The following is a 288,358-nucleotide window of genomic DNA, read 5'->3' as shown; positions in this document are numbered from 1 at the left end:
AGGAACATTTGCTTGCTATCTGAACTAAGTAAATCCCAATGACCATAACCTTTCAGCATAAATCTGTTTGTAGACAGCATTTATAATTATATTATAGTTATATTGTTTATATCATACCCCCATAAGATTGAAAACTTCATGACAAGGAACTATGTGTACCTCTTTCCCATCCATTTCTCACACAGGTCCCCAGAAAACTAACCTAGTTTTGAGGAATCTAATGAGTCAGTCAGTATCCACTCAAAACCAATCTTCATGAGTCCCCATCAATGCCTTAGTCTTTCTAGGTAAAGAATATTAGTTCAAAGAAAAGGACATTTATTCAGGCATGGTAGCAAAATAAATGATAAATCTTTTCTGCCATACAGCCAGTAATATATACTCTTCCATAGTTTATCCTACTTAACAATGGGGAAAGGAAAACACAAAGGTTAAAATATATAACTAAAGAACATACTTAGAGGGGCACACATATAGAAAAAATAGATAGGCAGGGACTATGTGTGAAAGACATACTTAAGCAACATTTGTGGCCAGGGCATAAGAATGACAATAATTCATGCCTCTGATGCATCTAAACAGCCAATATCCTCTGGTAACATCACCAGACAAGCTGGTTCCTTAGCTAAATTGTAGTCCTCTGCTGCTCTGCTCTGCATCTCTTTTCTCTGTTGGGTGCTCCACTGAGCTGCTCTGTACTGCTATCTCTTGGATTGCAGCTGCTATATGAATTCTTCCCCACCGGGGGAGAATCTCTTTGGTTTATAGTCCTAGTGCTATCCTTAGCTCTTTTGTGATGTAGACCCCAGACAGCTATCTTCAGCCAACTAGTTAGAGAAGTTCTTATGCATTTTAAAGCATGTCCTTTGAACTCTTTTTCTTCTATCTGGACTCAGGCTCTCTGATCATAGCCTCCCATCTGACTTGGGATTATAAAATTCCTTTCAACTCCTGTCATATCCTTAGTTTAGTCAGCATCCTTTCAAAACATCTCAGGAAACCCAATTAGCAAAATTGCAAAGGAGCTGTGGGGAGCTGAGGTGACAAGGTTCTTTTCAACCCCCATAATGTCTTTGGTTGCCATGTAAATTAACTTGGGGCAAAACCAAAAGGTCCATGTTGAACTCATGGAGCTGGAGACCTCTATTCCAGTTGCTTTGTCCTGCAACCCTACCTTTGCAATTCATTCCTTCCAGCAGTGAAAATTACTGGTCTGTATAGAGAGAGTGTCCCAAAAGTCTTGGTGCAGTTTCAAGCTATTAAAGCTTGAAACTGCACCAAGACTTTTTTGGTATATCTTTTATATGCAGTTGGATAAGTTTACAGTGATTTTAAAAGATATATATGTGTGTCTTATTTGGATTTTATATTATTTAGGCACCTCTCTCCTCAAAAAATAAGTTTTGAATAAATATTTTTAAATAATGGGAGTTAAATATCTGCAAGTGGAAAGAGAGAGAGAGAGAGAGAGAGAGAGAGAGAGAGAGAGAGAGAGAGAGAGAGAAATTAAATTCCACAATAAGAGTAGTTCTGTCACTTCACTATCCTCCTAAGGATTATGCAGACTAGCCTCTTGTCTTCAGAAATAAATCTATCATTTCCAATTCTTGGAGGTAGCTAGAATTAAAATTAAGCTAATTTAATAGGTGTTTACTGTTTGTACATGTGCTAGAACTGTTCTAAACATTGAGGGAGATTATATATAGTATGTGACAAGATCTATTCCACCATTAATTATCAAGTTGGTGTCTCTTTTGGATATGCTAATCTTTCAGGTCTTCTCTCCAACCTTAAATTTCTTACTCGGGGCAGAGTGTTAAAGGATCCTGTTTTTTGTCTTTGAATCCTTGATTTGGGCAGTTTTGTTGACCTACAAATGGAGAGGTGAAAGTTCAAAGCAGCAGTGTCATACCAAAGGGAGGATCAGTTTCTCCAAAGTCTAATAAAGCATCCCTAGCCAAACCATTGAGCCCTCCCTCCTCCTTTGAGCTGAACCCTCCTGACTTCCCAACAGATCCCCATGTAATCCAAAACAAATTCTAATCCAAAGTCCCGCTCCCTGCCTGCTGCTGCCAGGAGAAAAGTTTGACAGCTTGGGTCCAGCTGTCCATCAAATTACCCTGATTTTGCACATAAAAAGAAACCAAATCTGGTGTGACTGGGAGGATAAGGTTGCGAACCCAAAGGCAAATGTACTACAGAAACATAACTCAATCTTATAAAAACAAGACTTGCTCACCTCCCTACCAGGGCAAATTCCTTGACCCAAGTCCCCAAAATGTTTCTAATTGTTGTTTTTATTAAATGGCACAGAAGGTATCAGGTTCTCTCAGTGCCTGTTCTCCTACCCCAACCCCAAAGCCATCAAACCCCATGACCAGATTTGGCTCAGAGTTGGTTAGTGACCCAGAGTAGCTCCCTGTTGGGTTAGTTAGCCAGGGTTTGGGGTTCCTGCTGTTCAGAGAACCAATGTGGGGAATTATCCCATTATCACTGGGGATCAAAGGATAATTTTACTTTGGAAATGCTTTTCAGAAATCTGGTTTTCCCATGACTCCTCTTGAGCCTATCCTTTATTATTAGTTCCAAACTATCATAGCCTCTAAAAACCTCTTCTCCAACTGATGAGGAAGGTTTTGAGCATAGGGTACCTGAAGTTTACAATGCAATAGGAATTCTAGCGTTGGAAGAGACTTTTAAATGCGACCTAGTCCAACGCCTTGAAATATGAAAGGAGAAAGTGGGTGTGCAAATACAAGCAAAAAGAGAGACCTGCAGGCTTTTACTTGAAAACTTTTGACTTCAAGGAGCTTGCATTCTAATGGGAGAAGACAACACAAAAAATGGAGCTGAAAAGTAGGGGAAGGGGGAAGGCCTGGTGGAGGAGTCCAGAGAGTCTGAACATGAAGGGAAGGGAACAATGAAGGATGACTAGCCCAACTGTCCCCTTTCTCTCCTCACCCTGTTTCCTTATCTATCAAATAAAGAAGTTGGTCTCATTGGCCAGTCAATTCCCTTCTAGTTCTAGAGCTATTATCCTACAGAGAGGAAGAAGCTTCACAGAGCTGGAAGGTCAAATCCCACCCATACTTGAACAGGAATTACTTTGGGAATATTTCTCATGAAAGTCCTTCATATTCCACTGGAAGTCTTCCAGAGAGTAGGAAACTATTATCTCTTAAGGTGGCTCATTACATTTTGAACTAGCTCTAAACATGGGGTAATGATTTCTTGCATTGACCCCAAATCCATCTGTAATATCTGACCATTTATCCTAGTTCCCCCTTCTGTAATAAAGACCTTAACTTTCCTCTATATGACATACCTTCATAGATCTGGACAACAATCATATTTCTGCTGAGTTTTGCTAAGTTAAACTTGCCCAAAGTTGACAGTAAATACTAGTTGAGATTTGAATCTAGGTCTTCTGATGCCAAATACATTGCTCTTTTCACTCACCCATACTGATTTTCTGTATCAACCTATCTCCTTGATTCTATGTCTTTCTCTAAGGGCTCTTAATTCACCTGGGGTATATGAACTTTTGTTTTTTTAAAAAATATTTTAATAACTATTTTGATATGATTGGCTCTTTTAGTAATCATATCTGTTTATTTTATAAATTTTAAAATAGTCTTTTACTATCTTCAGAACCTGAGAAGTGTTCCATGGACTCCATCAGACCTCCAAAAGGGTCCCTGATATAAAAAAGTTTCATAACCCCTGGGTCTAACAAATTAAATCACACAGATGACCTCTTCCTACAGGTTTTAGCTCTGTCCTATACTTTAGGACCCAACCTAACACCCATTGTGGTGGGCATAAGGAATCTGTTTCATGAGTTGTCTGACAACACTAACAAATATAGCTTCTGGATCCACTCTGCTAGGCTCCTATTACCTAAAGTCCTGAGTCTGGGATCCAGTTTCTGACCAAGCCCCTGGATGTTCCAGGTTCCTGATGATGAGGTTTCAGATCTCCCTAAAATTTTAGTTTGACTTTTGCAGCTACCTGTTCTCCTAACAATGGGAAGCAAGGCATAGTAGAAAGGACACTGGACTTGGAGTGAAGGGCACCCTGGGTTTAATCCTGGTTCTGTCATTCAATAGCTGTGTAGTCACCCTGGCCACTCACTTAGTTCATCTTAAGCATAGTTTCCTCAAGAGGATCAGAGGATCATACATTGAAAGTTAGAAAAGGAAACTTGGCCGTCTACTCCAATTCTGTCATTTTAATAGATGAGAAAACCAAGTTCCAGGAGCATAAGCTGGGGTAACTGGGGAAAATGTGGTGCCTTTTGGGGAAGGGAGAGATGATTTCAGTTTTGGAAATGCTGTGTTTTAGGATATGGCAAGATATCTAGTTGGATATGTCATGTGAACAACGAGATAGAAAATAGGAACTTAGGTAAGAAGTCAGCCCTGGCGATGGGGCTTTGAGAGTTTTTTCCTTCTCCACACCTCACCAGTATCATTTTAAAATAGTCTTTTACTATCTTCAGGACCTGAGATAGCTGAATCCAAGCTCAGTAAGGGTTGTCCAGGAAGTGCTCCCTACCTCCATGTCCCTGAGGCTAGAAATGCTTCTCAAACTGAGTTTTGTCAGAGCCTAAAGTTGTACTCAGAGTCAAAGCCTCTCCCTAGGGAAGAACAAGAGGTGCCAAGCTCCATACTTCACTTTCTTAGGGGCCCTGAGAATTCTGGAGAAGGAAGCCATGGGCTAGGCTCTTTGCCTTGTCTTAGTAAACAGCCTCTGCTGTCCATCACTTCCATACAAAACATTTAATACAGGGAAGCACAGGAATTGTAGGCAGCTCCCTAGCCATCTATAAGTGTGTGGAAAAGATTTTTCTTGAGAGGTGTGATAGGAACAACATTGGTCTTATGTTAAATAGCACAGTTTTTCCCCTAGGATGATGAGAAAACCATCTTGGAATCTTGGATTAGTATCTCCCCATGAAGAGGAGAGATCTAGGCTCATCTTACATATGTTATGTCCTTGCTGCATAATCTTTCTTTATTTTTTTAAATTATAAAGATTTAATTTTTTTGAGTTTTACAATTTTCCACCCAATCTTACTTCCCTCCCCCACCCCCACAGAAGGCAATTTGCCAATCTTTACATTATTTCCATTGATCCAAATTGAATGTGATGAGAGAGAAATCATATCCTTAAGGAGATCAGACAATAAGATATCAGTTTTTTCTAAATTAAAGTTAATAGTCCTTGATCTTTTTTCAAACTCCACAGTTCTTTCTCTGGATACAGATGATATTCTTCATTGTAGACAACCCCAAATTGTCCTTGATGGTTGCACTAATGGAATGAGCGAGTCCATCAAAGTTGATCATCACCCCCATGTTGCTGTTAGGGTGTATAGTGTTTTTCTGGTTCTGCTCATCTCACTCAGTAACAGTTCATGCAAATCCCTCCAGGCTTCCCTGAATTCCCATCCCTCCTGGTTTCCAATAGAACAATAGTGTTACATGACATACATATACCACAGTTTGCTAAGCCATTCCCCAACTGAAGGACATTTACTTGATTTCCAATTCTTTGCCACCACAAACAGGGCTGCTATGAATATTTTTGTACAAGTGATGTTTTTACTCTTTTTCATCATCTCTTCAGGGTATAGACCCAGTAGTGGTATTGTTGGATCAAAGGGTATGCACATTTTTGTTGCCCTTTGGGCATAGTTCCAAATTGCTTTCCAGAAAGTCTAGATGAGTTCACAGCAAAACCAACAATGTATTAGTGTCCCAGATTTCCCACAACCCTTCTGGTCATATTGGCCAGTTGGAGAGGTGTGAGGTGGTACGTCAGAGAAGCTTTAATGTGCATTTCTCTAATAAGTAATGATTTAGAACTGCATAATCTTTCAATGCCCTTACTAAGAAAACAAAGCTTTTTTGTTAAATATTATGTGATCTTTCAATATCTCATTTTGTTTCACTCGGAAACTTATCCAGGGTAAGAAGTCCAGGAGATTTCAATTAGCTTCTATGATAAAAGAATATGTCCTTAGAGGCCCTCTCATTATACAGATGAAGAAATTGAGGCCCAAGTTCAGATCTCTCTATGACATTGCATCACCTTCACATAAACCAAATCTTATGTTGTAGCTGCTTATGAGAGTGCTTTCTGACTTTACTGAAGATATAGTACTTTCAGTTTTGGAGGGAGTACTTTCTCATCTGTTCTCTCATCCTGAGAAACTTAGTGAAAGACTTCTCTATTGCCATCACACCAAGCAGAAATGCCAGAGAAGATGCAAGTATGTGTCCCCATGTGATGGACTGGGACCAAAGCAATGCAAAGGATGCAAAAGTAAAAGCATCTTCTCATTTTTACCATTGGGGATTCTATAAGTTAAAATCAATGCTGAGTTTTGAGATGGTTAGGCCATAATTTATGTAAAGAATTTAGCAAAGCATCAAGTGGTAGCTAAGTCTGAATTATTTATAATTTGTATCTCTGTCTTACCCAGAGGGATAGGAGAATGGGACATTTTGGCTAATCAGCCCTCACTATAGAAAGATAATGTCGATGAACTACCATTAGAGTGTAATAGAGTACCTAAACCAAGACAAATAGATTTAAGTTTCTCTTTAATTTCAGTGGCCTTTGGATCATCATTTTAAACATCAAGTCTCATTGCTCAGTTGATGTGCAAAAATCTTGGTAGGCAAAATTTTGGTGTATAGAATGCTAAGTATACTCACTTTTATTCCATTCTACTTTCAATCTAGAAGGTATTTTCTACTACAAGTCTGTCATATAACCAGAACTGTCTTAAGATGAACTCTAAGTCACTGCCCACATTATTTCCACATATTTTTTAAAAATAGTTTAATTGGTTAAGAAAAATATAAAGTATATAATAGTAGATTTTGGAAGATGTTGTTTTCTTGAACTTCCCTTTGTGACACACTAGCCCTGTCTAAGATAATAATTCATCCTTGCTTCTGAAAAATAACAGTCAGTGACTATGACATGTCTTCATTCTGCTTTCGACATTTAGTGTGGTATGATGAAAAAAACATCAGATTTGGAATCAAAGGTCATGGATTCAAACCTTGGTCTTGTTTCTTATATATGGCTTTGGCCAAATCACTCAAGCTCTCTTGGACCTGATTCCTCATGTGTAAAATGGGGGGAGGGACATTGGCCTCTATGATTTTTAAAGTGCCTTCTAACTCTAAAACTATAATTCTAGAAGAAGCCGAGGTCAGGAATTTCTCAATCTGTTCTCAATATTTAATAATTTGTTCTCTTCTAAAAACATTCTAAAAATGTTTTATTTGGCATATGAAACTTAAGACCTTATGGACCCTATTATTCTGATTGCTCCATAGTCCGGATGTGGGTGTCCCTGGCTGCCTCATTTCCCATGAGGACAGGGGCTTTGGAGTGAGGAGAAAAGCAATGTTCTGTGGAAACAAGTGACTATACCCCAAGCCTTGTCCCCTCTTTCCCTAAAAAAAAAGATTCAGAAGAATGTCTCCAGGTGTCAGTCCAGTATATCTCTGCCACATCCTTTTAGTTGGACTGTCATGACTAGAATGATACCATTCATGTGAGTCATGGAATCAGAGTTAGAAGAAACCCAGGAGTCCAAAGTCAAATAGAACTGGAATTCCCTTGGAAATTGTCTCTGATGAGTAGTCACAATATCTCTGTTTGGGGATATATATCCCCTCAAACCCCACTCCACCTTCTACCCCAGTGATAAAGAACTCTGTTCTACTGTTTCTCTCTCTCTCTCTCTCTCTCTCTCTCTCTCTCTCTCTCTCTCTCTCTCTCTCTCTCGGTACTGGGGTTAAGTGACTTGCCCAAGGTCACACAGCTAAGTAAGTATTAAATGTATAAGGTTGAATTTGAACTCAAGTCCTCCTGACTCTAGGGCTGGTGCTCTATCCACTGCACCATCTAGCTGTCCCCCTTCATTCTCAAAGAAGTTCATGATATCAGGGAGGTGACCCCATGATATGCTTGAGAATTGAATTTGAGTGAGAAGATACTGTGCAAAGTCACCAGCCTCTCTCCTCCAGAGTTATCTGGGTCCAGTGACCAAATATGGGTGAGGATGACTAGATGGCCCTGGATATGAGGTAATCAGAATTAAGTGACTTTCCCAAGGTTACATAGCTAGTAAGTGTCAAGTCTCTGAGGCTTTTGAGCTCCAGTAATGAACTCACTACCTCCTAAGACAGCACATTCTACTTTTGATTAATTATAAAAGTTAGGAAATATTTACTTACACTAAGTCTAACTGCCCCTGCATCCTATCCTTATCCCCTCTTTTATATATTCCTTTTTGAACTCTGCCATGGCCACCATCTTGATACAGATGCTCATCATCTCATGCCCATACTATTGATAGGTCAATATAGCCACATTTGTTGATTGGTCTCCCACTCCAATCTATCCTGATCTTCCTATTAGTTCATCATATCATCCCCTATTGAATAATGATAATAATAATTGACATTTATGTACCAGTCACTGTACTAGGCACTTTACAACTATTATCTCATTTGATAAACTCCAGTGGCTCTTTATTATACCTTTATTATTACTTTATAATTATATATTTGTTATTATAATATAAATTTATGACATAAATCCTCTGATTTTCAAAGCCTTTTAATACCTTTCCCCTTCCTATTTTTCTATTCTTCTTATACCTTATTCTTCTCTATATACTTTCAGATCTGGTGACACTGACCTTCTTGCCCTTTCTCAAACATGACTATCTCCTGACTCAAGACATTTTTTACTTTCCATACCCTATTGCTAGAATGCTCTTCCTCCTAAGTTCCACATCCCGGCTTCCCCGGTTTCCTCCAGACCTCCTAAAATTCTACCTTCTGCAAGAAACCTTTCCTTGTTTATCTTAGAGCCTGTTCTCTGAGACAACCCCTATATTTTATTTACATAGAATTGTTTGTATTTTGTCTCCCCCATTAGACCCTGAGCCTCTTAAGAACAGGGATTATTGTTTTTTTTGGGGGGGGGGTTGCCCTTCTTCATATTCCTAGTACCTGGCACCCTGTGAACATTGATGAATGACACTTGACCAACAGATTGTCTGATTCTAGGTAATATCCTCCCATTTTCCCTCAGTTCTGAACTTGGGGCCAAGAAGAAAAGTAAAATATGGCTTAGAATTGAAGACTCTCCAAATACTTAAAGACAGTTATCATTTCCCTCATAAAGCATCTCTTTTCCAGTCTAAATTGATCCAGTCCTTTAACTGAACCTCCTATAGAATGGCCTCCAGTCCTCTTGCTATCCAGCTCACTCTCCTCTTCATGCTTTCCCACATTCTGCTTAAGAGACAGTTCCCAGAATTGAGTACAACACTCCAGACATAGTCTAATGAAGGAAAAAAAAAACTAGGATTGTTTTCCTTATCTTGGAACCTATGCTGCTCACTACAATTTACAATTAAGTTCAGCTTTTTTGGCTATGGTTTGGTCTTCTTAAATTGCATCAGAATTTCCACTAAAACTCTCCAGATCTTTTTCACACAGACTCTTACCTAAAAAACACCTCTCACCTCCTTGACTGGTGAATTTAATATGTGAACCCAAGTATATATCTTTACATCCTTATTTAGTTGCATTTCATTAGATTGGGCCCACCATTCTAGTCAGTTAAGACCTTTTGGGTTCTTGACTTAGACAACCAATGTGTTAGCAGTTTTTTCAAGCTTGGTATAATCCTCAGATATGATAGTGATAAAATCTTTTCTTTATCCTTTGACAAGACTGCAACTGGGGAATCAAGATGATGGAGTAAAGACAGAATCTCTCCTGAGCTCTCCAAAGAACTTAAAATAACTTCTCAAAATTAATTTTAGAATGGAAGAACTAATAAAAGGCTGGGGTGAAGCAATTTTCTATCCCAAGAAAACTTAGAAGATCAGCATGAAAAGCCTGTTTCATTGGGGTGAGAGTAGAGAGCAATGTGGCATAAGCCCTCTAGAGCAGACCACACAGTTGCCAGCCCCAAGGGGGGCAACTGAATCAATGATTGAAACTTCCAAAGCTCCCAGCACACAAGACTTTACACAGGACTCTTAGCTGGCATTAGGTAAAGGACTCTGTTTCATTGTCCATGCACAGTTCTGTGTCATAATCCCAGAGCAAGAAGTACCACTAGCTTACTAGAGTGTGATTGCAGGGGAATAGTCACAGTTCCAGGGTCAAAAAATGAGAGCTTGTGGTTACTCATGAATCACATGGCAGGAGATCAGTGACCATACTTCTTAGATCATGTGAAAAAATGAAAACTTATAGACCCTCAGAACTATCTCTGAAAATAGCAACATAAAAATATGAAGTTTAGGACAGTGCCCCTTTCATACCGAGAGTAGACTCAACTTTAATACAAAGTTAAAAGTCAAGATATAGGCTGCAAAAAATGAGCAAAGGACAACAACAAAAACCTAACCCTAGAAAGTTACTATGGTGATAAGGAAGAACAAAACATAAACTCAGAAGACAATAAATTCAAAACAATTACATCCAAAGGCTTGAAGAAAAATGTAAATTGGTTTCAGGTCCCCAAAAGAATTCCTGGAAGAACTCAAAAAGGATTTAAAAAATCAAATCCGAGAGGTAGAGAAAAATTGGAAAAAAGAAATGAGAGTGATGTAAGAAAATAATGAAAAAAGAGTCAATAAGTCGGTATAGATGCACAAAAAGTTATTGACAAAAACATCAACTTCAAAAATAGAATAGCTCAAATGGTAAAAGACACAAAAATCCATTGAAGAATATAACTCCTAAATAACCAGAATTGACCATATGGAAAAAGATGTACAAAATTCACTAGGAAAAGAATTCCTTAAAAGGTAGAATTGGTCAAATGGAAAAGGAGGTTCAAAGGCTCACTAAAGAAAATGATTCCTTAAAAATTAGAATTGGCTGAGTGGAATCTAATGACTCCATGATATATCAATAAAATTCAAACAAAAGCAAAAGAATGAAAAATAGAAGAAAATATGAAAGATCTCATAGGAAAAACAACTATCCTGGAAAATAAATCAAGGATAGATAAGTTCATAATTATTAGAGTACCTAAACACCATGATAAAAAAAGAACCTGGACATCATTTTTTCCCCAAGAAGATATCAAGGAAATCTGCCCTGATATTCTAGAACCAGAGGACAAAATAGAAATTGAAAGAATCTACCCATCACCTCCTGAAATATATCAAATGAAAACTCCTGGAAATATTATAGGCAAATTCCAGAGTTCCCTGGTCAAGGAAAAAATATTGCATCAGAAAGAAATGATTCAAATATTGTGGAGCTACAGTGAGGGTAAACACAAGATTTAGCAGCTCCTATATTCAATAATTGAAGGGCTTGGAATGTGATATTTCAAAGGGCAAAGGAACTAGGATTACCACCAAGAATCACCTACTCAATAAAACTGAGCAATAATCCTTCAGGGGAAAAAAATTATTCAATAAAACAGTGGACTTTCAAGTATTCCTGATGCAAAGACTGGAGCTGAATAGAGCATCTGACTTTCAATACCAGACTCAAGAGAAGCAGAAAAAGGGAAATGGGAAAGAGATACCCTAAGTTATTCAATAAGGTTATACTATATTTATACATGAAAAGATGACTCATGCGGCATCTAAGAACTTAATCATTATTAAGGCATGAGAAAGAGTATAAATAAATATATGGGTATGAGTTGACTATGATGGGATGACATCTTAAAAATAAAATTAAGGAGTGAGAAAGAAAAAGGGAGAAGGAGGAAGGGAGTGATAGAATGGGGCAAATTATCTCACATTCATGAGATGTCAAAGAATTTTTTTTTTACTGTGGAAGGGAAAATGGTGGTGGTGAGGTAGCTGATGGGCAGTGCTTGAACCTTACTCTCATTGGAATTGGTTCAAAGAGGGAATAACATACATACTTGACTAGGTATAGAAATTTATCTTGTCTTTCAGCAAAGTAGGAAGGGAAGATAATAAGAGAAGGGAAGGGGACTGATAGAAGAGAGAATGAATTGGGGGAGAAGCAAAACAGTTTTGAGGAGTGACAGGATGAAAGGAGAGAGAGAGAGAAAGAGAAACAAAAGAAAAACAGTATGGAGGAAAATACATAGTAATCATAACTGTGAAAAAATTTATAGCAAGTTTTTCTGAGTCAAATTTATATGATATATCATTCTCCAAATGATAAATGCTCAAAGGACAGACAATTTTCAGAAAAAAAATTAAAGCTATCTAAATATTTATGTGAAAAAATGCTCTAAATCAGTTTAGAGCATTATTAGAGAAATGAAAATTAAAATAACTCTGGGGTATCACATTACAATTATCAGACTGGTTAATATGACAGAAAAGTAAAATGACAAATATTGGAGGGATGTCAGAAAATTGAAACACTAAAACACTGCGGTGGAGTTATACCCAAAGGGCTATAAAACCACATATACCACTTTGAACCAGAAATATCATTAATGTTTGTATCCCACAGAAATTTTTTTAAAAAAGGAAAAGACTCTATGTGTTAAAAATATTTATAGCAACTTTTTCAATTGTGAGAAAGAATTGGAAATTGAGAAGATGCCCATCAATTAGATAATGTTTGAACAAGTTGTTGTATATAAATATAATGTGTTATTGTTTTATAAGAAAGGAAGAGAAGAATGCTTTCAGAAAAATCTAGAAAGACTGACTCGAATTGATGAAAAGTGAGCAAAATCAGGAGAAACATTGTCCTCAGTAATCAATTGTGAATGACTTAACTTTTTTGAGCAATACAACAATCCAAGAAAATTCTGAAGAACTTATGATGAAAAAAATCTATCCATCTCCAGAGAAAGTACTGTTGGAGACTGAATGCAGATTAAAGAATTCTTTTAAAAACTTTAATTTTTCTTTCTTTTTTGGACTTGTATTTTCTTTCACAGCATGACTACTATGAAATTATGTTTTATTTCTTTGTACAAATATACTCTATGTCAATTTGCTTGCCTTCTTAAGGGGGGGAAGAATAGGGAGTGAGGGAGAGAATTTGTAACTCAAAATTAAAAAAGGTTAATTTTTAAAAAAAAATCCTTTGATATAACCAATGAACAGCACAGGTCAAGCCTAGATCACTAGGCTAGCTGATTAGGTACTTCTTTTCAAGTTGATATTGATCCATTAATGATAATTATTACCCTTTGCAGTTGGTTGCTTAACCAGTAACAAATCCATTAGTTCACAAATCATTGTCTCATGGATATATACGGATAGCATGAGTTACTTTGACAAATGATTTGTTGAAATCCAGATTTACTTTGTCCCACATATTCCTCTGTCTTATCATCTTAGTAATCCTACAAAAAAAGAAAATAAGGTTAGTCTGACATGACTTGTTTTTTTATGAAGTCATACTGGTCTTTAGTGCTCATAGTTCCCTTTTCTAAATGCTCATGTATCATCCCTTTCATTGTAGATTTTTAATGGGAATAAAAGTCAAGTTTGCTGGTCTAGAATTGGAAGAATTTGTCTTTTTCCCCTTTTAAAAAAATTAAGATAATTGTTTTCTTCTAGTCCTGCAACACTTTCTCAATGATTCATGATTTTTTTAAAGCTCTCCAACAGTAGTTCAGTAACATAGCTGCTAATTCTTTTTGTACCCTGAGATATGCTTAATCCTAGCAACTTAATCCTTTTTGAGGGCAGTCAAAGTTTTGAGTGCCATCTCATTTATCTTTAATATCAACTTTCTATTAACCTTTTGCTTTCTACCCACCATAGCCCGAAGACTCCTTGGAAGAGCAAATTGAAAAGGACAAAATGCCACCTAATTTTGGCATTTGACAGCCCAAGTTCCACTATTCTTCTACCAGTGTATTTGAATTCAACTCAACAAACACTTATTAAACTGCAATTAATTGAAAACCATTTATGCTAGACTTCTTGGTGGCAAACAAGTGAAACAAAGTCTATGCCCATAAACTGAAGGATGACAGAGCAAACTGCGGTACATGAATATAAAGGAATATTACTACAGAAATGACAAATATGAAGAATTCAGAGAAAGATGGGAACATTTAAGAATTGAGTGACAGGAAAAAAAGATTATGATGTAAATAGAAAAAACAACCCAAGTAGCATCAACAACAGAGATATTGAGTATGGTTTAACTATAATCATTGACCTTGAAACTAAGCAGCCTTTGAAAAAAAATGTACCTCTTTCCCTTCATTGTAGAGGTGGGAAGGTCTATAGAAGTGAAATGCTACTTTTGCTTTTAGGCATTGTTAATGGTCTGGTTAATGTTGCTGAATTTCTCCCCCCCCCCCCCCCGCCTTAATTACAAAAATTGGTTCTCTAAAAAAAAGGAGTGGGGAGGGATACACTGTATACAGGAATTAATGTGATATAAAACAGAAATATTACTCAAAATAATATTTTTGAAAGGCATAATACTAGGTGCTAAAGATTAAGAAACAAAACCCAAATATTAGGGGCCCTCAAGGAACATAAATTCTCTAGAGGAATATATATAAGACTACTTGAGAAGGGAGAAGATATCAACCACTAAGAGGATGAGAATAGAATTTATTCAGAAAGTGGCACCAGAATTTAATCCTGAAGAAAATCAAGAATTATGAAAAGCAGAGAAAAAGAAAGAATTCATTACAGGCATAGGAAATAGTCTATACAAATACATGGAGGTGAAAAGTATCATAATGAATTCAGAGAATGACTGGAGGTCTAGTCTGACTGAAATCTAAAGTGCATGAAGACTTGTAATATGAAATGAGTCTGGAAAAGTAGATTGAAGACAGATTTGGGAATGTCTTATATGCCAAATTTATTCTAGAAAAAAAGAGGGAGTCACTGAATGGTTTTGAGCAGGACAGAAACATAGATCTATTTTTAGGAAGATTATTTTGTCAGCTGCATGTAAGGTGAATTAGTGAAGAGACACCATAATCAGAATCCAATTAGGCATTTATTACAATAATTCAGGCAAAAGGTAGAGTTAGAATTGTAAGTATGGTAGCTATTGAGTATAGACAAGGAGACAGATTGAGAACTCTTGTAGGGATGGAATTGATAAGACTTTTCAGCTGCATGGATATGAAGAGTGAAGGAGAAAGGAGAGTCAAGGATGACTCTGGTTATGAACAAAAATGACTAGGAAGGTAGTGATACCCTCAAATGAAATCAAGAAGTTAAGAGGGGCAGGCTTAGGAGGAAGCTAAACTATTGTGTTTTGGAAATATTATATCATATACTGATAGGATATACAAAAGAAGCTATCCAGCAGGGAAGTGACAATGGAGGCTTCAGCATAGTTGGACTATGAGGGACAGAACCCATAGAAATTGAGAAGTGAGAACATAGAGATGGAAAAGAAGAAAACCTAGGACAGAGTCATTGGAAGGGCAGGAGATGAATGAAAACCTAGCCTAAAAACTAAGATAAAAGGACAATCAAGAGAAAGCAATGTAATAGAAGGCAAAGGGGAAGATAATATTTATGAGGAAGAATTAGAGGGAAAAAGTCAATGACAATAACCATAGAAAAATTGCTACTGGATTTGGCAGTCACAAAATTGCTGGCAACCTTGAAGAGAACAGTTTCAGTCCAGTGCTGGGATCAGAGAGTGAGAAGTGAATAGGTGAGAGAGGAGAGGCACCAAATAAAGATAACTTTTTTCCCCCTTTGGAGGCTAGGTATGGGGGAGGGGAGGGGGAAGATAATAATTAAGAGGTCTACTTTGTCAACTGAAGGTTTTTTAAGGATTGGGGAAAACTTGGCTTGTTTGTAAGCATCAGGAAAAGAACCTGTCAAATAGGGAAAGATTGAAGATGAAAGAGGGAATAAATGATTAAGAAGGCATGTGAAGAATTGGGATTCAATAGAACTATTGACCTTGAAAATGAGAAAAGTTACCTGTTTTTAGACTTAATAGGGAGACTTAACTGGTCCTGAAATTAGGAGGACTTGAGTTCAAATTCAGCATGAGACACTTCACGAATTTGCATGTCATCTTTGAGCAGGGGCCATGCTAATCTTCTCTGTATCGTTCCAATTTTAGTATATGTGCTACCGAAGTGAACACCGGCATGAGATACTTGACACTTACTAGCTGTGACCATGGGCAAGTCTCTTAACCTCAATTGGAGAGAGAGAGAGAGAGAGAGAGAGAGAGAGAGAGAGAGAGAGAGAGAGAGAGAGAGAGAGAGAGAGATATTTGAAAAAAGAAAACAGAAGAGAAGAGAAAATGGGACAACATAGAGGAGTTTTGAGGTGGAAGAAGAAAGTGGTAAAGCAGGTTACACCTTAAAGAAAAGACATATTTGTAGATTATGAAAGTAGGTCAATCAATAAAGTTTTTTTTTCTTTTTTGGTAATAAAAGCCTTTCCCTGAAGCAATGAAGTAGTAAAGGACCGGTTGAAACTAGTTAACATGAGTTTGTAGTGGATCTAGGCAACAAAATTACATGATATTAAGAAATCCCACAGAAATATTAAGCACAATAGCAGTATGAGAAGTACAGACAAGATGGTAGCATGGTCCAGGGTTCAGTAACAGCAGAATATGAACAGAGTAAGATAAGGGTTCAAGAGTACAAGACAATGTATAGTTGTACTAGTCAACCATAGGGTCAAAACTGTGAAGAGAAGAAAGTAGAATCAGAGTGGGGTAATGGACTGAGCAAATAATAACAAAAAGTAAAGGAAGTCAGGATGAGGACAAAGAATATGTTTAGGAGGAAGGAGGACAAAACTGAAAAAGAAAGGAAATTATGACGAGAGAACAAAATTTCAAAGTTCAAGAGTATGAATCATAGTGGTGGGTGATGGTGAGATTAACCATCTCAGAGGTTGGCGGAGTGAAGTTGTTTAGGTCATGTGAGTAAGGGTTGCACTGAGAGGCAAGGATGCTCACAGGGGACCTCAAGGTACATATGGAAGTCCCCAAGCATGAAGGCAGGGCTTGGGATGGAAAGGAATACAGTGAGTCATATATTGAATTCTTGAGAAAAACAGGTGAAGAATCTCCAAGTCAATAGACCATGTCAATAGCTACAGGAAACTATGACTAAACCATCAGTGTCCAATGCATCAAGGGTGTATCTCTGGATTTCTCTGATTCCAGAGTATATTTCTGCCTACCCCTCCTCCTCACTTACAGCATTGAATGAATGAATGTATCAATGAATTTATATCCTAAAGTATTTTTGAATGTGATTTAGACTTATAATTTGTAAATCACTGCTTCCCCAAGCAAATTAGATCTGATTCAGGGGGGCAAGTAAAGGTCTGTTGGTTGATATCCCATGAACTTGACTGTCTATTGAGGAGTTTGATGAGCTTAATATGCTAAACAAGCTAGTCCCTCAACCTGATTCTTTTCTGTGTCCAGGGACCAATATTGTTGCTGAGACTATTCCCTGGATGCCCTTTCTTGCTTCTACTGATCTTTGATGCAGTGAAACCTGTCAGGTAGGCTGTGGAAACATCTAAATAAAACCTCTTCTGAGTCCCCAGCTTTGAGATGGGCCCTGGAATTTCTTTCCATAATTCTGGCCCACTCACTGAAATGCTCTTCACTACAGCCTGGCATGATTTATTTTTATTTCTATGTCCTTTTTTTATGCCTCTAGCAGTGAAACACAAATAGATACCTTTTGTGTACCCGAGTCTAGAAGACAAAGAAGTGAAGTAGAAATGTAAATAAGTACCTTCCTCTTCTAAGGGGCTTGGTTTCCCGGCATCTGCAGTGTAGTGAAGGCACCAGAGCTAAGCAACAAGTTGTCCTAAGTCAGAGAATTTACAGGTTCTTCAGAGTTCTTTCCATGCACCGTGGTTAGGCTGAAGATCCTTCAATCCAAGTATCTTTCTCATATTGCTAGAGACATATGGGGGGGGGGTGGGGAGAATCATTGGCTCTGTAGTACTTGAAGAAATACATGAATCAATCATTTGATCAACAGCTACATGTGTACTTAATATATACCTGTCTTATCTAAACTCAATGTAAGATACAATATCGTACCTGCCTCAAAGAACTTATCGTATTGGAAAGTAAGAAAAGACTTATCTTTGGGGGGCTTGATAAAGTGGTTTATGTTATTTTCCCTTTTTTTCCAGAACCTTAGTGAGCTTTACAAAGTTCTTGGGGGAAATCCTTTAGAAACTACCAAGAAAGTTCTTATTCTATTTTTAAGAGATAGTGATGAGAAAAAAATAAAACAGCACCCTACAGATTAAGCAAAGATCCCCAGAACCCTCTCAGAGATATAGTCTCAACTATTTTAGGTATTAACCAAAGGAAGGATGCAGCCCAAATCCATGCACACTGTCAACTGAGGTCTAAGGCATATATAAAATGATGACTTAAGAACAAAGATCATCTTCAAGAATAAGTTAAGTATTAGATCTTTTGAAGGATGACATGGCTGTTGTCTGAAGTCTAGCCAAGCTATATTTAGAGAAACTGGCCATCAGGCTGCTATAGGTCAATGACTATTTTTTTTAAACTTTAACAGTTCTTAAATACCATCTACAAGGTTAAAACACCAGAAGAATAAGGCAGATCATATGATGCAAAAAATTTATCACAATCTTACTTTTAAATTAAGATTTTCAATCTCTCTATTTTATATATCCCTTATCGATGAAAAGAAATTGTGTATCAATGGACACAAGTTGGTTTTTTGAGATATTCTTATATTTTGGTCCTAATAAAGAAGGTTTTCAAGCTGGTGGTCTAAAACTATCTTTTTTTTATTATTATTGTTTTTAGATTTTTTCAAGGAGTGGGGTTAAGTGGCTTGCCCAAGGCCACACAGCTAGGTAATTATTAAGTGTCTGAGGCCGGATTGAACTCAGGTACTCCTGACTCCAGGGCCAGTGCTCTATCTACTGTGCCATCTAGCTGCCCCTAAAACTATCTTTTAAATAAAATTTTTGTAACTTAAAAAAAGAATGTGTGTTTGAAATTTTAGTGTTGGCTTTGAGAAATTGTAAATACATGGATGAATGTACAGGCTGGTCAGAAAACAGGAGAACAAGGGATAGTAAGAGGAAAGAGAAGAAACATGAGAGGAGAGAGAGACAGAATCTGAAACAGCAAAGAGAAAGGAGAAAAGAGAGAGCAACATTATTAGAAGAGACCAGGATCAAAATAGGACTTCTGAAAAAGTAAGAAAAGATACATTTTCCAGTTTTAATTTCTGCCCACCCAATTCTTTAGATAAAATGTCTGGCTTCTGAGAACAATGCAGGCAGATGAAGGACATAGGAAATAGGTCCAAAAACCAATGGAAGAGAAATGAAAGAGAAAAGGAAGAGATGAAACTATCTAAAATGTAGCTTTAGAAAAATAGTGAGAAAAAGGAAAAAACAGGAAAAAACAGAAAAAAGAGAAAATTGGAAGTATGGGAATAGAAGTAGAGAAATGGTATCCTTTATCGACAACACCTTTGTTGTTTTATTCTGGTAGGTCTAGTGATTTTCTTTACTCTTTGCAGCTGCATATTTTCCTTCTTAAGGCTCTTCTGATTAGAAGAGAGAGAAGGTAAAGGGGAGAAGGAAAGGTGAGTTATGAAACAGTCCTTGAATCTCTTGTTCTAAAAAGTTTGCTCTCCATTAGAATTTATGATTTAGAGCTAAAATGGCTCCTTAGAGACCATCTAGTTCATAGTTCAATCTCCTCATTTTACAAAGGAGAAAACTGATACTTAGGCATGTGAAGAGAATGGTAGAGTCAGTATTTGTTTTTTGGGGGTTTTTTTTGGCAAGGCAATGGAGTTAAGTGACTTGCCCAGGGTCACACAGCTAGGTAATTATTAAGTGTCTGAGGGCAGATTTGAATTCAGATCCTCCTGACTCCAGGGCTGGTGTTCTATCCACTCCACCACCTAGGTGCCACTTAGAGTCATTATTTGAACCCAAGTTCTTTCTGTAACTCAATCAATAAATCTACAAGTATTCATTAAGCATTAATTCTGTGCCAGAAATTATGTTAAGTGTTGAGGATACAAAGAAAGCAAAGTGGTATAGTGAATATAGGGCCAGGGCTAAAGTGAGAAAGACCTGAGTTCAATCCTGGGTAATTCACTTAATCTCTGTTTACATCAGTTTTCTCTTGTGTAAAATAGAGATAAAATATTATCTACTTCTCAAGATAGTTCTGAAGATCAAATGAGATAATAATTGTAAAGCTCTAAATAGTGTCTGGCATAGTTGGTGCTATAAACATGTTAGTTATCATTAATACTATAATAAAAATATGTCTCCAGGTTTCAGGGATCTCACATTCCAATAGGAAAAACAACATGTAAATAAATATGTATGTAAGGTAGAGCAGAGAATATTAACTCAAACAGAAGGACAGAATCCTGAAAGGATTTCATAAAAGGTGGGATTTGACCCGAGCCTTAAAGTAGGTCAGGGAAGCTAAGAGGAAGAGGTGAGGAGAAAGAGCCTTTCAGGGATAGAGGACAGTTGGTGTAAAGGCAAGAAGATGGTAGATGGATTATCCTGTGTAAGGAACAATAAATAGACCAATGTAGCAGGGTTGAGGGCAGCTGCATGTCACAGTGGAAAGTGTGCAGGGCCTGGAGTCAGAAGGATTTATCTTCATGAGTTCAAATCTGAACTCACTTCCTAGCTGGGTGACCCTGGACAAGTCATTTAACTCTGCCCCAGTTTCCTCATCTGTCAAATGAACTAGAGAATGAAATGGCAAACCACTTCGGTATTTCTGCCAAGAAAACTCCAAATAGGGTCATCAAGAGTCAGACACATGTGAATAATAAAAAAAAAAGCAGAATTGCAGTGTAGAGAGAAATAAAGGGTATAAGGACTGCAAATTTAGGAAAGAAATCAGGTAGTGAAGGATCAACTTTAAATGTTAAACAAAAGATTTTATATTTGATCTTGAAAGTAACAGGGAGCCACTGGACTTTATTGAGTAGGAAAGTGGCATGGTCTAACTTGATTATTAGGAAAATTGGCAGCTGAGTAGAAGATGGAGAGCCAATTTTTTCTTTATTTTTAATTAACAACTTAAAAAATTAAACTTAAATACAAAGATGAAATGGGGGGAAGACCATTGCCATATACATAGCAGAACATGAAAAGGTTTAATGTAAAACAATAAATTTCCATTTCAAGAAAGTTTAGGTTTTTTTGCTTTCTTGTAAGTTTTCTTTGGTTCTCTGCTGTGCACTTTTTACTTTATTTTTCCCCCTCCCTCCCAAACCTGATCTCAAAGAAGGCTACAATTAAGCAGGAAACACACACACACACACACACACACACACACACACACACACACACGTATAAGTATGTATGCATATATATTGGTGTATGTGTAAACATACACATATACACACATAGCTATAAAAACATATATGCCTATATACAAATAAATATATGGGCATACAAATATATATGTAAGAAAGCACTATACTTATTTCAACTCATCATGTTTCTTTGAAGATGTCCAAGTCTTTTCATGTTTTTCTAAATCAACTAGCACATCATTTCCTACCACAGCAAATATTGCAACCCAATACATCCTGAGAGACTAAGAAAAATTTTCCCAATTTTCCTCATTCCTTCTATTCTTGACTTCAAAGGTTTTATTTATATAAGAAAATTTTAATTTAAAGTACTCAAAATTATCCATTTTATACTTCAACAATATGCTTACCTTATAATATAGTTTAAAGTCTGATACTACTGAAACTGCTTCCTTTACAAGGTTTTTTCTGGTTTCTTTGAAGTTCCTGATCTTTTATTCTTCCAAATGAACTTTGATATTTTTTAATGAAAAGAAAAATTTTATTTATTTTGAATTTTAGAATTTTCCCACTAATCTCGCTTCCCTCTCCCCACCCCACACAGAAGGCAATCTGTTAGTTTTTATATTGTTTTCATGGTATACATTTATCTAAGTTGAATGCGATGAGAGAGAAATCACATCCTTAAGGAAGAAAATAAAGTAGAAGAGATAGCAAAATTACATAATAACATAATGGCTTTTTTAAAAAAATTAAAGGTAATAGTCTTTGGTCTTTGTTCAAACTCCACAATTCTTTCTCTGGATACAGATGATATTCTCCATTGCAGATACCCCAAAATTGTGTCTGATTGTTGCACTGATGGAACGAGCAAGTCCATTAAGGTTGATCATCACCCCCATGTTGCTGTTAGGGTGTACAATATTCTTCTGGTTCTGCTCATCTCACTCAGCATCAGTTCATTCAAATCATTCCAGGCTTCTCTGAATTCCCATCCCTCCTGGTTTCTAATAAAACAATAGTGTTTCAACACATACATATACCACATTAAGACATTCCCCAATTGATGGACATTCACTCAATTTCTAATTCTTTATCACCCCAAACAGGGCAGTTGTGAATATTTTTGTACAAGTGATGTTTTTACCCTTTTTTCATAATCTCTTCAGGGTCTAGACTCAGAAGCGGTATTTCTGGATCAAAGGGTATATGATATTTTTGTTGAACTTTGGGTGTAATTCCAAATTGCTCTCCAGAAGGGTTGGATAAGTTCACAGATCCACCAACAATGTATTAGTGTCCCAGATTTCCCACATCCTTTCCAACATTGATCATTGTCCTTTCTGTTCATATTGGTCATTCTGAGAGGTGTGACTTCAGAGATGCTTTAATTTGCATTTCTCTAAAAAGTAGTGATTTAGAGCAATTTTTCATATGACTATGGATCACTTTCATTTCCTCATCTGTAAATTGTCTTTGTATATCCTTTGACCATTTGTCAATTGGGGAATGGCTTTGAACTTTGATAAATTTTTGAAGCAAGTTTTTTTTTTAGTAATTTTATTGGCATAGCATTAAATAAATAGATAAAACAAGTAAAATTTCATTTTTATTATGTTTGTTTACCCTTTCTATGAACAATAAATATTATTTCAGTTATTTAGATTTGATTTTATTTGAATAAGTATTTTCTGTTTATGTTCATGTAGTCCCTGAATCTATTTTGGCAGGCATACTCTCAAATATTTTATACTGTCTAGTTTTTTAGTTTTTTCCCTACCAAATGTTCTATTTTATTTTATTTTTTTCCAATGACATCCAAAGATAGCTTTGAACATTCATCTTCTTGTAAGCTTTTTGAGTTCCACATTCTTCTACCAAATTTCCTTCCTCTTCCCTTCCCATGACAGAGTAGTCTGCTATAGATTGTACATGTACAATTGTGTCTGATTGTTGCACTGATGGAATGAGCAAGTCCATTAAGGACCTCCATGTTGCTGTTAGGGTGTACAATATTGTACACGTACAATTGTGTTGAACAGATCTCCATATTTGTTATGTTGAGAAAAAAAAGAATTGGAACTAATGGAGAGAAAAAAAATGGTAGAGAAAGAAAATATATAAAAGAAGTTTTAAAAAGTGAACATAGTATGTTTTGCCCTGTATTCTGACCCCAGTTTTTTTCTCTGTATATAGATAGCATTTTCCATCACAAGTCTTTTAGAATTGTTGAGAGAACTATTGGGAGAAGTCCATCATAGTTCATCATCTCCCAGTGTTGCTGTTGATGAGTACACTTCACTCACTTCATTCAACATTAGTTCATGCAAGTCTTTCCAGGCTTTTCAGAATCTTCCCATTTGTGATTTTTTACCATAATTTGATCATCCATTCCCCATTTGATGGGCATTTCCTCAATTTCCAATTCTTTGTCACTATAAAAAGAACTGCTATAAATATTTTTGAACAGGGAGGTCTTTTCCCCTGTCTACTTTTAATTGGTTTAAAATAATATTGAATAATATATCTGATACACAGTGTAGTTTTTCTTTTTTTATTAAATCTCTTTTAGTTTTTAACTTTATCTGAGATCATGAAAATAACACCTGATTTTTTTACATAATAAATTCTACTTCTACCCTTTATTTTTATCTTTATGATGTTCTCATTTTTATTATATTTCCTGAAAGCAATATATTGTTGAATTCAGATTTTTAATCTGCTATTAATTCCTGTTTTTTGGGTAAATTCATCCCTTTCACATTCTAAGCTATAATTACTTGTGTATTTTCCTCCTTCCTATTTTTCCTCACCATTCTTTTCATTTCATTTACCCGATCCTTTTTCATTACTCTACTTCTAGCTGCTACCTTGTCCTCCTATTCCTTAACTTCTAAGAATCAACCCTTCTTATCCCTTCTTATTTCTTCCTGTATTTGTAAGACTTCTATATCCTTTTAGATATAAAGGTTGTTCCTTCTTTAATCCATTCTCAATGAGATTCAGGTTCTAGCACAACCCACCCTAGTCCTTAGTAGCTTCTTCTTTATCAATTTTTCCTTTCCTGCCTCATTTATATGAGGTATGTACTCCTTTTTAATCTCTTCCTATACAATTTTATTTTTTAGAAGCAGCTCATCATGCTCAGTTTAACCCATCTTTTTTTCAAATAACCCAAATAAGGATAAACCATGAAAGTACTGATAATATTTTCACCTATAAGAAGTAAACAATTTGACCTCATTGAGTCCCTTATAATTAGTCTTTCATGTTTACCTCACATTTCTTCTGGATGTTATATATGCCAAATTTACCTTTAAGTTTTGTTGTTTTTGTCACAAATATCTAAGGCTTTCAATTAGTTATGTTAATTTTTACTGCTCCAGTCTCTAACCTGAGTGAAACAGCAGAGGACAGATAGAGCACTAGAAATCAAGTAGAGGTTTAATTAATTACTCTCATTGCAAGGAACAGATTTGCAAATTGAGATTTAATTCCACCTTGCTATAGTAGAAGCAGAGATTATATACATAACCATAAGTGAGAATGGAGAATGAAGAAGGATTAAAAAACAATCAGATTGGGGACCTGAGTGGTTTTCGAAGGATAAACTCAAAATAAGGATAAAATGCAGGATAGTGCAAGTGTCCTCAAGTCCTATGGGATAAATCAAGTTGATGGTAAAATCTTAAGGGTACTTTATTATTTTATTTGGGTACATACAAAACAGGTTATACAATTTTCTGATTCAGTTCACTTAACACAGCAAGCATAGGTCAGAGAAAGAATGCGGGCTAGTCAAAATTAATGGATTACTTCAGTACCCTTTGTGCTCCCTGACTCCCAAGTCTGAGTCTCCTAGATAAATGAATGCCTAGAAACTAAATTATGAGTAAATTCATTACACATATCACATTGATCAATATAAAAATCATAATTCTCTTTTGACAGTGAAATGTTCATTTTTCCCATTCAGGATTATACTTAACTTGCTGGGTCAGTTGCTTTTGATTGTAAACCAGCTCTTTTGCTCTACAAAATAAAGTATTCTAAGATCTATGGTTCTTCATGTAGTAGCTACTAGGGCTTATGTAATCCTTATTGTAACTCCAAGATTGTTTTTTTTTCTTCTTGCTTCAAATATTTCCTCCTTAACTGGAAATCTTTTTAACTTGGCTATGATATTTTTGTAAGGTTTCCTCCTGGGATCTCCTTCAGTTGGTGATGGGTGAATTTCCTTCTTGTAGAACTTCAGGGCAATTTTTCTTGGTAATTTATTTGTAATATTGTATCCAGATTCTTTTTCTATTGTAATTACATTCTCTTCTATTTTTTTCATTCTTTTGATTTTGTTTTCTTTTTTTGGTGTCTTCATTACTCAATTCAAGTTTTCAATAAATTAATTTCTTCCTAGAGTTTTTGATTCTCTATTTCAAGTTGTTTGACTTTCTTTTCATAATTTTCTTCAATTGTTCTGATTTTTTCTAATTTTTCCTCAATTTCTCTTTTTTTATGTTTAAAGTCCTCTTAAAGTTCTTCCAACTCTTTTTGTGCTTGGGACCATTTGCTGTATCTAATTGAAAAAACAGTGATTTTGTTTTTTAAGTTCATTTATTTTCCTCTGAATATGAAACTGGACCTTCTCTATCCCCATGATAGTTATCTATGGTAGGGTTCTTACTCATTTTCATTTTTTATTTTGTTTTTTTAGCAACAGTCTAATTAGGTATAAGGAAGTTCTTTTTAATGTTGTTTTCTCAGGTCTATTCCAGGGTTCAACTTTGGGCTCTCCTCTCTACTCCTAAACCACACCTAGAGCCCCCAGACACACTGTCCTGCAAGTGATCTGGCTCCCAGTCGTTCCTCCAGTGGCTGCAAACTAGAACTGTCCTTTCTGCTCTGGAACCGAAACCAGGGACTTCGCTGTCCTGCAAGTTTCCATAGCCAGCAAGATCTCCACCCTGCTGCTCCTGCAGTGACCAGATGTGTGCCAGCTCCTTCTCCCCCACAGCAGCAGTCCGGTTCAGAAGTGATCTGGTCAGAACAGTTGTGATGGGCAGTCCTCAACAGTGAAATTCAAGAAACAGACTTCCACACTGTCAGGGAGAGTAAGTTTCTAAGGCTGAGCGAGGCTGCCTCCCTACACCAGCTGCCCCCAGGGCATGTTGGCTTTTGATTCTGCAGAGTTGACTTGGAGGTGTTTGCACTTCACTAAGGACCAAACCTCCACCTCTGGAGGTCAGTCTTTCCCTAGATCTTCTCAAGTTGTCTCAGGAGAGCAATTGTTTTACCCAGACTTTTATTTATTTCTGCTCCTCTGAGGTGATCTTCTGTCTTTCTTTTGTGGAGGAAATTTAGAGAGTCAAAGTTTTCTGACCTTCTCCACCATCCTGACAGTATTCTCTCCCCTGGTATTTTTTTTTTTCCATTATGCTAAATCAGTTGCTTTCTACAAAGATTGCTTTGATTTAAACAGGAATCCCCCTCCTCCCACCCCTCCCTTTGGGGCTGATTATACTGAAAGGTTTGGGGGAAATGCATATAAATAGGCATCTTTCTACACACTACAAGTCAGTTTGTATGTCAGTACTTGTCTCAATAGCATCCAGGATAACTTATGCACAGAAGAAGAAATGAAATGTTTGTGAATCACTGTACTTTTAAAAATTTATGTTGTCAAGGCTAATTATTTGTCGGCAAGTATGATTTTATCTCTGGTTGCAGGTCACACTAATGAGTGCACTTTATATCTTAGAAGGCAAGCTTTTGGAACCTTCAGTCTATGCAGGTCCCTGAAGTTAGTGAGTACTATAAAGCTTCACCACCTGCAAAAAACAAAAGATGCCCTTAGTCACCTCAACTTAGAATCAAACTGGATGTGGGAGAGTAGCTGACTCATCCAGCAGGTGGAGCTATAGAACAGAGGCTTACTGGGCAGCAGGTGGTATTACAACAGGTGTGGACAGGTGGAAACAGAAGTCATACCAAGAATCAAGAATGGGCATTCAGGGATTTTAACAGATACAGAACCAAATATAAGAATGTTAAAGCAAAAAGAAACCCCTTCATTTTACAGATAGGAAACTAAAGTTAGTAGCTGAAATAATTTTTCCAAACTTACACAAATATTAAATGGCAGATATTCTATTTCTAAGGTCAGTGTTCTTTACATGAAACTTGGAGGGCAGAAGTTGACAGAGGTAATTCGAAGGCAAGGGTGAAGGGGAGGGTGGGATAAATAGGCTGTAGTCAGCTAACAAGCATCAGCCCTGAAGTCAGGAGGACCTGAGTTCAAATTTGACCTCAGACACTTAATAATTACCTAGTTGTGTGACTTTGGGCAAGCCACTTAACTCCATTGCCTTGCAAAATGTTTTTTAAATGAAGTGAGAAAATTAAACTTCAATTTACACTAGGTTTTTTCTCTACGTGGATAGCATTTTTCATCATCAGGTCTTTGGATTTTCTTGAATCATATATTGATTAGAGTAGTTAAGTCGTTCACAGATCATCATCATTATAATATGCCTCTTGTCATGTACAGTGATATTATGGTTTTGTTCACTTCACTTTGTATCAGTTCATAAAAGTCTTTCCATAATTTTTTGAAACTATCTCACTATTTCTTATAGCGCAATAGTACTTCATCTTAATCATATGTCACTTGCTCAGCCATTCCACAATTTTCAATTCTTTGTCACCACAAAAAGAGCTGCTATAAATACTTATGTCTGTGTGTGTGTGTGTGTGTGTGTGTGTGTCCTTTTCCTTTTTTTTCCTGATCTCTTTGGGATACAGACTTAATAGTCTTAGTAGTTAGGTCAAAGAGTATGCACAAAAGTTATGTTCTTTGGGCATTGTTCTAGATTGTTCTGCATAATGATTGAACCAATTTACAACTCCACCAGTACTCATTAGTCTACCTATTTTCCTTCCAGCATTTATCATTTCTGATAGGTGTGAGGTGATACCTTAGAGTTATTTTAATTTGCATTTCTCTAATCAATTGAGATTTAAAACATTTTTTATGTTACTATCAATTGTTTTGATTTCTTCTTTTGAAAAAAATACCTTCATATCCCTTGACAATTTATCAGTTAGTGAATGGATCATATTTTTTAGAAACTTGACTCAGTTCTCTATATATTTGGGAAAAGAGACTTTTATCAAAGAAACTTGCTATAAATTTTTTTTGATATTATTACATTGTCTATGGTATTTTTAAATCAAAATGAGTTTTCCTGGTTATATATCTTTTAATTAGGTCTATTTTTGTTTTTGTCTTGTCTAAGATCATGATTGCTAACTTTGCCATTTTTACTTCAGCTGAAGCATAATAGATTCTGCTCATTTCCTTATTTTAATTCACTGCATATGTGTCTTTGTTTCAAGAATTTTACTTGTAAACAACTATATTGATGGATTCTGGCTTCTAATCCTTTCTGCTATCCACTTCCATTTTATAGATGAACTCATCCTATTCACACTCACAATTATGATCACTGTATATAATTCTCCATCTTATTTTCCTCTGTTTATCCTTCTCTCTTTCCTTTTTTCCTCTCTCCTTAAGTTTACTTTGCTTCTAACTGTTGCCTCCTTTAATTTGCCCTTCCTTTTATCCCCCTTTCTCTTATCCCTTTCTCTCCTGTTTACCTTTTGGGTAAGATAGATTTCTATATCCAATTGAATATACATATATATGTATATATGTTTGTACACTCATACACATATTCTTCCCTTTTTAAACAAATTCTTTTGAGAGTGAAGTTGAAGCATTTCCTGTCACACCCCTCATTTCTCTTGTTACTGTAAAAACTCCTCATTGTGTGGTTCTACTATATGAGATAATTTTCCCCATTCCACCTTTCCCTTACCCATTTATTCTCCCAGTGCATCCCTCTTTCTCACTGTTTTATTTTTTGAAGATCATTCCATCATAATCAACACACACCTATGTCATCTGTCTATGAAAATTCCTTCTGTCCTAATAATGATAAAGATTCATAGGAATTATATGTATCATCTTCCTATATAGGAATTTATTGCAATTTCTTTTTCATGTTTAACTTTTTATACTTTTCTTGAGTTTTGTGTTTGAATGTCAAATTTTCTGTTCTTCTCTAGTCTTTTCATCAGGAATACTTGGAAACCTTTATTCTGATAAATATCCACTCTCCCCTCACTTCCCAAGAATTTTATTCAGATTTCCTGGGTAGGTATTCTTGGCTGTAATTTTCCTTCTAAAATACTTTATTCCAAGCCCTCTGATACTTCAGTGTGGAGGCTGCTAGATCTTGTGTGATCTTGTCTGTGGCTCCATAATACTAGAATTGTTTCTTTCTGGCTGTTTGCAATATATTCTCCTTGACCTGGGTGCTCTGGAATTTGATTAATATTCCTGGAAGTTTTAAATTTTGGGATCTCTTTTAGGAGGTGATCAGTAGATTCTTTTGATTTCTGTTTTATCCCATGCATCTGAGATATCAGGGCAGTTTTCCTTTTTAATTTCTTTTTTGATCATTACTTTCACAATTCTCAAATTAATCTTTCCTTAATCTATTTTCCAAGTCAGTTACTTTTTTGATGAGAGTCACATTTTCTTCTATTTTTTTTATTTTTTACTTGTTTTCTTGTTTCTTACACTTGTCCAATTCTTATTTTTAAAGAATTATTTTCTTCCACTGACCTTTTATAGCACTTACCCCATTTTTGTCTAGTCTGCTTTTTAAGGAGTTAAGTGAATTCTTATGCTTCTTTCTTCATTATGTCAATTTTGTTTTTTTTAAGATATTTTATTCTTCAGTAATTTTTGTGCCTCTTTTACCAAGCTATTAATTCTCTTTCATAATTTTTCTTGTATCACATTCATTTCTTTTCCCAGTTTTTCTTCTAACATTTTTAACTCTTTCTTTAATTTCCCAGGAATTCTTGTTAAGGTTCAGTTCACTGAGCAGTTTCTTTGAGTTTAGTTGTAGCTGTTTTCACATTGTTGTTTTCTTATGAGTTTGTGTCTTGGTCTTGTCACCATATTAGTTTTCTATGGTCAAATTTTTTCAGCCTCTATGCTTATTTTTCCAGTTTATTTCTTGACTTGGAGTTTTATTTGTTAAATTTGACTCTGCTCACCTGGCTGTGAGAAGGCAGTTTTCCAAGCTTTGAGGATTCTTGTACAGCGATCTGTTTTCAGAGCTAGTTCTTGGGGTCTGAAGGGTCTTGATATTTCAAGTTTGGCATGATTCAGGGAGAAGAGTAGTCTTGATCTAAACTTTTATCTTTTCCCATTAAGGGCTCTTGTTCCTCTGCAGATGCAAGCACTAGTACTTCTCTTAGTCTAGAACCATGAAAATAGTAATAGCCCTGCTCTCCTGCTACTACAAGTATTGTGCTCCCCTATGCTTTGGAACTGCAGCCAAGGTCCTGCTGTCTTTTAAATAACCACAAGTCCTTCCTGGAATTATGATCCAGAACTATGTATGAACAATAGTTGTCAGTTGGTGCCAGCCACCTCCAGTGCCAGCAAAATGTCTCCTGTAATCTCTTTCTGACCAGTTGTTTGACTCCTTTACCATCTCTGGGCTGAGAGTTCCTGAAGTGGCTTCTGTTACTGATACAGCCAAGGCCCACCATTGGTCTTGCCATCTTGGTATTATAAACCTGTCTTGCTGATCTCTCAAGTTATCTAAGACTGAAAAAAAGTCTGTTTGACCTTTTGTTGACTCTGCTGCTCCAAAATTTAACTGGAGACTTTCTTTTAAAATCATTTGTAGGAGATGTTGTTTGACTGGGTTCCTACCGGCCTGCCTCTAATCTGTCATTTTGGATTCACCTCAACTGGGGTTTTTAGAAGGTCACTAGAGATAACTCCACCAAGAGGGTTGATCCAACCCTAAAAACATCTCTTAATTGGGGGCAGTTGAAAGTAATGGCCTGTCTTAAGGAAAGATAGGTGTGAAGGCTCCCAAATCTAGACCTTCCTTTTAGGGGATTATGGGAAATTGGGTAGGCTTCTTCAGTCTTTAGAACCAACCTTTTCATTGGTATTGTTTAAGGAATATGAGGGTTCTTATTCCTGAGAAAGAAAGTTGGAGTTAGGTTCTTGGGATGACAGGAAGTCATCCTGACCACTAACATTTATTTTAGGATAAAGGGAAGAAGTAGAAGGAAGAGAGCTATTTTTCCCAGATTGCAACTAGCATGAAAAGTCCCAAGAACATAATAAATAATGATGCTCTTGGTGAACACCTAGGCTGTCTTTTTGGGCCATTAGTATGACCCATCCAGTTCAAGTGTATGATCTCACCACTTTCCTCTCTCATTTCAACCCCAGAAAGTTAAGAATGTGTCCCAGACATAGAATTATAGTAATATTTCATCTCCTCTTTTTTTTAGTTGGTTTTTTTTTTTTGCTAGGCAATGGGGTTAAGTGGCTTGCCCAAGGCCACACAGCTAGGTAATTATTAAGTGTCTGAGGCCGGATTTGAACTCAGGTACTTCTGCCTTCAGGGCCGGTGCTCTATCCACTGCACCACCTAGCTGTCCCATATTTTATCTCCTCTTAATAGACATTATTAAGTGCCTGCTGTGTGCTAAGCACAGAATTAATTATCAAAGTTGACACGTCAGATAACATTGTTTCTGCCCTTCCAACTGCTGATAGTCCATGAGGAGATAAAATAAGGAGCTGGAGCAGAATCTAATATACTTCTGGTAAAGTTAAAAGAAGGTCCAGGTTGGCAATCATGATCTAAGATAAAGTGAAAATAAGAATAGACCTAATTAAAAGAGATAATTAGGTAAAGTACATTTCAATAAAAGGTACCATGAATAATTAAATAATATCAAAAAGTTTTACAACAAGTTTCTCTGGTAAAGGCCTTTTTTTCTTAACTATACAGGGAACTAAGTCAAATTTCTGAAAATAAGATTTATACCCCAACTGATGAATTGTCAAAGGATATAAACTGCAATTTATGGTTTCATAGGATAAAGTGTAGTCCTTATTTCCACTGAAATCAGGATGATGATTATCCTTCCATTTATCCAGATTTATCACCTTGGAATCATTCTTGTTTCTTCCTTTTCCTTTACCTCTCAGACTGGGCAGTATAAATCACTGTACCTGGAATTAGATCTAAATTGAAATCTGGCTTCAGATGCAAGTAATTATGTATCTGTTTGAGTCACTTAAATTTTGCCTCAGTTTCCTCCTCTGTTAAAATGAGTAATAGTACCTATTTCACAGGGTTATGGTGAGGATAAGATAAGAATAATGCTAAAACATTTTGAAGATATTAAAGTATTATATAAATTCTACCATCATTATTACATCAATGCTCAAGTCTTGCTAATTCCACTTCTATAGTAAAGGTGTCAAACTCAGTGCCCACCACTTATAAAACCCCATGGTATGGCAGAACCATATTAAAATGAAATTGGGAATACCTGCCTTCTTAGAATATTTATCTTGCTTCAAGACCTATCTCAAGGCAACCAAGTGGTGAAGTAGTTAAAGAACTTGGGGAAGACCTCACCTCAGACAACTTCGCTGTGTAAACCTGGGCAAGTCAATTAACTATTTGCTTCAGTCTCTTCATCTGTTAAATGATCTGGAGAAGGGAATGGCAAAATTCTGTAATTTCTTTGCAAAGAAAACTCCAGATAGGGCCATGAAGAGTCAGACTTGACTGAAAAATGACTGAACAACAATAACAACAATAATGTATTGTATATCAAAGAGGTACTGAATAAAGCACAATGTGAGGTTTGAGGAGGACAGTCATAGCCACAGTGGGAGAAGGGTAGTTTTAAAGATTTTGGTTAGAAATATGGTCTTGGAGATGATCTATTTCAGGGTTTCTTTATCTTTTTATTGTTACAGACTACTTCAACAATCTGGTGAAATCTATGGAATCCTTTACAGAATCAAATTTTTAACCTATTGAAGGAAATGTTGAATTTCAGTCAGAAGTTGGTGAAAATGAAGTTTTAATTTTTTTCCATTCAAGTTCATGGACCCTTTGAAATCTATATGTGAACCCCAGGCTAAGAAATCTTTGCTTTTCCTTATTTTACAGGGGAGAGGAGAATAAGCTTGGATTGTGTCTATTATGTTTCTAGGACTGTGCTAAGTGCTTCAAAAATATTATCTCATTTGACTTTCATAAAAACCCTGAAAGATAGTTGCTTTTTTTTTAAACCTCATTTTACAGTTAAGGAAACTGATACCGGTAGACTTGCCCAGGATCTCACAATTTGTAAAGTATCTGTAGCTAGATTTGAACTGAGTCCAGGTCCAGTGTTCTATCCATTATACTATTTTGCTACTCTAAAAAGGAGGAAACAGACTAAGATAGGAAATATGACTAAGGATCATAGGATCATAGGTACAGAGCTAAAAGGGAACCTCATGGAGCGTTGTTCAACTTTCTTATTTTATAGAAATCGAGAATCAGGGATTTATATTGTCTTGCCCCAACAACTGCATCTGACCCATTAGGGATATGTCTGTCCTTTAAAGTTGTCCACTGGAGCTTCATCAAAGGGTGGCAGTGGTTTTGCATTCTCAAAGCTATGCTAATGGAGTACAGGGTCCTATCAAGCTGAAAAAAAGCTTTGAGTACAGATTTAGCAACTGCCTGTGTCTGGAGACCAAGAACCAGTCTAATTGAGGGCAGAGACCCCTCCCCAGGGAGCTGGCCACCAGATGTTGATTTGGGGGAGGGAGGAGGCAACAGCTTGCTGAGTTGCCACAAGTAAATTCTTTGCTAAGGCTTGTTTGGGTTGAAATCTGCATCGATGGAGGGAATGCCCAGATGGATCCAATCACTCATTTTTGAAGCTAAGCAGAAAGTATGGCTGCATCCTTAATCTATGAATATATCTCCCAGTCCCAGAAGACTGATATTTCAAAAAGAGAAAAGAGAACAGGAAACGTTAGCTAGGTTCCACAGAAGCCTCAAGACTGGGGTCAGATCCTTGAAGCATTGAAGGAACTATGGGTTGGGGGTTTATCACCCTTCATCTCCGGTCTACAGCTAATGAGGGGAGACCGGGGGATGACTCTTGATGACGTCTCTAATTTGGTTGCTTCTGTTTCTCTGTGGGAGTTGGATGACTAAGCCCCTGTTTTGTTGCCTTTGTAAAGGCTGTTTTCCCTCCCGCCCACACTCCCCCTCCTCCCAGATCCCCCTTCCTGGGCCTTTGTGTCTATTAGTCCCTTCCTTGTTTCCTAAAAGGCTAGCAGGTCTAAGGCTACCCTATGATTTTCTTTTCTATAGGGCTGTGTGAAGGGAGCAGGACGCAGCTCTCATTAGTCTCTCTGACACCTTTTGTCACTTATCAGAGGAACAAGCAAACGGAGAGCAATTCCTTTGATCATAGAAAGAGTGGAAAGAGTATTAAAAACCCTATGAAGATTTGCTAAGTAGAAAGTAGAAAAGACAGTCTGTGGCAGTTTTCAAAGGACTAACATGATTTAAAGTTGCCAGATTTGCTTGTATGTATTAAAGAATTGTTAATGATGATACCTTCTACAAGCATCCTTGGATTTTTACCCAGGCTTAAGGGAGTCTTAAGAGAGAAGAGGAGGGAGTGAGAATCTGAGAAACCTCACCAAAGGTGAGCTGTGGAAAGAGAAACTGAGATGGAAAGTAACAATCGATTAATTCCAACCTTTTCATTCACAGATGGCACACCATGAGGCTGGCAGGTGCTCTGAGGTGTTTGTCAGTAAGAAGGGCTGAAGTGATCCATCCAAGGCTCTCCTCTCTGCCACAGCTCCTTTGCAACATGCACTTGCAAGGAAGCTGATTGGGAACAGGTTAAGGGCCCCACCTTTGAATCCTCTGATCTTTTGACCTGTGGCCAAGCAAGAGGACCTTGGAGGTCAGGAAGGAAACACCTGGCTCATTTAGGCATTCAAACCAAAACCTGGAGAACAGTAGTGACCTGACATTCCATTGCTCTAACATTCTATGATAATATGAGGTTAACTGAGCTTTCTTCATTAAAGCTTATTGTGTGGGGAAGAGAGCTCTAAGTTTGTAGTCAGAACTCCTGGGTTAGAATATGAGCTCTATAATGGAGACATTAGTCTCTCTGATGCCTTTTGTCACTATCAGTGGAACCGCTTATGGGGAGACTATCTGATCTCTCTGAACTTTAAAATGAGAAAGCTGAATGGGATAAATTCTAAGATGAACCATCAACAAACAATTATGACGTACTTGCCACATGTGAAATACTATACTAGGAGCTAAGTATAAGAATATATTCTGGATAAGGAACTCCTAGATGACATAACTCCCTCTATAGTGAAAGTAGAGAGAGACACCATGAGGCAGAGGTAAGAAGGGAGGAAGTTCCAGACATGAGGGACAGTCAGTGCAAAAACATAGGGACAATGTTGGAACGTCACATGTTAGGATTAGAGAGAAGGTCAATCAAGTTTTTTTCCCAATCCTTATGCCCTCATTTTTCCATGTTTTATATATGTATTTAAGGAGTTGGATTGCGTCCGACACTTCAAGATGCTCTATCTTTTGAAGTTGGTGGCGGCAAGGTGATTGTGTGGGGTAGGTAAGTGGGTATCAAACATCAGACTCATCCTAATTATCCTTACCTCCCCTACCATCTTATACCTGATTCTGAAAAGCAATTCAGAAATTCCAGGCAGAGGAGGAGTGCAGACATTAAACTCAGAACTGGGCCCTGACACACCCTTCCTGGATGTTATTGAACCCTGTGAAACCTGTCTATTTTTTTTTAATATTGTATTGACAGATTCTATCCTTATAACGAAGAAAAATAATTAAACAAAACAACCTAAAACAGCAGCCATAACAAGTTATGGTATAGGATTGTGATGGAATACTACTGTGCTATAAGAAGTGACTAGCAGGATGCTCTCAGAAAAACCTGGAATGACTTGATGCAGAGTGAAGTGAGCAGAACCAGAAGAACATTGTACACTGTAACAGTATGTATGCTCAGATATATTGACATTTCCATGATATCCAGATGGCAAAGTCCAGTAGATAGTTGGAGACACATGATTAAGGAGTCAAGTAAGGGGCAGCTAAGTGGCGCAGTGGATAGAGCACTGGCCCTAGAGTTAGGAGTACTTGAGTTCAAATCTGGCCTCAGACATTTAATAATTACCTAGCTGTGTGGCCTTGGGCAAGCCACTTAACCCCATAGCCTTGCAAAACATCTAAAAAAAAAGAAGTCAAGTGAGACAATAGGGCTGGATAAGGAGATATGGGAGTTACTCCAAAGGAAAAGAAAGTTAGACCCACAGGAGCTCATTAAATTCACCAAGAGAAAGGTCATAAAGAAAGAAGAGGAAAGGACCCACAACAGAGCCTACAGATACCCCCATACCCAGACATCAGTCCATGGATGTTGTGACTGCAAAGGAGACAGAGTATCATGATAGTGGAACAGCAAGTAGACAATTTGGTTTGACCATAGAATTTGTGTGAGAGAGAGTAATGTGAAATAAACAGCATTGGTATGACTATCTACTGTCAATGACTTGGATATCCTCAGCAATACAATGATCCATGACAATTCCAAATAACTCAAGATGAAAAATGCTATCCATCTCCAGAGGAGGAAATTGTGAAATCTGAATTCAAGTCAAAGCATACTTTTAAAAAAATTATTTTTTGTTTTTTTCCCTCACAAGATGATATTATGATATTATATCATTATGCTTGTTTGACATATCAAATTGATTTAAAAATGAAAAATAAAACATCATGTTTGACAAGTATGTAGTATTCTGTACTCCACCTTTTCCACTGAGAAGACAAAAGTTTGTTTTCTTATCAGCCCTCATGAGAGTTTCTCAACTGATTTTTCTTACCTGACAGTTCTAGACCTAAAGGCCTGTTTGTAGTTTTTTATTTGTATTTGTTTATCTCTATGCCTAACCTAATATCTTAATCATAAATCTCTTAATGAGTTAATTTATACATTCATTATTCATTCAACAAAGATATTAAATATTAGTTGTATAGTTGTTAATCCTCTGGCTACAAATAGTGAAATTCTGAGGGTTCTGAATTAACAGGAATGATTTGGGATGCTGAAGTTGGGAAGGTGAGGTTTAGTTAATTTAATTTTCCAGATCACTGAAAGTGAACTCTAATCTACTTTTTGTTTCAGCCCCTGCTGTTAGAAACCTCTTTAAAGTGTATTCCTGCTTTCATAAATATGCCTGATGGACATCAGAGCACCTTTTCCTCATATTCTTGCAGTATCTCTGGGTCATCACACTCTCCTTATCTGCTGACTCATCTGCCATTACAAACATGCCTAAGTCTCCTCCATCTTTCAGAAATCTTCCTTATCTTTCCTCTCTTTCAGAACCAAAAGCCTAGACCAAACCTTCTATACTCCTTGCCTTACTCTGTCCACTGACTTGGTTGTTCTGACTCTACCATTCAACTGACACTGCCTTCTCCAAAGATAGTAATGACTATTTAATTGTTAAATCCAAGAACTTTTTCTTGAACTTCATCTTCCTCAACTTCTTATAAGGTTTAATATAATTATTCATCCCTTCCTCTTGAATATTCTCTACTCCATGGGTTTTGGATCACACTCTCTTCCTGTCCATCTGCTTATTCTTTCTCAGTCTCCTTTGCAGTCACATCATCCATGTCCGAGTGTCTGTGTGGGGTACCTGAAGGGTCTGTTCTGGGTCCTTTCTGCTTCTTTTTCTATGTTCTTTTTCTTGGCGAACTCAACAGCTCCCATGTGCTTAACTTTCAACTCTTTGCAAATCTCCTTATCCAGCCCTAACCTCTCACTTGACTTTTTACTTTTTAATCCTGTGTCTCCAACTGCCTACTGGACTCTGCCATCTGAATATCATGGAAATGTCTATATATATATATATATATATATATATATATATATATATATATATATAGAGAGAGAGAGAGAGAGAGAGATAGATATAGATATAGATATACACGTATGTGTATGTGCATATTCTTCAAATTCTGTCTCAAACATTTACTAACTGTGTAATTGTGAGCAAGTCATTTAGTCTCTTTCAGCCTCAGTTACTTCATCTATAAAATGGGTATAACAATAGTATTCCTCATAGTGATGTTGTGAGGATCAAATGAAATAATGTTTATAAAGCTCTTTGCAAACCTCAAAGTGCTGTATAAATACCAGCAGTATGTATTTTCCTCCTCTTAATTTCCCTATTTTTTATATTAAAAACTCAATACCCAGGAGTACAAACTTGGAGTCAACTCTTCATTCTTCCTCCTTCCCTGGATCCTCTCTATTAGCTGTAGAATCTTGTTGATTCTTCTTCACATCTCTTTTATTTATCCCCTTCTCTTCACTTATATTCCTAGTACCCTGGTTATAGGCACTCAGCATCATTCCCCTTCACTTTTCCTAGAATTCCTGCCTTACTTTCCCATTTCCCCATTCCACCCTCCACAAATTATTCCACCTGTAATACAGGTCTCAGCATGTCACTTCCTCATTCAAGAAGTGTCAGTGACTCCCTATTGCCTCTAATTATCAACTCTGGTGTTTGACATGAAAGCTTCAATGGGCTTTGCCATGGTTTATTTTACATTACTTCCTCTCCCAAACTCTGTGGTCCCATCAAATTGCTCTACTTGTCGGTCTACAATCATGATTTTCCATCTCCTGCGTACATGGCTTTGCACAGGTCATGTGCCTGGAATGTTCTTCCTCTCCCTTCCACCACTTGGAATCTAACTTCCTTCAAGGATCAACTCAAAGTGTTACTTTCTATAAGAGGCATGTCTTGGGAGCAGTTAGATAGTGCAGTGGATAGAGTACCATTCCAGCAGGAAGGAGTACCTGAGCTCAAATCCAGCCTCAGACACAATACTTATTTAGCTGTGCGACCTTAGGCAAAGCACTTCGCACATTGCTTTGCAAAACTAAAAAAAAATTCCAAAACAAAACAATGAGACCTTTCCTAAAATCCCCTATTGCTGGTGTTTCATCTTCTCCCAAATACTTTATATTGATCTTGAATGTATTTTCTATCTATCTTCTATCTATCTATCTATGCATCTAACCAACTATCTGTCTATCTATGTATAGATATATGTATATCTATCTATGTTGCATCTCTCCAATAAAGTATAAACCACTTGAGGGCACAGGTTGCTTCGCTTTTGGCTTTGTATCATGAACAACAAGCAAGATCCTTCACACCTCATAGGCAGCAATAGATGCTTGCTGAAAAATAAAGGAAATGAGGCTGAATTTGGTCTGAGAAAAGACACAGAAAGTTTCTTTGGGGATAAAATTCCTGTTTGTTTCCTATAGATTTCTATTTCTCCTAAAAGCCCAGGAACACATCTCAGATAATAGGAACACTGCTGCCTATAGTGATAAGGGGAATAAACAGTTACCTTTTTGATGTTATTTCAGAGGTGCCAGAAGTTCATCCTAGTTCGCTCTAAATGCTCTATGCCCTGGGTCATGGAGTGTTAAATTCTATCAATAGAGCTGCATTCCTTTGGCAGTTCAGTATAGCATGTAGAGTTTTGGAAGTGGAGTCATAAGATGTGACCCTGACATTTACTAGCTGTGTGATCTAGGGTAAGTCACTTGTCCACTTTAGCTTTGGTTCCTTTACCTGCAAAATTGTATTTTTTTCCAATTCAAAAGATGAAATATAATAAGTAAATATAGTTATATATTACATTAACAATCAACATTCAAATATATCATTTTAAGATCATGTAAGATATGTATATAATTAATAATCATTATTTTCAAAAGGTCTTTGAATATTAATGTCATGGAGGACATAAAACAGGAAATTGTCTGCTTGCCAAAATGGCTCATCAGTGGATCTCTTGTGCAGGGTCCAAATAGACAAGGAACACCCTGAAGATGATCAAATTCCAGAGCCTCCTCTTTGCAGAGAACATTTTCATTGATTGCATCAAGCTTCAGATTTTTACAGACCTCCTCAGTAAGAGCCACAACCACTTAGGTGAGATCAGCTTAATAAGATATACTTGAAAATAATGAATATTGTGGATGATAATGATGGAAATGATAATGATGATGGAAAAGATGATTATAATGGTGGTGGTGATAAAGTCCCCAGGGAATTGTTGTGGTTTGTGTTTGTTGTTGTTCATTTTTTGTTCTTGAAGATGAGATTACGTGAATGGATTTAAGTGAGGCAGAGCTGTGCAAATTAATCAGCCTTATTCTCTCCACCAGGCATATGACTGCAATATCAAGACATAAGTCAAGATGACTGACAATGGCCCCCAGGTAATGGTAGCACATTAAGTCATACTGGTTTTCAGGAAATAGCTATGTGGAGTAGAAAGAGTCCCAGATTAAGAGTCAAGAGATCTATATCCTGGCATTTGCTTTTCCATTATCTTGTATAATCTTGAATAAGTAATTTCCTTTCACTGGGTGTCAGTATATTCTTCCATAAAATGAGGGAGTTTGGCTGCATGATAAGGTAGGTATGGGCATAGTATGCCATCTCACCAAGACTCGATGATCTCTAGGTCTCCAGCTCTGGGGCCAGGAGTCAAGAAGACCCTTGTCTTCTGGGGCACCCCATCTTCCTGTCTTCTCTTCATTGGACTCTTCCTTGATATAGATGGCCAGAATTCAGGAAGACTTGCTTAACTGATCAAACAGCATGGGTAAGATTGAGAGTCACAAACTAATCCTTCCAATGAGATGGAGAATCACCAGACCCTAGAGAATCACCAGAGCCTCCTAAAGTTCCTTAGGCTTTATTTCTAGATCAGGATTTGCCACCTGTTTTTGTATACTTGGAAGCTCAGAATGATTTTTACATTTTAAAATAAAATCTTATTGTATTTTTAAAAATGTAAAAATGATTTTGAGCTCTCCATGGATTTCCTTTTGGTAATTTGCTGACCCCCTACTTTCAATCTCCAGCATTGCTTTCTGATCAGTTAATGTAACCTAAGAACCCCAGTTCTTGATACTGGCCCAGTTACTGAACCTTTTAAGATTTCTGGACCGTTCCAAAGGACCTTCTGTTGAACTTTCTTATATGGTCCATCTTCAACATTTAGAGTGTGAGCTCCTTCAGGACAGGAATTGTTTCCCTTTTTCTATTTGTATCCCCAGAGCTTAGCATAGTTCTTAGCACATAGTAAATATGCAATAAATGCATTCAGTCATTCATTCATTCTGTGATACTATGACTTTCACCTCATTGTGAATGAAATTTTCTAGTCCTTTCTTAGGAAAGAGTTTTTTTTTAAATAGGGATGTTTAAGGGAGGATCATAGATTGAGAGCTGAAAGGAACCTTAGAGACCACTATTATCTACTGGCTTCATTTTACAGATAAGGAAACTAAGATACAGAGAAGTTACTTGCCTTGACCAAGTTCTTACTACTCAAGTAGTAAATGGTAAAACTGAGATTCAAACTTAGTCATCTCTTTTCACTATGCCATGTTTCCAAAGCTAGGCATAGTAGGGGAAAGAGAGCAGGGAGAAAAGACAGACTGCTAACACAGGTTAGAGGAGGACTAGGATAGCCAACTTGTTTGGCTTGCGTCTAGTCAAAGAAGTCAGTTGTTTTTCACTAAAGTGTTAACTTAAAGCTGGTTTTGAGATGTTTTTTTTTTTGCTTGAGTCTTCTTTCGTTTTTGTTTTTATTTTAGTAATCTAATGATTAATAATAATTCATGGGTCTGATCTGTGTTCTGTTCAGTTGCATTCCAGTCAATAGAAATGTTCTGTAGATTAGTTTCCCCATTACAGGCTTGTCCCTGTCATAACTGGCTCATGAGAGGGATGTTTTCATGGACCAGTTATGGAAGAGGTTGAGTTTACCCAGGCACTCCCAGAGGATACTTTCTATGATTCTATTTTATATAAGAGTCTAACTTTTGCTCAGTCCTTCAGGATTCTGCTCCATCTGGCTAAAATAGCCAGGGTACATTTCCAAAGGGATTATGTCAATGGGGGCAATTAGGGGAAGCTAAATGGTCATGCTTGAGTGGCTCTTGGGACACTCACCCAACTAGATGGGAAGGTAAAGCATGAGGCTTTTAATCTCAGGGTCATGAGGTCAAGCTCCATAGTGTGACTTTTTATAGAAAGCTAAATGGAGTTTTGGAAAGAGTACCAGATTTGGGGGGAGGAAGGGAAGGGTATCAGAGGATCTGGGATCAAATCCTTAATCTGTGTGATTCTGGTCAAATTACTTCTCATCTAACGGGTCCCAGTTCCCTAAAATAGATGTTTAGATTATCTTATCTCTAAAGTCTTTACCCAATTTGAAATCTAAGATACTAAGTAAGGATCATCACATTTCAGACTCTAGGATAACAAGTCAAAGGAAATGGTTAGAAGACAATGGAGTCCAGGGTTGAGATTAACCCTGACCCAAAACCCTGTCATCCTTTTGCACACTTGACCTCTTGGGAGTATAAGGATTATCATCTAATCTCAAACGATCCCTCAGAGAAGTGGCCAAAGAGTTTCTTGGTCAGGTATGAGTTGGACTTGGTTCAAGGACTTACTGCATCTCACTTAGGTTATTGTAAGTCTCCTAATTAGTCTCCTTCCCTTAAGTCTCAAATCACTCCGGGCTTATCTGCTTACTGTTCTGAAAGTTATTTTCCTTAAGAGCAGATCTGAACATATGAATTCCCTATTCCATAAACTTCAGTGGCTTCCTACTGTCTCAAAGACAAAATATGAAATTCTCTGTTTAACTTTTAAAGTCTTCCACAGCCTGACCCCTACCTAATTATCTAGCTTTATTTGGACATTACTTTTGCTCCTGAACTCAGTTCAACTAGCCTTCTCATTATTCTTCATACACCATACTCCTTCTTCCATATCTCCATCTTTGTACTGGCCCTATCTTCCATAAACTTCATCTTGGCCCCTGATTCATGGAGTTGCTTCTTCCTTTAAGATACAGCTCAAGTACCATTTTTTTGCAAAGAAATCTTTCTTGATTCCCTTTCCAACTGCTAGTGCCTTCTCTACTAAATTTTGTTATAATTTTTGTACTTATTCATTTTTTATTTATGCTGCACCTACTTTATTTCTTCTTGTATATATCAAATATATTGCATGTATTATATAATCTTCTTATATACTTCAAAGATGTATATAAGTATTTTTCCTATTCCCTTCTAGTCTCCCCCATTATAATGTAGGTTCTTTGTGGGTAAGAATAGCTCCATTCTTTGCTCTTGGATCTCTAGTGCCTATCATATGTACCTGAAATATAGTAGGCTCTTAATAAATACTTGCTAAATGGTTGATGATATGACTGCTCTGGTCCCTTCCACCTCTGAAATTTCATGACTCTGGTTCATGTTGATTTCTTTGTTCTTCACTTATTAAAGTCTTTCTCATCACTCCCACAGGAGTTTTTCCAAATTTTCCCTTTCTCCCCAAAGTCTACTACAATACTCTTCCTCTGTGGTTGTTCATTCTTCAATCTTGAAAAAGACTGATGACATCTTGAGGGTGATGTCTTGATTTGCATTTGAATTGGATCTGAGTGAAATGGAGCTGTACAAAGTCATTAGCCTCATTCCTCCAGGGTCATCTGAGTCTAGTGGCAGGACATAAGTGAAGATGACTGGAGATGACCCAGGATATAGTGAGAGACCTTGGCTTTTTTAAGCTAAGGTCTTTCCTGGGTCTCAGTTTGTCTGAGGGCAATACCCATTCTGTGATTTAAGGCTAGGTAAGAATGGAGACAAAAAAATGGCCTAGATTGCCATCACAAAAGAATCAATCTGGGACCCCTTCCTTCCTTCCCCTCCTCTCTCAGCAGAGAAGTTCATCTACTCTACTGAAAAAAGAGCCCACATATTGTGAGTTTCTTCTGCTTCCCTGTTGTATACCTTAAGAACATTTTACATCTCAAGTTCTTTGCTTTAGCCTCTGAAAAAAGAATCTGCCCTTGTTTTTGCCAAGACTAACCCTTCTGCTTCTGCCCCCAATTTCATTCCCTTCTCTCTTCTCTGGAAACTTGTCCCTTTTATCTTACCCTCTTTCATCTTCAATCTTTTCTTATCTCCTGGTTCCTTTTTGCCTGCTTGCCATGCTCAGATCTCCCCATTCTATCCCCTCAAGCTATCATTCTTTCTCTTTCCTTCATTTCACAACCAACTCCTAGAAAAAGACTTCTATACTTCTTGTTTCTATTTCTCAACTTCCCACTCATATCTCAAACTCTTACAAAATAGCTTCTTATTCCATCATTTAACTGCTCTCCTCAAAAATCACCAAATTATTTCAATTCCAAATCCTATATCCTTTTTCATGTCCTTAGTATTACTGACCCTTTTCTGAGTTTGATATTACATACCATCCCCTACTCTTGGATAATCTTTTCCCCATAGGTTTCCATGACATTGCTCTCACCTGGAATGCCTCCTGTCTTTGTGACTACTCCATCTCAGACTTTTTCAAATGATCTTCTTGCCAAAGTCAGGTCCCCTAAGGAGACCCTTAGTGCCACTCCCTCTCAACTTCTCTATCAGCCTTCTCTCTAATCTTCAACCTTTCCCTTTCTGTTGATTTGTTCCATCTGTGCTACCTATAAACATATCAAATTCTCTTCTGGTCTTAAAAAAACCCATTCTAGATCTTGTCATCCTTGCTATCTATCATTCTATATCTCATTTTCACTTAAATTAAATTTCTAGAAAAAATTGTCTATTCTCAGTGCCTCCACTTCCTCTTTTCTCATTTTCTTCTAAACCCTCTGCAATCTGCAATCTGACTTCTGAATTTATAACTCAAATGAAACTGCTCTAGTGTTCTCTGCATCTTATGGCTATTACTTCACCCTCACTTTTCTTGACCTTTCTGCTTCATTTGATACTTGACCAACTTTACCTCTTTGATATTCTCTCCTAGCTTAAGTTTTTTGTGATACTTCTCCCTCTTGGATCACTTCTTACCTATCTCTTCTTTGATCTCCTCTGTGGGATCTTCATCTATCCTATGCCTACTCACATGTGTACCCCAAGCTTCTGTCCTGGGCCCTCTAATCTTTTCTGTCTATATTCTTGCACTAGATGACTTCATCAAGTTCAACAGTTTAATTACTATTTCTATAATTCTCAGTTCTATATATAGCAAGCTTTAGTCAACCAGTCAACCAGCATTTGAGAATGAAGGACAACCATAGCATCTCCAAACAATAGCATCCCTCATTAGTCTATGAGCTTCTTGAGACAGGAACTGTGTATTTGTGTTGTTTTTCATTATATCCCTTACAACCCTGCCTCAAGAAACTCATAAACAAATGGGGGATACTATTATTTGTCCTTCATTCTCAAAAAGGGCCATGATATCAGGGAGTTGGTGTCATGACTTGCAAGTAACTTGGATTTAAGTGAAGGAGGGATATGCAAAGTCACAAGCTCTACTTTCTCTTCCAGAGTCACCCAAGTCCAGTAATCAAATGTAGATCAGAGATGACTCCAGATAGAATGGAACCTTGGCCTTTTTTTAGGCTAAAGTCTTTCCCAGGTCTCAGTTTGGCTAAGGCAATGTCCATTCAGTGATTAAGGAACCTAACAGATGCAAACAGATATGTGTAAACAAGATATCTTATTTTTTAGATTTTTGCAAAGCAATGGGGTTAAGTGACTTGTCTAAGGTCATACAGCTAGGTAATTATTAAGTGTCTGAGGCCAAATTTGAACTCAGGCACTCCTGACTCCAGGGCTGGTGCTCTATCCACTGCACCACCTAGCTGCCCCTAAACAAGATATCTTTAGGACAAATTGAGAGGTAGCATCAGAAGGAAGGCACTAAGATTAAGGAAAACAGCTAAAGGCTTCTTGCAGAACATGGGAATTTAGGTGAGACTTGAAGGAAGACTGGGAAGCCTCTACCAACTCCAATTCTTCCATATCACCAACTGCCTATCAGACATTTCAAGCTGGATGCTATCTCTAATTCACCATGTTTAAGATAAAACTCATCTTTCCCCCCAAACATAGGTCTCCCCCAAACTTCCCTATTACTATCAAGGATATCATTATTCAGGTCTTTAACTTCAGTATCATTCTCTTCTCACTTCTACCTATAATTCCTATCCAATCAATTTCCAAATAGTATCATTTCTATCACCACAACAACTCAACATATGTCTCCTCTCTAGTCACACAGCCACCATTCTAATCCATCAAATCTTTCGTGGACAGATAACAAGCATCCTAAATGTTTCCTCGGCCTCAAGTTTCTTCTCTTTCCAATCAATCCTCCACACAACTGCTGAGCTGATTTTCCTAAAGGGTGAGTCTGACTGTATCACCTCCCACCAGTAAACTAAATCAATAAATTTAAGTAGGACCATAAATTTTCAAAGATCAAATATCAACTTCATGATTTGGCATGTAAGGCTCTTCACAAAGTGGGTCCTTTCTATCTTCTTCAGTCTTATACATTTCTCCTCCCCTCATGCTTAGTGACGCAGACATATTAGGTAACTTGTAATTCCTTACACAGAATCTTCCAGTCCTCTGTCTCTATGTCTATCTTTCATTTTACACTTATTTTTTCTTTTGAGATATTCAGGATTAAGGGATTTTCCTGGGATTACACAGGAATTTGTGTCTGATGTGATTTGAACTCAGGTCCTTCTGACTCCAGGGCCAATGCTCTATCCACTGAGCCACTTAGCCCCCATCCCCCCCATTCATCTCTATGTCTTTGAACTGACTGTTCTCCCCTTGTCTGAAATAATCTTCCTCTTTACCTTTGCTTCTTAGAATTCATCTTTCATGTTTCATATTTAACATGACTAAAGCAGAATTTATTGTTTTTGTGCTGCTCCTCATGGGTCTCCTCCCCATCCCATAAATAATTCTCTGCTTTCTCCAAACCTTCCTCTCTGTTTCTGTTGAATTTTCAGTCATCTGTCTTCATAACCTTGGAGCAACCCTCCAGTTTTCAGTCTCTTCCACCCTACATATCAAACCAATTTCCATTTGTCAGCTGTACATCCAAAATGAGTCTCCCTTTTTCTTCACTCACAGACTCATCCTATCCATTGTCATCTGAACTTGGGAGTAGTATGGTTGATAGTGTAATGAATCTGGAGTCAAAGGTCTTGCAGTCAAATCTATGCTCTAATGCCACTATATGAGTGACCTTGGACAAGTCATTTAACTTCTAGAGGTTTTGGTTTCTGTAAAATGAGTAGCTTTGATAAGATGACCTCCAGTCTCTTCCAGCTCCAAATCTATACTTCTTTTATTTTGATAGCCTCCAAATTGGGCTCCTGCTTCCAGTTTCTCCTCTCTCCAAACCATTCTCTGCAGTTACCAAAATCATCTTCCTAAGGCACAAGTCTGCCTGTGCCTCTTCCCTGATCAGATGCTTCAGGGACTCTCTTTTTCTTCAGGATAAAATGCAAACTCCTCAACTTAGCCTTTAAAGAGTTACATAGTCTATCTCCAGTCTCCTTTTCCAGACATTTCACAATGCTTCCCTTCATAATTTCTCTGTTGCAGTCAAACTGAACTCATTGCTGTTCTCCAAATATGCTATTCTGTCTATTCCCTTCTTGACTTTACATGAACTGACCCATATATCTGGCTCCTCATCTCTCCCTTGAATGATTATTTATCTCAGGACTCACTTTGTACAAGAATATGATGGTATCTCCATCAAATTATCTTTTATTTAAACTTCACTAATGCATCCTCCCAGTAGACTATAAGCTCCTGGAGTATAGGGACTTTGTATCTCCAGACTAGTATCATGTACATAATAGGTGCTTTTAAAATATTTGCTATCTTGAATAAGATTTTCTTGTTGGAAGGAATTGTAGAGATCATTTAGTCCAACCCCTTTGTTTTACAGATGAGGAACCTGAGTAAATGATACTCAGTTCCCATGATTTCCATTTCAGAACCCTTGTCACTGGATCTGTCATCTTTCTGAAGAACCAGAAGAAAGACATTAAGAGTATGGTCACTCCAGTTATAAAACAGTGATCAGACTTTTGAAACCATGACTCTACTCTTTCAGTGGGCCCATGAACTCATTGGGTATTTCTAATAAAGACCCAATGCAATTTGTAACAATGCAGATCTGAATGACTTCATGCCACCCCAACCTGGGTGATTCACGTCTTTGTCCTCCCATCTTTCTTTCTCTTGACTGCAGCAAGATGGCAGAGTGGATAGAGTGCTGAACCCAAAGTCAGGAAGATCTGAGTTCAAATTCAGATATTCCCTGTGAGATCTTGGGCAAGTCACTTGACCTCCATCTGATTCAGCTTTCCTCCCAGAGCTGTTGTGAGGATCAAATGAGATAATATCTGAAAAGGGCTTAGCAGAGTAACACATAGTGCATTAATAAATGCTTATTTCAGGGGCGGCTAGGTGGTACAGTGGATAAAGCACCGGCCCTGGAGTCAGGAGTACCTGGGTTCAAATTTGGTCTCAGACATTTAATAATTACCTAGCTGTGTGGCCTTGGGCAAGCCACTTAACCCCATTTGCCTTGCAAAAACCTAAAAAAAATAAATAAAAGCTTATTTCCTTCTTTCTCTTCTTTTTTTTCCCCTAACAGTACTAATGACACAGAGACAGCATGTACCTTGTCCAAGCTCACACAATTAGTAAGTTGGAATAGCTGGATTTCTGGTTCAGATATTTTAACTCTAAATCACGGGCTCTTTCTACTACATTATGAGATCCCCTCCCCACTTTTCCAGAATGTTCTTTCCATCTGGGTAATTCACTTATTGTACTCATATTGGGGAAAATGAGAACAATTCAGGGGTAGGATTGGGAGTGATTCATTAAAGTCTTGTTCTAAATTCATTCAGTTCGATTCATGTAGAAATGATTTCAGAAGCATATTAGATTCTAAATCCCTTTCCCAGGGATTGGTCTAGGAGTTTCCCCAGCCCCCTTTCAATTCAATTTGATTCAACAAATATTAAGAGCCTCTTGTGTACAAGAAACCAAATTAGGAAGTGGTGATATAAAACAAAAGAGGAAACCATTCTTATCCTCAAGAACCTTACATTCAACAAGGGAGCCTGAAAGAGATATTAATGAGTGGATCAACTTATTGTAGGTGTCCCCCAAGAAAACAGAGTACAACCTATCCATATGGGCTTCTCTTGAACAATCTTTGTCTGTATCTCCACATATGGCCGCTAGCAGGGGTCCATCCAATGTACTGGGAGCCTTTCTTGATTTCTCTTGATATGCTGCAGATGCTACTTGTTATCTCTCTCCATCACTACATGACTGGGTCATCTTTCCCCCCCTTCTGAAACTTCTGTGTTGACATCCCCTTTACTCCTCCTCCTTCAGGATTCTGGGTCATCAGCATGTCATAGGCTTCTCATATACATGGTATCTCTGGTCACTCCCTTTTGGATGATCCTCTATTTTAACTCTCCACTTACAATAAGAAGAATTTTAATATTAAAAAGATGAATTTTGTTCCTGAGTCAAGCTTATCCAAATGAATATAATAGAAAGCTAATATAAAATATAGATATAAAAGGAAGTTGAGGAGAATAGAATTACTACCTTGGAGCTTCAAAGAGGAAACAGAATCTGAGTTGAGGCTTGGAGAAAGATGAAAATTCTGAGAGATTAGGCTAAGGAGGAGTCTATTCCAGGCATGGAAATAGCTTGGAGGAAGCTACTTTTCCTATAGGAAGACTAATTTGGAGAATTCTACTAAAACAGGTCAGAAAAGTATAGCAAGGGTGATATATTGTTAATCTGTTATTTCAATTGTGTCTAACTCTTCATGACCCCATTTGGGGTTTACTTGGCAAAGATACTGAAGTGGTTCATCACTTCCTTCACCACTTACTTGACAGATTAGGAAACTGAACCAAACAGGGTTAAATGACTTACCCGGGATCATATAGCTAGTGAATGTTGAGGCCAGATTTGGACTCAAGAAGAGGACTGTTCCTGATTCTGTGTCTGGTACTCAATTCCACCTAGCCATCCTGGTAGTTTTACTAGACAGCATTGAGCATCCCTTCCAATCCTATGATGATGGTTTGAGCTAAAGTGATGTCTGAGTAGAAAGATTGGGCACACCTGTGACAGATGGTCTATGAGTGGAGAAGAGACCTCATCTAATTTCTGTGCCTCTTGTCCACTCTCCCAGAGTGCCTAGAGTAGAAATGGCTAACCAATGACAGCTACCAAAGTGTGGTTCCATGGCTATTTGATAGTGTAGACCTTAAAATAGAGCACCTCAATCTTCTTGGTTGTAGGGACCCTTTGACAGTTTAGTGAAGCCTCCTATGGCACTCCCTTTCAGAAGATTGTGTGAATTCATAAAATAAAATACATAAGATTACAAAGGAAGTCAATTATTTAAAACACAGTTATTCAAATAATAAAAGAAAAAATAAGCTTACACACTCCATCTTAAGAACTCTACTGTTCATCAATGGGACCCATCCTCAATTCCTGGAAGACATTTAGAGGGTTTAGAGGAAAAAGGATGGAAAATTCCAGTTAAAATAAATTTTGCTCTTAAAGAACTTGATCAAAACCTCGTCCCTTTCCCCCTCCTCCTCCCCCCAGAATGGTGACCTGCTAAAAATGTTCAAACGAGCTAATAGCACTTCCATCTCCCCCAGTCCTGTTCCGAATGCATTACAGGCTCATTTATTTTTACTGTTTGGCCCATTATTTGATAGTTCTTTTAAGAGTTACCAGTTTTACTTGGGTCCTTTTGATCAGTGGGAAAAGGTACAGGAGGCCGGGAGGTGGTGCAGTGACTGTGCCTTTGAACTCTCCAGGCCTTAAAGCCTGTAAGAATATTTTCTCTCTCAGCTCTCCTGGTGCCAGAGAAAGGGAGATGAGAAATTGCCCAAAGGACAAATGGAAACCAAAGGCGCCACCATCTGAAACTCACAATCCAATTGATCTGGAGGCAAGGAGGGGGATTTTTAAAAGGCATTAAACATTTAAATGTCAGGTCTTCCTAACCAAAATTCTTTATTTCCAATATTATTTTATATCTTTTGTGTTTTTAATTCCTCCCCCCACCCCTTTTCTTAGTTCATTATTTATAGGAGACCATTTGGATGCTTTTGAAACCAGCAGATACAGCACCGCCATCTAGTGGTACGTGTGTTTATTGCAAGGGCTAAACAACAGCTTGGTTCTCATCATTTTCAATCCTTCCAAAGCTCTACCTTTGCAGATCCTGGAAAACATAAATTTCCTGCTAGCAGTTCTAGACTTAGTGATCATGGTGGTAATGTTTGTAGATGATAGGAGCATAGATTTAGAGCTATAAGCGACCTTAAAGGTCAAAATTAACCCAACAGCCGCTCCCAAAGGAGTCATCCAACTTTGAATTTAAATTGTCCAGGGATGGGGAGCTTGCTATCTCCTGAAGCAGCTCATTCCACTTCTTCTTAGCTCAAATTATTAGGAGGTTTCTTTCACTAATTTTAGCCCTAAATCTGAAACTTCCAACTACATAATTCCTAGCTCTACCAGTAAGGGATAAGTCCAATGAACTTGAAGGTCTTGAACTAAATCCAATCTTTTCAGAGATCATCCCCTAGCTGCAGAAATCAGTCTTCCTGACAAGAATGACAACAGGATCTAAGCAATTACAGAGAAAAGCTTAGGTTGGGGTACAAAAAAAAGAAGATACTTTTTATAGTACTTCTACAACATTCACAATAAAAGACTTCAAATGAATAAAGCTAATTTAAAAACTTTCAAAAAGGAGATTATACTTTTATTCATTCAGTAGATGAGCACCTTTTATAGACCTAGCTGTTCAAGGCCTTGGTTGGTGTGGTCAGGTGGAGAAAGATGAATAAGAAGTTCTTGCCTTCAAGATATTTACAATTAACCTATCTGGGGAAATAAGATTGATAAGCATTAGACATTTAACAAAGATGCAGAGCATTATAGATTATGGTATAGACAGCGTGTATACATATGTATACACTGTCTCAACATACATATATATATATATATATATATATATATACACACATTCACAGAGACTGTGCCATTTATAATTATATACACACAATTAAAAATCATTGTCTTCCTCAATGCTTAACAAAACATATTCCTGGTACTGTATTTTTTCTATAATTTTTGTCCAACCTGGAATGTCCTTTCCCTTCTAAATTTTATCTGTCCTTCAAAACTCAGTCAAATCTCACTTCCTCCAAGAAGCATTCTTGGACCACACCAACCCACTCTCCAAATTCTTAATTCCTATATATACACACATACATGCATGCATGCATTCAAACATAGATACATATTCCAGACAATAGAGTGATATATACCAGGGAATACACACATATACGTGTACATGCATATATATGTGTATACATCTGTGTATGCTGCTACCAATTTAGATATTAGCATTTCTTGGCTAAGGTTATGTGTGCTCATTGTGGAAACTAGTATTTGATGGGAAAGGGGTCAACCCATAGATATAAAGCTTGGGATCTTCCTCTACTCCAATAATGATATAATAATCAGAAGCTGACTTGGATGAGATCATATAACCTTGACTAATAACATTAAGTAAACAGATACAGTTCTGCCCTGAAAATCCCCCTCTCTACTAAGAGAGCAAAATGGCCAAATTTCTGGCCCAACTTCCTGCTTCCTCTCCTGGTAGGCACTGAAGGAAGGGAGGATGGGGACAAATGAGTCTATTTTGCCTTTCTTTGAGTGACAGCCCCTTGCTCCACATGCACTTTCACAACACAATTGTACTTTGCTACATATGGAACCTTTCTACACTACTAAGACTTTCATATATTTTAAAGGATTAACACTTTTATTAAAAACTAAAAAAAAAAATGTAACCCCTCAGTTCCTGAACTCTGATACAAAAGTAAATTGATTTGGTGATATCTTTTTTGGTAGTTCTCTCCTAGATATAGCTCAAGAGTCAAAGGATTACAAGTATATTGCTTTTAATTCATTATTTGGAAGAATTGTGAAACTAGATAATCTCTGAAATCTCTTCCAGGTCTTACATTCTAAGAGTCTATAAAGCAGGCCTCTCCACTCTTGGCAGTATCACAGGATCATAGACTTTAGTGTATGAAGGGATCTTAAGGGTTGATAATTCCAAAACTCTCACATTTTTAAAGATGAGGAAAGTGAGGACCAGAGATATTAAATAGCCAAGTCACAGGATCATAGGAAAATAGATCTGGAGTTAGAAGGGACATTGAGGATCATCTAATCTAGTCCCACTTTACAAATGAGAAAATTGAGGTCCAGGGAGGTTAAGATAACAGAACTTGGGTTCAATTCCATATTTTCTGTCTCTTTCTGTGATTCCATGCTCCTTCCTATCAGTCCTAATGTGAAAAGATCCATTTCTGCCTGTGGACCATAGGTTTTAGCTTATAGTCTACATCTAAAACCATTAGTTGGTCTGTCTTCTCAGTAAAATAAGAGGTAAGTGAGATCATCTGTGGAGAGTCATGGATAAGGGGATGGACTTTGGATCTGGCTAGAAGAGGTTTGGATTAGTCACTGTACGGGAATGTGGGAAGCAATCAAAAAGATAAAAGAAGTCTAATGGAAAAATAAGGCCTTTCAAGCCTTTGTGGCACATTTTCATGTGGTCTCTTCAATACTTCCATTCAGGAAGCACCATGAGCAACAGTCAGTAAAGATAAACCAGACCTCATTTGGAGGATGTTCAACTTCAAATGTGTAAACTGTGTTTCTTTTTTATCCCTAATCTGAAGCTTCTGGGTTCAAAGAAGCATAGATTCCTTGACAAAGTTTGCTATTCAAAAGAATGAGGGACACTTACATAGTAGTCATAAAGAGAAATGGGTAAATTAGACTAGAGAAGAGGAACAATTGTGAGATGGCAAAAGGATGAGGATAATGAGTAAGATAGGAGCCCTTGTACCTTCCCACAAGAACCCTTAGTTGATTTTGCCCCAAGACCTATCAGAGAACATAGTATCTCATCCAATGAAAAGCAAACTGCAATTTAAATCAGAGCAACTGAGTTCAAATTCTGACTTTTCTACTTACTACTAATGGGATATGGGCCGAATCACTTTTCTACCCTGACCTTAGTTTCCGTATTTGTAAAATGAAGGGGTTATTCTTAATGACCTTTGAGGTTTGTTCTAACTCTAAATCTATGATCTTAGAAAATTCCAAACATCTATGGATAGAGAGAGACTGGAAAGATTTTGAAGGCCCTTGTTCTTTCCCCTGAGAAATGTTCCTTTCCTCTCTTTACATAAACAAGCTCGTTTTGTTTTATTTGTTTTGTGGGGGAAATGGTTCCCTGTCATCCTCTGGTGGGATGGTAGTTCACAAGAATTAATAATTATTGTATGATGTGGAAGATCACAGGATTCCCTGTAAACAAGCCATCGCTGTTCAGAGAGAGGAACATCTTGCCTGCATATGTTTCATTAGTAACAAGGCATTCCTCACGGGCTTCTTTCCTTATTTCAAGAAATGGGATGCACAGAATTAGCTTCCTAATGGCCTGAGTGGTAACATAATGAAATGGAATGGAGCCAAAGTTCAATGGATTCCAATACAGTGATCCCCTTTGGGAAGTCCTTTGGTCCCAAGATATTTACATTTGTCTTAGGCTAATGTTGCAGAGCTTTACTGGAGAAATGAGGACTACACACAAAAACCTGTGTGTAGTCTAATCTGTAAAGAAACTTGAGCTTCCTCCTTATGTTGGCAAGGGGGTGGGGACAGATTGCTCATTAAAGCCACTCAATGCAATCTCCCTCAAATTCCATTCAACAAGTATTTATTGACTTTCCTCTTGTCCAGCTCTGTAACAGGTGTAGGAAATATAGAAGAAAGCCTTCCCCCACTGCCATCCGGGGCCTTACAGCCTGGTTAGAAAGTCCACGTGAAACAGAAGGCAATAACTGAAGGCAACACTGGGGGACTCTGGATCCATTAAAAAGTGAAGAGGTCGGGTTATGTAGGGGTCACAGTGGATAGAGCACTGGCCCTGGAGTCAGTAGGACCTGAGTTCAAATCCAATCTGAGACACTTAATTGCCTAGCTGTGTGACCTTGGGCAAGTTACTTAAATGAACATTTTTTAAAAGTGAAGAGGTAGAGGGCTGGAGAATTCATGGAAAGCTTTCTGGAAAAAGCAGGACTTAAACTGATGGTTTTACAGATTTATTTAGATAATGAAAGGAGAAAGGCACAAAATTTAGTAACGAGGAGCAATAAGAAACAGGAGGAAGATAATCAGAGATGGCATCATTGATATGAATGCAGATGAATTTGGAAGAACATGCCAATATATCAGCCTGCATCTGGCAGTGACCTGGTGAAAGAAGCTTTAGGAAACACTGATGGGAGGATAGGGGTAGGGAGGAGAGGGATTGAGTGTTTCAATAGTTTCTGCACGCTAGAAGCTAGGACATTTTGAATTTGGCTTCCTGAAGTTATCTTTTGAAGTTGGTCCCTTTCCTCAGAGCCCTGAATAATTCTATTAACTATACACTGTGGGATCTGGTTGTTTGGTGACTGTGCTTTTGGAAGAGAGTAAGGAAAGCTGTGGAAAAAAGAAGGTAGGCAAGCAGTAGCTGAGAGGTGTCGTTCCTTTTTCAAACAACAACAACAAAAGCAAAAATAAAGATCACCTTTTAACAAGTTGTTCGTGTGTTCATTTCAAAGGAAAAGGATAATAATTCCCATATGCAAAGTTGCCCTTCACAAAATCCTACTTCTTGTCCTCTTAAGGCTCACTGAGCCTTAGATTTGGAGTCTGAAAATTTGATATGATGATCTATGTCTACTAAAGGATTTTGAGTTTTATCTGAAATATCCATCTACTTAAATTCAAACTGGGTATTTGGAGACAGACAGACAGGGAGACTGACAGACAGACATTTGTTTGCTTGTTCCTCCTTTCTACTTCACGCTAGATGTCAACATGGTCCTGGACACCTGACTTGCTCTCTCATTCATAGCTGCTCTCAGGCTCTCTGCATCAGGAGCTGAATGGGGCCAAAGGATGTGATTGATGGTTCAGTTCAGGGGTTCTTAACTTTTTTTGGCTAACCTGGTGAAGTCTATGAATTTCTCAGGATCATGTAGCTAGATTCATAAGAGAAAATTCATAGGAAACCAAATGTAGTGAAATAGTTTTGTTTTTTTTTTGTAAGGCAGTGGGGTTAAGTGGCTTGCCCAAGGCTACATGGCTAGGTAATTATTAAGTGTCTGAGGCCGGATTTGAACTCAGGTACTCCTGACTCCAGGTCTGGTGCTCTATCCACTGTGCCACCTAGCCGCCCCCTGAAATAGTTTTAAAAAAAAAGGTCCATGGACCCTAGGTTAAGAACCTCTAAATATTGTAGAAAGGATATAGTATTCAGAGACCAGAGGTCAAATTCTCATCCCAAGCAAGACTCCCTGGGCAAGTTATCCCATTTTTCTGAGCCTGTTTCCTCACCTGTTAAATGTAAATAATAACATTTATACAAACTACATTATTGTTGTTGTTGTGTCATTTCAATATTACCCAACTCTTTGTGACCCCTTTTGGGGTGTTTTTGCCAAAGATACTGGAATCATTTTCCATTTCTTTCTTCAGCTTTTTGACAAATTAAGAAACTGAGGCAAGCAGGGTTAAGGCTTGCCCAGGATCACACAGTTCAGTAAACATCTGAGGCCAAATTGGAACTCAGGAAGATAAGTCTTAACTTTAGGCTTGGTGTTCTTCCCACTGTACCACCTATCTGCCCCAACTCATAGGTTTATTGTTCAAAAAATTTTTAAGCTGCCTTTCTGTCTTCTTATCCCTTCTTTTCCACCACACTCTCTGTTCTAGCAACAGTAACCTTGAGGATGACGTTCAGTGTCCTCTGGAAAGCTCACCTCTTCCTCTTAGTTTCTCTTCAAGGTCCAAATCAAATCTCACAAACTCCCAATCAGAATCCTCTGTCCCTATAGTTCCTATTGCCTTACCCTCTCAATGTCTTATATCTTCTCTATCTATATCATTTTCCATTATTAGCTATATGGTTCTGTGTTGTCTCTCCTATTAGAATGGGAATGCTTTCTGAGTTAAAAATCGTTTTTGCCTGTCTTTGTACTCCTAATGCTTAGTATGGTTCCTAGAAAATAGAAAGAATTTGATAGATCCTTGATGACTTGACCTGACTTGACTGCAAAGTCATATAGAAATGTCAACTGTTATTATTGTCATTACAGTTAGTGTAGGTACTCTCGGACAGTGAGCTCTTTCAAGGTGATGCCTCTGGCTGGGGTCCTCTGGAGTTGGTTTTCTTCCAACTTCTCCTGCAAAGATACAAAGTCCTTCCCCAGCATGTAGGCCAGGTGTATCATAGCCTCCAGCAATGGGACATAGTACTTATGACTAGAGCGGACTGGAAAGTAAACAAGGGCCTTCTCTCCAATCTCAAAGGCCTCTTTAGGGTGCTCCAAGTCTCGGTGGCAAACCAGCATAGCACACAAGGAAGAGACCACCAGAGTGGGGCAGTGGTGGGTGAGTTTCTCCTGCAGGGGAACCACCAGGATAAAGATATCCAAGGCCTTGACATACTGTCCTGCTCGGAGGCAGCCATAGGCCTCCTTCAGCTCTGCCCTGGTGAGGAAGTCGATGAATTCCCGGGAGCGGCGGACACACTTGATGGAGTACAGAAGGCTCAGGTACTCCTTGAAGGCAAGCTTCCTCTCACTGATCATCTCCTCTGTGAAGTTGCCTGTCAGGTATTTCTTGGGGAAGATGATATCTTCAATTTCTTCACTGAAATTCTTCAGGAGGTTTTTGTGGAGCACCTCAAAGTCTGAGTATCGCCTCTCCAAGATGGCTTTGTTGCTGTCAAAACTCCCTGTCTGAATGACAATGATTTTGTACATCTAAGATTTAAAAAACGAAAGGAAAGAAAAAAATAAAATTATTTAACTATGCTTCAAATCAGGCATTGACTAGGAGTTCTCAACTTTTCTGACATCATGGACCCTTTTAGCACCAGGTAAAGTCTATTGACCTCTTCTCAGAATAATGTATTAAGATATATAAAATAAAAATAGGATTATAAAGGAAAACAATTGCCCTGAAATACAGATATCAAAATTGAAAATTAAATGAGCTGAATTAAACAAATTTTTCTTTTTTTCTTTTTGTTTTTAGGCTTTTGCCATGCAATGAGGGTAAGTGGTTTGCCTAAGGTCACATAGCTAGGTAATTATTAAGTGTCTGAGGCTGGATTTGAACTCAGGTACTCCTGACTCCAGGGTTGGTGCTCTCCGACACCTAGCCTCCCCTGAATTAAACAAATTTTTAAGAAAGTCCACAAACTGGATGCCTGAAATGGAAATCCTGTCTTGTCATGTTTTTAATAATTAATTTCATCATATTCTTTCAGTAATCTGAGCTGGATCCCTGACACAAAAATCCATCTTTTTAGCACCAGACTCCTTTAAGTGATTCTCTGTATATGATAAAATGCCCCATTCTTCAAAGAATCAAACTATGTGAGGAGCCCCAAGGACAACAGAAATACACATTTTCACTATAAAATGATTGCAGTTGGTTACCAATGATGACTTCTTCTGTCATGACTGACTCTTTGTGATCCTATTTGGAGTTCTCTTGGAAAAGATACTGAAGTGATTTGTTATTTCTTTCTCCAGCTCATTTTACAGATGAGGAAACTAAGGCAAACAGGGTTAAATGGCTTGCCAGTAAGACTCTGAGGCAGGATCCTAACTCAGGAAGTCTAGGCCAAGCATTCTATCTACTGTGCCACCTAGCTGTCTAATGATGACTTGCTCATGAGAAATAGTATTGAAGTCATTTTCAAGGGCATACATGACTGGAAAGGGTGATGATGAGCTGGCCATGGAGAGAGACCCAAGGATAATGGTTGCATAACCTTCTGGTGACCAGGACATAGGGGACAAACACCCCCCCCCCATCAACTGTTCAATGGACCTTTCACGGAAGATTTGTGGAAAGACAAGGGCAAGAATTTCACAGAATGAGAAGGGATTAATGGATTGTGATGTGCCTATAGAGGAAATGCTCAAAATGAAGAAATCACAGATCTACTAAAGAAAGGAAGCATTTGATTGGAGTCTGCTATTCCATGTATGGGACCCTCTAGTCCCTTCTGCATCTGTCCATCTTTGCAGAGAGGATTCACCATATTTGTAATATATTTCTTCCTCACCTCACCTCTCTCTTTTAAAACCCCTAGTTTCCTTGATGTCTCAATTAAGCTGCCATCTCCTATAGGAAGCCTCGTCTGATCCCCTAGTTGTTCAAGCTTCTTCCAATTAATTTTTATATATTTTGCATTTAGATATTTATGCAAATGAGATATCCTGTCAATCAAAGGTAAGCTCCATGAGTATATTTGTTTTTGTCTTTGAATCTCTGGTGTCTACCATTGTGTCTGGGACATAATAAATATTTTAAAAATACTTTCTGAATAAAATTTTAATTTAATAGTTAAGCACTGTATAATGAAAGTGATAATCTATGTAGAAGTGGCTTGTAGACTTTGAAGTGTTAACATGTCTGTATATTACCATTATTGTTTGGGGTGATACAGTGGTAAGGGAATTTTCTTTGGGTATTCTCTCTGGTTATCTCCTGGTGGCACACGAGGGTCTAATAAATGTTTATTTATTGATTGAAAGAATGTTTGATTACCTATTACATTGGATTCTTCATTGTTGTTTAATGGGACTTGCCTCCCTAACAAGATTATAAACACCCTAAGGACAGGACAAGATAGCTGTCCTTAATATGAGATTATATAAACTAAAAAGAAAAAGACATTCATACATATCCCACAGGATAGAACCACATTAAAAGGCTGGTGAAACATTATTATTCCCATTTTACTTACCTCCCCAAAATAGATTATAAATGCCCTAAAGACAGGACAAGATATCTTTTCTTAATATGAGATTATATAAACTAAAAAGAAAAAGAAATTCACACCTATCCCACAGGATATAGCTAAGTTAAGAGGTAGGGGAAACATTATTATTCCCATTTTTAAGGTGAAGAAGTCGGGGCCCAATGAGTTGCCCACAATAGTGAGCAGGTAGTGACAGAAGAAAGATTAGGAGCTGTAGGAAGGCAGTAGACACTTCTGTAGGTCAGCTTACCACATATTTGGAAGAATATTGTTTTGCAATTCTGGTGGATGATATCTCAAAGAGCAGTTTGACAGGTTTCCCATGGCATTTCTCTTTCCTCCAATATTCCTGGAGCTCCTTTGTAGTCATGCAAGAATTGGAGCTTGGGTCCTGGCTGAAATCTGGAAGGATGACATAATGGACAATAAATAAGTACACTTGGGAGAAGAACAACCTCTGCTCTGTGAATGTGGGAAGATGACTGGGTCTCCATCCTGAGGAAACCTCTCAAGAGTTATGAGAAACTATAACTAACATGCCTCTTCTCTATTCTTCTGATTCTCTAGTGAATCACAGGAAAAGCTGAGAGGGAACTTAAAGATTCTTTAGTTTAGCCCCTTGATTTTGTGTTGAAAGAAACTAGATCCCAGAGAAGCAGAGAGTTGGCCAAGACTATATAGCTAGTTAGAGGCTGAAACAGGACTAGAATCTGCATCTCCTTATTCCTACGCCATTAATCTATTATAGTCTGCTGCTTCAGAGATCTACCTGTTCCATTATCTTCTGAAATTGTATGTTTCCTCCATAGTAATCTGCCTCCCCACCAAGCATCATTCAGCCTCTGCTTAAAGACCTACTAGGGGTGGCTAGGTGGAGCAGTGGATAGAGCACCAGCCCTGTAGTCAGGAGTACCTGAGTTCAAATGCAGCCTTAGACACTTAATAATTACCTAGTTGTGTGGCCTTGGGCAAGCCACTTAACCCCATTTGCCTTGCAAAAAAAAACCTAGAAAAAGAAAAAAAGACTTCTACTAATTTATTATTCTCCATGGCAATTCATTTTATTTTTGGTCACCACTAATATTTAAGAAATTTTTCCTTATCCTAAACTGTAACTGCTTTCCCTCTTAGAAATGGTCCCCCCAGTAGTCTAATCTTTATTTTGTTGATGAGGAAATTAAATTTCAGAGAGGTTTAGTCCTTTTTCCAAGATCTCACACAGCTAGGTGAAGAGGGGTTTGAAGCAAAGAAATCAACAAGGCAATTAAATGTGGGCATTGCCAGTGCCTCAAGAATTTCTGGATTTAGATGTTTCTTAAAACAGATAACTATTATCCACACTAATGGTAATAATCCACAAAAAGGAACAAAAAAAGAAAGTAGTGCCATAATTACCCTAGATTAATGTATAATGCAAAAGTTATTTTGCATTTATCTTTCTATTGCAATATGACATATATAATTCAAAATGTGGCATACTTATATATGTGCATATATACAGACTACAAAAAGATAAGAATGAGAGAAGAGAGGAAGTGGAGTCACAACCTTCTTGATGAGTCTAGCTGCAAAAGATAGGAGAGATTTGAGATAATAATTATCAGAGATGGTTAAGATCCATTGAGAGTTTTTGAAGATGGCAGAGATATGAACATGTTTATAAGGAATAGTGAAGTAGCCAATAGATAGAAAGAGAATGAAGATAAATGAGAGAATGGAGATGAAAGAGGGGTCTGTCTGCTGGAGTCCTTAAACAGACTTCAGGTGAGAGCAGAAGATGGTGAGGAATACATTGGGTTACCAACCAAGACAGAATGACTGAAGAAGAATCCTTCTGACACAAACAGTCCCTTGTTCAAAACAGGAAGTTGTGCTTCCTTCAGAAAGATCCAAAATTAGTGAAATATGGAAAGAGAAGGAATAATCCTTGGGTTTCTCCAATCTCCTGCCTGTTCTGGGAGATTTACAGGGAATAACCTACTTAAGTCCTTCTCTGATCTTGGGCTGAAGGTATCAGGATGGAGTGGGGCTGCTGCTCCTTCTTCAATTTCCATTTTCTTTCTGTGGTGGGCATCAAGATGCCTGTTCCAGCCTGAAAGTCCAGGGTTCTGATCATTCTCCATATTTTGCAGGCTACTGTTGGGCACAAGAGACAGATGGTGGGAATCCATTGGCTAGAAGAGAAGAGCTAAGGTTTCCAGAGTCAGAGACCTGTTTATATCCTTTATGATAGTAGAGAGAGGAAAGGGGCATAATCACAGTGTCATATTCAAATGATGCTTTAAGACTAATGAACATTTATATGCATTATTTCATTTAATCTCTCACATCAACCTTATGAATTACATTGGTAAATGGTAATGGTGGTGGGGTGGTAGTAGTATTGGTAGTAGAAATAATAGTATGATTATTAGGTCCTTTTTCTGATGAGAAAACTGAGGTAAAATGATTTCTCAGGATCACACAGCTAGTAAAATGTCTGAGGTAGGATTCAAAACCAGGTCTTCCTGATTCCAAGTCTACCTGTCTGTCTATTATACTACCCACTGGTTTCTCATGTTGAATTCTTGTGGTGAACTCTCTTGGGAAATTCCAAATTGTCTCGTTGTATAATTAGCAATTTGAAACTGAGGACTGCATTTCTTGAGGCTTAAGCCAGATAAGCTAATAGTAGTCTAAGGAAGAACTCCTAGTTTAGGGTGTAGGTTCCTGTAAGGGATAGAAACTTCTTCAGTCTTAAAGGGGATATTCTAGTGTCCTGTTCCAAATAATAATATCCCTTGAAGGTGTTGTCTAGCGGCTTCCAAATCTCTAATGAGAGGATTCATATTTTTGTTTTGAGAGTCATTATTTCCAAAAATCTTTCACAACTATGTTTATATTATCCTTATATATTCTTATAATATCCTTACAACTTTATAATAGCTAATATTTATAGCACATTGTGGTTTGCAAAGCACTTTGCATCTCTTTATTTAATTTGATACTCAAAACAACCCAATGAAGTAGGTATTATACCCATTTTACAGATGAGGAAATTGAGACTGAAAGAGGTAAAATAAATTGTCAGGGGTCACACTAGTAAGTTTGACAAGCAGGGATCCCTCAGGTCTTCTGACTACAGATTGAAAGCTTTATCTATTATGCCACCTGGCACAAATATTCTCCCTACTTTTTTACCGTGGTTATTTATTTTTTAAAAAAATTTAATTTATTCTTCTTTTTTACACTGAACAGTTCTGTACAGTCTCCCTTTCTCCTTTTCTACCACTCAGTAGAGACGGCTAGCATTTGACACACACACACACACACACACACACACACACACACACACACACACATACACACATACTTATAAATGTACATACTATGCATATTTCTATTTATTAGTTCTTTCTCTGCATGTGGACAGCATTGTCCTTCATAGGTCCTTTGTAGTTGATTCGAATATTTATACTACTCATTAACTTAATCATTCACAATTGCTCCTTGAATATTATTACTGGTATTGTATATTTTCTTGGTTCTACTCATTTTGCTCTTCATTATTTCATGTAAGTCTTTCTATGTTTTTGTAAAATCAACCAGCTCATAATTTTTTAAAGCACAAATAGTGTATGACAATCAAATACCACAATTGTTAAGCTATTTCCCAATTGATGGCATGTCCTCATTTTCTCCCTAATTTTCATGTAGGAAATCCAGACAAGACAAGCAACACAACATAGGTGAAATGTTATATAATGTTAAATATAATAGCATCTTTTCTCTTTCTCTTTCTCTTCAGAAGGGACAAGATGCTCTCGTCTCTTGCCAGTCCTATGGAGGCCATTAGAGAGGGGCCCTCACACATCAGAATCAAAGTCTGATCCCAATCTTTCTGAAAACTCTATTGATTATACAACTACTCCTGAAATCAAGGGATCTGGTTAGCCATTCAGGAAACTATGCTAACAGATGTTCATCTGACCTCTGGTCTAGATCTAGGTATTCTTTTCCTGGGTATTCTTCCCCCTGAGCTTCAGAAACTATAATCCAATCCTATTAACCATCCACTGACCATATTGGTTATCTGCTTGTTTTAATTCATATCCAGAGCACATGGACGATGTCAGAGTCAGAATCCCCTTGGGACTGGGGGCTTATTTTAAGCAAGGGGAAGTCAGGTGATTCTGATGTACATTTAAAAGCTGGGTAATGCTGATAAGCCAGATCCTTTTAATTTAATGGCTTTAGCCTCTAAGACTAAGTTGCAGAAGATGTGCCCATTTGTTTTAAGAGAGGAAATTTCCCATGCCAATGAAATCAAAGATGCCCCTTGTACCCCTTCCTATACCCACTTTATAGGGTCATAGATTTGAACTTGGAAGCAAACTTAGAACTACCTAGTCCAATACCCTAATATTACAGAAAAAGAAACTGATATCCAGAGGGTCTAAGACATTTGTCCAAGTACCATTTGGCAAAGGCAAGAGCTGAATTCAGGTCTTTGGGCTTCAAATCCAGTATTCTTTCCATTGTACTATATAGTCTCTGACACACCTGCCTTCCCTTTACTTTGGAAGAAAGTACAATTAAAAATAATTCTCATATTGGAGTAACTAGGTGGTACAGTGATTTGGGTGCCAGGCTAGAGTCAGGAACACTCATCTTCCTGAATTCCAATCTGGCCTCTCCCTGGGCAAGTGTCTTAACCCTGTTTGCCATAGTTTCTTCATCTATAAAATGAGATGGGGAAGGAAATGGCAAACTACACTAGGATCTTTGTCAAGAAAACCCCAAATAAAGTCAAAGCCAGTCAGACATGACTGAAATGACTCAACAACAGCATTCTATATATTAATAAGCCTATAAAAATTAAATATTTTAGAAGGAATGGAGAGAATGATAGTAGCATACCCATTCTTGGAATATGACATTACTCCATATCTCTATCAGAAGGTTTCATCATAGGCCTCTACTGATTATCCAACTAGCAATCTCTCCCTTCCCACTTCTCCAGATAATCCTGTCCAAGAAGTCCTTTCTCCATGAGTGTGGAAGGAGAGCCTGGTCTCTGTTTTAGGTCCCACAGGGTGGTCCCAAGTCAGAAACCAAAAGAGTATTTCAAAAGAATCTCCTGTATTTAAAAGTAGACAGATTCCTGTAGGGAAAAAAAATCAATGACCCAGCTAGCTAACCATGTTAAAAAATACTGACCTGAGACCTCTTGGAATAACACTTGTGCGAGTCCACAGTCAGGAGAGATGCTGCTGAATTTTACATATTTTCCTAGTCTTTCTGAAATACGGTTGTGTTCTTTTTCTCTGACTTCCTTATTCTACAAGTAGGAAATAAGCAATGTACTTGCTAAGATCTCTTTAGTCTGATTGGCTGGCAGGGTGTGGAGTTTGACCTCAAAGTGAAAGACTCTATGAATTGCCATTTCTCCTCACCCTGTAACCGTGAGTAAGGATTTTGGGTTTTTTTTTTTAACCTAAAAGTTGTATTTCTTTTTCTCATTCCAGAAGTCAATCTTTCTATTTGATAGTCCCCCTTTTATGTTAATATTAGAAAGCATGGGTAATTCTGAATAAGTCATCTAGTCTCTATTTCTTTATATTATCCACTGGGGATAATAATAGCATCCATCTCATAGCATTATTGAAGAGAAAATGAAATAATATATGTTGGATGTTTTACATATCCTAAGTTTTTATGCGCTATCTCGATGCCCTTTGTTGTTGAGGTTCTAGACAAGAAATATGCGTGTTACCTTTGAGTTTAGCTCAATTATAAGATATAGTCAACTAGGTGATACCCAGGACATGATGCTAGAGGAGGGGTCAGAAAGACCTGAGTTTGAAACCCCTGCCCCTAATGTTAACTAATTGTATGACCCTGGGCAAGTTAGTCTCAGTTTCTTTATTTGTAAAAGGGGAATAATAATAATAATACTAATAACAACAACAATGATAGAGTTTCGTGAGAATTAAATAGGATAATATTTCTAAAACTAATAGTCTAAGGATCGAATTAGATAATACTTCTATGCTCACCACATAGTAGGCTCTTCAATAATAAATGTATGTTGTTGCTGCTGTCTCCATTGATAGTGACTCTTCCTTCTGCTAAATGTGATTGAATTTTCAGGATAATAACAATGGCTCACAATTATATAGTACTTAATGGTTTTCAGTGCTTACAAACATTATTTAATTTTATTAAGTCTTTACTAGTTACTGTAGGTGTCCTTATGTACATTCTACAGATAAAGAAAATTGAAGTTCAAAATTACAAGGTCAAAAGACTAGTAAATGCTGGATGTTGGGATTTGAACAAATCTATTTCCTGACTCTAAGTTCATCACTCTTTCTAAGAGGTGTCCCAACTTTATGCTTTTCCTTCAGTCTTTCTCTCTCATTGGTCATGGCTTCAATTATTATCTGTTTCTTTATGATTCTGAGATTATATATCTCCAAATCTAGACCTCAGTCCTTCTACAGTCCCAAATTTCAAGTTGTCAACATTTTTGAATATTTTGAAAAAATGGAGAGCACTATTGTTATTATTCAGTTGTTCAGTCATGACCAATTTTTCATTGACTCCATTTGGGGTTTTATTGGCAAAAATATAGTGGTTTGCTATTTCCTTCACTAACTCATTTTACAGATGAGGCAAACAGGGCCACAAAACTAGTAAGTGTCTGAGGACAGATTTGAATTCAGAAAGATGAGTCTTCCTGATCTCTGGTAGGGCATTGGTTACCCACTGTGCCCAAAGAGCTCTATATAAGTGATACTATTATTATTATTATTATCCTAAGCAAAGTTTTTGGATTACAATACACAGTCATTTTCATTGGAAAAATCAATGAACTAAAGATTAGGAAACTTGATCTGTTTCAGACTTGTTTCTACTATCAACTAGGTATATGAACAAGTCTCTAGATTTATCTGGGCCTCAGTTTCTATATCTGTAAGATAATTGTTGAGCTAAATGATTTCTTAGGTCCCTTCCAAATCTCATAATCTATGTGGTTCCATGATTCTAAAGTAGCTATCAGAATATCATAAAAGCTTACCAAAAGGACTGGAATGGTAAAACAGCTGACCATTTGTATCAAAACCAAATTAGCTCAAAGGGTGTTACTTCAAATGAAGACTATATATTGTAACCCTTGTCAGGTTTGTGTACTGTAACTCAATAATCTTGCCTGGGATCAAACTGAACCCAAAGGCAGAACATTATGTCCAGTCTGGGACCTCAACTATCCTGATCTCTAGGGCACAAAGACAATTCACTGAGCTTAGAGATAGATGCTACTAGACAAGATCCAGGGTCTCAAAAACTTTGGATGCTGATGCTGCTATCTTTAATGGGATCACAGAGACTTTGAAAAATCTTCTAGGAAAGATAAAATAATCCTTAAATTGAGTCTGTTAACTGGAATTCTGAGAACTCAACTTGTCAGAAAAAGTTGTTTCTTTGGAAATTCTAGGAGCCTTGAGGAAGGGACTTTTATTTAAACTTTAGGGCACTATGCAAGCAAGGTAGAAAGGTAAGACAGGCTAAAACAGATGATCCTGTGAACAAACTAGAGGGTAAGAAAAAAGAAAACAGATATGGGTCAGAGGAATGAGACAGAGCTGATGATACCAAGCTGAATCAGCAGTTGTGACAACTGGAAGATCAGAATTCAGTTAGAAATTCTTCTTTCATCTGTTTTTCCATACCACAAACACAATGTTGGCTTTGAACCTCTCCACCATTGCTCTACTTTGCTTAAAGTATAAGTATATAGTGATTCTGTTGATAAATTCCCTGGACATCAACAGTAATATTTTTTTTATCTAAATCTAAAAGTATTTGGTTTGAAATTGATAGAGGGAAATTAACCCACAAGAGAATATATTTCTCCTATTTACTCTGGGATGGGGGCTGAGCAAATTGGAAGAGAATCTTTGCAATTTTGGTAATTTCTGATCTAATAAACTGCTTTTGAACTTTAGGGGATGAAATTTATCAATAAGTGATCCAGTATCAGGCTAGAAATTGATATTGTTTTCTTTAATGGGTCACAGAGATTTTGAAAGATCTTGATGGAAGGGTAGAGAATCCTTGAGCTGAGACTATTAACTGGAATTCTGAGAACTTCTGTGTGTGTGTGTGTGTGTGTGTGTGTGTGTGTGTGTGTGTGTGTGTATTAGTGTGTTTGTCTTTGACTTTACCATTCACAACCTGATGACATATATCTGCACTCTCAGATCTCTACACATTCACAATGATTGAAAGTGGGCAAAACATTTCACACACATTACCTCATTTGATCTTTACAACAACCCTACTGTTATAGATGAAAAAACTGTGACTCAAGGTTAAGTGAGTCCCCTAGTCTCACACAGGAATTACGTATCAGAAATTGTATTTGTACTCAGGTGCTATCATTAAAACCCAGGATTCTTTTTAATGCCAACATTCTACTCTACAAGTTGGCTTTTTGGTAACAAGATAGGAAACTCAGAAGTCTCTGAAAAGAAATTGAAATTAAAATTAAATTGAAATTTGAAAGTTAAACAACAAACACTTCAGAAGGGCATGGTGGGTGTGAGCCAGCAGCTCCATAATAGCTAATAAGGAATCTGGGGGGAAAATAGGTGTAAAAAAGGTAATCAAGGAAATGTATGATAAGAAGAAAATATAGACTGATCATGTAGGGAGTGAGCAGGAGGGAGCACAGATGGACTGCCAGGTAATCTTAAGGAAGGGGAATTCTTTCAACCCAATATATCAGGTAGACCTTTGCTGCCAAACTTGTGGAACAATACATATAAGAATCTTAAAAACTGGGTGGGTAGGTATGGATCAGCAGTATTCTGCATCATAGTCAGAAACATTCAGACTGTTGAGACCACAATATTCATTTGAGTACTTCAATTTTGTCTATCACTTAACAACTGAAAGGTTTTTGTAAAGAGAATAACATGATAAAATTGGTATCAAGGATTGGAATAGGGAATGAAACTGTTATTTTACTGGTAAAAACTTATATGGAACTTCTAGATGAGGAAACCCCTTTCTCTGCAATTCATAATCTTAGAAAGTAGCCTATACTAGGGCTTGGAGGTTGTGATTTGGCCAGGGTCACATAGTCAATATATGTCAGAGTCTGGATTTGAACCCAGGTCTTCCTGGCTTTGAGACCAACCCAACCAGCTAAGCTTCTATGCTTCTTATGAAAGCAATTCTGTACAGAGATTAATCTTGCAATGTGCAAAATGGAAAGGGAAAGGATTGAAGTCAGGAGGACTATTGTAAATGTTTATAGTTGTCTGAGTACCTCTTTCTCATAACTTAAACTCCTTGACTGTGGGGGCTCACCTCTTTTAGTAGATAATAATAATTTGCTTATTTGAATTCTTGTAACTACATGGTCTACATGATCCATCTAATCAACAAAGTGAAAATATTTTCTTTAGGGGAGTAGGGTGGACTAACCACTTTTCTGTCTTCAGGTCGGTAGGCTTTCCTTCAGGACAACTGCAAAAGAGGGAGAAAATGAAGTCAATGGTTATTTATTAAGAGACTGTCAGGCATGATGGTAAGTGCCAGAGATACAAAGGAAAAAATAGAGTCCCTGCCTTCAAGAAGCATACCTTCTAATATGGGAGATAACATGCAAATAACTATGAACATATAAGAAAAATATAGTGTGGATGAGAGATAATCATAAATGAAAAATATTGCAGCTTGCTGTGTGGGGTAGGGGTTGGGGGACCCAGAAAGACCTCCTACAGAAAGGAGGACTTGAGAGTCTCTAGAGAAGCCAGACAGTGGTGGTAAGAAAGGGGTTCAAACCCAACCTCTGACACATGCTGATTTTGTGACCTTGTCCAAATCATTTGGGTATACAAAGACAGAAAATCAGTAAATACATGAGAAATAAAATTTTATCTGAATAATAGGGTGTATGGAGGGGGTATAAACTATAAAGAAAACAGAATAGACAGGAAAGAACTAAAGGAATTAATGTTCTTTGCTATGGAAAGTTGCCCACTTTGAGCTTGGAGATCTTAGTCTTAGGGAATCGGACCACCACCCAATTTACTTAATTCTGACTGATTTCATTTTCTCACCTTTTTGCAGATGTCCTGAAACAAAACCTACCAGACTTGAAAAGATAAATTGGTTAATCCTCCTTATTCTCCTAGTGAGAGCATTTTGGCTTTATTTTTCAAAATATTTGAACCTTTATTTTTTTCTCTTTAAAAGAGTAAGGGGAAGTACCAAAGGCCTAAGGAGGGCAGAACCAATCTTTCAAAAGTAAAGTAACTACTTCAAGATCTGAGAGTTTAAAACATAGGATTGGGCTTTAAATCCAAGAACTCTGAGTGTAGTTCTTCCACTCTTTCCAGGAAGCCCCTCTGCCTCTGAAGTCCAAACTAACTCTTAATTGTATACCTTTCTGCATTATTCTTTTCTTGTCTCACAGGTGCAAGATCTAGCCCACTAACAAAACAGTTAACTCAAGGATGGCAGGGACTCTATCTTCTTTTTCCAGCCCCTTATAGTTAACTCCCTGCCAGACAGAGTTTTTAGATAGAAGAACCGAGAGAAGGGATCCTTACCAGTTGTTTACTTCAACTTCCTCATTACATACAGGAGAGGAAACTGAGGTCCAAAGCAATGAAGGATTACCTTGCTGGGATCAAAGAGCTAAATAACAACTAGTGAGTAGCAGAGATGGGTCATAATAGTTTGGTAATTCTTAGAAAGATTTTTTTTTTCCTGCTTACCATTCTCTCATTAAGTCTGCTATAGATTCTGGCCAGGATTTAAAAAATAAAGTCATTTTCAGTCACCTAGCATGTGATGATGATGTTTGTCCTTCATTCTCAAAGAAGACCATGACATCAGGGAGGCTATGCTATGACAATTGGATTTGAGTGAGGTGAGTGCTGTGCAAAGTCACCAGCCTCACTTTCTCCTCTGGTGCCATCTGAATCCAGTGGCCAGATATGAATGAGGGTGAGTGGAGATGACCCTGGATATGGGGAAATCAAAATTAAGTGACTTGCCCAAGGTCACACAGCTAATAAGTGTCAAGTGTCTGAGATCAGATTTGAACTCCTGACCTCCTGACTCCAAGGCCAGTGCTCTATCTACTGTGCCAGCTAGGATGTAACAAGTTTTGATGAATATTTGATGAATGAAACTCATAAATTGCCAATAAATACCATTGTGTATGAGCTGGGAAGAGGTTTTTGTGAAAAGAAATTCAGGTTTCTTTCAATGGTGCTAAATATTCCTTCATTTAAACCAAGATTCAGTTGGATAACTGAATAACTGATAACCCTAACTGTCAGCCATTTGGAGCAATGATTATTCTGTATTATTTAATTATCCCAGAACTAAGTAGTTTGTCCAATTGTTTTAATCAGTTTTATGGAGATATTTACTTAAAACATTTTGTGAATTATAAAATTCAAAACTCCTCATCTCTTCAAAAAACTCTTTTCCAGAATTTAGAAAACCTATCAAATACAAGCTTTCAGATTGCTCAAATTTTAATGTGTTTTTGCCAAATGTGTTATGATGAAAGGAAATGAAACAACCACACCTTTGTCCCTTCCAAAGACGCAATATTCTTTTACTGTGTTAAAGTCAGGAACCGAATAAAATCTCAGAGGCAGATTTAGAGAGAAAAGGATCGTTGGAACCAACTTCCCCCTTTTACAAGTAAGCAAAACAAAAACTGAAGCTGAAATGAAGTTGGTTTTGCAACTTGAGCATGCAATCTGCATTCTATGTCCGCAGGAAATGAGCTCAACTTTCGAGCTTCAGTTGCTTCATTTATAAAAAGGAGAGGGTTGGACTAGGTGATCTCTGAGGTCCCAGCTTTTCCATCTAAGTTCCTACGAGTTGAGGTTGGTTGAAATGACTCGCCTCATGTTTCCTATTGGGCTGCCTAGAGCCGCCTTTCTCTCTTGGATTCTTTCCACACCCGATGATTTCTCTCAGCTCCACAGTGAGTGAATTCAGAATGCTTCGGCCTGTTTGTGGGCCGCGATCACTGGGGAGGTTTGGTACCAGATCTCATTCTGATGGGAGTTTACCAGGGCAAGAACCCACGCACGTTTTGTATAGACTGAAAATCTGGGTCTAAGACTCGCCCCTGGTCCCCAGCCCATCTTGGGGGCCACTCCGAGAACGGCTGGGTCCTAGTGCCAGGCGTGGGCATGGAGAGGGGTGCTTTAGGCAGGAAGCCGCGGGGGTGGGGAGTTCCCAGTCTGAACCCCATCCTTCTTAGGGGGCAGGGGAGGAGGGAGGGCGGAGCGCAGGGATGGGGCGGAGCTGCCACTGCCCGAGGTCAGTTCCTAGAGCCCCGGCACCAGGAGGCGGACAGCAGCAGGCGCGTCAATCTGGGGAGCTGGCAGGTGCGTGCGCGCTGGGGTGGGGGCGGGAGGGACTGGCAGAGCCGGGTCTTGGGGTGGGGGTCTCCTCCAGCCCCGCTCGGCACTCCCTTTTCTGCATTGCTCTGGGCGGCGCAGGGTGGGAGGGGCGCGTAGCGGTCATGGCAGCCTGGACCCCGGGCTCCTCCCCGCCACCCTGTAGGTTGGCGCGGCAGCAATGGGCAGTCAGCAGGCGGTGGGCAGTAACGCATGTGGAAGGGGCAGGCAATGCCAGGAGCAGCTACTGGAGTTGGGAGTTGGTTGGCTCTTGCAGGCCTCGCGGATGCAATACCAATAGTGAAACCATTGCTTCTCCTAAAGGTGCTTACAAAAAAGCAGCAAATAGGCATTTCTTGGGTGAGGGGATTTTCATAGGGAAGGATCTTAACTGAGATGAATAGCCCTTTGCTCATCGTCTTGAGGTTCTCCAATGTGGAAATTGAATTGTTTAGTCTTTTTTTTTCAATCGTGTCCTCTTGACCCCTGTGGGAGTTTTCCGTTTAATTCTCCAGCTCCATTTTTACATATAAGGAAACTGAGGCAAACAGGGTTAAGTGACTTATCCAGAGTTGTACACAGCTATAGTGAAGTGTCTGAACTCGGATTTGAACTCCTGTCTTCCTGACTCGAGGTCTAGCCTTGTGCCTTATAGGAATTGGAACCCTCGGTTTTATCTCATCTTACTCCCACCAGGTTAGCCCAAGGAACGGCTGACCCTCTCTCCTGAGAACACTTCTTCCCCACAGGCAGAAAGTTGTAGGTGCCATAGGACAAGCTGAAGGTCTCCAGAGGAGCACTGCCTCTCCAATGGAGAGGGTGAGTGATATTCAGAAGCTATTTGAGGATTAGAGGCAGTGGTGGGATTCAGCCTATTCACACCCCATAGGGCAGACTGATACCTAATTTTATGTTGAGTTCGGCCAATCGATTGTTAATTTATTTGAATCCCACTTCTGATTAGAGGAAGATTCTTGGATCCCATTTTTAGTCTTTCACCCTTTCCTGCTTTATCTGTGGTCCCCTTGAACTCCAATCTGTTCTGGATTTAGCAAGTAGATAAATCTTCTGTGTAGAGAGGTCTTTCCCTCTCTGGTGCTTTTTGAATATTTTCATTATCAAATTCTTGCAGTTCCATGGCTCTTGGAAATTTCTCTTCTACCGTTTCTTTTCTCTGGTTGATAGGGATTGCAGGAGATCATTTGCTTCATAGGTTATTGTCTGCAGATAGGAATTGTGGGATAAAACCTTAGAAGTCATTTGTCCAACACCCCATCCAGGCAGCAACTACCTCAGCAGTATCTCTGCCAAGTGGTTTTTGCAGCCTCTGCTGGAAGATTTTTAGAGATAGGAGCATCCTCCTTTTTCAAGGCAGCCCATTTTTTCTCCATAGTTGGACTGCTCTCATTCCCATTATTTGAGAAGTCATTTTTATATTGAACTGAAATCTGTTCTAACACACCCCTCTCAAATCACAAAGAATAAGCCTTCCATATGACAGCATCAACTATCTGAAGTTAGGGATCCTGTTTTTCACTGCTTTAGACTTTTAGACTAGCCAGTCCCAGTTCCTTCAACTGTTATTCCTAGGGCAAATTTTCATGTATTTCATCATGTTGGGGACATGTTCAAATTTTTTGTTGTTTCTCATAGCATGTGTTTCCCAGAACAGGGCACAAAAATTCAGAGGTGGTTTGTCCTCCTTAGCATTTGTAGAATACACCTCTTTCTCATATTTCAAACTCTGTAGTTCAGGGTCTCCATCACCTCTTCTCTCCTCCTTTCCTATCCATTCTTCACAACACTCCCAAAGTGATATTTCTAAAGTGTGGCACAGAGTATTCTGCCACTCCTATGCATAGTGATTTGTGTCATTTCTTTCATTAGAATATGAGTAGCTTGAGAGCAAAGATTGTTCTTGCCTTTTTTATATTTCTGATATTTATATCATGGTAATCATTTAATAAACACTTATAAGCTTGACTTCATGTTAGGAAATTTGTAATTTTGTTTTTCTATTGTAGAACTTATCACAGTACCAGGCAAAGAGCAGGTGATTAATAAATTCTTGTTTGATTGTTCTAGATACCGTATTTATAATAATGCAACCTAAGATGGTCATAACTGCCTTCCTTTCCTAGTCTTCAGGGATTGGTCAGCTGTAGAAAGGTGGCATGAGACCTTTTAAGAAATAATGGCTATAGATACATATTAATAGCAACATTGTGTGGTGATCTTTGATGGACTCAACTTCTCTCAGCAGTTTCTTGATCCAGTACAATCCTAAAAGATTTGTGATGGAAAGTGCTGTCTTCATCCAGAGAAACAAACAAATACATCTAACAATGGAGTCTGAATGCTGAGCAAAGTATGTTGTGCTCACTTTTAAAAAAAATATATTTTCTTTCTCTCTTATTCTTTTCCTCCTCCCTTTAGTTCCAATTCTTTTTTTGTGACATGACTAATATGGAAATATGTTAAACATGATTGTGCATGTACAATCTATATAAGATTACTCACTGCCATGGGAAGGGGAGAAGGAAAGGAGAATGGTAGAAAAATGTGGAACTCAAAAGCTTACAAAAAATAAATGTTGAAAACTATCTTTGCATGTAATTGGAAAAAATAAAATAGCATAATAAACAAATAATGGTGGTAGAGTCCTTAGAGATCATCTAATTCAAACTTGCCATTTTAAGGAGGAGAAAAATGAAGTCCAGAGAGAAGTGATTGTTCATGATATTTATGAAGTAAGGGCAGACACCTGGGCATGTTTGTCTTGGGGGTCATAGGGAAAGGATTGTAGGAGTGAGGGTAGTTTTCAGATCCCTGGATTGCTAGGAGTTTAGGATTTGCCCTTTGGTCTCTGTCCCCAACCCCAACCATTTCTTGAAATGGGTTTGCTTTGACCATCAAATCAGAGAGGTGACTCTAACTAGAAGTGTGGTAGTGGGAGGGATATTGAAGATTATTGCTGGTTCACTTGTGACAAGATGCTAGGGTAACCTGGGTTGATATCTTTTGAGGGAAGGTCATCTCTTAGAGAGAAAAGATGGGAACTAATTTGAATAGTTCTCTATAGCATCTGGTCTATGACATTTTATTAATAAGACTAGATGATATCTAGTCTGAGTAGGTCTCAGAATAAAGTGGAGATAAGTGTTAGCCTAACTTTCTAGTGATTTTTCCTATAGTCTTTATGCATTAAATATCCACAGACTTGAGTTCTATTTGGAATTGATATTAGGGATTTTGACTATTCCCCAGATGCTTTTTCTTCTTCATCTAATTTGAATTGTCAGTCTGTTTTTCTCTTTCTTCCTCCTTGGTTTCTGGTTAAGGGTTAAGCTTGTCATCAGGAAAGTCCATGAGAGAATCTAGTTAAGGCTTAACATCCTGTGGCATGCATGCTAAAGGCAGCATACTCAAACTTGGGAGAACCGGAAATGCAAATCACTGGGTCTATACCATAGGGAAAAAAATTAGGCACATCTAGATGTTATTGAAATTCATATATACAGAATGGGGTTCTGGAGTGGCCAAGAAATGACTCCTTGTGGCATTTCCCTCCAAATTTCATGGGCTGACTTGAAACTGAATTAAATAATTATGTTTCTTTATCTCTGAATGTTTATTCTTCTATGATTCAAAGGGACAGAAAAATAAGTTAATAAAACAAGGTAAAGACAAATAGAGAAGACCAAGGTGGTGAGTGGATTAAGGTGAAGAATAGTAGGACTATGTCTTCAAATTTATGAAGAGTTTTTTCAATGAATACAAATGACTATATGTATTTTTTCCATCACAGAGGAATGAAATTTAAGTGCAGAAGAAATTGAAGTTCAATGAAAGAATCATAGAATTTTAGATTTAAATCTAGAAGAAATTTAAGATGATAATGAATCCAACCCCTTGAGGAAACTGAGGCATAGATATGTTAAGGTTACCAAGGAGTCACAACTTATAAGTATCTGAGACATGGTTTGATTTCTGATCTTTCTGACTCAAAGCCCAGGGCTGTTCAGAACTTCCTGACAGTGTCCCTGGGGACTGGAATAGGTCAAATTTTGGATAAGTTTGATCTAGCTTTGTTGGAAAGTGGAAAGCTGGATGAGCTCATTCTTAGATGTTTGTTTCAGACCTGAAATTCCAGGAGTGATGTTAGGGAATCATTGGGACTTCCCCAAGTGCTAGAAGGCAGGGCTTATATCCCTTGGAACCAGACTGGCTACTTCTGATGTGGGACATGTGGCTGCCTTGTGACTGGGTCTAAAGAACTGAAGCTCATCCTAGAGGGTGTGACCTTAATGGATTTTCCCATCCTCCCATCCTGAGAAAAGTGAAACAAAGCTTATTCCCATGTCTTCTTGTAGTGTAGGTTTTCCATGTATGGGTTTTGTAGGTTTTTGGTGAGTATCTCTCCTGTCTCTGTATTTTTCAGTATATCTCTGCCTCTTGATGTGCTTATCACATATTTGTACCCCTATTAATCTTATATGTACCTGTTTGCTTCTGCATATCTGGTGTGTTTGGGATCCTGGGCAAGGGATAGCTTAAAGCATGGATGAAAATGGTCTAGAATTTTCTGACTTTATTCCTTTTGTCTTGGGAAATTGGGGACTAGGGATGGGGTGACAACTTTGGAAGTGTGCTGGTTCATTTCTGGGGCTGTTTTCCCGAGTTAAATGAAGACCTGTGATGATAAGGTAATAAAAGGAACAAAAGTCAAGGTCTTTGTTAAGTTTTTAAATTTCATGCCACTCCTTTGGGGCTATAATTAACTTTAGAATAACCTTCTACTATTCTACCTATCTACCCTACCTTCTGCTTGCAAGGGACTCTAGGGTATGAATGCTAGAAAGAGGGGGAGTTTCCCTGGGAGAAAGAAAGTACTAACAAAAAGAGATGAAAGAGAGAGGAAGAGACAGAGATAGAGAGACAGAGAAAGAGAGAGAGAGAGACAGAGAGACAGAGACAGAGACAGAGATAGAAAGATAGCAATGTGCTTCAGTAGGAGGAAAATTGAAAAAGAGTTGGAAAACCTGGGTTTAAATCCTCATTTTATTGCTGATTTTGTGAGCTTGGCCAAGTCACTTTTCTTTGGCACTCAATTTCTCTTAAAAAAGGGATTTGGATTAGATTATCACCAAGATGCCTTTTATTATCTTATGATCTTGGGAAACAGCAGCAGTAGGGATCTGGGAAACCTAAGTTCTTCTCATGGTAGAGTATAAAGAAGACAGCCTTTGGAATCATAGGACTTGGGTTCAAATTGTCTCTATGATACCAACTACCTGTATGACCTTGGATAAGTCAGACTTATCCAAGACATTGGTCCCCATCTTTAAAAGAGGGTGTTGGATTCTGAAGTCTCTTCTAGCTCTAAATCTGTGACTCTTTGATCCTTTTGCTTCTGCTATTAACCAACTGTGTCACTTGCGATAAGTCACTTTCTGTCTCTACCCATCACTTTCCCCATCTGTCACATGAGGATTTTTGACTAGATTAAGTTCCATTCTGTGACTCTCTAATTCCCCTACAATTCTAATCTTCCATGATCATACTATTTTATTTTCTATTTTTATTAACATCTTTTTTAATTATAAATCTATGTACTTCTGAATATATTCACAATATGTATTTTCTTTCTGTGTGTTAAGTAAATCATTTCTTGAAACCACATCAGCAACAAAAAGCTTAGCCAACTCATTACCATATATGAAGTATAACTTCATAGGCTCCCATTTCTGCAAAGACAGGAAAGAGATATATTTTATCTTCTCCAAGGCCAACTTTCTTGGTCATTATAATCACACAGTTTAGGGTCTTTTTTTCATATATATATATATATATATATATATATATATATATATATATATATATATATGTTGTTTTCTTGGTTGCACTTAAGGTATACCCTACATTGGTCTATATAAATCCTCCCAAGGTTCTTTGAATTCTATGTGTTCACATTCCTGTACCACAATTTGTTTAGCTTTTCTCTAAATTTCCACCTCTGGAATCTACTTACTTTATTTTGATTTTTTTTTTTTGATTTTTAGTTTTTGCAAGGCAATGGGGTTAAGTGGCTTGCCCAAGGCCACACAGCTAGGTAATTATTAAGTGTCTGAGGTCAGATTTGAACTCAGGTACTCCTGACTCCAAGGCCAGTGCTCTATCTACTGTGCCACCTAGCCAACCCAATTTTGATTTTTTTTTGCTATCCACAAAAGTGCCATTGTAAGTATTTTTGATGTATATTCCATTATAATTAAAATTTTTTCCATTATGATTTTTTTTTAGGTTTTTGCAAGGCAAACAGGGTTAAGTGGCTTGCCCAAGGCCACACAGCTAGGTAACTATTAAGTGTCTGAGACTGGATTTGAACCCAGGTACTCCTGACTCCAGGGCTGGTGCTTTATCTACTGCATCACCTAGCTACCCCTTCCATTATGATTTTAAAGGACGTTCAAGCAGCTGGAGGAATTAGGAATACTCTGTTTAAACTCCATATATATACATATATATATATATATTGTCTCCTTCCTGGTACTGCCTAGGGATGTGTGTGTGTGTGTGTGTGTGTGTGTGTGTGTGTGTGTGTGTGTGTATCCCCTCATAAGCACAGTAGAGAGGAACCACACTTTGCAGTTAGATTGAAAGTGAATGTGGCAGAGAGCTCTTAGTGTTTTTGTATGAGTCATCGTCAAATTTATATAAGAGACTTTGGAGTTACAATTCTGCTCCCTGGCCTGGGTGACCCTAGGTCTGAGATTTGTGAAAAGTTACCAAGGAAAGACAATATGAGGGAGGGGGCAGTAAGATGGGGATGGGAATAGTATGAGGCACTTGAAGGGTTTTTAGAATGAAGAAGGTATAAACATAGAAACCTACTGTATGGAATTATTCTGGGAAAGTTTTATGCAAGAGGTTTCTGTTTTTCTCTTGCCCTAGGGTGGGGACTGAGTTGTTTCTCCATCAGTTTCTGGACCTTGCCCCTTTAAGGAGGCTACATTATGGGAACCCAGTCAGCTTCCCAAGAGGGCCTATCTCCTAGTATATCTCCCTCAGGCATATCTCTTCTTCTTGTCCCATCCCAGCTGATTTCTTGTCAAACTGGGGCTAAGTGGTATCTGAGGAGATTGAGCAACAGAGGCCACAGAACAAAAAGGAACCTTAGAGAAAGCAGAGCAGAAGATGAAACAAGAGGTTATATTCTTTAGCAGCTTGCTACAATTGGTGTGACCTGGGACAAGGTATTTCATCTCTTTGGGTCTCAGTGTCCTTATCTATAAAATAAAAGGATTGGACTCAGGGATCTGTCCCTTCCAACTTTAAATCTTATGATATTCTCCTGATTTGTATAAAGAAAGAGAGAATTCTAGTAGCTGGTTTTCAATTTATCTCTAGAATGGGCATACTGATCCTCCCTGGACAAATGGTGTAAATTTCTCTGCTTCACTTTACCCATATGGTTAGTTCTGGTTATAGAAAATTTGGTTTAGTCTTCTAAGATTAAGGGGTTTTATTTTTATTTTTGTTTTCTTCTATTGGTTTTCCTTGGCCTTTATAGATTCAAGCACCCAGAGTGTTTCAACTCAACTGCTCCTCCCCACAGGGCAGAAAGCCAAAATCAACATTGCTATTTCTTCTAATTGTTCAAAGGAGGAAGCAAGACGTTTTTCCCCTACCCTGATTTGAATGATGAAATTGGAGATTCATTTGTTCATGTGTTGTATAAACATGTAGTTCATTCTTTACTGATTCAGTGAGGGTTGCAAAAGTGAACAAAACATATCTCCTGTCTTCACAGAACCAATGATCTATTTCTTGTTTCATCTCTGGTCTGAGAATATTTTCATTGTTGCAGTTGACAACATATCAACTCTTTGTTTGAACTCTTGAACATAATAATAAACCTCATATAATTTTGTGATATTTCCTTTGCTAGTTTGAGAATAAGACTTTAATCTTTTTTCCAAAATAACTTTTTCTTCCCTCCCTCCCCTCCAGAATTAAATAGGCACTAGGATGGAGGTGCTTTTTGATTTTGTTGGGTATAACTCTTGAAGCTGACTTTTCTTTTGATCTAGATTCTGTGATTTCCTGGGAACCTCTGGTTTGAAATTGTCTGCTGAGGCAGACAGACAATTGAACTTAAAGTTCTGGTCTTTAAGAGTTTCCTGAGGACATTAAAAGTTTCAGTGACTCTCATGGTCCCACAGTTAGTATGTGTTAGAAACAGAATTTTAATCCAGACCTTCCTTTAATCCAGACTTGGAGAGGACAGTCAGGCTGGTCCTCAATTCCATATTGCCTCTCTCAACTAACTAAAGGTAGATTGCAAAATGGCAGAACATAGAGAGATAGGATTTGTGATCACTATTGAGTGTGTATGTATGTGTGTGTGTGTGTGTGTGTGTGTGTGTGTGTGTGTGTGTTTGTTTGTGTCTGTATTATGACAGACAGGGATGGAGAATAAAGAGGGGAAGAAGATGGTGAAAATATGTAAATAGAACCAGTATCTTATACTAGTGCTCCATCATCAGGTATCGACAAGGTTGAAATTGATGGGTCCTACTTTGATGTTTAATGCTGTTTTCATTTTTTATCTTTCTATATCTACAATGCATAGTGCTAGCACATAGAAAGTGCTTAACAAAATATTTGTTGAATTGAAATGGCTGTGAGAATCTCCAGGAATTGACTTTCTCCAGGAGGCCAAGGCACCTTGTATCTTATCAGGCTGGGGAGTCAGAGGCCAGAGACTCTAGGAACATTTCCAAGTAACCTGGCCCACTGTACCCAGACAGTTGAGAAATTATCTCCTCCCATCTATCATAGGATGATCCAGAGAGATTGGTTGCAGGGGAAAATTGTCAATATGATAGTAAAATATTTACTTCTGAATCAGGAAATCAAGATAATTTGGGGGGAGCCAGGAGGTGTGAGTTATTGTTTTTACACTTCCATTAAGTGACTGCGTGACTTTTGACTTAGTTACTTCCCCCTTTTTTTTGGACCTGTTGCCCCATCCGTAAAATGAGAACATTGAACCAGGGCACCTCATTTCTAATGTTCTGTGATTTTATGATTCTCTAGTTCTTCATGCAGTAGCATTTTATCTCCTGAACTCTAGGCTGATGTTTGACTGTTCTCAGGATGATTTTTTCAGAAAAGCTCAGTATTTATTTCTCTTTCTTCCCCAGGATGAGAAATGTGCACGCAAGAATTTTTCCAGACTCAGAGGAGCCAGTTGGTGAGGCGACTGGCCTTAAGGTCATTGGAAAACTTTGAAAGTGTCTTGGACTATCTGCTATCTTGGGAAGTGCTTACTTGGGAGGATTATGAGAGTGTAAGCCTCCCTGGGCAGCCCTTGTCCACTTTGGCTCGACGCCTCTTGGATATTGTCTGGAATAAGGGCGGGCAAAGCTGTAAACTTCTCCTTGTTGCAGTGCGAATAGCAGAGGGAGCAGATGAGCAAACAGAACCACCAAGACAGTGGAGTCAGAATGTGTCCTGTCCAGCCCAAGACCTGCAGAGACATAGACCAGTGATTGTCAGGAAAATCTATGGCCATGTGGAAGACATTTTAAACCTCTTACTCGAACGTGGTTTCATTTCCAAGTATGAGTGTGATGAAATCAGACTGCCCATATTTACGTCATCTCAGCGGGTAAGAATTTGGATGACATAAACATCATGAGATGGATGTTTAATCATCAGAGAATATTGTACACGTAATCATCCCTCCAAACCAATGAGGGTCATAGGACCTGAATGAAGTTCTCTATTAAAAATGTTAATATGATGCCATAGGAGGAATATCACAGACTCATAGAACCATAGATTTAAAGCTGGGAGGGATGTTAGAAGCTGCTATTCCCATCCCCTCATTTTACATTTCATTGATTTGATACCTTGCTCAACTTTTACCCAAAGCCTTTTTTTTTAGACTCATTTTCCTAACTAAAGGTAGATTGCAAAATGGCAGAACATAGAAAGATAGGATATGTGATCAGTTTGGACTTTTTTTTCAGTTTGGACTCAGATACTTCCTAACTATGTGAACCCAGACAAGTCATTTAACTTAGTTTGCCTCAGTTTCCTCAACTGTAAAATGAGCTGGAGAAGGAAATGGCAAATCATTCCAGCATCTCTGCTAAGGAAACCCCAAATTGTCAGACATGACTCCAGAAAACAACAAAGCACAGTAGAATGAATTCTGGCTCTTGGTCAAAGGACATGAGTTCAAATCCTACCCCTGATGCTTAAGACCTGTGTAACCTTGAGTCAGTCATTCAAAATACCCCAGACTCCATTTCACCATGTATAAAATGAGCAGGTTGAACTGACTGAGCTCTTCAATCCCTTCCAGATCTAGATCTTGGATCTTATAAAATTGATGTCCTTTTATTTAATAACTTTATAAAATTGTAAAAGCTGGTATTATCTCCATTTATAGATGGGGAAACTAGATCCTGGTGAGTATAAATGACTTGACTGAGGTCTGTGTGTTTATGATAGCCTTGGTATGAGAACCCAGACTTCTTAACATCCACTGCTGGGCCCAGGTCCCTTGTTCACAAATAGCCTCCATGGCCTCAGAGCTCCTGGGCATGACCATGGTCTCAGGGTCGGTGAGGAAAACAGTCCTGGATTTGAAACTGGAAGAATCTGGGTGTGGATTATTTGTTATTTGTGTGACCTTAGGCAAATCCTAGTTCCCCTCTTCACCTTAGTTTCCTTGTTTGAGGGGGGCCTTGGAAGTTCATTCCAACTCTTTATTCTACAATTGGTTTTTCTTTTAGACTTTGGGTCTCTATTGCCACATATTATGCCTAGCAGGCAATATGTTCTTTTTTAAATTAATTTTTATTAAAGATATTATTTGAGTTTTACAATTTTCCCCCCAATCTTACTTCCCCCCCCCCCCAGAAAGCAATCTGTCAGTCTTTACTTTGTTTCCATGTTGTACCTTGATCCAGATTGGGTATGATGAGAGAGAAATCATATCCTTAAAGAAGAGAAGTCTAAGAGGTAACAAGATCAGAAAAAAAGATATCTGTTTTTTTCTAAATTAAAGGGAATAGTCCTTGAACTTTGTTCAAACTCCACAGCTCCTTATCTGGATACAGATGGCACTTTCCTTTACAGACAGCCCCAAATTGTTCCCGATTGTTGCATTGATGGAATGAGCAAGTCCTTCAAGTTTGAACATCACTCTCATGTTGCTGTTAGGGTATACAGTGTTTTTCTGGTTCTGCTTATCTCACTCAGCATCAGTTCATGCAAATCCCTTCAGGCTTCCCTGAATTCCCATCCCTCCTGGTTTCTAATAGAACAATAGTGTTCCATGACATACATATACCACAGTTTGCTAAGCCATTCCCCAATTGAAGGACATTTACTTGATTTCCAATCCTTTGCCACCACAAACAAGGCTGCTATAAATATTTTTGTACAAGTAATATTTTTTACCCTTTTTCCTCATCTCTTCAGGGTATAGACCCAGTAGTGGTATTGCTGGGTCAAAGGGTATGCACATTTTTGTTGCCCTTTGGGCATAGTTCCAAATAGCTCTCCAGAAGGGTTGGATGAGTTCACAGCTCCACCAACAGTGTAATAGTGTCCCAGATTCCCCACAACCCTTCCAACAATGATCATTATCCTTCCTGGTCATATTGGCCTATCTGAGAGGTGTGAGGTGGTAGAAATATGTTCTTGAAAAAAAAATCCTTGTTAGATTAGATCACATTGTATTGGACTGGATTTGGTTGACCTTTTTTCCTAATTGATAAATAGCTGAGGAGAAGAAGCACTGTATGATCTGTAATTTCATTAACATAGGAAATTCCCAGGTGAGGAAACTACCTCTCCTAAGGCAAATAAGTATCTCCTTTTCAACTTAAAGTACTAGAAGCATGCCTAGAGCACTGAGAAGTTAAGTGACTTGCCCTGGGTCACATAGTCAATGTCTGAGGTTGGACTTGAACCCATGTCTTTGTAGTTTGGAATCCAGCTCTTTATGAACTACACCAAATATTTGTCTCCACAGTCACTTTAAAACTGGCTAGGTATGTGCATGTTTACCCAGAAAACAACATTTATTCTATTCTAATTAAGTTCTGATAAGTCTATGAGTATTTGTTGACTACCTGTTATGTTTTCAGCACTGTAGGGATACTGAGTCAAGTGCCATAATCCTTTGCCTGGAAGGTGCTAATAGCCTCATGAAACCACTAGACTAGAACATTATCCAGTACATGAATTTCTGTAGTCTAGAATCTAAGAACTGTAGGAATTCAGAGAGGGATGTGATCAGTGTAGGCTTGAGTTGTTACTGAAAATATTATAGAGGAGGCTGGTACTTGAGCTGGACCTTGAAGGATGGGAGTTGTTTAGGTAGAGAGAAAATTGGAAGAAATTTCTGGCAGAAGAAGCAGCATGAGCACAAGCATAGAGGTGGAATGGAAGGAAGCAGAAGTGAGAAAGCCTATGTGTGATGTAGATAATTTTGGTCAATTTAGTGCATACGTCACAGTTTCAGTTTCCCAATCTATGGAGTGGGTAGAAGAGGCAGGAATGGATCTCTGCTGTCATACATATCCAGATTCATACATTCTAGATTGTCTGATTTGATGAGAGGTAGGATAGGGTCAGCTAAGTGGAACAGCAGATAGAGTGCTGGGCTTGGCATCAGGAAGACCTAAGTTCAAATTCAGCCTCAGATACTGCTGTGTGAACCTGAGTTAACCTTATTTGCTTTAGTTTCCTCATCTGTCAAATAAACAGGAGAAGAAAATGGCAAACCACTCCAGTATCTTTGCCAAGAAAACCCCAAAAGGAGTTCCAAAGGGTCAGACACAACCAGTAATAACTGAATAACAACAATAGGATAGAATTGTGGAATCTTAGAATTTAGAGTTGGAAAGGAGCATAGAGATCATCTCTTCCAACACCTCCATCTTTCAAATGAGGATGGTGCATTCCAGAGATAGGCTCTAAGTGACTTGCCTGAGGGTAATATGGCTAATGGGGCCAGGATTCATAGAGGGACTTGAGTGAATGAGAGGGGCTTTGATTTTCAAAAGCGAATACTCCCATTTTGCAAACTTCCTTCTCTAGTTTTCTCTCTGAATCAATGTCTGCATAGTGTCTTTGGAATATGTTGGAATTGATAGCAGAGAGAGGCAAAATGTGCTGTAAATGCAGATGGTTTGTCTCCTAAATCTGTCCAAATGTCTTTGATTTTCCTAGAACCAGCCATGTTCTTGGTTGACATTCCATGCACAAGGAGTACTACTAACCAATAGCAAGGGAATGATGCAGCATGTGGATTACAGGAAGAAAAACTACAGTGAGGAAATGCAGATTCCCTTAAGGTTTTTTTTTTCCTCTAAAGTTACTCAGATATAAACAGGCTAAAGGAAATAGGAGCTTTGTAATACCAACCTGATTCATTGAGCTTGTAACAGGTCGGGACTAGGCTATCAGTCTTAGTTCAGATGATCTCAACATTAGTCATAATATTAACTTTCCAAAACTCTTCATCTTTTTCTTGGTATTTAATTGTGGCAGAGAAGGGTAGTACAATCAAAATAGTCAACCACTTTCCCTTGAATGTTTTTGTGCAAATTTGAGTGAATATGTAATGGGATTTTTGTGATTCTCAAGGCAAGAAGACTCCTTGATTTTGCAAAAGGAAAAGAAAATGGAGTGGCCCGGTTTCTCCTCCAACATGTCCACCAGTTGCCTGTTCTGCCAGCCCCATTCCCTGAAGGTATGTATGTCTTTCTCAGCTTCCTAGAAATATAAGAGTCCCCCCCCCCCCACAATACAGGTTATTCTTGGGAGAAGGAATTCCTGGTAGTTAAAAAAAAATGACCAAAGACTTGCTTCTTCAGCCACATCATTGAGAGTGCTTATTGTCATTGAAAACATTGGTTAGTTGGGGCAGCTAGGTGGAGCAGTGGATAGAGCACCTACCCTGGAGTCAGGAGTACCTGAGTTCAAATCCGGTCTCAGACACTTAATAATTACCTAGCTGTGTGAACTTTGGCAAATCACTTAACCCTATTGCTTTGCAAAAAACTAAAAAAAAAATGATTAGCTACTTAGTTGGATATGAGGTACTATACAAAGAGTATACAGCTCTGCTCCCTGACTGGTGGGAGTACAAAATAATACTTAACATTTATGTCATGCTTGAAGTTTTACAAAGCATTTTATATGTGTTATCTCATTTTATTCTCAAGACAACTCTGGGAGGAAATTGTTATTATTATTTCCATATTATAGAGGAAATGGAGGCTTAGAGGCTTTAAGTAACTTGTCCAGGGTCATACAGTTAGTGAGCATCCACATTTGGACTTGAACCTCAAGTTTTCCTGACTCCAGGATCATCTCTATACTGTGTCACCTGGCTGCCTCTAGCTTAGGATCTTAGGCTAACTGCTGTTTTTTTGAATCTCTCAAAAGGTCAACTTTAACCTTTAAAAAATAAATTACTGGACAGGAAAGTGTTCAGAGCTTGAAGATCCATTGGGGTAACTAGGTGGTATGGTAGATAGAGTGTTGGACCTAGAGTCAGGAAGACCTGAATTCAAATCCATCCCCAGATGCTTATTCTACTTAACTTCTATTTGTTTCAATTTCTTCATCTGAAAATGGAGAAATAATAATAGCACCTACTTTCCAGGGTTGCTATGAGGATAAATAAGATTTTAATTGTAGAGTGCTTATCCTAGTATCTTGTTCATAGCAGGCTTTAGATAAATGTTGGCTATCATCATCATCATCATTACTTAAGACAGTGCTCCATACACATTATGACAAAGTATTCCAGTGACAAGAACATTGAATTTAGACCCAGAAGACTTGAGTTCAAATTCTGATTGTTGGGGGCAGCTAGGTGGTTCAGTGAATAGAGCACTGGCCCTTGGATTCAGGAGGACCTGAGTTCAAATCTGGCCTCCGACACTTAATAACTACCTAGCTATGGGACCCTAAGCAAGTCACTTAACCCCATTGCCTTGCAAAAAAAAAAAACCCAAACAAACAAACCAAATTCTGACTGTCACATATGTCTTAGGCAAATCACTGACCCTTCTTGGTTATGGTTAGACTAGGTGTCTTCTGAGCTCCCTTTTGCTTCTAGATCTATGACTCTATGATCATTAAAAAGAAGTTTACTTTCTTTGAAAATTTCGTGTTGCCCTTTGCTAAAATTACTTGTCTCAGCAACAAGAGAAAACACGTGTAAAGTCCCTCCTTTTGACTCAAATTGCTTGCTGTGCTAACTGCCTTTATAGCATGAGCAATCCTTCAAGTAACTATTAGGTTGAGAAGAATAGCACTTTGACAGCCTACTAATTTAATGGTTGCAAAAGAAATATGAAAGCTTTCATTTGAGTACACACAGCACTTTGTTTTGCAATTTCATAATACATTTGTCATGAGGTATTGTATGGCGTGATTATTTGTGTTGTGTTTATTCCCTACCAGACTGAAAGTTCCATAAAGTTTTTTATGGGGTTTATCTAAATTTTGGATCTTCCCCAGCATCTAAGATGTGGGACTAACACTAATATAGTGTTCTCTATGTTTGTTTTTTTTAAGTCATATACAACTCTCATGAATCAATTTAGGATTTTCTTGGCAAAAATACTAGAGTGGTTTTGTCATTTTCTCTTCTTGCTCATTTTACAGATGAGGAAACATAGGCAAACAGGGTTAAGTGTCTGAGACCAGATTTGAACTCAGGAAGATGAGTCTTTCCGGGTCCACCTAGCTGTTCTATGCCACATAGCTGTCCCAAATGTTCTCTATTCAGTAAGCAATAAATGTTGAACAAATGAATATGTGAATGAATGGTTATGCTTAGAGGCCTTTGTCAACTAACTCTTTTGAGTGTTTTGCCAATCCTGCCAGAACTTTGAACAGCTCATATTTCCAGAAAGAGAACTGTGTTAAGACATGGGAAGTTATTTATTTAGACTTCTGAGTTAATAAATCTTTCCAAGGACAGCTTCCTGAACACTCCCTTCTTATGACATTGCTTATTCAAAAGTGTTTTATGATAAAATGAACTGAAGATGAAGAAACCCAGGCCACCCCTTTATGTCCAGGCACAAAACATGGATCACACAAAGTCAGATAAGTCAGGGACCTCTGAGCCTCCCCCTGTACTTCTAGTCTCTGGCTCATCCTCTATTACTCCCTGCCACATAAATATTTTTCTTCTCTTCTTTCCTTTTTTTCTAAATCCCTCCTTATACTTACATTTTATCTATGCTTTGTCAGTGCTTTAGAATTTAAAAAGCACATATCTAGGTCCCGTGGATTGAAGTGGGAACTAAAGCATTTGCTGACCCCAAAATGATTCAGAATGTGATTCAGTGATTCAGGTAACTTTCTGAGAAAAAGATTTCCTATAGCTATAGTTCTATATTTCCTTTTGGTTCAGGAATATCCTATATATTCTTCAAGTTTGTGGGTAGATCATAATTCTAAGCCTAGATTAACATTTAACCATTTATAAATAACCTTGTTCTTCCTAGGGAAAGCAGGTCTAGCTAAGTCAACATTCATCACTTCCTGTGCAGGATTTTATTTTTATCAGTTGCTCTTTCTTCCAGCTACTGCATGTAAGAGGTACATGGCCAAACTGAAGACCACTGTGTCTGCCCAGGCTTGTTTCCTTAGCACCTATGATGGTTCAGAGAATCTTTGCCTAGAAGACATTTACACAGAAAATCTCTTAGAGATTCGAAAGAACCTCAGTGTTGGGGCACCCAGCCAGAAGTGCCATGAGACTCTGGAGCTCCCAGACATCTTCAATGACAGTGGTTGCATCAATGAAGATGCTGACACTGTGCTGTTAGTGGGAGAAGCTGGCAGTGGTAAGACTACACTTCTGCAGCAGCTTCATCGCCTGTGGGCTACAGGTCGGCACTTCCAGGATTTCCTCTTTGTCTTCCCATTCTCTTGCCGGCAATTGCAATATGTGGACAAACCAGTCTCTGTGCAGACCCTGCTGTTTGAGCAGTGTTGCTGGCCAGATGAGGACCCACAGGAGGTCTTCCAGTACCTCCTTGATCATCCTGACCAGGTCTTGCTCACTTTTGATGGGTTTGATGAATTCAAGTTTAAGTTTACAGACAGGGAGACTCATTGCTCCCCAACTGACCCTACCTCTGTCCAGAACCTGCTCTTCAACCTTCTCCGGGGCAGTCTGATGAAGAATGCAAAGAAGGTGCTGACAAGCCGGCCCCATGCCATCAACCCCTTTCTCAGGAAGTATGTCCAGAAGGAACTTAGCCTGAAGGGCTTCTCCCAGGAAGGGATAGAGCTGTTCATGAGGAAGCATCACAGTGATCCTGAGGTTGCAGACCGGATCGTCCATCTGGTGCAAGCCACATCGGCCCTGCATGGTCTGTGCCATGTGCCAGTCTTCTCCTGGATTGTGTCCAAGTGTCACAAGGAGCTCCTCCTGCATGGCTGTGGCTCCTTGAAGACAACCACAGACATGTATCTCCTGATCCTGCAGCATTTTGTCCAGCATGCCTCCCCAGAGAAGGGGGACTGGGACCCTTGGATTACCAGCCTGCGGCATCGGCTGCCCACCATCCTGCGGCTGGGCAGACTGGCTCTGTGTGGCCTGGGCACTTGTAGCTATGTGTTCTCAGCAAAGCAGCTCTGGGCATCTGGGGTGGAGGAGGAGGACCTTTCCTTGGGTTTCCTGGTGCCATCCAGGAGCATCTCTCAGGAGAGCTTGGCTCCTGTGGAATTCCTGCACATCACTTTGCAGTGCTTCTTTGCAGCATTCTATCTGCTGCTTGATGCTAATGTCACCCCATCCACAATCAGATGCTTGTTCAATCCTCACCAGAAGCCTAGTCGAGCCCTGGTTTGGCTGCTTCCTGCGTCCTGTATCCAGGCCCCTGAGCAAGAGGAGGTGAATGTCACAGCTCTCCTGCGGAAAGCTGAGCCCCATAACATCCAGATCACTGCTGTTTTCCTGGCTGGCCTGCTGTCCCAGGAGCACTGGGGCCTGTTAGCAGAATGCCAGGGGGCTTCCACCCCCTTGCTCCAGAAACAGAGCCAGGTCCAGCGCTGCCTGGCCCAAGGCCTCAGGAGGCACTTCCAGTCTATTCCACCTGCTGTGCCTGGTGAGGTAAAGAGTATGCATGCCATGCCCGAATTTGTCTGGTTGATCAGGAGCCTCTATGAGATGCAGGATGAGCACCTGGCTCAGAAAGCTGTGTGCAAGTTGGAGGTTGGGCACCTGAAGGTGACCTATTGCAACATTGGTCCTGCAGAATGTGCTGCCTTGGCTTTTGTGCTGAAAAATCTCAAGCAACCTGTGGCCTTACAGCTAGATTATAATTCAGTAGGAGATATTGGGGTGGAACAGCTCTTGCCGTGTCTACGTGTCTGCCAAGCTCTCTAGTGAGTACTCCATTCAGTTGCTTTGGAATGGCCTTTAACCCCCTGGACCTTTGGGAGAGGGGACATGGAGATACATGGGCTGGAGGGGGCCTTAAGTTTGTGATGAGTTTTAGAGACATAATTTCTGGGTAATTAATCATATTATTAATAATGTTAGCATTTTATTAATAAAAGTAGTCAATGGCATTCTTTAATGCCAAAAACCTTCATGGTGATGGACTCGCAATTTATATGCCCTAAGAAAATTGGGTGTTGCTGAAGGCATCAGTCAACTTCATTTGGTTAACAATTAATGAGAAAATAAATATTATAATGAGATGTGGGAGATCTTGGGGATGGAATGCCCAAGTCTTAATCAAAGAGACTTATCAATATATATAACAAAGAAGGAATCCTGTTTGGCCAAACACAGTGAATAGGAATTCACCTATTCTCTCAGTCTGGTTGAGGAAGTTTTCCCCAAGATTTCCCACACTGATTTCTGGATGAGGAAGTAGAAAAAAAAAGAGAAAAAAACTTTAGTTCTCATTCAATAAAAAGTTATTAAATACAAGAGAGAAATAATAATTTCTCTAAAGTTCCTCTAGTCCAGGAATTCTTAGCCCTTTTTGTTATTATGGACCTTTTTGGCAGTCTGGTGAAGCCTTTGGATCCTTCCTCATAATAATTATTTTTAAAAAAATAACATATATACAATTATAAAGGAAACCAATTATAATTAAAATCATTATACTATTTAAAAAGTTCATGTACCCTAGGTTAAAAACTCTAATCATAGGATCTTAAGGCTAGAATTTGAAGAAAGCTCAGAGGCTATCCTATCCAACCCCTTCAATTTATAGACAAGAAGAGTAATGCCCAGAAAGGTTAAATTATCTGCCTAAAGTCATATAGGTAGGTCCAACCATTTTATTTTAGGGAGGACAAAAGAATTTAGTGATTTTCTCAGAGCAGAATAGTAAGTTCATGACAAGGCTACTTTTTATTGTACCAAATTCTTCCCCCAAGTAGCTAGGGCCATCTTTCCCTGAACTATGCCAAGAGAGTTCCTTAGAGGCCCTGCATGTAGTTTTATTTGTGGCCTAGATTTCTTGGCTCAGTTGAGAAGACTGCTTCTCCTTTAGGAATCTATTCATGTGTTCTACCCCATGTCATGCCTGAATTTATAGCCCTAGTACTGAGTGTCATTTATGCTTGACATGAATGTTGGGGTGATCTAGTTTAGGTTTTGAGAATGTGAATGAATTCCCACTCTTTTGAGAATGTGAATGAATTCTCACTCTTTACTTAGAAATATTTAGGGACAAAATGGTTTATTCTGTTAAGACAACAAAGTAAAAGGATTAAATAGTAATGGAAATTTAGTATAGTATTAAAATTAGAGCAGTTGACTAAGCAGCAGCAGCAGCAGCTGTCAGGGGATAAGCAGAATAGGGAGAGAAAAGCATAAAGAAATTAAGGACAGTTGCAAGGTTGTTGCAACTGTGCTAAATTTCTTAGGGAAACTGCTGGAAAAGGCTAAGAGCCAGTCAAAACTTTTAAAACATGACCTGGGGAAGCTGGGGAAGATTTAGGGTGATGCTAGGGAAGGATTAAGGAATAGGTAACATATAGATTGTGCATGTCCTGAAGGGTCAATTTAGTGTCTTCAAATGGAATGTGAGTGTGGGTGGGTTTCAAGTAGTTTTGATAGCCTTGAACAATGGGATGGGGGATCAGACAACGTTAATGTAAGGCCAGCTCTGAAAGAGCTGAGGTAATTAGGCATACATGGTTGGTAGCTCAAAGAGCAAAGATGAAGCAATTCTTTAGCTTTTTGTTTTATTGTGTTGTGAGTTTTTTAAATTTAATAGTCTAAGGAGTAATCTTAAATTAAATGGGAAGGAAGGATGGCAAAACAGCTGCTGATCCTTGTCCTTCTGTTAGTTTTTTTCAGGTCCTCAGTCCAAGGACCAATTATTTTAACACCATTCAGGTTCAATTGCCCTCATTCTACTTCTGGAGGTAATGACATAGATGGACCTGTTGAGTGTGGGTGACCTAATGATTTTCACATACAGAGCAACCTTTGATATACTGGTCCAAAGATTATTGATTTCACCTTTGCAGCATCTCTTAAATCTCCTTCACTCCTCTGACACTGTCACCACTTGAGAGCATAGCTTCATCACCTCATGGCTAGACTATTGAAATAGCCTTTTGATGGGTCTGCCTGCCTCAAGTCTCTCACTCCAAACCTCTTTCATTCAGCCACTAAAGTGATTTTCCTACAATGCAGGATGAATCATGTCACTCCAGTAAATTTCAGTGACTTCCCAATGCCTCTAGAGCAAATACAAAAATATTCTGTTTGTCATTAAAAGTTCTTCATAACTTCTCCTACCTCTCCAATCTTCTTATGCTTTATTCCTTAACATATACTCTTTGATCCAGTGATACCTTCTGGTGGTTTGACAAAGAAGATACTTCATCTCTCTGTTCCAGAAATTCTGTTTTGTTCCCAGTACTTGGAATGCTCTCTCTCCTTTGCTCCAACTACTGACTTCATTGGCTTCCTTTAAGTCCCAACTAACATCCAACTTTCTTCAGGAAGTCTTCCCAAACCCTTTGCTTCTTTTAATTATTTCCCATTTATCCTGTATATAGTTTGCTTTTCTATATTTATTTGCATATGTCTCCTCCATTAGATTGCAATCTTTTCACTCTTTGTATCACCAGCACATAGTACTTGGAATATATTAAGTGTTTAATAAACTTTTATTTATTGATTGATTAAAATGTGTTTAGATCCAATTCTAATATTATCCAAAGGATTGGATAGGGAATCAGTGTTTAATGGAATAGATAGCTCTTTCCCTATCAGGAAGTCCTATGAAGACCCTTTGTCTCACTTTCTTCATTTTTTTTAAGTTTGAGAGATAACAACATTTCTGACCAGGGGATCTGTAGGCTGGTTGACCAAGCTCTGCAGTGTGACCAGTTTCAGAAGCTCGCGTAAGTAGTTTTTCCATTCTTCAGCTTGATCCCAGCTCCTTGGGGTATGGGTTTCTAAAGTCTTTTGGAATGGGGCAGATGCAAGTTAGGAGTCAAAAACAGATTTGATGTTGGGACTCCTGTTTTGTGCAGCCTTCCTTTCATGCTGTGTATCCACTGTGAAATTTTTCAGGTTGTTCAATAACAAATTGACCGATGACTGTGCTCACTCTTTGGCCAGCCTTCTCAGGTACAAGCAGAACTTGTTGGCATTGAGGTGAGTTGAAGGGATTCATTCTCATGAGAGATCTCCTAGCTCCCCACCCCAACTCCCCCACAATGATCTAGCATTTTAGCTAAGTAAGAAGCAAGATGTGGGAGTGCCCAGGTGTGATAATTTTGGAACTGGTTCAGAACTTGTGCTACCAGATAATGATTTGAGATTCCAAGGTTCATGGATTTCCTGAATTCAGTGTAAACTAGGAAAATCCTTGGACAGTGTGATATCCTTTAGGACTTGTCTTCTTTATAACTCTTAGGTCTACTCTATCTACTCAGTGCAAACAGTCCCTGGGTCATTTCCCCTTGTCTATGCCCCATGCAATCTGGATGTTGCATAGGCTCTGTGCTAAATTAGTGATAATTACAGAAATGTTTTGAGATTTTATTGTAAATTGTGATGCAACAGTGCTATGGTCCATCCCCTAGCACTAAATTGAAGGGGATTACCTAATCAGGCTTCCTATCTTTTTTATTTTTATTTTTTGCACATAAATAACAACTCTGGTAGTAGTAGCTTGGGAAGCACAAATATCAGATGATCTTTGCATCTCTGGTCTAGATTGAAACTAGCATGGAAACCCACTTGTTACCATTTATGTACTAAGACATATGTACTAAGAATTTATTAATTATTTTCAGTTGACTTACACTTCTGATTTAATGGGAGCATAGATTTAGAACTGGTAGGGATTTTAGAAGTCATCTAGTCCAAACTTGTCATTTTATAGTGAGGAAAATGGAGAACCTGTGTATGCAAAACTGAGGCTTAGAGCAATTTAAGTGGATAGCCTGAGATAACACAAGTATTAAATGGCAGTCAAAACATGAATCCAGCCCTCTTTCTTCTGTACTACACCTGTTTTTAAGGTTTTAAAAGTTGGCAAAGCAAATGATAGTCCCCCTCCCTTGTAGTTTGTTGGATTTATCTACTTGCTCACCTACTCTCATTTCCTCTTTTTGTTCTCTGAGAGATTCCTAAGTGAGACAAGGTTGAAGGATCAGTCTTTATGCAGTGAAATTAAGAGCAATGACAAAAAAAAGATTCCCTGACATAGGTTGAGCTCCTAAACACCTTTGTATAATTTGGAAAGAACACTGAATTTGGAAGAAGAGAGACTAAGTAAATTTGCACTGAAACAAATCATTGTGCCTCTCCAGTCCTTGGTTTTCTCATCCATAAAATAAGAGAATTGACCCTTTAGATAATCTCTGAGTTCTCTTCTGATTTGATTCATTCTATCCTATGGTCCTAAGTCCATTGCTGTTATGTGAAGTACAAGGTTTTGTGGATCAGAACCTGCCTGAAGAAACCTGTCTTCTGACTCTTTGGTGCTTTCCTAATGAGTCCTTCCTCCCTACTTTGGTTGACTCTCTGTTAAGTTCTCAGTTTTAGTCTTTGAAGTATAGGAGTAGCAGGTTCAGGGAGTTAAGAAACATATATTCATTCTACCAGCTCTTTATGCAGATATTCACATCTTCCACTCCTCCATCTCACATCTCTCTCCAGTGCATATTGTGACAGGTAAATACTATCTGCAGTCAGTTTCCAGAAGAGGAAAATGAAGCCTAAGAGGATTTGAGGCTTGTCTTTGTACAATCGGAGATTGAAGCAAAGAGGAACATGACTCATCTTCTCTAGTCTGACTGCTCCTTTATGGTTTTGGAAGAAACCACCACCTAGATTTACCCCTTTCTCCCTCCCTGTACTCTTATACCCATCATGCTTTACTTGATGTTCCCCCCCCCCTTCTTGCTGGTAGAAAATGGAATTATGATAAACTTTCAAACAGTCCAGAAGGGTCAAGTTAAGAAAAGATTACTTTTTCTTATAAAAGAACGGTGACTAAATCCAGAGTCAATTTAGGAACTTGCTATCCCTATCCTCTCCTGTCTAATTTGATCTCCATAAAATGATCCTGGTGACCCCTTTGGCATTGAGGAGCAACTAGAAATAATGGCCAGTTTTCTGTGCTTTATAAATCTTAAAGCAATATAGAAATGTTTAGCGTTAAGATGATTAAAATGATTAAAATGATTGCTGCCTGCCTTTTATAGTGTGTGGATTGAGATTTCTTTTAAATTCCAGGTTGGGGAACAATCACTTTACTGCAGTAGGAGCTAAGGTGTTGGCTGAAGGCCTGAAAGACAACAATTCTCTTCAGTTTTTAGGGTAGGTTGTGCTTCCAGGAAAGGGAAGAGGAGACTATCTAGAGTCTTCCTAGGTCCATCTTCAATTGTTTTAAGTTGAGGGGTAGAGGAATAATGGAGTTGAAAGAAATATGCAAAGAGGTGATGATTGAAACTCTGAGAAGAGATGCTATCACTGAAGGAAAGAAAGAACAGGAGGGCTGAATTCTGTGATATTAAGGAAATGAGAGGAGAAAGAAGAATTGGTGAAAGATCAAGAAAGAGTGTAAGAGAGGTGAAAGGAGAACTAGGAGAAAGTAATGTCATCCAATATTCACATTCAGCATGAAATTCTCATGTTATTCAATTAATGTTACATGCACCAATATCTTCTGCCTCCTTTACCTCTTTACCTCTTGGAAAGAAAATGTCCTCTTGATTTTTTCATTTAAACATAGCATTATTACACTGTAGAACTGTTTATGGAGGGGAATGAAGCTAAAGGAATCTTGTGAATATTTGAGATGGTACTTTTCCCTTCAACCTAGATCACGAGGTCAAGCTGGCTTATATAGGTATTTTTTGTTTCAGACTCTGGGGCAATGCAGTGGGAGATGAAGGAGCCTTGGCACTCGCATCTGCTCTACATGACCACCAGAGCTTGAAGTGGCTCAGGTGATGCTGGAATCTTTGTCTTGTTGGAGAAGAATTTGGGAATGGGAAAATTTGAGAGGGCCAGAGGAAAAGAGGCAGCAGAGAAGTTGTGCCAGGATGGATACCCAATGACTGTTGCCTCTTGTTCTTGTGTTCTATACAGCCTGGTGGGGAATAACATTGGCAGCCTGGGTACCCAGGCCTTAGCTCTAATGCTAGAGAAAAACACGTCCCTGGAAGAACTTTGGTAGGTATTAAATATTTACTGCATCCTCATTCTTGTTTTACATCATCACAACTATAATTATTTTTTTAACTCTCTTCTGATCTTGCTTGGTAACCCTACGGGGTCAATTGCAGGTAAAATCTACTTTTAAAAAATTTAGGTGCATTTATATAATACAAGCAACAGTATACAAACTTGTTTTATATATATGTATATATGTATAGTAATCCCTTCACAAAAATTGAAATTTCCCTTCTAGATGGCATGTTTTAGCAATAAGTTCCCTTCTCAATTGTTTACTTATTTTTCAGTCAATGACAACTCATTATTATTAAATATATTTTTTCAATCAACAAAAATTGGCCTTTCCTTCTTCTCCCTCATTAAGAATGAAGGAAAAGCAGAATTCCTGTTACAAACATATATATATAAAATAAAACCAAAGAAATTTCCATAGTGACCATTTACAAAAATACATAAACAGGGGTGGCTAGGTTGCACAGTGGATAGAGCACTGGCCTTGGAGTCAGGAGTACCTGAGTTCAAATCCAGCCTCAGACACTTAATAATTACCTAGCCTTGTGGCCTTGGGCAAGCCATTTAACCCCATTGCCTTGCAAAAACTAAAAAAAAATACATAGACATACATATGTGTACATATATAAACACAAAATATATGTGAACATATTGTATATACACACTGTATGTGTATATATATGTGGTATATATGTACATATATATATGTTTCATTCTAAGTCTTGCTCTTCTTAATCAGGAAGTGAGCAATATGTTTCATTATTAGCCTTCTGAAATCATGGTTCATCATCATTACTGATCAGAGCTTCTAAGATTTGTTTGTCTTTACAATATTGTTATTATTGAATAAATTACTCTGGTTCTGTTAACTTTACTCTGTATTAATTTATATATGTCTTTACAGATTTCTCTGAAACTACCCCCTTCATCATTTCTTATAGCACAGTATTATTTCATTACACTTTTAAAACATAACTTACCGAGTCTTTTCCCAATGGATGGTCATCCCCTCAGATTCTAATTCTCTGGTACTTCAAAAAGAAGCTTAACTAAGTGGTACAGTGGATAGAGCCTGGCCTGGGGGTCAGGAGGATGGGAGTTTGAATCTACCCTTAGACACTTGATCCTAGTTGTGTGAACTTGGACAAGTCATTTAATCCTGAATTCCTCATATCCAGGGCCATCTCCAGTTGTCCTGATTCATATCTAGTCACTGGAGTCAGATGGCTCTGGAGGAAAAAAATGAAGCTGGTGAGTTAGCATAGCACCCCTTCACTCAAATCTGATTCATGTATTTGTCATGGTATCTCCTCCCTGATGTCATAGTCTTTGAGAATGAAGGGCAAACATCATAGTTATCATTTCAAAAAGATCTATAAATATTTTCCTACATTCTTACTTAGTGTTTTTTTTTTTTTGCTCAGGATGAATTTTTTTTAATCTTTCCTCCCTCTAGTTCCCCTTGCTTCTACTTCCCCTATTTCTCTGTTGAGTGAAATGTATGTATATGCCCATCTATGTGGTTATTTGTCCTTCCTTTGCTGCTAAATTGTGGTGGCTGCTAAATTGTGTGATTTTGACTGTAGCTTCTTAGTACTTGAATTCTTTCTGTCTTTGCTTGCAATATTTTTTCTTTGATCTGGAAGTTCTTGAAGTTCTGGATTTGGATAATAATGTTCTTAAGAATTTTCACTTTTCCATTTATTTCAGAAGATAATTGATGGATTTTTTCTTATTTCTACTTTTTTGTATAAGAGATCTGTTCAATTTTAAGATTTCTTGAAATAAAATATCTAGACTTTTTTTTGGTCATGGCTTTCAAGTGGTTTAATGATTCTTAATTTTTCTGAATCTCTTTTACATATATGTTGTTTTTACTACAAGATACCTTACATATTTTTCTATTTTTTAGCCTTTTGACTTTGTTTTGTTATTTATTGTTGTCTTATGGAATCATTGGTTTCCATTTGTTCCATTCTAATTTTCAAGGCATTTAATGTTTGAGCCAAAAAAATTTTTTTTAGGTTTTTGCAAGGCAAATGGGGTTAAGTGGCTTGCCCAAGGCCACACAGCTAGATAATTAGTAAGTGTCTGAGACCACATTTGAACTCAGGTACTCCTGACTCCAGGGCCGGTGCTTTATCTACTATGCCACCTAGCCACCCCTTGAGCCAAATTTTGTAATGATTATGTGACCTGTCTGTTAATGACCTTTACAATTCTTCCATGATTCTCTCATTTCTTTTATTTAAAAAACCCCAAAACTTTAATTCTTTAAAATAAAACAAACTTTATCTCTTTCAGAAATTCTTCTTGACAATTTGTGTTTCTCTTTGTTATTTTGTTTATAAATGTTTTGGAGTAATTATCTTCTATGTTTTTATCTTGAGTGTCCCTGTTATCATACATAATCTTTTTTTTAAGGTGAAACCTTTTTTTGTTAGCTCATTCTTCCAATTTACTTTCTGATTCTAGACTATTAGGACCAAACTCTAAGCACTTAGGGAGGGAAGGTCTGGGCTAGTCCTGTTGCTGCTTTCTTGGGGGTATTGAATGTTGTATCATTCTCAAAACTCAGGGCCAGTTCAGGACAAGGGACCAAAAAACTTTCAGTGATCTCAAAGTTGATTGACCCAGTGCAAAGTATGATCACTGCTCCTCTGGTCTGAGCTCTTTAATTTCCTGATTTATATTTGCATCTTTGCAACAGTAGATTGTTGCTAGCCTCTGGAACTATCAGACAGCTGGAAAGTTTTTTAGTTCAGACTAATAGTACTATAGGCTTCCTTTTGATCTGGATTCTTTCCCTAGTTATTTCTAAGTATGCTTCAGAATGGACTAATAATTAGAACCAAGATCTGGCTGTGTTTCTGGGGCTCCAAGTCACAAAGCTCCTACTTATTTCTCAATTTGCTTCTTACTCAGCACATTGTCCAAGTTCTGTGACCACAGTTTACCCTGTCCTACCATTGATCCCCTCCTCTGTCCACTGTGGTTCTGTGACTCATAACTGGGTAGTGAGTGAAATAACTGACAGTTGGAACACGTTCCTATACCTTGACACAGTGGCTCAATGTGGACCTGGAATCTTTTCTTGACAGGCATGATGCTGGGTGCTAGAATGCTTTGAGGGTACACATCTAGATCCAAGGAATTCTCTGTTCCCTTCATTGACCTGGGCTTGATGAGTCATTTCTCCATCAAGATTTGATTAGATATACTTTCTAAATCTGTCTGGAGGAGGTTTTTTGTTGGTGTGGGAAGGGGAACATGTACTTCTTTCTGAAATTCTACCATCTTGTCTCTTCTTCCCCCTGCTCCCGAACCCCAGGTCCTTGTTTATTAAGAAGTAGGCCTTAGAGCTATCAGTCAAAAAAGGGAGTTTGGACAGGAATAGAATGGGAGTATTAGAGAATTTTTTTATCAGTGATTTATTACTTGTTTTTAGAGAAGAATATTTTACTTAAAGAAGGTGGAAAACGAGTTATCATTGATCACATAGAACTTTGAAAATCCCCAGAGTTGTGGCCCAATAAAAGCAGTCTTATTGATATCTTCATAAATCCTCTCTTTTTGTCTTTTTTCCTATGTTCTTTGCTGGTTTCAGCAGAGCTAGGATTGGGAAGCTGGGGGTTCATTTTTTTTCTCTGTTGTTTTTACATGGTTCTCCAGAGTTTTGATAGCAGGCCCATTCCTTGTATAAATTTTAGCATTGATACAGAAGTGTATAAAGTATACTTGACTTGGTGTCAGGAGAACTGGGCTCATATTCCAAATCTATTACTGATGAGCATATGAATTTGAACCTGAGCTATGCATTTGGTTTCTGTCTCTGGAAGGTCCTTTTGTAAACAAAGTGCTTTGTGAGCTGTAACATACTGTATAAATAGGAGTTATTTTTATTATCATTCTGGGAACAAGTCCTGGGTGACTGAGAAAACATATGCATGACCATCCATGATCTGATCCATTTTGCTAACATTCCTGGCCAACAGTTAGGCAGGGTTGAAGACATAGTTAAAATTTATAGGAATTTAAGCTAGTATTTGACTATATTACTCATATTTTTACAGCAGTTTTTTTTTTGCTTTCTTGTTATGTTGTTATATTGTGAATGAATATTATAATGAGTTTATGATCCTGACCCCTACTCTGCTCTGGGTTGGAATGAAGATTTTGCATTTTATTTCTCTTTATGCCAATGATTTCCTCCCCAAATACCTCATCCATATACATATATATATATGTGTGTGTGTGTGTGTGTGTGTGTGTGTGTGTATACATGTATGTATATATATAGAGTATATATATATATATAATATGACAATATATTATTTCTTATATTTTTCACTCATTTCTAAGCTACCTGAAATTTGGCTTCCATCTACATCAATCAATTGAAATTACTCTTTCTAATGATCACTTTATTGCAAAATCCACTGATTTTTCCTACCACAATGCCTATCACCTACTTGGCTGTTAGTAAATGTTTGTTGATTGACTGATTGGAAACTGGGCTTGAGAAGACCTTTATAGAGCTATGTAGTGAGAGAGAAGCTGACTCAGAGTGAAAGGTGAGCCATGAATAATCTTCATAAATATAATCTCTGAATCATAGGGTCACAGAATCTCAGAGTTGGAAGAAACCTCAGAGGGTTTCTAGTCCAACCTGGACTTGAATAAGAATTCTTGTAACAGTGTACCTAAATAGCGTACAAACTGTTGTTCAAAGGCCTCTAAGAATAGAATACTCATTACCCAAGGCATTTGATTAAGGGAAGTGATATGAATTAACTAAAATACATAAAATAAGTATAATTTTTTTTGAAAGAGGAGATAGTAATGAGCCAGGACAATAAGGAAAAATAGAATATAAGAAGTATCTTTTGACCTGAACTTTGAAGGAAACTAGGAATTATACGAGACAGAGGGCAGGAGGGACTGTATTTCAGCTCTGGGAGACAGTATAGGCAAATAAAGGTATGAAGATGAAATATTATATGTAAGGCACAGAAAGCCCAATGTGAGAAAGAGAGAGAGTCAAACAGACACAGAGAGAGACTAAGGGACAGAAGCAAAGAGGAGAGAGGAACAATAATGTTTAATTATCCTGGAAAGGTATTGTCTTTTTAATGCCCAAGAAAGGAATTTAAATTTTATCCCAGAGGTAACAGGGAGCCATTACAGTTTATTGAGCATGGGAATGCAGATGCTTTTGGAAGGTCAATGACAACTGTGGGAAGGAAAGATTTGAGAAGGGAAAGTCTTATGGTCAGGAAATTAAATAGAGGGCATTACTTCATTTCAGGAAGGAAAGGTTATTAAAGCCTGTACCAAAATGGTGGCCATATGAGTGGAAAGACCAGGATAGATGTGAGAGAAACTGTGAATGGAGAATCAATAAAACTTGGTAACCAATGAGATGTAGGGATAATAGAATTCTCTAAAGAGAGAATGAGGGGTTAAGAATTCCTCAGGTTGTAAACCTAGATAGTTTTTAGAATAGGAGAAGGTTTAGGAATGGGAAGAGAATAAGTACTGTTTTGTACATGTTGAGTTGGAGATGCCTATGTAAAATAAAATTTGAAATGTCTAGCTGGAAGTTGTAGATGTGGGGACTGTAGCTCTGGAAAGACTAGGACATGGCATAGCTATTTGGGTACCATAAATCTAGAGAGGATTACTGAACTCATGGAAAATGATGATGTTACCAAGAAAAAGAATATAGAGAAGGAAGTGAAATGGGTCAAGGATAGAATTTTGGAGTATAACTTTAGTTAAAGGTTGGGATATGAAAGATGATATAGCAAAGAAGATTAAGAGGTAACAGTAAAACAAATTAGAAAAAGAAATTAGAAATTATACCAATTGGAAAAAATGAGAGTGGGATGATCTGAAAATGCATAGAAGAGAGATTATCAAGGAGGTTGTCAGCAGTGTCATGCTCTTTAAAGCAAAGTCAAGAAGGATGAAAACTAAGGAAAAACCAGCAGATTTTGCAATAAAGAGATCATTAGAAAGAGTAATTTCAATTGATTGATATAATCAAAAGCCAAATTTCAGGGAGCTCAGAAACGAGTGAAAATATACGAAATAAAGACACAGCATTTCCCCCTTGGAGTTATGTTATGAAAGGGAGCAGAAAAATTATCTGATAGCTTGAGGTGATGGTAGGATTAAGTGATGTTTTTTAAGCATGAGAAACATCCTGGAACCATTTGTAGGCAGCTAGGAATGGGCCAGTAGACTGAGACTGAAGAAGAGACAGATGGATAGGAATGATTTGGGAGGTATTTTGCCCAAGAAGACCATAGAAAATTGTATTTTGCATAACTTTTCTCTGAAGTCTTTGAAATGTTTTCTTTAACTCTAGGATGTTTATCAGACTATATGGACTCTTTCATCTTCTCTATAATAATTGCTAAGATGGTATGGTGACTTTCTAAAGTTTTTATGATTTTTCACCTCAGCATTTAGTTCCTGTTTACTGACTTGAATCAGATCCAGAATTCAAGCTTCCCTTAATCATTTTTTTAAACCTTTTGAATGGTAAAATTATCATAGCTGTTATCAAATGATTAGCAACTTTGATATTGGCAGAGAGAACACTCTAACAAATGTCTGGATAATTTGAAGTGCCCATCACTATGAAAACATTCCCAAATGTCTGTTTTATGACCTTTTTCCTTAACATCTTATTTATTTCCTATTTCTTTTTAGGTAGTCAGTATTCCTTATTTTTTTCATTTTTATTGAACTCATTCTTTTGCTTAAAGATTTTATTTATTTTGAGTTTTACGATTCATCCACTAGTCTTGTTTCCCTCCCCCCTACCACCACAGAAGGCATCTTGCCAGTCTTTACATTGTTTCCATGGTAATCCAAACTGAATGTGATGAGAGTGAAATCATATCCTTAAGGAAGAAAAATTAAGTATAAGAGATAGCATGATCAGACAATATCAGTTTTTTCCTAAATTGAAGGTAATAGTCATTAGTCTTTCTTCAAACTCCACAGTTCTTTCTCTGGATACAGGTGGTATTCTCCATTGCAGATAGCCCCAAATTGTCCCTGATTGTTGCACTGATGGAATGAGGGAGTCCATCAAGGTTAATCATCACCCCCATGTTGCTGTTAGGGTGTACAGTGTTTTTCTGGTTCTGCTCATCTCACTCAGCATCAATTCATGCAGATCCCCCCAGCCTCCCCTAATTCCCATGTCTCCTGGTTTCTAATAGAACAATAGTGTTTCATGACATACATATAGCACAGTTTGCTAAGTTTGCATTCCCCAATTGAAGGACATTTACTTGATTTCCAATTCTTTGCCACTACAAACAGGGTTGCTATGAATATTTTTGTGCAAGCAATGTTTTTACCCTTTTTTATCATCTCTTTAGGGTATATACCCAGTAGTGGTATTGCTGGATCAAAGGGTATGTGCATTTTTGTTGCCCTTTGGGCATAGTTCCAAATTGCTCTCCAGAAAGGTTGGATGATGAACTCTTTTGTTTTTACATTACCTTAACTTACAAAGAGATCTCTCTCCCCTAGTCAATGAGCCATTCCTTATAACAAAGAATTTTTTAAGAGAAAGAAAGTTTGATAAAATTTACATGTGAGCTAAGTCTAACAATATATGAAATGTTCTGTACCTGTAGTTCTTTACCTTGATCATAATAATTGCATATAGTTAAATTTCTTTGATGTAGTTATTATTCTTTCCATTTACATCATTGAAGATACTACTATCATTTCCATGTTCATGCTTTTTTTCTATATTTCCATATCCATTATTTCTTAATGTATAATAATATTCCATTCAATTAATGTATTACAACTTGTTTAGTCATTCAATGCTGTTATAGGTCTACTATTACTTTTGTTTCTGCCTCATGTTGATCTTTACCCATAAGCTCTAGGCCCTAGATTTTTGCCTATTCCTTTCCAGTCAATGAAATTCAGCGAGCATTTAATATATGCCTACTCTGTTAATTACTGGGATTACAAAGACAAAAGCAAAATGGTCCCAGCTAGAGAGATTTACATTCTACTGTATGTATTAATAAATACAAAATCCATGCAAACTGATTTCAAAGTTGTCTTAGGGGAAGGGAGATCACTAAAAACTGGGAGAATTAAGAAAGCCCTTTTGTAGTAGGCAGTCTTTGAAATGAACCTTCAGGGGTGCTAGAGATTCCAAGAGGCAGTGGTGAGAAGGTTACAAACATAAAGGACAGCCTGAGCAAAAGCTCTAAACAGATGAAGTGTTAGATTTGGAGAACTATAAATTAACATAAGTATACATACATTATATAATTAGATATCAGTACATGAATAATGATATATTGGCCATTTTGAAGGGTCAGATTGTGAAGAAGGGAGACAGAAAAATCTGTATTTTATCTCAGGTCTCCTAAAGGTTCTTGGATGAGAAGAGATGTGGTTGGATCCAGATTCTAGGAATATATTACTTTGGCAGCAGTTAAGAGGATTAATTTGGAGGAGGGAGAGACCAGAAGGTTACTTCACAAGTCCATATGAAAGAATGGCTTTTTGATTGTGGAAATTAGGAGAGATATATAAGACTAGCTAGAGAATAGTGTAGAGATGCAGCATTATACAGTGAGCATAGTTTTGGGCTTGGAACCAGGACCTTCTGAGTTTGGCTCCTGACTCAGCACTTACTATTAAATGTGATCCCAGATAGATTACTTAATTTTTCTGAATATGTTTCCTTTCCTGTAAAATGGGGATAATCAAAATACTACTTTACAGAGTTTTTATGGTCAAATTAGAATATTTTTGCAAATTTTAAAACACCAACTAATATTAGCTATTCTTTTACTTTTCATCATCATCATCATCATCATAATATTGATACTTGTTCTTCCTTCTCTATTTATCTTGTTCATTTTTTCCTTATTTTTGTTGGTGTTTTTTTTACATTGCCCTCATTTCCAGATATTCCTTCCCTCTTCCATACCTAACAAATCATCATTTATAATATAAAATTTTTAAGAGGGGGAAAGAGATAGGAGCATTCCAGTAAAACTAACCAACACATCAACCTATTTGATAGTAAATGAAGCATTTCATATAATCATCCCATCTCTCCTCTTCCTATTCCCACCAACTAAGAAGAGTCAAACTTGATCATCATAATAATATTGTTCATTTTGGCTTTTGTTTGTCCTTTCTGCTATTGTAGTTATCAACATTTTTTTCTGATTCTGCATGTTTACCTCTGTATCTATATGAGTTTCCTGTGCTTTTCAGAATTCTTCATATTTGCAATTTTTGGACCTCAGTAATATCCTATCACATTTATGTACTGTTGTTTAGCCATTCTCTATTATTTTCTAGTGCTTTGAGCAGTACAGAAAGTGCTTTGATGTAGGGTTTTTCTGTCCTTGACTTCTTCATGGTCATTTTGTTAATTTTTAATAAGGTAAACCTTTCCAGAGCCATTTTCTAGTCATGGGTTCTATTCCACCACATGAAAGTGATAACTATGGGACAAATTTGTCATCTCCTGTTCATCTATCATTTTAACTATGTTATGCATTATGTACAGCTATCTGAGGTCATCAGTTTTACTGCTGGTTCCTTCCTTGGGATTTGCCAGTTGTACATTTCTGGACATCTTGATTATTTTTTTTCCCAAGCTTTCTGACACTTTTTTCTCTTTTCAGTCCTTGAAATTAGACTTGGAATACTCCAGGCAGATATATTTCTTACCTGCATTATATTCACTGCACCTGGATCTAGAGCCCATAATTCCTAAATTTTAAACCTTAGTCCATAATGCATATCTTATTCTCAGACACTATCTTATCCAGCTGTTTACTTCACAAATAGAACTTTCTCTTATAAAACCCTTATCTTTGAGCCATTGAAGGTGATGAAAATATGACCCATATGCAAATGATCTCCTTCAGTTTCTTTCCTAAAACTTTCTAAGTTTTAGGAATACTTTCTAGTGTCTTTCTAATAGATAGTTGACAAGCATTATTAATCACTTACTTTAGAGCTCTAAGGATAGAAAGCTCTAGAGATAGAAAGCTCTAAGGATAGAAAGACACAGCAATAAGATTTGTTTCTATATGAATCACTAGAAATAGATAGTAGTCATCAGATCTGATAAAACTTCAGAGCTTCCTTGCCACATTTCCTGAAAAGTCAGTAGCTCTCTTCATTGTTATCATTAAGATGAAAAGCAGCTGCCTTCAACAGGGTTTCATTGTCTACCACCCCCCTACTCTTTTCTTTCTCTGACTTTTACTGAATGACATTTCACCTGATCATAACCATGGGTCTTAAGGAACCGCAACTCTCCCTCTCTGATCCTTTGATTCTCCAAAGGGTCCAGTTCTTTCTTCTTTGAAAGAAGAACCTCAAATAGGTAGCTTTAAATGTTCAGGGTATTTCTTTTTCCTTTTTTATTTAGGTCCCATTATTCTATTCTTATTCCTTTTGCCATAAACCTGTTATCCCTCCTGGCTCTTTTTTCTTCTTTACCTGCAAGCAGTTTGGTAGGGGAGTGGATAAACTTAGAGGCTGAACTTGAAATCAGGAAGACCTGTGTTCAGATACAGCCACAGGCACTTGCTTGAGCAAGTCATTAGTCCTTCTGATTCAGTTTCCTTATCTACAAAATGATGATAATAATAGCACTGACTTTCCAGGGTTGGATTGTAGATAAAATGAAATATTATAAAGTAATTTAAATATCTTTAAGTGCTATGCAAATGTTAGCTATTATAATTTTCTCTTTGAAGCCCTTCTTTCTTTTTTCTTTAAAAAATAAAAGTTTGTATCCTGAATTGATTATTATTATCCCTTGTATTTAAATACACCTTCTATTGAAGAGGTCAGTTATGGGACTAATAAAAAGATATAGTTGCAGATTTAATATTTAGATCAAAGTTGAATTTTTAAGCTTGAATTTTCAAGGGTGGAGGCAGGCACTGAGATCCTGCTTGGTCATCAAAGAAAGCATATGACAGTACTTGGTTGATAGAGCAAATCATTTCTGTCTGATGCATATTTACATCATCTTGGGGCACCTGATTCTAAGGAAGGGATTTAGCACCTAAAAATTACTTGCAAATCAAATTCCATTTAAAGTACATTAAATGGGTTTGGTACTTAAAGAAGCTCCCAACCCAATTCTTTGTTGAGTAAAAAGAATTTGTAGCAATATCATGTAATGAGAATAGTCACTCTGAGATTTACTTCTTTTGTAAGACTGGAAAATTAGATGTGGGTTTTTTCTTAAGGTAGAGCCTACCTATAGTAATGATGGCATAACCAGATTTTATTTGTATCCTTGCTAGCCTTGAAGAGAATCGTCTCCAAGATGAAGACATGTGTACCCTAGTGCGTGGACTTAAGAAAAATTCAAGTTTGAAAGTCCTTAAGTAAGGAATTTGATGATTGCTGTGAAAACAATATTGCAATGTCTCTGGAAAGTAACTGTCTGTAAAGAGGGAAGGAGTTGATGTCCTAAACCACAATTTGTGTCACATGTGCTTTATCATTGCAAGGCTAATAGAGGTCCACATGCTATCCAATCCAGGGGAAGAGTTGGATTCTGAAGTAGTAGAAATCCTGTCTTGGTGAAGCAGCATGGGATATAAAAATGCAAGATTGGGTTTTGTGTCTGACTCTGTCACTGACTAGTTGTAGGTCCTTGGACAATTTTCTATTCTCTGCACCTAATCTGTAAAATAGTATTGGGAGGTGGACTGGATGATCTCTAAGGTTTAACTTTTCATGGTTCTGTGACTCAGGATACTGTTTGACTTATCTGGACCCTTTGCTTTCTGGGCTTCATGCTGTCCATCATACTGTTTTATATATGTCCAGTTAGAATAGTGGATAGGTGTTGAATTTGGAGTTAGGAAACATGAGTTCAAATCTTCCTTTGGATAGTGATTAGCTGTGTGACCCTAAGCAAATCATTTAGCATTTTTCAGCCTGTTTCTTCAAATGTAAAATGGATATGGTCATAACAACCTGCTTCACAAGCTTGTGAGGTTCAAATGAAGGAATATTTCCTAAATTACTTCACAGTCTTGAAAATGCTACTTAAATATTAGCTATTATAATCATAAAAATAAATTCCTCATGAGCAAAAAGTAGAAATTTGATCAATAGGAACTTTTACGATGAAAACAATTTCACAGGGAGAATGGATGGGATCTAAAACTATCTTGCTCTAGAGCTATTATTATATAGTTGAAGAACCTGAGATGAATAAAGGTTAAGTGACTTGCCCAGACTAGCACAATTAGGAAGTTTCTGAGACCAGATCTGAACTTGTCTTCCTGACTGCAGATCTGTCCCCCTAGCCCTCCATGCCTTACATCACCTGGTTGTACTAGACCTACAGGAAGATAAATAAGACTAAAATGTAAAATAAATCATCAAGCAGTTGGCAGTTAAGGGTTTGAGCTGTGTGATGTCCTGTGCCAAAAGGCCTCATTTTGGAATAGCTGAAGAGATACATCACATGCTGCCTGTGCTGGAGCAAAGTTGCATCTGTCCTAGCAAATATGTCCCCAGGAAAGTACTTGTCTTTAGTGACAAGCAGACAGCTGCCTCTGTAGAAAACCGTCTGCTTTCTGACAGACAAACATCCACTTTAGATCTGCTTGTTTGTGTTGCTTTTGGGTGCTGTGAAGATGCCAATTGTTTGAGGGAAACATTTCCACTTGTTACACTAGTGGGAGACACTGGCAAAAATCAGACTTTGGCAGAAGTGCTGGTGAAGTGCAAATTCTGACTGAGGGGAAGGGGGGTTCATAATGTGATCCATTGTACAAATTTAGATAATTCCACAGCTCAAATCCTGCTCCTCCAAACATAACAACTTTATTTCATGAAGCTTAGATTAATATAAGACCGACATTATCTGGCATGTACCTAGCCTCGTGCTGGCCTGTCACTGTGGTTGGGCTCTTATCCTATAAATGTTTGCACAAGAAGATGGAAATACTGTTTTAATTTAAAGAATAGTTTTCTTTATGTTGGCATAACTGTCACCAGAGTATTGAACTTGGGGCTTCATGTGCTAGTAAAGATCAAAACTAGAGATAGCATCAAATTAACTCATTTTTATATTCCCAGCATCTAGTACAGTGCCTGTGAGCCTTAATAAATGCTTCTTGATAAATTGATCCTTAAATGATTGCTATAGCTAGAGTAGGTGGGGTAAGGAGAGAGAGGGTAGAATCACTTGGGGAACACAAATATTTGAAACACCCCAGAAAACCAGGACCTCAGTCACTTAATTCACAAGTTAGTCTACAAAAAGCACTTATCATGTGCCGGGCTATTTTGATCTCTCAAAGTTGCAATATCCTCATTTATGAAATGAAAATAATTCTTGTTCCACCTATCCCATTGGGTTGTTGTAAGGAAAGCAAAGTGCTAAAACAACTGAAAGTTGTTAACACAATTAGAATTCATTCTTTAACTTCTATAGTGAAGCTATGTGTTAGCTCCAAAACTGATGCATTCAGACTGGTGAGTGTGATAATTTAGAATGGGCAGGCTTTGAGATACTCCTTGTAAAGTTATCTCATTTTTCCTGTATATGAAACTGATCCCATCTCTATTTCTCCCTATAATAGAAATGATTAAAAGGAAGACTGTATTCCAGAACTTAAGATTTGTAGGGCAGTGGACTTGGGGTTTAGGAGACCTGGGTTTATAGCTTGACTCCTCTGAAACTGACTGGATGTGGAACTATGGACAAGACATATATCCTCACTGAGTATCAATTTTCTTTTTTTTGTAAAATGGGAGTATAATAATATTTGTAACACTATCTCACAAATTGTTAATATTGTTTTCATATTTGTTCCCAGGCTTTCCAACAACAGCATTACCCACCAAGGTATTTCTGCCCTTCTTCAGGTTCTGGAAAGTAATACTACTCTCAAATCAGTCTGGTAAGTTGTCCTTCTTTTGGGAAGTTTTTCCTCTTGATTCCTCAATTTTTTAATCAATGCTATCAACCTGTATTTGATAGGACTTTCTCCTAGCCTAGCCCTAGTCTAGCAATGTGGACTCTATCAGTAGCTGTAAAAGAAAGGAGAAATCGCAGCTTCTGCCCTCAGGAAGACAAACTAGAATATTTTTTAATGGTCAAACTACATTACTATATATGACTATATTTCAAAGGATATGATTTAGCCTGTAAATGCCTTTTGTAAAGATTTGTTAAAAGTTTTTCACTTTTTGTTGTCACAGTTTTGAGAATATGTGGTTATTAGATATTCTTAGGTATGTAAGAAAGAGATATTGTATTGATGCAGCAGGTCAGATTTGGGATAGATAACTTTTGGGGTCCTTCCAGCTAAATGATTCTATGATTCTGTAGTATCCAAGTTTTTGTAAAGTCATATTGTAATTTTTGTCATTATAAAACCATCACTGAGTCTTAATTTCAGGGGTATATTTGCCAAAGCTGACTTACCAGTATTTTCCATAGTTTTTGGTTCAATTGTTTCCGTTTTGTTTGTGACCTCTTTGGGTGTTTTCTTGTCAAAGATGCTGAAGTGGTTTGCCATTTCCTTCCCTAACTCATTTTGCAGAGGAGGAACTGAGGCAAACAAGGTTAAATGAATTGTCCAGGATCATACAGATAGTAAACATCTGACTGCAGGTCCACTAAGCTGCCTTCTAGTATATGACTCCACATTAACAAGTGAAATGTTTCCTTCAGTCCGATTATTCATTCTTAGTTACATTCCTTTAATTATTTTTAATATTCCTCTCTATACCTTTTTTCCCCCTCCCGTTTCTCACTTAAATTACAAAGACAGGAGTTAGTCTCAGTATTTCACTTTTAAAAAAAAGGCTTACTCAGTGCTGAATAAATCAGGTGAATTATTACCCAGGGTATGTCAACAAAGATCAAGCAGCTATATTCCCAGATCATTATCAAGTCAGAATGGGGTGGTTTTAATTTCTTGATTTATCTCTTGTCAGTTCCTTGACCCATATATCTCACTGCCTTTTCCCTAGATCTATGTTCAATTAAGTACCACTGGGAGTGGAAATAGATGTGTTAGAGGAAAGGAGCAGTGAGAGATCATGGTCATTTTTTCAGGATCATGTTTCTATGAAAGACACTAATGTACAGATTCTGTCTTTGCTCTCATATAGGAGTTAAGGAAACTGAAATCAGTCTAGTGGAAAGAGTTCTGTCTTTAGTGTCCAGTGCCCTGGATTACTCCTTTGCTTTATTATCTGAATCATCTTGATTAAGCTACATCTTTGTGGGCCTCATTTCCTTTATCTCTAAAAACTAAGGGAGCTGGATTGGATGATCTCAAAAGGCCCTTCCAGTTCCAGTTTCTATAATTTTGTATGACTAAAGATTTCTAATGTTTTTTATTAATTAATAACTCATATTTATTTGGTGCTTTTTAGGTTTTTTTTAAAAAGTAGATTACAGAAAACTCATTTGATCCTCATAACAACTCTGAAATTAGTGCTATTATTATCCCTATTTCATAGAGAAAAAAATTAAGGCTTAAAGAAGGAAGCTATTTTTCCAGGATAACACAAAGTATCTGAGGATGTATTTGAACTATAGTTTTCTGAAAGAAATAAAGTGGATTATAAAATATTTGCAATAGTTTTTTACCCTTTTAACTGAAACTCCCTTATCCTTTCATGATTTTAGGCTCAGAGGGAACACTCTCACTCCAGAGGAAAGTGAGCAGCTCAGCCTCATGGATGCCAGACTTTTGCTTTGATCACGAAGAGTCTATTTGAGAAGTTTTGAGTTTAGATCTTGTATAATCCAGACTGAACTCTGTTATGCCCAGTTCCTGTTAGCCACTGAATATTGTTAGAGACTTTAACACTTGCAGATTGCAGTAGTATTCAACACCTGAGGATCTCTCTCCAAAATCTTTTTTTCCATCAAATTCTTCCCAGATTCTATCCTTGGAACACTGACTGTAAACTGAAATTTGAGTAGCATAATACCTCTGGAGGTTGGTGGGCATCTCTTGGATGGATAATATATGGGCTTATGCTTCTTTCTTCTGAGGCAGAGGGAAATAACTTTTGTTAGCTTTGAGAATCTGCTATTATTTTGTGGTACCTATGAAAATACTGCCTGTTTTTGGTTAAAGGGGAGGGTTGGGTGATGGCGATGAAATTGAAATAAGGAAAAGTTCAAGAAAAATAAATGTCCCCTTTCTCCTGGTAGGCCTTTCTCCTGGCCCTCAGATGCCCTGAATTCATACTTCTGCCTTGCATCTTGTGGGTCCTGGTACTGCCTGTTTATCCTATCAGTCAGTCAACCAACCAATCAACCAACAAGCATATATTAAATGTGCACTGTGTAACAGGTTCTGTCCTAGGTGCTGAATATAGATATTAAAGTTTGAGTTAGATCTTGCACTTAAGGAGCTTACATTCTACATTCAACACAATTTATGTGTTGAATGGATCAAGATCTTTTTTCTTTCAGTTATTTAATTTTATATATATATTTCCACTAGGTCAGGGTCAAGAGCTATCTCTCCTTTTGGTGTTTGCAATACTATTGGGAAGGGCAGCTCGATAGTAATTGCTAATTTCCCTATTCAGTTCTAAAATTCCAGGAAATTAGGAATTTGGGGGTCATCCTAGAATAAATTGACTATAAATTCAGATGTGAGGGACACAACTCTGGGAACTGCACTGTATGTCAAAATCATATAAAATGTCTATAAATATATGGAATCTTCGTAAATAAGACTCATCACATTGCAGCATTTTAAAATCACTTAAGAGCTGAATTTTGAGTGCTGTCAGATGGTTTTCTAATTTGACGATTTCGGATTTTTCTATGTGTAATGAACTCTACTGAGATGTTTTTTGGATATGAATTCTGAAGCAGACCTCTGGTAGTTGTTTTTCTGATCTGGCTCGCTAGTAGTGAAATATTTATTTGTAAAGTTGCATATGTAAAACTTCCTGGAAGGATCTGTGGTTTCTTTCAGCATGGGGAGCTGGAGTTCATGGTGTGAGAAGTCTATCCATCAACACAATCTGTGCCTTAATCCCAGGGAATTGCCTGAAATACAAAGAGGTAAAATGACTTGTTATGGCTCACAGAGCTAGGAAATGTCATGGATGGGAACTGAACCTAGGACTTCCTGACTTCAAACCCAGTACTCTATTTACTATGTCAGGCTAACTGTATGAAGAGCTTGTAGGTCAACCAATAAACAAATTCTTGAGCATCTACTGTGTTGCAGGTACTACAAGGGGCACTGGGGATGCAAAGACAAAATGAATGGGCCTTGCTCAAGGAACTTGTGATCTATCAGGTGAAAAAACTGCTGCTATAATTCTTTGCTTTCTGGAACTAAAAACCTAGAGAGAGCAGTCATTGTGGGGGAGAAAAGATTGTTAATATTTATAAAGCACTTTATATTTTCTCAAAGTTTGTATTTTTATAAAAAATATGACAATAAACTTTATTATAAATATTAATCTGAATCTACATAACATTAAAGTATTTTGTCACCAAAGCTATACTTGTCATAAATGACTTTATAAATATGAATCCTATTTCAGACTGAAGAATTATAAAAAGTTTATTTTTAAAAATCAGACAATTTTTTACTTAAGAAATAATGCTCAGAAATATCCCTGCGAAGTAAATACACTTAATCTTTCAGCTAAGAAAAATCATATCCAGTGAGGAGAACTGTGCTGAACTAAGGCTGAAAGTAAAATTACAGGCCTCTGCATTTCACTAAGCTGAAGAGAAGTGGCTGAAGACACTTGTGATAGAAACAAAATGTGCAAGACTTTAGTTTATTTCTTTTCTGTAGGTGCTTTATTGAAGTAACCTTTTGCTTCTGTCCCTGCAGAAACAAAAACTTTCAGCACTGAGTGAGTCAATGCTCCTTTGTCACTAGTTAAGAGTGAAATATTCTGGGCTTTTTAACCTTTGTCTGAGGAAGGTATCTCAAGGTCTAGAAAGCTTCAGTAGGAACTGAAGCCTTTTGTTTCCCTGATTCTCTGGTGTTATGAGAGAGGTGTTTATTTTGGAGGATGACAAGAAGGGGCATATGAGATGTTTTGTAATCTTTTTAAAAATTTAATTTTTAGTTCCATATTATTTCTTTCCCCTTCCTTATTCCTATCTAATGACAGAAAGCAAGAAAAGGAAAACCATTATAAATATGTATTATACAAAGCAAATTTCTTATTAGCTATGTCCATTAAAAGAAAAAGAAGAAAATTTGCTTCAATATACACTCAAGTCCATCAGCTCTATTTCTGGAAATGAGTTGGTGTGTTTCTTGAACCTTTTGGAATTATGTTGGGTCATTATATTGGGTCTTGTCAGTTACTATGTCCTTCACAGTAAAAATGATCTTTACAATATTGTTGTTACTGTATAAATTGTTCTAGTTCTGCTTACTTCACTTTGCATCAGTTCCTAGAAGTCTTCCTAGTTTTGTGAAATCATCTGCAGCATTTTTTTTTTTTTTACAAATATTGCATTCCTATACCATAACTCGTTCAGGCACTCCTCAACTGAGGGAAATTCTGGCATTTTCCAGTTGTTTGCTATCACAAAAAAAAAGCTGCCAAAATTTTTTTGTACATATGAATCTTTTTTCTTATTTCTTTGATCTTTTGGGGGCATAGACCTAATAGTGTATTATAAGGTCAAAGAGCACCCATATTTTAATAGCTTTTTGGACATTGTCTCAGATTGCTTTTCAGAATGATTGTACTAGTTCCCAAATTTTCCACAGTGCATTAGTGTTCCTTTTTTCCCCCCATATCTTCTCAAGCATGTCATTTTCTATTTTTGTTATCTTAGTCTATCTGATGGGTATGAGGAGGTACTAATAATAAATTTGCATTTCCCTACTAGTGATTTGGAATATTTTCATAAGGCTGTTGATAGATTGGATTTCTTCCTCTAAATTATTCATATCCTTTGACTACTTAATAATTTAGAAATGCTATCATCTTGTTAATTTGACCCTCTATATTTTTTTTTTGGTTTGGCTTTTTTTTTAGGTTTTTGTAAGGCAAATGGGGTTAAGTGGCTCGCCCAAGGCCACACAGCTAGGTAGACCCTCTATATCTTAAAAATGAGACTTTTATCAGTGAAACTTTCTGCAAAGAGTTCCTTTGCCCCTTCCCCCCAGCTTTTTGCTTTGAATTTTAGTTGATTTATTTATGGAAATAACTTTATGTAATCTAAGTGAGCTATTTTGTCATTTCTTTCTTGTTTGGTCACAAATATGACCATTGCATCATCTTATCCATGGATCTGACAGGTAATTTCTTCCATGATCTACAAATTTGCTTATCATGTTACCTTTTATTTCTAAATTATGTACCCATTTTCAATTTATCTTGATATGACTTAAGAGGTTGTTCTTTGCTTAGTTCTTGCCAGATTACTTTTCAATTTTTCTAATAGTTTTTGTGGAATAGTGAATTCTTATCCCAATTGCTGAGATCTTTGGGTTTGTCAGACACTGGAGAACTGTGCTCATTTGCTTCTGTATAGTGTATGCCAATGATCAACTTCTCCTGTCCAGTACCCATTCCAGGGCCAGCTCTGGCTTCAGTGTCTGCAGATCTCTCTGTTTCCCCAAGCATCCCGTTCTGCAAAAATGACTGACTCACTAGGATTTTTTTCCTGGATTAGTCAGGTACTTATCTAAATTATTGTGGAGGAGGAAGCAAAAATACTTCCTTTTACTCTGCCATCTTACTCCACCCTGTTTTGTAATCTTTTGATGACAAACTTTTGTTTTTGTTCTGTGGCTTTGCTCTCTTTGGAGAAGAATCCATGTTAGATTATAAACTGTAAACTGATGATATCTGATTTGGGGGGAGGTGGCACTTTTCATAACAATCATTAATTCCTCATCTATGAGAGTAATCTTCCAAGGTAGCATGATTTAAAATTATTCAGCACAGGGAGGTCCTAGCTGAAAAAAATAAGTTTAAGAACGCAAAAGGAATCTTCAAAAATAATTCTAAAGGCTGATGTACAAGATTGGTCAGATTAATCTGTCTGTGGTTACTGCTTTTAAAATCCTTCAAAGAAAGAGCAGAGCCAGAGTGGGCCTTTAGATAGCATAGTTAGTATTAAGAGCCTGAGGTGAACAGGATTAAGTGACTTGCTTAGGATCACATAACTAATTAAGAGTCTGAAACCTGATTTAAACACAGGAAGATGAGTCTTCCTGACTCCAGGCCCAACCCTCTATCCTCTGAAACACTTAGCTGCTAGGTGCAATGGGTATAGCACTGGTCCTGAAATCAGAAAAACCTGAGTTCAAATCCAAACTCAGACATTAATTGTATGAACTTGAGCAAGTAGCTTAAGCCTGATTGCCTCACATCCAGGAGTATCTACAGTCATCCCATTTCATATCTAGTCAATAGACCCTGATGGTTCTGGAAGAGAAAGTAAGGCTGATGAAGCACCCCTAACTGAAATCCATTTCATGCGGTTGTCATGGCATCACCTCCCTGATGTCATGGTGTTCAGATAATGAAGGACAAACTTCATCATCAAGAGCCCACCATATGCTCAGCACTGTGCTGTGGTAGACATACAAATAGGAAAAGAGCCTTCCCTCAAGGAATTTACAATGTGATAGACAACCCTGAATGAGGGTTAAGGTGCTTGACATGGGGAGGGTAGAGAAGTCAAATCCAAAATGAGTGTAGTCAGAGAAGTCAGATTTTCAACATGAGTACAACTGGGTAGGAAATGAGATGTCACAGAATTTCTCTCCTGTTTGCCCTTCAACAGAAAGGCGCAGGGTACTGATGAGATGTGAGTGACAAAATAGTGTTTTCTCAATGAGTTATGAGGGGCATGGTAGAAAAGTCAAAGAAGTGAAAAATGAGTGCAAAAGGAAGGAAATGAGAGTTTTTACACAGTCTAATCATACATATCTATTCTTATGGTAAAGGTATTAGAAAATAAGAGCTTACATGAGACCTTTTCTCAGTCTCAAGATCCTGGCTGTCAAATGTTAAAAGAAGGGGCGGCTAGGTGGCACAGTGGATAAAGCACCAGCCCTGGAGTCAGCAGTACCTGGGTTCAAATCTGACTTAATTACACTTAATAATTACCTAGCTGTGTGGCCTTGGGCAAGCCACTTAACCCCATTTGCCTTGCAAAGAAACCTGAAAAAAATGTTAAATGAAAATGACATGGATTCTCATTCTGGGGGGGGGGGGAATTCAACTCCTTCTTGCTTTTTCTGAATGAAAATGAAGATTTTCAGTAGTATTATCATTACATATCAGTCTCCTAAATTAAATAGATGCTGCCCAGAAAAACCACAAGGATTTTCTATCTCTAGACAAAAACTTTGGAATCATTTAACAGAATCAGTTTTCTATTACACATTATTTTGGGGGGAATTAATGGAGTAGTTAAATCTTGAGTTTCCCAAGTAAAGCAATGGGAAGTTGGGTTATCATATACATCAAAATGAATAGTTGTAGAGCACATTTCAAGAAAACAAAAGGTGTCATACTTGGCTAGATCTTCTACCCTATTTCTAGCCCTCTGCTAGGTAGTGTGAAAAAAATCAAATAAACAGAAGATATCTCCTTCTGTTCTGGGAGGGGTTGATCTTGTTTGGGAAGCATTATCACTAAAACAATTAGAGAATACCAAAGAGGGGAAGGCTTTTTGAGGACTGGAATGGTCAGGGAAGGCCATTTGAAAATGGGTCTTCAGTTGTCCTCTAAAGGATACTGATGGTCTGTGATAACAGGATCTTAAAGTCTGTGCCAAGGGGGCAGAAGTGCCAGCAGCTGATATGAAATTAGAAAAATTTCCAGTATGGGCCCAGCAACCGTATCACTTCTGTAGCCACCTTGATGAGGTCCTGGGGATGACTTTGGTGAATAATAGTCAATCTACACGTAATTAGTTATTGTCACACATACACCCCTTTGTGCTATTACCTCTTAGGATGAATCCCACAGACCCTTAGGAATAAGTCACATTTCCACAGGGAGAATTATGTCATGATTAAGAACCTTCTCCTCCCATTTCCCTACTTTGAGGTTCTTCAATTCTTTTTTCATAATTGATGCTTGTCAGAGAAAGAATTAATTAACAAGAACCCAGAGTACTAAGAGCCAAGTTAAAAAAAATCACTTAAATATTTCTGACCTCACCTGGGAATCAAAAACCTCCCTTCTAATTGAAAGATCCTTAACTAAACCATAAGCCCTGGCCGTGGGCCAGGAAGGATGAATTAAATGTGAGGCAATGCCTTCTCCTCCTCTGTAACCTAAATTTGACCCCCTCCCCTCCAAATGACTAGTGGGTGGTTTCTGGCGCGGGAACCAAACTTCTCCTCAGCCCCATTCAGAAGGGGAAACTGAGGCTGAGGACTGAGAGGGAAACCCGGTGGTCGGGGGCTAAGGGCAGAGCAGCCCAGGAGTCCTGACTCCCAGTCCAAGCCGGGTGAGACTCTGGCCTCTCGCTCCAATCTTCTCATCCAGGATTCTCGGACCCTGACCATCCCAGTCCAGTAAGGCTTTTTGACAGCTGAGGCCCAGAGGGACGGGAACGGTGATGCTCCACCCTCTCCCACGACATAGCCAATGAGGGCTCGAGGTCGGCGGCCAGCCAGCCAACCAGAGAGCGTTACGCCATTCCCCGCGTCTCCGCCTCTCCGGCCTCTTCCTCACTTAGCTCTCCCCCACCCCCACTTTGGCTCGACCGAGCTTGACGGAGCGGAAAGTCCCTAAGTATCGAGCTGGATCAGCAGCCATTGGCGGGGAGGCTGTCACGAGGAAGACCAATCCTGGTGCGCGCCGGAACGTCCTTCGGGTCACGATTGGTTCTCGGGCCCCTTCCCCCGCCCACTAGCGCTTCCCCCCCTTCTCTCGGGCTCGGAGGCGGGGCTGGCGGGGGCGGGCCCAGAGATCAGGTTGGGTTGCGCGGGGCCGCGCGTCTCCCCGAGGTAAATAGTCGGCGGCTGTGGCGGGGGCCGCGGCCTCGGGCCGGGGGGAGCTGGACGGCAGCCGGGGCCGGCCGTGGGCTTCAGGTAAGAGGCCGCGGGGCGGCGCCGGCGCCGCGGGCCGGGCGTGGGGGGCGAGCCTCCGCGGGCACCTGCCCCTCGCGCCTCCCCGCCGCCCCCGGCCCCGCCGCCTGGCCTCGGCCCGGCTCCCCGGCCCGGCCCAGCTAACGGGCCTCGCCGGCCCCGCAGACGCCACTCGCCCGGCCCGCAGACGCCCGCCGCCCCCAGCGAGGCCTCCCCCGGCGAAGGATCCCAACTCCGGCCAACGGCCGCCGCGGGTCGGCTGCCCCGGGGCGGCTCCTCCTCCAGGCTGGGCGCCCGAGGCCGGGGCCGGGGGCAGTGGCGGGGCCAGAGGACCGGGCCGGCCCGGGACCACGGATGCTTAGCGCCCGCCTTGGGGTGGGAGGATGGGAGGTGGGGAGCGCGGGGAGGGTTAGAGCTGGGGGAAGCCCGGGCTTCCAAAACTTGGGGCTCTCGAGAGAGATGCAGGGCGTCAGTGGACTCGGATGGGGGAGACGATCCATGGCCTTGATTCCCACTGATAACTGAAATTTGGCGTTTCCTTTAGTTTTGAAAACCTTATTCTGAGACAGGGGGTTTACCAGACTGCCGAGGGGGTCCAGGACAAAAAAGGTGAAGAATTGTCTTGGACATGATCACTTTACAAATGAGGTAGCAGAGGCCCAGGGAAGTAGAGCAATATAAGGAATGCCCACCCCACTGCTGTCTGGCTCATTTAGTCTCCTTTCTGTTTCAGTTTCCCCATCCTCACGGTGAGGATGCTGCTACACAACCCCTTGGAGTCCTTCAGTTGAAAAATTCTGTGGACAGAAGGTATCTTTCTTTTCTTTTAAAAGTAATTGGCCTGATGGCATACGTGGATCAATGTCAATCAATACAATTTATCATCCACCTACCATATATTCTCAAAATGCCTGTTCTTTTAGGGAAATCCAACATCTGTATAGATAAATAAATATAAGATAGATGTAAAATGAAGAGAGGGGAAGTGAGGAGAATGCTTCTTGAAAGAAGTGACACTGAAAGGAGTCAGTAAGCATGTGTAAAATGCTTACTATGTCAGGCAGTGTGCTAAGTGCTGGGAATAGATATACAAGGAAAAAGGATAGTCCCTTTTCTCTAAGGGTAGACTTAAAAAACTTCATCGTAATAAGTAAAGACAATATATAAAAGGAAACTGAAAAAGAGGAAATGGTGCAAAGGATGGTACCTGGCTTGGAAGTATGTCGGAGTACAGTTTACAACCGGGGGAGAAATAAACTAAAGAAGCTAGCAGGTTGCTGAGAGGCAAAGGAGACAGGGAGCATTTGGGGGGCGGGGAGAGGGATAACATGTGTAGTCACAGAAGCAGGAGATGGAATCTAGGCCTATTATGTTGGAATATGGAATGAATAAAAGGAAATGATGTTAATAACTTGGAGAAGTAGTCTGGAGCCAGATTGTAAAGGGTTTTAAATGGCAAACAGAAGAATTGGTATTTTATCTTAAAGGTAGTGGGGGAGTCATTGAAGCTTCTGATTAGAAGAGTGACATGACCAGACCTGACTTTTGAGAATATAATATGACAGTGATGTGGAGGATGGAAACAAGAAATGTTGAATTTGCATTCCAGAGATTACTTACTACTCAAAAATGTTTGATATATAGCAACATGTTCTATGTACATGTGTACAACCCTGTTGCTTTTGCATTTTTTAAAAAAGTTGATTGTTCTTATCTTAGTTCCCTTCCCCCAAGTTCAGCTAAAAATAACTCAGTACCTTGCTTTTTGACTAGAAAGTCAGTATAAAATTGTTAATTTTCTAGACTTGGTTTCCAGGGGAAAAATGAAAAGTCCTTAATGTGTTTTCAGGGGATGAGAGAAAGAATTTATTCAACTGTTACTTTTCTGCACCCCCTCACACCCTAGGTAGAAGTAATGGCTCTGACTATTAGCTTGCTATTCCTTAGGGTATAGTGGGTGGATTTACACTAGTAGATTATCAGGAGAAAATGGTCTTAGAGAACTTATTGAAACCCAAAAAACTTACATTCTTTTTGCAAAATTCCTGTAAATAACACATTCCCTTTTGTGTAGTTCTTATAAGGTATGATAAAGACAAGGCTCATGTTTTGTTTTGTCTTTTTTTATTAAGTTTTCATTGATATCTTCCTTACATTATCATAGTTGTATCAGATCAGAGGGCCATTTCATATAACAGATAAATAGTATTTTTTAAGAGAGGAAAAACATCAGCACAACTGTTAAATACATTTTAAAAAGTCTAAAAACATGTTCATCATGTTTTCTTTTAAAAAAATTATAGTGACTAATGATTTCAGTGCCTTTGGATGTCAAAATTGGACCTAAAATTTGATTACAAGAAAAGTAATTCTATTTATCATTTGATTAATATTATTATTTTTTCCCATTTATATTTTGAGTCAAGTTTGGGTTTTTGATATTTTCACACGATCTGAGCTATAAAAGGATTAAATGAAATAATCCAGAAAAATCAGTTTAACATGGATTTCAAAATTATATTTTTTTCCCTCTGACATATAACAAATATAAAGGAACACTGCTTCTTCCTTACACAGAAATAAAATCTGTAACATTAGTAGAATAAAGATTAGAGTGGTGACTTCACTCTTTACATTTTTATTGCTATCATATATAACTGATTTTGATGTACAAAACTACTGAAATCATTATACATTATACTCAAATGAATCTGTGATATTGATTCAGAAGTTCCTTTTAATGATGAAGCTCAAAAGCAATTTCTTGCCCATCCATCTGCAGTGACTTTTAGCCTTGTTCTCTTAAAAGTTTACCATAAAGGGAATGCCAAACATGCTGTAGGTCTTTCCCCAACAGTTTAAGAGTACCAGTGATTATTTGTTCTTGAGACATGACCAACTCATCTTTTCTTCAGGCAAAACAATTCCTTAATGATATCCTTTACCCATATTCTTCTTTAGAGTTCCTCTTTGGTTATACATTTCAACTTGCTCAAGCCTATCCCAGGCTTTTTCATTGCTCTCTATGCAATGCTCATCTAATAGTTCTTGGGAGGCAGTTGTTTTTCAAGTTTGGAAGTATAATTAAATGCTTTTTGAGATTCTCTAGAAATAGTGAGAAATAAAATTCTGGTCTAAACCCTTTTCCAAACTTTTCTGTTTGGTGGCAGGCAGGCTTGGTCAATTCTAGTCAAATAATTAAATATAAAATATCTCTTGTTACATCTTTTGCCTTCCAACCCACTTAAAGTATTTGACCCATCTAAGGGCAATATATTCTTTGTCCATCTCTTGAAGGGACTGATACTTTGACTCGGTTTCTCTTTTGAGAAAAGATTAAATCGAGTAAACAAGCATTTAATAACCAACTATTATTTTCCAGTCAATTTGCTAAGCACTGGGGGAAACAAAGGGAAAAACAATTCCTGCTTTCAAGGAGCTCACAATCTAACATAAAGACACCATTGTACAAGCAAGTTATATTAAGGATAAATTGGAGATAATAGAGGGTGAACATTAAGCAGGATTAAAAAAAATTTCTTCTGGAAGGTAGAACTCTAGAAGTTGGAATTTTAGCTGATATTGGAAGAAGCCAAGGAAGCTAGGAGGTAGAGATGAGAAGGGCGAGCATGGGAGACTGCCACTGAAAATTCCCAGAGTCAGAATGTTTAATGTGAGAAAGAGTAAGGAGACCAGTATCACTGAACCTAGGAGCTGATGATCTCATTACTAAGCAGTGAAGTATAGAAGAGGGCCCAAGACAGAACCATGGGGGACAACCACAGTTAAGGGCATGACCTGGCTAAAGATTCTGCAGAGACAGGTAGACAGGTAGAAGGAGAACAAGGAGAGAGCAATGTCAGAGAAGTCTGTAGAGAAAAGAGTGGCATGAACAGGGTGAAAGTTAGAGATCAGATAGGATAATAGCTAGTCAGAGATCAAGAAGGATGAGAATTGAGAAAAGGCAGTTGTAATTTAGCCATTAAGAGATAGTTGATAACTTCTAAGTGAGCAGTTTCAATTGAATGATGAATGAGGTCAGAAGCTTATTGCAAAAAGTTTAAAAAATAGTGAGAAAAGGGAAATGAAGCACTGAAGGGAAAAGATCTATTTGTTTACTCTAGGAGTGAGGGGAGTGATCTACTAAGGAACTGAATAGTAATTTTAAGTAGTCTATTTTGGAATGCTAACACAAAACTTTTACATATGATCTTTTTCTTGCCTAAGATTACCATAATGTTGCCTCAAGTCATCTTGGGTGAGAAGAGTCCTGTCAGAAGGCAATGGGAAACTGCAAATTTGTATCTCTTTCTGTCTGTGTGTGTCTCTCTTTTGTCTCTTTTCTCTCTACCAGAAATAGCTTAAATACTAGGTAAATATAAAATAAATTTAAAAAAAAATTATTTAAGACAGTGGGGTTAAGCGACTTGCCCAAGGTCACACAGCGAGGCAATTATTAAGTGTCTTAAGACTGGATTTGAACTTAGGTCTTCCTGATTCCAGGGGCCCCTAGCGATTAATATAAAATTAAGAAAAACTCATTTCTGGTAGATTTGTCTAAAAACCTGGCCTACATTTCTTCAATAGAAATCTCGTTACACTGTACAGACACACTAATTAATTATTTTTATTGAAAATTCCAATCTTTGCTGTTATGGGAAGCTTGAGGTCAGTAAAAGTGTGCAATCTCTTTGAAAGCAATCCAGCTTCTTTGTTCTTTTCATCTCTGGACACAGAGCTTTCAGAGAAAGCTCTGAACTTTCTTTCCTAGTTACATAAAATATTAGACACGCATAATAGGGTACCTATTTAGTAGATGTATGCTAAAGTCAAGGCAGTGGTCAGTCTTTATCCATTTGGACTTTTAGTAGCTGGTCAGGATAAACTTCTTTGAATGATTGCAGATTTCTTCCACAAGATTTTCACTGTCTTGATATTTTGATGTAATTAACATAATGGCATCTTTATCTGAGGACTTCACCTTCCTCAGGGAAACTTTGACCTGGACTCTTGCATTGGATCTCCTCCATCACAGTGATGAATACTTTTGGTGAGCATACATTTCCTTGTTTTATACCTCACCTGAAATTTATTTTCAGAAGATCATTGAACTGGGTTATTTCTGTCATTTTCCCAGAGAATCTTTTACATTCCAAGGAATAATCTTGGCATATAGATGGAAGACACCATTTAAAAGGGTCTGCAAAAGTGTTTTGGTCTTCCAAATCAAGTGTATTTTCATAGTCAATAAATAAATACAAGAGCATCTTATATTCTCTTTATCTTTTAATCATTTGTGAGATAGTAAAATGTTATTTTCCTCTTGAAGTAAAAAATTAGTTGTGAATAATATTCTAAGAGTTTATGAATTTGGAAAAAGATTAACTTCCATTAATATGATTTATTTGGATACTGTATAATATTTTTTTTTACCATCCACCAGAGTATTTTCAAGAGAAACCAAAATTTGCTTTTAGTCATATCATTTGGAGATGAGGAAAGCCCTTTTAGTGGTAGTATCTAGTACTTAATCTTCCTCTGTGGTCTGGAAACAAGTCTAATTTCTAATATTCTTTACATTTTTTTGTTGGGTAAGAGGATAGAGCTGGAAAAAGAAAGAGCTTGACTGGATATTTGTCAGTGAGTTTCCATGTAGAGTTAAAATGGATCACACTCGTCACACTGCTATTCTTACAGAATCATGAGGTTGACAACAATTTATACCTTTCTTAGGAAGAGAAATTGGAGAGAAAGTTTAAGGACAAAGGGAACTGCTTAGGATATAGTAAATTAAATATGATTTAAAGAATCATATTATAGGTACATTTTGCTTTTTGCAATATAGATATCCAAGTAAAGTTGCTTGAAACCAAATTCCATTTTAATTGGGTTGGGTTTTAATTGTTTGAATTACCATCTAGATGTCCTGTCAGAATCTAAAATGCAACACTTTCAAAATGGAACTAATTATCTCCCTTATATGTAGAAAGCTATATATCTATATCTATATCTATATCTATATCTATATCTATATCTATATCTATATCTATCTCATTTTGTTTTATTTTGTAAAAACCAATCCCCTACTTTAAAATTTTTTTGTAATTGTAGAATTTCACATATTAGGATTGCTTCCATTTCTATTTTGATATTTTCACCTTTATTTGTGGCAGTATATAAGTTGGGTTGAAATTTTAAATTGCATGAGAATTCCTCTTCCAACCTCACTCTACCCTTTTCTCTTGATAAATCAAATTTTAGCTTGCTTAAGGAAATATGGAAATTTTTCTTTCTAGAGAAAGAGATACTTTCTTTATTCCATGCAGAAATAATGTCCTAGCTCTGAAGACTTAGTTTCTGGGGTGGGGGAAAAGGGAGGTAAACTTAAGTTTTGTGCCTACCAAGAAATCGGTTCCATTATTCCTGGATGCCAACATCAAGTTTTACAAATCCTGGGGTTCTTCCTCTAGTCTGTTTCTTTGGTTTCCCTTCATATCAGCTAAAGGGCTGTCTTTGCTCTAGCTGTTGCTGCTTGCATTTCTTGAGCTCCCTGTAGATCTGCACAACACGCTTTCTCTCTTCTGCCACAATTTGCTGTCTAGCCAGTGAGACTGCTGGGGACTGGAGCACTGCTAAGGGCCCAGGAGATGTGTCAGCAACAGTGACTTCTTGCCAGGCTTGTCACTGTTTGTGCTCTTCCTTGGTTTTGTTGTTAATTCTGGGTGCTGAAGGACAACCTCACCAAATTTCACAGGATCTTGAAACAGTTCTTTTTCCAAGCTGGATATTGCCTTTTCCTCTTTTTTATGCCGAACTTTATCCAAACGCTGTCTCTGGAATTCTTTCTTCTGCTGAGATTTCTCTTTCTTTTGCTGAGAAGTTTCTTCTTTCTCGGGTTTCCGTTCCACCTGGTTCTCACTGAGGAAGATCACATGCTGGGCCTCTTGTTCCATTCGACGGACATATACTTTGTCCGACTCCTTTTCTCCCTGCTTGAACTTGGGAACTGGAATGTCTGACAGTGATCCCATTGCTTCCTTCTCAAACTTTTGCCTGGATGCCACTTGGACTGCTTTTCTTTCCTTTTGGCTGACATGTTTTTTCATCTCTTGGCAGCTTTTCATAATTTCCTGAAGTTGGAAAGGGATTTCTTGATCATCCAAGTTCTTGGGTTTAGAATTTACTTTCTTCTTCTCTTTTCTCACCTGTCCTGGCTGCGGAGACAGAAGTTGCTTCCCACGTTTCTGCTGCCTCTGCTGCCTCTGCAGGTCCTGGGAGGTGGACTCCACAGCCCTTGGGGTTCCAGGGAGACCCAGCCTAGCTTTCTCCATGCTCTACAGCAAATTTAGTCCCCACGCGACTGTACTTCCGCTTTCCTGAGATACTTTCTTAAAGTGATAGTCATCCTGTATTATCCTGAAGAGTTTGAAAGAGATCTCATTCCATTTAGTAATTATAATCAGAAATAGTAGTTTAGTACTTTGTTTAGTATTGATTTTGAAATTTGATGAGGAATGAATAACCTCTAGTGCATTTAAGATCTAGTACACCTCAGGAGATGCACAAAGTTTTTTGAATTCCAAAGCTGGCTTTGTTTCCTCAGTGAGATTCTTGTGAATAATATGTGCTTGATAACCTGAGATTAAAAATGACATATCTTCTAGATAAGGTAAATTCTGACAATTTAATAATATATACATATAGTGATTCAACTAATTGATAGTTTAATTTTGCTGCCTGATATGGTTTAGAATTTGCTGAAGTTTTCATTGGTATTTAGTATATAAAATGTTTTTGACTGTATTGTATTCCCTATGCCATTAGGAGTTAAGCCAAATTTTTGTATCCTCTAAAATGTACACTTTATTTCTCACCTACATATAGTATATCCCTACCTATTGAGTTAGAATCTAGAAGCAAATTCAGATAACCAGTGTTTTCACATTTCTATTCCAGTGATAATTGATACTTCAATTTAACTTGGTAAACATTTATTAAGATCCTTATTGCTAGAAATACAAAAACAGAAATGTCTCTTGTTATAGCTTATATTTTTTTGGGATGAATGCGATGGAGATGACCCTTCAGTTGAGCTTTGAATGAAAATAAAAAATTCTGATTTTGAGGCGTGATAGGTTTGGATAGGAACAACTCATTAAGGTATGGAACTGAGAGACAAAATGTCAAATTTAGGGAAGAACTAATACTCCAGTTTTCCTGGCATATTAATATACAATCAGGGGGATAACATCAAATGTTTGAAAAGATAGAATAGAACTAGATTGTTGTAGAGGGTGTTAATTCTGATTGGAGGAAATTTTTTTTAATACATGAGAAAATCAGGAGTCACTGAGGATTTTTTTTTTAACAGAATAGTGACATGGTTAGACCTTGCCTTAGTAAGATTATTTTGGCTACTTTGTGAAGAGTTGATTAGAAAGACTCTAGAAGCATGGAGACCATTTAAGAGACAAGAGATGATGAGAACCTGGACTAGTATGAATGGAGAAAAGGGGAAAGATGCAAGAGACCATGATGTAAGCCCAAAAGACTTTTGAATTTATTGAATAGGATAAGAAGAACAAAGGATAAATTAGGATGACTAGAAGAATGATGGTGCTCTCAATGGAAATAAATTGGAAGGAGAAGAGGGTCTCTGGGGGCTGGGGAGGGGAGATAATTAGTTCCATTTTGAAAGTATTGCATTTTAGATTCTGAAAGGACATCTAGGTGGTTATTTATTGTCAAGTGCTAACTGTACATGTGAGTTTCTGGAATAGATTAGGGCTAGATTTATAGATTTATAAGTTATATGCATTTTGATGATTGTTGAACCCCTGGAAACGGATAATACTAAAGGGAGAGAGAGAGAAAATATGAATGAGAATATGAGTGAGGATGTTTTAAGGTCACAACCTCACAACTCACATTGCCCCAGGAAATGGGTAAGGAATCAAGAAAAGTGATGGAGAAACATCAGTTAGTTGAGTAGTTGGAAAACCAAGAGGGAATAGTGTGAGAGTGAACCTAGTCAGGATACCTGCTTGGCTTCTTCCTGTTAAGCTTATCAGAATTGGAGAAGGAGAGTAGAAGGCTATGGGAGTGACCCACTTTTGAGGACTGGCAGGGCCTGGAAGGTCTTACAACAAAGGAAGATAGTGACTCTTATCAAGATAATGAAGGGTGGAAGGTGAAACACTAAGAGATTGGGAAAATAAGTATAGAGGGGGCAGCTAGATGAACCAGAGGATAGAGTACTGGCCCTGGAGTCAAATCTGGCCTCAGACACTTAATAATTATCTAGCTGTGTGACCTTGGGCAGGTCACTTAACTTCATTGCCTTGCAAAAACAAAAAAATAGGTATAGGGGTTAGAGAGATTAGAGGTCATGATGAGGGTAAACATAGTAAGGAGGAATAAGGCAGAGGATCAGCTGGAAGAACAAGATGTTATGATAAAAGAGAGATACTTTAGGGAAGAGAGTACAATTATTGGTAATAGATTATTCCTATGAATGGACCTTAGGAAAGAAGCATTGTTAAGACTAATGGAGATAATGGAATTCCAACTGAGCTATTTCAAATTCTAAAAGATGATGCTGTTGAAGTATTGCCCTCAATATGTCAGCAAATTTGAAAAATTCATCAGTGGCCACTGGATTGGAAAAGATCAATTTACATTCCAATCCTAAAGAAGAGCAATGCCATAGAATGTTCAAATTACCAAAAAAATTGTGCTCATTTCACATTCCAGCAAGGTTATGCTTAAGATTCTGCAAGCTAGATTTCAGCAATGTATCAAAAAGAGAATTACCAGAAGAGCAAGTCAGTTTTCACAGAGGCAAAGGAACTAGAGACCAAATTGTAACATTTGCTGAATTATCGAGAAAGCAAGGGAGTTCCAGAAAAACATCTACTTCTTTTTTGACTACAAAGCCTTTGACTGAGTGGATCACAACAAAATGAGGCAAGTCCTCAGAGGTGGGAATGCCAGATTGTCTAATTTGCCTTCTGAGAAACCTGTATGTGGCTGGGGAGCAACAGTTAGAACCAAACAAGGAATGACTGATTGGTTTAAAATGGAGAAAATAGTGCTACAAGGCTATATGTGATCACCTTATTGATTTAATTTATATGCTTAGTACATCATATGAAATGCCAGGCTGTATGAATCAAAAGCCAGAATTAAGGTTAGTGGGAGAAATAACAATCTCAGATGTGCACATGGTATTACTCTGATGGCAGAAAGTGAAGAGGAATTAAGAAACCTCTTGATGAGGACAAAAGAGGAGTGTTTAACATCTGGCTTAAAGCTTTACATCAAAAAAAAAATTAAGATCTTGGCAGCTGGTCCCATCACTTCCTGACAATAGAGGAAGAAGAATTGGAAGCAGCATCAGATTTTATATTTCTGAGCTCAAAAGATCACTACAGATGTCAACTGCAGCCTTGAAATTAAAAGATACTTGTTCTCTAAAGGAAAGCATACTAAAAAGCAGAGATATCACCTTTCTGACAAAGATCTATATAAATAAAGCTATGGTTTTTCTAGAAGCAATGTATAGTTGTGAAAGTTAGACCATAAGGAAAACTGAGTGTCACAGAATCATCATTTTTAAATTGTGGTTCTGGAGAAGACTTTTGAAATTCCCTTGGACAGCAAGGAAATCAAATCATTTGATACTAAAAGAAAGTAATTCAGGCTGTTTCCTGGAAGATCAAGTGCTGAATCTAAGGCTTAAGTACTTTGGCCATAATATGAGGACCTAGGACTCACTGGAAAATGAGTTGGGAAAGATTGAAGGCAAGAAGATGGCAGAGGATGAAATGGATAGATAGCATCATAGAAGCAACGAACATGAACTTGGACAGACTTAAAGAGATAATGGAAGATAGAAGGACCTACCATACTGTGGTTCTTGGGGTCAAAAAGAGTTGTACAGCACTGAACAGGTGTCAATGAGTGACTAAAGTAAAAGGAAGTTATAGGTCATAAGAGTTAACAGGCTTGTTGAATTAGCGGGTCAGGGTACTGAAGGAACAACAACATGTAAATCAAAATCCACAAGGGAAAATTGTAAAATTCCAAACATTACAAAAAATGATAGAAACTACTATTGTAAATAATTGGAAAACAAAATATTTAGATATAAAAAAGAGCCATATGATCTATGATAGTAAATCATATCACCTTTTGGGACTTTAGTTTCCTCTTATGTAAAATTGGGTTCAGAATGGGAGAGGAGTTAAATGGAATGGAGTTAATCTTATTTTCAGCGATTTTTAGAAAGAATTCCATGATCCAAGATGAATATGTGTGCCCCTTCTCTCTTTCCCAAATACATATGTGTGTAAAAATTAAAGTATTAGTCGCCCTTACTTAATCACTTAGAAAGTTTATAGAGCATAGATATTAGACTTTTATTTTGTATGTATGAACTTTTTGTAGGGTTCATGATAAACAAAAAAGTTTACTCTTTATAAGTTATGTCAGAGTTAAATGTTTCCTTGTTTTAAAACTTAGAGAATTTGGTGATTTGATTAATAAAAAATTTAGAGATTTCTATGTAAGTTTTGGGATTTGGGAATTTTTTTTCTCAATGTTGAATTTTACACATTGAACTTGTTTGTAGATACTATCTTAATAGTTTTCAACCTACTTGATATTGCAATAGGGTTTGCCATTTATTTTCTGAGTCAGTTATTGAAATTCACAAAATTATGCTTATATATAAAATACATGTGTGTATATGTGCCTATGGATTGAGATATGCATATATTTATAATAAACCTATGCATGTAACTTTTCTTCCTGGATATATTTGAAATATTCCTAGAATAACATCAAGTGCATACATATTCATAATCGTAATTAAAAGTGATTACTTTTATCATAGTTTATATTGAAAAAAGTTAAAAATTTCTTTTTGCTTGTCCTCTAGGCCTTTTGATTTGAGATATTTTTAGAAAATGGACATCAATTTGCTAAAGCTGAACCTTGAGACTGCCAGTGAAGGGTTTTTTTGGGGAGGGGAGAGGCACTTTGCATATATGCTAGTGATTCTTTTTTCTTAAATTAATCTTTCAAACTTAGAATCTCACAATGAATTCAGGCTTATGGAGCCAAGAAAAAGTTACTTCACCCTATTTGGAAGAACGGATTTTTTATTTGCTTCTTCAAGAATGCAGTGTTGCAGACAAACAGACACAAAAGATTCTTAAAGTACCAAAGGGGAGTATAGGACAATATATTCAAGATCGTTCTTTGGGCCATGCGAGAATTCCTCTTTCTAAAGGCAAGAAAAATCATATTGGATTAAAAATTTTGGAGCAGCCACATGCAGTCCTATATGTGGATGAGAAGGATGTAGTAGAAATAAATGAAAAATTCACAGAATTGCTTTTGGCAATTACCAATTGTGAGGAAAGATACAGTCTGTTTAAAAACAGAAGCAGACTAAGTAAAGGCCTCCAAATAGATGTGGGATGCCCTGTGAAAGTACAGCTGAGATCTGGGGAAGAAAAATTTCCTGGAGTTGTACGCTTCAGAGGACCCTTGTTAACGGAGAGGACAGTGTCGGGAATATTCTTTGGAGTAGAGTTGCTGGTAAGTGTGACAAGCAGTTTTGGAATGTGTAATATGTTTTGTTTTTAGTGTGGGGAGGGTGTTTGAAAGGGGAAAAGTACATGTGTTTTAATTGTCACTTTTCTTTAGGTTTGTATTCTTCCCCCAAGTGACATGTTGAACTCTTCTAGGACTTGATTGTTAGTACCAAAAATGTAAAACTATCTTGGGTGTTCCAGAATGATTTACATTAAAGTTACAATAGAGAATGTAGTTAAAAATAAATAACAATAGTTAAATTTTTTTTTTTGAAATTTCTAATACATTTACCCATTTAAAAAATGAATTCTAATAAAACTATTCCAGAATTGCAAACCAATTAATTAAATAAATTCTCAAGTTAATTAGGATATATTACTGATTTGTTTATTAGATACCATTCTCTCTCGTATAAATCAGAAAACCTGATTCAAATATGATCCCAAACACTTAGTATCTGTGGGATCCTGAGCAAATTACTCAAGTTTCTTGAAATGTAAAATGAGGATAATAATGGTTTCCACCTCTTAGAGTTATAGAGAACACAGTGCCTGTCATAATATAAGTGCTGAATAACTGCTAGTTTCTATCACTTGCTACCATCATCATCTCTACTACCATTACCTCTACTACATTTGAGCTGTTGAATAGAATTAGTCTGGACAAAACTCTTTTCTTTCTTTTTTTTTTTTTTTAGTTTGTGAATGTAATTTTATTTTTTCAATTACATGCAAAGACAATTTTCAACATTTATTCTTTTGCAAGCTTTTAAGTTCCACATTTTATCTCCCTCCCTTCCTTCCCTGCCTCCCCAAGTCAATAAGCAATCTGATATAGGTTATACACATACAATCATGTTGATCATATTTCCCTATTAGTCAAAATGTTGTGAAAGAAGAATTAGAACTATAGGGAAGAAAACCATGATAAGGGAAAAAAAAGCATGAACCAAAAAGTGAACATAGTATGCTTCGCTCTGCATTCAGACTCCAAAATTTGCTGTCTGGAAGTAGATGACATTGTCCATCATAAATCTTTTAGAATTGTCTGTAATCATTGAACTGCTGAGAGGAGCTGCATCCATCATGGCTGATCATCACACCATGTTGCTAGTGCAGCACAATTTGTACAATGCAAAACTCTTTTCTATAAACTATAATAGCTTGGTAGTTGTCCTATCTGTGACTACCTGGGAAAATCATCTTTAAATCATTTCTTCTGGGAAGGCAGCAAGACAGCATGGTATAGTAGAAATGACAACTCAAAAAAACTAGATTTTAATCTCAATTCCTCCTCTCATGAGCTGAATGAGCTTGAGCAAACCACTTAATGTTCCCAATCTTTGAATTTTTCATCTGTAAATAAATTTAATACTTCCTAATTATGTGCTAGTTATAAGATTTAGGGAGGTAATGTACATAACTGAAAAAATCTTGATTTTTATACTCATGTAAACATGTAAGTTCATTATTTTACTAAATATTATTTATTTTTAAAGCATGCTAGATAATTATGCAAAATTATGCAAAAATTTGTTTATAAGAGTATCATATCTTACAAAACCAAATGCCAGTTATACTTTTTAATTGGTGAGTTTTGTATTTTTATCACATTGTGACTAGAATCATTTCTCTTTACCTATTGTTATAAAAGTGATTAGAAAAAAGAGCATTCCTTCATAGATAGTGATTTAGTTTGATATTGTTAAAACTATGAAGTAATAATTCATCCATTTATATATAAATTTACTTTTTTCCTATCTATAGACAGGTTTTTTTTTAACCTTCAATCAGATGACTCTAACTTAGCTTTTGACAACTGCTGCATATTTTTACTACTTGCATTAGGATGTTTCTAAAATTATCTCTTAATATCTGTAGTGATTTTTTTCTTTCTTTTAATCTAGGAAGAAGGTCGTGGTCAAGGTTTTACTAATGGAATTTACCAAGGGAAACAGCTTTTCAGGTGTGATGAAGATTGTGGTGTTTTTGTGGCTTTGGACAAATTAGAGCTTATAGAAGAAGAAGACAATGCATTGGAAAGTGATTATGCAGGCCCAGTGGACATGATGCAGGTTGAACTTCCACCTTTGGAAATAAACTCCAGAGTGTCTTTGAAAGTTGGAGAAGGTATAGAATCTGGAACAGTTATATTCTGTGATGTCTTGCCAGGAAAAGAGAATTTGGGATACTTTGTTGGCGTTGACATGGTAAGAAACTTTAAAGTAGAGGGGATTGAATATGTATTAGTTGAATGTCCAAACTGCTTATTAAATCAGCAAAGAAACTGCCAGTTGAATGTTTTAAGTGGAACATCTATGGGGTATAAGTTTAAAAATGTTTTCTAAGTGTACCTGACTTTGGAGAATTTGCATATTGAGGTAAGTCAGGAATGTAGGTATTGTAACAGAGTCCATTCTACCTACTTGTGACATTAATGCCTCTACTTTCAGTTTTTTCAAAATAACTTTGTGCTTATTTCATCATATTATATTGTTTTCTTTTACTTTTAATACAAGAGTGTAAACCTTTGTTTTCTGTTATTGATGCATACTCCACTTTTTTTGTTAAGATTTGCCTTAAATGAAGTGTTTCATTGATTTACTTCAGTTTTGGTTTTGAATATGAGAAAATGTCAGATAATATAAAAGAACAAGCACTCAGAAGAATAAGAGTAATAAAGAAGTAAACTGTGCTCAGAATGGAAATTTTAGTTTTGCCTGTAGCATAAAAAAAGTAGGTTTAAAAACTACTTATAGTTTTTCAATATAATTGAGATCTGTTCTTACCTCTAACTTTAAAAGAGAAGGATTTAATATTCAAAATAGAGAATTTGCTAAACATAAGAAATTTAATATCAAACTATTAAACCCCCGATTGAGAAATGGTAGAATCTTCATTTCTTTAATTTTTATTTTTGGAAAATCTGACTTTGGTAGTTTAGGTGTACAATTTTGTGGACAAAGGGAACATTTAGGACTTTCCTAGTCTTTATGGTCCTATGATCAATTGATATTGTGAATGTACTATATTATAAGTGACAGTAAAGAAACATGTATTGTATATTTATTATAATCAAAGCATTGCCCTATGTTTTATGAGGTTATTTAGGAAGAAAAACATCCTCCCCAGGAGGAACTTTTTCCCTTTTAGTAGAATAAAAGTGTTCCAAAGTACCATAACCCCCAAAATACAGATTAGAAACTATTACTTTGATAGATTTGTGATCTAATTAGGCCTTCCATCAATGGAAATCTTAATATTTCTGGGCTCCTTCATATGTTTAAACTATTATTTATGTTTTGCATTGAATATTGAAATTGTAATTTTTATTTTTAAATTTGAATATTAAAACACCAATTTTAAATATTGAAAAGTACTGAAAAGATGTTAGGTAATCAGAATGGTGAAGAATTTTGATCAGAGAGTTATTTCTGGAGTAGGGAAAAAAATTTAATTTTGGAAACAATTTTTGTCTAGATTAATGTTATATTTGAAAGGAAAACATGGTTATGTAGAAATATACTACTATACAGAAAAATATGAAGGAAAACTTTAAATAGCTTACCCTATGGATTTATTTTAACAGTTCTTGGATTGCATTTTCCAAAGTGTGGTGCTAGTCCTATAAAACTTTGTAATTCATCAATTTTCCTCCTAAGTTCAAAAGATGAAATTATTTAAAGAAAATTTTCTGGGATAACATAAAATAAAGTAAAAATTCAACATTTTTTAAAAAAAATAGGATGAGTTTTTAGTTTGTTTTTATTTTTTATTTCTAGGATAATCCTATTGGAAATTGGGATGGAAGATTTAATGGAATACAACTTTGTAGTTTTGCAAGTGTCGAAAGTACACTTCTGTTGCATATCAATGATATCATCCCAGGTATGTTTTATATATTTACAAAATAACCTGTATATTTGAAACCCAATATCGTATGTAGCTTTCCAGCAATCACAGATTTCAACTTTTATTTTTTATTACAGTACTATAATTGCACATTTTTTCTGTTACCATAAACAATTTTCTGTGTTACCACAAAGTTTTCTGTGTTATCATAAAACAAATGACAAATACCATCAAGTGGATGTATAGCTTTACTGTTCATCTTTTCCTTATACTACAATTATGTTTAATTTCCATATTTCTATAAGAATTTTACAATTACACTTTTATAAAGTATAAACAGCCTAGCTTATCTCTACCCTCTCACCCCCCCAATTTTTTTTGGCTGATGGGAGGAGGAAGAAGTGAGGTTCGTGGAATGAAGGAATTTCTTTCTTTCTCTTTCTTTTTCTCTCATTCTTTTTTGCTCTCTTTCTCTCTTTTTTCTCTCTTTCTCTTTCTTTCTCTCACTTTTTTCTCTCCTCTCTTTTTCTTTCTTTCTCTTTCTCTCTCTTTCCCTCCCTCCCTTCCTTCCTTCCTTCCTTGTCTCTTCCCCTCCCTCTTCCTCTCCCTTCTCTCCTCTCCCCTCTAATATTATTTAGAATATTTTCTTTAATGTTAACATAAAACCAGAGGTTAAGTGTGTTCGTTGAGCTATATCATGTGATTCATGAATAAAAAAAATAAGTTGTAAAAGATGACAAACTCAGCAAGTAGTGTCTTGGAGTTTTAGTCTATGAGAGTCTATGCAAGTTCTTGCCATGGAAAGATTTGAAGGTTACATAGATTGCTTATTTAGCCACACTTATATGTGTTTTTAATGCCCATATTCTAACCATACAGCTTGTGTGACCCTGGGCAGTTTTTAGTGTTGACTATCTTTAAAATTCTAAGGTGCAGAGAAGATACTAACCTGCAATGGTAAAGAGAGTTTATCTGCAACTTTCAGGTTTAGTCCCTATCCCTATTCTTAACTAACTAACTGGTCCTGAAGTGATATTTTGTTTCTAGTTCTCCTGTGATTAATAATCACCTTTGGGTAGGCAAACTGAAGTAATTTTTATTCCATTGACACTAATCCTATTTTTGACTTTATTCAAACTTTAAAATTGCTTCTTCATTACTTCTACATGCCTCAGTTTTCTCATTTATTAAATGCAGGAACCAAGTTAGGTAATTTTTAAGTTGATTTTTTTCCAACTTTTATGACATATCGATCAGCTTCTAATGTTTGGTCATTCCTCTTTTGTTGGGTTGACAAGTAATAGTTAAGGAGGCTAAAAATGAGGAAGAACTTAAAAAAACTGCAGTACTTTTTCACTCTTTTTTAAATTACAAAGAGAGACATATTAATAGGAGATAAGAGACAAATTGTTGCTCTATTCCTCCTTTCCTCTATAGTCTGAAATATTTTGATATACTTTTTCTGCTTCATCACTCTCATCTGTTGTCACTTCTTGTTATAAATGGCATGTATTTTTGTGATACTTGGCCAGGTTTAGGCAATAATTATGTATCCATGGAGTAGAACAAAGCCACTTAATAGTCAAATCTATGACCTAGCATCATCAGTATGATGATTATTATAATTAGTATAAATGGGGCCTATTCATAAATAAATGAGGGCATTTTTATGGATTTTCTGTTGTCACCTAATCATAAAGATATACAGTAAATTTATCATAACTTACATTTATAGTGCTCTGTTTGCAAAGCACTTTTTTTTATAGTCTCTCCTTTGATTTTGATACTGCAAGAATTTAGTGTTAATAGGTGCAATTGTTTTCCTAATTTTACATATGGGAAAATTAAGGCCGACCCAAAGGTCACACAGATATTTTCTAATGGATTCTGGAAGATGGAAGGCCTTCTTATCTTATCCTTTCTATGACTAGTTTCTTTATTCTCTATCTACAGGTAGATATTAGAAACATAAGAAATGGACTTTGTAAAAAGATTAGCTTTGTCAAAGTCAAAAGAATAGCATATACAATCATATAAATAAAAGACACCATTGAAAAATAAAAAAAATATGGTAAAACTGTCAATGTTAGTAATGTTCCATCAAAGACATATTCTTCCTTTCTATTAGTTGGTAAGTAATTTATTGGCATTTCCTAGAAATTATTGATAAAAACTCCCTGCAAAGGGGTTTGTTGGGAATATTCTTTTTTTTTCCAAGTCACTGAGCAGTTAAGTGCTTGTGGTATGCCAGACTCTGTACTAAACTCTGGGAAATCAGTCCTTTTTGGGGGGAGACAATATGTAAACAATTATGTGCAAGCAAGCAATATATGGGATAATTTATTGTAATCAAGAGAATGAAGGGACTAGCACTAAGAGGGGGGCTAGGAAAAGCTTCCTGAGATTTGAAGGAAACCAGGAAAGCCAGGAGACCTCTGTGAGGTTCCTGACAATTGACATTTCTGACTCTGTACAATAGTTTCAGGGAAGCTTCTGACTTCTTAAACAGATGCAACCCAGGGAACTATCATGTTAAAAACAAAATATCTCACTGCATTCAAAAATAAAATGATGAAAGCTGAAAAATAATTCATTTTTAGACCAGAAGTGCCTTATGAGAGCCAATTTAAGCATAAGTACAATTTTCTCTTAAGGTCTAGGAATTCTATTTGATCATGTTTAATAAGCAATAGTCAATAAATATTTATTAATCACCTACTATTATATCAAGGAGAAAAATAGGTAAAAAAGAAAGACAATCCCTGCCCTCAAAGAGCTTATCATCTAATGGTGGAAGATAACACACAAAAGGAAGCTAGAAGGAATTGGGAAGTGGAGTAGAAGTGGAGTATCAAAGTTGAATGAGCTCTTATAAGCTAATGAATTTATTCCAATAATGGATTTCCTGGGACTTGGTGAAAAAGTCAATTAGAGAAGTCCTAAAGCAATGTAGCTAAGTAAGATATGAGATGCCTGAGATGAACTCTTCTCCCCTTAACTGGAATTTTGAAGTTCATGGCCCCAACACCAACGAGAGAGCGAGAGTGAGAGCAAGAGAGAGACTAGTGATGAGATGCACTGAGATCTTGTAGGATATTGAAGTTATTCTAATGAGACATCTAACTCATCGTAACTAAAGTGTAATATTTCTTATAAAATATGTAAGTATACTTACTTTTATTAATATTTTTAACAGTAGCTTATAAATTGAATTAATAAGATAGAATGAATTAGGGGTAAGTATGCCAGATTTGAAATTAAAGAATCTGTTTTCACATTGCAGTTCTGTTACAATCCATGACTTTAGGCAAATCACTCCCTCACTTTCATTATCTATAAAATGAAGGCTTGACTAGATGATTTCTCTTAAGGTTCTTTCCAGTTATAAATCTCTTAACCAATATTATTCTTAAAGATTACATAGTTAATTGTGGGCTTTCTGAACCAATTCTGATACATGTTCAAGGATTTAAAGCACATTTTAGTTTTCTATATCTTAAGGAAATAGTTTTCTGACTAGATTTTTTTTATTAATTAAGAGAAGGGAAAAAATTAAATTTGGTCTTATCTTAAATTCCTTTGCTTTTTTTTAAATTTAAAAATGAATACATATTGAGGGCACTTAGAGTCTCAGGAAATGGTCCCCCCCCCCTTTGGCAAGGCATTGGGGTTAAGTGACTTGGCCTAAGGTCACACAACTAGGTAATTGTTAAGTGTCTGAGATCAGATTTGAACTCAGGTACTCCTGACTCCAGGGCCGGTGATATATCCACTGCGCCACCTAGCTGCCCCTTTAGTACATATTTTAAGGAAGAAAGATATTCAAAATATGAAGTTTAGCTCATGTATAATTCATAATCTTTTCCTCAGTATAGAATACTCCAAGTATAGAAGAAAGATTTGAAATATTTTCTACTCTGCATCTTCTGTGTTTCTCTCAGTATAATTTTTTATATGCTAATTTGACTTGAAATTTAAATCATCCATAAGGTCTCAATTTTTTTGTTACCTCCTCCCTCAATCTACCATTTATGTGGTATACCTTGCCAATACAATTTGTTCTTTGCTATTTTATTATTTTTTGTGGACCTTAAGTAAAAAATAATTGACAAGTCTGACATTATATTAATGAATGTTGAACACATGCTTTCTTTGGGAATCAAATGTCAGACTTATAAGATGCTGGACCTATATTTGTCATCTTGGGGAACAGGGGCTATCACAGCTCCCATAGAGGCAGCCAAGAAAAGAAAGAGGGAAAAAAATATACAACAGCAACTGTGGCAATTACTATTGCTCCTCCTAATTATGCATATAATGTGTATGTTTTATATGTAATATACTTGAAATTGATTGACTTTTGGGGTCTTTTACATCAGTTAATTATCTTTTACAGAAAGAACTTTTTTCAGTCAATATCCCTCCTTTATTTTGAAGCTTAGATTTTCTGATATTTTCTGCACTCGAACATCTATGATATGCTATGCCATTTACTATATTGGAAGAATCAAAGGAAATATCCTTTTTGTTTTATTTGATTGGTTAATATTGTGCTTAACATATTTTCCTTTAATAGACTTGAAATAATTACCAGTTTAATTTGTAAATTAAAAGAAATAATCAGTTCTACAATTTACTTAAAAGTTCAGACATCTTGTTGAGGCTAATTACACTAGTAAATGGCAGTGTGTGGTTCTTTAAAATGTGTATTTTTCCCTTGGAAAAAATGACCTACCATTTCCTGGACCCAGTTTAATACAATATGATTTCCTTTAGTCCCATTTTGGAAAGTGGTTTCTCTTTGTGATAAAATGTAAATTTTTTTCCCATTTTTTCCCTATCTTCCAAAAATCTACCTTGGGTGATAACAGTGTGGGCTGATTTACAGCTTTTTCAGGTATGATGCTTGTGGAATATAATATAGAATTTTTTCAGGTACTATATTTCCATATTGATTTTTACACAGGTATTTTTTCAGGATATTGAATATTTAACTCAAAATAGAACTTATGATTTTGTACTGGTTTCGGTGTTAAATGTGACTTTGCAAAATTTATGGACATTTAGAATTACATTCAGAAATCTGTCACAAAAAATATTATTGTCTTTGGAAGTTAACTTATATGCATATGCCTCTGAGTTTTACATATTTCATTTATGTCTACATTCATCGTACATAATTGAATTCTGAATAATTTTGAAATCCTAAACTGCATGAATTTTTATTTGTAGTCTTAAATTATCAGACTGAGCATGTTTACACATGGCTAAAATTTGAGAAGATGATGACATTATTAAACTGGGATAAGTTTTGGCTTTTTAAAAATTTTGAGTAGAAATTCATTTTTCAAACATTTATTAAGCTATGTGCCAAACACTTGCTAAGCTAAAAGAAATACAGTCCTTGTGCTCAACAAGTTTATCACCTAAAGTGGGAAGACAACATTCAAAAGGAAGCTAAAAAGGAAAAGGGAACTGGAAGGTGGTGATGAGGTAGAATACCAGGACTGATGAGATCTTCAAAGTTCCCAATAATGAGCTTTTAAGAGCATGGTGGAGAAATCAGCCAAGACTAAAAGTAGTTCTGCCAAGTGTGAAATGAGATGACTGAACTGAGCTCCCTCCCTTAAATAGAGGGTTTAGAATTCATGGTCTTTCCCTCCATTCAGAGAGGCAGTACAATTTAGGGATAAAACATGATTTAGTAGAGGGATCACTAGATTTGGAATCAGAAGACCTGGGTTCAAGTCCTAATTTTGCATCTTTATTATAGTATAAATCTGACCAAATGGTTTCCCTTCTCTGTGACCCCTTTTCCCTTCACCTTAAAATAAAATTAGACTTAGACCTTAATGAACTATTATTTTTTTCTGACTATAACATCTTATAATGGACTTTAGAGGTGAGGTACTTTTTGTCTTTTATGGAATATATAAAATTGTAAATTTGTGACAAACTGACCATATAAACATTTTATTTAATCTGCTCTAGCAATAGATTTTGTTGATTTTTTTTACTGTTTTACCTTAATTCATTTCTTAAAACTGAAGACTTGAAAAACATATCTAATGTTTCAGATAGTGTGACACAAGAAAGAAGGCCTCCCAAACTTGCGTTTATGCCAAGAGGTGGTGGTGGGGATAAAGGTTTACCCAGTCATAGTAAACCAAAGGCTACAGGTATGCTTTAATAAAATGAGAATTTCTGTTAACATGTGATTCTAATGTTAGAGATTTAGCAGAAGTCTTATTCTTTTTTTTAAAAGATTAACCCATTTTATAATATTTACCCCATCATATAAAAACATCATATTCTTAAGCAACATATCGATATTTCTGATAATGAAAGAAAAATTTATATGGAATTTTGACTTGATGTTAGAATCTTTTTAGCAGATGAAAATGGTTACTGGTTACTAGGTGGTGAGGGATATAGTTACTGACTGCTTGAGCATAATCAGCCAGGTCAGGTTTTAAGATAGTAATCAAAATTGAATAATTTTTAGTACCTTTGACTTAAAATATTGTGATTACATTATGCAATTATTAACTCAGCAGTTTAAAAAATTATTATCTGTGATAACGTATATATTTATCTATTGGTAGTAGTCACAGATGGGGTATTTTGCATAATGATAATTATCTGAACTTTATCAATTTCCATTAGGACATATCAAATTCTGGGCCTCAAATTTTAGGTCTTTTCCTTCCCAAATACATCTAGCCTTTGATGATAGAAACTTCATATTGCATTCCTTTTGGGTGTATGTTGTATTTTGTAATTATGGAGCTGTCATTAAAAAATATCTCTTAAGTATTATAGTAGTTATATTACAATTAGTTGAATCTTTCTAAAATATTGAAAAGTGCATGTGATTCTGAATAATATGGATCAGGATAGGGTATATCAGCCAAAAATTCTATTATAAAATAGATGGTATAAACCATCTTAGAGGAAAGTATTTTATTTTGTAAGGTACTTTGGGCTATAAAAATACTTCAAAGTATGTTTGAACTTAGTTGATCTTGGATCCTGTTAATTCAATTTGAATCTGAAACTTATGTATCCTGGGTCAGACAGTTCATTACAGAGTCTCAGTCTCTCTCCATATGTATTTTTCTATTCATATATATAATCATATTTTTATACATTCTTAATTGTGTTGGTCTAATGACAGACTTCCAAAGTATCAAAACTGAAACTACTTTGAATAGTTATTGACTGGTTTATCAAAAGAAATTCAGATTTTGAATAGATCCTGGAGATGTCACTCATCAGGGCAGTGCCTTTTTGACTCATCAGGGTGGTGCCTTACAGGATATGGATCAGGCAGGATTATGCTAAGGAGTCTTTTCAGCATTGCTTGTATACATTGTGCTGCTTTTCCTTCAGTGCATGAAGAAACTAAGACAGGAACTTTCTAATCTTCAAGTTTTAAAGACAGATTTAAAAAAATTAAATGAAATTAGTTACTGAATCTCTTCTTTGTTTTATTGTACCTATAATAATAAAATAGGTCATAGAAAAATTGATAATCATGTAGTTTTTTTTTGTAAATAAGAAACTTTTAAAATAAAATGGTAATAAACTCAGTTTCTTCATCTGATATTAGGAAATACTGACTTTTCTAGTGAAAAATTGAGTGCAAAAAATCCCAGTTAAAAAAGTTTGATTACAAAATAATATTGACCAGGTTTTTCTTAACTCCCTTCTCTCATAATGACATTTGAGCATAGGAATCTTTTTGGCATTACCAAAATGGTAACAAAGTTTTAAAACCTAAAACAACAAAACAATGTTGCATTTGTCTAACTATTGATTGTATATTTGGTTGTTGACTCTATGCATGTAGATCTACATAGCTTTCTTTTCTCTTTCCTTTCACCAAATCTTGGAGTTTTAAAAAGGAACTTCTCTTGATCCATAGGATCTACCTCAGACCCTGGAAATAGAAGCAGATCTGAATTATTTTACACCTTAAATGGTGGTTCTGTTTATTCTCAACCACATACCAAATCAAAAAATACATGGTACATTGATGAAGGTAATTTGGAATTTTTTAAAGTTTTTTTTTCCTTTCTTCTAGTAATCCTATCCATCCTTTAGCTCATTAGGGTGGAAAATAGAGTGACATATTTTCTCCTCATTTTTTCAATTTATGTAGTTTTTCACAAACAAAATAACTAGGCCACAATGAAAACTGTATTTATAAAATGAAAATACTGGCTTAGATTTGGTTTACTTTTAAAATTAATTAAGGCACTATTTTAAAATATTCAATAGTAATTTTGTTTTCCTTCTTTTTTGGCTTATTTATTTGGGAAGAGGAAAAATCTCCTGAATAAGTAAGAAATACACACTCATACACATATTTCAGCAGAAGAAAAACTTTGATAATGGAAATAAGAATCTTGCAGTATTATCTAAGCTAAATCATATTCTCTCCAAATTGGTACTATATAGAAGTCTGATATTTCATGATTAGCCCCTAAGGTGAGTGTGTTAGTCCAGTTAGTATTAAATAATGAAAAGAAACTGATCCTATGAGCAAGGTTTATTGTATTTTGATCTTATTGGTCCTGAAATAGCTTGGTTTTCTCATCTCGTTTATCATTCTACAATATTAGGAAATTTATCTCAATAGTTAGAGAAATAAGCCTACCCTTCTATATAGGCATTAAATTTCATGCCTACTATCTACCTGCCACAATTGAATCAGTAGATCTAAGAGCACTTCTATGGGGTGTTTCATGTTAGGAAGTTAACTGCTATTATAATTATTGTGTAGAACTTTTTTTTTTGACTTTGCATGTGCCTATCATCTTACATTTAAATGAGTTTATTCATGACTTTAAGTGGCATTACCTCAATTTTTAAGTGCAGCTGCATTTCAGGAATATTGGGAACTATATGGTAAATAATTTATGATTTTTTAGGAGTTTGTGAAGGAAGAAAACTTTGAAATATATGTCCAAATATAGTTTTGTTGAAAGTTTAAATCAGCATAGATTTCTTTCTTTTTTGGAAGATTATTCTCCATGTTTAAGAACCCAAACTGTCCTATAAGACATTTTATAAATAGATCTTAGCTATTCTAATTTTTCTACTTTTTAAGACTACATTTTGAATACTTTTAAAACTAGTCAATTACATTATTTTGTATCAATAACTTTTAATTTCACTTTCTCATCTTTTTCTTTTGTAAGATTTTTTTAATGCTTTTTTCTATGTAATGATTTTTTCCAAGTATAAGAAATTTTTAAGCTAAATGATTGTTCCAGTAATTCGAGGAAGGCCTGTATTTTTGTGATTTTTAGCACAACTCCAGACCAAAAAAAATAACGATTTTTAATCTTAGTGCTTGTATTTGTATTATACTGGAGCTAGTAAGGCCCTACTTTGTGGTAGAAGACTAGAGCTAGTAAGGCTTTACTTTAGGTAGAAGATCTAAACCCATTTTTATTAGAATTTAGTTAAATATAATTAAATTAATGGGAGATAATTTTAAATATGAGGATGAAATTGAAGATGCCACACAGATATAAACTGGAAACAAACCAACTCCTTCCCCCAAAAAAACTCCCAAACTCCCACCCTACCTAAATTTATATTTAAATAGAAAGGAGTCCTTTGAGTTATGGTTGCAATATAATAGTATAGTAAGTTATTTTGGTTTCATGTATGAATGTATGTATTTTTTTCTGTAGAGTAGATTCAATTGTAGAAGTTATAAAATATTATTTTTTAAAAGATTTAGGAAAAGATATATTTTGATTTTTTTTAATTAATCGAAATTTATTTTTTATAGTTACTGAAGATCCTGCAAAATCCCTGACAGATATATCTCCAGATTTTGGACATTCTTCACCACCTCTGCAACCTCCTTCTATGAACTCTACAACCAATGAGAACAGATTTCACTCTCTACCATTTAGTTTGACAAAGATGCCAAATACCAATGGAAGTATTGGGCATAGTCCTCTGTCTCTGTCTGTTCAGTCAGTGATGGGAGAACTAAGCAACTCTCCTGTCCAGGAGAGTCCACCTTTGACTGTATCTTCGAATAATTCACATGGTCTTGAAGTAGGCTCGTTGGCTGAAGTTAAAGATAATCCTCCTTTCTTTGGTGTAATCCGTTGGATCGGTCAGCCACCAGGACTAAATGAAGTATTGGCAGGACTGGAACTGGTAATATGATTTGACCCATAAAACTTCTTTATTCTTTTCTAAATGGGGCTTTATATAGAATTTCTTATTTATTAAAATGGGCAAATACTGCCTATAATCATAAAAATGATAAATGTATGAATGTGTATGTGTGAGTATGGTCATTTAAAGCAATTTTAATTCTTACATTCACTTCTGCCATCCAATATATTTCAAATTTAATTCCCTTTTTTGTTACTTTGTATGTACTCAGGGAATGTAAACTGCCCTAGGCAGTTACAGTTAGGAAAGTAAATACATTATACCATACCCTCCCTTGACTTGGCAACCCTTTTCACTCACCATATTCCACAGAAAGCCCCAATCTAAATCACCCTATTATGCATTCTAATACCAAATGTAAACAAAGGAAAAACAAGCAAAAAAAAATTTAGATAATTGAATCAGGAGAATGGAATAGTCAATAAGACACAAGTTCCAATCAATTAAGTTCTTTTTTGATTACTTCTTTCAAATCTTATCCTTTCCATCTGGTCACTACCAGATGGTCTAGCTTCTTAAAACTCAAGTAATGAAAGAGGTTTGTCACTTATTTATCTTAGTTTGATTGTTAACTTAAATTCTGCCCCTTGCCTTTCTTATTATTGCCCTACTTAGCTGAAAGGAGAAGTCTTTCCTGGACTGATCAAAGAGGAGAACGGGACTTTTTTTTTTTAAAGAATTGAAAGTTAAAGAAAGACTTATAAGGTTTCTCTTAAAGATTTCATACTAGGATAATTTTAAAATGCTTTCTTGATATTTCTAAAAGAAATAGAGGAATATGGTAGCCTTGTCTACTTACATACATAGAATCGTACTTAACATCTTTGCATTTAGAGTGAGATAAGCATGAAAATAAATTTTAACATATACTCTATATGAATTTCCTTGAGAAGAATAAATTGCTAATTTTAGTAAATTCTTTCATGCCTTTACAATATTAATTTGTGCATTGAGACTTATTTGTTAATAATTGTCTCGATAGGTAATTATTTGTTAAGCCTATTGCTTCTTCAGAATTTTACTTCAGTGCTTCATTATGACATGAAAATAACTCTTGGTTTCTGGAAGTTGTGCCAGCAGAGTTCAGGTACAGAAGATTCTGCCATTCCAGAAATGCTTAGATTATAGTTTAGGCAATAAATTCTATCTACTTCTTGAGGACCAGCTTAGTTAAGTACAAAGAAGATCATCACCAGTACACTGACCACTTGGTGATGAATTAATTGACCATGGCATCCTATGAAATAAAATATAATATTGTTGTCACTCCTGTGGTGTTGCCCTCTACTTTGTAGGGGTAGTGGCATAATAGAGAAAAGAGATAGAGGGTTCTGAGAATCACAGAGTTTTTAGATTGTCTATTAATATTGTTAATTAATATTGTCTATTAGTAGCTGTTGGCACTCCAAATGTTAGATCCTTGTTTGGTGACCAACAAAAAACTAGAAGAACTTAATCATGTTACAATCAGAACGCAAGAAGTCACACATAAATAAAAGGATAATTCATAGTCTCTTCTAGGAAAGTAAGGAGTTGGTAGAGCTGGTTCTGTTGTATCTGAAGGCAACAAGAGATATCTTAGTTTGTCATATTGGTAATCTCATTGTAGTGTTTTTGGTAAGCATTTATGAAAAGATCATCATGAAAATAATTGCACTTAATTAAATGACATCTGTTAAAGATAGAAATTCTACAAAGAACTCTTTATGTGACCCCCTGAATTAGATGAATATATACTCTAATACTCATTGACTTCAGTGCATGGGTGTGCTTAAGGGAGAAGGGTAAAAAATTTTGGATTCAAAAATAAAAAAAGAATTTAGATTATGTAGAAACCCCAGTTCTATATGTTTTGAATGCTTTCTTTGAGAATAGGGTTAGGAAATGGTAGATACAGCCAACATCAAATTACATCAAAAATGAAATTATATTTTAATGACATGGAAAAGAATCATTATTGCTTGTTGGATTAGAGGTGGGAGTTTTTCATAAGCTCTCTCTATACACTCAAACCACTGATTTGTTAGAGTAAAAAGTAAAAATTGGAAAATATGTTACACATTTGAGGGAACTTCAGCTTGACTTACAAACTATTGATTCCTCCCAAAAAAGCGAAATGGACAAAAGACAGATTTATACATACTATCATCTTTTTCTAAAGAAGTTTAACCAATATGATTGAGTCTCCACAATTAGGAGGCCAAAAGTCTGGAAACCACATCAATATGCAAATATATGAACTCCTTACTTGAAAAAGAATGACAGTCAACAATGGCTTAGAAATAAGTTTGTTGCAAAATTTTAAGGATGATGACAATGAGGATGAGGATGATGAAGATGATGATGATGATGATGGAAGATTACAAACAATATTACCTCATAATAGTGAGAAGCAGTGAACAAAAAACAAGTTTAAAGAAAACTTGGTGAGACATTTATCTAAGCTAAAATCATACTAAGGGCATTTAAGGGTAAAACTAAAAGTTCAGCAAAGAATTGGAAAATAGAAAAAAAAAAGATCTGTCAAGATTTCTATGACAAGCTTTGTCCTGATTAGTGAGCAAAGAACACCACATTGTGACTCTAACATCAGTTCTCAGTGTGCTGATGAGTAAATGGAATAGAAATTCTCAGTGCTTGTTGTTGTTGATGAATAAGACAAAGTATTCAATAGAAATGTTTTAAAGGGTCTTGTCCACCAACATATCTCACAGGCATATGTCAAAATTCTGTGAGATTCCTTGAAATATATATCAACAAAGATAACTTTATTCAATCCTCTAGTGATGCTTGCTAAAGGTGTTTACCACAGTCATGGAAGATGCCCAGTGCAGAGTGCAAATGGAAGAGGGATTCCCTATAGATGGTGAGATATTCTGAATGCTCCTGTTTGGGACAGTTTTATACTGATAGCATCAAACCTCAGAACAAAGCTGAGTCTTCTAGATGCAAACAATAATCAGCATACAAGGATTCAATCTAAGTATCTTCACAGGAATAACCAAGTGGATGAAGAAAGTCTGTTATCCAAACTGATTATGCAATTAGGTTGAGAACATTTCTACCTGTTCCTTAGATGTATATACCTGGTATAGATTTTGTAACTATAGACAGTGAACTGGGACCAGAATTGAAAGGCTGTTGGACTGGATTGCCTTTGAAGAAACAGAAGCCCATCTTTTAATTTTTAAATTTAATTTTTTTTATATAATTTGTTTTGAGGTTTATGTTTCTTTGCCATGCTTCAGGGCATTTCCTGTAACTCAGAATTTTTTAAAAAAGAGGAGAAAAGACAGTTTAGCTAAATCAGCTAATATTTCAATCATAGCTGATGATACATGAAATATTCCATGCTGTTAGGGAGTTGCATTTTTCTCAAGTCTTCTCCAGAATCAAATTTTTTCATAATTATATAACACAAAATTTTTTGTTCTTTCCATTTATAATTTTGTAACTTTTGTGCATATTGTTTTCTTGGTTCTCTTACCTCACTCTGCATCACTTCATATAAGTCTTCACTTTGAATTCTCAATATCTAGTATGACAGAGTAATATTCCAAATAATTAATTTACCAAAATTTGCTTAGTCACTGAGTCAAAAATTACAGGCTATTCAAATGGCAGTGGAAGGGTGTAAGGTGAATATGAGTCCACCAGCAACCTCTGATGAATGAAAAATTGTGTGAGAAAAGCAGCAGAAAGAATCTTATCAGAGAGATATATGACTAGAAAAAGAGATAGACAGATCATAGGTTAAGAGCAAGGGGAAAAAAAATCAATGAACAGCCCAATTGATCTTTGGGATATCAAGAGATCTAGACAAAGACTCCCAATATGTTATATACATTCCCCATCTCTGACATAAAAGCAGGCATAGACAAAAGTTACATAAAATGAAATTTGGATGGATTGCTATCTGATTTTTGTAGAGTCTACCTATTGAAATCACAAATCCATCAAAGCATTGAAGTATATATAGCCTAGTAAGTTCAAGTGAACTATTTTAACCTTTTTACCAAAGACTATCAATTACTTCTTAATGGTAAGATTATATTTATTGCAGAATCTAACTTTATGATTTTGGTAATAATTTCCCTTAATAGAGTCTACTTTTCACCGGTCTTTCAAATTTATTCTTTCTACTTTGATTGTCATGAACAAAACAGTAGACATTGAGCCTTATTTGATGAGTCAGAAAGAGGTATGCCCTCTAAATTTATTTAATAAGCAGGAAAATCTTTCCTCCATTATTAATTTATTCATCTATTTAATAATTTAGTACATTTAATAAATATTCAGGACATTGTGCTGGGAGAGTGAAAGTTTAGATAAGATATGACTCTTGCATCCTAAACTTGTACCATAGCTGAATATTAGACAAACATATCTCTAATGTATAAGAGTATAAGTATTTTAGAGACTTAAAGTGCTTCAGTAAGGTCCTGGGGGAATCAGAGACAAGAAAGACAGTAAAGATGGCAGTTTAGGAGATCTTTTACTAAAGGTGGTGTCTAAAACTGGGCATAAATAAGATTGACAAGGGACAAAGAATAGAGGGTGAGAAAAGAGAAGGACTCTAGAATAATCCAAATATTAAGGGATCAGGAAGAAGATAAATAGGAAGGAGACCGGAGGATTATTGGGTTAGGAGGAGAAGCAGGACAAAATAGTATCTCTAGAATCAAGAAAGGAGGCTAGCAAAGTTGGAAACATTTCAGTAGTGTCAGAGGTTGCAGAGAAATCAAGGAATGTGACTAAAAGGTTTGACGTGGAGATTAGGAATATGCTCTAGTGACTTTTTTCAGAATTGCAATAAAGCAAAGAAGGTAGTAGCCCAGTTGTAAGAGGTCAAGCAGAGCTGGGAAATGAAGAAATGGAGACACTGACTGTAGGCATCTTTTAAAAGACATTTATTTTGACTGGTAGCGGAGAGATGGCATACTAGATGAAGTAGAAAGTTAAGGGAAAAAATAATTTTAAAGGACTGAAGAGACCTTGGGGATATTTGTAGGCATATGGGGAAAAAAACCAGTAAAGGAGACATTGAACATGTATAATATAGATGACAACTGCCAAAGCAAGATCCTGAAAGAAATGGGAAGGAGCAAGGCTGCCACAGGTAGAAAGACTTGATTTTGGGAGTATCTCTTCTTTTGTGATAGAGGGAAGCAATGGAGAATGAGTGGTGCTGGTGACATGTTTTTAGTTATGAAAGAGTTAAATCTCCTAGAAAGGGCATTGTATTATGAATACAATTAAGTTCTCTTATTCTTATAGTGGTATAGTTTCTACTGTACCTAATAATAATTTTAGAGAAAAATTCTATAGCAGTACAGAAGTATTTTTACTCTATTGCTGCATGTTTTAGAAGGGAATAATCTGAGAAATATGACTTATTTAAAGGCTTATCTTTCCTTTTTCCTTGTTACTTCATTATTTGTTGCTGTGAATAGTTTTTATCAGTGTGTATTCAAAGAAAATAATGGCTTACATTTTTTTTTCTTCCTTGGGATAGTGATAGAAAAGATTCAGTAGCCCAGAGAAGATTCAGGTCTTTTTTAAAAAAATAAATAAAGGAAATAAGGGGTTTGTCACTTTTAACATAAAGACATTTTAACCTCAGTAATAATGTTTGAAACTCCTAGGAATAATTATCCTAATGAAGATCTCAGTATCATTCCCAGTGAATCAAGAGCAGGATAAATATAAATCAACACTATCTAGTTCTTTAACTGCTACCTTAATACATGCAGAATAATTTACCTTTTATTTCAGGAAGATGAATGTGCAGGCTGCACAGATGGAACTTTCAGGGGTACACGTTATTTCACCTGTGCCCTGAAGAAGGCGCTGTTCGTTAAACTCAAGAGCTGCAGGCCTGATTCTAGGTTTGCCTCACTTCAGCCAGTTTCCAACCAGATTGAACGGTGCAACTCTTTAGGTATTTGCAACTTTTTAATTTATTTCTAGTTTGGAATGCATTATTATAGCCAATTTCTGGTTAACATTAATATACCTTTTAAATTGGTATTAACAACAAAATCCCTCATTGACTCATAGTGAATATACTTTTATTCTAGACAAAATTTTAACTTAAGATTTTAACTTAAATGTATAGTGGTTTAAAACTTTTAAAAATCAAGGAGATTTTCCTTACCTTTGCTGCTGTTCTTAGTCATTTAATTTTCAGTAATTTCAGAAGATTAAAATTAAAATTCAATCTTTTTTCATATAACTTCTTTGTCTAAATGAATTGCTTACTGCAAAATAAGCCAAAACTTTGAAATAAATTGGTCTTATTCTAGAAATTTTTTTGATTTATTAATATGTCTTGTTTCTACTCTGTTAAATATGCAGTGTCCTGAAATTTTTCTCTTGCCTAGATTTAGCTAATCACTATTGTTATTGCATTGATTTGGAAAAGGACTTCATTTTAAGATCTGAGTGGGTACAAGCAAAATGTTAGTTCTTTTCATCAACAAATGTTGATGAAAAGCACTTTTTAAAAAAGCATAGAATAAATTCAACATTAATGTCAGGGTTGTGCTACATGTTCTTTTCCTTCTCAACTTCCTTCTCTTAGTTTCTTTGCACTAAGAAAATACTTTAGTGACAAAAGTACTGTTTAAAATTTGGGATGAGTTGAAGGTAAAAAAGTTAGAAATTAATTGCCGGTTTTGGAAACTTGATTTTTTAACCTTGAAAATCTTGTTTCCATAGAAGCTTTTGTGGCAGTGCATCAAAATGTTGTTAAGAAAAATAAAAGTGTGGGCAGAAACAAACAATCCATTTATTTTTTGAGAAGTACATTTATGTTGATTTTATCTTTTCAGCATTTGGAGGTTATTTAAGTGAAGTGGTGGAAGAGAATACTCCTCCAAAAATGGAAAAAGAAGGTTTAGAGGTAATGATTGGGAAGAAGAAAGGTATCCAGGGTCATTACAATTCTTGTTACTTAGACTCTACCTTATTCTGGTAAGTTTGAAATATAGTTGAGTGACAAAGGTGATAGGTTAATGATACTATTAAAAGCAAAGCATGCTACACTAAGGGCAACACACACCAAACATTTAACTCTCTAAAGGATAAGCAAGTACTGCCATCTCTGTATGCATCAAACAGTGGGGCTTGCAGCAGTCTATTTGTTGGTATGTAGTAAGTTTCTTTTGTGGAGTAGAGTCAAATCTAGAAATAAACTGTTCAGACTTTAGTGAGTATGGGTCAAATTCTACCATTCAAAAGATACACAGTAGAAACACTGTGATAGTTGTATGGGCAACTTGTTCCACAGTAAATTGAGGTACTTTGATAGCATGTTATGATTATCCATGTTAATTAGTTCATGCTTATAGAGAGAACTATCATGGTATTTAGAACTGAAAGGAATAGAGAATATAAAGTTTAACCTGGTCATTTTACAAATGAAGAAATAGAAACTCAAAAACGTTAAGTGATTTGCTCAAAATATTAAATGACAGAGCCATAATTTGACAAATCTTAGAGTGATTGTGAATTTGTTAGCCTTTGACCTAGATTGGTACTTTTGCCAAAGATTTTCAGCCCTTTTTGAAATGACTAGACCATGTGGTTTGCCTTGTAATTGTTATGCCCAATTATCTTCTTGCTTTGTAGGCCGTTAAAAAAAGAAAAGAAAACAAAACAAACGAACTTCAGTATTGTCATGTTTCAACTTTCCCACTGGGTCCTAAAAAATAATTTCCATTCTATTTTCACTTCTTTTTCCTTTCTGTTTCTTAGTTGCTTCATTCTGTCATTGGGGGATACGTCTATTCAGATCTTCACAGTCCTACTACAGTTTGCCTTGCCAGTTTAGCTTTACTCCCTTTTCATACTATACATTATAGGCAGTGTTGATTTCTTTCCACACTCTTGTCTTGCAATTTTCTGCTTACGTGTATTTGCATTCTATACCTGGAATACGTTTCCTACATATTTATGTGTATTAAAATCCTCCTATTTTCAAGCCCCAGTAAAGGTTGTATTTTTTTTTTCCATGAAGTATTCCTTTAGCCCTTAGTTGCAAAAGTTATAAAATCTTTTCTTTTTCAGATTTCTTTTTGTCTGAATCCTCCTTTCATTTACCACATTCTACATTGCATTGTTTTGGGGTATATGTTTTAACTCCCTTTTTTTCCATTATCCTATAAGCTCATTTATCTTCCCCTAATCTTGACTATCTTCCATACTTTCCTATTAATGTTGAAGGACCCTTTTCCCAGTCACCTAGGTTTTTAACTCCCTACTCTTTCTTGACTTTTTACTCTCATAAACTTTCATAGCCAATCAGTTGTCTTGTTTGGTTTTACCTACATAACATCTCCTATCTTTCTCCTCCTATGATTTTCACCCTGGTTCAGGCTCTTGTCAGTTCTTAATCTGGAGCACTACAAAAACTCCTCATTGTTTTCTCTGCTTTTAATCTCTCCCTTATCTAATGCATTTTCCACATAACTATTTGAGGTACAGGTCTGACCATGCCACTTAATTGTTTAAGATCCTAGAGTTATCTTGGCATTTATGAGACCCTGTAATCTGCTTCTTGCCTGTCTTTTTTAGCCTTATTTCAGACTGTTGTCACTTACCAAATCTGTTTACTCTAAACTAGGCTGCCAGTTTTCTCCGATGTTTGAGTTCTCCTTCTATTCATTTCCACAAGCCACCTCTCATGCCTGGAAGGTACTCCCACTACATCTCAACTACATCACTCAGACCCAGAATCATTGCTGTCCTTTAAGATTTGTTTCAGTGCCTTCTCTTTCATGAAGTTTTCCCTGCTCTAACCATTTGTAGTGCTTTTTCTTTCCTCAATTTATGTTTATTAAACTTATTTGCATATATGTATAAAGTATAAGTAAACTCATTAGAGTTTACTCAGAGAGTTGGGACTATATTGATTTTTGTCTTTGTATCCCTAGTGCCTGGTGTAATGGTTTGCACATAGTAGGTTTTTGTTGAACTATTTGACTTGAGGATATAGACAGTTTTAATTTTCAACTTCATATCTCTAGCTTCTAACACAGTAAGTTTTCTGCATAGAGTGGGTATTGCATAAATAAACTATTTAAATGAAATTGAATGATAGATCTAGAATTTTCAGGTTTTCATGTTTGAAAACATTAGTGTTTTAATAATGTTTAATATTTTTTCCTAATATTTTATATTTCTCCATTTTTAAAATTTTTGCCTTTAGAATGAGTTTGTTAGTTCTTGTATTAATTTATATGTTGAGAGTCCCCTAAAATGCTTTTTTTGTTTGTTTGTTTTTCCAGCTTATTTTCTTTTAGTTCTGTTCTGGACACTGTCTTACTTAGGCCAAAAGAAAAGAATGATGTAGAATATTATAGTGAAACTCAAGAACTACTAAGGACAGAGATTGTAAATCCTCTTAGAATGTAAGTAACTTAACATTCTGCTTTTGACCTGGGTATTTGGTTGCTAACTTTTGTTTATAATTAAATATTCCACCATGTTATGTAATAGTGAAGGGAAAATAACTAAAATCTATTTTTTTGGCAGTGTATTATAAAATTAATGCATATATATATATATTTTTTTGCATACTGGATCTCTCTTACTCATCAAGTCTGGAAGTATAGCAGTTGCTCAGAGCCTGAGCAGCTGCTGATCATCACAGAATCTTTGATTGACTTGGGCCTGTTTGCCATCCTAGTTTAGGCAGAAGCAGGGCTCACTTGCTTTCAGATGCCTGTTCAACTTTAGCCCTGCTGCATCTCATAACTCCTAAGTTCAAGTGATCCATCAGCCTTAGTCTTGCTAGTAGCTGGAATTGCAGTAATGTGCCACCCTGCCTGACTTTAATACATAACTTTCAAAAAAAAAGTAGTCATCTTACTGTAACTTATGGTTGATGTTCTGATTTCTTGACTCCTTTTATGGAAAGGATTAGAGGAAAATATTATCTATATATAATGAATTGTTAACTCTCATATTGGAAACAGAAGAATATTTTTAAATTATAAGATTTGTGAAAGGAATATATTATCATAACATAAAAACTTTATAGTTATAAACATTTTCCCCATTTCCTAGAACATAAAATATAAATATGTTTTTCCTTGGTTATAGGAATTATTATTATTATTTTTTTTAGTTTTTTAAACTTTTCTTAAGGCAGTGGGATTAAGCGACTTGCCCAAGGTTGCACAGCTAGGTAATTATTAAATGTTTGAGTCTGAATCTGAACTCCTGACTCCAGGGCCAATGAATGCTCTATCCACTGCCTCACCAAGCTGCCTCAGGAATTATTTGTATTGGCAGAAAAAAGAGCCAGTGAATTTTTGATGAGTGAGAAGATAGGCAGTATGTGAGAACATCTAAAGTAGGACTTTAAACTTATGTCTAAAACATGTTTTAATGTTTTTGTTTTTATTTTTTATTTTATTTTATTTTTTTAGGTTTTTCCAAGGCAGTGGGGTTAAGTGGCTTTCCCAAGGCCACACAGCTAGATAATTATTAGGTGTCTGAGACTGGATTTTAACTCAGGTACTCCTGACTCCAGGACTGGTGCTCTATCCACTGTGCCACCTAGTCATCCCATGCTTTTATTTTCTTAAAAAATTTTTTCAAGCAAAAATCTCCTTTTCCTTTCATTCCCTTTACTCCAAATGAGGAGACATAAATACAAGCATATATAACCAATCATTGCATTGGCCATGTCCAAAAAAATTATATCTCAATTTGTACTCTTAATACCTCGCCTTTTTTTTGTATGAATAACATAAAACTCATATGGGTATATGTGTATATGTATATATTTATATGCAAATAAACATATATACATGTCTATGTATATCTATAATGGATACCTATATGGACGGAGTGTATATATGTGTGTGTGTGTGTGTGTGTGTGTGTGTGTATATTTTGAACTAAAGTTCCAAATTTTTTAACAATAGTCTTCCAGTGATTTTCTTTGACTGTGTGTTATGTATCCATAGAATTGAAGTTGAGGATCTACTCTAAGGGAAGTGGAGAGACATGTTGTAGGCATGAAGTTGATGCAATACATTATAAGCAAGGAATTAAATACATTCTGAAGAATTATGGCAGGAGCAAGAATTCAGAGAAAGTCATAAGTGAAATGTGTGATTGAAAAAGTAGGACTGGTCAGATGCAAGAGTTAAGAATTACTGATAAATAGCTAGTGGGTTATACTTGAATTTTCACTAAGTCAAGGTAATGTGAGAAAGATCTTCAGTACATTGGGCAAACTTGTACATGGACCAATTGTTGTATGAATTGTGCAGACATGATTGAGTTACAATCTCGCCAATAGGCGAGATTATCCACAATGGAATTGTATATATTAAATTAGTATTAGTTAAATTTTACTTTTGATTTATATTGAGCTTGTTCACTAGAACTCCTAATCCTGTTTCCCATAAACTTCTTTTTTTGGCAAGGCTATGGGGTTTAAGTGACTTGCCCAAGGCCACACAGCTAGGTAATTATTAAGTGTCAGAGGCTGTATTTGAACTCAGGTCCTCCTGACTCCAGGGCCGGTGCTCTATCCACTGTGCCACCTAGCCGCCCCAACTTTTTTTTTTTTAATGGCATTTTGTACCTGTAGCAATTAATTGGTTGAACCTAAATATGTCAATTCTGTCATTTAAAAAAATTTTCAAATCTTTTTATCTACCATATTAAATATTTTCACTATCCTGTTTTTTAAAGCAAATGAGATAAATATTCCTTTTATGATTGCTTTAAGACATTGACATAAATATTAAATAGGAATAGTACCAAATACAGAGTCCAGCAAGCCACTAGAGACTTCCATGGGATTATGGATCCATTAATTCTTCTTGGATACAGTTTCACTTCTGACCACATATCAACCTAACTACATATCCAGTTCTCCCTTTCTTCATACCTGAAGGAATGATGTCATGAGATAATTAACTACTCATTGGTATGAAGATATAAAAGGACTTCAATATATTCTTAATTTCTCTCTCACATGCTCTGCCTTATTTTCTTCTCACCTATTGATTCCATTGAGTTGCATATACTTTCTTTAAATACCCTCATCCTATTCCTCCCTCACCCATAGCTAATATTGAATAAATTGAATAAATTTCTTTACTCCACGAATCTCAAGACCACCAAGTCATCATGATACCTATTAATCATTTACTTGTCAATTTTGAAATTTTAAGTTATGACTTTTATTGTGTTTCTTAGTACAGTTATATCTCAACATTTGTGGGTTTGACATTAAAGTTTTAATTATTTGCAGGTTGACCATTACTAATTAAATGGGAACTTTTGGAGATTGATGGCATATAGTGGCAAATTTAAGATGATATGCATATATAAAGAAAGCTTTTAAAAAAGACATAAATGAACAAGAAATAGAGCACTGGATCTGGAGTTGGAAAAACCTGAATTCAAATCTGGCCTTAGATACTACCTAACTCTGTGACCCTGGGCAAGTCATTTAATCCTGTTTGCCTCAGTTCTTCCTCTGTCAAATGAGCTATATAAGGAAATGACAAACTATTCCAGTATCTTTGCTAAGGAAACCCCAAATGAGGTCATGAAGAGTCAGACACTATTCAAAAACAGTCATAAATCTTATATATTATTAATCTATTTTATAACTTATTATAATAAGTATGCATATAAAATTTTTTATAAACAGACAAATTCTGTTAAAAGTTTCAGTGCACTATAAAACTACAGTCTCTACTCTCTTTGGGAATACCTGCTTTTTTGTGTCTCTACTGTCTAGACTCAATCGCCTAATTTTTTTCTTGCCCTAATCTTTGTGTCCTGTACTTTTAAAAGGAGAAGGAAATTAGTGAAGCAATTGCTGCAGCTATACTGGCAGCTGTGAAGACTCCACAGTTTGTGTAGAAATTGCAACTTTTAAAAATGTATGCAGTGTGTTGTTTCATTTGTTTCGTATGTTAAATAAAATATGAACAGATTTATTAAAAATAAAGGATTAGGGGTAGAGTTCAGTGTCGGTGATTTTTCACATTCTCAGGGCCCTGTATTCCTAACCCCTGGGAATGTTGTAGAATGATCATAAACAGACATTTAATTTTTTTTTTCTTTCTTGTTACCTAAGGATTACTGCGCATTTCTTTCACTGTTCTTTTTTGTCGTGCCAGATGTCCTCCATAGTATCTTTTTACAGTTTTCTTTTGAATTACTTTTGGGCTATTTTTTTTCATTCTCACCCTTCAGAGTACAGTGTAAACTTTCCAGCTAATTATAAAAAATACCAAATCAAATGGAAAATGCAATTTTTAACTTTAAAATTATATATATATGCATATAGACAAAGAAATTGTTATTACATAGTTACCTCATATTAAAATAATTATATATTGCACATAAATAGAAATTGAAACCTCCCAGGTCTTTACTATAGGTAACATTGATGATTATATCAGTATTTTAAACTCTATTTGTTCATTTTTAAAAGGGAGTATAAAGTGGACTTTCTCTTTCCATTTGCCATATCCAACATAATTTTTTTCTCCCTATAGAAATCAAATTTTTTTCTCACAATAAGAAATAACATCATGTAAAGAAATTAAATCAACTTGGTACTTATTTTTTATTCTATAGAATCTAAGTGCTCAGTGTTTTATTTATTTTTTCCTTTATTTTATTTTATTTTTTATTCTCATTTTATACAAATTTTTTTACATTAATAAAATATTCTTGTTTAAGAGTAAACGAAATACCCCCCCCATGAATATAGACTTGCTTGAGCGATAAAGTAAAGGGGAGAGAAAAAAAATTAAAATTAAAAAAATAGTAATAATTGTAGGTATGGCCAGGTTGCGCAATGGACGAAGCACCAGCCCTGGAGCCACGAGCACCCGAACCCACATCCAGCCCCATAGACCCAACAACCACCCAGCCGTGTGACATGCAAGCCACCCGATCCCCATTGCTCTGCAAAAACCAAAAAGAAGAAAAAAAAAGACCCCAAATAAAATAAAATAGTAATAATAATAATAGTAGGGGTGGCTGGGTGGCAGACAGAGCATTGGCCCTTGAGCCAGGAGCACCCGGGTCCAAATCCGGCCTCAGACACCCAAAGATCACCCTGCTATGTGGCCCTAGGCTGGCCACCCAGCCCCATTTGCCCTGCACCCTCCCCCAAATAATAATAATAAAAAATGTGCTTCAGTCTTTGTTCCAACACCAACAACTCTGTCATGGGTGGATCACATTCTTTTATGGTAAGTCCATCGCAAAAGTTACTTCCACATTTTTCCAACATTGCCATTGCTGATCGTAACTCCCTCCTTTCTTATTTCTCCACTACCATGTACTATATTTTCTCTCTCCTTTCACTCGGACTCTGCTGTAGGGTAGCTGAGTGGCACAGCAGACAGATCCCTGGCCCTGGTCCGAGCCCCCATACCACCCCTTAGGCCCAGCATCCACCTGGCCCTATGGTCCCAGACAGGCCAACCCATCCCAGCCCCTTGCAAGAAGTAAAAAAGAAAATGTGTTATATCTGACCACTCTCCCCGCATGGTCCATCCTCTCCTCCTTTATGCACATCCCCCCCCCTTCCCCCTGCTCCCCCCCCTTCTTACTCCAGATGCCTATACCTCATTGAGTATATTTGCTGTTTCCTCTCCTAGCCACCTCTGATGAGAATGAAGATTCCCTCATTCCCCCTTGCCTCTCCCCTTCCATATCATTGCAATAGCTCATTGTAATAAAGAAAAATCTTATTATATGAAATATCTTGGCCTATTCACCCTCTCCTTTTTCTTTCTCCCATTACATTTCCCTTTTTTTCTATCGACTCCATTTTTACACCATACTTTATCTTCGAATTCAGCTTTCTCCTGTGCTTCAACTATAAAGGCTCCCTCTACCTGCTCTATTAGCTGAGAAGGTTCATATGAGTATTATCAGTGTCATTTTTCTATGCAGGAATACATGCAATTCATCATCATTAAGTCCCTCATATTTTCCCCTTCTCCTCCAATCTCCATGCTTCACCTGAGTCCTGTATCTGAAGATCAAACCTTCTGTTCAGCTCTGGCCATTCCAACAGGAACATTTGAAATTCCCCTGGTTCATTGAAAGTCCATCTTTTTCCCTAGAAGAGGACATTCACCCTTGCTGGGTAGTTCATTCCTGGCTGCATTCTAAGTTCTTTTGCCTTCCGGTATATTATATTCCAAGCCCTATGAACTTCCAATGTAGTTGCTAAGTCCTGTGTGATCCTGACAGCAGCTCCACGATATTTGAACTGTGTCCTTCTGGCTGCTTGTAATATTTTCTCTTTGACTTGGGAGTTCTGGAACTTGGCTATAATATTCCTATGGGTTGGTTTTTTGGGATCTCTTTCTCTGGGGTATCGGTGGATTCTCTCCATTTCTATTTTGCCCTCTGCTTCTAGAATATCAGGGCAATTTTCCTGTAGTAATTCTTTGAAAATGATGTCAAGGCTCTTTTCCTGATCATGACTTTCAGGTATTCTAATAATTTTTAAATTATCCTTCCTAAGTCTGTTTTCCATATCAGTTGTTTTTTCAGTGAGATATTTCACATTTTCTTCTAATTTTTCATTTTTTTGGTTTTGAAGTATTGATTCCTGATTTCTGGTAAATTCATCATTCTCCCTGAATTCTATTCTTTGTTTGAAGGATTTGTTCTCCTTAGAGAGTTTTCTTATCTCTTTTTCCATCTGGCCAATTTTGCTTTTTAAAGCATTCTTCTCCTCAATAACTTTTTGAACTGTTTTATCCATTTGACCTAAGCTGGTTTTTAGCATGTTATTTTCTTCAGCATTTTTTTGGATTTCCTTGACTAAGCTGCTGACTTCATTTTCGTGTTTTTCCTGCATCTCTCTCCTTTCTTTTCCCAATTTTTCTTCCAACTCCCTCATTTGATTTTCAAAGTCTTGTTTGAGCTCTGTCAGATCCTGAGCCCAATTTCTGTTTTTCTTGGAGTCTTTAGATGCAGGAGCTTGTGCTTCCTCATCTTCAGACTGAGTATTTTGATCCTTCTTGGGCTCATTTGCAAAATATTTCTCAATAGTCTTCCTCTTATTTCTCTGCTTGCTCATTTTCCCAGCCTGGGCCTGGTTTTGGGGTGCTTCCTGAGCTTTTGGGATACTCCCACAAGGGTCTCAGTGTGTGAGGCTCTGTCCTCCCTCCTGGTCTGTGAATGAACATAAGTGCCCCCCTCTTCCATGGGGCTGAGGTGTGGGGGGGCTCCTGCTGTTCTATGGGGGGGCCTAGACTGTGATCAGGATCTGAATGTGGTCAGAGCCCCAGAGTCCTGTTCCAGGGGCAGAGGACAGAGCTCGGCAGTCTCTCTTCACTCCCCTCCCTCAGCTCAATGGGCTCATGCCCTGGGGGCTCCTGCTTACTGGAGTAGCCTGCTTCTGTTTCCCAGTCTGGGCTGCTGAAAGATCAAGCTGCTGGCTGTGTGCCCTGAGGGCTGGGCTGCACGTGCTAGCTCTGGCAGAGGTCCCCTGCTGTTCCCCCACTTTGTGACCGGTGCTCCCCGGGGTGCAGCTTAGGAGACTCCCCCGCTGCTGTGAGCCGTGGCTCCCAGCGCCCTGGGGCTGCCTCCAGGAAGGCTGAAGTTCTTTCACTCTTGTGGGCCGCCCCTCCGACCCCGGGGAGCAGAGCCTTTCTGCTCTTTTCCAGGTTACCTTGAGTAGGAGAACTGCCTCTCACAGAGCGCCTAAGACTTGATCCCTTCTTGTGGACATCTTGGCTCCGCCCCCCCAGTGCTCAGTGTTTTAAAAGAAACTGTGTAACTGTATCTTTTCAGAATAATTGGATATTATATTAATGAAATATTGAAGTTAAATCTTGTAGAATTCTGAGTGTTTATTATTGTATAATGAGATGCTATTATAAATTAAGTAAACATCCATTTTTATGTTCTAGATATGGATATGTTTGTGCCACAAAAATTATGAAACTGAGGAAAATACTTGAGAAAGTTGAGGCTGCATCAGGTTTTACCTCAGAGGAAAAAGGTAATATTTTGAAATATTTTGAAATTAAATTTGGAATTGGAATGACCTAGAAGTAAATAAAACTTATTTGGTTAAATCTTTTCTGCTTATATATTTCATTTTCACCTAGATCCTGAGGAGTTCTTGAATATCCTGTTTCATCATATTTTGAGGGTGGAACCATTATTAAAAATAAGGTAAATTTCTAATCCATACATGGCTGTTTAAAAAAAAATGACGTTCCCTTTAAAGCTGTCTTCACTTCATTAGAACTGATTTCAAAATTAATATTGCAGGGGCGGCTAGGTGGTGCATGGATAGAGCACTGGCTTTGTAGTCAGGAGCACCTGAGTTCAAATTTGGCCTCAGACACTTACCTAGCTGTGTGGCCTTGGGCAAGCCACTTAACCCCATTGCCTTGCAAAAACCTAAAAAAAAAAATCAATACTGCATTTGTTGAGTGCTTTTAATGTGCTAGGTAGCAATGTTTTAAATTCATTTTAATCAATAGTTTCTCCAGAAAAATAAACCTAGCTTGGAAAATGATCATAATTTAAATTTGTTCTTTAATCTATGAAACAAATGTTATTGAAAATCATTCTTTTATGAAATTGTGTACAAATATTTTCATAGAATAAGTTAATGAACCTTTTAAGGGAATCTTATTATAAGATAATCACATTCTGTAAGAACATTATTTTCTTCTATCCATCACTGACTTAAGGAATTAAATTTTTAGTCTTAAATTGGGTCTTGTTTTCAATTCTATAACTCATTAGTCATTTTTTCATCTTGAGTAAAATCATCGAACTTGATACATTTGGTTCTCTGACTATTTGGAACCTTTGGGGAATGAGTCTTTGGATGATTGTTTTCTGGATATCTGAAGATTTTTTTTACCCTTCAAGTGCCAGAATTCTTAAAACTATTTTAAAGTTTTCTAAAATGTATTATACATTTTTGGCTTCCTAAACAGAGTATATTAAATACATATTTTATTAAATTAATTTATTAAATATTTATGATTTTTCAGCATTAGTTACTGGGCTATCACTACCAGTGAATATGCAGATGGTAAAGGGCCTTGGACTCAATAGCTTTTGAACCCAGCACTGACTTTGAAACTTGTTTTTGAAAAAGCTCCACTGTTACTTTATTTTTTAGTTATTTTTCTGTTTCTCATAAGGGTGGAATGGATATAAATAGCTCATGACCTGTCTCTTGATCAATATAAGATGATTGACTTTTTTTTCTGTGTGGGGGAGACTTTTCAAGGCCTGAAGTAGCTTCTTCTCTGTTTTTCTCCTGCCAGTCATCATCTCATTGTTGTTATGTTTTCACTTTTCAACATAGTTGAAAAAATCATCTATGATTTCTGCTTCAATATCAGTGGCCTTATTTGATGGCTAGCATCTATTTTTTTGTCTCCACTGTATCTTCATGTGGTGTGAAGGAGACATTCTCTCATCCTTTAAAAGTTTATGGCGGGACAGCTAGGTGGCATAGTGGATAAAGCACTGGCCTTGGAGTCAGGAGTACCTGGGTTCAAATCTAGTCTCAGACACTTAATAATTACCTAGCTATGTGGCCTTGGGCAAGCCACTTAACCCCATCTGCCTTGCAAAAACCTAAAAAAAAAAATTATGGCAGAGTATTTTCAGAAGAATTCCTTCCAAATTCCATCCAAACTTCATCAAAAGATGCCGATACTTATACTGATTTGACCCCCTCCCTCCAAGCTTGTCTCTTTGGTTTTCAGACGAATTCTAGTCACAAAGCAGCATTAGCATTTGCATCTTTAATGTTATAATAAAATGTGAAGTCCTGTATAAAATCTACTGAGATAAAATCTTAGAAAACATCTTTCACATTTTAAGATACTATACAAATTTAGCCATCATTACTGTTAATTAATGATGTTCATAATAATGTAATATGGTTATTATTATATGATGGACTAACTTTTTAATGAAATTGTTTTTCTATTAAGAATTCATATTCTAGGGGCAGCTAGGTGGCACAGTGGATAGAGCACCAACCCTGGTTGGTGGAGGACCTGAGTTCAAATGTGACCTCAGACACTTAATAATTACCTAGCTGTGTGACCTTAGGCAAATCACTTAACCCCATTGCCTTAATAAATAAAATTTAAAAAAAAAGAATTCATATTCATATTCTAAATATTCTAGTTCATAGGTTGAGTCAGTAACTTTACATTTGGGGTGAAGGCAGAAAGATGGTAAAAAAAATATTAGATACTAAACCTGTTTCCTCATAATGGTCATTAAAGGTATTTGGCAGCCTAACAGATTTGTCTTAATCCTTAGTTCATATGATCTTTCTTTCGGTATACATAAAGATGATAGAATCTTATCTAAATTTTTTTAATAAAAGCATGAATTAGCTTGAATTTTGTAAATAATACAGTTGTGAATATGATACAGTTTGAAAATTCTAAAAGATTTTATTTTTCAGTCTTCAAAAGTTAATTTTGTTTTCATCAGAGCCTTTAGCATTGACATATACAAAAACTATTAGCCTGCCCTTATTTTGCATAAACCTCCATGGAGGGGGGATTGTTTTTCTGAATTATAGAATGGTAGCAGGTGATTAACAGTTCTTGAATAAACCAAGCTGATCAGCATTTCAAAAATTATTCAAGGGACAGACTATGTTTAGTATTGACTTCACTTGTTAGTTGTAAATTTCACTCCTAGATCTACCAGGCAGACAAGCCTAACCTTGTTCTCCCATGTCAGGCCTTCAAATACTTGAAAACTTGAAATCATTACCCCTAAGTTTCTTTTTAGGTTAAGTATCCCAAATCCTGTATTCATACTGATCCTCATATGGCATGAACCTTAAAGCCTTTTACCACTTTGAGATTGGCTATCTCTCAATGTCTTCTCTCTCTCAAATTATTTTTCACTTGTCTTCTCCCCCCCCAAAAGAAGAACTCCTTCAATTTGTTTTTTCCATCCCTAACAGTTAACATAGGGCATTCTTGCACATAGTACTTGCTTAATAACTTTTTGTTGAATGAATTAAGTTAAATGTTCACTCAACATCTCTTTGATAATATGGTTAAGAATCTTGTCAGGAATAGAAGATAAACTCATTGGCCTTTAAGTTTATAGTCATCATTGCCTTTCCATTTTTTAGAAATGAGATCAAAATTTACTTTTCTTCTATCCGACAGAATCCTTCCCATTATTGACAATTGTCAACTAATTCTTTAAATTCTCTCATAGAGTTTAATCTGGACTGGTGACTTGATTTTTTTTTTGGCAAGGCAATAGAGTTAAGTGACTTGCCCAAGGTCATACTGCTAGATAATTATTAAGTATCTCAGGCCGGATTTGAACTTAGGACCTCCTGACTCCAGAGCTGGTGCTCTAGCTAATGTACCATCTACCTGTCCTTGGAGTTTTTTTTTTGATAGATATTCTGGAATAGTTTTGTCATTTCCTTCTCCAGTTCATTTTATAGATAAAGAATTGAGGCAAACAGGGTTGAATGACTTGCCCAGGCTCACACAGCTAGTAAGTATCTTAAGAATGGATTTGAACACAGAAAGATAAGTCTTTCTAATTCCAAACCTAGTGCTCTAATCATTCCAAACCTAGTGCTGCTTCTGGCTTTTAGTAGTTCTGAAACTTTTGTTCTATTATGCCATCCACTATTCTACTATATATACATACATACATATACATATATGTGTGTGTGTGTGTGTGTGTCATCTACTGTTCCATTATATTTATGTCTATATGTATATATATATTTATATATTTAAATATATACACATATCTATCTGTACTACAAAAAATAAAGCATACATGTTATAAAGCATTGTCTATCCAGGGACCAAGTTCCAGAACAAATCCAAATCTGCATATAGCAAATAAAATATACAAGCTAAGGAGAAAATGTACTCATCTACTATTCTTGATCTAGTTTTTAATCTAACTAATGTCTTTCTCTCTTTTTTTCCTGGGGGTGGGGATGGGGACTGGGTCTCACTACCTCAATCCAACCTGGAAAGTTTTAGCAGTCACTCATGAGACTGATTCCAGTGTGTTAATCCATTTGAAAGATGTGAACTGTTCCTTTTCTAACCTTGACCAGTTCATCCCTCCTTATGCTTCCTAGTTGTCCTCCCTTCTTTGGGGAAGAGGAGAGCTTTCCCATATTAGAGCGAACTTAATTCAGCTACCTGACAAGCTTTAGTCTCACTGCAGCTCTGAACTCCTGATTTCAAAGGTGGATCCTTGATCTATTAGGCTTAGTCTCCCTCAGTAGCAGAGATTATAGGTATCTAATGATGTGTCTGACTGCATATTTTTAAAAATCTAAATTGGTCAGTGAGTTCCCTGTGCATCCTCATTGATTTCTTTTGAGAGCTCTCGGAGTTATTTTTGTATCTAAAGAATTTATTTCTCATAAATTTGCTCTTCTTATTTGCCTGATTTTTCCCCATAGAATTATAGAATTCTAGATCCTCTCTATCCTTTTTTATGAATCCTTTGAAATCTCTTCTTTTAAAATCTAGGTCAAATTTGTCCATGCCAATTTTTAAGATGGAATAATTACTTCCCCCTATAATTCTTAGCATTTTAATTTTAGCAATCAGTTCCTTTGTTTTAGTGAGAATCAATCTAGTTTAACTTTTCCTGTCATGGCTTCCTTACCTTTTGAAGGATAAAATTGTCTTAAAGATACACTAAAAATGATTAGCTGCTCTGATTTTAGCTTTAGAAAGAAATTTTAGCTTTCAGAAAGAAAACAGTAGGAAAGTAAAATCCTTCATTACTAGTTTATCATGGTTCTGTGCTACACCTTTGCTGTGACTAGAGCTGTCTTCTTCTTAATCAAAGAGGATATTTTTATCTTACAGAATGAAAAAATGCTGGAGTTGGAACCTTAGGGCATCTAGTCCATTTTTCTCAAATAGATGAGGATACAAAGACCCAGAGAGGGAGGTATTTTGCTTGTAGTCATATGGAAAACAATAAATAGCTAAGCCAGGAACCTTGCTTATTTTATTAGCTATATCCGGACTTGGTTTTATTCTGTAAGCTTGATCCCTGCATAGACAATGTTTTATTGTATATATGTTCTGTTGTGTGTATGTGTATGTATATGTATGTAAAAATATATATGTAAATATAGACACACAGATTTAGTGTTAACTTTTTGTTCTTAAAATCCTAGAAATGGATTTAGTAAAATAGTTTAGATATTTAAAGTCAAAACAGACACAAATTAGAGATGCTGTTAAAATTTATTATCCAATTTTAATATTAAATTTCTTTGAAGCATAGCTCATATCTCAGAAATTGACTATCGTAGTTGAAGAGATGCAGCAGCATGCTGATATGGAAAAACCAATAGCCTGGGAGGAAGGAGACCTGATTTCTAGCCCTTGCTCTACTATTGATTTATTCTAAGACTTCAGTAACAATTCACATGAAACTCTGTGAAAAGAGGTTAAACAAATTCTCTCCAAGGTCTCATCCAGCTCATAGATTCTCTGAGTCTATGGACTGGCATTTTTTTTTCCTTTTCCAGTCATCATGTATCATTTATTTTTGTGGTTGTTTAGTCATTCAGTGATGTCTGATTCTTTATGACCCTGTGGACTTTAGGCCCTTCTGTCTTCTGAATATCTTCTGACCTGAGGGGCTCATCTTTCAATGTCATATCTTTTAACATCTTAATATATTGGGTTTTCTTGGCAAATACACTGGAGTGGTTTGCCATTTCCATCTCCTATGAATTATCTTTTGACAGAACTCTCCACTAGGACCTATCTGCATAGCATAGCTCATCATTTAGTTACACAAGTGTCTCTACCACAACAAGGCAATGATTCAGGAGGGGGCTTCATTTACTACTTCTTAGTAAATATTCACCCAGTTTTGCATTTTGCTTATGATTATTAGTGTATTTTGTTACTAACATGATTACTTTGTTTCCCTCCTATCACACGCACAAACCAACTTTCAACTTAAAATATTTTAACTTCTAATATTTAAAAGGTAGTTAACCATATATTTGGTCCGTATATTTCACCTTTTTCTTTATAAAGACTTTTCTTTATTCTGTCTATCTGGTGAGGGCACTTAAAATTAAGAAAGTGTATAGTGTTTTTTGTTTCTCAATTACATTTTTTCTGAGCATCCTTATGTTGTTACTTAGCATTTTAATATAACCTTAGTTTTTATTTGTTTTAAGAACAGAGTGTTCTTTATCCTTTAGATCTGCAGGACAAAAGGTACAAGATTGTTACTTCTATCAAATTTTTATGGAAAAAAATGAAAAAGTTGGTGTTCCTACAATTCAACAGCTGCTAGAATGGTCCTTCATCAACAGTAACCTAAAATTTGCAGAAGTAAGTGACAAGTTTTCACTGAATTTTATTAATTTAGTAATTATATTAATGCTTATGACTGCTGAATTCTATAGTAAAGTCAATATCTTCCTTTACACATGCTAAACAGGAATAGAGTTCAAGAATTTAAACATCAAGTTAAACAGTTAATATGAAATATATTGCCAGTGCATATGAAAAATATTAAGACTAAACATTTTTGCATTCTGGGCAAAGGGAAACATTAAATTAATTTATGTGAATAAAATAACTAGGTTAATGAAATAAAAGACATCTGTATTCTGTAAAACAGAGTCATAATTATGTTTTATGGCTAAAAAATATTTAGCATTTTGTGCAGATAGAATATTTTTCCACTCATATGTCAAAGGAGGATTTTTACTTTTTCTTCTTTAGGAGTGAAAGCAAAAATCTTTAATGAGTTTTAAATCTGTTGATTGCTTTCTATTAGTAAGGTTTTTACTGTATTAATTTTTGAAAGAATGTTCAACATTGAGAAGTGTTCTTACTTGTTGAAATAAAGAAATGAATGACTGTTTTGTGCCAAAGGACAAAAAAAGTCTTCTATTTTATGAACCCAAGTACAATGTACCATCACCAATACTACAACATGATTTAACTTGGATTTATATTGAACGTGTTTACACAATTTAAATCAGAATATCAGCATAAAATATATCGAAGATATTTTGGTTAAACATGTATTTATTGTTCATATACATGATACCTTGAATCAGAGTAGGAATGTTTTCAGTTTTATAGGTAAAATTCTTTTTTTTTTTAACCTTTTTTATAGGGACTTTTACCTTTTATATATATATATATATATATATATATATATATATTTATGTAAATGTATGTATATATTTTTAGGCACCATCATGTCTGATTATTCAGATGCCTCGATTTGGAAAAGACTTTAAGCTCTTCAAAAAAATTTTTCCTTCACTGGAATTAAATATAACAGATTTACTTGAAGATAGTAAGTATAAACATCAAATTTACTTTTTCAAGTGTTTTTTTTCTGATGGTGTGATTAAAGATCTTAAATTTAAGAGCTAAATTAAATAATGGAATGGGAGATTCAATTCTTAAGGGTGATTTAAACATTGTCTCTTTCAAAATGTTACTTTTTTTTTGCTTTCTAATGGAGGGGTGCATTATTTGTTAACAAAATGTAGCTCCCCGACAGTGCCGGATATGTGGAGGACTTGCCATGTATGAATGCAGAGAATGCTATGATGATTCTGACATTTCTGCTGGAAAAATCAAGCAATTTTGTAAAACGTGTAATACACAAGTGAGTTGGACTTTAGTCAATATGTTTTTTCTTTATATAATAAGTAATATAATTTACTATTTACTATTATGATGATATTTTGTACCTTATTATTATTATTTTTATTTTTGCAAGGCAAATGGGGTTAAGTGGCTTGCCCAAGGTCACACAGCTAGGTAATTATTAAGTGTCTGAGGTCAGATTTGAACCCAGGTACTCCTGGCTTCAAGGCCAGTGCTCTATCCACTGCGCCACCTAGCTGCCCCTGATATTTTGTATCTTATTTCCCTACTGACTGGGAAAAACATAATTCTAACTAAATGGAGAGTTCAAGTTTTAACATTATATTTCAGACTATACAATTATTGAATTTATTTTTATTTTAAAATTAATTTTTTAATTTTTGTTATATAAAAGGACCATTTTCCCCATTACTCTATTGTTAAACTTTTAGGAAATACTTAAGACCACTACTCAAAAGTAAGGGTTAATGAAATACATTGGCCTAAAACATTGAATTTTAGTGTTAAAGTAAATGAATTTCATAATGAGCTATATAATTTTATATAAGAACACCTTTTAACACCACAAGAAAAATTGTTTACTTCTTTCTCTTAAATAATTCACTTTAGGTCCACCTTCATCCCAAGAGGTTGAATCATAAATACAACCCAGTGTCACTTCCCAAAGATTTACCTGACTGGGACTGGAGACATGGCTGTATACCTTGTCAGAAGATGGAATTGTTTGCTGTTCTCTGCATTGAAACAAGTCATTATGTTGCTTTTGTAAAGTATGGGCGAGATGACTCTGCCTGGCTCTTCTTTGACAGCATGGCGGACCGTGATGGTATTTAAAAACAACTTTATTGAAGTTTAGGGCAATAAAATAGTATTTCATCTTAAATTTTATCAACAATTCTTAGCGGAAATTCTTTTTAAATTTATTTATTTTTGAATTTTATTTTATTTATTTTTGAATTTTACAATTTTCCCCCAAATCTCACTTCCCTCCTCCAACCCCCACAGAAGGCAGTCTGTTAGTCTTTACGTTGTTTCCATGATATACATTGTTCTAAATTGAACGTGTTGAGAGAAATCACATCCTTAAAAAATATGTATATATAAGAGATAGCAAGATTACATAATAAGATAACTTTTTTAAAAATTAAAGGTAATAATCTTTTGTTTTTGTTTAAACTCCACAATTCTTTCTCTGGATACAGATGATATTTTCCTTCATAGATACCCCCAAAATTGTGCCTGATTGTTGCACTTATGAAATGAGCAAGTCCACTAAGGTTGATCATCAACCCCATGTACTGTTATGGTGTACAATGTTCTTCTGGTTCTGCTCATCTTGCTCAGCATCAGTTCATGCAAATCCCTTCAAGCTTCTCTGAATTCCCATCCCTCCTGGTTTCTAATAGAACAGTAGTTAACAACATATACCACAATTTGTTCAGTAATTCCCCACTTGATGGACACTCACTCAATTTCCAATTCTTTGCTATCATAAATAGAGCTGCTATGAATATTTTTGCACAAGTGATATTTTTACCCTTTTTCATCATCTGTAAATTTGTATTTATGCCACTCTTGTACCATTTGTACCTTCTAGACATTTCTAATTGTATCCCATAGACATCTCAAATTCAGCATGTCCAAAAGACTCATCATTTTGTCTTACAAACCCATTCAGCTTCTTTATTTATGTTAAGCACCACATTACCCTATTTTCACAACCTCAGTGCTGTACTCTGTTCTTCGATTTTACTTTCCTATCCAGTTTTCAAATCTTAATTTTTTTTCTTCCACAACTTTTTTCATGTCTTTCCCCACTTTTAATAACAAGGCAACTCAAGTTCAGATCCTAATCATTCTCTCTCCTAGGCTATTACAGTCATTTTCTAATTGCTGTCCCTGTCTTAGATATAATTTCACTGGTGTTCTATATATTGAGAAATGAGACTTTTATCAGAGAAACTTGCTTTAAAATTTTTTGATATTACTTCATTTTTCAATTTTTAGCAAAGTGTAATTTCCCTAATTTTTAATTAAATCGATTTTTGTTTTTGATTTATCTCAGAAACATGATTGCTATCCCTACCTATTTTACATCAGATGAAGCATAATAGATTTTGCTTTAGCCCCTTATTTTAACTCTGTGTGTATCTTTCTGTTTCAAGTATGTTTCTTGTAAATGGCATATTATTAGATTATGGTTTCTAATCCATTCTACTATCTAGTTTCATTTTATGAATAAATTCATCCCATTCATACTCACAGTTATGATTACTTACTAAATTTCTTTCTATTTTATTTTCTTGTTTATCTTTGCCTCATTTTACCTTGATCCTTTTCAGATGTCTGTTTTGTTTTTGACCACTGCCTCCTTATACACCCTTCCTTTTTTCACTGACTACCTACCCATTTATCTTTTTTAGCCCTTATTCCTTCACCTACTACCTCCCTGTTGAATAAGATAGATTTCTGTATCCATCTGAGTATGTATGTATATTCTTTACTCTTTGATTCTGTTCCATTGAGAGAGTTCATGCAATAATTTTTGGCCACCTTCCCCCTATCCAATTCCCCCTCCATTGTAAAAATTCTTTCTTGTATATGACTTTTATGTAAGATAATTTCCCCCATTCTTTATCTCTCTCTTCTTCCAATACATCCTTCTTTCTCACCCCTTCATTGTTTTTTGAGATTATCCCAGCATAATTTACTCATACTCCATGACCTCTGGCTAAGTACCCCAATAAGGATAAAGTTCTAGAAATTACATGTATAATCTTCCCATAAAGGAATGCAATAGTTCGTTCTTATTAAGTCCCTTATGATTTTATCTTTCTTATTTACTTGTTTTTATGCTTTTCCTGATTCTTGTGTTTGAATGCTATATTTTCTATTCAGCTCTGGTCTTTTCATCAGGAAAGCTTGAAAGTACTCCATTTCATTAAATTTCCATCTTTTTCCCCTGAGTTGGTTATTGGTTGGAATTCTAGCTTCTTTGTCTTCTAGAATATCTTATTCAAAGTCCTCTGCTTCTTAAATATGAAAACTCTTCAGTCTTATGTGATCCTGACTGTGGTTCCACAATATCTGAATGATTTCTTTCTGGCTACTTGCAATATTTTCTCCTTGACCTGGGAGCTTTGGAGTTTAGCTATACTATTTCAGTGACTTCTCATTTTTGTGATCTCTTTCAGGAGGTATTCAGTGTATTTCAGTATCTCTTTAAGGAGATAATTGGTAGATGCTTTTAATTTCTGTTTTACTGTCTGGATCTAAGATATTGGGGCAGTATTCTTTTATAATTTCTTGATATAAAATGTCTTATACCACCCACACCTCATGCTCCCTTCTTTTTGATCATGGCTTTCAGGTTTTCCATTAATTCCTTTTTTTTCCTTTTCTTTTTGCAAGGCAATGGAGTTAAGTGACTTGTCCAAAGTCACTTATTAAGTGTGAGACTTTCCTGATTCCAGGGTTGGTTCTCTATTCACTGTGCCATCTAGCTGCCCCAGTCCAGTATTTATTTATTTATTTTTGCAAGACAGTAGTGTTATGTGACTTGCCCAAGGTATACAATTTAGGTAATTAAGTGTTCTGAGACCAGATTTAAACTCAGGTCCTCCCAACTTTAGGGCTAATGCTCTATCCACAGTCCATCTAGCTGCCAAAGTCCAGGAATTCTTAAATGATCTTTCCTTGATCTGTTTCCCAGATCATTTGTTTTTCTGATGAGAAATTTTATATTTTCTTATTTTTAAATTTTTTTGACTATTGTTTTTTAATGTCTCATGGAGACATTTAATGATATCTCAAGCTTCTCTTTGCCTAGTTCTAATTTTTAAGGAATTATTTTCTTCAGTGAATTTTTTTACATTTTTCCCTATATAGTTAATTTTACTTTTTAAGGTTCTTTTATTCAGTTAACTTTTTTTTTTGCCTCTTAATCATTAGGCCAGTTCAGTTTTTTTTTTTTTTTTTTTGCAAGGCAAATGGGGTTAAGTGGCTTGCCCAAGGCCACACAGCTAGGTAATTATTAAGTGTCTGAGACTGGATTTGAACCCAGGTACTCCTGACTCCAAGGCCGGTGCTTTATCCACTGCGCCACCTAGCCTCCCCCACCCAGTTCAGTTTTTTAAGATGTTATTTTCTTCAGTATTTCTTTTGGTGCCTCCTTTACCAATCTGTTTATTTTCTTTTAATAATTTTCTTGTATCACTCTCATTTCTTTCCCTATACCCACTCTTCCTTTGAACATTTCTTCCATCTCTAACTTCTACTTCTATCCTTTCCTGTTCTATCTAAAACCTCCATTCCTATCTCTGCAATCTACTGTTTTCTTATTACACTTCATATCTACCAAAAGAAAGAGTGCTATTAAGTCTCAAAAAAGTCCTTACTAAATCTTATGGATAGATTCGATCTGTGATGTAAGAATATTTCTACTTGTGCAGTTCAGCATCTTCTCCTACAACTGTAGTCTTAGACGATTGTCTATAATAGTGATGTCATACTCAAAAACAAACAGGGGCCATTTAACCTTACATAACGGGCACTTGAGGATTCCATATTGACTTAGAAAACTATATGTTATTTATTTATTAATTCTTCAGTGCATTAAAATCAGATAAGAACTTTATATTAATCTGTTTCTGGTTGTATTTGGAAATGTTGTGGACCATGTGTTTGACACCTCTGATTTAGGACACTAAGAGTTTGAATGAGTTGCCCATGGTTACTAGTCAGTATATAATTGAGGATACTTAGACCAAGCTTTTTGTGATTCTGAGGCCAGTTCTTTATCCACTATTCCTTTCTGCCTCACTAAATTACAGGTAAATCCATGAGAGTTAATGGAAAGAAAGTTGGCAAAACTTTATGTATAGAGTGCCAGAGTTAGTTGTGCTGCCTTCTACTTGCCCAGGACTTCCCATTGTGTTCTTCCTTTTGAGTAGAGTTCTATGCTTTATTCCTATCCCTTTTCCACAGTATGAAAAATTTTCAAGTCTCAGTTCCATTTCATCAGCACATTATTCTTCATAGCTAATGAGATAAACTTAAAGAAGTTAAAGAAAATGGTGATAAAAAATTTATGGACTATTCTCTTTAAGATATACTTGCATTTTTAAGTGTCAACTCAGAGGCAAGAAAGATGGGCATTTTATACATAATAGTGAAGCCAGTGAGGGAGAGGAGAAGATTTTGGGTTAAAGGCTTTTTCCTAGGAGCCCTTCAAATCATGCCACATAGATATCTCCTAATCTAAGGTCAACCCTACCTAGAAAACAAACAAGACCTTATATTTAGCAGAAATGTTATTTGTGCACATTATTTATATGATCTCATCTGGCAGTCTTTACAGTGATTTAGGAGTATGCTATGGAAATGTGGATTATACATGAAATCTTACCATTTTTCCCTGTTGGAATCAGATGATCAATCAAGAAACATTTATCAACTTCTTATTCATATGGGACACTATGCTATAAACACTGGGGATACAAAGATAAAATTGAGACTCACTTTTGTAGCTCCAAGAAAAGCTTTCATTTTAACAGGGGCAGACCCACATCTATATATAGAAGTATTTCCTAATAGATAAAGATGTTTTCACAAGTTAGTTTGAGGAGAGAATATAGTACTATCTCAGAGCATAAAGAAAAACTTCTTAGAAATGTGGATGCTTACATTTAATTTTGAAGGAAATCAAGGGTTTTCTATTTCTTTGTATTTATTTTTTTCCCTTTCAATTTCACTTATAATCCAAAAGTTCTTGGAAATTTAGAATTTGGAGCATTTTTAAGATAGCAACAGGTTTCACTTGTTACATAGAGTTGTCAGAAGTTAAATTAGATGCTTTCAAATCTCATAGGAAATTCTAACTAAATCATAGGACTGTAAAATATTTATTTTGAGAGCAGGAAGAAGACAAACCTTATCAGTAGCCTCATTTTCAGTTTGTCCTTGAACTCTGACAGTCAGTGGAGGTTTTGTGTGTGTGTGTGTGTGTGTGTGTTAAAACTAAAAATATGATGCCCATTGCACTCATGAAGTCATGCAAAATATATTTTTGCATTAGCCATGTGTCCCCCCCAAACTCCTTCCTCCCCAAAGAAAGGCAGGAATAAAGAAGTTAAAAATATATACTTCAATCTGTACTCTCAATTCATCAGTTTTCTATTTGGAGGTGGAGAGTAGTTTTCACCAGTAGTTCTTGAGAATCGTGGTCATTCATTGTATTGATCAGAGATACTAAATCTTTCATAGACAATTATCAATATTGCTTTTTATTATTTAAATTATATGTTTTCAAAATGAGTCTCCTAAAACTGGAATTGGAAAAAAAGGAATGGTTCCTTTAGTTTTACTTTCATGTTGGGTTTGTTTGACATGGTAGCAGATAGAATTGAAAATTTTTTGTTGTATGAACTCTGAAAAGAACTATTTCTATTTTTCACAGGTGGTCAGAATGGCTTTAACATTCCTCAGGTTACCCCATGCCCAGAAGTTGGGGAGTACTTGAAAATGTCTCTAGAAGAACTGCATTCCCTGGACTCCAGGAGAATCCAAGGCTGTGCACGAAGACTTCTTTGTGATGCATATATGTGCATGTATCAGAGTCCAACAATGAGTTTGTACAAGTAAATATTTATGGTCAACTGGAAAGGATAAGACACTGTATGAAAATTTTTACTGTTGCATTTTACTTGAGTTGGCTGTCATCCATTGCCGGCATTGGATGCTTCCATGGTGATAATCCTTAAGAAAAGGATTAATGCATTTAAACACAAATTGCATTTATGTTATTGAATATTTAAAGAAGAAGTATTTTGCACTCTAGAAAGTATGTTTGTGTTGGTTTTTTAAGAAGTCTAATGAAGTTATTAAAACCTGAAGCTTTAAGTTAAGTGCACTGATCATATAATATTTTTGGAAGCATAGAAATTGAATTGTAACAGTTTTAAAAACCTCCTTTGTCCATTGAGAATGTCAACACACACACACACACACACACACACACACACACACACACACACATGATCCTGTGCTTTGAGAATCACAGTGGACCAAGGATACCAAATAATTTTTTCTTTGTAGCTAAATGGATGCCTTGAGGAAGAAATAATTTGATTTTATTAAGGGGCTTGATTTCTATAAAGTTATTAGAGTTGTTTTGCCGAATTTGTTTTGTTAACTCTTATGTATCTAGTTCAAGTTTTTGCATGTCAGGAATCCTCTGAATTTCTGTTTTTGTAGTTGTCAGAAAATACCTTTCCTTGCCCCCCCCAGTATTGTTGATTTCTGTTTGTTCTCCTTTCCCCCACCCCTGATAAATGCGTGAAATTTTTCTAAAAAAAAAATGTCTTTTGTGATATAATGGTCTTGAGGGATTGGGGCAATAATATTTGACAAATGAAACTGTTCATGTATAAGTAGTAGCTAGCAGCTAACTGATCTATTTTTTCAGACTTCTTTATAAATTTTTGTGGAATGGGGAACAGTAAAATTTATAAAAGTGTTCAGATATTAAGTTGAACCAAATACTAGCTTTTAGTAGCTAATCTTACATAAATGCAATTAAAAAAATTTAATTTGGTGTATGAAGTTATATAGTAAACTTTTCCTAAAAGATTTTAGCCCCCAAAACCTTTTGGTATATTTAAATCTAAATGCCTAGACTAAAAAAATTTAACTATCCAGAACCATAGCCAAGACCATAGCTAAGAAACTTAAGTTCAGATTAGTTTCGGCTGAGATCATGCTTCTTTGTGAATCTTTTTGTATCCAGTGAAACCATACTGACAACTGACTTCATATTGACTTCTTTCTAAATTAAGAAAAAAAGCCTGATAGTTTCTTAGTTAATATCCTTTGTGTTAATCTCCACAATTGAATGTTGTAGATTCTATTTCTAGATATGAATTTCATGTTGTGAAATGTGTAGTCTCAAATTATTTCATACTATTGATATCTCTGGGCTAACTTCCTAACCATGCAGAAAGATTAGAGAGGTTGTGTGCTTATAGCATATGACTGTATAAAAGTGTTTAATATCATAAAAATGCCCAAATGGCTAAAATCTTTACAAATAATGGAAAAAAAAATTAAAGTTTGTACTTTCTTTTCTTTAATTGCATCATTCTTTTAAAAATATTTATTAACTTTAAAAACTACAATAGTGTAAAAAAAGTTGTGATCTCAAATTGTTGGACAGGAAGTCTATATTCATGAGCTAAGATTAATTCAATAATATTTTGGGGAAGTGCCACATATTTCAAAGACCATTGTACTGGGTTTTAGGAGATATGTGTTCTAGTCCTGGATTTCTTAAAATTTATTTGACCCTAGGCAAGTCACTGACTTCTTGTGGCCTCAGTTTCTTAATCTGCAAAATTAGGGATTGGAAAGAAGTGACCTGTTAGGTACCTTCCCGATTTCATATTTTTTTAATTTATATAATACTTTTTCAACTAAGATCATTAACTTAATTAAAAACATACTACTTACTCTAGAGGACAAGTCAGGGTTCAAACTGTAAAATCTTTTATCTTCATTATCTTTATTTAATATCTATCTTTTGATATAATTATATTTAGCACTAATTTTGGGCATTTGATAAAAGGAAACTAGTAGATAATTCTTTCATTAAATTTTTTTAAATATCTAACTTAAAGAAAACCTGCCTCTGAGGAAAGATTTTTTAGTTAGTTTTTAAAGAACTGAGGGTTTATTGCCCACATTCTTTCCTTTTGATTTGTGGTACGTTTTTTTCTAAGGTTCCTTAGCCATTATTTATTTATTTTTGTTATACTGGAATTTTAATTTACTATTTTCCCTTGTCAATAGCACTTAAAATAAAAGAACTACTTCTTTTGAGGAGGGAATGAGAGAGAACAGTACTCTGGTTCTTTTTTTTATGATGACATTTTTTAAAGTAGTAAAAAAAAACCAACCAGAAGTACCCATCTTCTCTCCCTCTCTCTCTTTTGATTTTCATTCTTCTCCTTAACTTTCACTTTTTTCATCCAATGTGTATGAACTATCAAATGGGCAAGATTAGGGAGAGAGGACAGTGATGTTGTAATCTTAGATGGTGTTGGCAGCTTTCCCCTTTCCCTGCTCTAGTTTCTCTTTTTTATGTCAAGTTCTTCAACTTAAAAAAAAAGATTTGGGAATACTTTTTCCCCCTATTGCTTTCAAGAAAAAAAGATAATACAGGAGAATTCAATTATAGTATAATCATTATTGCATTCAGATATGGATAAAGATGTTTTATTTTTATGTCCACCAAAGAACAACTATTAAAAAAAGTTAATTCAGTGGGCATATAAGATCTTTTACCCCAATAGCAGCAGAATAAAGAGCTTCTACTATATTAAAGAAACATTTTATAGGTGAAAGGAAAAAAATAATTGTATGCTATTCAAAAAAAAGAAAATGTTAAAAAAGGGAATTCATTAATTCACTAATTCACTAATATTTATGTTGTTTCTTAATAACATAAATATTTGTATTAGTCAGTTTGAAAATTGGTAAATTCTCTATTTCTTTCCTATTCCATTTGTTTTGGCCTGCTTTTCTCCTTCAAGTTGTGCTCATCACATAGTAATTGTTTGGAAATAAAACATATATTAAGTTATTCTGTCTAATTATGAAGTAAATATAGCTTATATGTATACATTATTTTCTCTGCTCACCTTTATCTTGACACTCACTGCTTAGCTATTTGATTCTGTGCTTTTGAATAGTGATGGATAAATTTGTTCTAAGTATTAAATAATATGATATTGCAGGCTTTAGCTGAGTGTTAGGTGGTTGTCATCTAATAAATTTTAAGTACCCTCTATTATTTACTTAACTATGCTAAGCTCTGTGGAGAATTAAGAAGTAGTATAAGATATGGACCCTATCTTAGGAAATTTACACAATAATTGTGACATTGGGTTATCTTATATTATTTTGTTGATGATTCCTGGCATTAATGCGAACAATTAAGAGTTAATAATGGTACCAGATGTGTGATTTGTGTGCAAGGTTTCATAAAGTATAAATTTCATCTGTTTTAACAGGCTTTCCCTGAGATATTTATGGTCATTGGGAAACAAATGTACTATGGCTATGTCTTCTCAAATGGAAACTATTCTTCCCATATTTCAAGATGAGTTTTTTGTTGTGTTATCTGGACTTTTCCTTCACTATTTGAATTCTCTGGAAAAATATAGATTCTAAAGAACCAAAGAAATAAGGAGAAAAGTTACCATGCAGAATTGAAGACAACACACTATCAGCCACTTACTGGGTAAAAATATACAATCATGCATAGGAACTTGAGTTAATAGTTTACTAAAACAGAATATGTTTTTCTAAGGAATGATAACATTGATAAAACATGTATATCTTCTGTTGATGAAAAAAAATGAAGTTCCCAAAAACTGACCCCTAAAATTGCAAAGTCTAACATTTGCTAAGAAAATAGTGGATAAACTCTTAAAAATGTATGTGACAAGAAATATTACATGTAAACAAGGACTTACAATAGTCATAGATAGATATTACTCTTGTTTATTCAGAGAAAAATATTTCAGAAAGCAAACGATGCTACTGAAAATCATTATTTTCTTTGAGATTTAAAAAAATAGAAATATTATTCAGATGAAAAGAGAGGGGAAAAGACCTTTGTTTTATAGGAACCAGTGAAGACTTTCTAAAATTGTCACCTGTCAGGTGAGCAAAGGGAAGGATTCAGTAGACTTGTTAAAGGCCTGTTTTTGTGGCTGTAAACAAGATTTTAAAAAGTAGAAAATAAGAACCCAGAGTGCAAATATTTTTAGACAAAAGTTGAGCAGAAACTCTATATGACTTTAGGAGGAGGAGAGATGATTTTATTTCTTGTTTTCCTGTCTCTAGCAGGAATGCACCTTTTCTTTTGCTGTATTAAGGGCATAAATTCTTTTTTGCTAAGAGAAGGTAAGGAAAGAAACTCAGTGCTGAAGGTATATTCGAATTTGCCTTCAGCAAACAGACTTTCAGAAAACAAATATCCACTGATCTAAAAAATTAACTTGAATTTGATATATATCTATAAGTATTTAAATATGTGTGTGTATTCTTACATGCTAACATATATGGAGATGCAAATAGATATATACACATACATACATACATACATACATACATATATCCATGCACACATATTTAAAGCACTTTTTTCCTTAAGGAGTATCATGGAGACATAGGTGTCCCTAGTGACCATTTTACAAAATAGCCTAATACTGTATAATTCCATCTCCTGAAAGCCTTTATATTGTGTTGTTGGAGTTTTTGGTTCCATTTGTGACTTTCAAATTGTTTGGGGGTTTGTTTATTGTTAGTTTGGTGTAAAAAATGCTTTATTGTGTGCTTTGGTATCTTCCTAAGTCTTTTTTTTTTTTGCTTGAGGATTATACTTTATTTATGAAAACGTTCTTAAAAAATCATCATTGCATATTCCATTATTATCAGGTTGCTCTGATTTAGCCTTAATTTTGTTAAATTTTTTAGAGATGAATGAAGTGCTGCTGTGGAAAGGAATGTATTATATACTGTTTCTGTATCATTAAAATTAAATTTTTATGGTTCACTTATATTTCTTTTCTTTGGGGATGAATCTTGGATATTATGGGAAAACTGGAATTTGTATTAACTTATATAAATTTCATAAACTTGCTATGATACTAGAGAGGAATTTTATTCAATGATTGTTCTGAATTATGTTTGACTTCTTTTTAGGTTTTTGCAAGGCAATGGTGTTAAGTGGCTTGCCCAAGGCCACACACCTAGATAATTATTAAGTGTCTGAGGCTGGATTTAAACTCAGGTACTCCTGACTCCAGGGCCAGTTCTCTTTCCACTGTGCCACCTAGCCACCCCTATGTTTGACTTCTATAGAATGCAAATACAAATATTTCAGTTTTAGCTAGAATATCATCTACAGCTCTCAGCTGTTTGAAATGAATTAAGATAATCTCATTGGCAAATTTGAATATGCTTGAGGAAAATAGGGTATGCTTGTCAAACTATAGCCATGGTTATTTTAAGCATTATTTATATGTCCATATACTTAAAACGCTCACTATATAGCTTGTAATGAAAATACCATTTCATTTTAAGTTCATGGCCTAATGAAGTAGAACATTTTAAAGGTCTCCTATGATACTTTTAAATCCTAAACTACATGATGTTTGCATGGCAGAAGATTGTCTTGATTGTATTTTTTATTTTGTTTTTTCATATTATTTTATTTTTTCCATTTATATGCAAAGATAGATGAGGTAAATACTATAGGAACCAATTCCATTATACAGATGATGAACCTGAAACTAAGAGTAATTAATTATTTTGCTGAAGTTCACATACCTAATAAGAATTTCTTTTTTTCTTTCTTTTTTTTTTTAAGGTTTTTGCAAGGCAAACGGGGTTAAGTGGCTTGCCCAAGGCCACACAGCTAAGTAATTATTAAGTGTCTGAGACCGGATTTGAACCCAGGTATTCCTGACTCCAGAGCCGGTGCTTTATCCACTACGCCACCTAGCCGCCCCCCTAATAAGAATTTGAGGCAGGATTTGAACCCAACACTGTCGACTAGATGTAGGAAATTATTTGTTTACTTAGTGGTATTGATAGACATTAAGGGCCAGTAGACATAGGTGCTTATTTACATTTCTTTGTGAGTATCTTTTGTGAATTTTCTTTTCATGAAAGTTTGGAGGAGGAATAATTTCCATGCTTTGGAGTAATAGAGAGTATCAAAAGTTTTTCCTTTTTTGCCCAAATATTTGAAAATTTTTTAAACATTCCAGGCCACACCTAAAATGTTACAGATCATACACAGAACTGCCGCAAAAAAATTGAAGAGTTTGAAAACTTTTATACCTGTGCATACTTCATCCCCGATTCTTGTATCCTCCAAATGTTCAGTGTTCAGTCAGTGCCACAGTCTAAATGTTTTGTGGTTTTTTTGGTTCTTTGTGATGTTAAAAATCAGTTTAATACATTTTACCCAATTTTATATTTTCTCTTCAAAGAGCCCAACACTGAATATGTTCAAGAAATTATAAATAATTGCTGTTACTTTTACTCCCAATATTCAGGGTATTCAAAAATAAAGATAAATCTTGAATCTCACCTGGAGAAATGGATTGATTTTGGAAACATCAAGAATCTTGTGTAAAAATAGATTCTTATGGAGATCTTCTAGTATGTCCTATATAAAAGAGGGAAGCTTAGGCCTTGCCTAAGCATTGCATAGTTGTATTGCTAGTCTTCCCTCCATGCCAGAGAACCTGTGGACTGCTGATGATCAGTAGTCTGTGCTTCCACCTCCCCACTAATTCCAGCGATTTACATATTGCAAAACCATGATGCTTTCCAGTTTGTGTAGGAGGCAGCAATTTAAGAACACTTCTAAATGTTAAAATATGTTTTTAAGCTATGTTATTTGTTATCTTCAAGGTTTATTACCTGGATTCGTAGGGAGAAGGGTACAATTCTATCTTCAACTTGCTTGGAAAATTCAGCTGCTTGAGTCTTGAAGTTTGTGAAGAAATGCAAAGGGACTGTAGGGTTTGTGTAAAAGCTATTTTGGTTAGAGCTAATTGCAATAAACTCTTTTGATTAGTATCTGCCCCCTGGGGGGAAAAAAAAAACTAGATTAGCCAAGACTATTAGGGGCAGAATACTCAGATGATTTATTCAATTCAAATTATGGGGAAATATATTAATTATCATTAACATTCAGCTCTAAGACTTTTAAACACATGTTTGTCTTATATTTGGATTGAACTACATTTCGTGAATATGCAACTGTTTTCCTTGGTCAATTCCTTATGTAGTGCCCTTGGTTTTTAGTAAAACTTATCTTTACCAAAATAATTTTCAAATTCTGTTGAGGCTTTAAATAAGGAAAAATTTTGAGGAAGGGAGTACTAAACAGTATAGATCATTTTTTAATTTTTTAATTTTGCCTATTTTCTGAAACTCTGAGAGCTATGTTGTAGAGGCAGTTGAAAGTGTAATTTCCAAAGTCGTGTTCTGTGTATATTTTAGCTTTGAGTTTATTTTGTTTCACATCTGCTTTAAAGGCAAATCTATCTGAGAGGGATGTCCTGCATAGGATTTCTTTTTATTGTCATTGTGCATTATTTTGGGCAATTATCCTAGGAAATAGGAAGAAGTGTTTTGGTTAGAAATGGTCATAGTTGTGCATTGGTGGGTGCACATTTTGATCTAAGTTTGTTTAGGGAAGCTAAATGTTCGTGTTTGAACATTCCATATTAACAATGCAAAATCCTTCAGGAGCAAAAAAGTGATACTTCTCTCATTATCACCTATGTGCATTATTGAAACAGTTTCCTAAAAGTTGCTACTTTCACTGCTTTCTAGAACCATCTTTTCACTGTAGTCAGAATAATCTTCCTTAAACACAATTTGACAGAATTCTATCACTTTCATTTGTCTTATTAATAGCAATGCTTTCTAAGGTCCACTTGATTTCATTATCCAGCTGAACTATTTAAAATCCTAAAAGATGATGTTGTTAAAGTGCTGCACTCAATATGCCAGCAAATTTGGAAAACTCAGTGGTCATTGGATTGAAAAAAAATCAGTTTACATTTCAATAAAGAAGGGCAATGCCAAAGAATGTTCAAATTACTGAACAGATGGGTCATTTTATACACCAGTAAGGCTATGCTTAAAATTCTGCAAACTAGCCTTTAGTAATATGTGAATAGAGAATAGATGAGCAGATTGTTTTTTTAAATTTTTTTTAATTTAAGGCAATGGGGTTAAGTGGCTTGTCCACAGTCACACAGCTAGATAATTATTAAGTGTATGAGGCTGATTTTGAACTCAGGTCCTCCTGACTCCAGGGCTGGTGCTCTATCCACTGTGCTACCTAGTTGCCCCAAGAGCAGATTGGTTTTTGAAGAATTAGAACTGGAAACCAAATTGCCAACATTTGCTGGGTTATGGAAAAAGCAAAAGAGTTCCAGAAAAGCATCTACTTCTGTCATTGGCTATTCTAAAGCCTTTAACTGTGTAGGTCACAACAAAATGTGGCAGGTCCTCAAAGAAATGGGAGTACCAGATCATCTCACTTGTCTCTTAAAGAAACCTGTATTTAGATCACAAAGCAATTAGTTTAAGATTGAGAAAGGTGTACTATAAGACTGTATTTAACTTATACTCAGAGTATACATCATATGCAACAAAAGCTGAAATTAAGGTTGCTAGAAGAAATATCAACAATCTCAGAAAAACAGTCAATACTACTTTGATGGCAAAAAGTGAGGGTGAAAGAAGAGTATAAAAGCTGGGTTGAATAAAACTTGAAAAAAAAGTAAGATTTTAGCAATTGATTTTATCACTTCCTGGAAAAATAAAGGTAGAAGAAATAGAAGTAGTGCCAGATCTTATATTTCTGGACTTAAAGATCACTGCAGATGGTGATTATAGCCATGAAATTAAAAGAAACTTGCTCCTTGGAATGAAAGTTATGGCAAATTTAGACAGTATACAAAAAAAGCAGAGATATCACTTTACACAGAGGTCCATATAGTCAAAGCTATGGTTTTGTCAGTAGTGATATATGGCTGTTATAATAGTTGGACTATAATGAAAGCTGAGTACCACATAATTGATGCTTTCAAATGGTGGTGCTGGAAAAGACTTGAAAATCCCTTGGACCACAAGTTAGATCAAAGCATTCAATATTTAAAGAAATTAATTCAGACTATACATTGGAAGGACAAATACTGAAGTTTAAATACTTTGGCCACATTCAGAAAATGTTTTACAGATAATATTAGTATAATATTAATGTTATTATTATTATCATCACATCTAATCCATACTTAAATTTTTCTATCAGTCTTGACTCAGTGGGTCATCTGCTTACAAATCCTTTACCATCTTCATTTTTTTTATAGATAGAAACAATACGCTATTTTTGTAAAGTCATAAAATCATTGATGTAAGACTGGAGGGCTCTTAATTCTAATGCCAACTAATCTAACTCCCTCTTTTCACAAGTCAGAAAATGGAGAATCTAGGTATGTTAAGATAGGATTTGAACTCATGAGTTCTGATTCTCCCTAAGACTGGCTATAAAGTCCATGATATTTTCACTTTACCATACTGGCAACCCCCTCATTTTACAGATGAAGTAACTGAAGCTCAGAGATGTCAAGTCACTTGTTCCTAGTAACACAACTAATAAATATGAGAAGTAAGATTTAAACCCAGTACTTCTCTGTGCCAAGGTACTCATTTTACTTTTGGACAGCTTTAAATGTTAAGAATTATTTCCACCTGTTTCTCCTAGTTCTATTCTTTCATGTTCTTTCATTTTTGGAGGATAAGTATACACACACACACACACATATATATATAATATATATATATATGTATATACATGTATATATGTAGTTTCTTCAACCAGTCCTTATATGAATTCTGTGAATCTAAATTCATAATCTTGGCATTCTTGACTCCTCACTTTCTCACACCACATATAAAATCAACTCCTGAATTTTGCCATTTTTATCTTTACAACATCTCTCCAACCCAATACTTTTTTTCATTCATGGCAAGTTCTCACTTCTTGCTTGGAGAATTTCAGTAACGGTCTTAAGTCATCTCTCTGCTCAAGTCTCCCCTCTCTCTAGGCCATCCAAAAAGCTATTGCCAAAGTAATTTTTTGGAAGCATAGGTTTCACCACAAGACCTCTCCTTCCCCAAGTCCATCAGCTTCTTATTGTCTTTAGGTTAAAATCAAATGGAGAAATTTTGAATGCTCTGAATAAATTCCCTTACCCTGGCAGTTCCAGGGATGAACAAATGAATGATGAAGTTGACATCTCATTTCCAGGCCTAACTCAGTGTTTAGGAGGTGCCAAAGGAAAGTGTGAGAAAGAAGAGGTATTAGACTGCCTACCAGACTAGAGGTATACAGAACCATTGTGTTGACATCATTGTTATATACCTGTGAAATCTGGACAGTATACTCAGTGCCATGCCAGGAAATCAAATTGCTTCCATTTGAATTGTTTTAGGAAGAGTCTGAAGATCATTTGGCAAGATAAGGTACCAGACAGATGTCCTTTCTCAAGCTGAACTGCTAAATATTCAGATTGTACTGCAGAGAGCACAGCTTCAGTGGTCTGGCTTATGTTATTTGAAGGCCAAACATCCATTTGCCTTAAAGGCTATTTTACAGAGACTCATAGATATCAGATCACTCTAAAGTTGAAGAACTTTAGTATCAATTGTGAGACATAGGACTGTTCAGCATGGAATGCCTACATAAAAGAAAGTGCCATCCTTTATGAGCAAAGCAATTTAGTAGCTCAAAAGAAATGTGAGATGCACAAATTTAGAGATAGCTCCACTCTAAATGCTTGTGTGGACTATTTGCTTGTGCTCAACCTTTGGTAGAGCATTTTGGGTTCATATTGGTATGATTAGCCATAATTGGACACGTACTTTGACCTTAACTTAGTTATTCCACTTTAGTCCTCTTTGGGAACAAAGGATAGCAACCAAATAACTTAAGCATCCACCAGGATAAAATATAAATCCCTCAGTTCAGCTTTTAAAGCCTTTCACAACCTATGGTCCCAACATTCGATCTTTCCAACTTCGTTGGACATTCTTCTTTTCTCTAGCACTCTGATCATTCCAGTTTATCCTCTCTTCCTCATTCATAACTTTTCATCTCCTGCTCACCCCTCATGCCTAGAATACCTTCTACTTTGTCTCATAGAGTCCCTCTCCTCTTATGAGATGTAAGTTGTTTTGTGTGTAGCAAAATAACTTTGATGAAGATTTTTCATTTAGCCTTTCCTGATCCCCAAATGCTAGTTTCCTCTCTTTCAAACTTCACCATTTAAATTACTTTGTATATTTGACTTAACTATCTTTATATTCTATGTTTGGAGATGGGGAGTGTTCAGGAGGATTGGCACCTCTGATGTGAGGGCTTGCTGAGTCCTCTTCAGGACTGCTCATCTACCTCTGTGTCCACCTGTCACTCAACCTGCATCTGTGGCTCTAGTCCCACTTCTGGACTCCCTCATTTTTCCCAGGTGAGAGTTGGAGGGGTGGGAGACAAGGAAGACAAAGGAGATAAGTACTCCATCAGGATCTACAAGTACTCTGTTTATTTACCAAAACACCAGTGCTTGTCACTCTCATCTACTCCCACTCCCATGGTAGTTCATAAAACAAGGTTCTGATGTTCAAAGGCACCAGGTGCTGATAATCTACAGTATTCTCACATACCACAGTCCCCAACAAAGAAGCTGTTGTATGCACAGTGACCACCCCCATTAGATGGGGTAAACCAGGGTGAGGGGAACCAACAGGCCTCAAACCTGCCAGTGAGTTAGGGTGATGTCTACCCCAAGCTTGTGAAAACTTTTCCTGGAATAATAGTCATATGAGAACAATTTGTTCTAATAGCCATGAAGGTTGCTAAAGTAGGTACTGTGGGGGTGCCTCAAGTTTAGTTAGGCATCAAAGATGCCGAGGTCATCCACTGTATCCTGGGCCAACATGAGTCATCCTGCCACTAGATTTCCAGGAAAAAAGTGTGGTTGATGACTTTGTGCACCTCTGTCCCACTTAAATCTAATTCACACATAAGACATTACCTCTTGACGACCTTGAGCCTTTTCAGGAAAAAAAGGATAAAAGTTGCATGTATGTGTGTATGCATATATGTGTATATATATATATATATTTTTCATCTGTTTTGGTCATACATCATTCATGACCCCATCTGGGGTTTTCTTGACAAAGATATTGGAGTGTTTGCCATTTCCTTCTCCAACTCATTTTATTTTACAGATGAGGATCTGGGCCAAACAAGGTTAAATGGCTCACTCAGTTATATAACTAGGAAGTATCTGAGATTGGATTTCGAACCCAGGTCTTCCTGTTTCCAGGTCCAGCACTTTATCCATTTCATATATATTTATTTGTACTTGTTATCTCACTCATTAAAATATTAGTTTATTGAGAATGGGGATTGCTTTAGTCTCTCTGAACTTTATTCCTAATGTCTAGGAGATACTTTTGATTGATATGTCATGATCTCAAGTCCAAATCCAATGACATTTTCTCAGTTTCAACTTGACCTCTGTGTAGCATTTGATATTGCTGATCAGCTTTTCTCATGATACTTCTCCCTCTGCTATTTGTCTATCTTTTCAGTCTCTTTTTGCTGGACCATACTTATTCCAGTCCTTAATTGTGTGTTTACCCCCAAGGTTATACTCTCCTTTCTTTTCTAGCTATATTCTTTCTCTTAGTAACATCCTTTTCACTCATGAGACCTATTATTATTTCTATGTAGAAAACTGTCAGACCTATCTATCCAACCCTTCAGAATTAGTCTTGAATCTCATGTGCATTTTGTCCTAGATGCCTTGTAAACTTATCAAACTCATTATCATATTAAAAGCTAAATTATTTTCTCCCTTAACCATCATTTCTTAATTATTTTTAATGTCATGGACTTCTTTTGTGATTCTCAGAATATTTTTAATGTTCCCCCTAAAACATAGGGTTACAAAAGAAATCTATTATTTTGAAATACTCATAAAACATTAAAAAAAATATGGAAACTAGGTCTAGAACCTCTGACCTATCTCTCCTCTTCTTCCATTTTTTTGGGGGGGCAAGGCAATGGGATTAAGTGATTTGCCCCAGGTCAGTTTTGAACTCAAGTCCTCCTGCTTCCAGGGCCAATGTGCTATCCACTTAGCTTCCCTATGCCTCCTTCTAACCTATTTCTTTAAGGCATCACTCTTCCAGTCACCCATATGCTTAACTTAATTCATTTTCTCTCATCTCATCTATCTAATCAACTGCCAAATCTTATCAATTCTACTTTCATGTTCTCATATCTGTCCTCTTCTCTTTCTCATATGACCACTACTCCAGTTCAGACCTTCATAAACCTTTTTCCTGAACTATTGTGATAACTTCCCAGTTAGTCTTGTTTCAAGTCCTTTCCTCTCCATCCTTCATATACCTGCCTATGTGATATTTCCTAAAGCAGAAGTTGGGTCACTGACCACCATAAACTTCAGTGGTTCCCCCTATTGCCTCTAGGATCTAATAAATTTCACTGTTTCATATTTAAAGCCCTTCACCATGGTGCTCCAATATATCTTTCTGGGCTTATTCTATATTACTTTGCTTTATACACTCTATGGTCCAGCAAAACTGGTCAGCTTGCTGTTCCTCTCATAAGGTCTCATAAGGTATTCTATCTCTGTGCCTTTCAACCAATGAACTATTTTTTGTGACTAGAATGCATTCCCTTCCCATCCCCACCTCTGAACTTTATTTAGAGGTCAGCTCAAGTGCCACTTCCTATGTGAGGCCCCCCCCCCGACTTATTTGAACATATATTGTCTTCCCAAATAGAATTTAGGCTCCTTGAGGGAAGTGGGTATTTCACTTTTGCCTTTTAATTCACAGTGCCAACCACATATACTTATTGATCGGTCCTTGGTACTGGTGTCATTTCCAGTTCATCTTTAAATAAATCCTTTGCCCACTTCCCCCCCTCCCCTTTGTAACTTGATTTAAATATGCCCTTTGCTTTGTTGAAACTTAGAGCTGGAAATCTTAATCTAAGGTCCATGGACTTAAAAAAATTTTTTTAATGACTTTCAGTATACAGTACATATGTGTGTATGTGTATATATATATATATGTATATTATATATAGATAGCATTTTATTTTAATGCACTTAAAATCATTGTCTTAAGAAGGGAATATTAGGTTTTCCCGGACTGCCAAAGGGTCTATTAAAAACTCTTGTCAGGTTTGATTTTCTTTTGTGTATCGTGCCCATAATAGATTTTTGTTTCCATTCTGGCCACTAGAAAAGTAAATTAAGTTACAAGGAGCAATTCAGTTCAATTCACCAAGCAGTTTTTGAATTTATATGTGTATATATACATATACATATATATATATGTATATGTATATATAAGGTTCTGTGCTAGGCATTGAAAGATTTCTTGATCAGAGATAAATCACTGGGCCAAGTGACTGAGGACGTGAAATAGGTATATTTAAGTCTGCTAGAAAATTGTTCTGTTTGATGGGGAAAGAATTGAATAATCATTTTGTAAATGCAACTTTGTAATATGTAAAAGTAATGCCTTTTTATGAAATAAAAAAGATACCTGAACAGTCATTTTCTCTGAAGAACTTCAGCAAGAAAATAAATAGCCATCTGTCCTGAATGGCTCAGGTTTTCACATGCCCAAGGGTAGGAGGCCTGGACCAGATGACTGCTCAGATTTCTTTTTTGATCATAGATTTTATGATCTAGATAAAAATGGGACTAGAGAGGGAAGCAATATTAAAGATCTTTAAATCCTCATCTCTTTAAACTAATTAACATCTCTCTTCTCCAGTCCTCAAGCATCCTTCTTCTCTCTTTGATTAATATTTTAAACTTACATTCTTTCCTACAATTCCATTGATGAAATCGAAAAAATCCAAGTTGAAATTTTCTTAGGAAAACAAAACAAAAAGATGTAGTTGGTCTTCTGAGTGCAGCAAGCGCCATCTTGTGGCTTAAATTTGTCATACTGGCACTTGAATTCAGAACTTGGACACTTTTGGGTATTGACAGGAATTGTATCAAGGAACTGGCAAAAGTATTCAATATACTTTGAAAAACAATGTAGAATTTATCTCCTTAATTCTCTTTAGTTTATTCACAAAATAAAGAATTATGAATACAGTGGAATTTTAAGTTTTCTTTGTACTTGTTCATTGAGAGTTCGACATTCATAAATGTTTGTATCTGACAAAAGATCATAGTCATCTTTCTAATTGAGAGATTCATGAGTTGATAATGGCCCCTCCAAATTAGCTCTTAGTGGCCAACTTTCTGGTCATGTACCTGTCTATTTAAACCAGGCTGAATTTCAGCCAGTGGATGTCCTATATAGATATACATAGTGTATTGTTAATCCTATAAACTAGATCTTGGTAGTTTACTAGGTAGAGCTTGTGTTCTATTGATAGAATCTTCAAGCTCAACCTTCTATAGTTTCTCTCTCTCTCTCTCTCTCTCTCTCTCTCTCTCTCTCTCACCAGAATGACATGTTGTGTATGTGTCTTTCTGTACTTGTGTCTGTGTGTGTACACCCACATGTGCACAGCACTCAATGTGAACCACATAATTTTTATATTCTATTTTCCAGCAATTAAAATATATAAATCTATCTAGGATAATGTTCTTTAGAAGAGTTAGTGCCATCTATTGGAAGAAAAGGATTTAGTTATTAGTTTTTTTTTTCTCCTTGTATTTAGGAAGTTATTGAATTGAAGTGGTGGTATGTAGATAATTAGTCTGAATGACAACTGCTTTTGTTTTAGGATGAAATCTCAGAGTTCAGAAATTTTGTCTTCTAATTTCTCTTCTCTCTCTCTCTCTCTCTGTCTCTGTCTCTGTCTCTCCAAAGGTTGTATGTCTTTAAATATTCACCAGCTGTACCACAGCTGAAGTTGTATACATTCCAGTATGAATCTAAGATAGATCAAAGGCAGCAATGGAAATTTTCCTAAATTCTGAAATATCAGAAAAGATAGTCAAATTTTGGATGAAAGAAATCTAGAAAGAATTCTTTTTAGAATTAGAATTGCATGATGACATTAGTAACAATCCCTAATTAGGTCTGAACCTACAAAACCACAGGAGTTTTTTTTAATGTATTTGTACCATCTGATCTGAGTTGTTAACCCTTTTTCCTCATCCCCCTGAACTGGTTGAGGAGGTAGTCTTGCTATTGGTATGACAATCCAGTGCATAAATACTCATACTCAACTTTGTTTTCCACATTATTGGAAAAGGATAATGATGTAAATAATCCAAAAAGTACTTGTGGTGGGTTATTTCCATGATTTCTGGTTTATAATCAATTTGCTTTTCCAGACAGGTTCAGGTTTATATTCAGGCTTGAATGTCCTGGACTCTCAGAAATTGACTCTTCAGGGGCAACTGGGTGGTGCTGTAGTTACAACATGGGCCTTGGAGTCAGGAGGACCTGAGTTCAAATCCAGTGTCAGACACTGTGTGATCTCAGGCAAATCACTTAACTTCATTGCCCCACAAAAACTAAAAAGAAAAAAAAAGAACTGATCCTGCAGTGGTGACACAGGAAGGTACTGATTGTGGCAGAAAATCAGTCAGGGGAAACAAATTTGGTATGGGTGATTCAATACTGGAAGTAGAATGCATCTTTTGTTTAGGACTTTGCAAACCTTAAGACACTATGTAAATGTCTTTATTATCATTAATCCAGATATGTGTATCCATCAGTGTAGTGGACTTGAGATGGGGGTAATTCCCTCTAAGGAGGAAAATTACGTTGTTCTAAAATTTATAGTTTTGAGAGTGGCTTGGAATGCTGAAAGGTCAAAGGTCTTGCCCAAGGTGACAGAACCTCTTTGACCAACCTACTCAGGTGAGATCAATTAAACTTCTCAGGTGAGAAGAGCATTTAAACTTCCTCTGGGCATAGTGTATCCTTGAGGAAAAGTATCCCTTGCTGGTCTGGGATAGCATCTTCCATCTTCCCCAAAGCAACAACTTTCATCTCTCAGCACAAGGCAGCTTTTACCCTCCGCTGCCAGCCCATCTCCCAACAGTGACATGAAGAACTTCCTGTGCAAAGTAGAGCAACTTACCTTTTGACCTCAGACATTCCATCTCCTGCTTCAAATGTCCATTGAAGAAAAAATTCCTTGAAGGAAAAGTGGTGAGGGATAGACTTCTTTCTTCAGCTATGCAGATTCAACTTCCATTCCCTGCTTCATCCTTTTCAGGCCTGATCTTTCCTGAAGGAACAAGAGTAGGGAAGCTCAGCTTCCCATCTGACCATCTGACTGTGCCTTCCACCTCAAACTACACTTGCCACCTGTCTCATCACCCTTCACTCAAAAGTGAACATTCTCACATTTTCTTATGTGACAGAACACTTTAAATCCCAGTGTTCTGATTGCCTTTAGATCATAATCCACATCTCATCCCCATAAACCCCTCAACCTTCCCATCTCCAAATTTCAATTAAATATCATCTATCCCTTCCGCTGTGTTCTATGGAATGTTTGCTCATAGACAACATAAGTCTCTTCATCCTAAATTTTTTTCTTTCCCACTCCTTTGATCTACTAGCTATTGCTGAATCCCCCCTCTGCCCCCTATGACTATGCCTTTCAGTCCCTTAAACCTTTAATTCTCTCCCTACTCTAGATATTCTTTTTTCTTTTTCCTATCTTGATCCCTTGCTTGAACCAACTCAACTCTACATTGACCTCTTCTCTTGAATCCCCAGACCACTTATTATTTCATTGATTATGCTCAGCCAACCTTTTCTTCCATGATTTGCCTTGATGCAGCTATTCTGACTGATCCATTAACATTTTTTTCCACACACTCAAATGGGTCTCTCTCCCTATAGACAATTTCATTGTTCCTCCCTTATCCTACTTTCGAAAACAACTCTACCACATGTTTTTTAACCCTCTTCAAACCTTCCATGGTGTCCCCCCTCCCTATCCTCATATTTTACAGAAAAAATTAAGGCCAATCACATGAACTCTCTCTTCTTGCCTCTTTCTCATCTTCATTCAGATACATTCTGCTCCTGTCTCCTCCTTCATCTCTGTGAAAGTGTGATGAGGCAGCCTTACTTCTTATTGAGGCTAACCCCTCTCCTTGATCCTGTTCCATCTCTTGTCCTCCAGCAGATATCTCTTCTGTGATCTGTAATCTATCACTTATTTTCAATCTCTCCCAATTTACTGACTCATTCCTTACTTCCCACAAACATATTCATAACTTCTTCATTTTTATAAGCAAAAAAACCCCTCTTACTTGATTCTTCCATCCCTACTTGCTGTCAACCTATATCTCTAAAATTTTTTGAAAAGGTCATCTCCAATAGATATCTTTCACTTTTTCCTCAGTCTCTTATTAACACTTAAATCTTATTTATCATTTGACCCAAAGTCTTCTCTTCAAAGTTTCCAATGTTGTCATAGTTGCCAAATTCAAAAGCCTTTTTATCAATCTTCATTCTTCTAGACCTCTCTGCAAGCCTATGACACTGTTGATCACTCTCTCCTTGATACTCTCTTCTTTCTAGATTTTCAGAACATCACTCTCTCCTGGTTCTCCTGCCTATCTGACCCCTCCTCAGTCTCCTTTGCTGAATTCTCTTTCAGATAATAATCTGAAAGGCATCCCTTATCATTCAGGTCTTGGATCTCTTTTTTTTCTCTCCCTCTCTGCTACTTCATTGGTAATCTTATCAACCCCCATGAATTTAATGCTGATGATTCTCAAATCTACTTACTTCAAATTCTCTGCTGACCTATAGTTTGGATTTTCCAACTGTCTTTCAGATATCTATAACTAAATATTTTCTCCCTTAATTTATTTTTTCCCAATTACATATAAAGATGGTTTTCAACATTTATCCTTTTGTAAGTTCTTGAGTTCACATTTTTCTACCATCCTCTCTTCCCCTTCTCTCTCTCTCTCCATGGCAGCAAACAATCTGATATAGGTTGTAATATACAGTCATGTTTAACATATTTCCAAACCAGGTACGAAGTAAAAGAAGGGTTAAAATTAAGGGGGCAGGGAGATCAAGAGAGAGAAAGAAAGAACATAAAAGAAGTTTTAAGAAGTGAGCATAGTATGTTTTGCTCTGCATTCAGACTCCATAGTTTTTCTCTGGATTTGTGGATGGCATTTTCCATCACATGTTTCAGGATTGTCCTTGATCATCAACTTAACAGAGGAGTGGTATCCATCATAATTGGCCATCTCACAATATTGCTGTTAATGTGTGCAGTGGCCTCCTGGTTCTACTCACTTCACTCAGCATCAGTTCATGCAAGTCTTTCTAGGCTTTTCTAAATCCATCCACTGATTCATTCTTATAGAAACACTAGTTGTGAAAATTGTTTTCCAGCTTTCTGCATTTCTTCTAATCTTGGTTGCATTGGTTGTATTTGTGCAAAACCTTTTTCTTTACCTCCATCCTATCTTCCCCTATTTGTACTTTTCTTTTTCCCTTCTCTTTACCCCTTCTCCTCAATGTTTTGTTTTTGGCTACTACCTGCCTTATACTGTCCTTTCCCCATTCCCTCACATTTCTGTGAAGGGTAGGATAAATTTCTAAATCCAACTGAAAATGTATATCATTCACTTTTTTGAGCTGAATCTGTTGAGAGTAAAATTTAATCTGTTTATATTCCTCCCTACTTTCCCTCTACTATAGTAAGTCTTTTTTGCCTCTTCATGTAGTGTTATCCTCTAATGCTTCCACCTTCTCCCAGTATAATCCTTTTTGTAAGTCTTAATTGTTTTAGACTGTCAAATTGTACTCCTTTCAACTGTCCTAAGTATAATTCTCAAGAGTCATAAGCATCATCACATAATTTATACCCACACCTTCAGTCTGGCTATCTTCTTTCAGCCATCCCATTAGAAATAAAACCCTCATGAGCTAAAGTATCATTACATTTTGATCAATTTATACTTTCTCTCCAGTTGTCTCAATGCAAATATGCACATCTTCTTGTCTGATTAGATTCCTTTCAGCTGTCCTGAGAGGAAAAACAATTTTCAAGAGTTACAGGTATTGTCTTTCCATTTAGTCTTATTGATTAACATTTTTTTTTCTTTCCATTTACCTTTTTTGCACATCTATTGAGTCTTGTATTTGAAGTTCAAATTTTTATGTTCAGTTCTGGTCTTATGTTCAGTTCTGGTCTTTTTATCAGATAAATTTGAAAATCCTCTATTTCATTGAAAGTCTATCTTTTCCCCCTGAAAGAATATGCTGAATTTTGGAGGGTAATTGATTCTTGGTTGTCATCCAAGCTCCTTTGCCCTCCAGGATAACTTAGTCTGGGCCTTCTGATCCTTTAATGTTGAAACTGATAAGTCTTGTATAGTCCTGACTGTGGTTCCCTGGTATTTAAATTGCCTCTCTTTGATAACTTGTAATATTTTCTGCTTTACTGAGAATTTTGAAATTTAACTACAGTATTTCTTGGAGTTTTTAATTTGGGATCTCTTTCTGAGGGGGTGTTCAATGGATTCTTTCAAGAACTATTTTATTTTCTTGTTCTATTAGGGCAGTATTCCACAATAGTATTCTGCATAATATTGTCCAGGAAGCATTTTTTTGATCATGACTTTAAAGTAAATCAATAATTCTTAATTATCTCTCTTAAATCTATCTGGATTGGTCATCTTCCCTAAGAGATACTTCTCAGGGGGCGGCTAGGTGGCACAGTGGATAGAGCATGGGCCTTGGAGTCAGGAGTACCTGGGTTCAAATCTGACCTCAGACACTTAATAATTACCTAGCCATGGCCTTGGGCAAGCCACTTAACCCCGTTGCCTTGAAAAATCTAAAAAAATACTTCTCATTTTCTTCTATATTTTTTCAGCTTTTTGGTTTTGTTTGATGGAATCTTGGTTTCTCATAAAATCATTACTTTCCATTTATCTGATTCTAATTTTTAGGGTTTTATTTTCTTCAATTAGCTTTTTATTTCCTTTTCCAGTTGGTTAATTTTACTTTTAGATGAATCAGATTCCTTTTCCAGTTGGTCAGATTTACCTTTTGTTGAGTTATGTTACTTTTCCAGTTGCTCAGTTTTACTTTTTGATGAATTATATTCTTTTCCAGTTGTTCATTTTTATTATTAAAGGGTTTGATTTCTTTTTCTATTTAAAGAATTTTACTTTTAAAGGTATTATTTTTAGTCAATTTTTAATAATTCTGTATGATTCTCATTTCTTTTCTCCTTTTTGTCTTTTTTCTCTCTTCTTTGGTTTTTAAAATCCTTTTGGAGTTCTTCTAAGAGGTCTTTTTGGACTTAAAACCAGTTTGAAAATTCCTTTGAAGCTTCACATGTAGGCATTTGTTAATGCTTTTCTCTTCTGAGAGGTTTTTTTTATCATTCCTGTGAAAATAATAGATATTTTTGGTTAGTGATTTTTTTTTTTCTTTTGGTTCATTTTGATAGTTGAGCTCTGTTCCTGGGGCAAAGAAGGCACAGTCCCAAGCTTTTTGTGCTGGGGGGCCATGTCTGGACCCTGGCTTACCTCTTGCCTGTGGAATTATCTGTGTGTTTCAGGTGCTAGGGTTTGTCCCCTGCATTAGGGTGACCCAACCCAGTTACACCGGTTGCATTAGTGATCCTGGACTGAACCTTATCTTCCAAGCTGGTGTTGGGATTCTCATTGTTGGCCTACTGCAAGCTGGGTTGCTGAGCCTGAACTTGAGCTGTACTGTGGCTAAAGCTACGGCTTTCACTGACTTTCCAGCTTTCCTGCCTATGCTGGACTGTGGTTCCCTTTTACCCATGTGAGAGAGACCATTATTGAAGTTTCTCCACAGTATCTTGAACTTGTTTCACTCTGTTTTGTTTATTTATTTGTTTGTTTGTTTGCTGGGTTCTGTCACTTAGAGTCTGTTTACAGGCTTCATTTAAAATTGCTTTGGGAAAAGCTGCAGGTTCTTCCTAGCCTCATGCAGCTGTCTTAGTTCCATCCTTGGAGAAACTGTAGAAAAATATTTTCAAAACAGAATTCATTATCTGTCCTCCCAAACCCTTCCTCTGCCTCTTGCCTTTCTTTTACTGAAGAGGACAAGACTATCCAGTCCATCAAGCTCACAGCCTAGTAGTCATTTTGAATTCCTTACTCTCTTCTACCCTCAATATTTGATCTGTTGCATTAACCTGTTGATTTCACCTTTGCAGTATCTCCGGAAGACATTCTTTTCTCTTGGACACTGCAGACACTGCAGTGTGTTATCACTTCATGCTTGGATTATCACAATAACCTGCTTGGGGGTGGGGGGATGGTGGCAGTTACCCCCCACCCCACCCCTGTTCACAATAAACTTCAAGTGTCTCCTTATCACCTCCAGGATCAAAAACAAAATGCTCCCTTTGACATTCAAAGCCTTCACAACCTGGTTCCCACCTCCCTTTCCAGGTTTCTTACACCTTACTCCCCACTTTGTACTCTTCAACCTAGTGAAACTGGCCTCCTTGATATCCTGAACAAGACATTTCATCTCTCAGGTCTGCACCTTTTCTCTGACAGTTCACTGTGCCTGGAATACTCTCCTTCCTCAACTCAAATTATTAATTTTCGTGGCTTTACTTAAGTCCTCACTAAAATTCTTCTTTAAATAGGAAGTGTTTCCTGACTTCTCTTAATTTTAATGCTTTCCCTCTTGTCATTATTTTCTATTTATCAGCTTATTTATAGATATATTTTCATATTATCTCCCTCATATATTATAACCTCCATTAGGGCAGGAACTGTCCACCTCTTTTTGTGTTCCCAAAACCTAGCACTTAGATACTTAATAAATATCTATTAATTACTTATGATTGACCATCAGTATGTGACAGAGATCAGTTAGTCAACTTGCATTTATTAAGCATTTTCTTTGAGGCAAACAGTTCAGTGTGGTGGTGCAGTGGATAGAGAACCTGGTCAGCAGTCAGGAAGACTCATCTTCCTGAGTTGAAATCCAGCCTGAGATACTAGCTGTGTAACTCTAAGAAAGTCACTTAACCCTATTTGCCTTTATTTCTTCATCTGTAAAATGAATGTAAATAACAAACCACTGTAGTATCTTTGCCAAGAAAACCCAAACAAGGTCAGAATCAGATACGACTGAAATGGCTAAACAGCAACAAAAATCAGCCAAACACTGCCTTAAGTTCAAGCACAAATAGATATCAGTCCTTATAATCAAGGAACTTGCTTTCTAATAGAAGACAACGCAAAAAAAGGAAGCTGAAAAGTAGGAAGAATGATTCTGCCACAAAATACAGATGTGTGGTAGAGATTTTCTGCATGCAGTTTGGAAAGATGTGAAGTAAGATTGGAACCCAGTATTTCCTGATTCCAAAGTTGGCCTTTTAGCTACTATTTTTAGCTACTATTTCTGTGATGAATTTCAAGTTCATTTCCATAGAACAAGAAGCGACTTCAATTCCCTCAAAGACCCCAATCCCCTCATTTTAGAGATGAGAATACTGAGTCCCAGAGAGATTAAATGTCCAAAGTCATATGGATTAGAGGTGGAATTTTCACTCAGTATTCTGACTGAAATCCTCTTATAGAGCAAAACATTTTACCTCCTCCAAGAAACTCTTTCCTAGACTGGCACAAGCCCTCATTGATTTACAATTTTTTCAGAGATTTGCAAAGTCCTTTCCTTGTAACAAACCTCTGTACTAAGTAAATAAATATGCTATAGATTAGAAAACTAAGGCTCAGATTAAATTATTTGCATGTACTTTTGTGTAACTCCTACCAACCCCATTCAGGGATAGCAATTCTGGGGTGTGATTCAGGTGACACTGAGGAAAACCTCACAGTCATTGAAAAGCCTCATTCTTATCATTTCTGTGGAAAGAAGATCTTTAATGTACCAAAAATGTTTATTGATCCCCTATTGTGTGCAGAGCACTATGCAAGATGAAGGGAAAGAAATGGTAGCTAAGTAGCATTTCCCACCCTCATGAAGCTAAGCATCTGACAGTGGACTAAGAGTGTCCCAGGGGGAGATGCATAACAGGGGTAGAAGAAGAAATATCAAAGTAGTCTTTAAAGCAGAGACTTTCAGTTTTATTTTAAAAGTTGAGTGAGAATTTGATGTAAAGAAGGGAAAGTAGGACATTCTAAACATAAGGGATAGCATGAGCAAAGGCATGGAAGAGAAAGGGGTGTGGGGTGTTTACAGGGATTTTCTAAGAGACAACTTAGCTGGAGGGAAGTAATAGATCATTTGATAAAATAACCAGTAAGAAATGCCAACATAGCCACTCTTCCTATTCTTTCATCTTTAATATATCCTAATTTTAGAAAAGGAAAAATTTTTAAAAGTAAACAAGTATCCTTTTCATTTCCTGTGCAGAAATCACCTAAAGATAAAATTGATTTCAGGTAAAAAAATCCCAAAGGACTGATTAAAAAATGGTATTCAATAGAGATAAACATTAAGTTCTGAACTTGGATCTACGGAAACAACTTTTTGAAGCAAAGGATGAGGGGAGAACTGGCTTAGCAGTAGTGAGTTCTACTGAGGCCATAACCAAATTTTCATTACTATCTTTGTATTTGAAGTCTAAAAAAAAGTGCCATGTACACATCAGAAACTTAATAACTATTTGTCAAAGTAAATTATTTTAGAGGTTTACAATTGAAACAACTCAACCCTAGACTATGAAAATGGGTATGGGGTAAAGAAATATCGTTGACCTTGATTCTAATAATTGCATACAAAAGTTTAACTAATTGTAATCCTAATGCTGCAATAAGATGAAAAGGGTCGAGAAAGGGCTTTGGTCAGCAAATATGTGCCAGTTAGAGAGCTGATAACCAAAGGTAATGCTAGTTTAGAATAAAGACATAAAACATTACAAAGAAGGATGGTGGAATGATTATCAACAGAATCATCTCATAAAAATAGAGAATAATTGAAAGCAAAACCAGTTAAAAATACTTGACAAAGGATCTAACTAAGCAGTCATACAGGGGGAATTTAAGGATGAAAATGAAAAGAAGACAATAAACAATAAAATTGGAAAAAATTCTACAAATATTTTTAATACAAAATGTTTGACTATGAAGGGCAGTGAAGTTTCTACATTTGAACTTTAATATGATAGCCTTGGATTTGCTAATAGGGAAGGTATAAATAATACTAAAGAGAAAAAAAAATATGAGGAAAGCAGCCAATTAGACCAAGAAGATCCAAAGTAGAGGTAACCCAATTGTGAGGATATTTCAAGATCAGTGGAAAAGATAAATGAATCGAGAGAAGAGATGAAAGACTTGGGGAAAAAAATTCTTAGGAATAATGAATACAAAAGGGAACCGGAAGAACAACTACTGACTTATATGTTTACTTTCCCAAGATATACATGTTAAAATCATTAATAAGGAATAGGAAGGCTTTTGCCAGTAACAATTTTCTTGAGCTGGAAGGTGTAGGGAAACAAGATCCCATAGTGCTTATAGTTTGTTGATTCTAAAAAAGCATTTGATTTGATACAATAAAATGCCACCTAAAATGCCTTCAAAATAACTGAATATTCTTTTGAGGAATGTAACAAAAATGATAGTGTTCTAAGACAATAAATGTGAATAAGTCATATTATAAATTTTATAGAAATAAAATAAGATGTATATTCACTAAAGGTGTCCAACACTATGTTAGATAATGTCAAGTGTGGAGTTCAAATTGAAGAGAGATTCCTTGGGGATAGTGAAGTCTTCCATCTTTATGGATTATCTTGTGTTTCTTATATTTTAAACTGGAACATTACAAATCCCCCTGAAGTATATCTTTTTTTGTTTTTATTCAGTCATTTTTCAATTGTATTCAATTCTTTGTGACTTCATTTTGGGTTTTTTTTATTTTATTTTATTTTTTTTTGCAAGGCAAACAGGGTTAAGTGGCTTGCCCAAGGCCACACAACTAGGTAATTATTGAGTGTCTGAGACCAGATTTGAACTCAGGTACTCCTGACTCCAGAGCCGGTGCTTTATCCACTACACCACCTAGCCGCCCCCATTTTGGGTTTTCTTGACAAAGCTACTGGGGTAGTTGCAATTTCCTTCCCCAACTAATTTTATAGATGAAGAACTGAGGCCAACAGGGATAAGTGGTTTGCCCAGGTTCACACAGTAAAGTGGCTGAGACTGAATTTGAATTCATGAAGGTGAGCCTTCTTGATTCCAAGTCCAGCATTCTTTCCAACATTGTCCCCTAGCTCTGCCCACATAGATCCAAAGCTACTCAAAAGAGTTTGGTCTGCCCTTCCACACATAAAAAGAAATGAATAAAAATATCTGTTGCTCAATTTATGACAGGTTTAGATAGATAACCTACAAAACGTGTCCAATGCTTTACATATTTTGAATAGACAATATAAATTGTATTCATTTTTAATGAATTGGATTCAGAATTCATTAGGAAGAGAACTGGCTGGATTCCTTTTAAAAATTGCAAAGTTCTTTTTATTGACCCTATACTTATCCCAGAATCAAAGGTTTATCATTTTAATAATATTTTATCATTGGGGCTATGTGACTTTAAGTCAAGGAAACAATGGTCTATGAAGAATTAAAAATGAAAATCAAAGAAAAAGCAATGGAGAGATGCATTGTGAGTAAAAACAGGCTACAACTGAGTTATCAAACAGACCTGCAACATTCCCCAGTGCAAGTGAAGCAGATTAAAATGTATTTGAGAGGGGGTGGCTAGGTGGTGCAGTGGATAGAGCACTGGCCCCGGAGTCAGGAGTACCTGAGTTCAAATCTGGCCTCAGACACTTAATAATTACCTAGTTGTGTGGCCTTGGGCAAGCCACTTAACCCCATTTGCCTTGCAAAATCCTAAAAAAATGTAATTGAGAAATATTTAACAAAATAAAAATACACTGGAATGTAAATTATGGTAATATGTGGTTTTCTAAATCAATATGTGGCCCACAGGGCCTTATCTATAGAGCTTATTTCTATTTGAATTTGATACCACTGAACCACAGCATATAACTAATAAGGAACTTTGAGGGGAACAGGAATAAAGGATGTCATTAGAGAAATGTAGATGGACCAGTTTCATTCTGAATAGGAGAGCTGAGAAATGGACAGTCAGATATTCCATTGGTATCCTTGAAATGACAAGAAATTTAGGAATTCTGTCAACATATTGGATGAGACTTATGTGTGAGCTTATGGGAGACTGTGGGTAAGAGTCACATAGCTGGGTTGCAATCAGTATTGACAGATATGAATCCTGGTCTACAAACTCAGCATAAGTTGTGTGTTACATTGTAATATGGATGGTTAAAAGAGAACCCCTAATTCTCTTTCACTCCCTCTTTACTCACTGAATTGTTTTCTATCTTTTAAGACCCAATTCAAAGACTTTTTCCTCCATTAATTCTTTCCTGAATCCTTATCTCACGATAGGTAGGTATATTCTCCCTGAGATCTCATGTAACATGTTATTTTGCAACTCAACTATCATATAGCATTCTTTATTGGTCCCTTAACCTTTATTCAATTCTATTACTCAACTGAAACTGTTGTTTTCAAAGTTATTAATGATTTTTTAGTGGCCAGATCTAATTGCCTTTCCCCCTATTTCTCATTCTCTACTTTTCTGTAACATTTGATACTCTTGATCACCCTTTGCTTCCTTTGATAATTCTTTGTACTGTAATACCCACTAAAAGGGTTTACCTCAAGGATTTGTTCTAGGTCCTCTTCTCTTTAATTCATTTTCTCATCTTGGTGACCCCTTAGCTCCCATGTTTCATTTTCTACCTCTATATAGACGACTCCCAGATTTATATACTGAATCCTAGTCTCTCTACTGAGCTCCACTTTCATAATATCAACTATCTATTCAACATTTTGAACTTAATGAAACATCTCAAACTCAACATGTCCAAAACAGAACTTACTATCTTTCACCTTAAAAACAAATCCCCTCATGAACATCTCTATTATGTTGAGGACAATGCCCTAGTAATTTTTATAATATCAACATTATAACAAAATAACTTTGGAAGACTTAAGAAGTTTGATCAATTTACTAACCAACTATGACTGCAAGGGAAAATGATAAAATATGTTACTCATTGAGACTAGATTTTGGTGTTCCAGTTTTTAGACCTTAGCATCATCCTTTAACCCTCCCATTCACCCCACATCAGTTCCATAGCTTATGTTTATGGCTCCACATAATTTTTCACATGTATTTCTTCTTGTCCATTTCCACAGTCACCACCTGAGTTCAGGTCTTTCTTTTCCCCTAAAATATTGCAATAACCTCTTACTACATCTTCTTATAACCTCTTATTACATCTCCCATTGCTCTCTACTTCATTCCATCTTCACAGAGTTGCCAAACATGTCCATATATAAAATAGAACAAATATGCAAAACCATAAATATTATATATCTATATATCTTGCTTTTTAAAAAAGTATAGAATGAATTAGAAATGTTATTTTAAAAGATGTTTTGCTTGTCTGTATTTTCTTCTGAACTGTTCTTTCTGTGCATTAAAAATTTGCTTGAATGACACTTTTTCTTTTTGTCAGTACTAGTTCCCTTATCCTTACCTCCCGATTTGAAAAAGAAAAAAAAAATCCTTGTAGTAATGAATAATAAAGGAAAATAAATCCTCACATTTACTTTAATCATAAACATTTTTAAAAAATTATAGTTTGAAGAACTTATTGACAAACTTTTTAAAATAAATATTTTATTTATTTTTCCAACCACATTCAATGGTAGTTTTCAACAGTCATTTTTTGGCAAGGTTTTGAATTTCACATTTTTTCCCTCCTTTCCAGCTCCTCTTCCCCTGACAGAAAACAATCTAATATGGGCCATATGTGTATAACCAAAATAAACATAATTTCATATTAATCATGTAAAAAACCAAATTGAAACAGTAAAAGAACATTAGAGAGAAAAGACCATAATATATAGGACAACTTATAGAAATTGAAGATAGTAAGCTTTGGTCTTCCTTTAAACTCCATAATTCCTTCTCTGTAACATTTGCCTCATTTTGATCCTTGAGTGACATGCTTCATCATAATTATATACATTATATATATATATATATATATATATATATATATGTACACATAAACACATATAATCTCCCTTCTTTGAACCAGTTCATATGAGAGTGAGGTTCAAGTGTTGCCCATTCCCTCCTCCATTTTACCCCACCATTATAAAAATTCTTCATTAACTGCCTCTTTTATGGGACCTAATTTTCCCCATTTTCCTTTCCCTTTCAACTTTCCCTTTTCTTCTTCCTCATCTTTTCAGGTTATCCCAACATAATAGAATTAGTATCTATGATCTCTTGGCTATAGACTATTTCTAACTGCTTTAATGGTAATAAAGTAATTAGGGATTTACATCTATCATATTTCCATTTGGTAATGTTTTAACATTAATGAGTTATTTATGATTGCTTACCTTTTCATGCTTCTCTTGAATCTTGTGTTGAATGTCAAAGTTTCTATTTAACTGATTTTTTTCATTAGGAATGCTTGAAAGTGCTCTATTTCATTTCAATATCTATTGTTTTTTCTTGCAGAATTATAGTCAGCTTTGTTGGGTTTGATTGTAAGCCTAACTCCTTTGCCTTCTGAAATATATTTCAGGTCCTCTGCTTCTTGACAGTGATAACTACTTGTGTGATCTGACCTATGGCTCTATACGATTTGAATTGTTCTTTCTGGATATAGTATTTTCTCCTTGATCTGGGAGTTCTGGAATTTGGCTAGAATATTCAGAGCTTCATTTTGGAATTTCTTTCAAGATATGATTGGTGAGTTCTTTTAATTTCTATTTTGCCTCCTGGTTCTAAGATATTTGAGCAGTTTTTTTCTTTATAATTTCTTCTTTTTAGAAAGGTTTTATTTAGAGTTTTACAATCCCCCCCCCCAATTTTTCAAGGGAAATGGGGTTAAGTGGCTTGCCCAAGGCTACACAGCTAGGTCATTATTAAGTGTCTGAGATAGGATTCGAACCCAGGTACTCCTGACTCCAGGGCTGGTGCTTTATCCACTATGCCACCTAGCTATCCCCCTAGATATTTTCTTAAAAGTCACTGTCTTCTGAGTTTATATCTTGAATTTCCCCGATACCATATTAACTCTTTATACATAGGTTCTTTTTTGTTGTTCTTTGCTCATTTTCCCAGCCTATTACTTGACTTTGTATTTATGTTAGTGATGGTCTCTGGTTACCTCTGAGTGGAGAGATAAGGCTTCAGATTTTTTTATCCTGTTGTTTTAACAGCTAAGTTTAAGAGCCTGTAAATTTTTAGTTCTTCCAAGGTGATAAGATCTGGGGAGAGGTCACTACCCTCCTGGACTATGCTCTCATCCTTATCTATATAGGACCCCTGTTCATTTTTTATCACAATTCCTCTTGTCCTTGGAACTGAACCTTGAACTGGGGAATGGAGTTGCCAAATGGTGACCTATTCTACTGGCACAGGGGTTTCCTGTAATCTCTTTCTAACCAGATAGTTAATTCCCTTACCATCTCTGAACTCTGAGCACTCCTGGTACCAAGGTCCAGAGCTGGCATCAGTTCTGCCAACTGCATTTTTAGTCAGCCCCTGTGCTGTGTCCACAGACTCTTTATAGTCCTAAGCTACCCTGGGCTGGAAAAATGACTCACCATAACTTTTTCTTAACTATCCTGCTTAGAATTTGATTTGACACATTTTAAAATCTTGTATATAGGACAATTTTGGGAGAACTCAGCAAAAATGCTCACTTTATTGCACCATTTTTTCTCTGCTTCCCCCTCACCTCAATATCTAAGGTGGGTTTTGAAATAAGCTTGTATTGTGTCCTTGGGTCTGCTAGTGTATCCTTGAATCTGGAAGGTAGTATATGAGCTCAGTGTGTTCATGGTTTTTCTTTTTTGTTCTTTTTTAACCTTCTGGCTATTCAAGACTATTGAGACATCTGAGTTGCTTTATCCTTTGTGTATAATTTCTGTTTTGGAGACATTTGAGAGGTTATTGAGAAAACATTATTTTCTATCTTATTTCTCATATGAGCACCATGAATATAATTAAGGAAGCCAATAGGTGGTGATTATATCAAAGACAAAGGTAGAGACAAAGGAGGAAGACTAAGTCAGGGATTGTGGGGATTAAGAGGGAAAAGAAGCCTAACTTGTTATATGAAGATTATTGCTATAGTGCCTATTGTTTGCAGAGTGTTGCCTATTGTTTGCAGAGGACATTAGTATCCTGGATTCTATTGAGAAATGGAATAGAAAAGAGAGACATCATATCTTCTCTTAGAAGTATAGATCAAAATGAATAGTGAAATAGTGAAAAGCTATAATGATCAATGGATTAGATGTAAACTCCTTAAATTCAAGTCTTGAATATGATTTTGTATTTTTATCACATGTGGCTTAATACAGTGCTTGGCATTGCATTTTAATTCATTCATTCATTCTTTCAAAAAGCACTGAACATGGAGTCAGGAGGTTTGGGTTCTCACTGAGGCTATGACACTTAATTGATGTATGACCTTGTATGATATTGTAGTATCTTCATCTGTAACATCTGGTCTACCCACCTCACAGTGCCAGTTTGAGGACAGTACTTCATTATTTTGAAAGTGTTTGATAAAAATATATTTTATTATTTGAATTAGCTTAGCTTTGTACTATTTTCATAAGTACAGTAAAGGAAGCAGTATAATGGAGGGATCAGAGATTGATGGGAAGTCTGTGGATCAAGAAAGACTTCATGGAAGAGGTGCTTTCGACCTGGAAAGAATGCTGGCAATTGAGTGCCCCTCTGAATCATTGTAGGACAGCTAGATATCCTGGTGGATAGAGTACTCGATCTGGAGTCAAGAAGACTCATCTTCCTGAGTTCAAATCAGGCCACAGGCATTTCCTAGTTATGTACAAGTTATTTAACCCTGTTTGCCTCAGTTTCCTCATCTATCAAGTGAGCTAGAGAAGGAAATAGCAAACCATTCCAATATCTTTGCAAAGAAAACCCCCAAATAACTAAGCATTATGCCCTCTCCATAACAGTTGTAGGACTTAGACAGAGAAGGTCAGCCCAGATTCATTTACAAATTCCAAATCCATCCCCAGAGGTCTCCTGGCATCCTTTCTCCCAGGCAATCTTTTTTATGCCACAGAGGTAGTATCCTCTTCCCCACCAGACCAGGGGGAACCCTGTAGATGGAGCTACATATATTTCTCAGGCTCATCCCTCACTTGCCAAGTCTGATGCTATTTTCATTAGGTCATGTTACCCTCTGTGTCATTTTATACAAAGGTGCCGTATATCACTGCTGGAGGTAGAGGGCTTGTACTGAACAGAAACGAGCTTGTAATGGTCCATCTGCTTTGATTTTATTTAGTGATCCCTCAAGGGCTGAAAGCTAGAGTGAGAATAACAAAGCTTCAGCCCATCTGCTATTGTAGTATCGGCTGCAGTTGAATTATCACATGTTCTGAGTGGCTGGCATATGCTGTGACATAAAACTACAAGGAAGTGTTGCTCACCAGCTGTTGTGTTGACAAATACTTTTCAGCCACTCATTAACTTCAGTTCAATAACCTCCGGGAGAAGCTGCAACTCAAGGTGTGTGAGTGTGTGTGTGTGTGTGTGTGTGTGTGTGTGTGTGAGAGAGAGAGAGAGAGAGAGAGAGAGAGAGAGAGAGAGTATATGTGTGTGTATATATGTTTGTGTGTATGTGTGTGTATGTGTGAGAAAGAGAGAGAGAGAGAGAGAGAGAGAGAGAGAGAGAGAGAGAGAGTTTTTTCCTCTCTACCTCCTTTTGCTATTTAAAGTCTCAGTGATCAAGTGCAGAATATCCTATAAGAGATCAGGACCAGTTTCCAGATGACCAGGCCATTCTTCTCCAAGTAGAAATGAAAAGTGGGGGTTCAGAACCCCTGGGTTCTAGATCCAGCTTTCTATTAACTCTGTGATCTTTGACAAGTTGCTTTCTTTTTACCTCAGTTTTCTTTTCTATAAAATGTAGGAGTTTGGATGGAAAGTCATTAACCTTCTTTCCCTTACCTCTCAGATGTCCTAAGAGCAGGGGCTTTCAGTGAGACTTTTGTAAGTAGAAAGAGTTAATTGGGCCACTGAGATATACATATATATATATATATATATATATATATATATATATATATATATATATATATGCATAAAAGGAGGAAGCAGCGATTTCAATAAAATCGATTTAGGTCTCCTGTGTCAGACAACCTATTTTCAGACCACTTTCATGTCACTGTCTTGCTATCTTATTTATTGCCACCGTCTGTCATTCCCCTTTCATGCACATATACACAGACACAACATACACGTTCTTCTTGACTGAAATTCCCTATAATAGAAATCAGGGAAATTGATTCTAGATCTCTATAACTTGATTTATTGATACTGAGTCTAGAAAAGGAAAGAAACTTCCATTTTATGGCACCTAAAAACGGGAAGGGATATTAGAGAAAGAATAGTCCAACCTCCCATCCATAATTGGAAGTGCATCTTTGAAAATCAATTATTTTGCCTTTGCTCAAGCACTTACAATGTTGGGGAGCTTACTAGATCATCAGAGTCTATTCTGTTGCTGGAGAACCCCAATTGTGGCCCATGGGAACCAAAAGAATATCTGCCTTTAAAATTTCTTTTTCATACTAAGTTCAAATCTTCTTCCCTATGAAATCTATCCAAGAGCACTATAACTATCCTTGGGGCAATGTAAAATTTCCTCATAATTCCATTTTCAAACACCATATGGGTTTTTGGTTAAAACCTGACTACCAGGTTTTCCTAAACTATGTTTTCTCCAAGTTCAACTTCCCCAATTCCTTCAAATTCTCCTCATTGAATATGCTTCCCAGAACCATCACCATCCTGATCACCCTTCTCTGAATCTATTAGTCAAAGAGGGTCACTCAGGCATTTTTAAAAATATAAATTAATTTATTTTTCCAAAGTACATGAAAGGATGGTTTTCAACATTCATTTTTTGGTAAGATTTAAGTTCCACCTTTTTATCCTTCTCTCCCTTCCCTCCCCTCTCCTTGATAGTGAGTAAACTGATAATAGGTTATACATGTATAACTATATTAAACATATTTCTATATTAGTCATATTGTGAAAGAAGAATCAGAACAAAAGGAAAAAACCATGAAAAGGAAAAAAGAATAAAGTATAAAATAAATTTTTTTTAGTTTTTTTTTTTACAAGGCAATAGGGTTAAGTGGCTTGCCCAAGGTCACACAGCTAGGTAATTATTAAGTGTCTGAGGCAGGATTTGAACTCAGGCACTCCTGACTCCAGGGCCTGTGCTCTAGCCACTGCGCCACCTAGCCTCCCCTAAAACAATTTTATTAAATGGAAAATAGTATGCTTTGGTCTAAATTCAAACTCCATAGTTCTTTCTCTGGATTTGGATGTTATTTTCCATCACAAATCCTTCAGAATTTGACAGGCATTTTTGCTACAGAAAAGGATTGGACTTAGTGATATCCCAGGTCTCTTCCAGCTCTTAAAAGTCTTTGACCTGGATTCAAATTCTGACTCTACTATTTTCTTATCTATATAACATTAACCAAATCTCTTCCCTTTTCTATGTCTGTTTCTTCATCCATAAAATGAGGGCATTGAATGACATGATCTTTAAGATCCATTTCAATGCTAATATGTTAGAAAGCATCTGGTGTTTGTATGTGTGTGTGTGTGTGTGTGTGTGTGTGTGTCTAGTTTCATTCCCTGCTCTTTGGTTTGGTTCTTGAAAAGTGACTGACTGCTAAAGGATGTTTGCTGTGTAGGGCAGAGAAGTTTTACAGATGACTTTTTAATAAATCTGGAGTCTGGGCATGGAATTCAGAAAAACTTGGAAATGTCTTCAGCAATGGTAGGATTTTTTAACCCTTTTTAATGCTTATATGGTATAGCACAATGGGAAGGGAGGAAAGCAATGTGTTTGGACCCAGAGGACCTGGATTCAAATTACTGCTCTGCTATGTATGTGACTTTAGGAAAGCCTCTTACTTACCTAACCTCAAAAGTATTTCTTCATATGGGAGGTAAGGGCTAGACTATATTGCCTTTGTAAGTCACTTCCAGCTCCAAAAATGTAACTATGCCTATTGAGGTCATGACTGCTTTGAGAGAAGACCTGCTCCTGAAGCTTACTAGCTATGTGGTCAGAGGTAAGCCCCTTTGCTTGTCTGATTATCATTATCCTTGTTTGTAAATTGGGGATAGTAGATGATATATAATAGCCAGCAGGTAACATAGCTTTATAAAGTTTGAAAAACTCTGCAAAGGTCTCATTTTAACCTGACAACAACTGTGGGAGGTAAATTTTATAGATGTGGAAACTAAAACAGATTGCCATTAAATTGACTTGCTTAAGGTCACACTTCTCATTAGTGTCTGAGGTCTAGATCTGAACTCAAGTCATCCTAACTACAGATCCATTGCTCTGACTGCTGAATCTCTTATAGTAAGGTTGTAGTAAGGTTCAAATTCATTTTGCAAGTGTTAAAATACTATATTAATGTTTATTATAATTACTAATATCAAATAATTCAAAAATTCTTAAATCTTTAAATCTAATAATGCATCTATTAATACATAACATTACAAACAACTTATTTAGTGAAGTGGATGTGAATGCTATGTGGGGCTACTTTGTAGTTGGAAATGATATTGGATTGTTTATAAACTCACCTGGTAAGATTCGTTACAATGATTTTTATTTTCACCTTATATAAGTTAACATTTTGAGGGAAGTTTTTTATTTCAACTCAATTCTCCTTTTAATATCTGAGAGGGCTGAGTTTTGTCCCCTTTGAATATTTCATGTGACATTTGTAATGCCTTTTGCATTTTTCAAAGCCACAGCAAAATCTTTTTTTTAAAAAATTAGTAACATGGCCTATGTGGTCATGAGTATCAGATTAGAGATAAAATTGTCATGTTTGTGTGTCTCTTACAATGAGGAGTTTGTATGTGGATTAAGATTATGATGTTTATTTCTTTGTTGGTATTGATCATCTTTCCAGCTTGTCAAAATTGCTCAACTCATTTTATCTTATCCTATAAATAACCACAAAAAATCCAAACTAAAGATGTGAATAAGAGAAAGTATGATGGAGTGCCCTCAGATCAGAAAAACCTGGGTTCTTGTCATGTATCTGATATTAGGTTAGCTATGTGTTCAGAGATGAGCTACGGCATCTCTCCAAGACTGCAAATGAAGGATGAGTGACCATTCTGCTTTAGTGGAAGGAGTTGCTATGTTAGAGAGTTTCCCACAGTAAAGAAAACCCTAACCAGACCAAAAAAATGGAGACTTTAAAAAAATGGATTCACCTAAATGGAAACAAGAATTAATCATATATAATAATAATATAAGATAATAATATTATATAATATTATAATATAATATATTATAATATAATATTATATATTATAATAATATAATAATAATAAATAAGCAAATGATTTCAAGAAGTAAACTTTTCAGTCTTGTGACTGATATCAACTAATGTCTGGTGGTTCTTTGCTCTGACTAAACCCACACATTATATGAACACTGAAAGAACATAATGTCACTGTTTCTCTTGTGTCTACTTAATCATCATTACTACTCTTGTCATTTACAGGATGCCTTGAACTGCTTTATGAAACCCCTAGGTCTCTTGTAATCCAGAGAAACACTGACCCAGTTCCTTTAATTCATTTAAACAATGGGAAAATTGTGTCCTAGAGAGAGAAGTTCCCTGCCCAAGGTCACTCAACTGGCTGAATGGGCCTAGAGTTCTTTCTACCATACTACAGTGTCTTTCCATGGAACATAATGGAACAAAATAAATTGGACATTGTGGCCCATGAAGACACATGAAGGGTCTGATACACAGTATGTAGGAGTGATAGACAGATCAGATGCTTAGTCAGCATCTAAGAACTAGATGTTTCTTTGCTCTAGTGGTCTTCTGGTGTTCCATTTATGTTATCTCAAAGTTCTCCACCATCCCTGCTCCCTGACTCCATGTTATCATACAACTGCCTCTGTTCCCTCTCCAAATCCAGAGCTATGGTGTTGTTATTTAGTCACTTTTTCAGTTGTGTCTAACTCTTTGTGACCCCCATTTTGGATTTTCTTGGCAAAGACAGTAGAGGAGTTTGCCATTTCTCTCTCTACTAATTTTACAGAGGAGGAAACTGAGGTCAAATAGGATTAAGTGACTTGCTCACAGTCACACAGCTATTAAGTATCTGAGATCAGATTTAAATTCAGGAATATGTATCTTCCTCACTCCAGTCCCAGCACTAAATCCACCTAGGTTTCCCAAGATCTACTCTAGCTTACTTCTGACAATTCTTCCAGAATCCCAAGACCAAGGAACATGGTACCTGGCTTTCTTGCCTCCACGTTTTCTCAATCTTTTTTGTTTCATAGACCCCTTTTGGTAGTCTGATGGCTAAGGATCCCTTCTCAGAATGATGTTTAAAATGCATAAAATAAAATAAACCAGATTACAAAAGAAACCAACTATCATCTAATTTATATTGAAATAATTTTCAAAATATGTTAAAACAAAAGTTCACAGATCACAGATTAAGAACCCCCTGCTTTACTTCCTGGATGGTGAGTGGTTGGGATTGTCAGTAGAGCTATAGACTCTCTTGTAGACAGGATATCCTTCCTCTAGCAATATTGCACCCAACTGGGGTCAGTATAGCATTGACACATTAGTACATTGCATTTTATTAATCTAATAGATTATCTCAGTAACAACTTAAATTTGTAGAAGAGACAATACAGGCTCATATCCCTCATAAAGGGAGTGAAGTATATCATTGGTGATAAAACTAGGAAGCAAAAAATGATCATCTTCCCGTGATTTACATTTACAGTCTTTAGGAATGCATGGTTTTTTAGGAACAATGGTCTTGGGAATTGTGATCTTTTGAAAGGCCTTGTTCAAATATAGGAGATGGGCATGATGAGGTTAGAGGCTTATTTCACAGACATCTGCAAAATTGAATCTCATTTGCAGCAACTCTCATGCCCTATTGTTGTTTTCTAAAGAATCACAGTTCCAGTTCCTCAAAGCTTTTTAGTTTAAAGAATGATTAGGTGAGGAAAAAGACTGGGTGAACATTTAGTCCAATCAATCCAGTTTTATAGAGGTGGATATTGAAGTCAGAGAGGTAAAGGGATTTACCTCAAGTCACACAGAAAAAATACCATCCTCATATTTCTTCTGTGTTCAGTGGCACAATAGAAGCCTTTCAGGTTGGAACTAGTGCACTTCCTGGGGACTTGGATTCCAAGCTCCCGACCATACCCTGTGGGTGCCAGCTGCCAAAGGTACCCCATGTAGTATGATCTCTCTCTCTCTCTCTCTATTCTTCCCTGCTTAGAGCCAGCATATGAATTGTTGATCAGATTGTCTTTTGAATTAGTTGATTACCATGAATAATAGGGCAAAAGGACTCTGAGCTTTGTGACTTTAACTATAACTGTTATAATTAATTATGGGTTTAATTAGCATACATCTCGGGCAGTTGTGAAATATAATACTTCATGAGCTACAGACATCCTGGCAGCTGTAACATAAAGTGTGATACAGGTCTAGGGTATAGATAGTTATTAATAAATTACTTCTTTTGTTGGAAGTCCTTATTTATACAAATTAGCAGGCATTACATAATCAACTTTAACTGTATAATTTATAATAATTGATTTCATTTTGACTGACCACCAGTCGCTTACCAAATGCCCTCAGAAGAAAAATAGCCCTATTAGGATAAGTTTAATCCTAAACATAGCTAATGAATCCTATTACTTTAAGGTCATATTTGAAGCTTTTGTTAATTGTCAGAACCATTTTAAATTGATTAGAGTTAAATTAAATCAATGTAATGTTTAGAAAAACAATATTTCTAATGGATGAGGCCAGGCTGACCTCGAATAAACATATTTATCAACCGATTCTAGGGGATGAGGAGGGGCCCAGCTGGGCTCATAATTCACAATTGTCTATAATATGGGAAATGTCACTAGGCAATTAGTTATGTCAGGTAATGAATCTGCAGTGTGAGGACCACCCCTCTGCCAGCTGGGGTTGGGGCTCCCCGATAACCTTAAGACATATCTTCACACAGTCCTTGGAAATTATGGGACTAGATTTGCAAAATGGGCTTTTCACCTTAGGAACTCTTCTTTTTCCCCTAAACCTAATCCCAGTGAATTCTTTAGTTCTTTATTCATTGCATAATCATTTATTAAAGTCTAGGTATATTCTCTTGCAAGATGATTTGGGAAGATAAGATGAGTAGATGTCTATTTTTCCTGCCTTCAGTGAGCTTTTGTTTTACTGGAAAGAGAGAACTCCTGTATTCAATTATCAATTAGAATGTGATTTAATGCAAATTGGTGGGGTTCTATCATTTTTTTTCCAATTGACATATTTTGTTTTTATTCCTGATGAATCCTTATTCTCACCTCTTAAAAAGCCATCCCAAATAACATTTTTTAAAAAGGAAGAAAAAATGGACAAAACTGATGGATATATATAGAAAAAAATCTTACAATTCATGCATTGTCCACATTTATTGACTCCTTCCCCCTCTCTACAAAGAGTTGGGGGAGGAGTCTTTATATATCCTCTATGGAACTATGCTTACTCTGTAATTTTGCGGCATTTATTTTTAATTTTTTTAATGGAAGTCGTTTTTCCATTTGTACTGTTGCAGTCACTATGTATATTGCTGGGTCTACTTATCTCATTTTACTTCATTTCATGTAAGTCTATTCCTCTCAGCTTTCATCATTTCTTACAGTACAGTAATATTTCATTACATCCATGTACCATAACTTGTTTATTCATTTCCCAAATGATGGATATCGACTTTCTTTACAATTCTTTGCTAACACAAAAAAGTGCATACTATTCTGATGTATGGAACCTTTCTTTTTGTCAGTGAACTGCTTGGGATGTAGTGGTAGAATCTCTTGAGTCAAGGGGTATGGACATTTTTGTTTTCAGTTATTTAAATCATGTTCAGTTCAGTCTTTGTGACTTCATTTAGGCTTTTCTTGGCAAAGATTCTGAAGTCATTTGCCCTTTTTCTCTCCAGCTCATTTTATAGATGAGGAAACAGGCAAATAAGGTTAAGTGACTTGCTCAGGTTCATATAGCTAGTAAGTGTCTGAGGCCAGATTTGAACTCAGAAAAATGAGTCTTCCTCATTCCTTTTTTTATGTTCATTAGAAGTGCATTCTTAGCTCATGAGAGAATCAAGAGCAACCAAGAATTCTGGAATTCAAACATCCTTCTCTTCCATGCTAGCTGCATGACCTTTCCCAAACAACTCAAAACCTTGCCTCAAAACAACTCCTTAGCAATAATTTGCTGAGAAACTTCTATTCATACCACTCAGCACCTTGTTTGCAACTTGAGCAGGCCAATAAATGCCAGCCAGTCAGTTGATAAACATTTATTATGCATCTGCTATGTAAAAGGCAGGAGAGATGCAAAGAAAGGAAAAAAAGCAACAATAACAATCAAAAAATTCCCTCAAACCAATCCTTGCTGTCAAGGAACTTAAAGTGTAATTGGGGAAATAGCATAAAACAACCATGCCCCAGCAAGATACATACATACATACATATATATATATATACACACACACACACACATAGGAAAAAATAAGGACAATCTTAGCTAGAAGCACTAAAATTATGGAGGACTGGAAAAGGAGTTGGTAGAAGGTAGGACTTTAGATGAGATTTGAAAGAAGCCAGGAAGCCAGGAAGCCAGGAAAGAAAAAGTTCCAGACATGGGGGACAGCCAGGAAAGATGCCCTAGGTTGAGGAATGTGTGTCAGGAATAACAAGGAGTTCCATTGTGGGTCACAAATTATGTGAAAGAGAGAAAGATGTAAGAAGACTGGAAAGGGAGGCCTGGCAGTGTCCCTAGATTATGAAATATTTTGAATATCAAACAGGAATTTATATTTATATTCCATCATTGGAATTTACTGAATAGGGCAAGGAGAAGGTGGCATATGCAAACCTTTGCTTAAGGAAGGTCAGTTTTGACATATGAATAGAGGATGGACAAGAATGGGGGAAAGACTTGAAGCGGGGAGACCAAAGAGAAGGTGTAATAGGCTAGATGTAAAGTGGAACTTGAACCCAAATCTTTTTGAATCTAAGGCTTGCTCTCCATTTTTTATATATCTATGCATGCATATGTGCATACTTTTATGTATGCACGTACAAGGTATATATGTGCATGTATATAAATATATATGACTAATATCATCATCATCATTATTATCTCACTCTACTTTTAAGGGAACATTATTTACAAATTATAGTTTCATAGGAAAGCTGACTCTGATTTTACCTGGCAAAAGATGGTGACTGTGTTCTTTAGCACTGTATCACTTTGCTAAGGAAAATGCTCTTTGCTATCTACAGCCAACTTAAGTTTCTTGGTTTCTAATTGGCCATGACTCCCACTGCTTACAATGTAGCAGAGCCTTAAAAAAAAACTTATTGCAGGCACAGAGGAAGGTGGCTCTGAAAACCCATATCCTGTGTTCACTGGCACTATTTGGGGAGTATGTATGCATTCCTTGGTGCCATCTTCTTACCTCGAGCACCTTGGAAAAATCATCTGATTAGTGGCAAAGCAGAACTGGGATTTTTTATTCATCACATCTATGGTCCTACTTTAGGCCAAGGGTCACCTGCTGTGGCATACTGTTTATCTCCAGGAAGAAAAACATCTATCTTTCTTTAACAAAGACACTGAGATGGAGGGTTTGAGGCAGCAAGGACATGATCCAAAACCTCAGTTTCTGTTCTCCAAACCAACCACAGAGTAAAGGAAAAAAAGAGTGGTGTTCATCTAGCTTTGCATCCTCCTTCTGATAGTGGATGGAGCAGTAGAAAACTTTCTAGCACAGTTTCCAGTTATCTTTCCTGGGCATTTTCTCCAGCATGTAAAAGTCCATATGTGTTTCCCTGCTTTCCAATGCATATCAATCAGAGTTCTTTCCATTGCTTTTAAATTGAGAGCATGTCTATGGGAGGAGGAAAATAAACATGTTTTAACATTAACCTGAGCAAAACATAATTAAATGTCCATCTGTAAGGGAAAAAAAAGTCATCATAATGCATTTTTTTCTTTGACACTGTTTCTCTTTACACACACACACACACACACACACACACACACACACACACACACACAAGTCTTGAAACTTTAAAGTTTGAGTCCATGAGTCTAGATCTTTTCTATTTAAATCTTTTCCCCCTGCATCTTCCCTGTGAGAGCAACTGCTTCCCCAAGCTGTTTTCCAGATGTAATAACTTCTCTCTGCCAGCTCCTGGAAGGCCTGCCTGGCCTCTGAATTATTGCTGTGAGACGGAGCATTTCTTTAACAAAACCGAGTCCTTTAATATCCCCCCTCCTTTGTTATTAGATGGACAAATGAATTTTCCTTTGAACATAGCATACTGCATTGTCTGAAAATTGCCGGTATGAGCTGAGGTTGGCAGGTACTTGCCTGTTCCTCTGGTAGCTGATTGCTGTTTATTATATGTTGCACCTTTAGCTGTCAAACTCGGCAGAGCCTGATATTGATTTGTGTCTCTTTCAAAGCAAAGGTCACTTTGATCAGCGCACCACAAAACCAGAAAAAGTTGGGTTCTGACATTTCATTACCCCGGGTGGGGGTGAGAAGGAAAAAGCGGAGGGGAGAGCTAAAATAAATAAGAATATGTTTGAGAACAGAGAACAATATCATAGTGGGGGCTAACTAATCGAGTGGAGAGTAGACTCCAGAGCAGGGATTTTTAAAAGGAGATGATGAGGAAGAAAAGGTGTTGAGCCTTTTGGCTCTTAGGAGAATGATGCTTCTCTAGTCTGAGAAGGGATGGGTTTTCTTACAGTTTAGGGCTTGTAATTCACTTTCTGAGGTGAGGCATCTTTCTAGGGATCAGTTAGGTTGGTCCTCTTATCCCACCAATCAACAACATTTTTCTTAGCAATAATTTATCAACTACAACAAGAATTTATTAAGCACCTACTATATTTCAAATACTGTTGGATGCAGGTGATACAAAGATAAAAATACAACAGTCCCTAGCCTCAAAGAACATATATTTCTTAAGAATAAAGGGAAGGAGATTTCCTACTTTCCCTTGCCTGAAGAGGTAGTGGAATGCTTAATAGACTTGGAATCAAGAGAAGGGGTTCAAATTCTATCTCAATCACTTATTGACTGTGTAAACTTATGAATCACTTGATCTCTCTGGCCTAATTTTTCTCCATATGTAAAAGCAGTGATGGGAATCACTTGTACTACTTCTACTTAGGGTTGTTCAGTAGGAAATGTGCTCTATAAACTTTCAGGTGCTAGTAAATATCTTTTATGGGGTCTTGATTGATGGTTGAGATCAGTTAAGAAGATGCTGTTTTTCTATGCTTCCTTAAATCTTATTACATGCTTATCTATGTTTAGTGTAGTCCAAATAAAAAATTACATTATTTTGATAATGTTTGTCCTTCATTCTCAAAGAAGACCATGACATCAGGGAGGTGATGACATGACAAGCAAATAAATTGGATTTGAGTGAGGGGGTGCTGTGCTAAGTCACCAACCTCACTTTCTCCTCCAGGGTCATTTGAGTCCAGTGGCTAGATATGAATCAGAATGATCAGAGATGGCTCTGAATTTTTAAGAAAATCATTGTTAAATGACTTTCCCAGAGTCATACGGCTAGTTTAGTGTCAGTTGTCTGAGATCAGATTCGACCTCTGGTCCTCATGATTCCAAGGCCAGTGCTCTATTCACTGTGCCACCTAGTTGCCCTATACTATTTAGGTGAAGTTATATTTTACAGATAAAGTTTTCTTTCTTTTCTTCTTTTTTTTAAAGAGCTACCTAGAGTGCTGAAAGTTTAATTGACTGACCTAGGGTTACCCAGCCAGGATAAGTCAGAGATGAAACTTGAACCAAGTTCTTCCTGACTCCAAAGTCAGTTGTCCTTCCAATAAGCCATGTAGTTGAAATTAATAATTTTAGTACTACTATTAGTAATATTAATAATTACCAAGATGAGTCAATGTACCTCTTCACTAATTCCTTTCTCTATTCTTGCATCATCCTGGGAAAGAAAAGAATATTTAACTCCATCTGTTCAGTGATCCTTTATGAGTCTACAATTCAACAGCACCCCATCATGTCTTTCTACAAAGGTTAAACTAAAAGTTTTTGGTCTGTGAATTCCCAAACAATACCCAAGTTATGCTGTAAAACATCTTATCTCTGGGAACTTGATCCCTCATTTTTATTGGAATATTACAATGTCATAAGCTATCAAAATTTGAATGAGAACCCACCAATCAAATATTTGATCACCTGCCATGAGTGAGCCAATCTGGGGTGAATAAAAGAGGGAGATGTTTCTCTCTTTGAGTTTTTCAAGTTGGTTTTAAAAGGGACTTGAATGTGAGACTTGAGTGCCCCAGAAGGTAATTAATGTGAGAACTTCAGACTGGCAAAGGAGAAGATTTTCATCAGGACTGGTTTTTTACCTCAACTCCGGCATAGGAGATAGCCAAAGCTTTGGGGAAATAGCAGGCCAAGTCTTTCTTTCCTCCTCTGTTCTCTGTCTGCTAGCATCCATTTTCCTTGGTATATTCCTTTTCTCCCCCATGCTAGACTCTGTTTGTGAACATACTCAGATGAATCTATAAGAATTTTTTGCTATCAGAGTCAGACTCCAAGATTCAACTGTGTTTGTTTACATTTCATTAACTTTGTATTTTTTTTGTCTCTATACTTCCTTTCTTTGTGAGCTTCTTGAAAGAAGGGACCATATCTCTGTGGAAATTATGTGTAGGATCTTAAATGCAATCAGGAAAGACAAAGATGTAGCAGATGTTTAAGGAAATCATTATTTTTTCATTTTCCCCTTGGGGACAGATCCAGAAAGGGGTACTTTTGAGATGTGAGGAGAGGGTTGTTTTTTCTTCTGGGAGAAAAAGAAACCAACCACACCACCCTTGATAGGGTCTATGTTATACCCAGTGCAAAGAAAATTGGCATATTAACCACCTGTCTATGAATAACTGTGGGTATTGTCTTAGATACAGAACTCTGGGCTGTGGGGCCACTTTGAGGATCTTTGAAACTGTATAATGTAAAGAGTAGGTTACAGGTATTTGATGACACTTCTGTGACTGTAGATTATGGTCAGGAGGAAATGGACAGATGGATTTGGTCCAAATAAAGAAAAATACAGAGGGAAGTTGAGAAACTTCATTCAGGACTTTACAAACTTTAATTGTGTTAACAATGAAGGGGGGGGGAGTGGGAAGTGAAAAAGCATTATTAAGTGTCCATCATGAGAGCTGTTAACTATTTTACGCTAACATTTATTTATTTTTTTGGAGACCTGGAATGAAATCTTCTTTGCTTTTGGGGGAAGATTCTGTCCCCTGTTCTTCACATACGCTGGTCCATTGGCCATGGATAGGTACATATCCTAAACTCAGGTTCACCTGTGAATATGGCTTAAGGATACCCTGGTCACAGTCACATCAGAGATCTGGAACTGGAAGACACATCTAATTTAATTCTCTCATTTTATAGATGAGGAAACTGAGGTTAAGGCAAGTTAAGTGATTTGTTTAAGATGACAACAAGCAACAGAAATGGATGTTGAGCCTAGGTCCTTCGCTGTAAATAGAAGACTCCTTCTGCTCCATGTTTCCTTTGTTGATTAGTTGATAGGAGGCAGAGCCTGCTTCTCATAGGTGGAATAGAAAGTACTCTAGGGTTGAGATCTGAAGAATAGGGAGAATTTCCAGCCCTCCTTCTTGCTGACGCCCAACCTAAAGTAAATGTCTGCATGTGTGGGGTTAGTAGGGGTAGAGAAGCTAGGCTAGATGCAGTATAACAGAGATAAAAGTTACACTTGCTTTCATCACCTGCCAAGATTCATTTCCACTCATATTCTCTCATTTTGTTTGGGTTCAATGACAGTCTAGTGGTCATATTCTGGAGTATAATGAGAAATTAGCCCCAAAATGCAAAGTTCACTCTTTTTGCCTCTCTCAAATTAGGTTAAACTCCCCTTTCTCCCTTAGTTAGTCCACAAACATTTATTAATTATCTACTATGTAACAGGCAAACAGTAGGGAGATACACAGAAAGGCAAAACAATTACACTTTCCAAGGAGTTCACATTATATAAAATTGGGGAGATAGAATGCAAACTAAGTACAAATAAGCTACAGACAGAATAAATTTGAGAAAATATAAAAAAGTGAGGCACTAGCACTAACGGTGACCAGGAAAGGCTTCTTGTAGAAGGTGTTACTTAAGCTAAGACCTGAAGGATGTCAGGGAAACTAGGAGGAATAGAGTTCCAGGCATGGGGGAAAAGCAAGTGAAAATGCCCAAGATTAGTAAATGGAGTGTTTGGGACAAGAAACAACAAATAAGCCAATGTCACTGGATCACAGATTGTGTTGGTATAGGGATGATATATAAGTTGTAAGCCAACTGGAAAGGTAGAAAGATGACAGGATATTGAGGGCTTTAAAAGTCAGTAGAGAATTCAGATTTGATCCTGGAGAGAAATGAGAACCATGAATGCTGATTGAATAGGGAAGTGAACTTTACTAAGATTAATTTGAAATCTAAAGTGAAGGATATACTTACGTAGGAAGAAGCTGACCATAGACTGACTTCTCAATCCCAAACTCTAATGTTTAGAGCATTAGACAATTAGATGTTAATGATGCAATTTATTTCTAGATAGCAGAAAGTGCAAATAGACATTACAATAATTTATAGGCAACCTCTATAACATACTTTCCTAAGTTGAGTTCTTTTTTTCCCCATCCTTTATTCCTCCCATTCATCCCATCCCAGTCAAAGGAAAATGATTAGTCAGGTTAAAGGGAGTGGGAGCAAGGGGAGGAAGAAACTATTAGCTGGACTATGCCCACTCTCATCCATTGAAGCTGCTTGCTTCACCTGATCTGGTCTTATGTGTCTTAGGGGTAACCTACTCTCTCTCTCTTATGCCCTCATCTCCCTATCTCCATGCATATTCTTTGCAAAGATATTTTAGTTCTTGCATTTCCCTACTGATGTTTTGTGTATTTGTGAAAGGTTGTGACAAAATTTATGGATGAAGTGTTTTGTTATTTATACATGCTTTTCCTAGAATTAATTAATCTTCTGATCATCAAGGTAAACACATAGGTAGGGGTCCATGATCTATAATTTTAAGAGTATGGATACACAAGAAGCTTTGTCATAACAACTTGGATCCCCTTTGGGAATGATTGCTTCAGGTTGAAAATATTTTGTAAATCTGAATTCCTAAAACTATATGGCTCATGTGCCCCAGCCAGTGTTTATATGTGTCACATGTTCTTTCTCTTTATGGCACTGACATTACAGATATTATGGTAAAGTGTTGTCTAGTTTTTATGTATAAGATATATAGCTCATGAGCCATACTTGTCATCCCCTTGAGGTACCAACCTCTGAGTATAAGTTGGAGGGTAGATCAAATGGGTAGTATACACTGGGGGCACTCTGGGGTACAGGTATAAGAACCAGAATCCTGGGGACTTTGTGAGCAACTGCACACATTCCAGTTCACCAAACCCCTATACCCTTTGGTCCTCCAAAATTGGCTTTGAAAAAGAAAAGAAAATCTAACTACCCTGTTACTGTGCCAGAAAGGTCACTATTAGAGATTTATTCTGTAGGAATTTGAAACTTTTCCAGTTTTCTTTTAAAATGTAAACACACACACACCTGTAAATATAAACCCTCCTTGATTATGTATACCACAGCTGGGATTTATTTAATCAAGTTCCAGGCCATGACAAATGGCCTTGCAAGAAGAGGACAAAATCCAGAAAGGAGACCACTGTATGCTGCAGTTTCATTGTTGACCCAGCCCTGGATGGATGTGAGGACAACAAAGATTCTATAATTGGGAGGGGGATTTGTGGTAAGGGTGAAGTGCACTGGGACCCTCTGTTGGATTTCAGCAGTCTTGCTATAGCCAGGGGGGGTCCACTGTGAGCAGGGGAGATCTGGGTTTGTGTGTTTCTCTGGTCTTAGGTAGAGTGGAGGGGATTCAAGTCTGCTGCTGCCTTGGGTTGAGCTGTATTTCTAGGAGCCAGACACCTTGTTTTCATTATGTCTAAATGTAATGCAATTTGCATAATACCTATGAGATACATGTCTGAGCCAACATCAACTTTGGCATCAGGGGATTTACTTCTCAGTATTATTCCTTGTGCCTCTGTATTTGTAGAAAAGGAAATACAGGAAATTGGGAAGGTGGGGATAAACATCATATGGGCCAGAGCCAGTTCAACTCCTTGAGGAGGGAGAGAGGTGTCTGTTCCTAGAAAAACACTGAGGAAGCAGGAGCCAACTTCTCAACCTGCACATTATCCTTTGGTTGTGTTGATGATAGCATGTGCTGCCTGGGTTCTGGGGCAAGGGAATTTTATACAATTTGGCAGAAGCCTCATGGGCATCCCCAGACTTGGGCATCAGATTCAATTAGACTGCATTTATGGGAAAGTTTGTTTCTTCTTACATGAGCCAAGCAAATGGATTTGGGAGGAGGAACTAAGGAAGAATATATCTGGGGGGGCTTCAGCAGTCTCTAAGCTCCATATGAGTCCACAATGATTAAAGAGCCTAAGGAAAGCCAAGACTTATTCTGAGAGGTGTAGTACACACACACACACACATACACACACACACACACACACACACACACACACACACACACACACACACAAAATGAAGGTGAGAGTTTTGCCATTCTCTGTCCCACTCAGACCACCTCTAACATATGAGATAATTGGTTCTGGGCAACATATTTCAGTGGTGCAGTGAGGGGCAGCGTGGTGTGGTGGAAAGAATACTGGTTTTGGAATTGAAAGACCTGTCTAAATTCTAGCTCTTCTTACTTTGTGCTGCTTTGGGAAAGAATTTAACTTCTCTGGCCCTCATGACTCCCTGGACCAGCTCTCCATGTCCTCCTGATTGGTTTTTCTCATACTGGTGTTGCTTCTGCCACTTGACTTCTTCCTCCAATTGGTGGAAGCCCCCTTATCTGCCATGCTGTCTTCCAATTAGGATAAGTCTATAGCTTCTTGTACTACCTTTCCACCTTAACTCAGTTATGCAGTTCTCTCCCCTTCCACCCCTCACTTTCCAGTTCTCTTTCATCTCCACCTATTAGAATATATACTTCCTGATGACTGGGACTGCATTTCTTTTTATTTATATGTGTATTCCCAGTTGATGGAAAAGTGTCTGGCAAATATTAAACCCTTAATGGATTTTTAATCTAAATGTCTTTCTTGGGGATTGGATTGGATTGGATTGGAGGGTTTCAGAATTCTCTTCTAACTCAAAGTCCAGGACCTTTGATCCTGGGGTAAAATGTGTTTAGGAGAGGACAAACAGCATCATGAGAAAACTGGAAAACATTATATGAAGAGCAATTGAAGGAACTGGAGATGTTTAATTTGCAGAAGAGAACATGAGGGTGTCTTGAGGGAAGCACAGTGTGATGACTCCAATTATTGTAATGGTTGTCAAATGGAAGAAGAATGAGATTTGTTCTACCTGACCCAGTAGAATCAGGAGCAATGAATGTAAGTAGTAGAGAGAAAGAGTTATCAATCAATCAAGCAAGCAGGAAAGCAATAAGCACTTATTAAGTGTCTGCTGTGTAGCCTCAGAATTCACTGGGAGTGCCAAAACAAAAAAAATTAGATAATTGTTGTCTTAGAGAATTTACATTCTGTTTTGGAGGCATGTATACATATAAGAAAACATATACAAATAAAAATGAAAGGGTCTCTTGGAGGTAGGGAGATGCCAACAACTAGGGTGGGAAGTCATGGGTCTAGAAAGAACTCAGGGAAGAGATGGCATTTTAATTTAACTCTAAAGGAAGTTAGGGATATTGGGATATGGAGGTGAGGAGTATGAGGCATGGGGTGGCTTGTTCAAAAGCAAGAAGACAAGAGAAGGGAGATGCTGGACGAGGAACATCAGGAAGGTCAGTTTGGCAGGTTTGAAAAGCTCATGAAGAGGAGCTATGTGTAATAAACCTGGAAAAGCAAGTCATGCCAAAGAGAAATTTGTAATTTGATCCTAGAGAGCCAGTGAAATTTCTTAGCAGATCTGTGTTTTTAAAAGGTGTCTTTATGTTGTGGAGAAAATGAATTGGAAACAGGGAAGACTTTAGGTAAAGAGACAAACTGGGAAGTTTCTGGATTGATTCAGGTGAGAGGAAATGAGGCCTTGAACAAGAGTGGGACTGAGTTCAATGTAAAGAAAACCTTCCAATAATTAAGTTTCTCTCTCCAATGGCTTGGGCTGCCTCAGACATAGTAGATTTCCATTTTTGTAATGGCAGGGAGGTTGGATAATTCTCTGTCAAAGATATTGTGGTGGAATTTTTGTTCAGATCTAGACACTTTGCCTATTTCTCTCTCTCTCTTTTGTCACAGAGTCAAGTAGGTGATTCCCTATCCTGCAGCAAATTTTCATTTTGGAAACTGAATTTTTAATATTTATCTCATATTCCTGAAAGAGACTCAGGACACGTTGTCATTTGGTAGAAAGAACATTGGAGTTAGGTCAGAAGAACTAAATTTGAGTCTTAGCTGTGACACTTATTCCAGTATGACTTTAGGCAAGTTATGATCATTTTCTGATCTCAGATTCCCCTTCTATAAAATGTGGATGAGCATTGTGTATCTCACATTGTTGTTTTGAGGAATAAATGATAAAAATTACTTGGGATTTATTAATAAAAACATTTTATACTTGAATTTATTATAATATTTTATTTATTTGGAACTTTCCCCAGAAAGAAAACAAATGAACAAACAAACAAACAAACAGGAGGTATAGTAGGAAGAGCACTGGCCTTGTAGTCCAGAGTCTTGGATTCTAGTTCCAGATCATTCCTTTACTGACTGCAAGAGTTTGTACAAGTCACTTCACCTCTCTACACCTCAGTGTCCTTATCTGAAAAATGGGAGTTGGAGTTGAATGAATGGTCTTTAAGATCACTTCTAGCTCTAACCTTCTATGATTTGTATTGAAAGATGACCTGATAGGGAGAATCCTGAATCCTGGACAGTTGACTTAGAGAAGAGTTAAGAGAAGAGATATCAGAGGTTTCTCTTTGGTGTCTTGCTAATGTTTTTTTGCAGCATTTCAGTGGTTTCAGAAACAAAAATGGTGGAGGAAAATCTCTTCGTGCCACACTTCATATTTTCTAAATGCTCACAAGCAGGGAATACAGCCTGATGACTTCTCTTCCCCCCCGTGCTATATTAATTTGACTTGGGGGACATCATATCCTATTGACTTTCTATCTTGTAAGCAGAGTTGTCAAGCGATTAGAGGTTCAATAATCTTCCTGATTCAACCAACCTCAGTCAATGGCTCTTTTTTCTCCCATTGGGACAAAGATGGAAGAAAACTTTGCACTGGAAAAATGATCTCTTGAGGAATTGAAAGCCAGGGCATTGACTTAAAGGGAACAGAACTCTTTTCTGTGGCTGCTGTTCAGACTGACAACTTTCTGTGCTGGCCATGGAGACTCATTTCTCTCTTCCAAACTTAAAGATAGATTCACACAATTGTGAATTGAAAGGACACTCAATGACCATTCGGTCCAATCCATTCCTGAAAGGAATCCCCATTCTAAGATAACCAAACAAGTGGTCATCCAAGCTCTACTTAAAGACCTTCTTCCTCAAGGTAGCCAATTTTCCTTTGAATGGCTCTTATAGTTAGTATTGCTCTGATATCAAGCATCTTTGCAACTTCCACCCATTGCTTGTAGAGAAGCCCTCTGGAAGATAATCAAAATAATACCAATAAAAATAAAAATGATTGGTCAACAAATCAATGCTGGTTTTAATTTTTATCCATCTATTTATACACATATTGTCTTTCTATTTATCATTTATCTAGCTATCCTTTCAGCTAGTGCTTATTAGATGGCAGCCATTGTGCTAAATGCAGGAGATTCAAATACAGAAATGAGAAAATCTCTGTCCTCAAGAACCTTACAGTTTTCTGAGAGGTGGTGGTGGCAGGATAGAATATGCCTTCAGAAAATGAAACACAAGATATATGCAAAATAGATAATACAAAGTAATTGGGATAATGGGTACTAACAACTGAAAGAATCAAGACAGGACTTCACCTGAATCTGACAAAGGGGTTAGAGTGCCAAGAGGTGGAGGTAAAATGTTAAAGAATTCTTGGACCTAGGGATAGCCTATAAGAAGGTACATGTGGAATGGAATATTGTATATGGGGTATAGTAAGTAGGCCAGTTTGGTAAGAACAAAGAGGGCTTGAAGGGGAATAAATCTAGAAAGATAGACTGGAGTCAGATTTTAAATGTCAAACAGAGGAGTTTGTGTTTTAGCCTAAAGATATGGGGGATTCATTGAATCTTCTGGAGCAAATGACATTCCAATTTAAGAATTTCAATTTAGCAGCAATGTGGGGATACTGGAGAAAGAAATGTTTAGATGCATGGAGAATAATTAGTCTAGGTGAAAAGTGTTATTAGTATCTGAATTCGGCTAGTTGTGAATTTGTAGTGAGAAGCAGATGAATATGAGAGATGTTGAGGAGGAGGAATTGAAAAGACTTGGTAACTAATTGACTATGAGATAAATGACTCCAAAACTGAAAATCTGGGTGACAGCCAAAATGATAGTACCCTTGACATAAATAAGGAAATTGAGAGGGACATGTTAATCAGAGGAAAGATGAAGAGTTCCTTTTTGGATATGTTCAATTTTAGATGCATCTGAATGGAAATATCCAGCAAACAGTGGGAGATATGGGATTGGATTTGAGGTGTGAGATGGTAACTGGATACATTGATTTGACAGTCATCTGATGATAATTGAATCTTTAGGGGTTGATGAGATCACTAAGAGAACACACAGAGAAGGTGGCAGAGAGATAGGAGGAAAAGGAGAAGGAAGAGAAGAGGAAAGAAGTAGAAGAAGAAGGAAGAAGAGGAGGAAGAGGAGGAGCAGCAGCAGCAGTAGCTTAGGATAGAGTCCTATAATGTACCTATCCATAGGAAGGAGGACATGCAAAGAAGACAGAAAATTCAGTCAGATATGTAGTTGAAATCTAACAGAAATTTCATGAAACCTCAGGAAAGAGAGAATATCCAGTAGGAAAGGTGGTCAGTAGTATTGAATGCAGCAGAGAAGTTATAGAAAGATAAGAATTGAGAAGAAACTATTGGATTCAGCAGTAAAGAGATCAATGGTGAACTTAGAGCAGTTTTAGTCTAGTGTGGAGATGGAAGCTAGATTTCTAGGGGTTATGAAGTGATCACATAATTAGAAAGTTAAAACTGTGTAGGCAGCTTTTTCTAGGAGTTTTAACTGTTAAAGGGAAGAAAGATAGGATGATAGCTTGATGTATATAAGGTAGAGTGAAGGGTTTTTAAAGATGTGAAAATTTAGGCATTAGGTAAGTTTGAAGCCATTAGAAAAAGAGTTAGTGGATAAGATCATATTTCTATGATTCTTTAAGATCTACAAAGGGGTGGCTAGGTGGCATAGTGGATAAAGCACTGGCCTTGGAGTCAGGAGTACCTGGGTTCAAATCTGGTCCCAGACACTTAATAATTACCTAGTGGCCTTGGGCAAGCCACTTAACCCCATTTGCCTTGCAAAAACCTTAAAAAAAGACCTACAAAGCATTTTCCTTGCAACAACTCTGTTAAATCGATATTACAAGTATTATTATCCTCCCATTTACAAATTAGGAAACTGAGGCTGAGAGATGTGACAGATCTAGGAACATATGTGATATATCTTAAGGTCTTCTGACTCTATGATCATAGCTTTTTCTACTGAAATCACATATGAACATTTGAGGAACATTTAAATTTCTTAAAACCTATTTATATCTATTATTTCATTTTTATCTTTATAATTCTCTTATTAATGTAAAGTGAAGCAAAAAATAAGGAGATGGATGATTTGCCACTGTCATGGAGGATGTTCACTAGGGGGTCCAAATGGAAACAATATTCCTCGTAGGTTGGTGAGATCCCTCAAATGCTGCTGTTTGAAGCAGTTGATTTCCTTGGAACACTCCAGAATCTCCTAAGTGATATCTGTGATTGCACAAAAGTCTTAAAAATCCTCACAGGAAAAGGTCAAGTAAATGAAAAATGCCTATAGTTAAACTTATGCTGTGGACAACAAACTGGGTCCAGAATCCTATAGGAAGAAGTGTACCTTTGTAAAACTTTATGATGATTCCTGTGACCCTATGTATGGAATAAAAGTCCATCTTTTTTAACCTCAGAATTTTGCTGTTGAAGTTGTATATCTTTGAATCATGGAACTCCAAAGTTCCCCAAAAATTAAAATCCTAGTTCACCTAAATGGAGAAATATGTGGTGAATGTGACCAGAATGCAACATGTCACCAATGAAAAATTGAGCAGTACATATAGCATAAAATTGGTCAGCTGAGATATAGTCCTGGAAAGTAGGTAGACTGGCTAAGTATGTAGATTAAAGGATAAATGATGAAAAGTCTGCCTGTTCCATTGGTAACCATGTCATAGTAGGAGATGAAGAGCAATACTTCTTGGCATGTTGGGTATACCAGGAGCTTGCCTGCTTTATTTCCTTCAGGTTCCAAAAATGACCTTTGTAGTAAATGTGGTTGTATGTATTGTGCATATGTATGTACATATGTATGAGTGTGCACAGAAGAGATGCATATGACCAGTCCCAGGGATATTTCTGGATGAATGATATTTGTCCTTCATTCTCAAAGAAGACCATGACATCAGGGAGGTGATACCATGACAAGCACAAGAAATGGATTTGAGTAAAAGGGAGCTGTGCTAAATCACCAACCTCACTTTCTTCTCCAGAGCTATTTGGATCCAGTGGTCAGATATTAATCAGGATAACTAGAGATGGTCCTGAATATGAGGCAATCAGGGTTAAGTAATTGGCCCAAGATCACACAATTAGTACCTTTCAAGTGTCTGAGGCTGAATTTAAACTCCAATCCTGATTCCAAGGACAGTGCTCTATTCACTGTACTACCTAACTGCCTTCTATTCTGGAGTAAATTTCAGTATACCTCATTTTGTATCCTTTGTTTAGCTTCATGGTCACCCCTTTTCTCTCTTTAAGGCCTCTCTAGTTCTTTTCTCAATATGAATGCTGAAATAGGTTTCAACCCTAACTCTGCTTCTAATACAGTGTATGATTTGGGGGTTTATCACTTCTTCTGCCTGAGTCTCAGTTTTATAATCTCTAAAACCATCTCTTATACTCTCTTAATATTCTATGACTAGCAATTAAGTTTGGTGAAAAAAATCACATTTCAGTATTCATAGTTTCTGTAATTTTCTTGGTATACAGTTTTCTCTGGTCTCAGATTTCAACCCTTCTGTGGCTAGTAGAAAGTATCTGAATGTTGCTGTGGTCAAAATTCTATCTTCAGGAAGCTACAAGAGTGATGAACTTTTCATTAGATTGTCAACTCCTCAAGGGCAGCAACTGGTTTTGCCTTTTAATCTGGCACATAGTAATTGTTTAATAAATTTGTATTGACTGACTTGTTGACTGTTGACTGAAAGTGTTAACCATGTTGGTCCCTGGACAATAAGCATGTGGACATCTAGCTCATATACAAGTTATTTACATCTTAGTGTTGAATATAAATATGATCCCTCACCTAGAGATAGGGTTAAATTCTAAGCCTGATTCCCCCCACCCCCCTGTTCTGAAAAGAAGGACTTTGTCAGTTTCAAGTCAGAATGGCAGGTAAAAAAAGAAAGGGGCAAATATAGCTCATCTCAGGGTCTCTGAAATCACACCACATGAGTTGCCACAGACAGATAAGTAGCAAGACTGTCAAACCTATCAGTAATTGAACTTACTCTAAAAATCTTTCAGTTGTTTAAATCTTTCTTGTCAGAATTAATTTCTACATACTGAATTCTGGAAGTTTTGCTGCCTGGAAAACAGTCCTAGAAAGCACAAGGTGGTTTAATATAATCTAGAGAGAAAACAAGGACAACAACCAAAGATTTAGAATGTTTTAATTCTCCAGGAGGAGAAAGTTGCTCCTGAAAAGTCTTTGTGGTCCCTGTCATTGGAGAGTTAGTTTGAGCGCATCTAAAATCCTTAGTAAATACCTTCTTTGCATTGGCAGAACTGGGGACTTTGGGTGGGGACTTCCTCAGGGTCCCTTCTTCCTTCCAAAAGAGAGGATTAGGAGGGAAGATTGAGGTTGCTGTGGACAGTTTATGAGTTCAAGAACATCTATATATGTAACTCCCTCTTAAAAATTTCTCCCTCTTCTTTTTTCCCCCAGAAAACGTGTGATTTTATATGCTTTTCTCTGCATGTATTAAACAAATTGCACAGCTGAATAGCTTTTCTTAAAAACTGGACATTCACCAAAAAGAAGTTTGCCAGCAGAGACAATTAAGCTTTCTTCTTTTAACAATAGATTGACTGACTGGCACATTTGAAATGCAAGCGTATTTTTTATTCCACTGTTCACCCTTCGAGCTGATAAACACGAACAATGGGAAACAGCTGGGACAGGAAAACATTTGAGTTGGTATTTTCAAAGCAAGCAAGAAAGAAAGCCGTCACCGAGCGCCAGATCGCATCTTCCGCCTCGGGGCTTGTCGGCATTTGGGGAGGGAAAAAAATACTATCCATATTTTTAATCAAACATTACATATTTATTAATGTGCAGCTGGTCCATTGTGTTGGGCGGGCTGCTGGTGGTGGGGTTTTTTCCTGCTCGGGTTCCTTCAATGCTGTGGTGTCTGTCACGCTGTCATTGTTCTGTAACTGATATTACTCTATAAGAATCCAGAAATTCACGAATCTAATAGGAGTCATCCAGACAATTGCATTTGGTACTATTAGGGTCTCGGTGACGTAGGTGCCATCTGAAATTCAATTGGGGGCGGGGGGGGGGTGAGGAAGAGAGTAGGTATTGTTATGTCAGTACAAATGGGTGCACCTGGGATCCAGTCAGAAGCAGCAGCAGCAGCAGCAGTAGTAGCAGCAGTAGTAGCAGCAGCAGCAGCTTGCCCGTCTTGGGCTCCCCTGGGACCCCCTGCACGAGAGCCTGTGAAGCCTGTCATTCTGCTCCCTGCCTGCATAGTTCCAAATGTGGGAGCAAATTTATTTTGATCCTTATTGAGATGAAAGTTGCCGTGCATTTCATTGGTAGCAAAGGTTGGATCTGTTCATTAGTTGGGGAGGTTCACCTTGTCAATTTTCATTGAGTGCTGGTGAAAGCCATCACTTTATCATCATTTGTCTGCTGCCCCGACAGGTTTTATTCGGCTTTGATTCCTCCTGGGTCAGAGCTGTCATAACTTCATTGGCTTTATGGTGCACAGCCGAGTTTCCCCACTCCCTTAGGTAATTGTCTAATAGGTCTAGTTTGCCTTAATATTGGGAATACGTTAAATGTCTTAAATGTCGAGGAGTTTAAGGAAGAGAAGGGAGCATGGCTTAAAATACTTAAAAGCCAACCCCTCCCTCCTACTTGCTGCTCCTCCTTCATCTCTGGAAAAAAGCATTACGCTGAGGAGTAATGGGTCAGGAATTGGAGGCCAGACTTCACGATCTCTCTTGTCTTGGGACCACAAAAAATAAAATTACAAACAATATTTTCACTTAAGGTGATTGAAGTGAACTGGAGAGAATCTAAACAGAGACTGAAGGGCTGAGGTGAAGGGCATAGGTTAGGAAGGTACTGGCCTATACCTTTTTGTTCTGTAAGCTTTTTATTCCATTTGAAAAATGAGTAGATATGTTTGCCAGATGCCACTGCATTATGTTTCACAATGATTTAGCGATACTGATATATTCTATTTTAAACTTAATTTCCTCTCGGTTCTTAATCTTATGTTAACTAGGGACATGTCCCTTACCTTTCAAACTGGTGTATGTGTGTATGTGTGTGTGCGTGTGTGTGTGTGTGTGTCTGTGTGTAAGACTAAAGGGAACCAGGAAACTTGACTTTGCCCTATTAATAAAGGTGTCTATTGAATACAAATCTTTTTTTTCTCTCTCTTGGTTTTCTTCATCTGTAAAAAGAGATATTAATAATAAAAACTCACACTTTTCCTTCCAGCAATTCTTTGGTATAAGAAGTATTATTTCCTCCATTATACAAACCATGAAACTGAAGCTCAGAGAGATTAAGTGACTCCTTCATAGTAACACAGCTAATAAGTATAGGAGATAGATGAAATTTGAAACCAGACTTCTCCCAATTCCAAGTCCAGTATTCTCTGCCCTATTCTACCCTGACTCTTACCATAGCCAAATGACCTGGGACAAAATCAGTATGAGCTAGAAATTGGGTATTGATGTTTTCTATATCTCTCCCTGTCACCTGATTCAATACTTTTAATGTCCAAATGCCTGCTAGACTCTACTTATGTCCCATAGATACCTCAAACCAAGCATGTCCCTAACTGAACTCATTATCTTTCTCCTAAAAAAACACACCCCTTCTTCTAACTTCCTTATTTTTAACTTTCCCTATTTCTCAAGGATTCCGCTTTTCTTTAGGTCACCCAAGTTCACAACCTAGGAGCCATCCTCCACTATTCATTATCACTCTCCTTTCATGCCTAGCCAGGGGTAAAATCTTGCAAAATTTTTCTTTCCTACCACTCCTGACTTTTATCCTCTTCTTTCTATTATATCATAACAACCCTAGACCAGACTAACATCACCTTTTCCCAAGACTATCACAGTAGGCTCCTCAGGGTTCTTCTTTCCTTTGCAGGCACTCACCACTCAGTTGTTAAACTGATATTCCTAAAGCATAGAGGAAAACATGTTAGCCCTTTATTCTAGAAGTTTCAGTTGTCCCCTATTACCTCTAGGATAAAATACAAATCTCTGTTTTGCATTTAAATGCCTTCACAAACTGGTTCAATACTCCTTTTTCAAAGGGATTAGAATTTACTTCCTGCCTCCTCCCCATGTTCCCTGTTTCACCATACTACCTATTTATTCCTCATTAGAAATACCTTTGTGTCGGTATAGTTCCACTCTCTACACTCCACCCCTTTGTTCAGTATTGCTTTCCCTCTTTACCCCTACATCTTGGTACTACTAGCTTTCAAGACTTAGCCCAGCTACTTTCTCCATTAAGAAGTCTTTCCTGGAACAGTTAGGTGGTACAGTTGGAGTCAGGAGGACCTGAGTTCAAATATAGCCTCAGACACTTAATACTTACTAGGTGTGTGACCTTGAGCCTATTGCCCCCCCCAAAAAGAAGCCTTTCCTGATCCCTCTTTTGTTAATGCTCCAATCAATCACCTTGCATTTATTTTGCATAAATTCTATGTGCATATTGTATCAACCCAGTGGAAAGTGCTATGAGATCATTGAGGGACAAAAACTGTCTCGCTCTTCTATTTCTATCTCCAGGGTTTAGGAGAGTACCTGACACTTAGTAGGTGCTTAAAAAATTGCTTATCAATTGATTGAAAGGAGGATTTTCCTCAGATTGGAAAATAACTTGGAGGAGGAGGATACAGGAAAGAGAACCGGGTCTGAGCTTGCCAGTGATAAGGTATTACTAATCGGCTTCCTGAAATAATGGTTGGGAAAGAGAATTGAGAAGATCCACAGTAAGATGGTTTCTCCAGGGTACAAAGCAGGAAGTGAGGAGGAAGGGAAGGTGAATCAAGCTAGTTTGGTTCCTAAATTTACAGAGGAGGAAACAAAGACACTGAAAAGGAAGTGACTTTTCTAAGATCATATAAGAAGCGGGTTCAAAATTTGAACCTAGAGTCTCTGAGTTGAAAATCTGTGCTCTCTCTCTCTCTCTCTCTCTCTCTCTCTCTCTCTCTCTCTCTCTCTCTCTCTCTCTCTGTCAAGAGAAAGTGTAGGGGGAAGAGCAAAGATTCTTATTCACATCAAACATCAACATGAAATACTCAGTTCAAACCAAACACAAGATAGTCAATTCTAAGACAAGATACAAATCTATAGCTATGGAAGTAATCACAGAACTCAGTCATCACTTTAATGGCATTCTTTCATAGCATAAGATATATGTTGACCATTGACCAGTGCCTCAGTGAAACATTGCAATTTTCAAATTCAATGAATATCTTTAATGTGTGCATATGTATGAATCAAAAAGCATTTATCAAGACCTTGCCATAGGACCTGTGACAAGCTAGCAATACAATCCCTGTCCTCAAGAAACTTAAATTCTAAGAGGGGAAGACAATGCAGAAAAGGCTGCTAGAGTTGGAAAGTGGAGTGGTATAGATGTCACACATCAATTACGTTTGGAGCTGATTGGGAAATAGTGAACTGGTTGTGAGAAAGGTGAGGTAAGGGTTTCCTTACAAAAACCCTTTATCTTGGAAACAGAGTCTAAGTTCCAATGAGAAGAGGAGAAGAAAGAGAAAGAGGAAGAAAAGGATGGGCAAAGAGCAAGTGGGGGGGGTTGGAAATTACTTGCATTTTCTAGAAGTGAAAGGGGAATGGATTTGCACCATGAGAATAATGAATGTATGATTTATATAACTATGTGGGTGCAAACGTGTGTGTATTTATAATACACTGTAAGCTCCAAGAGGATAAAGATTATTTTATCTAAACTTTGTTTCCTATTTAAACTTTCTAGTATAGCTTTCTTATCTATAGAATTACTTGTGGCTCATTGAATTAACTATATTATAGGTAACCCATTCATCTATGACATAATGCTATGAGGAATGAAATTTAATTGATGTTGAAACCTCTCAGCCTAGTCTAGCCTCCCTTTTCATACTTTAGTGTAAACCAAGCAATCAGGGTCTCATATCTTGCACTCAGTAAACCCTTTGAGTCCTGTGGGGTTAGGAATCACCCTGTGTCACTCTGTCATTTAAACAGCCACCATGTTGAAATTGGTTTTGAAAACTTTGAAAACTACTTCATCATTTGAAAAGTAGACATGATAGAGAAAACTATTGTTCTAGATTTAATCCCTAGAGGGGACAACAGGATGTATGTATGTATGTATGTGTGTGCATGTGTGTGTGTGTTGGAGGAATGATGTGGAGAAATCAGGGTGGGTTTGGGTAAAACTGAAGTATGTTTTGACTAAATTAACTTCATACTACTCAGGGCCCTATGGTCGCTGATAATTGATAAGAAATGGATAAGAGTCTCAGTCTTCTACATCCTGCAAATTCTGTTTTGGAAATTCACTTTCTGTATACATTTGGCTTTCTTTTCTTCTCTCATGTCCCACTCTTCACTATGGTGCTGCTCTCAATAAATAATTTCACAATGACCACTAAACCATGAATGGACCAATCAGAAAACATCAGTAAAATTTCTGATGCTTAAATCAGTTATAGCCAGGTGATAGCTGACCCCATGGGGTTAATCTCTATAGAGTTCCATTTACTTTGCTCCTGCACTTGACTTTCCAACTAGAATTGCAAGGGCCCTGACCTTGGTGCTGATCTAAATCTAAGAGTATTTGTACCTTTCTAACTGGGGGAACCTTGGTTTCTCTTGGGGAATCTAACCCAATTGTCAGCCTTTATCAAGAATCTGTTGTATGAAATGCTCTGTGCTTGGCTCTGGCAGAGATAAGATTTTAAAACAGTGATTTATTTCTAATCTCTTTGATGTGAACATTGTCTCCACTAGATCTAACCTGTTCATGCTTTCTTATGTTGTTTGATTCCTGTCTACAACTTTTCCTAAACTTTCTGGAATAGTTTTATGAAATGTGAATTATAGAACATGGCTATGTCAGAATTTCCATCTGTTATCTCTCTCTAATCCCCCTTGATACATGACTTGTCTATATAAACTAGTTGGAGATAAAGTACATATATACACAACTATAATGCACAATGAAACTGAAAGGTGCCTAAAAGTTCTTTGTGATGATGATGAAGAACAAGCATTTATTAAAACTTCCTACATCAGACGCTGAATGATCCAGTGTATAACTGACTTTAGAGACAAGAAGATTTAGATTTAATTTCTGTCTCTGACATATGCTGGTAGTGTGACCTTGGACAAGTCATCTAACCTCCCCCCCCACCAAGAGCTCTAGGTAACTATTTAAAACCAGAAGTTGTACAAGGTATTGATCTGCATTATTAGAGGGCACTTGATTACTTGGGGGTTCTCTTTATCAATTAATTCACAGTTCAGTTCCTAACTTATGTGTCAGATATTTTACTAGTCACTAGAGATATGGAAACAAAAATTAAGCAGACCTTACCCTTACATTTATTATATAATTTACATGAATAACTTTATACGAAGAAATTTAAGGTACAGTTTTAGTGAGGGCACTGGCAGCTGGGGAGAAAGGAGGTAAAGGACTTTTTCATTTCTGTCTTTGTATTCCCTCTGCCTGACATCTAGTAGATACAAAATAAACACTTATTGAACTGAATTGAATTATTATCAAAATGTGACATTCAAGGAGAGAAATATCAAATTTATTTAAAGGTTTTTTTGGACTGGCTCTCAAATCCCTTCTGAAGAAGTCAAAGGGCCCAAGAAGTTTGGTACCAGTCAAGCAAAGGGTCCAATACCAGGAAGTATGAAGTTCATGATGTCAGATGCCTGAGGGAACTTTTGACCAGCATTGCAGTTAAGATCAGGACCAGGCATCATAAGACCCTAGATGGATTGATGATGCTCAGCTCCCCATCAAGTATGTCCTGACCAATTAGTGAGTGCCTGGTGTGGGCTAGGTTTTTGTGAGAACTACAAGGGAAGTATAGGATATAGCTCCTGCCCTTGATGAATTCACACTTTAACTAAGAAGACAAGACTTACATCCATGAAAACATAAGTGCCAAATAAATGGTAGAGATGGTGGTTGTAGAAGTTTGGAGAAAGAAGAGATTATTGTAACCTTAAGGAAAGGATAACTTTATGTAGTATGGGGTTGAATTGTTTTTGAATATGATTGTAAATTGTAGAGAGACTCTGAGTAGTTCTCTGTAGCTGGAAGAGGTAACCACAAATAAATTGTGGGGTGGGCATGGAGTCCTTGAACATGGAGTGGGGGGGGGGACATCTGCCCTGGATTTGTATGTAGTGGTCCAGGTGATGGGTAGAAGGAATTGGAGCTGAAGGATAGGCAGTCCCAGGCAGATTGGTGTCTATTCCTTTCCTTCTTGCAAGTCAGATAAGCTTGGATATTACCTTCAAAAGCTACCTATAAACAAATCTGAGAAACAAAGGAGGTACTATGTATATAGTAAATTATAATGATGATGTTGGTAGCTTCTTCCCTCTACATTTCACCCCATCCCACTGGTCTCAGTTTTCTTGCATATAAAGTTGAAGGAATTGAATTATCAGAGATCCTTATCTAGGGTTCATGTACTTATTTCTCTCTTCTAATTTTGATAATTCAATTTCTATATAATTATTTTCTTTGAAATCCTAAGTATTTTGCATAGACTATATTAGTCTGCTTTCTGTCAGAGGGAGTGGGGACGGAAAGGGAGGGAGGAAGAAAAATGTAAAATCTTGCAAAAAATGATTGTTAAAAAAGAAATCCTATGTATTTTATTTTATGAAATTGAAAACATTATTCTGAGAAGGGTCCTAGGCTTTACCAGTGGGTTTCAGGACAAAAATGAAAATAGGAACTCTCAGATGCTATAAATCTTATGACCCTAAGAGCTTTATCTTTAAAAGAATTAGCTTCTGTCCAGCTTCTGGCTGTTTTTCTTTGTCCCTCCTCCCCTTACTTCTTTTAGTGTGTTACCACCCAAAGAAATACTGTTTTGGTCTCAAGGGCTCCCCAAATTCTACTTGATCCCCCCTGGGACAGTAGCTTTGTCCCTGTGTTTCTCCATCTTCAGCAACAATGGTAAAGAAAAGTTCACTTAGTGCTATGTATTCAAAACAAGGGACTCTTAGAGGCAGAGACTAAGGAGGGAGCAGCCACTAGACCCCCAAACCTGATGTGATTACAGCCTTTTCATGCACTTTGGTATTTGATGGGTAGAGAAAACTTCTGAGTACATGCTTGCTGTCACTGTGTTCAAGGTTATATAGATAGGATAGAGGAAGGTGTGTATGCTTCATCTGCATAGCCGCGCGTGGCGAATGCAGAAGATGCCTTTGGCCAGGGCCTCGATGATGATAAGGTCTTAAGCCTGTGGAATTTCTTATGTTTTACTTGTATTACCATATGAGTCTTTAAGCTGAGGATGAATATGTAAATTTCTTGCCACTGCCTTGTTCCAAAATAATGGACGTTGTGCTTCCACAGTGGCAATTCCGAGGGTAAAATTGATTAATATTTGTTTTCAAAATGACATGCCGTGATGTATGGACCCTTTTACAACTTAAATTAATACTTTAAAGAGATGAATGGTGTCTACAGAGGATGTTAAAGTTCAAGTTTAGGGAATTTGCATATTTATATTACAACCAACTGATAGTAATTGTAGAAACCGAATGTAATGTGGTTCGTTTTTCATTTTAATCTGGTTGTACTCCAATCCGGGACCTCATTAACTTCCAGCAGCTAATACCCCACTATCAGGACCCCGAAAGCAGACTGGTCTAGAATTTATGAAGCTCCAGTCTCAGGAAGCCAGGGATGGGAGCTGGGGTGGGGGGAGGAGGAGAAAGACTTACCCCCATCCCTCCAACTCTGCTGTGGGCTTGGTACCCATTACCTTGCCGGGTCAGAACTGACTTGCTCTGTTGTTACTTGTCTGAGAGACTTTTTTTTTCTTTCTATTTCCTGGTTCTGTTTAGGTGTATATGAGTTGTGTGAAAAGAACAATGGGGCTGACCATCTGTAGGTGGTGCCTCTTCTCTAGCAGAGATTTGTTGGCCCACTATCACTCCTTTGGGGAAATCTAACCGGTAGTAGGAGGGATATTCTCTGCCTCGAATCTGAAAATATTGGAAGTGTCCAACCTCTACAACCACCAGTGAAAGTCAAGAAAAAGATTTGACCAGGTCGATCCCCCCTCCAATTCTTTCTGTGGTTACCAGTTCCCTATAGGACAAAATAGAAAGGCCTTAGCCTGGAATTTAGGGGCTTCTTACAGTCTGGTTCCAACTGATTTTTATGGTCTCATTTCTTCTACTTCCTTGCAAGCATTTTATGTCCTAGTCAAACCTAACTATTGTTTTTTTGATTTCATCTTGCCTTCTCCCACCTCTGTGTACAAGGTGATTCTACTCCCCCATACCTAGAATGCACTCCCTCCTCATCTCTGCTTGTTGAATTTATAGAAAGTAATGGATAGTAATTGGATAAGATGAGAAAAGGATGAGAAATTGGTTTATTCTAGGCTCTCTATATTTTTTTGTTTTGTGTTGTTTTGGTTTTTGTAGGGTATTGGGGTTAAGTGACTTGCCCAAAGTCACACAGCTAGATAATTATTAAGTGTCTGAGGCCAGATTTGAACTTAGGTCCTCCAGGGTTGGTGTTCTATCCATTGTACCACTTAGCTGCCCCTTAGGTTCTACATTAAAAAAATTACTAGTTGGAATGTGTACAGAGGTGAGGGGATCATCATGATGATGGTATTCTACTTCTGATATTCCCTGAATGACCTTGGGCAGGTCACTTAATCCTCTAAGGTTCTTTCCAGCTCTAGATTCATGCTCCCATATTGATTCTCTATTCCTAGAATCATAAGGTTTAGGCATTTCAAGATATAAAAGTTGAATAAATATTAAAAATCCTTATTTTACAGATGAGGAAACTGAGGCTTAGGAAGGTTAAGTAAATTATACAAAGTCACACAAGTAGGAAAATGGCAGAATCAAGTTACTATATACTTAAGAAAACTTTTCATACTTTTCCCTGACTTCCTTCAAAGCTAAGTTCAGGCACAGTTTCTTACATGCATTCTCTCCTGATTTCCTTGCTTTCTAGTGTTCCCTCTCCCTTGTTTTGTACTCATTTGATATATAATTATTTTATATAAATTTATTTGTGCATATCTATAGTAATAGAATTTAACCTTCAATGATGCTAATATTATTGCATAATTGGGCATAAGGAGTCTAATACATTCTTGTTAATTGCTTGATTGATCTTCCCTCATAAATGTTTCCTTTCCCTCCCATGAGATAAAATAGAACAGGTATTATACCTAGAGACTGAAAAAACTTGATTCAAATTCTTCCCTCTTTCTAACTGTGTGACCCTGGACAAGTCACTTAATTTTTCTATGCCCTACTTTCCTCCCATTTAAATGAAGGGGTTGAATTCCATAGCAATTGATTCTCTTTTCAGTTTTTAAGATTTTTAGATATCGTGAACCAGAGGCTAGAAAGATAGACTGGCATCAGGTTGTACTTTAGAAGTTAATCTAAGGGCAACTAGTGGATAGAGCACCAACCCTGGAGACAGGAGAACCTGAGTTCAAACCTGATCTTAGATACTTAATAGCTATGTGACCCTGGGCAAGCCACATAACCCTGTTTGCACCTCAACAACAACCAATCTGAAGTATGTTATCTACCTCTTGACTGAGATGATGATGATGATGATGGTGTTTATCATTAGTTCTTGAAGAAGACAGTGACATCAGGGAGGTAATGCTATGATAAGCACATGGATTAGATTTAAGTGAGAGGGTGCTGTTCTAAGTCACCAGCCTCATTTTCTCCTCCAGAGCCATCTGGGTCCATTAACCAGATTTGGATTAGGATAACTGGGGATGGTCCTGGATGCAAGGCAGTCAGGGTTAAGTAACTTGCCCAAGATGACTCAGCTAGTAAGTATCAAGTGTCTGTGGTCATATTTGAACTTCCATCCTCCTGACTCCAAGGCCGGTGCTCTATCCACTGCACCACCTAGCTGCACTTCCTGGCAGAGACTCAAGGTCCAGAAAGACAAATACATTTTTGGACATGGCCACTGTATGGATTAGTTAGTGATGGTGATTAAAAAGAAGGTTATTGGGAGGAAAAGCAATTAAATGCCCAGAAGAGAACAGAGGACTTCAGAAGGAAGCACAGACAAGTAGGATAGTTTTGAAAGTCACACATAGGTTTTATATATTTTTTTTTAAAAGTAAGCTTTAGGGGCAGCTAGGTGGCTCAGTGGATAGAGCACCAGTCCTGGAGTCAGGAGTCTCTGAGTTCAAATCTGGCCTTAGACACTTAATAATTATCTAGCTATGTGGCCTTGGGCAAGTCACCTAACCCCATTTGCCTTGCAAAAACCTAAAAAAACCCATAAGTTTTATAAATTAGAGATTCATGGTTCTCTATATAATCTTTTTTGTGATCTACTGTGTAGGTAGAAATGACCTTTTCTGGTGTTTAAATTTGGAATAAAAAAAAACTAATCTAAGGGAGTTTATCCCATCAGACAGGATGAAATAACTTCCTACTAGAAACTATTGGAGTTGATTGACTAAAGAGCCACATGGTTTGAATTGTGCATAAGCAGTTATTTTTGTAGAAATATGTAGGATAGACTTCCAGGATGAGAGATTTGAGCCAAGTAGGAGACTATGACAATAAACTGAGGGGTGAGGGACTAAGATAAAATGATAGCTGTATTAGTGGAGAGCTAAGGGAGTTGAGAAGTGTGTGAATGGTGCCCTGACCTGTCTCTTTACCCTGAAATAAGTCATTTTGGAGAGAATAAAAGAACATAGAAAGATAAGTCTTAACTTCAAATGATTGACCAATGCTAGGATACAAGACTGGAATGACTGTCATACAAAGGATAGAGAAGAATAGTGAAAAGAATTAGATACCTTTTTGAAGCTCCTGATACTGGGATTTCTACAAAGAACAGGCAACATGTGGAAGCTGACCTGACACACAAAAGGGAATCTCACTGAATGGGAGCTGCTGGTAATAGTGTTGAGATCTTTTTAAAATGCATATGTCTTCTAGTTATTTAAGCTAGAACTTGAACTCAGATCTCCTGGCACTCAGCCTGACATTTCTCTTCTGATTCTCTTGATTACTCTTCTTTTCCAAAAAGGAAATAGGAAAAAACCCCAAAACAACTTTGTGTGTTGTCGTAACTATTGTCCATATATGCACAAAACATATTTTAGAATTAGTGAATATCTTTAATTGAGAAATAAAATAAAATGAGAGATTAAAATAAAACAGAATTAATGGATAGCTTCCAGGCATTGTGGCAAAGTTGAAGGAGAAAAACATATCCTGAAGAAAAAGAGATCAGAAAAATAAGCAGGGAATTTTTGATATTATTAATTAGTTAATATATACTTTGAATACAAATTATAACCATTTATACTTTAGGATCTTATACATGATTATTTTTATTTTATTTTGATGAGTTCTATTCATAATTTGCAATGAAGCTTATAATTTAAAAAAATTATACTTAACCTAGCTTAGTAGTGGCAGTCAGTCCCACCTCCATTTTCTCACCTGGTATATCTCTCTCACCCAATATACTTGGGTTCATTTTATTCTGTTCAGATCCTCTGAGAAAGGGAATGAGATGACAATGAGAAGACCAGACTGACTAGAATAGAAGTTCTTAATAGGGACAAGAGTAGGAGAGGGATCTGAATAGATAGGGCAGAGCCAGGTTGTTGAAGGCCTTGAATGCCAGGAGAGCATATTTTCTCCATGTCTTCTGTTCCACATATACGGCTTAGCCAATTTCTGAATTCTAAGTAAATGGAAATTCATGGCATGGTATTGTGTCCCAGAGCCAGCTTTATTGCTCTCACTGTATAATTATTTATAGCTGTAAACTATCATGGGGAATTGCTTCCTACCTCTTTCCTCTGTGAGGTAATTGATGTGAAGTGAGGCATCGCTGCCCCCCGCTGACCCCCACGTGCCGAGAATCAGATGGATTATATCTAACTCAATTATGATTGATATCGTCAAAATCTATGAGGCACAACATAGCATAACAGGCCTTCTAAGTGTTGCTATCGATTGGTCCTCTGTGTCTGTGTGTATGAGCAAAGCCATGAACAGAGATGGATGCCCTCTCCCCAGCAGAGAGGAACTGCCCCTGAAGGACCCCTAGGGCTGCCCACTCCCTGGGAAGCTACCTCCTTAGCTATGCCATCCTAAGTCCTCAGCTGGGCTATCTCTTGGCAGCTAGTCTTCAATTTACTCCAATAAACATTGCTGAGGACCTACAAGAGTCTGGTGCTTTGCTCTGAGCTGTCATTGGAATGACAGTTTCTATTCTGCCCTTCAGCTCACATGGTATTGGGGAAATTACAGCATTTACATAAAGAAATATGAGTTTAGGTAAAATGTGGAATGGAAATAAGGAGCCAGTTAAACTTTTCCTAGACAGTTTGAAGATCAAAGGATGAACAGTTAAGTCATACTTTGAATAGAGTAGTAAATTCAGACTCCTATTAACTCCTATTAACTTGGGACAAGTCACTTCATCACTTAGCCTCAGTTTCCTCCTCTACAACATGGGAAAAAGCATCTACTTCATTTCATGACTCAGGTCTTCCTGACTTCATGTCTGGTACTCACTGCCCAGATTGCATATATTATATATATATATATGTATATATATATATATATATACATACACATATATATACAAAATATATGCACATATATGATGAATACATATATGTATACATAGAAATATATTGCATTATAAACTTCATATACATGCTTGTTATTTTTATTATTATTATTATTTCCTAGGAAGGATATTCATGTATAATGCAATGAATCATTGGGAGCCTGGGAGTTCAAAGAAACAATTACTTTTCTAAAAACATACTCAGCAACCCTTACATAAAAGCAACCCCTAGAACAACTTACAAGAAGGTACCATTGTGAGTCTGGGAAGGGGGGACATGGGAAGGGAGCCAATTATGAGAAATTCCATGTTCCTTTTATAGTTCTTACCCCAAAGGGCCTGTACTGGACTTCAGGTCAGTTCAGCTGGAGGCAACATTAACTCAAGTTGCCTAGAGTCTTTTCCCTAGCAGCTGTGATTGGGGGTAGGAGTAGAAGGTGAGGGAAGGGAAGTTACCTTGCAGTGGGTAGCAACTCTGGGACTTAGACCTAAGACTTTTCATTTCCAGTCCAGTGCTCTTTTTATTATATACACATTTCCTATCTCTTCCATGAAGCTTCCCCCCAATAAATCCAACTTACATAGATATTCCATTTCCTCTAAACTCTACAGAACTTATTCTCTGATGCTTGTAAGTTAACATTTGGTTCTAGATGATCATATACTCTTTTATCACTGTTTTCTATGAGTTGGTATTCCCTTCCTAGCTAGATTCTGAGCTCCTGGAAGGTATAGGCCATATTTCATACTTCTCCTGTCACTCACAATCTGTGTGAACTTGAACAAATTCCATCTCCTCTTCTGGTTTCAGTTATTTCTTCTTAAAAATTAAGTGATTGATTTTTGATGATCTTAATGGCCCCTTCCTGTTCTAAATGATGCTAGACAAACTATTTATTCAGTTGTATCCTAGTTTCCAATCAGCCAGTTATTCAGAAAGTGTTAAGTGCTAGATAGTGCAATAGATAGAGGACTAGACTTGGAGTCAGATTTGTGTTCAAATCTGGCCTCAGACACTTAGTAGTGGTGTGATCCTGAGTAAGTCACTTAACCCTATTGTTTTACCAAAAAAAAAGTCCACGTCAATCAGGACTTTATGTTCTAATGGGGGTAAAAGAGGAGTGAAAAGCATTTGAGGGGCGATGGCTGGGGGAGGAAGAAAAGGAGAAAAGGAGATGTTGAACTAGGTTTGAAGTGAGCACGGTTGACCATGTACTTTCTCAAATGGAGGTTCCAGGAAGAAATTCATTAATCAAAGGAGGAGATGATTCTGTGATAAGAGCCAGGCCTCTGAAGGAAGGTAAGGATATCACAAAATTACTGAATCTGAGTGGGAAGGGATCTAACACACAGTGGAAACTCAATAAGTAATCGATTGATTTGCGGAGGAGGGCATCCTCACCTTTACTCATCCATCTCCTGTAAGCTCTCCAAACACAGCCCAGCCAACTGGGGGGCTGTGGAGGGGGAGCAGAGCAAGCTGGCCTTCCCCCAGACCCACCACCACCAGCCGACAGCCACCAAGAAGAGTCACTTTATTTTTCTTTTGGAAATTAACAAAGGCCACCCGAGTTGCCTTCTCCTTTGTCTAATAGTGAACACTGTCAGTAGTTACTAATTCACTTTAGGGTGCCGGGCCAGTCCCCTGGTGACAAGTCAAAGACCTTTGCAAATGGCACATCTGGGCCTGTTATTTATACACAGACACAAAGGAGTAGAATATATTAGAAACAAAAAATATGTCAGCTCAGAGAAAGGATCCATTGTTGGCACCAATAGAGTGGGGCTGTCCCCAAACATACGATGCGACGAGGATTGTGCTGTGATTTCTCAGCTTTTTTTTTGTGATCGAGTGTTGGATGGGAAGGTTTGGGGCCCTGCTGGGGGCTCCCGCGTGGCCCCTGCGCCAGCTCTTGGCCCCATTCGGATGGCAGGGCTGGCTGCAGATGGATTTTTTATGAATATGAAGGAAGCTTCAGGCGATCGATAGAGGGCTGTTTGGATGTCACGGCCCTAATGGCAGGCTGCTTTGATTCCTGGCCAGATCAATAGCCTGTCTCCCAGACAGAGAGAGAGCCAGCAGGCCTCTAGTGCTAAGTCAATGCCCCTTGGGTTCTGACTCTAGGATGAGCTTAGGTAGATGAAGTGATAGGGCAACATGGGGGGGGGGCACCAGGTTTCTGTTCTTGGGACAGTAAGTAGTTGATGTCTCCCTCTCCCTTGGCTTGTACCCTATAGGAACTGTGTCACATGACACTTTGGGGACCTGAGAGAGGTTCAAGGATCTGAGTGTTCACTGTTTTGACCCTTTGATGCTCATTTTCCAATATCCTCACAATAGAATAATATAGTAGGAAGGAAAGGTGTACTAAAGAGACCTGGACTGTCACTAATTCACATTTTAACTTTAGAGGTTGGGGATTTTCTTTTTTTTTTTGCAAGGCAATGGGGTTAAGTGACTTGCCCAAGGCCACACAGCTAGGTAATTATTAAGTGTCTGAGGCCAGATTTGAACTCAGGTACTCCTGACTCCAGGGCCGGTGCTCTATCTACTGTGCCACATAGTTACCTAACTTCTATTTATCTTAATCCACTAAAGAAGGAAATAGCAAACCACTCCCTATATCTGTTGCCAGGAAAAACCTCGTGGTCCACAGGGTCACAAAGAGCTGAACATAACTGAACAACAACAAAAATTCCTTCTAGTTCTGTCTATAGCTTTTCTAATCACTGCTAACCCTCAATTTGAATGGAGGGTTTTTCTCCCTTTTCTAGGCAATGAATATATATATATATATATATATATATATATATATATATATATATATGTATGTATGTATATACATATATATATATATATGCATACACACACACATATATACACATACCTACTCTTGCAGTTTCTGTCTAATTTATTTTATATACCACTCTGGATCTAAAAACAAATATTCAAAGTTTCAATGATTGAACTTCCACCTTCATGGTCTGAGGTTGAGGATCTTTTAGACTTTCTCATGTTCTTTGCTCATTCATTCATTTATTTAACAAATATATGTCACATAACTACTATATAAGTTCTAGTTCTAGCTTCAGGAACTGGAGGGATTACAACACCGAATATGAAACTGTTCTTGTGTTCATGGAGGATGCAGTCCAATAGGAAAACATATATACATACATACATACATACATACATACATACAAATACTATGTGTAAATGTATGAGTATATGTGTGTGCATCTCTAATTCTATCACTGTTTGCAATTATATATTGAAGATAGCTACATATGTAATCATCATCATAATAATAATAGTCATCTCCCCAGGTTTAGACTCCTAATTATTCTTAATTCCTTATTAACCCTAGCCCCCAATATTTAATCCATTGTCTTATCTTGTCACTTTGAACTCCACCTTTTTTCTATTCTCTTTACTCACATGGTTGCAACAATCAGTGAAGCTCTTGACTCTTTATGCCTAGATTATTGCAAGGAGGATTATTGCATTATTGCTTTCTATTTGACACCCCTGCCTCTAGTATCTCCCCACTCCAATCCATCTTCTACACAGTTGTCAATGAGATCATTCTAAAGTTCATGTTACTCTCATTCAGTATATTCCAATGTCTCCCTATTGACTTTATGATCAAATGTGCCTTTCTTTGGCATTGGAAAACCTTTACAACCCATCTTTTTTTCCCCATTAGTTGGGAGGCAATAAGAATTAAGTGATAGACCTAGGATCACATAGCTAGTAAGTGTCTGAGACTTGATTTAAACTCAGTTCTTCCTGACTCCAGTATGAGTTCTTTATCTATTGAATCTTGCCTTTTTGGTTAAGCTCAAGGGTAGTATCTGTGTAGTATCTGTACTGTCTCACCTCAATGCCTCCTCACCCCCCTACATTTTCCTGTCTTAAAAGACATCATCTTATTTCCTGCACTCTGGGGTCCAGCCAAGTCAAACAAGTTTCCAACATAGTGACTCTATCTCCTGCCTATGGTTTTCACTGGCTATCCCTCATATCTGAAATGTACTCCCACTTCACTTCTCCTCTTAGGATTACTATCTTGTTTTTGCCAAAACTTAGAATTCATTTGTGAGTGTTTGTGTGTGTGTGTGTGTGTGTGTGTGTGTGTGTCCATATGCACATTTCTGTGACCTTTTCCAGGTAAGTTCAGTGGTCACTCATGGGTCCTGTCTCACTACCTATCAGTATGAGAGTTTCTACCTGTTCTGTTTCTGTTCAGCTGAACCATATTGATGTAGACATCCCACGTATTTAGCCCACTTTCGAACTCTTTCTTTTTTTAGATTTTTGCAAGGCAAATGGGGTTATGTAGCTTGCCCAAGGCCACACAGCTAGGTAATTATTAAGTGTCTGAAACTGGATTTGAACCCAGGTACTCCTGACTCCAGGCCTGGTGCTTTATCCATTGCGCCACCTAGCCGCCCCCTCTTTAGAATTCTCAATCTCAAACTTAATACATAAAGCTTTTCCTGATTCTCCCACCAACCCATTACCTTCTATTCATTTTGTATTTTTTATGTATATATGTGTACATGTACATACACTCACATATGTGTTGTTTTCCTCAATAGAATGTAAGGTCTTTGAGGACAGGAACTATGTCTATCTATCTATCTTTCTTTCTTTCTTTCTTTCTTTCTTTCTTTCTTTCTTTCTTTCTTTCTTCCTTCCTTCCTTCCTTCCTTCCTTCCTTCCTTCCTTCCTTCCTTCCTTCCTTCCTTTCTTTCTTTCTTCCTTCCTTCCTTCCTTCCTTCCTTCCTTCCTTCCTTCCTTCCTTCCTTCCTTCCTTCCTTTCTTTCTTTCTTTCTTTCTTTTTTCTTTCTTTCTTTCTTTCTTTCTTTCTTTCTTTCTTTCTTTCTTTCTTTCTTCCTTCCTTCCTTCCTTCCTTCCTTTGATTCTTTAGCTCCAAAAATGGTGCTTGGCACATAATATGAACTTAAGAAATCTTTGTAATTGAATGATAAGAAAGACCAAATAGAATGGCATGAATGTGTCAAAGAAGGAATTTTTCTAGCTGAAGGAATGAGAGATGAATGTAAGGCTTTGAGGAGTTGAGTCTATTAAGAATTTCAATGGACTAAGATGTCGGGGTTTCTAGATCCAGGTTTGGAAGGTAGTTTATATCAATGTACACAGAGAGAAAAGCATGTAATATGTTTAGTGAATAACAAATAGTTCAACTTAACTGGAGCAGAGGGATGATTTAGAGCAGTAGCAGGAAAGGGAGGGTCAGAAAGGTAGACTGAACTCAAATCGTGGGTCTTGAATTCCAGATGAAGGACATGGAGATTGGATCCTTAACTGCACAATTCTCAATTCCATGTAGCTATCTCAGGTTATAACACAAGAAATATAATGGGAACTAAGTTTGTTCTGAAAAAATCTAGGGGTTTTAGTAGACTGCAAAAGCCATCTGAGTCATCAGCAGGTTGTAGCCTTTTAAAAGTTCATACCATCTTGAACTGCACTGAGAAGCAGAACTTCTAGAAAAAAGAAAAATGAGGATCTCTCTGGAACCACACTTCATTTGGAGAATGGTGGTCAGTAGTGAGGACCACATTTTCAAAGGGATATTGATAGGCTAGAGATATTCTAGAGAAGGGCAATAAGAATGATGAAGCACTTTGAGTGAAGTAACTGAGTATAATTAGCCTGGAAAAGAAAAAACTTGGTGATGGCATGCTAGCTGACTTTAAGTATATGATGGTTCTTGTATTTGAAGAGCTAAGTATTTTAAATAAGCTTTTATTTAATGCTCCATTTATCTATCTATTCTCTATATAGTCATCTAACCATCCATTCATCCATCCATCTATCCATCTATCCATCTAAAAATCTATTTGCCTATCCATCTGTCCATCCATCAGTATGCCCACTCATCCACCTACCCACCAGTCCATCTGTCCATCCATCTATCTATCTATCTATCTATCATCTATCTATCTATCTATCTATCTATCTATCTATCTATCTATCTATCTATCTCTCTATCTATCTCTCTATCTGTCTATCTAGCCACCCATCCAGTCCATCCATCTGTCTGTCTATTCATCCATTCATCTATCTATCCATCCATCCATTCATTCATCCATCTATCTTTCCTTCTTTCTATGCATATTTGCATTTCTATGCAATATCCATGCATTCATGTACTCATGCATCCATGCATCCATCCATCATCCATCCATCCATTTATTTGTCTGTCTGTCTGTCACTTCATCCATCCATCTATCTTTTTTTTAAGGTTTTTTGCAAGGCAAACGGGGTTAAGTGGCTTGCCCAAGGCCACACAGCTAGGTAATTATCAAGTGTCTGAGACCAGATTTGAACCCAGGTACTCCTGACTCCAGGGCTGGTGCTTTATCCACTGCGCCACCTAGCTGCCCCCATCCATCTATCTTTCTGAACTTTAGCTTTCTTCTCTATAAAATTAAAAATTTGACTAGATGAGTGATTTTGTGGAGCCAGCTCTGACTGGATTGTGAGAGAGATGATTGTTAAATTTTCAGTATGAGCATTTATAACTCAGAAATCAACAATTACCACAAAATTACTACAAATCAAAACTTGTTTTCTTGTTTTTTGATTATCTAAACTTAAGAAAGTGATGAATAAAATTTTAATAATGCAGATTAAATTTAAAATTATGGAACCTTCCCTTTCCCTCTATATTCCAGCCTGATGTAAACATTTACTTGCATACCCCTGAAATGCTCTATAATACATTACCATACTAATATATTATGTACTCAAAGTGCTTCATCATCCTTATTGCCCTTCTCTAGAATATCTCTAGCCTATCAATATCCCTTTGAAAATGTGGTCCTCACTAACTGACCACTATTCTCCAAATGAAGTGTGGTTCCAGAGAGATCCTCATTTTTCTTTTCCTAGAACTTCTGCTTCTCAGTGCAGTTCAGGATGACATATACTTTTACAAAGGCTATATCCTGCTGATGACTCAGTGTAGTCTACTAAAAGCCCTAGATTTTTTTCAGAACAAACTCAGTTCTCATTATATTTCTTGTGTTATAACCTGAGATGGCCAAGGAGAGTTGGGTAGGCAACATGGAATTGAGAATTGTGCAGTTAAGGATCCAATCTCCATGTCCTTCATCTGGCATTCAAGACACTCTATGATTTGAGTTCAATCTATCTTTCCTAACCATCCTTCTCCTGCTACTGCTCTAAATAATCCCTCTGCTCCAGTTAAGCTGAACTATTTGTTATTCACTAAACATATTACGTGCTTTTCTCTGTGTATACATTTATATAAACTACCTTCCAAACCTGGATCTACTGAACATAGCAGCCAAGGAGAAGATGGTTCAAGGAATGAAGTCATCACCAGACTGGAGGCCTGGTGGCCATACACAAATGATAATAATGAAAATAATAACTAGCATTTATATAGTATATTAATGTTTGAAAAATGCTTTACATCTATGACCTCATTCGAGTCTTACAACACCCCTGGACTAGATGATTAAAAAGATCCCTTCTATCTCAAGCTGAATCTATGATCCTGTAGCATTTGGCCTGACTCTCCTCTACTTTTCTAGATTTATTTCATACAGCTCCCAACCTTGTGCTCTTTATTCTGGCAAATTTGGATTTGGAACATACCCTGAACTTAGAATTTGTTCTCTCACCTCTATGCCTTGGCATGAACAGTTAATTATCCTGGTATTTGATTACCCCTTGATCTTAGCTAATTTCCAAAGACATGGTCGAACTGAAATCTTTCCTGTTGATGAGAAAAATAATGGTTTTTTTCCCAAGAGACATTTCTGAAATTCATTCTCTCAACAAACATCTATTAAACATCTCTTATTAGCAAAGGCTGGGATAGGACCTGGGAAGATAAAAACTTATCCCTGCCCTTAAGAAGCTTATACTCTAATTGGGAAAAAGTAACACTCTGTCTGAATCCTAAATATAGTCCCCAGCCATTTCTCCACAATCACTCTAGGTAGACCCACAAATGCTGCCCACTGTAGTGGACTTTGATTGATGTACTCATTTTGGAGCTCATATGTACTTGGGTCTTGTTTCTACTTGAGTTCAGGTATTCTATCTTAACTAAACTTAGTATCTCCTTTATTTAGTATAGAGTGAGTGCTTAATAAATGTCATTGATATTATCATATATCTTCTTTGATTCAATGGCAAGCACTTAATGTTTGCTAAACATTCAGAGAATGCTGTGTTGGTTGCTACTGATGATGGGTCTACACTTGTGATTTCCTTCACATGAGAAACTCCCTTTACTTTTACAGTTCCTCTGCAACTTAAGAGACTTGTTGAGTGATCTGGGACCCTGGGAGATTAAGAGGCTTGTCCCAGGTGACATAGCCAGATCATGACTCCAAGACTTGGCCTCTCTATTATCAATTTTGACACTTTTTTCTTTCTAATAGCAATACCAAGATGAAAGAAGATAAGATTGCTTCTCTCAAATAATGGAGTAATATACTTGCATAGAAAAATGTGTTTATTAAATATTATAAATATATAAAATTTCCCTTTAAGATTAGCCTCCTTATCACCATGAAAGTGACTCTGGGCTCTTGAAGGCTATGACAGTAAGAGTAATATTTGGCAGACCCTACCAAGCTGGAAAAGTTCACATGAAGGCCTGGTGACAGCCTATAGCTGGAGGGCAAAGTTCCTGTCCAATTGAATTCCTGGAAACTCATCACCAGGGGGTCAGTCATTAGATGAATATTTTGGTCACAGCAACTCAGAAGACCATTAAGGAATGGAGAAAGTTGTGCTTTAACTTGGTAGAGGAGAATGCATACACAGATGAGAATCATATCACTATAGGAACAATAGGGATGTAGTCTAATTATCAATTTATTTAATACAACAAGCTTTTCCATATTTCAAGGATCTCTGCTTTCAACAACATGAGGACATAGATGTCTCAGGGAGCTATCTGGCACATTGAATTAATGGAAGCACCCATTCTACTGAAGCAGTAATATTGATATTGTTTCAGATCTTCATTAATATGTCTACATATCATATCCCCCTTCTAGAATATGGGGAAACATTTGTCGAATGAATTTCAAAAATTCATTTTTGGGGAGAAATTATTAACTTTTTTTGCTGATATGAGAGGATGGTGGTACTGCTACTGGCAGATTCCAAAAGTGTGTCATCCCTTTCTAATTCCCTTTGGAAATTATTAAACCAATATCAAGCCTTCCTTTGCTTGACTTCACTGAGCATGGGGATGGCTGCCTGCTACCTACTCATAGGAATGACCCCCTCAGATAATTATCCAAATCTCCCAGGAAGGTTGTCCCTGGTTAGTCAGTCTTATTTGGCTTATCAGCAGGAGCAAAGAAAGAGTCCTGAGGGCAAGGGACTGCATCTTATTTATGCTTCATATTACCACCACCACCATCATCAACATCATCAAAGACAACAACAAGCATGCATGTCAGAGAGCTAAAGTTCCTGTTAAGTAATGGAGCTAAAATGGAGTCAAAAGCACAGCACTGGGGAGACTAGGTGACGCAGTGAATAGAGTACCAGCCCTGGAGTCAGGAGGACCTGGGTTCAAATTCAGCCTCAGACATTTAGCTGTGTGGCCTTGGGCAAGCCACTTAACCCCATTTGCCTTACAAAAATCTAAAAAAAAAAATCAAAACAAAAAAAAGCACAGCACTGTATAAAAGCAATTAAAAACATATAATGTTTAAGATAATAAATCACAATAATATAGAATTATATGATCTTTAATATTTACACTTGAGTCCTTTCTTTGCAAAAGGGGAAAATAATATTTGTGTTTGGTAGATGCTTAATAAATGTTTTTGGAATCTAGTTAAGCCTTATACCTATTTAGAAGTAATGCAGTAGGGGTAACCATGAAAGAAGTGTTATTTCTGCTCAGGCCTTAAATACTGTAGGCTGACATGAATGACCCAAAGTGACCACTGGGAATTAGATTAAAATAAATTGGATTTTTTAAAACAGAAATAATCTGAGAAACCTTCCAGTTTCAAACTTTTAGGGATGTGGAAGGTTTGGATGCTAGAGCTGAGACACTGCAAGGGTAGCTGAAGGAGACTTCTTTATGAATGAGAGGTCTGGCCGAAGGCCAGATCTGGGTGTTCCTATTTCTGTATCTAGTGGTGAGGCATGTATGGTTTAGTAGATTAGACTATAAAAGGTGGAAGAGAACTTGGAAACTCTCTTGTCTAAGTGCTCCATTTGACTGAGAAGGAAACTGAGGCCCAGAGAAGGAAGTATATTTGTCCCAGGTCACACAGCAAGTAGTGAAATAGCCAGGGATAGAACTAAGGCCTCCTCACTCCCAATCCAGTGCATATGCCATAGCATCAGACTTGCCTTTCAACATATTTCTTGGCATCACTTACTTTGATTAATGTTGAGGTTAAAGGATTAAGTGACAAATGTGGATGGCTGATGATATAGAAACTGAATTTGTATTATGAGTGTGAGTGTGAGTGTGAGTATGTGTGTGTGTGAGTGTGAGTGTGTGTATGTAGTGAACATTTGGATGGGGGAAGAAAGAGGCAAGGGAGAGACAGACAGAGAGCAACATATAGAGATGAATCATTGCCCATCCCTTTGCCACCCAATGAATTTGCAGTTTGGAAAGAGCATAAACCTAAAAATCAGGATTTGTGGGTTCTAGGCTCACCTTTGCCTCTGACTAATTGTGTGACCTTGAAAGAGTCAATGTATGTCCTTAGGTTTCCCTTCTTTTAACTGTAAGATAAGAATAATAATTACCAACATTAATTGCTTTATGGTTTGCAAAGTACTTTTATCATAATGTTTCTGTAAGAGAACAAATACATCATTCTTGTTCTTGGGAGGAGGGAGCAACAAGTATTAATTAAGAGCCTACTATTTGCCAGCACTATATTGAGTTCTTGATAGATATTATCTGTCAACCCTGGGAAGTAGGCGTTGTTTTTATTACCCTTATGTAACTGAGGAAACTGAGACAAACAGGTTAAGTGACTTGCTCAGGATCATGCAACTAGTAAATGTCTGAGGTTGAATTTGAGAAATATCTTGATTCCAAGCCTAGAGGTAACATGATTTATCATCGATCACAGAGCTAATAAATGTTAAAAGCAGCATGAGAAGATGAGTCTATACCAAAGGTTCAAAGATTTGGAACCAGAAGAGACCTTCAAACTCCTCTTTATTACAGATGCCTAGACAGTTGAAGTGACTTGCCCAGGCTCATACAGTCAAGGTCAGGTGGGATTTGACTCCACATCTTCCTGACTCCAAGTTCACATTCTAGTCACTTTACTGCTTCTTTCAGTCCTAATATTCTGAGATTCTTAGGTTTGAAACATAATTAGTAAAGAGCCCAGTCTCTTGCTTGCAACTGTACTGCCTCCCAACTAGTAAGTGTTCCCATCTCCAGTTGTCCTGATTCATATCTAGCCACTGTACCTAGATGGCTCTGGAGGAGAAAGTGAGACTGGTGACTTAGTACAGCACCCACCCCCCTCCCAAATCCAATGCATGTTCTTGTCATGGCATCACCTCCTTGATGTCATGATCTTCTTCGAGAATGAAAGACAAAACATCATAATCATCCTCTGAGTCTGGATAGGGACTCAAATCCTCCTGACTCTGTCCTGTACTCTATCCATGATGCCATCTCATTGCCTCTATGGTTGGGGAAACTGAGACTTAGAGAGTTGGAATAACCTACACATGATCACAAAGCTGGTCATGCACTGAGCGATTTTATGACTAGTCAAATCCTACCTTCTCCTCACCAAATCATTTCCGTCCCCTAGAAAGTAAAGATAAATTTCCTTATTTGTCAATAGTTTTGCCCTTAAAAGCTTATTTTTTGTCATTAGAAAACATGATCAAGACTCAAGTGTTTCTTAGTAGTAAAACATGGGAAGGTAAAAAGGGTGCAATTACTGATGGTTGGAGCCTTAAGAATCAATTCCTTTTCTCCCATTTTTTTTTCTCTATCTTAGTAGGAAGAATTTTGTTGCTTATTTTTTATTGAAATTTTATTTTATTTTTTCAGATTCATGCAAGGATAGTTTTCAACATTTATGCTTTTGCAAGCTTTTGAGTTCCACATTTTTTTACCACCTTCCCTTCCCACACCCCTCTCCATAGTGGCAAATAGTCTGGTAAAAGTTGTACATATACAACCCTGTTTAACATATTTCTATATCAATTATGTTGTGAAAGAGGAATTAGAACTAAGGGGAAAGAAAAAAACAATGAAGAAGGAAGGAAAAACATTAAAAAAAGTTTTTAAAAAAGTGAACATAGTATGCAAGGAATATTGATTATATTTCCAGAGATTGGTGGATTATAACTTGATCAACTACTTTTTTTTTTAGGTTTTTACAAGGTAAATGGGGTTAAGTAGCTTGCCCAGGGCCACACAGCTAGGTAATTGTTAAGTGTCTGAGGCCGCATTAGAACTCAGGTACTCCTGACTCCAGGGCCTGTGCTCTATCCACTACCACCTAGCAACCCTTGATCAACTTTTAAAGCCCTTCCCGTCCTCCCTCTCTCTTTAGTCTGTTTATAGTTTTTCTTCACAAAGGATACTACATCTCTCATCTTCCTGCATTTGCATTGCCTAGAATGCTCTTCCTCACAGATTCCCTGACTTTCCTTAAAAGTCACCTAAAATCTCAACTTTTTTTCCTGTAATAAGCTTTCTTAGTCTTCCTGCAACCTCCCCATCCTCCAGTGTCTTCTGAGATTGTCTTCCACTTACATTGTATGTATCTTAAAGGTATGTAGTTGTTTTGTGTATTGCTTCCCCCAAAAGAAAGGGAACTCCTTGAGATCTTGGATCATGGTTTTTTTTGCCTTTATTCTCATCATTCAGCATCCTGTCTAGCATACACTAAGTGCTAAATAATTGTTTGTTGACTGATATGTGTTTGCTCATATGACTATTTTCCCCTGCTTCGCTCTTCTTTCTCTTTCCTTTCTCTTTCTCTCTCTGCCCCTCTGTTTCTCTTTTCTCCCTTCCTCCTCTCTCTCTCCCTTCTCTCTTTTTTCTTTCTCCCTTTCTCTCTCTCATGTCCTATTTATCTCTGTACCTATATCTCTCTTTTTTTCCTTCTGTCTCTGTCTCTCTCCCCCAACATTTTCTTTAGGGTAAAAGTTACCCCAAACACCCTGATTCCAAGGAACCTTGTTGAATGGTGAGTGATGAAGAACTTAGACATCCAGAATCCCATTTCTCAGATGTTGAAGCTGAGGCACTAAGAAATTTTAGTGTAAATCTTCTGTGATAAGCCTAGAAAAATAATTGTGAAAAATCTTCAAGGCTCACCCCTGGTAGGACTGGGATTTCTGAGGGACAGTGAGATGACAGGTGTGAACGTGTTTTGAAGAGATGATCAGCCTCTAGGTTCTTCCTCTACATACTTTCCCAGGTGCAAAGAGTCTGGGTTTAAATGTAGGAGTTGAATTTGAAGGCGTTGGATTTGGAGTTATAAAACTTAGGTTCATATCCAGGCTGTGCTTTTTACTACCTTTTAGTCTTTGGGTAAGTCATTGCACTTCTTTATCTATAAAATAAGGAAATTGGACTCAATCCCTCAAGCCCTTTCCAGGACTAACTTTATGTTCTTCACAGACTTATGGACTGGACTTTGAATAATGAATGAATGAATGAATGAATGAATGAATGAATGAATGGAAAAGCATTTTTTAAGCAATGGCTATGTGTTATGTATTTTATATATATACAAAGGGAAAATAGCCAGTTCCTTCTTTCAAGGAGTTCACATTTCAATAGAAGAGAGAACCCAGCAAAGAGGGGTCAGCTCTAGGATGGATGGAAAGACCTGAAAACTCTAAGTTTGTAGAGATAACTGATGGCAAGATCCAGGTTACATATATAAATCAGATGACCATGTCAGGAGAATGCAAGGAGCATGTAGGGCAAATGGTGAGCCCTGGAGAGCCTCAGGAAGCAGTGGCATGGCTAATGATAAAGTTTGGTGATCTTTCATATCAATGGAAGGAATAGAGTTCTTGACTCTCACATCATCCAAGAGGTTTGAGTGATCAAGTAACAAGTTATAAGGGAACCCCTGGTGATTGTGGGTCTTCTCACTGCCAGATCATCTCAGATGGGTTTTGAGGTTCCTTCTTATACCTTATTCCATTTTATAGAAGAGGAAAATGAATTATTTTAGTCACAATAAGTCAATCAACCAACAAATATTCAGTCAGTCAGTCAGTCAGTCAGTCCATAGTCATTTATTAATTCCCTACCACTTATTACACATTATGTTAAGAGCAACCACCTTCCCTTCCCTCACCCCTCTCCACAGTGGCAAAGAGTCTGGTAAAAGTTGTACATGTACAATCCTGTTTAACACATTTCCATTTTAATCATGTTGTGAAAGAGGAATTAGAATTAAGGGGAAAGGAAAAACCATAAGAAAGGAAGAACAAAGTTTTTAAAAAATGGTTTGCAAGGAATTTTGCTTCTTCTTATACAGAAGTATACAAATAAAAAGAAAGTAAAATACAGAAATACAAATAAAGTAAAAAAATGGTCTCTATTCTTGAGGAGTTCACAATATGAAAGGGGAGATAACATGTATTCACACAAATAAACCATGTATAAGATAAATTGGAGATAGTCAACAGGACTAGCAATAGCTTTAAGGGGGATTAGGAAAAGCTTCTTGTCAAAGGTGGGATTTTAGCTCAAAGTAAAAGAGGTCAGGGAAGCCAGGAGAAGTAGATGAGAAGAGAAAAGATTCCAGGTAGGAAGGATAGCAATAAAAATACCTAGAATCAGGGAATTAAATGTCTTGTTTGAAAAACAGCAAGGAGACCAGTGTCACTGGAAGGGACACACTAGAGTGAATAAGGTATAAGGAAACTAGAAATGTTGGGGCTGCAATCTCCTTCTTTTCTCTCATTGTGTAATTGAGGTGATCCTGGATTCTCAAAAGTTCTTCCTAGAGATTGTAAAATTTGACATTAAGAAAGTCTTTGAGCACACTCCCAACTTTGAATTATGTGAATTCCATCTGAAATAGGAAGGATCAGCATAACAGAGAGAGATCTGTCATGGAAGGTTAACCAGTAGATAGTGATTTCTTTTCAACTGAGGCAGCTTGCCTGGATGTATAAATAGATTAAAGAATGATAAAGTATTTATTAAGCTCTCACTGTATACGAAGAACTGTGTTAAGTGCTGGGAGTACAATTAGAAAAGTAAGATGACTTATCTTCTTAAGGACCTCACATTCTATTAGTGAGAAACAATACATATAAGAACCTTTAGCCACTACTGTTGAAAAAGCTCCATGGACCTTAGGTGCAGTGGTAAAGCAGATGATAATGTAATTTTTTAGTGTTATTTCCTTGAATAAAATCACCTGTTTCTGATTACTTAGAGGAGGTAGACTATAATGTTGGTTGATGTGGGAAGTATCCACCTTGATGAAATCAAGTGAAGTGTTGAATTAAGTTCTTATCACAAGATAATATGCTTTTGTACTTCTAAAAAGCAAATACAAGAGAAATTTCCTGTTTACTTGAGATGAGGAGAGAAATAAGATATAAGGAATAAGATATGTATGTATGTGTGAAATGAGAGAAATGAAAGGAGGCTATTTCCTCTTGATTTACTCCAACTAGGATATATCCCAGGTAGCATTTGTAGAGATGAACCTGCAGGGGCCATCCCATGAAGCCTATATGGATCCAAATTGAGATTTCCTAGATCTTTCCAGTAGTTGAATGCCTTGCTAAATCATATGTTCAACCAGAGACTTCTAGTTGGTCATATGTGCCTCTTCCTTCTTCTACCCCCATGACAAAGTTCTACATACCAGAGCACTGATCATTGATGAACAAGAACTGCCCATTCAGAATGTAAACTTTAAAGGGATGGATCACTTCATTGCTCACTCTCTTTTTGTTTTTTCTCTTCTGAACAGTGGTACTTGGGACTCAAATAGCTCTCCTTTGTACTTCTCAGAAAAAAAGAGGAGTAGCTTTTGTGCTAGTAGCTTACCCATGGCAGAGAGAGAGTGTGGGTACTTCTATGAGGCTGACACTAGATCTCAAAGCCTAAGATTCTGTTTCTGCTTGGTGTTTCTGTCCCTAAGCCCAAATGATGGACCAGTGATCCTGAGATGGATGTCTAGCTTTGTTGGCATCCTCATGAGTTCTAGTTCAGGAATTACTGACTTTCATAGCCAATTCTGACTAGGAGCAGATGTTTTCAACAGTCAATACAACATTCTTTTGGAGGACATGGTCAATATAGAGAGGATGAGTCCAAATTATACTCTGACTTGCCAGCAGATATGGAGAGAGAGAAAGAGAGAGAGAGAGAGAGAGAGAGAGAGAGAGAGAGAGAGAGAGAGAGGTTAAGACCATGCAGAGCAAAAGTCAAAATGAAACAACCATTCATGCATTTAGTATTTGTATTACATTTTAAGACTCTGTCAATGTGCACTTTAGTGTTTTGTGATTTAAACACAGCTAGATCCTGATTAGTACTGCTAATGAATGCTGGGAAGTAGATTCATGTATTGAAATTCACACTATTTGAAGCTGTAATTATATAAAATATAGTACTGGTTTTAGCCCAATGGAAATGTGCAGCAAAAATTTGAATAATGTTATCATTTTGTGGTATTCATTATTTATACAAATCAGGACCTCATTGCATTTCTTTTGTAGTGGAGGAAATAAACAGCTGCCTTATAACTGATCTATTTTGTAAAGTGAGTACCTTTCTATTTCATTATTTTTGGGTAGAGTCTAGACAGGAGCCAAATTTAAGCTTATCTAAGAGATTGTCTCTGGAACTGTGTGGTGGAGGCTTAGTGAACAAAAGACAATAAGAAAGAGCTCCAATTTCTCCCTTTTAGAGGTAAAGCTCCCTTAGGATTAAACCTGGTCTATATGAACCCAAAACTAAGGCCCTTTCTTGGGAGAACATAACCCCACTAGGTCAATGGATCTTTACATATATTTTCAGAGATAATTAAAAGTTAATTAATATGTAGATGTTGACGAGTGATATAGACAATTTCTAGAGAATTCTGGGCAAGAGAAAAACACTTTTAGTTGGAATGGGCAAGACTTTGCAGAAATGGGATGGATGTGAAGGAAGAGATGGTTGTTGAGGTAGAGTGGGGTATGGGAAGGGATGATCAAAACACAGGTACTGAGGCAGAAATGTTCCAGATGTGTTTTGATGACATTGACAGGAGGCTAGTGTGGCCATACTTGATGCAGGAGAGGAGTGGATATAGATCTTGTGAGGAGGTATGAGCTTTAGATGGATGACCTGAATTCTGATCTAATGAGTTTTTATTTTATCCTGTAGACAGTAGGGATTCCTGAAAATTTTTTTAAACATAAAAATACCTGATTTGAGTTGTGAATTATGAAACTGGAGAGAGGAAACACTAGAGGCAGGGAAACCAGTTAGAAGATGATTATAATCCAAGCCTCTCCATCTCTGTCCCTAAACATAATACCCAACTGAACACCTTTGTTCATCTCTCTCTCTCTCTCTCTCTCTCTCTCTCTCTCTCTCTCTCTCTCTCTCTCTCTCTCTCTCTCTTTCTCTCTCTCTCTCCTCTTTCTTGATGATATTATCAATTCCTATGAGGGTTCAGTTCATTAGTAATATGTAGATGATTTCCATGTTTATATATCCATCCCGTATCTCTCCTTTTTAACTAGTTTCACATCACTAGTGATCTCCTGGAAATCTCAGCTTGTATGTACTTGTGACATCTTGAACTCAACATCTATAAAATAGAACTTTAAACCTTTTCTTTCCCATAATCCTTCCCTTTCTTTTCTATCACAGCCTTGGAGTCATAATTAATTGCTCTTCTGTCTTCCCAACCCACAGCTAATCAGTTACCATATTACCTTAATTCCACACCTTCCATATTTTTCACATCTCTCTCTTTTCTCCAACCACTCTATTTCATACCTTTATCATCCAGCCTAAACTATTATAATAGGTTTTTTAGGCTTTTGCAAGGCAATAGGGTTAAGTGTCTTGCCCAAGGCCACACAGATAGGTAATTATTAAGTGTCTGAGGCTGGTTTTGAACTCAGATTCTCCTGACTCCAGGGCCAGTGCTCTATCCACTGCACCACCTAACCACTCTATAATAGTTTTTTAAAACTATTTTTTAACTATGTTAGAGTCAATTTGCAGTGTGTTTGGCTGTGGATGATTAGACCAATATGTGCTTGGAATCCTCTACCACAGGTTCAGCACAAATTGTCCATGTGAACACTTGGGATAGAATTTTTAAATTTTCATGTCTTATGCTTCTTTTTAAAATTATTTTATTTAAGGTAATAGGGTTAAGTGACTTGCCTAAGGTCACACAGCTAGGCAATTATTATGTGTCTGAGGCTGAATTTAAAATCAGGTCCTATCTACTGAGTCACCTAGTTGTGCCCCTTATGTTTCTTTTGAGCTACTTCATTTCTAGTTTGCTCAAGGAGCACAGTGCCTTCTTTGATTTGGCTAGGCCACAGTGGGCAGTACTATGCCAGTGTTTCCAATATCTTACAATCAATTCAAATGTTCTTCAGAGACACCTTGAGACTGCCCTTCTTCTGATCATTCTTCTGCCTTATGAAAGTTTTCCATAAAATAGTCTTTGAGGCAAATGTATGTTTGGCATTTAGAAATATGGCTAGCCTATTGGAGTTACCCTTTCTACAATAGAATTTGAAAGCTTGGCAGTTTGGCTCAATGAAGGACCTCAGTGTCCAGTACCTTATCTTGCAAACCTTATAGCACTACATAAATATTGCTATTCTTAATAATCTTTCAGATAAAGTACAACCTCCTTGCCTCCAAATCTCCTCTCTAAAACTTGGAATTTAAAGAGCTTATCTATATGACTCCAACTACCTATCCAGACTTATTTCATATAATTTGCCTTTCATTCACTTTACGTTTCAGTCAAACTGATCTATCTGTCATTCTCTGAACACAGTATTCCACTTCCCAGCAGGCACCTGTGTACAGGCTGCTTTGAGGGCCTACAAGGTTCTTCTACTCATCTTTATCTCTCTGAGTCCCTAACTTCCTTTGAGGCTTAGATCAAGAGCTAACTCCAAAATGTGCCCTTTCTCAATTTCCCCAGCTAATAGTATAACTGTTATTCTTGCCCCCATTACTTTGTACCTATTTATATTATGATTTTTACTGTGTCCAGGCTATACTTGTCACAACATAAGCATCTTTGGGGTGCGACTTTTTATTTCTAACTTTGTATGTCCATCAGATGAAAGGAAATAGTTAACAATGTTTGTGGAATTGAATTAAGCTATTGTAATAACTGTCCAGGGAAGAGATGATGACAATTTGATTGAAGGGAAGTTTTAGTAAGGGATTCTCTGTTTTCTTACCAAGAATCTACAATAGACTCACAAGCCAGATGGTGGTCTGGTCGCTTTTCCCAAACAGTTTCCAATATTGTGTCTCCCTCAATTCCCCTCTGAATCATTACATTCTAACATAAGCCATACCAACAGCTACTAATTGAAATGAATCTTACCAATGGGCTTTCTCTTATTGTAAAATTATCAGGTTTCATTACACCATTTGGAAAAAGGAGAGAGAGAGAGAGAGAGAGAGAGAGAGAGAGAGAGAGAGAGAGAGAGAGAGAGAGAGCAGAGGAAGAGGAAGAGAGAGAAGGAAGGAGAGAGGAGGGAGGGAGAAAGGGAGAGTGGGTATGTGGGGGAGGCAGAAAAAAAAGAAAGGAAAAATAAGAATGAACCAAAATGCAATTGGAATTTAACAGGCAATTGGATGAATAATATAAACTACAGTGAGATTAGATCCTTCTATATTTGAGATAGATATCTTTTTATTTTTTTTTTTACTTTTAAATTGAGAACAATGGGGCTTTTTTGGGGCTCTGTAAGCTTCTTCTGGGCCCATCTGAGTCACTGCATATTTTTATGGTGTTCAGTAATATACAGTGTGAGTCATTCACCAACTTTGAAGTATTTTGGGAATTGTGTTATTTTACTCACAAATGCAGAAAAAAATCAAATATTACAGAAGTGATAAAAAATACAGCAATATATTCTTAACAAATTCATATGACAGAACCCAGGGTGCGCACAATACCACTGCTAAAAAAGAGTCAGGCACATGAAGTACTTGCAAAGTTCAGTGGGAGATGGTTAAAAGCAAATTCTAAGCTTGACCCATTTTACCTGAGACTTGAGTGATTATGATAATATCACAACCCAGTCAGTCATCTTACCATAGATGTATGGACTTGAGTGTGCCAGCCCAGTGGATTTCCACCAAGCATAGGGATTTTACTAGTTAGTTAGTAAGCACTTATTAAGCACCTACTATATGGTAGGTAGGAGGCAACTAGGTGACTCCATTGGTGACTCCATTGGGCCTGGAATAAGGAAGATCTGAGTTTAAATTTGACCTCACACACTTACCAGCTAGGCGACCCTGGGCAAGTCATTAAACCTTTATTGACCTTAATATATAGGAAAAGGAAATTCAAACCACTTCTAGTATCTTTGCCAAAAAACCCCCAAAAACTCAATGGACAGCATTGATATTCTATGGTCTGAAGGGTCAGGATGAATTGAATACAATTAATTAACCTCAAATGTCCCAGGTGCTGGAGATTCAAAGAATCTCCAGTGAAACAGTTTTTGATCTTCAGGAGCTGCTATTCTACTAGAGGTAGGAAAGGGAATTAATATTTATATCTCATTTATTCTAGACCAGATCCTGTGCTTCTTGGCTGCCTACAAGAAATGTTATTTCATTTGATCCTTACAGTAACCCTGAGAGACACATTCTGTTGTAGTCCCTCTTTTACAGATGAGGAAACTAAGGCAAACAGGGATTAAATAATTTACCCAAGGTCATAGAGTTAATAAGTGTTAAAGCTGGACTTGAATTCTGGTCTTCCTGATCCTATATCTACTCTGTTATTTGGTTTCCTTGAAGAAGAAAAAATATATGCATATATGCATATGCAATACATGTATGCATGGGTGCATATATACATACACACAAACATACATATAAATGTATATATATGAATATGCAAAATAGATACTACATATCAGGAGTGAAAGGAAGTCATTAGTAATTGGGTAGATCAAGAATGAAGTTAGATTAAAAACTGGCACTTAGAATGAGTCTTGTAAATAATTAGGTATTTTAAGAGGTGAAAGTAAGAAAGGAAGGTATTTAGGCCTGGGAGTCAGTTAGGAAAAAAGGTTCAGAGAGAAGAAATGAATTTCTAGATATTTTCTTGTCTTTAGTACCTTTTCTGCCTCCAGGGGGATTCATTCTGAATGGATGAAGAAAATAATAATTACTAACTAGATAACTTTGTTATCTTTGTATAAATTTGTATATCTAGATAACTTTGTAACTTTCAAAATGTTTCTCTTGAGAACTTTGTAAAGTAAGGAGTACATGTGTTGGTGTTGGTATTTCCATTTTACAAATGAGGAAACTGAAGCACAGTTGGGATTAAAAGACTACAGTCACACAGTTATTCAGTCCTGGAGATGAGGTTGAAACCTATGTTCTTCTGACTTGAACTTCAGGGTCCTTTCTACCATATCTGTATTACTTCTGCTAGAACCTTTTCTTCTTGGGGCTTAGGGGAAGATATGAGAAAGGAACTGACTTGATCCTGGCTCAGAACGTGATGCTTTCTTTTACTCTGTTGGTGTATATGCAGGAGTTTCTCAGGAACAAAGAGGAACTCACAGAGAAAGGAACTCTCCAGAGGTGTTAGAATCATGCCTAAAATATTAGAAAAATCCCAACAAGTTGGTTCCTAGAGCCACAGAGTGCCAGACTATCTAATGTAAAACTCTCATTTAATGGTTGAGGAAACTGAGGCACAGAGAAGTGAAGGGGACTTCCTTGAGCATCAAGGAACCCAGGTCCCTTGTCTCCAGCTCTTTCCACTTATCAATTGCCTTATCAGTTTGCAGAGAGGAGGCAATGAAGGCCAACTTCAATGAGATTTCCATGCCTATTGGGAGTCCAGTCCCCAGGACACCAAGGTCATCATCCCCTGAACCCTTCTACCTAAGGACTGGGGTCTTTAGGGAGCCAGGTGTTCATTCCAGTCAGGCAGGTGTGGCTCAGGTACAAGGAACTTCTCCATTAATTACATTCTGAGCACATGTATACATATCAGAGCTGCTGGGCTTGTCTATTTCTATTAGTTTAACAAGCCCTGGTATTAATGAGATTGCTCTATAATTGAACCTTTTCACGGGTCCCTCGGTAATGAAATTATGCTAATCTGAATTCACCACCACTAGGCATTCATCATTCTAGATCAAAAGGCAGGCATCAACAGGGATGCGACATCAGTGTGAACGTGCCGTTAATTATTACAGAAATGAACAAATTCCGGCTTAATTATTTCATCTTCTTCCCCTTGCCTTCCATCTCTCTCCCCTCTTTCTTCTTGGGGTGAGGGGCAGTCTTTCCATTTATGTCATTCATTGTCCATTTGGGGAGATACTTGGGCTGAGGTTGGAGTAGAGCAACTATCTCCACTATGTGGCAGTGTGGACCAGTGAACAGAGAGAGCCGGCAGAAAGAGGAACCTGGGCTGGCCTAAGTATGTGCGTGTGTGTGTGTGTGTGTGCACGTGTACATGTGCGTGTGTGCATGTATGTGTGTTTGTGTGCTTGATCCTAGGGACCATGCCCTAGGATGACTCAGGGGTCTAGGAAAGGGGCTTGAGTTGATTAATTATATACATTAAGGAGCAGGGTGAGAATAGGTCAGAGGGAGAGGAAAAAAATGTTGAGTTGATTTTTTTTATTTTAAGGGTGGGTGGAAGTTAAAAAAAAAGCAGAATAGTGAGATCCAGAGACTGAGTATCCTTCCTTTGCTACCTGCATTTTTCAAGGAGAGCAAGCAGGTCAGGAAGACATAAGACTTGCTTCCTTTTCCAACCTCTTTCCTCTTGTTTCCTGATCTCCCTCACTTTCCTCACTCTCCAGTGATTCTCCAAGGTAGCAGGTGATACCTTGATAACTGGAGAAGTTGGGGAGGGGGATGTAAGGCAGTTTTGCCTTTTTTGAATTTCTATTAAGACAAAACCCTTAGGTAAGGGATTCTGTCAAATTAGCTGGGAATCCTTGTTAGTTGTGTGTGTGTGTGTGGGGGGATTGGTGACCATCTGAACCATTCTTTATTCCCTTTCCTTTGCTATCTCCACTCCCCCCTCCCCAAACACTTCCTGGCACCTGTTCACATAACAAACAGGAAGCTAACAAAGATAAGATGCTTAAGAAATGAAGAGGCAGCTGAATGCCTATCGGGAGTAAGAGAGACCTTAGTGCTTGGTTCACAGTAGGTAATTAATAAATGTTTGTTGAATTGAGACGAGCTGGGTCCCAATAATGCCTCTGAACTAGCTACGAGGGGCAGGCCTGGAATCACAAAGACCTGAATTGAGATCTTACCTCACATGCTTACTAGCTTTGTGATACTGGACAAGTCATTTAACCTTTATTTGCTTTGATTTCCTTATGTGCAACATAAGACCACTTATGTGCATAATAAGACCACTTACCTCACAGTTGTGAGAACCAAATGAGTTAATATTTGTAAAGCTTCTATCTCTTTGTTGGTTCTCAATCTATGTTTGGTTCCTCCCTTCCTTTTTCTTCCCTTTCTGGACTGTTTTTAAATGCACAAAATGAAGTAATAGGATTACAAAAGAAACTATATTGAAATACAGTTAAAAAAAAGTACAATTATTTTAAAAAACCCACAATAAACTATTTCATAGATTCCAAGTTAAGAACTCCTGTTGTCTGAGGCACAGAAAGGTTAAGCAACTTGCTGGATATCAAACAGCAGTATTTGAAGCTGAGTCTTTCTGACTCTAACACTCTATTCACTAAGACAGACTGATGTCTTGAGTAGACATACTCAAGTTTTAATAAATAATATATTTATTTTTCCTCTTCTTTTTTCTGCTAGGAACAGAGGCACAAGGAATATATTCAATCTATACAGGTAAGATGATAAGATGGAAAGAATGTTGGCATATCTGTTTTTGAGTTCCAGCTTGACCACTTCCTGACTGTATGATCTCAGGTTAGTACATTGCCTCTTAGAGATTCAGCTATGAAAGAGTCAACAATATTCTGTACTATCTATCTCACAGGGTATTTTGAGGTTTGAGTAAAATGAATAAATATTCAGCACTTTGTGACTATGTCAGTACATAAATGACATACTATCAATATTATTAATAATAATATTATATTATTTTTCTAAGAGGCAACTTGGTACCTTGGACAAAAAAATCTAGCATTGGCACAAGGAGACTCTGGAGTCAACCGCTGCCTGCCCATGACACATACTGTCTGTGTGACCCAGAGTCACTTAATCTTTGGCTGCCTGAGGGGCCACTCTCTAAGATGATGACTTGCAAAGAGGGTGCCTACCTACATTGTCAAAAAGAGTTTCCTAATTTAGGAACTCTCTATAGTAATGAAGCCATAGGTCCAGGCATTATCTAATATTGTTATATTAGTGTTAGGTCAAGACATTATAGTAGAATGGTTAGAATGTTAGATTTTGCATCAGGAGGTCCTGGGTTCCAATTCATTCTTGAATACATTAGGGCTGAAATCCTGAGCAAGTTCCTTATCTCTGTGTACTCCAGACTATTCTCTAGGACTAATATATTAGACCAGTGGTGGGTGCTAATCTGAGTTGGTGGAAAGAATTCCCACATCTGGTCACATTGCAAAAATTACAACTGCTTCTGCATATCTGCTCTCTTCTTAATCCTCCCTTTCCTACCAGCAGAGAATCTACCTCAGGCAGATAAGGCTGACCTAGAAGAGATCACAAGCATTTCTGTGCCTTAACCTCCTCCCAGAGAATGGCCGTTCCTTTGCAGACAGAAGTGGACAAGTGATTAAGAAAGATGAGGTTCTCTCCTCTGACTCCTGAAAGAAGAAAACACTGTTAGGTGTTTAGATCAAGCTTTTTCTGTGCCAAGAGTGTGCTCTCTAGACTTACAAGGGATCTGAGCTCTTGAAGAATCTTGCCTTTCTGTTAGATGAATCATAGAATTAAAAAAAAAAGCCAATGCCTGTTTCCTGGAGAACTGTTTATATCTATATTAAAGTTGACCTTCAAGACCTAGCTCAATTCCTATCTCTTCTATGGAGTCTTCTCTGAATATTCTAACTCAATTTTTTCCCTTTCTCTGAACTCAGAACATTTTTTTTCTGCTCTACTTATTGGGACCTGTCACTCACTACCTTGGTAGCATCTTCTTTATTGTCTTGTCTTGATATTTAAGTCTTGAACTATTTTTTTCCCTTTGTATATGGGGAAAAGAGGGTCATTTGTCAAACCTTCTTTATTTTATAGTGGGAAAACTGAGAATGAGAGACAAGATATGGCATGGTCCATATCAGACAGTTAATGGTAAGACCAGAAGTAGAATTAAGCTAAAGGATCATAGATTAAAGCTGGGAGTCACCTCAATGGCCATCTACATCCAACTTATTTCGTTAATGAGGAAAATTTAGTCCAAGAGAGGATAAATAATACAGATGATAAGGGGCAGATCTGGACTTCAAACCCAGGTCCTCTGACCCCAAAACCAGAAAGCATTCCTTCCACTGTACTATGCCTCCCATTTGGAGCTGGAATTAGGTTTCCTGACTACCCTGCTGAAGACATTACTTCATACTGCTAGCTTTTTAAATTTTTTGACTCTCACACCAATTTTAAAGCTCTCCGGTCATAATCAAGTTTCATCTTAATTATGCAAGTGTATTTGTTCTCTCTGAGAGACCCACTGTTATGTGTGTGTTTTTAGGTTAACTGGATTAATCATGGATGGGCAGTTTTCATGGTGATCCTTCAGATATAGATTATTTAGGGGAATGGGGGGAGAGAAACTGACATCTAATTAGATTTCATTTTAAGTCTAGATGCAGCAATTATGACTTCTGAATAAAGGGGGTTGTTATTTAGCATGGTAGCCGAAGCACTCCACGTAATTATTATAATTATTGTGTACCTAATGATATCTAATAGGAATCAACATTGCAAATAAACGCCCGTAACTGTTCAGCAGGGTGGCCTGTACTCTCAGAAACGTAATCAGCAAGGTTAATATGTTTGCAGATGATTGTTTTCCAGGGACCCTAGGCAGCCCTATCTGTCAGAGATTAGCTAGATTAGAGTTCAGCAGACCAGAAAACACCCAGAATAATAGTTCCACTACCAGTCTAAAACATTGGCATATAAAAATGATTCAACTGGCTCCCCCGAACCTCACAGCCCTCATAAGTGAAGACTATCAGAAGCCTGTGTGAGGACTGGGTTTGCACAGCATTTTCCTATGAATGGAAGGGAGAGTTTTAAGACTTTGTTTTCTTTTCAATGGATTTGCTTAGAAGAAAGAGGATGACAAACAATGACCAAATCATAGCATACTGAGTTGGAAGAGGTTTTTGAGATCATTCATATATGCATTCATTTCTCTGACAATCAGTTCCTCAACAGGATCCCAGGTATTTTCAATCTCCTTCCCATGCCTGGAATGCTCTGCCTCTTTATCTTGGTTTCCTGACTTCTTGGGCTTCCTTCAAGTCCCAGATAAGCTCCCACCCTCTATAGGAAACCTTTCCTGATCCCTTGTAATTCTATCCATCAGTGAATCAATATTTATTCAGCACCTACTATGTATTAGACACTATACTAAGCACTGGGGGGACACAGAAAAAGGCTGAAGTTAGACCCTCTAGGAGCTCCTAGTCTAATGGGGGAGAGACAAGTAAACAAATAGATTCAAAGAAGTTATACGTAGTATAAATAGGAATTAGCTGACAGAGGGAAGAAACTAGAAATCGGGATAGTTGGGAAAAGCTTCCTATGAAAGATGAGATGTTAGTTGAGTCTTCTTTTTTTTAGGTTTTTTGCAAGGTAAATGGGGTTAAGTGACTGGCCCAAGGCCACACAGCTAGGTAATTATTAAGTGTCTGAGGCCAGATTTGAATTCAGGTAAACCTGACTCCAGGGTTGGTGCTCTATCTACTGGGTCACCTAACCGCCCCTTAGTTGAGTCTTAAAGGAATTCAGAGCCATCTCCAGTTGTCCTGATTCACTGGACCCAGGTGATCCCAGAGAGAAAGTGAGGCTGGTGATTTAGTAAAGCATTCCCTCACTCAAATACAATTCATGTGCATATCATAGCATCACCTCCCTGATGTCATGGTTGTTTTTGTGAATGAAAGACAAACATTATGATCATGATCATCATAGTTATCATCATCATCTAAGGAAGCCAGGGAAGCCAGTAGGTAGATATTAGTAGGAAGAGCATTCCAGGCAAGGGGGGAAACCAGAGAAAATGCCTGTAGCTGAGAGTTGGAGTGTCTTGTTCATGGAACATTCAGGAGGCCAATATGGTAGGGATTAAAGTCTAAGAAGAAAGAAAAGGTAAGAGGGGTTAGGTTATAAGGGGCTTTGTATGTCAAGAGAAAGATTTTGTATTTGATCCGAAGGCAATAGGGAGCCAGTGGAATTTATTGAGTAACAGAGTAACTGGTCAGATCAGCACTTTAGGAAAATCACTTCAGAGACTGAATGGAGAATGGATTAGAGTAGGAAGAAACCCACCAGTAGACTGTTGCATTATTCTAGGCATAAACTAATAAAGGCTTTCACTACAGTTAGTGACATTAGAGTGTCAGAGGAAAAGACTATATTCCAGAGATGTTGCAAAGGAGAGTTCTATAGGCCTTGTAACAGAATGGATATGATTGGGGGTGGGGTAGAAATGGGACAATGAGAGATAGGAGAGAATATTTCCTGGTTCAAGCCTGGGAAGATTGTGCTGCTCTTTACAGTAACAGGAAAGATTGGAGGGGGAGAGGGCATGGGAGAAAGATAATGATTTTGTTGATATTTACTGTACATCCGGTCTGAGATGTCTGAATGGCAATTGGAGAGGTCAGGAGAGAGTTTTGGGCCAGGATAAGAACATCTGAGAGTCATCAGTACAGAGACAGTAATTAAATCCTTGGGAGCTGATGAGTTTCCAAATAAAATAGTATAGGGAGAGACTAGGGCCCAGGACAGAACCATGAGGGACATAGATGGTTAAAGGATATGATCTGGAAGAGTATCCAGGAAAGGAGATAGAAAGAACCATTAAAAAGAAAGGAGGGGGGAATGGCTAGGTGGTACAGTGGATAAAACACAGGCCCTGGAGTCAGGAGTACCTGAGTTTAAATCGGGACTCAGACACTTAATGATTACCTAGCTGTGTGGCCTTGGGCAAGCCACTTAACCCCATTGCCTTGCAAAAACCTAAAAAAAAAAAGGAGAACTAGGGAAGATATTGTCCTGAAAACCTAGAGAAAAGAGAGAATCAAGAAGGAGAGCATAATCGATAATGTTTAAGGTCACAAGGAGGTCAAGGAGAATGGGGATTGAGAAAGTCATTGGATTTGAAGACTTTGGAGAGAGTGGTTTTGTTAGAATTACAAAGTCAGAAGCTGGATTGGAGGGGGTTAAGAAGAGATTAAGTGAAGAGAAAATGAAGACACTTATTACAGAGGGTCTTTTCAAAGAGTTTAACCACAAAAGGTAGAAGAGATTAGGTTGTTAGAAGAGATGGAAAGATCAAGTGAGGGTTTTTTGAGATGGGGAAACATGGTCATGCTTGCAGGTAGTTGTAGGAAAGATGTAATAGAATGGGCAGGTAGATAATTGTATTCACTTTCTCTTCACTTACTCCCTTCTCACCCCCCTTAAATCTAGCTTCTGACTTTATGATTCATCAGGCTTGCTCTCTCCAAGTTGGATCACCCATAATGTGAGATGGGGCTGAAGGAGGAGGAGACAGTCATAAGAGGTGAACAAGAGAGATGAGGGAGCTCATGGTGAATGACCTCAACTTTTTCCATAAAATATAAGGCAAGCTTCTAAGTGGGGAGGGTAGAGGGAAGTTTGAGAAAGGATAAAAAGATTTGAAAGAGCTGCTATGGTGACACTAATACATTGCTGGTGGAGTTGTGAATTTATCCAACCTTTCTGGAGAGCAGTTTGGAACTATGCCCAAAGGGCAGCAAAAATGTGCATACCCTTTGATCCAGCAATAACACTACTGGGTCTATACCCTGAAGAGATGATGGAAAAAAGGTAAACAATATCACTTGTATAAAAATATTCATAGCAGCCCTGTTTGTGGTGGTGGCGAAGAATTGGAAATCAAGTAAATGTCCTTCAATTGGAGAATGGCTAAACAAACTGTGGTATATGTATTGATGGAACACTACTGTTCTATTAGAAACCAGGAGGGATGGGAATTCAGGGAAGCCTAGAGGGATTTGCATGAACTGATGCTGAGTGAGATGAGCAAAACCAGAAAAACACTGTACACCCTAACAGCAACATGGGGGTGATGATCAACCTTGATGGACTTGCTCATTCCATAAGTGCAACAATCAGGGACAATTTGGGGCTCTCTGCAATGGAGAATACCATCTGTATCCAGAGAAAGAATTGTGAAGTTTGAACAAAGACTAATGACTATTACCTTCAATTCAGAAAAAAAAATCCTGTTATCTTATTATGTAATTTTGCTATCTCTTATACTTGATTTTTCTTCCTTAATAATATGATTTCTCTCTCATCACATTCAATTTGGATCAATGTATACCATAGAAACAATGTAAAAGACTGGCAAATTGCCTTCTGTGGGGGGGGTGGGGGGAGGGAAGTAAGATTAGGAAAAATTGTAAATCTCAAAATAAATGAAATCTTTAAAATGAAAAAAAAGAAAGAACTGCTAAGGAGAGTGGGATAGGGATTTGATAAGGGAAGTATACTGGTATTGTCCAGCAGGAGTGAAAGTCCCTTTAAAATTGAGTAACAAAAAATTTTAGTGGTGCAGTAGTCAGAACAGTTGCATTATTGTATCCACCTTTCTTCAGCAGCACTTGTAAAAGAGTAAAAGAGGCAAATCATAGAAGTAAGAAAAATCTGGCAGAGTATAATCAGTGAAATGAAAAGGAGTCTGGGATTCAAGAGAGGAGATAATTGTAGAATTGAATTGGTTCAAGCAAGGGATCAAGATGGGGAAAAGAAAAGAGAATATCTAGATTAGGGAGAACATTCAAGGGATTGAAGGTCATGGTGTGGACAGGGGAAAAAAGAAAGGTAAAAAGTCATAGATTAATTCAGATGAGATTTCAGAATTCTTGAATGTGGTGATGTCATATTTGTGGTTGATGATAAGATCAAGGATATGACTGTTTTAATGTGTGACTGGGGTTGGGTGGAGGAGTAGCTCATGGGAAATGAGAATGTTGAGGGACTGATTGTTTATTGAGTTTGAGATGTATATTGAAGCCCCCTGGTTTCAGGAGGGGAAAAAAATTGTGAGCCATGAATGACACTCATTGTGAAAGGAAGATGGAGTGATCTGGTCTGTAGATAACCGATACCAGAATTTTGACTGGATGGTAAAAATGAGTATCATGGACCTCAAAGGAAGAGGGGGTACTTATTGATGGAGATAAAAGGAGTGAATGAGGCAGTGAGGAACAAGATGTAATTTAATTTCCTTAACTTGACCAGTGAGGAAGCAGCTGGAAAAGGTGGCCAGGGAGACTGTCACTTGGGGGGGGGGGGGGGAAGCCAAGTTTCAGTAATAGCTAGAAGATGGAAGGAGTGGAACAGAAAAAGATTTAGGATAAGGGGAATTTTGTTGCCTGAGGAAAAACGTTACCAAGGGCATACATAGTAGGAAAGGTTGGGGCACATTTATTTGAACTTTGGGGTTAGGAGTGTTGAGGGAATGGGAAAGGAATTGGGAAGCAGAATATAGGTAACAGGATTTTGATGAGTTTTGAATCACTGGGATGTGAAAGGTATGACCAGGCATGAGAATGTTTATTAATAAATGGAGAGTGTCATTCCATTTCCCAAAGGAGATTAGTATTTAGTAATCAGACTAGAGGCTAGTACAGTAAGAAATGGGAGACAAGATGATCAGATAGGAGGTTCTTATTCCCTACTCCTCTTCCCTCTGGAGGGCAAGGTGCAGTAGGAAATAGTTTAAACTATTGTTATTTTATGTTGTTTGTCCTTCATTCTGAAAGAGGACCATAACATCAGGGATGTGATGTCATGGCATGCAAATGAATTGGATTTAAGTGAGGGGTGCCGTACAAAGTCAACAGCCTCATTTTTTCCTCCAGTCATCTGAGTCCAGTAGCCAAATATAGATAAGGATGACTGGAGATGACCCAAGTAGCACAGGAGGAGGGAGTCACATTCTCTACCATCTATTCTGGAAGTCAAAAGATAAGTTGCTCTTCTTTGCACCTGAGCATCAATCCTATTGAGAATTTGACTTCCAGAAAGAGGTGGAAGATGCCCTGTTTCTGGCACTGCTAGAAGTTGTTGCTGGATCTACTGAAAATCCTCTAAGGCAGATGGAAAACTCCCAGAGACCTTCCCTCAGGGGATGGTCTGGGCCCAGCAGGAGATGCAAGGTACAAGGAATGGGACCAGAGTAACTCTTGACCCCTCTTCTCACCTAAGAAGCCTGGTGGGGAGGTAGTAGAAGAAAGTTGTAATATCATCACCTGAAAGCATAACATGTTGGTGATGGAATTACTATGTGGGATCCAATTGGGTACTTAGCTTGGAGAAGAGGGGAACTTACTGTGTTCAAATATATAAAATACTTGGATACCTAAAATGAATCAGATTTGTTATTCTTGGCCCTGAAAGACAAACAAGAATCATTGGGAAGAAGTTGTACAAAAGCAGATATTTGCTTAATTTAACGCCAAATTTTCTAATGTTTAGAGTAGTCTGAAAGTGGAATGGGTTGGATTCTCCTGGAAGTAGTGAGTTTCTTGGACTGGGAGGCCCTTAAACAGAGGCTGTATGAGAACTTGTCAAGGATATTGTAGAAGAAATGTGCCACCACCATACAGACTGAACTTAATGGTCTCTTTCATCTTTGAATTTTGTGAATCAATGATTTTTAGTCTGACTTTAACTGCCCATTTCTCTGATTAGTTTGCAGCTATTTTAGAGTTTTGTTCCTTTGGATTAATCAATCAATAAATCAACAAGTATTGATTAATTGCCTGGGATCTACCAGGTGCTTGATGCTGGAAATGCAAAGACAAAACTTAAATTGTCTCTGTCTGCAGAGATATTATAATTTACAGTGTAGAGTTGTTTCATTGGGAAGCCACTGTAGTGTGTTGAAGAGTTACAGGAGGAAGGGGAGCTGGGTTGAACTCCTCCCTCTGAGGCTTACTAATGCCTTTGAGCAGAAATATGTCCCAGGTCTCAGTTTCTTATCTGTGAAAAATGTGGATTGTACTAGGGGCTTCCTGCTTGAAATATATGATCCTGACTATACAAAGAATAGTCATTATGATTAAGTAATTAAGTTCAATTAAGCATTAATTTACCTGGTAGCTTGTTTTTAGAGTGTGCATATTCCAGCAATAGCTATAACACTAAATTAAAGTCTATTCCAACTCTTTTTTTTGAAGTCTTCAACTGTTTATTAGAAAGAATGCAGACAGTTAAAAATAATCCCCACTGTTCTGAACACAAATTGAAGTTTTTTTTCAGTCTTTTTATAAGCTAAGTCCAAAAATAAAGAAAAAATAACACACAAAAAACAATGGTGTATCAAACATTTTGTCACCTGTTTTCCATACTGACAGTTCAAATACAAATTTGCATTAACAAGCAACAATGTGTAGCTGTTCTTCTTCCATACAAAGAGATATAAAACCTTAAAGGGTCAAGTAATACTAAATGTATAAGCTTCATAAAGATTAAAATCAGTGCTTCATTAGTTTTAGATAAGATACATTTGGAACACTAACTAGTAATCATTTAAATATAACATTGTGAATATTTTTAAAATGTTACATTTTATTTTAAAATTTTAAATATTTTATAATTTAATAAAACATAAAAATAATTAAAAATTTAAATAAATATTCCAATTCTTCATCCTATAGTTTGATATCTTCGATGAGGAATGTCTGACAATCAGATGGGAATAAACAAGGTCTTATGGGGAAATAGATGTGGGGACAGAAACCTATGAAGGGGGTCAATGAGATTGGGTTATATGTAAGTAGAGGTGGGTGAAGAAGCCACTATTGGGTGCAGAATTCTCATCTGGACACAGAAGGATGACTTTACAGATTTCTTAAACGTGGTTTCTTGAAGTTTTGTCTCAAAGCCCTGTTCTACATTTGGCATCCTGTCTGATGGTGACTGATGCTTATTCTATGGGACTGGTCAGTCACATATCTGAGCATCTGTTTCTATGTACAAAATTCCCTCCAAGTGGTGTCTGAGGACTTGTATGTATGAGGACCCAGAGTGATAGGATTGCCCCCTACTCTAGATGCCAGTATCTCAGAGGACAACATGGCACCTGGAATGGCATTGCTGCCATAGATAGTGAGCAGCCGAGGCTGAGGTCAGAGTCTTGCATTATGGGATGGTAGTAGAGGTAGGTGGTGAATGGGGCCATTCTGGCAACTGAGGCATTTGCAAGCACCATGGACATGGATTTCACGCTTGTAACATGCATGTTATGTGAAGAAAAATAAGATTTGTTGCCAATAGCAAATCACGAATGTGAAGCTGTAGATGGTGTGAGCCTGACCCTGTGGCAGAGAGGGCCAAGACAACTTTGGAAGGAGGTGGCTGCCTGCATGCGGATGACTTTGGAGGGGCACCAAGACCCCCCACCCCCTACCTCCTCCTGACCATCACCTATCACAATGGCTGGAATTCATCCCAGAGTGACTTTTTTGGAAGTTTGAGGGCAATGTGGGGCTTTGGAAAGTGGAAAGAACTCGGGATCCAGAGGTAAAAGACCTGGATTCAAATTCTGGCTCTCCCTCTGACTAGCTGTGTGACTTTGGTCATTCTGCCTCTCTAGGTCTAGTTCCTCATCTCTAAAATGAGGCAGCTGGCAATATAATGGAGAGAATGTTGGCCTGGAGTTAGGAAGACCGGGATTCAAATCTGAACTCAGTTACTTACTAGTTACGTGTCCCTGGGCTAGATGGTTGAGCTCTATCTGCCTCAGTTTTCTCTTCTAGAGGATAATAGTACTAGTGATAGCACCTACTTCCCAGAGCTTTTGTGAGAATAAAAATGAAATAATAATTGTAAAGTTCTGTGGAAATCTTAAAATGATATATAAATGCTTTTGTTGTTGTTGAGTCATGTCTAACTCTACATGACTCCATGGAAATGTCCATGGGGTTTTCTTGGCAAAGATACTGTAGTGGTTTGCCATTTCCTTTTCCGGCATGTTCCCATTTTCTAGGTGAGAAACTGAGGCAAATAGGGATGAAGTGATATGTTTAGGGTCACATAGCTAGTAAGTGTATAAGGCTTGGATTTGAACTTAGATCTTGCTGACTCATTGTTGCATAATATATAAATAGTAGTTATTATTGTTATTGTTATTATTATTATTTATACAATCTCCAAGGTTTCTCTGCTTTAAATCTCTGATCTGAGTTCAAATCTCAGTTCCACCATTGTTTGACTTTGATCAAATTATTTTACATTCAAAAAGCATTTGCCTGCCTCACTGGGCCTCAGTCTCCTTATCTGTAAAATGAAGGATCCAGACTATATTATCTCTAAAGATCCAGCTCCAATTCATATGATCTTATGAAAAAAATCTCATTTACTGCCTATAATTCAACCTCCAGAAGCCTATTGAAGAATAAATTTCTCTTTATCCCTCTTCTCTCCAGCAGTAGCCTGAGAATCAAATGAGATAAAATTTATAACACTTTTAAAACTAATAACTCTCAACTCTGCCACTAACTCATTGTTCAATCATAGACAAATAACCTCTGACCCTCAGTTTCCTTTTTTGTAAAATGAGGGGATCAGATGAGACTTAGCTTCTTTCCAGTTTTGACATTTTTAAGTCTATCATTAAGTCTAACATTTTTAAAGTCCTGGTGAGAGGGCAAGGGGTGATTTTTTTTTGTTTGTTTTTTTAAGGCAATGGTGTTAAATGATTTGTCCAAGGTCACACAGCTAAGTAAGCATTAAATGTCTGAGGCTGGATTTGAACTCAGGTCTTCCTGACTCCAAGGCTGGTGCTCTGTGCCACCTAGCTTCCCTGTGTTATTATTAAAACCAATTTAGAGCAGAGCCTTCTGGGAACTGGCATCAAGGTGGGCCTTGATTGAGTGTTTTTATTCCTAGTACTACTTCCTGCCTTCCTTGATTAGATAATGTCCCTTTCCTTAAAGAAGGGTGGGGAAAGAGTGAAAAGGAAAGAAAGAGAAAGGAATGCGCAAAAAGAGAACATTTTAGCAGTAATGTTCCTAGTGTGATGTATTTGGGCTCTGAATCTGTACTCAAGATGCTTACCTACCAAAAAGGCTCATAGGGAAAGTGATGTGGGATGCAGATGGCACAGACCGACTATCCTACCTCTATGACTCCTGGGAGCTCCCCAGGACATTCTATATCTTCTATATAGTTACATGCAAACAGAATACCCTTCCATGCCCATCCCCATTTATTATATTATATTTTGTTATGTTATGTTGCTGTGTTGTGTTGTGTTTTATTGTGTTGAGTTGAATTCTATGACTTGATATATTTGATATGTCATATAATATCCCATATTATATCTTATCAGATTACATTATTTTATAATTTCTTTTAAGAATGAAACATTAATACAAAACTGTCAACACAATTACCTTTGTGGCTCCCTGGATTAAGGGGATATTAAATATCCTGTCAAACACGGTGAGTATGCTGGATGATTTTGTGAATTATTTCCCCCTCTTTCTCTTTAATTCCCTGCTATAAGGTTTGGCTCACTGGATATGTTATGAGGGAAAGAAATATTCAGAAATGAAGATGATTTAAAATAAGAGATTTTGTTACAATTTAAAAAAAAATATTGAAGTATACATTATCCTCATCATTAATACTTTTATGGAGAAAGGTTGATAGAGAGGAAATGAGCAGGTTGTACCTTGGAAGGTTTGATGAGAGTCATAGGAAGGGTATGCCAATAACTTTTCCTGCTTTAAGTCTTTTCTCTGCCTAGAATTTGAGATCTTCAGGGCTCCTTGCTACAGGGCACCTCTGGTCTCTACTTGACTTTTTCTTTCCCATCAATATCCACTCCCCAGAAGTCATCTCCAAACCTGCAATGTCATCAATGCTGTCGTCCTTGGTGCTGAAGTGCCTTCTCACAGTTAATGGGGTATTGTAATAGGACTAACAGGAAAGAAGGAGGTACACAGCTGGCTTTATTCACAGGTCAATTGGTGAATACAATCTTGAAGCAGCTCAGGGACCAGCCCTCCCCTTCCAAGATGGGGATAGAGGGAACACTCCACTGTGCAAATGTACCTCTATCTGCCGCCTGAAATTGGAAGCCAGAGGCCCCTGCCCTGGGGGAAATACCTTCAGATTCTTCCTGCCTGTAAATGTAGAGCTGACTTCAACCATGTCTACACATCTCAAACTACAGGATTTTACACATCCCCAGTACCCACTTTCTTCTGAACTATTCAAATTGTCATTTCATATTATCATGGAACAATATAAACTATTTCCTGGAAGAATGCTGACAATCAAAAGATTATTTCATGTACCTAGTGGTGTGCAAGGTGAAGAGAAATACAAAGGAGGAATGGGATATAGTGTTCATTCTCAAGGAATTAGGGATCATGGGTAGAAGATTGGAAAGGTTCTTAAAGGTCATCTACTCTATCTTTGTGACACTTCTCTTTCCTGTTTTTTTCTGATCTGTGTGATTGTTCCTTTTCAATCTTTGTTGGTTTTTTCATTCATGTCACACCCATTATCTGTGACTATCCCCCAAGATTGTCCAGCATCTCCTCTTTTCAGCCTATATCATGGATTCTTAATATTTTTATATGGAATGCTTTATCTCACTTCTGCCTCTTTGAGATTCACCTCAAATTTGAAGTTTGCCACTTAATACTGCATGACCTTGGGCAAGTCACTATATGTCTTAGATCACAGAATCATAGATTTAGAACTGGAAAGGCCTTTAGAAGCTATCTAAACCCATTCCTTCATTTTACAGATAAGGAAACTGAGACCCAGAGGTTAAATGCCTCCTATTGTTTCCTAGAGGAAATCTGAATTTTCTCATTTTTATTTGTTTTTATTTGTTTTTTTTAGGTTTTTTTTGCAAGGGCAAATGGGGTTAAGTGGCTTTTCCAAGGCCACACAGCTAGGTAATTATTAAGTATCTGAGACCAGATTTGAACCCAGGTACTCCTGACTCCAGGGCCAGTGCTTTATCCACTGTACTACCTAGCTGCCCCATTTTCTCATTTTTAAATGGACAGGTAAATTACATCAAAGATACCTTCTAGTTTCCAAATGATCATGTTATAATTTAGCACTATTATCTGATTATTGTGGGGAATAACTATTCTCTTCCCAAAGAGATTTTAATTAGTAAACTTAAACTTAAAAATGGCAAGATGGAAAAACTATTGACTTTGGAGTCAAAGGATCTAGTTTGAATCTTGGATATGCCATTTACTCTGTGTGATCTTGACCAAGTCCTCTTCCTCCATCTATACACTGAGGGAATTAGTCATTTACCAAGTACTTATTAAGTGGGAACTATGATACAGACACTATGCTAAATAATAGGTATACAAAATGAAAAAATAAAGTTTCTGACCTCAAGGAATGTACAATATATAAATTCATTCAAAATATATTTCCATATTAACTATGTTGTGAAAGAAAAATGAAAGAAAATATGCTTCTATATATACACAGAGTTGAGCAGTTCTCTCTCTGGAGATGTATAGCATTTTTCATCATATGGGTCCTTTGGAATTGTTATGGAACTCTGTATTGATTATAGTAGCTAAGTCTATCACAGTTCATCATCATTACAAGAGTGCTTTAATTATTGTAATGTCCTCCTAGTTTTGCTCACTTTACTCTGCATCAGCTCAGATAAGTCTTCCAAGGGTTTTCTGAAACCATACCCTTCATTATTTCTCACAGAAGCATTAGAGAATTCCATCAAAATCATGTGCCATAACTTCTTTGGTTATTCTTCAGTTGTTAGGCAGTTTTAATTTGCTACCATGAAAAGGATCCCTATAAATATTTTTGTCTGTTTTTGTTCATTTTGTCTATTTTCTTCCTTTTTCTTTTATCTCTTTGGAATACAGATCTAGTAGTGGTATTGCTGGGTCAAAGGGTATATGCCATTTTATAACCTTTTGGGCATAGGTCCAAAATGTTCTTCAAAAACCAGTGTGCTTATTTTTCTGATGAGAAGATTGAGACCCAAAGTAGAAAGAAGCTTATCCAAAATGATATAGGATTCCAGATTTAGATCCTCTACCCAAAACTCCAGTTTATATTATTCTTCCTTATGCAGATGAGTGTTATAATTCAGAAAAGGGAAGATCAGTGTTTGTTGGACTAGTAGGAGAAGATGTGATAGAATGCAGAACTCCACAGAATCTCAGAACGAACCCTTATAGACCATTGAGTCCAACTAATATCTGAACAAGAATCCCCTCTATACCATCTTGGATAAAGGATCATCCAGCTTCTGTCTAAAGACCTTCAGTGACATGGAGCTCACTACTTCCTGAGGTGGATTATTTCACTTTTGGATAATTTCAGTTTTCAGGGAATTTTTTCCATACATCAAGCTTAAATTTGTCCCTCTGCAACTTTTGCCTAGTGCTCCTAATTCTGTTCTCAGGATCCAAGCAGAACCAGTCTATACTTCCTCACCACATACAAAGCCCTTGAAACATCTGAAAATAGATCTCATGTTTCTACCTTTTTTTCTGATGTATTTTGAACTTTGAAAGATAGAAATATTTTGGCATGAAAAAGGAATGAACAATCCAGGTGAGGACCTGCTTTAAATGAAGTTTAATGTTCCAAGTACAAAGAGAGGTGTCATTTTCTTTTATATGTCACTCAAGATGTCACAGGAAAGAGCCTAGGGGGTATGTGACTTGGACAGCACCTCATCATATCTCTGGTGTGGAGAGAGAGGGGAGATCTTTCTGATTGCAGGAATACCATCAGATGGCATTCACATTCTACATTCCCCAAGACTTGACTTTAGAAGTAAGGGTGGTTGTCAAGATACTTAGTTCAGACATGGTCAATAGGCTGATGCTTCTCAGGTGAAAACTGAAGTAGCTAGGAGGTAGATTCCCTCAAGACAGAACATGGAACAAAAAGGGATCTAGCAGAGAAAAAATGAAACAAGCAAGCTTGATTGATTGGAATTAAAATAAGAAGGAGGCAGACAAGGAGGAAGGGAAGCAGGTTAGATTTTATGGGATCTTTGATAGAATGGTGCCTTGAAATGATAAATCTGGATGGGTTTTATAGGATTCTCATCTGGGTTTCAGAATCAAGCAAGGGGAGACTGTGCAGGTCAAGGCTGAGGTCTACTGCTGATTCAGGTTGGAAAGGGCACTTGGGTATTGGTGGCTACTCTCTACTAGTTGGGGCAAAAAAGATTTTCTACTGTTACTGCAGACTTTACTTTGATGAAGATAATCCAGGGGATTTAAGCTTACCTAGTGGCATCTCTATTTAGCTGGAAGGGGAGGCTACTGAATTCCTTTGGGGATGAGAATGGGGAGTTGGAACAGTGTGAATAAAATCAAATAGAGTTTCCCAGTATGTGCCAATTGGATTATTAATCTTAGGGACTGAAGAGGCCTAGCTCTGACTACTAGAGAAACCAACATAGGATCTCTAGGGAAGGATGACTTCCAGTAGGATAAGAATATTGGTAAAATACCCCAAGCATTTTAGTGGGATGATGAGGGCAATCACTAATCTCCCCAGGACCCCAAACAAATCTTCCTTCAAAACTCTACACCATGGTTTATTTGGTATGAAATTAGTTTCTTGACTTCATCACTTGCATATATTCA

The 288,358-nt window shown here is 36.9% G+C and overlaps 3 protein-coding genes, 1 long non-coding RNA gene, 1 other non-coding gene and 1 pseudogene across 17 annotated transcripts; 2 read left to right on the top strand and 4 right to left on the bottom strand.

The window, feature by feature from the left end:
- Nucleotides 1–15,996: 15,996 nt before the first annotated feature.
- LOC141510412 (U6 spliceosomal RNA) lies at nt 15,997–16,103 on the bottom strand. Its single transcript, XR_012474905.1, has one exon. It is a non-coding gene; the product is annotated as a U6 spliceosomal RNA (small nuclear RNA).
- A 35,264-nt stretch (nt 16,104–51,367) lies between these two features.
- SNX20 (sorting nexin 20) lies at nt 51,368–65,546 on the bottom strand. Of its 3 annotated transcripts, none has more exons than XM_074211351.1 (4): nt 65,435–65,546; nt 62,217–62,371; nt 60,486–60,637; nt 51,368–58,220 (listed from the first exon to the last, which is right to left on the bottom strand). In XM_074211351.1, exons 2-4 carry the CDS (start codon nt 62,356–62,358, stop codon nt 57,552–57,554), a joined length of 963 nt encoding a protein of 320 aa, XP_074067452.1. In that variant the 5' UTR covers nt 62,359–62,371; nt 65,435–65,546; the 3' UTR covers nt 51,368–57,551. The 3 variants fall into 3 exon arrangements, with proteins under 3 accessions (XP_074067452.1, XP_074067454.1, XP_074067453.1); XM_074211353.1 differs by having other exon boundaries at nt 51,368–58,196; XM_074211352.1 differs by having other exon boundaries at nt 62,217–62,368.
- A 6,500-nt stretch (nt 65,547–72,046) lies between these two features.
- NOD2 (nucleotide binding oligomerization domain containing 2) lies at nt 72,047–117,683 on the top strand. 6 transcript variants are annotated; one of them, XM_074211340.1, is made up of 12 exons: nt 72,047–72,141; nt 81,873–82,339; nt 86,341–86,446; nt 89,304–91,116; nt 94,027–94,110; nt 94,283–94,366; nt 96,458–96,541; nt 97,090–97,173; nt 97,316–97,399; nt 108,754–108,837; nt 111,292–111,375; nt 113,118–117,683. In XM_074211340.1, the coding sequence occupies exons 2-12, from the start codon at nt 81,881–81,883 to the stop codon at nt 113,188–113,190; spliced, it is 3,039 nt and encodes a 1,012-aa protein (XP_074067441.1). In that variant the 5' UTR covers nt 72,047–72,141; nt 81,873–81,880; the 3' UTR covers nt 113,191–117,683. The 6 variants fall into 6 exon arrangements, with proteins under 6 accessions (XP_074067441.1, XP_074067440.1, XP_074067439.1 ...); XM_074211339.1 differs by having other exon boundaries at nt 72,061–72,242; XM_074211338.1 differs by lacking the exon at nt 72,047–72,141 and adding an exon at nt 72,580–72,651.
- Nucleotides 117,684–120,354: 2,671 nt separating this feature from the next.
- On the top strand, nt 120,355–273,466 carry CYLD (CYLD lysine 63 deubiquitinase). 6 transcript variants are annotated; one of them, XM_074211346.1, is made up of 20 exons: nt 120,355–120,417; nt 121,232–121,308; nt 132,592–133,104; nt 135,008–135,310; nt 136,883–136,988; nt 143,030–143,131; nt 144,880–144,996; nt 146,761–147,140; nt 152,937–153,102; nt 153,995–154,136; nt 156,452–156,574; nt 164,093–164,184; nt 164,294–164,360; nt 170,422–170,554; nt 171,428–171,536; nt 171,736–171,854; nt 172,466–172,682; nt 178,314–178,494; nt 272,328–272,363; nt 273,162–273,466. In XM_074211346.1, the coding sequence occupies exons 3-20, from the start codon at nt 132,601–132,603 to the stop codon at nt 273,184–273,186; spliced, it is 2,922 nt and encodes a 973-aa protein (XP_074067447.1). In that variant the 5' UTR covers nt 120,355–120,417; nt 121,232–121,308; nt 132,592–132,600; the 3' UTR covers nt 273,187–273,466. The 6 variants fall into 6 exon arrangements, with proteins under 6 accessions (XP_074067447.1, XP_074067448.1, XP_074067449.1 ...); XM_074211347.1 differs by lacking the exon at nt 120,355–120,417 and adding an exon at nt 120,438–120,501; XM_074211348.1 differs by lacking the exon at nt 120,355–120,417 and having other exon boundaries at nt 120,921–121,308; nt 273,165–273,466.
- LOC141505481 (coiled-coil domain-containing protein 137 pseudogene) lies at nt 126,920–127,829 on the bottom strand (annotated as a pseudogene).
- On the bottom strand, nt 221,148–243,457 carry LOC141517045 (uncharacterized). Its single transcript, XR_012476797.1, has 4 exons — nt 243,366–243,457; nt 225,308–225,399; nt 222,690–222,743; nt 221,148–221,336 (listed from the first exon to the last, which is right to left on the bottom strand). It is a non-coding gene; the product is annotated as an uncharacterized LOC141517045 (long non-coding RNA).
- Nucleotides 273,467–288,358: the final 14,892 nt, after the last annotated feature.

This window comes from Macrotis lagotis, chromosome 1 (genome assembly GCF_037893015.1).
Source record: "Macrotis lagotis isolate mMagLag1 chromosome 1, bilby.v1.9.chrom.fasta, whole genome shotgun sequence".
Classification (NCBI taxonomy): domain Eukaryota; kingdom Metazoa; phylum Chordata; class Mammalia; order Peramelemorphia; family Peramelidae; genus Macrotis; species Macrotis lagotis.
This window is presented reverse-complemented; position numbering and strand designations above follow the sequence as displayed.

Bases quoted from the DNA above. Each gene is read 5' to 3' on its own strand.
- SNX20 (XM_074211351.1), bottom strand. From the start codon at position 62,358: ATGGAGAATGATCAGAACCCTGGACTTTCAGGCTGGAACAGGCATCTT. The intron at 60,638-62,216 runs GTAGGTTATTCC...TCATCCTTCCAG, and splicing joins AAGATCAGAGAAGGACTTAA to ATTTCAGCCAGGACCCAAGC. The intron at 58,221-60,485 runs GTAAGCTGACCT...TTTAAATCTTAG, and splicing joins AATATTCTTCCAAATATGTG to ATGTACAAAATCATTGTCAT.
- NOD2 (XM_074211340.1), top strand. From the start codon at position 81,881: ATGTGCACGCAAGAATTTTTCCAGACTCAGAGGAGCCAGTTGGTGAGG. The intron at 86,447-89,303 runs GTATGTATGTCT...TCTTTCTTCCAG, and splicing joins GCCAGCCCCATTCCCTGAAG to CTACTGCATGTAAGAGGTAC. The intron at 97,174-97,315 runs GTGATGCTGGAA...TGTTCTATACAG, and splicing joins CAGAGCTTGAAGTGGCTCAG to CCTGGTGGGGAATAACATTG.
- CYLD (XM_074211346.1), top strand. From the start codon at position 132,601: ATGAATTCAGGCTTATGGAGCCAAGAAAAAGTTACTTCACCCTATTTG. The intron at 133,105-135,007 runs GTAAGTGTGACA...CTTTTAATCTAG, and splicing joins TCTTTGGAGTAGAGTTGCTG to GAAGAAGGTCGTGGTCAAGG. The intron at 164,185-164,293 runs GTAATATTTTGA...ATTTTCACCTAG, and splicing joins TTTTACCTCAGAGGAAAAAG to ATCCTGAGGAGTTCTTGAAT.